This window comes from Schistocerca serialis, chromosome 7 (assembly GCF_023864345.2).
Source record: "Schistocerca serialis cubense isolate TAMUIC-IGC-003099 chromosome 7, iqSchSeri2.2, whole genome shotgun sequence".
Classification (NCBI taxonomy): Eukaryota; Metazoa; Arthropoda; class Insecta; order Orthoptera; family Acrididae; genus Schistocerca; species Schistocerca serialis.
The window spans coordinates 332,211,252-332,479,738 of NC_064644.1; the positions used below are offsets into that span (position 1 = coordinate 332,211,252).

General features: G+C 42.8%; 2 protein-coding genes across 2 annotated transcripts; both read left to right on the plus strand.

Annotated features, from left to right (window-relative positions):
- The first annotated feature begins 13,889 nt into the window (after positions 1-13,889).
- Positions 13,890-37,195, plus strand: LOC126413062 (myrosinase 1-like). The gene is made up of 11 exons (XM_050082958.1): positions 13,890-14,076; positions 18,599-18,732; positions 22,803-22,937; positions 23,031-23,153; positions 24,133-24,316; positions 26,780-26,874; positions 30,613-30,760; positions 33,773-33,921; positions 36,107-36,241; positions 36,672-36,778; positions 37,069-37,195. Exons 1-11 carry the CDS (start codon positions 13,890-13,892, stop codon positions 37,193-37,195), a joined length of 1,524 nt encoding a protein of 507 aa, XP_049938915.1.
- A 9,736-nt stretch (positions 37,196-46,931) lies between these two features.
- LOC126413063 (lactase/phlorizin hydrolase-like) lies at positions 46,932-220,499 on the plus strand. Its single transcript, XM_050082960.1, has 22 exons — positions 46,932-47,055; positions 106,177-106,310; positions 110,355-110,489; positions 110,583-110,705; positions 111,686-111,869; positions 113,792-113,886; positions 116,614-116,761; positions 120,882-121,030; positions 123,173-123,307; positions 123,738-123,844; positions 124,135-124,257; positions 197,808-197,986; positions 202,512-202,645; positions 206,718-206,852; positions 206,946-207,068; positions 208,049-208,232; positions 210,697-210,791; positions 213,919-214,066; positions 217,077-217,225; positions 219,409-219,543; positions 219,975-220,081; positions 220,373-220,499. Exons 1-22 carry the CDS (start codon positions 46,932-46,934, stop codon positions 220,497-220,499), a joined length of 2,973 nt encoding a protein of 990 aa, XP_049938917.1.
- Positions 220,500-268,487: the final 47,988 nt, after the last annotated feature.

Genomic DNA, 268,487 nt, shown 5'->3' on the forward strand with positions numbered 1-268,487 from the left:
AACAAGCAAGTTAGGTTGTGGTTTCCAGATGTTAACAGTTTGAGTCAGTACAGAATTTAAACACTGCTGCCAAAAATGGCAAGCAATTCAAATCTACCCATACTTCCTAGTTTCTTAATTAAAAAGTTTAGTCTATATTACGAAAAAATTTATAGATTCGAATCCACGGGCGAGATTCGTTAGAATTTAGTGGACAGGTCAAACGGGAAATCGGCGGGTTCGGTTATCAGGTTGACAGAGATATGCACATCTAACCCGTGAAAACATTGGAATAACTGTTCCAGCATCTCAGAACGGCCGGTCTCCGACTCTATAATAGTATTAATTTGGCAAGGGTCGAGCACAAGCCGAATAGAATCATTCTTCTCAGTGACGCAGATTAAGGGGCCACTATATGAACTTGCTGCAGGTTCAATAATTCCTTCCGCGACCACAAAACGTAACTACTCCTCCAATTTCTCCTTGTTCATTAACGAGATGAATACGGTCACCCAAAAACTTATTTTGCGGTTTAAGCTAGAAGCGCCGCACGAAATTTTTAATACGAGTAGTTCCAGGTGCTCCAGAGAATACCTCACGATGAGACGTTGAAATTTCTTGGAGATGTCTCATGACCCTCGTCTTTTCCAGGTGTCTAACTTCTGATATGTCATCTGCTTTATGTAACATTGTGCATCTTACGAACCCGGAGGTAACGGTTGTTAAGATAATCGTTACAAATATTTTAGCACCATCACTAATACACTCTAAGGGAAAAAATCAACGCACCATGAAAGTAGAATTCAGACCAATTGACTGGCCAAGTCGTCAAAATCCGAAACTGGTTGAAGGTCCCTGCCCACAACGTTCCAAACGTTCTCAACTGGGGAGAGATCCGGCGACCTTGCTGGTGAAGGTATGATTTTGCAACCACGAAGACAAGCAGTGGTTCATTATCTTGCTGAAATATAAGTCCGGTCTGGCTTGCCATGAAGGGCAACAAAACAGGGCAGAGAATATCGTTGGCGCACTGCTGTGCTGAAGGGTGCTGCGGACGACGACCAGATGGGTCTTGCTATGGAAAGAAATGGTTCTCTGGTCCATTATACCTTGGACGTATTCAGACACGCCTTCGCTAGTCATTGGGGCTCAGTTTCAAGCGGGGCTCATCACTGGAGACAATTCTAGTCCAGTCAATGAGATTCCAGGCCGAAGCGTTATGGGCAGGGATCTCCAACCATCAGGAGATTGAGGATCTAACGCGCCAGTTGGACAGAATTTGGCATGATATCCCTCAGAAGGACATCCAAAAACTCTAAAAATCCTTGCCAAGGCCGAATAACTGCTTGGATGAGGCCAGAGGTGAACCAAGGTGCTACTGACTTGCTTAATTTGTGAAGCGTTTTCTCTTGAATCAATCATCCGATAATAAGTTGTTTACCTGTACATGTACATTATATCTAACGAGTTACGTCCTATTCGTGGTGGGTCTCATTTTGTTTTACCTAGAGTGCACTTTAAAGTATGAAGTTGGCAACAGGATGAGTAAATATAAAATACAGTGTGCATCTTGTGAAGCGAAATACATAAGACAAACTGGTAGGGAATTGTCGACAAGATATGGGGAACATGTAGACGTTTTTAGAGCTGGTTACTACTGCAGATCGGTGACTGCTAAAGGTAGGAGAATGAGGAGATTAGTGTTTAACGACTCGTCGAAAACGAACGGATCACAAGCTAGGATTGGGGAAGGATGGGGAAGGAAATCAGCCGTAACACTTCAGAGGAACCATCTCGGCATTTGCCTTAAGCGAATTAGGGAAATCACGAAGAACCTAAATCAGGATGACCGGATGCGGGTTGGAACCGTCTTCCTCCCGAATGCGAGCCCATTGCGCTACCTTGCACCAGGGGATATATATATATATATATATATATATATATATATATATATATATATATATATATATATATATATATATATATATATATATATATATATACCAGGGGAGGTTGGAGTTTGTACAATAAATGTGAACGATTTTGCACAGATAACCATTAGTATAACGTCGCTCCATGCTCTTTGTAGCGTCTCTGAAATGTTTCTGAGTGGTTAATGGTTCAGTGTAATATCTCAGAGCTGTACCCTTGTTTACGAACTAGCGGTGCACGGAGAAGCAGCTGTTGTGACCGTTGTTTACCGCTTTATGGAAGGAACGGTTTGGTGGACAGCCGTAAGGTGCACACCTACGCTCACGGACGGAAAATAATCTTCCATTGACGAAGACGTGAAGGCGCGACGATGACCTGAGAGTCCACTGTTGTCCGCCGGAAACTAGCAGGGCGAAGGGGTGCACCTTTTTCGGCTGGGTTACTGGCATTGCGATGACAGCGATGGCGACGACGCTGCACCGACAGTCATTGGCTCCCCATCTGGCCTACGTAGCTGAAGCTGTGGCCTTTCACTGAGCAATTTCTCGGTAGTGAATGGGAAAACCATCAAGTGTTTCATTATCCTGAACATTAAATTGAAATATGAATCTTGAAAAAAGTGCCAAACACTGAATCAGCGCCAACTGGCAGGCGACAAAGAGTGTCATGCTTAGCTGTTGGTTGGTACAGAATTTCCTATTGGTAATTAGAGAGGAGCAGAGACCAAAGCTGCAAACGTTTTCGCTGTGCATGGAGGGGCTGCCTTGGAAGGACTGAACAATGAGGTGAGTGGCTTGTGATGCGTCACAAAGTAAAATTTGGTGTCGTATAATTATTGGTGGAATTTGGTGACCCCACATACGATAACATGAGCTTCCTTCTCAATCTGTGACTAGTTTCACTGTGCCTTGTCGAGGGCTTTGGATATGAAGGCATTTGACCAGTCCAGTCATCCAACTCTGTGTGAGATAACAGCATCAATCCTGCAAGGGGATATGTTAATCACAAAAACGGTCGACTTATCAGGCTCAAAATATGCCAGACAACGATCCCTCAGTAAAGCATTTTCAGTTTCTGAAATGCAACCTGACACTCCCTATACCACACAAACGGAACATTCTCTCTTCGAAGACCATGCGTAACAAGTGGAGCATTTGGAATCAACCGAATGTAATAACTCAATTTACTCAAAACAACTTGGAGTTGTTAACTTTAACCCAGCATCTGAGAGCACTTGAAACAATTTCTGAGATTGTAAAGATCTTCATCGGGAGTACGACCCGTAACGACTATGTCATCAAAATAGCTCAAACAAGAAGGAATTGTAGCAGTCAACTTGATAGATAACGTTGCAAAAGTGGATTCAATGCCGAAGGGCAACCTCAAAAACTTAAATAACTCCATGTGGGTGTTGAACAAAGAAAAAAAACTTGCCGGCCGCGGTGGTCTCGTGGTTCTAGGCGCTCAGTGCGGAGCCGCGCGACCGCTACGGTCGCAGGTTCGAATCCTGCCTCGGGCATGGATGTGTGTGATGTCCTTAGGTTAGTTACGTTTAAGTATTTCTAAGTTCTATGGGACTGATGACCGCAGATGTTAAGTCCCATAGTGCTCAGAGCCATTTGAACAAAAAAACTTGTTGCTATTGTTCATCTCAGGGAAGCTGCAAATGAGGATCACGATGACCAATCCAGGAAAAGAAGCGACCCGCATCAAGTTTTTTCATGAGTTCCTCAGGCTGTGCAGGGAACACACGTCGATCACAGTCTGTGGATTTACTGTTCCCTTTAAATCTGTGCATAAGCCTAACCCGCAGGAAGATTTGTTTACTGTCACTAAAGGTGATGACCACTGACTGGCTGCTAAAGTGAAAATCATACCATTGTCCTGCCAAGATAAGAACTCTTGCGCCACCCAATCACTGATAGTGTAAGGGACCGGCCATACTAGGCACAACCATGGTTGACGCACTGTCTTGCATGGTAACGTGAGTCTTAAAATTATTAGATTTGTCTAGGCCATGATGTAAAATATCACTTATTTCGTTACCCAGTTCAGGTACACTTTCCATAGGCACAAAAGAGTTCACGGAAGAAACATTGCTTTGATTGCCTTGATGCGTAAAACAAACAAATGAAAAGACTGCATGCCAAAAATATTTTCACTGTCACATGAGCGCAATAATCGTGAATGAAACTCACTTGGTGATGTTACGAAAAGTGGCAGGTAGGCGGCAAATAGCTGACACAGGAGTAGTATGTCCACCATTACCAGAAAGAGCGGCCTGTGACGTAATTTAGGCCTGCTTCTGTTCCACAAAGTCACTTATGCACCAGTGTCCAACCGTAAGCATATTTTGCAGATGGCGATCTGCAAAGTGACAAAAATTTTATTTGCCTGACGCTGTCTAGAAGAAGTGTGTGAATTCTTCGTTGCTGCACTTGGTTTGCACTGTGTTGCACTGGAATCACTACTTGACTCTGAAAAAGTTGCATTGACATTCATCGAGGGACAAACTGGAAAACGTAATAAGTGCGTGTTGGACTTGCTTTTATGCAAACAAACAACTTGAAAGTGACTGTCTGGCCACATTGCAACAGTTAGCGTCGCGACAGGGACACGCCTGGCGCTTGAGCGCTTGAAACACCAAGGGTAAGATTTATCGCCACTAGTCTGCTGCCTGGCGCACTGAATCCGTTTACGTCGCTGGCCGGGCTCTTAGAGTGCTCCGGTGCACGAGCTAAGGGCACAACCTGTTTACTACTACTCTGTATGGTACAAATAGAAGCGGAGTCAAAAGCCACCGCTGCAGTGTCATACAAATCCTGACGCTCCCCTAATTCCAAAGACTTGTGCAAACTAGGATCACGATACTTAAGAATTTGCTTGTGTGTGCAAGGAATCTGGCACATTTTGAGTAATGGCGTGACCGATCGTGGCATCACTTCGATGATGTCCACACTCGGACTTAAATTTTCCCTGGGTGTTGTGCTGTAGGTATGTGGAGAGGGGATCACTGCTGTCAGCTGCATCGGGACATTACGCGGAACCAGCAGCGACGAGTGAAAATGTGTACCCGACCGGGATACGAACCCGGATTCTCCTGTTTACTATATTGGTCTTCTAGTATAATTATATATATATATATATATATATATATATATATATATATATATATATATATATATATACAAAGTTGTAATTAATGTGGTATGACAATAGTAATTATACTAGATCTTGCACACACGGTAATTTCTTTACCAATTTTCGTGCAGGTTGGAGAGAAAGAGCAGATTTTGTGAACTGCGTTGCTTCGGTTCTGGATTGTGTCCAGGAGGAATAATAGTGTTTGATTACGCAAAAGTGGTTTGAACCTGACATTTAATCCGGATTCCCTTCACGCAATCTGATTTTTCGATACAAATACGTGAGGGAACTAACTGAATATTGAAAGGGAAATGGATGAAAGAAAGTGGGCTATGGCAATGATTATCAAATCTGCGATTGAATATATTAGTAGCCTCCCGAAAACAACCAAGACACCGCTGTAAAGAGCTGCCCTGTAACATAGTTTGCATACAAAGGAAAAACACTGAGGCTACTCAAAGAAAAGAACAAAAAAGGGATTTCATTATAACACATCAGTATATTCTGAAATAATCCATACCACTAAGCGTGAACAAATAACCATGGAATATAAAACATACATTTTGCACTTCTTACGCACATTCCGTGCTACGACAATGTCCTTTCTTGTATGTCCAATATTTTCTCAAAATTAATTCTCCCTGTGCGAGCGTGATTTCATAGTGTCGCACTGTTTATCGAAGTTTCCGGAGGTTAGTTCACAAAATTTTTCTACACTTACCTTTTACTCATTGTGCATGCCCTTCGAAATACTCTACTCCAAAATTGATAAGCCGTTCCCAAAGCCGTTTCCACTTCGTAAGCAGTCTTGGTAAGCGTCTTGCTGGATCGTGCGAAGCGCCGTCAGCGGATTTTCTTTTATCTCTTTTATCGTTGCAAACTTTCGTCCTCTCAAGGGGGTTTTCAACTTTGGAAAAAAAAAAAGTTCACAGGGACCCGTTCTGGAGAGTACGGAGAATGAGGCAGCAATGCGATTTCGCTTTTTGTGCAACTGTCACGCACCAACAGGGATAAATATGTGGATGCGTTATCGTGACGCGTTATCGTGACGCGAAATTTAAAGAAGACTCGTTGCGCCTCTAACTCTGCCATCTCGAAATTCGCAAAATGTGTGACACAACGTTCCACTCAAGACAGCGCTGAACACACACAAAACAGTGAAACTTCCGGCAGTTACACATTAAACACAAGATTGTCAAGGATTCAAATTGCTTTTCACTCCAACAAACCATTGGTGCGAAATTACGAATGTTCCGGAATTTTTTGAACGGATATCGTACACACCAGCAGCTGGAAGACATGCGGAAATGTGAGAGCTCAATCGTGCAAATGCGTTATCTTTCGGATAACACGGTACGAAGAAGCTTGGCCAAGCATGCAAAAGCAAAAACGTCTCTATCCTCGCCAAGGAAACTCGTCACGACTCACCTTCAAACATCGTGACAGAACAGGATCAAGCAAACCGTCCAAAGTACCTGTGCTTCACACTTATCTAACGACACCATCTTCAGAAATCAACGGCAAAAGTCCGGAGCCACAATAATATATTGCGAAATATAACTGGTACTTCATGGAGAGCGACACAGACATTTTGAAAACAAGAGCACTTGCTTTACTTTATTCTTCAGCTGAACAGTGTTCAGCTGTACCGCTTAACAGCTTCCACACTCACCTAGACGATGTTCAGCATCGACAAGAACAGTGCAATGTTCCAAGTCTCTGACTACGCCTCTTCAGTAGCTTACGATGCTAAATAACATCACTACACCCCGTGCAGAACTACATCAAGCTCCCGCTCGATTATGGACTGTAGTACAGAAAAATCAGAAGCTACCAAATCAAGATATCGTTCAGAAAGTTTCTATAATCCCAATGAAATCTTGTCAATCATGCTGGAGAACCACTATGAGTCTGTCAACAGGAGTTTTGAGACCTTTAGCTAGGACGAACGTGAACTGCGCAACTCAGGAAAAGTCAAGGAAATGTGTATTAACCACCGTATCTCAGTTCCGCAATTTTCCCTCATGCAGAAGAGAGTTTAGATATATCTGGACAAGCAATGACTTCTGTGCTCTTTGGGAACCAATAGTTCGTGTGAAAGTTTTATTTCTTTGTTTGAATCATCTCACAGTAATACGCTTTTGTTCGTAACTTGAAAAGAGTAATTATTGAAGTATGTTTCGTACCAAGTTTAAATGTTATACGAGGGTTGGATAAAAAGTAGTGGAAACACTACCGTAACATGAAGGATGTGCTTCAAATGGCGTGCGCGCTGTCTGTAGATGGTAGCAGCAGGGCAGTTAAGTATGCAGTGAGTGGCGACGACTGTGTTTGAGTCGGTTGCAGTGTGTACCATCTGAAAGTGCTGGAGGCCACCTCCAGCGCGCTAACAGTTTGTCACGACAGCCTAATACTTAAATTTCTTGCGACCTCACATTCGTCCAGCATTGAGCAGAAAACGGGAGCACTTTCTGGCACAGCATCCCATCATCCTTAACGGTAATGCGCGATGCTACACAGCGAACCTCGTGCATGAGTTCCTGCGTACTTGGTGATGGGAAATACTGGAACACCTACCGTATTCACCCGAAATGAGTCTGTGCGATTACCACCTCTTCTCCAAAGTGAAGGAACCTCTTCGTTCACCGCAAGAGAGTACATCATCCGTGCCACAGCCCGTTGCTTGCCGACATCGACGGAAATGGACGCGATAGTGGTGTACGGCGCCTTCCATCTGTGTAGGGGACGGTGATCGAGATGCGGGGTGATCATACTTAGGGCGTGTAATATGGTGAATGCCTGTTAATAAAGTCTGGTATGCATTATAGTAGCGTCGCCACTACTTTTTATCCAACCCATGTAGTTAATGCTAGCAACCGAAGTTCATTATATAATTTCGTAAAAAGAGTCGTAGTATTCTTTAGCTTAATACTGTAACACTCCTACAATATCGGTTATTGACTGTGGGGTGCTGGCAAGATAAAATCACAGAACTGCTGTTGGTTGCGGAATTCGTTTACTGGCGGTAATAGCAGTTTTTGGCAGGTTGCGGGGTTCGGGACTTGAGGAGGCAGAAGTTCCAGAGCATGCTGGCCGAGAAACAGAGCGATCATCTTCAAACAAGAAAAAAACTTCCTGCGAGTCGAGAACCCAGCTATCAAACTTCCAGGCTTCGGTCTTCCTCGTGACATCCGTTGCAGACTGAAGTGCACCACGTGTGGGACCGGACAGAACAGCTGCTACTCTCCACAGTCGGAGATATTGAGACTCTCAACGCGGAGGTTGCATTGAGGTGGACCACATGACGCCACATTTTGTTCAGGACTGCCCACTGCATCCTCTCGCTGAATCCCTAAAGAAACGCACCTAATTGCCACTAAAGCAGTTGGAAAACCTCGCCACTTTTTTTCCCTTTGTTCATTTAACCGGTTGTTTATAATTTCTTCTTTAGTAATTGTTCATGTGCTTATGATTTTTCAAGAGCACGATACCTTAAATAAATAAACTACGTCAGTACTTATGAATGCTCTTATATCACAGTGATTTGTAAGATGGTCAAAATAAAATGGATCCAAGTGTTTTTTTCCTGATTAACCCTGGAAAGATACATAAACTCAGAATACATGCACTTATGCATAAGAAATCACTAGACTAGGCACCTTCTCAGTCCCTACGTTAGACAGCTGTTGCACAGATATAAGCCGCACGGGGTAGCCGCGGGGTCTCAGGCGTCTTGTCACGGTCCGGGCGGCTCCCCCCGTCGGAGGCTCGAGTCTTCCCTCGGGCACGGGTCTGTGTGTTGTCCTTAGCGTAAGTTAGTTTAAGTTAGATTAAGTAGTACGTAAGCTTAGGGACCGGTGACCTCAGCAGTTTGGCTCATAAGACCTTACCAGAAACTTCCAAAAATTTCCATAAAGACAAGATTGGTAGCTGGTGTACAATATCCGGTTTCGTCATAGCACAGTTCTTTGAGCGAACTTTTAAAGATTGATTGGGATGCCCAGAAACTGTTTAATCCACTAGATAACTGGCTAATGATGTTCGACTTGAAATCTCAAAGGAAATGTATGGACTGGAGAATACCACATAATGATTAACATACTTATTTACACAAGGGACCATACACAGTAGCAAAGATTAAAGTAAAAGTATTGCAATGGAATGCCATTCAAACAAGATCAAATAGGACCGTCAGGACAGCAACATAAGAGCCACTGGACGCCCACGTAAATGATATCTTGACAACAACCAAAGTTATTCGAAATAATTAAGACTGCATACAGACTGGGAAATTACTTGGTAGGAGACAGCAAAGTTGCTCATTATATTCACTCCGTACGGAATAGTCTACGTGCTTTACAAAGTTTAATAATAAGAAAAGGTAAAGCCTATACTGGGACTGCATTTAATAGAAGGCTGAATGGAGCTGGGGCCGTCCTGGAGGAATTACAAGAGGAAAAGTCCTTGCATCTTCCCAGGATTGAACACGGGGCCTTCAGGGGGTGGAGTCTAGTGAGTACCATTACGACCTGTTCTCCAAAATGAAGGAACCTCTTCGTGCCAAGCGCTACAGCACAAGAGAATTCATCACCCACGCCACAGAGCGGTCCCTGCGGGACGTCTGTAATGAAACACCAACTTTCCAATCTCAGACTATTGAGGGACGCATGACGTTCGCACAGAAACGATCTCCACGCGGAAGAAAGGCGACGAAGAAACAGACAAGGAAAGGAAAAAGCGAATCCGTTCTCTTATCCCTCTTATATAGAGAATTCACATGCGCTTCTTTCCAGTCGCTTTGGAATTTACGCTGAATTAGAGACTCGCGATACATGCAAGCTAAGTAAGAGGCTACTGCCGCAGAGTACTCTGTGTGAAATGGAACAGGAATTTTATCAGTACCTGGCGATTTATTTGTTATCAACTCTTTCAGCTGCTTCTCAGCACCAGGAATGCCTATTTCTTAGTCCTCCATACAGGAGTCTGTGCGACGGTCAAACGATGGTATATCATACGCTGCTCCAGCGTGAGTGAAGTTTTATACGCGAATACTCCTAGAGCATCATTTAAAGCCGGTTCTGGAAACTTTGGAAGTAGGCTTTCTCAAGATGGTTTGTGTCTGTCAGTTCAGTTTATTCACAATCTCTGTGTCACATTCCTACGGGTCATACAGTAGGTTATTACAGATGCCCCCTGACCGACTGCACTGTGCAACCACCCCGGCGACGCGCTGCACCAATACGACAACAAGCCTAATATTAATAAAAACAAAAATATAAGGAACAATAAGATACAGAACCAATAGCACGTGCACCAGTTCATCAGTTATCTGATGCGGAGAAAAGTCAGCATCCCGAGAAAAATCTTCTGGTTGTCAACGTTGAAAATATTCACTCCTTCTTTAAAGAGCTTTTCTCTTGTTCATTTACAAAACTAACTTGTTTCGTGTCACACTTATGAAAAATCATTCTAGGCCAGTGTTATTTTGGACTCCCAATACATAATGGTTTGCCTTGGTGTATTCTTTCGGATACGTATACATGAGGCAATAAAATGAAATGATTTCTTACTCGGCAGCAATTAGACACGGAAATAATTTAAATGGTGGCAAGAAAATTTGTTCCAGAGTGGGATTCGAACCCGGATTTCCCGATTCGCGTGAATGGTCACCTTGACCGCCTCGACGATCCCGACCCGACCACAGTCCGACCCAAATTCCCATCTCGGCGCCCACTATTGACGCTCTGGTCCCCGTCCATTATACTCAGTACTCACCGGCAATCGCTGGAGTCCAGCAAGAGTTTAGGAGAAAATGTGTATACGCACTGAAGGAATCTTGTGGCTATGAAACCTGATATAAGAGGGGGGTTCAGTAAGTAGTCCACTACATCTTTTCATTGGACAATTTTCGTTGAAAAAAAATGCAGAATTTGTTGTGGGTCATCGTGGAATACTCCCGCTTCAGCCTCTATAGCTTCATGAATATCCGATAGGTGACGGCGCTATACATAACCTTCAAAATGGCGTCTGTGAAGGAGGTGTACTCCAAGCAGAGAGCTGTCATTGCGTTTCTTTTGGTGGAAAACCAGAGCAGCGGAGATATCCATAGGCGCTTATAGAATGATTACAGAGACGTGGCAGTGAGCAAAAGCACGTTGAGTCGGTGGACGAGACGTCTGTTCAAAAATGGTTCAAATGGGTCTAAGCACTTTGCGACTTAACATCTGAGATCATCAGTCCCCTAGAACTTAGAACCACTTAAACCTAACTAACCTAAGGACATCACAAACATCCATGCCCGAGGCAGGATTCGAACCTGCGACCTTAGCAGCAGCGCAGTTCTGGACTGAAGCGCCTAGAGCCGCTCGCCCACAGCGGCCGGCTGAGGCGTCTGTCACCATCGCAACTAGGGCGCCATAATCTGACCTCCCGCGTGCCGGTCGGCCTTAAGCAACTGTGCTACCATCAGGAAACTGAAGCGCGTTCGTCGCCACATAAATGCAAACTAAATTCTCCTTCTCAATGACAACGCAATTCCTCATAAAAGTCTGTGCGTCTGAGAGGAATTCACAGAATTTCACTGGACTGTTCATCCTCATCCAGCATGCAGCCCTTATCTCGCAGCTTCAGACTTCCAAGTCTTTGGCAGAATGAATTATGCACGGCGCAGGAAGCAGTACGTGGATGATTGCGAGGTTATTGATGCAGCTAGGCGTTGGCTGAGACCTCGCCCAGTAGATGGTACCATGCGGGCGTATAGCCCCTCGCAGTAAGGAGACGTGAGGTCGTCGCATTGAGCGGAGATTGTGTTGAAAAATAGGGTTTTGTAGCCAAAATAGTGACAAATAATATGGTGTTCTGGAATTCTGAATAAACCCAACCTGCTTTCAGAAAACAAAAAGGTGTTGCATTAATTACTGAACGCCCTCTGTACATTCATATATGTGTGGTGCCTGTTATTTGGGACATGATTCTGCAGCCGTACATATACATGATGATGATATTTTGTTTTTGTTCGTAAAGCGCTCAATTGCGCGGTCATCAGCCCCCGTAGAAAGTCCCAATTTTTACTCAGTCCAATCTATCCACAGTCACTAATGATGATTTATTATGAAATGATGAGGACAACACAAACACCCAGTCCCCGGACAGAGAATATCCTTAACCTGGCCCGAAATCGAATCCGAGACCCCGTGATCCAGAGGCAGCAACACTAGGCACTAGACCACGAGCTGCAGACATATACATGACGAACGAATGTGAATGTCGTGTGACTAGGGCCTCCCGTCGGGTAGACCGTTCGTCGGGTGCAAGTCTTTCGATTTCAGGCCCCTTCGGCGACTTGCGCGTCGATGGGAATGAAATGATGATGATTAGGACAACACAACACCCAGTCCCTGAGCGGAGAAAATGTCTGACCCAGCCGAAAATCGAACCCGGGCCCTTAGGATTGATATTCTCTCACGCCGACCACTCAGCTACCGGGAGGCGAACACATACACATGATGAAATGAAATGGGATGAAATAATTTCTGACTCGGCTGCAATTAAGCACTGAAATAAGTTCACTGGCGAAAAGTGAAAGTTCCTGGCATGTCCGAAAGAACAGGCACCACACATATATAAATGCATATACGGCTAGACGAACGTAAGATCTCTCTCTCTTTCCTGAACTCTTGGGGGACTGCAGCCAATGCCGTCGAGCTCTGAGTACGACGGACAAGGTCGATACATCAGTAGTGTGCGGCAAGATGGGAATTTGGGTGGGACCGGAGTTGTGTACGGATAGCTGAGACAGTCAAGCCGACTTCTCGCGAGAAACGGGACACCCCGATTCGAGTCCCGGTCTGGAGACACTTTTCACTTGTCGCCATTGAAATTATTTCAAAGCCTAATTGCAACCGACTCAGAAATTACATTATTTCATTTCATGGCGGTGCAGGGTTGGGTGTATGTGTTGTCCTTAGCGTAAGTTTGTTTAATTAGTGTGTAAGCCTAGGGACCGATGATCTCAGCAGTTTTGTCCCATAGCAACTTACCACAAAAAATTTTCATTTCATTTGATAATCAGATTTCTTGTCGTTGGGTCACAGAATTTAACAATAATGTACGTATAGAAAGAGCATGTGGCTAATATCTAGAATAAACAAAACGTCAGCTATGTGAAACTGCAAAGCGGAAATACTGTCTGAACTTACTACCCAGCAGAAAAGAGTGACTTGTGTACACTGTTCTTCACCGTCGTTGGCCGCAGCTGAACTATGCGGATAGAATCAGTCTGACGTGGGAAATATCCACCCAGGAGATGTTGAGAACGCACGGAAACTGATGAAGATACCGACTGACAGACTGACAGGGACAGAGTCGCGTAGCATCTGCGGAGGAGCGGCTGAGAGAAAGGAGGAGTGTCTTTCCGACGTCTTTTATCGCTTCGTATGAGCTCAGCCACGGCCTACTCTCTGGGAGATTACCGCGTTTTACCAAGAGATAAGGAAACGTAAGGCAGGTCCAGTGACTGTGCAAAATACCTCGCGGCAGATAAACTGCCGTTTGAAGTAAACACCGGGGGAAATTATACGCTGGGCTAATCGTACACCTTAATTCTCGTCGCCGCAACAAAAACAGAGTTTGCTTACTTTTGCTTTAAAGTTCGAGCTCATCAAACAGGCATTTCGTGCCACAATGACGGACTACAAACAAGGTGACACGAAGGTCACACCCACGCCCATCTGAAAATTTGTCTAAGCCTTTAATCGACAATGTGTGTGCTCCAGCCTCACTGAAAACACATCTTGCGGTTAGATTAGGCAGATACGCAGAGTATAAAACCGTACATGCACAGGCAGATTGCAGTGGTGAAGATGAGGCCCACTGTGTGCTTGCTCTTTCTTTTGGCAGCCGGTGTCCTGGGTCGCCCGGGAAGACCTGGAGCACGAGGGCCTCCCAACAAATTCCCCAAGGACTTCATCTTCGCAGCTGCTACCGCGTCCTACCAGGTGGAGGGCGCCTGGAATGAAGGCGGTAAGAACTCTTTGTCTTCGCGCCTGAATCATTCGGTATTACCTACGCTTAAGCACCAGCATGTTCTTGTGTGTTAAAAGACAGAAATGCCGTGGAAGACCTTTCTCATGTGCAATTTGTCAAGGTGATAGTTTTTCTCAGTAAGACATTTTAAGTGCATGAATATTGCGAAGTTAATGGAGACATTGATCTGAATCAACACCTGCAGACATTTGGTGGCAAAAGTAGCTACTCCAGATATTAAATTTCTTACTAAAAAAGATAGACAAATAAAAAGCACGATCGATTTTGCGCACGTACAACGACTGCGGTTATTCATGCGAATTACATGTCATATGAAATGGCTGTTTATGAGGCAGAAACTGGTGTAATTGTTTAATATTTACCGGGGCCAACTTCTTTGATAGCCGCACGGACTCCCATTGAATGGGACATTGTAATGTTGCGAACGTAAGTTCTTCAATCGAGAACGCGACCTTATATTCAGACAGTTGTTTGAGTCTAGTTGGGCCAGTACGTTCATGAGTCATTCGGAATAAGAGTAGTGGAATTACATGGAGCTCAAATAGAAATACGAAACACGACAATGATGTGGGCGATGAATAAAACAGAGAAAACCTAATGACTACAAAGACTATTAATTAATATTATTCGGGAAAGGGAAAACTACAGCATACGGACTGGATGACATTGTCTTATCTTCAATGACTTTGAAGTCTGTTCAACCCGCTATGGTTTTTACTAATGTGTGACTTGATGAATGCTTGTACTGTGTCGCAAGTATCTGCATTTGACGTCCTTCGAAAAGTCCACTCAGCTGAGACTGCGCAGTAGTGACTGAAAAACAAATGGATATTTTAATCAAATAAATTATTGTAAGTGTGCAGGAAATTTTATTATCCGTAAATTTCTGACAGTTGTGGATCGTATCGCAACTAAAATATCTTGTGATGCTTTTGAAAGAGGCTGAACAGGGGAAACGGTATGACAAGTATATAGAACAATGTTTGTTTCGTTGGTCGAGTATAACCTTGGGTGTAAGGTACACATGATGCAAAACTAAAACGGAATAACTGCCTTAAATGAAGGAAGCAGGGAAGTCAACGGGCAAATCATTACAAACTACAAGCTGTTTCAAAAGATGCATCTTATTTCACAACACTGCATCTTTGTGTGTATGAAGGCTGAAACTTGGGGTCAATTTTAACTTTCGCATCGAAAGTAAAAGTTCACTTTGGCGCCAGCTGTAAGGTGCCAGTTCATGTCGCGTCGTTACCAGCAGGGGTCACTGTGGTGCAGCTATCTAGTTCGCTCGCTCGTTTGTTGCACAATTTGTGTTGAGTCGCGATGCCGATAACACGACAACAAAAGTAGTTTTGTCTCCTAGGTCGCATGATCTCAAGATTTGCGAATTTTTTGTGGAGAGTAGTGAAGGACGCCGCTTATGTGCCACCCTTTCAGCAGCTTTGGGCGTATTACGACGCCGCACAGAAATAGCAGTGAACGCAGTAACTTCAGACATGGGAATAGTTTGAGTATTGCCTTAATTTTTGACGGATTAACCGACAGTGGTAAATAAAGCGGTCTAGACGGAACTCCGGTCAGAACTGATGTCGTATGCTGAACGTGAGGTAAAGGAACAAACAGCCCTTTATCTGCCTTTGGTGTGAAACTCGTCTTGCTCTGGGACAGAAATTGCTATCTAAAGCCAGTGCTGGACATTCTGGACCTGTTGGAGAACGAATAGTCCGGACGGAACAGTTTTTCTTTTCTTTCTTTTGCTTGTGCCTTTTTCCCACAATGACACAAGGTCGGCAAGGTTAAACGGATTTGGCAAGGTTAATTTAAGGGGTGGCCAGATGCCCTTCCTCCCGCCACACCGTACCCCCTGGGACAGAATTACTGCACCCCAATTATCTGTGTCTAGCGTAATCCATGGAATAGTGTGAATGTGTTCCGATACCTGCGAGCCGTGCAACTGAGGCGGGACGTGGGGACCAGCCCACTATTCACCTAGCGGGATGTGGAAAACCGCCTAAAAACCACATCCAGGCTTGCCGGCACACCGGCCTCCGTCGTTAAGCCGCTGGCCGGATTCGATCAGGAGACGGCGCGCCTACCTGAGTCCAGGAAGCAGCGCATTAGCGCTCTTGGCTAACCTTGCAGGTTCAGTCCGATCGTAACGATATTGGAAGCAGAGTTTCTCGCATGAGACATTTACTCATTACCACAAGAAAACTGGTTCATTTAAAGCGGTGAAGGAAGATATGCTGACAACTGACCATGAAACACTGGAAACTTCTTTTGATGAATATATTTTCTGCTGGTATATGATGGATGCACGGCATCATGTTCATCACGAACGATAGAAAGCCTTTTGGAGTAACTTCGTAGGCCACTAATGCTGCAAGCTCCGGGAGACCTTCCCATGTTTTAATGACGTGGAATTAGTTCACTGGTCCAGGCAACTAGATCAAAGAGTCAGAACGGCTCCATCGAACTGCAGGACATTAAAGTTCTGCAGAATTCCTTGTCAGATTAACGATGATAGTAACATTACCAAACTTGTCATCTAAGATGCTGTTTGTCGAGTCTGTCTAAATCTCTGGCTAATTGCTGCGAGGAACTTTCGAGAGTAATGAAGTGGCAGGACTGCTACATAAACTTACACCATATGTGAAAACCTTTCGTAGGACCTGAAACAACATCAGAGTCGATATTCACGTAACGTGCCAAACGACGAGTTTTGGCGGGGTGCTGTCCTCACATCCAAACACTTCGGGAGTGCCTACCACAGCGAATCACAGAAAAGCAAAATAGTCTCCAGGTTTTGATGGAATCCCAATTCGAGGTTACAAAGAGTACTCTGCAACATTGGCCCCATACTTAGTCTGGATGTACTGAGAATCTCTCTCCCAGCTCAAAGTTCCAAGTTATTACAAATAAGCGCAGGTGACTAGTGTATATAAGAAGGGCAAAAGATTGGACCTGCAAAATTACAGAGCAATATCTTTTACATCGGTCTGTTGCAGTATCCTTGAACATATTCTCTGTTCGAACACAATAAATTTCCTTGAGAGGGAAAAGCTTGTGTCAACAAAACAGCACGATTTTAGAAAGCATCATTCGCGCGAAACTCAGCTTGCCCTTTTCTCAAATGAGATCTTGTGAAACATGGCTGATGGGCAACATGCGGATACCATATTCCTACATTTCCATAAATCATTTCTCACGGTGACAGACTGCCAAGGTTAACGATGGTACAAGCATACGAAACAGGTTGCGAGGTATGTGAACGGCTTGAAGACTTCTTTAGTGGCAGAACCCAGTATGTTGTCCTCGACGTCGAGCGTTCATCAGAGACAAGGATATCGTTATGAGCGCCCCAGGGTAGTGTAATAGGACCGCTGTTATTTTCTGTATACACAAATGATCTGGCGGACAGGGTAAGCAGCAGCCTGTCGCTGTTTTCTGGTGATACTGTGGTGCAAGGGAAGGTGTCGTCGTTGACTGACTGTAGGAGGATACAAGATAACTTAGATAAAATTTCTAGTTGGTTTGATGAATGACAGATGTCTCTAAAGGGAGAAAAACGTAATTTAATGCCAATGAAACCCAAAACCAAATCAGTAATGTTAGACTACTGTATTAGTAGGGTGTTGCTCGACACAGTCACATCGATTAAATGTGCAGGCATAATGTTGCAGAGCAGTATGAAATGGAATGAGCATGGTAAGGAATGTAGTAGGCAAGCGAATGGTCGACTTCGGTTTATTGGTAGAATTTTCACAAAGTGTGATTCATCTGTAAAGGAGACCACATATAGGACATTCGTGCGATCCATTGTTGAGTACTGTTCGAGTGTTTGAAATCCACACCAGGTCAGATTAAAGGAAGACGTGGAAAAAATTCAGAGTCTGGCTGCTAGATATATTACCGGTAGGTTCTATCAACACGTAAGTATTATGGAGATACTTCGGGACTCAAATGTGATTCACTGCAGGGAAAGCGATGTTCTTTCTGAGGACTACTATTGAGAAAATTTAGAGTACCGGCATTTGGAGCTGACTGCAGAACGATTCTGTTGCCGCCAACGTGCATTTCGCGTAAGTACCACGAAGATAGGATCAGAGAGCTTAAGGCTCGTACAGAGGCATATAGATAGTCGTTTTTCCCTCACACTATTGGCGAATGGAACACTAAAGGAAATGACTAGTTGTGGTACAGGGTACACTCCGCCACGCACTATACGGTAGCTTGCGGACTATGCATGAGCTGTAGCATATATTTCATCCACCAATACTCCTCCAACCGAATTCTTTTAATAAAACCGAATAGCGTTCTCATTCTAAACATTTTATGATATGTATTTTCTAACCGCTAGTATCCTGAGATACATGAGCAAAGAATCTGTGCAGAGTGATATTCAATGTAAGTTGGTGGCTGGAGAACAAAATAATTACCCTCATTTAATAATTCTTCTTTGTACAATGTTTTAACTGTTGATCAATATGTGTTGCAGGAAAGGGTGAGGGCATCTTCGACCGTATGTTCCACACAATTCCGAACATCACCACCGATGGCAGCAATGGCGACGTGGCGTGTGACTCCTACCACAAGTACGAGATAGACATACAACTCGCCAAGGATATGAACGTGAGTGTTTTTCGTAATTGTATTACTCTTACAACATAATGGTGATCCTCTACAGAATTGTGATCTATTTTAATGTCTAGTGAAATTTTTGATTCATTATTTAACGATACACAAAATAAGAGCGCCGTAGCTTCAAAATTCGTAGGAGTCTGAAAACTGACGATGCTTGTAATGCGCTGCTTGAGATATCAATACTGATTTCAGGCTTGTAGATAAATTGAAAATCAAGAACATTATTCACTCGGTAGCCTTCAGTAATAGTAGTCTGATTAATTACATTGCTTGGCAATTGTTAAGGAATAACTGACACTTGCTAAGGAATAACTGGCAATTGCTATGGAGCAATCGGCAAATGTTGCGGAACACCCAGCCAATAATAGCAAAAGGAAATATAGAGGTCGGGACGGGTTAACTCCAGAGAAACCCGTTCCCGAATGTCCTGGATGCATTGAATAGTTCATGCATCAGGGTGTTTCACGAAGGTCGTCGTCGAACCTTTTAGCATGACATTCGGGCTTGTGGTACGGCAACACGTCTTCGAGATATCATTTGAGTGGACGAGCAGATGGAAGGCTCGAAGCTGATCGGGGTGTCACTACTATGGCCACAGTGATGGGAGCCTACAAATGTGTCATCTAGCAAGTAAAAAAGGCCGCTGAAGATGAAGATGCCATGCGAAAGCATGCCCGTGGTTGAAGGCAGACCACCACACCGAAAAAGGATCGATACGTAGCCCTGGAGGGGAAAAGAAAGAGACATCTCACTCTTAAGTAGATCGCTGCAGACCCTGCAGCCACTACCGCTGCCCGTGCCTCTACCCTGAACCATTTCGCGGCGATTAAATCAGGCTATCTTCTACGACCAGAAGCCTGTTAAATGCATCTCACTACAGTCGTGCCACGGTCGGTCAAGAAAGCGTTCGCTGGTATAAGGAGCATGTTGGCTAGGGGCAGCAACAGAGGTCCGGAGTCATGTTATTCGATAATCCTCTTTCTCTGTGGCAAGTGATTCTGGCCACAGGTTAATGCGGAGAAAGAGGGGAACACGTTACACACCACAGAATGTTCATGAACGTCACTGGTATTGCCTAGGAGTTTTGGTGTTTGCAGTCGTTATGCACAATGACCGAACACCACTGCATATCTTTGCGCGAAGTAACAGCACAGCGGTAATGCAGGGAGACTGTTCTAGATCATCTCCGTATGGTTACGGGAGTAGTAGGTCCTGACTTGCTCTTTACGGACGACAGTGCCCACTCGCACCAGAATGTTGAGGTGTCGGACACACTGGAAAGTCAAGATATTGAACTTAACGGATTTCTCTGTATACTCCCCCGGCCCAAACCCTATACCCCATGCCTGGTATGCTCTTGGCAGACATACTGCTCAACGAACACCGTCTCTCCTAAACGTGAAATACCTCAAAATCGCCTTGAGACAGGGATGGAGCAGTATCTCCCAAGGACGCCTCAACACTTTTGTAGCCATTATGCGTAACAGGTGCAAAAAGTGCATTAATGGCCAAGGATGACATACTACCCACTGAGTGTCCGATATCAGTCTTTATGTCGGTAGTCTGATCAGTGTCAAGCATAAACATTGTTTATATCTGTTACCCTGCTTTCTCTCCCTCCGTTACTGTGTTTCATGTCATCCATTATTGCCTATGGTTAACTAGTCTAGCTGTTCCTTAGCAATTATCAACCAGTGTATTTATCATACCTAAAGGAAAAACACTAAATAATTCATTGCATATGACTATTGTGTGTCGTAATCGACGCCAGTATGATGTAATCATCAACCAAAGAATTGAAAAGGATGTTAAGTCAATGTCGAGCATCAGGACACTTTCTGTATTGTATAAGGAATAATATGTGGAATACGATTCGTCATCAAATTATCCGAATTTATTATCCTCAACTACGAATGTTTGGCTATGTATAATTTGATGAACGAAGCATTTCCTCTGGTACCATTCTTAAGCTACAAGTCTGCCATTCTATATCATAGCCTTTTGTCAGTAAATACGCTGAGGCTTGCAGAAGTGTTACATAACTAAGAGGTGAGTGATCAGAGAGCCACGGCCTTGCGTCGGTTCAGCAGTACCGATCGGCTAGCTCAGCTGGTGGAGAGTAGCTCTCACTAGGAACAAAAGAAAAGAAATAACTTTCGCAGAAGTTTAGAAAAATGTCGGTTGTTTCGTAATATCGTCATGTTCTGCGAGACACAAATGTAGAATTCAGTTAATTAACTTGTTCTTTGAGGGAATAATTCAGAAAAAGCATTTTTGTAGGATAGCTGTAACTGAATGTAGCACTCTCTTGAAACGTATGAAATACTCAAAAATTATGAAGGTATTTCTACTAAATGTTCGAAATTGCGAATCAAAACGTAATGTACTTAATCGTTTAAAGATTACTATTGCGTTTAGAAGTGCTTATTCTATATTAATATCATGTTCTCTGTTAACAACTTTTCATAATTATAAATCGTCGTTTCACACTCAGAGCAACGGAGGAAACAATGAGTGTGTTAGCAGTTCTTTCGCGTGTGTTTGTGGGTGCTATAATCATAAGAGGTCGTCTGATTCAATGTTGAGAAAGTTTAATTTAATTATTTATGTACTTAGTTACGCTGATCGGTATACGGTCTTAAGGCCATCGCTCACAGCCATTCAGGCTTTCCTCCTGAGGTTCTCTTTCTAAACACTGACGCCAGTAGTAGTCGTGTTCTAAACACCTGAAAAATAATAGTAATGAAATACAAATAATAGTAATAATCGTAATGGTGATAATAATGAATATCATAACGTACCTAATTGATCGACGGAGGGTGGTGGAGAGCGCTAATGCGCTGCTTCCTGGACTCGGGTAGGTGCGCCGGCCCCAGATTCAATCTGCCCGGCGAATTAGCGGGGGCTGGTATGCCGAAAAGCCTGGATGTGGTTCTTAGGCGGTTTTCCACATCCTGCTGGGTGAATACCGGGTTGTTTCCCACGTTTCGCAACAGTTACATGACTCGCAGGCATCTGAAAACGTTCGTATTATTCCACGGCTTCCACTGGATGCAGAGAGCTGGGGTGCACTAATCTGGTCCTGAGGGGTATGAGGTGGCGGTAGGAATGGCATCTGGCCACCCTCTGCACCTAACACAGCCAAATCAATAGTAACACGGCCAACTCCACTTTGACGCAGGACAAAAACACCAAGAAAGACAATAAGAAATAACTAATTACAAGGATCATACTAAAAGAGGCGAAAACACATTTTTAATATCGCAGCAGTTTGGCATCTAATACCAAATGGTTACTAACAAAGACTGTGACAACAATAGGGGAGAATAAGCTTAGTTAATTGATGGCAGCGTCATAGTAATAGCGATAAAGGATGGGGAAAATTGAAGAAACAGGAATGGTGAAAACAAAGCCAGACAAGAAATAACGTGAATTTATAGGAAAAAGTAGGGACGGGGTGGAATCGTCAATGCGGGACAAGGAATGTGGGGTAAAATTACATTCGTGGACAAAAAGAAGACTATTTAGTTATATCGACAGCGAATCTACATTAGTGCTAACAAGCTGAGTAAAGTTAACATATCATCAGTTCGAGGAATGGTTTGAACAACACAGTGCTTCATTAGGCATGGTCGTATGCCGATACCTACCTGCGACCTTCGAACTGACTTACACGGCCAGGTAACATATAAAAACTTAAATTTCGTTTTGATTGCTGCACGATTTTCGATTATACGTAGGCTAGTGGCCAGTTCCACATGCCTCTCCATACCGCATCCTGTGACGCGATTGGCAGAGGATGACACGGTGATCGGTCGGACACTATTGGCCCGTCCAAGGGCAGAACAGGGAACTTAACCTTTACCTTGCTAGTGAGTTTGTTCTAGAAATTAAATGGAAATGACTTACAGACTATTTTAGCGCTATAAAAGGATACATCACAAGTTTGGATTACACCAAGTAAACCTAATGCTGAGTTCGTGAAAAATGAGTAGGGACAAAGTCAAACGTAATTTGAAATTCTAAGCGAGTCTGTCAGCATTGTGTTTGTGCCGTAGGTGGACGCATACCGCTTCTCCATATCGTGGCCCCGAGTTCTCCCCACCGGAGACGTCAACAACATCAACCAGGAGGGAATCGATTACTACAACAAGGTGATCGACGGCTTGATCGCCAAAGGCATCACTCCAGTGGTAAGAGCAACCTCAGTGATCCAGTTTCTGTACCTTGACATTAGATCACTAATCAAAAGTGACGTCACACGGTGGTGTATATGTTTGTTGCAGGTGACGATGTTCCACTGGGACCTGCCACAGACACTGCAGGACATCGGGGGGTGGCCCAACCCTAGGCTGGCAGACTACTTTGTTGAGTACGCCAGAGTGCTCTACGACAACTACGGTGACAGGGTAAGCGACAAAAGAGTGTTCTGGGGTTACAAAACCGACGTACAATTAAGCATTTATCTTCTTATTCAATATTACGCTGGAATTAACTACTGAAATATAAGGAAAAAGGCATTCCATCAACAGTTAGTCGTTAGAGACTAACAATATGTAGCTTAATAGAAACGACGCTGTCTTGACATAGAAAAACCAGAAGCAGAAAAAAGGTACGAGAGTTCTATTGCGATGAAATAGATGTATTGAAACTTGCAAACGTGATGGTACGTGGGAACACAGTCTTATGACTGTCTATAAATATGCCTCTGACTGCAAAAATGATCTTCAATTTCGTTTATTGAGCCATGATCGATTTCGGTGCCACTATCACCACCTACAGTTGCAGCTGTTCACATTAACAAGCATTTTAATGTAGTAGCGCAATGGGCCACTGTTTCTCCTTCTGACTGTCCACAGAAAAAGTCATATATTCCGAGAACTGTCGCTGTCGCTTGTTCATTTAACGCTTCTTGCGTTTGCCTTATGCCATCCGGAATCTATATCACAGTGACGAAGTAACTTCATCAAACCTACGCTAACTCTAAAAACAACGCTGCGTGTTCTATACACACCACAAGGTGCACGCAACAGAAGTGCGTGCGCACAATGACGCTATTGTATGGAGTGTCATGTGGTACAATGCTACTTGTTACTGTGTACTGGCACACCACATTCTGTCTCACGTGCACACCACTGTATGGTCTGTGGATTTCTGGTTTCGTCCTCTAAACGTAGGTGATCTTAGTTCCATCTGCATGTGGCCCCATCTCACTGTCTGCACTTAGTAGCGCGTCAGTTGCTCAACCAGCTGTTGGTTGCAGATATCAAACATTTATCGCTCTACCACACAGTTAGACTGAGGTGATATCCAATGGATTAAAGTAAACGAACATTGGATGACAGCTATAGTCCTGTTTAATAAACTTACCACGTGTTGTGTGAGCAGGTGAAGTGGTGGCAGACGTTCAACGAGCCGGCCAGTTTCGTCTCAGGCTACTCTGGAGGCTTCCTTATCGCCCCGGGCATCAACTCGTCAGGCGTGGGAGACTACATGGCGGCCTACACCCTGCTCAAAGCACACGCTGGGGCCTACCGCCTCTACGACGAGAAGTACCGACAGACTCAGAAAGGTAAATATCGTTCGTCATTATGGCTCCGCTCACGAAGAGTGAAGCAAATGTGAGCCACGTGGTATTCAAACTTGAGTAACCATCTTTGGCGACCCGGTAAATGAAATTCTAAAATCTTTTAAGAAGATCTGTTTACTGTAAACGCAAGTCTCATATCACGCAAGTCATGTAGTGAGCGATCTAAACAAGTGAGGCCTATTAGGTTTGATTAGTACAGCTCGTCCCATTTACATTATACGAACCAAAGATCACAATTTGCCTTTAAAAGTCACTTCACACCCTGTACGTCACAGCGTCTACAACTAGGTATACACTAAGCACCTCATTGTATGCTGGGGGGTACTTCACATCAATATTAGCCTGTTCTTATTCTGTATATTTGCAGACTGAAGCGACGAATGAAAACTTGTACGAAGCTCGAGATTCGAACCCGGGCCTCCAACTTACTAGAAAGGTGCGCTAACCACTACGCAACCGGGCACAGTGACTTTACACAACTACGTGGACTACCCTAGCACGCCTCCTCAATGCAAATTCCCATTCAAGCCTCAGTCCACTCGCTATTCTCCGTAAACTCGAACAGCATTTAGAGGAATTTGGTTTGAGGAGCGGGGCGTGATAGGGTAGTTCAGGTAGTTGTGCAAAACCACTGTGCCACGTTGCGTAGTGATTAGCGCACCTGTCTAGTGAGCAGGAGACCGCGGTTCGAATCTCGGCCTTGGTACAAATTTCCATACATCGCTCCAGCATGCATACGTGCGATATAGATATTTGAGACCTGAAAAGGTTTCTGGAACCATACAGTCTCATTTGATCATTCCTATTCTATTCCATTTACATATGGTGTGGGTGAAAATTGATTGTCTGTGTGCCACTATAAACTCTTATCGTTCTCTCACGAACGCTGTGCAAGATAAAATAGCATTGTTGCGCAATAAACCTCGATAACCAATGTTACAGAATGTAGTACTGTTAAAGAGGAATAGTAAGCTTATCTCCTAGCAATCAAAAAAGTCTCTCCCTAAAACTCTGTATCAGCTCCTAAATTTGTTGAATTCCTTTATTTTTTTTTCACGGAAGCTCAACAATGCCTTACTGAGCTTGATCTTCTGCAGAACACAAACTGATAACCGCTGATGCAGAGGTCTATCTAAATATTTATCAGTTTAGTGCTAAAAGCAATCGAGTTTAGATGTTAAGACGACCGCTGAAGGCAACTAACGTTCGCATTGCAGTCCCACAAAGAGCAGTGTAGGTTTGTTAAAAATATAATTTTTATTAGGTATTAGTTCCAATTTTGTATGTTGTGCCGCACTCAGTGCCTGTAGAATAAAGACGCACTTTCTAACACTAATCGCTGTTGCAGTACAAATTCATGGTGCAACGAATCGTTGTGAGTCGTTACGCCCATATTCTGTTTATACACTCGTTCTGAGGTTAGCAAAATGTGGCGTCCCGGTAACCAGCAACGAGAGATGTTTAGATTAACGTCCGCAATGTATCAGTAGTACAAAAATAGTAAATCGCGAATTGGTGAAAGGAAAGAAAATGGTTGGAAGGGGATGGTGGTTATTGCTTTGTCCATAATTAAAATTAATATTCCTGAGCATATTGGCTCTAATAAAATATTACATCGGACAGTAACAAACAGAAATCTAATTTACAATAACTTTGTATATTATCACATTGGCATTATCCCGTTGGATTTCCCAAACACAACGACTCATATGTAGTTCTCTTAAAAACTTAAGGATCTTGCCATCACATGACATGTTATATCAATACATTGCAGAAAACCCTGATTCGAGTGCAGCATTGTTCAGCTAGATATCAGATCAATGAGATACACACTAGATATACGTCAGCACTGAGTGTGCAAGTTCTGTACGAAATGTCAAGTTTTACCAATACGCAAGACACTGCGCAGAGATTGCGCATGACATTTGCAGATAGAGATGATGACACATCTTATTTGGTCGCCGCGACGGAATTCACAAATATTTGGTCCATACAACTTGTATAACTACGAATCAGTATTACACTGTCTGATGATGTTGATGACTAATGGTTTGTCACCAAACACCGTGGGCATCAACGTCCTGCTACAGGCCTCAACATTTCATAAAATTGTTTCATTTCGTCTATGAGATTAGTCCTCAGCGCCCTTTAATGTGAATACGCTCTTAGCTTTTGAGAGAAGTTTGTGAATAACTTTCAAACCATCTTTGACTTCCTCTGGGTGAAAATTGGGGACATGATATTCATTTCAGTTATCTTTGCTGTCCTATCTCTGCGTATTAAATACACATACATTTCCTATCTTTCAAAACTGTTAAACATGCTACCAATGCTTTCTACTTACATTAATTTGCTGAAACGTCGTCCACTTGTTAGTGCCTCGTGTGTTGTTTCTCTTAGCTATCGTACAGAGTGTATAACTGGCATGTATCTCTCTTATCACAGGAAAGGTCGGCATCACAATTAATAACATGTGGTATGAACCCGCCACCGACTCTGCAGCAGACATTGAGGCAGCAGAACGCAAGATGCAGTTCTACGTAAGTACCAGGAACTCTTATAACCTTTCCTGTATTACAATAAGGATGTTACTGCCCTTCAGATGGATTAACACGGTGTGACATAACATTATGTAGACAACCAGCCATCCAACGTTAATTCCTGGCTAAATCTGAAGAACTGTTTCTTCAGCGTTTCATTCATTATGAGAGAATGTTCTTAGAACCATTCTTGTGTTTTGCTTTTCTAATAGTGATCAGACAATGTTATGTCATAAGGTCCAAAATATACTGTTCAAGACGAAATGCAACCCACTGAATGACTTTATTAACATTGTTTATAGTCCTTATAGTCACGAATCAACATACTAAGGAAAGCTACGCTCTAAGACAAACAAGCTACGTACCATGAAGGAATTATCCAAATGGAACAAATGGAACGGAAATCGGTAGATGGGTTGTACACGTACAGACAAACAAATGAACGCAATTTCAGAAAAATTGAATGTTTTCTTCAAGAGAAAGTGCTTCACAAATTGAATTCGACACTAGCGCGTAGGTTTACTTCTGGGCCTTATGCAAGCAGTTATTCTGCTTGGTAGTAGTTGGCAGAGTTTCTGCTTGTCCTCCTGAGGGATATCGTGCCAAATTATGTCCAATTGTTGCGTTAGATCGTCAAAATCCTGAGGTGGTTGCGGGGTCCTGCCCATAATGCTCCAAATGTTTTCAACCTGGGAACATCCGGCGATCTTGGTGGCCAAGGCAGGGTTTGTCTAGCACGAAGACAAGCAGTAGAAACTCTCGGCGTGTACGGGTGGGTATTATTGAATTGTAAGCCCAGGATGTCGTGCCATGAAGGGCACCCAAACAGGGTATAGAACATCGTCGACGTACTGCTGAGCTGTAAGGATGCCACCCATCCAGCCATAGGGGTCCTGCTATGAAATGAAATGGGGCCCAAGACCATCACTCTTGGTTATCGAGCCTTATGGCGGGCGGCAGTCACGCCAGTATCCCACCACCGTCCTCGGTCTTTCCAGACACGTTTTCGGTAGGGAATCTTATTCCTGGAGTAGAAGCGATGGGATGACGCACTGACTGTCAATCGCCATACGGCTTGACAATCAGGAGTGAAGGTCTGGGGTGCCATTTCATTTCAAAGCAGGACATATATTGTTTTCATCCACGGCGCCCTTAGATCACTGCGGTACGTCGACAATATTTTACGCCGCATAGAAAAATTTTGTAGCAATATGGGCAGTGCTCTCCAAGCATCTCGGGATGTTGCGAATTTAACGCGCCAGTTGGACTGACTTTGGCGCGATATCGCTTGGGGAGGACTTGCAAAAACTCTGTCAGTCAATGTTTAAAGGCCGAAGGCAGACAATCGTGTTATTGACTTGATCAATTTGGCAAGCACTTTCTCTTTCATAAATCATCCAATTTTTCTCAAATTTTAATCACTTGTTTGTCTGTACATGTATGTCACTTCTACAGATTTCCGTCCCATTCGGATAATTTCTTAGAGGTGTGGTTTTTTGATTTTTTTGCCCTTGTGTGTAACTATATGTTTTGGTCACTTATGTGAACAATTGCATCCGCACAATAAAGCTAGATTCTACACATACACAGAAAATATTGCGACTTTTTCTTCCATGTAAAAAAGTTATCGAATTTTTTAGAACGGATGTTCCCTTGGATTTAATTCAGTTCCATCGTCAATTCCGCTTCTTACTGTTTCAAACAAAAGGGATGTTAGTGATTTCAAAGATATAAATCTGTTGGGAGAACACGAACATCGAAGAAAAGGAATAGGAGTATTGGGGTTTAATGTCCCGTCGATGACAAACAAATAGTTCAAATGGCTCTGAGCACTATGGGACTTAACTTCTGAGCTCATCAGTCCCCTAGAACTTAGAACTACTGAGACCTAACTAATCTAAGGACAAATTCGGGAAGGGGACGCATAGTGCAGGAAATCGAAAGGTTGGTTTTCAGTGGATCCAGCCTAGTATTTGCCTCAGTTAGTTTAGGAAAAAATCAGAAATTTTGAATATGGATGAGAAATACAATTTGTTTCTATAAATCTGAATGGCTACATGAGAATTTGAACCAACGTACTGCCGAATGAAAGTACAGTGTCTCACCTTCTGGACTGCCTCCAAAAAAGTTTCTTAACGCATCTTGGAGATTTAGAAATGTATATAGATAAGTGCTTTTATTTATGAAGGAAAAGCTTCTTACAGAGCCTGCAGACCAGAAGTATAAATAGTTAAACGAACAACAAAGCACAATGCACATGTTGTCACAATGCTGTGCGTTAAATATGGCGCATATGCTGCCAGCTACGTAGGAAGACTTCGGCTTGCGCTACAAATCAGGCTGTTACCACAACCTTATTTACAATCACTACCATTCAGATGGTTCAAATGGCTCTGAGCACTATGGGACTTAACTTCTGAGCTCATCAGTACCTTAGAACTTAGAACTACCTAGACCTAACTAATCTAAGGACATCACATACATCTACGCTGGAGGCACGATTCGAATCTGCGACTCTAGCAGTCGGGCGGTTCCAGACTGTAGCGCCTAGAACCGCACGGCCACCCCTGCGGCAACTGCCATTCACTTCACAGTGGTTTACAGAGTATAGATGCAGATGTAGATTAATGCGCATCTGTTGGCTTCACCTACAAACAAATAAATCGTCACTTTCAAGCCTTACTTATGTGTATAGCTACCCTACAGGCCAGCATTCACCATCCTTATGGAAGTCACATGCCACATAGTACAAAGATCAGGGGCAAAGGAAAAGTCTGTACAGTAATGGAGAACGCAACAGGATCATGCCTGGAAAAGTACTGTGGTGTTCAAAGTAATTTTGGCACTTATGCAGTTTAGCAGGTACGGAAAAAATTTTTCATTCCAAATGTATCTGGCTTGGAGAGCTTTGTGGGTGAATATGTAAAGTTTGTTGGTGATTGTACTTTGTATTTTCATAAATAAAGTGATCTGTAGCGTAGCCCACTTGAGGTTAGGTTGGGAGTTTTTTTTGGAATGTGGCCGCGGCAGCGGTCGCCTATGATTTGAAAATACTGATTAGTTGTGTATTACGCAATGTTGCGTCATCGGCAGCGCAGCGCAAAAAAATTTAAAACAATTTTTTTGATGTAAATAATTGACTGGGGCGAAAATAAATATCATATTCGTAATCAGCGTATCAAATTTGACTATAATCGATCAAATTTTGAAAAAAATTGATAAATTTTTTCCGTACCTGCTAAACTGCATAAGTGCCGGAATTTTCATATTGATGACTGCTTTACTGTAGTCAACACCCACTTACAGCCTATTTCATTAACAGAGTTTGTCTGCAGCTGTATCACAGAAAATCCCAGAAGGGTTCAGAAGAACAGAAACTGTCGCAGATGATTCCAATTGATAAGTACTGCAAGCGAGCAGCTTGCTAGAGGAGTCGAATATAAGTCACATGAGCTCAGCTTCACATGCCTTAATTTGCAGCATGTCACTATTGGACATGCCCATGTCGTCAATCGTCTCCTAGGTTCCGCATTGACAGTGTGACCAACACTTAATTACTTTCAGTACTCTTTCCAAGACTAAAAGGAATTCCATTCGTTTTGCCAAAATCATTTTTCGCATTCCAAATATATGCAACTATTTAACTTATGATCATCTGAGACAGTATGCGTGGAAGAATTACTAGCTTAAGATTCTGCACTTTGGCTACTGATTTCACCTAAGGAATTTATGTTCCAGTCTGGCCTGTACAGTCACCCGATTTTCACGGCCAAAGGAGACTGGCCTGAGGTGGTGAAGCAGAGGATTGCGGCAAACAGTAAGGCTGCGGGCTACCCCAGGTCCCGACTAGTGGAGCTCACACCGGAGGAGGTGGAATACATCAGGGGTGAGTAAACGACACCAGCCACAGCTAGTGCGGTCTGCTGCGCTTGTTCGTGCTTCAATTCTGTCCATTATAAAAGGTTCTTCGAAAGTACTTTCAGGGTTTCAGATGACCACAGCATGAAAACATCAAGAAATACGAAAAAACTTCTCGTATCAGCGGATATAGCTTGTCTCCAAGTTTCTACTGGTAATATGCGCCGTGCCATAGTTGGAGAGCGCATAACTATCGGCAGGTATTTCAGAATATGGCATGTAATAGATTGATGGGTGCATTTCTTGTCGCTGAATTCGCTAAATGAAAGTCAGTTGTGACGTTCAGCGTCAGTTTCGCGCCAGATATCGTTTAAAATCTCCAACGGACAGAAGAATCCATGAAGGTACGACAGATTCCGGTAGACTAGCTGCTTATGTAGTGTGAAGGAAACAAACTGTCCAGGACTATCAGCAGAGACAGTGAGCAATTGTGGGGATCGTTCGTCAGGAGCCTTAAGAAATAGTCGACACATGCGAGCAGAGAACTGCAGATACCACAGTCAAATGTCGCCTCATCCTATACAATCGTCTGCTTGTGAAATCATACTGGATTCACTTGCGTGCACTGACTGCTCGGCAGAATGAGCTTCGTCCTGTCTTTTGGAATGACTTGCAGTAACACAGAAATCGATTTTCAGTGACAAAGCCACATTCCATGTATCTGGTAAGGCGAATTGTCATAACGTTCATGCTTTTGACACAGAAAATACATAAAAAGATTATAGAACATATTCATGATTCACTTACAGTTAACTTCTTGTACGTCACATCCTCTTCAAAAGCTTTATGAACCATTTTTCTTTGCGGAGAAAATTGTGACTGGTTTCATGTACTTGGTCACACTGCAGTAATGGCTTATTCCACCGTTACAGCAAGACAGCAGAGATTTCATTTTGCAACATGATGGTTACCTCAGTGTCGAATTGCTTCAGCGTTGGATTGGTCATACGTCCCTATCATAATGCTCTTCTTCTCCAGTGGTCCCCACAGTCATCTGTCTTTGATTTATAATTTTGGGTTACGTAAAAGACAGTCTGTTCCTGCGTCTGCCATCTCTAAATCTGAATAAGTGACAACGAAAGATAATTAGTGCAGTCGCTGATATCGACCGTGACTTCTTGAGATCCATATGTCAAGATTTTGGCTAAAGTATTGACATTTGCCACGTAGCAAGTAGTGCTTATACTCAGCACCTGTAATAAGTTAAAAACTTGGAGACATGCTCATGTCACTGATATGTGTCTCTTTTCTGCATATCTTGCAGTTTTCGTGCAGTCCTCTTCTGAAACCTCAGAGATACTTATCAATAATCCTGTTGGAATGCCAAACACAAATCACATTTCTACAGCTAGGAGTCATAGGGGACCGAGCTACTTACACTCAAGTAACACTTCATTGTTTTTTAATTCCTCACTCTTTTTCGTCAAACAGGAAAGACTCTCACAATGGAACAGTACTTTTCTTAATAAGAAACGTTAGGGAGCAATCATACCCAAACCGAAAGTTCTATCTTGATATTGCTCCCATGCACTTAGGAAATACTGTAAAGTTTTTCTGTATTTTACTTAGAGGACTCCACTGTTTCAGTTGCATTCGGGGCCAGACTTTTCTCAGGTATCAATGTTAAGGATAAGGAATTAACATCATTTTATTCTTGGAAAAATATCGAAGTGGAAACAAGACCAAAATGCAGGGAAATGTATTCTTTTGGACGACATGAAGCGATAATAGTATCTTGAGCTTCGCCGTTAATGAGACTCTGTTGGATTCAGTTATGTTATACAAATATCAGGAGATGAAAACATGGAGGGGAATGAAGTGACTGATCATGTAGGTACAGTTTGTATAACTTGAGCTTCATACTTTGATTCACTGATAATGCTGATAAGTCTTTGACCTGTCACTTCCAGAATTGATTAAGTGTATACAAAGAAAGGTGGAGTCTCAGCTTTATTTGATGTGCACATGAGTATGCGAGAAACTATTTAAAATCTCTACTAACAGAGCCTCACAGGAAATAGGTAATATCTCGCGAATATCTACAATGAGAATTCCAAGAACTAGTACCTGGAGTATGATCAAGAAACAGGCTCCGGCATTGGATGTTCCGTTCTCGTAGATACAATTCAGATAAAAATTAGTCATATAACCTGTCATTGAATATAATGCTCTATCCGTAAATGGAACGAAGGATCTTCTGCATATTGCAGCTAAAGGACTAACGTTCCTATGCAGTGTGCAGCTATTATCACAGTATAAAAACACATAACATGTTCTCTAAGAGTACCAAACAAGTACTGCCTGTTATCTTCATGAACTGATAGTGAATTTATCTTGTTTGTAATAGTTATCAGTCGCTTTTAAGATTTTGACCCACAAAAAATGAATGGGTGAATTTATCAGGTATAAAAATTAGAAATAAACCACATCATTTCAAACTCATGTGTATGTCAGTATTGCTGGATTACACCATTCTACCTCACTGGTTACCATTGGGTGTTATAGAGTATTCTTTTGTTTTGTTTTCATTACTGCGAAATTTCTGCCCTGGAGCAGTTAACAAATGTTTGCAAATCTATAGCCAATAAAAAATGGATCTTCAGATAACACAATGATAAGAACGAAAATGTACAAAGACACAGGACTATAGCGACGTCTCGCGATAATACTTTACAAGCATTTGAAATTAGTTTCACAATAGAAACTGCACAGTAATGAAAACAAGATAAACAGATATTTTAATTAATTTAATAACAGGTAGTATGGTGATCTTGCCTTTCAGACTATTTTTGGTGACCGTGAACCTTGACGCAACTGAATATTTCGCGTTTTCTATCGATAAGAGAAAAATCTGTCAGCTTGCGCGATTTATGAAGTATTTTCTCGATCCGTTAGTTGCATGGTTAAACAAACTTCTACATTTGTGAAAATGCTGTATCAGCTATAAGTACGTGTGTGACAGTGGACAATCCGATTTCAGGCACGTCTGACTTCTACGGACTGAACCACTACACGGCCAACCCAGTATCAGACGGCTCCAGCGGCTACGACCCCTCCATGGAATTTGACGCGGGCGTCGTTATCGGGGAATACACGGACGCACCGCAGGCGGCATCCACCTGGCTCAGGGTTCGTAGCCTCGCTGTACAGAGAGTCACTCATTTCTGTCTGTCTTGTGCTTTATAGCTCTGCTCTGTGATACATTTAGTGAAACCGAACGAGAGACTTGCAAGATAGTACACACAACGTCCTCGATTATTTGTTGTATACAGTGTGTTTCAAAAAAATTTAAACGAAGTTTGGAGGCAAGTTCCTTACGACGAAAGAAGAAAAGAAATTCATATAATCATATGTGCGAAAATCCTTCGTTTTCGAGTTATTGATGGAAGTTAACATTCAACGACTTTCCAGGTGCAATCTAACAACGGCACTTAGCTATGCAGCCGTTTGACTCATTGCAACCTAGATGGTGTTTTGTTGCCAGGGAGACTTATTTACATTCGTCATTCGTCTCTCTTCAACGTGTCCATTGTGTGTATTTACTAGAAGTACCGAGTTATCTAAAACTGCTTCTTTCAAACATGACAGGATGTTTATTTCGTGAACGGCCACACATGATTTTTACATACAACCACACAAATGTTACTAGATACAAGGCCGCACATCTACGTTAGACGGCTTTTCCAGAGCGAAGACAACTCAGTCATCCAGCCTCTGGTGCTGTGTATCGGTGCGTTGCCGAGTTCAGATCCTTAGCATCACAGGTTGTTAATCGAAAAAGACCACGTGTTGCTTATACGCTTGACAAGAAAAATCACATTCTATGGGCTATCGAAGAAGAGCCTGACATCAGCGCAAGACATGTGGCCCTGGCATATCGTACTTCTCCAAGGTCAGCATGGAAGATTCTTCACGAACCACTCACGTATCCGTACCATCTTCAACTTCTGCAGGCCCTCACGCCTGTCGATCACGCACCAAGGGAGAACTTTTGCCAGTGGTATGTCGCAAAAACTGCCAATCCATTGTTTGTCTCTTCAGTTTTGTTTATAAACGAGGCAACGTTTAGAGGACGTGAAACAACAAATTTCGGCGACCAAACCATATGGGACGATCTCAGTCCTCATATTACAAAACAGGCTAGAATCAACACCAGTTTAATTGGATGAGACTGTCTGGTAGGGTCATACGTTCTCCAAGCATGTCTTACGAGATCTGTCTAAAGGGACTTTATTCAGGACACACCAACACCTAATAAAAGATGTGACCCTGCAAACAAGAAGAAACATGTGGTTTATAAGTGACGTAGCTCCAGCACATTTAAGTCTCAGTGTAAGGGATGCACTGGCTGGTATCTACCGTGACAGATGTACAGGTAGAACAGAACCAGTTCCATGGCCTCAACGTTCCTCCGACCTCAGTCCTTTGGATTATAATCTTTGGGTACATCCTAAGCAATTGGCCTATGCAGCAGACCCCCCTCAGATGCATAAAAATCTTCAATGACGCATCAGGGAAGGCTGAAAAACCCTTCGAAACCATCAGGCAGTATTTGTAATGGCGCGACAGTCTATGTTTTTACCAGTGCATGCGTATTTAGAAGCAAGAGGGGACGTTCCGAGCATTTATTGTGAGTTAGTGACTCGATGGGCTTCGATTACCTAAGCAGGAAGTGTTCATATATAACTTGAAAACGGATTTTCGTACAAAAGTTGATGTGTATTTTTTTCTTATATTGGTGAAAGGGACTTGTGTGAAAGTTTGTGGAAGTATTTTTGAAACACCCTGTATACCCCAGTTTCCTATCATCTCTACAGTTCATATATCCTACAGCTCCCTCTAGTACCATGGAAACTACTCCCTGATATGTTAGCACATTTGCTATCGTCCTACCCTTTCTTCTACTCAGTATTCTCCACATATTCCAGTACTCGTCAGTATCCCACAACCCATGATTCACTTCCATTCTACGCTGTACTCCATATGTAGACATTCAAAAAATTCTTCTCCAATCTGAGACCTATTTTGGATACCACTGGACTCCTTTCAGCGAAGAATTCCCTCTTGCCTGTGATAGCTCGCCTCTTACATCCTCCTTGCCTTGTCTGACAAGCGTTATGTGTCTTACAAGATGGCACAGTGTCTTCCCCCTGTCTACCACAAGTTTATCGAATGTCACATGTCTACTACATGCAATATTCTACAGTAGCTTCACGTTTTAAACAATAAAAGACAAGGCAAAGGGAAACACCTGAACATTTCTACGATGTTATCCTTCATGCCAGCACGTCTAATTGCCACGTTACTCTTTCAGAGCACTCCTTGGGCCTTCCGCAAGCTGTTCAACTGGCTCGCCCAGCAGTACCCTGGCTACCCGATCTTCGTCATGGAGAACGGCTGGTCCGACACTGGAGAACTCGAGGACCAGGGCCGAATAGACTACTACACGGTGTGTACTCTGTCCATCTGTTTTGATGCACAGGACATTATCAGAAACTTATGCTGTATTTCTTCAGTAGGTTGTCAGTGAGAATTTTTTGGAAAAGTAGAAAATCCATACAGAGGTCACATTTTTTGAAAAATAGATGAAATTATTGCTGTTGCGTAGCATATAAGGAGACACTGTGGACACGTCACACTCACAAATATTTCTCAACAACATTTAAAAAACAATTATCGTGTTATTTGTGAACATTGTGACAGAGCTCTCTGCAGTGGGACTTTGTAAATGTTGCACTACATCATCGCACCCATATTTACATGAAACAGATAAACAGTGTTGGATTCGTTTTTCTGTTAACGTGGTTCCATCATCTTAACCATTACATGTATTTCATAGCTTCTATTTATGAAAATATAGGTTCTTTTGTTGTTAACAGAGCTACTTGGCTGAGATGCTGAAGGCTATTAATGAAGACGGCGTCGACGTCATAGGCTACACAGCCTGGAGTCTCCTGGATAACTTTGAGTGGGGCACAGGATTCACGTAAGTAATTCAAGACAAACGTGATCAATTGCTTTCAAACATTGTTCTTAATACTATGGGCTATGACGTTCTCGGGGTATCTCAATTAGATAGCATAAAAAATTTACTAATTCCAGGAGTACATACGCAAGATGTGTGTCTTGTAAACGTAAATGCTACGTGCACATCTGTTATTACACCCAATCATGTATATGTAACGTGATAACTAAAAAGATACACTAATTGCAGCCATTAAATGCTTTCACTTCATGTGCAGCTTGTTTAAATATTATACTTTTCTGTTGTTTCAGGACAAGATTTGGACTTCACTATGTGGACTTTAATGATCCGGATCGCAAAAGGACGCCTAAGGCATCCAGTAAGGTCCTTGGACAGATCTTCAAAACGAAAACACTTCCAGCTAAATACCTGAAGTAATGCCTGAGAATGTGTGCACTGTGGAAACAATAAAGAAACTGTATTAATTACTCACATCATGTATTTTCTTCTCTATTACACCCACTTTCCATATATGACTTACGTAAAGAGTATCTTCGATCTCCACCTGAGGACGTAATTTCCCATAATCTGGAATCGTTTCTCTGGAATAAGGTTGAAAAATGAACTGTTTCTGGCTCAGAAAGTTCTGAGTTAGAGTCCCATCAAACAAATTTTCTGAAGTTTTATCTGTTTTCCGTGAATTTCGAAACACTTAATACTTAAATACTTACTATTGTAGCGTAATTTCTTGTTTCTAATAGGAAATGGTACACGCCTGGTCCATACAATCCTTACTCAACAACATATTTTTTGGTATAGTGTAGATCAGTTCTAGATCGATACAAGTATCTTTCTCCAGATTCGTTACAACAGTAACGAATCATCGTTGTTGGAGTTCGGGGTTAAAAATTTCCCCCACTACTTTCAGGTAAATACTGAAAACTATAGGCAGACAGAATATTGTTCATAATCTTTTCTTCGTCTTGATTATCGGGAAGATTTAATTGTACACAAGTCATCTGTCGGATATTCTTATTGCCCATGCAGGCAAACTGTAAAACTTTATTTGAAACGCTCCTGAAAAGCAGAGACGCTCAAATAATACTATGTAGAGAATGCTTGTTAAATCCTACAGTTGATAGCAGTGAAATTATAGGGAAAATTTAAGAGTATATCAAAGGGATAGGCTAATAGAAAATGGAGGTGGTGTATTTGTCGCAGTAGACAAGTCACTCAGAACCACCGAGACAGAAATTGAAGCTGCATGAGAGATTTCCTGAGCAACACTCAGTATCACAAAGTGAGCACAAAATATTAATTGGTTCCCTCTATCGACCACCATACTTACCTCCTGAAATAACCAAACACGTCAATTCGCTTGTAATTTTGTTCCCCAATCATGCAGTAATCATCAGAGGGGACTTTAATCACCCAACTAACAATTAAGATAATTACAATTTTATTAATGGTGGATGAGACAAGGTATTATGGGGATAATTAATAAATGCCTTCTCTGAGAACAATTTGGAACAGACATTTCGGAACCCTCTCATGGTGAAAATAGTTTAGATCTAATGCAAACAAATAGACTTGACTTCTTTGTGGAGGCCATATCGAAACTGGTATCAGTGAGTATGAAACGGTTGTGGTACCCATGGTTACCGAAGTACAAAGAACAACTAAAATAAGTAGGAAGACATATACGTTCAGTAAGCAGGATAAATATGCAGTAGTGTCATTTCTCAATGTAGAACTTGAAACTTTTAGTACAGGACAGGATCATGTAGAGGAGCCAAAAAGAATGGTTGACCATGCAGTGGGTAGCTCGTAATAGGAGAGACCCTCCGTGGTATACTCATACAGTCACTGTAAAGAAACTTCTAGACCACAACATAATAGGGTAAAACAAAGCATAGGGTTACACACAGAAAGACGCTAAAAGAAACGAGTTTGACTGTCGAGAGAGCAATACGTGTAGTCCTCAATAATTATCGCAGCGGAATACTGCCCAAAGATCTTTCACAAAACCGAAAGAAATTCTGGTCGTATATAAAGGTTGTTAGTGGCACCAAAGTTATTTTCCAGTCATTGATAGATGATATGAAACTGAAATTGAGAGTAGCAAAGCCAAAGGTGTAATACTTAACTCCGTTTTCAAATGCTGCTTTACAAAGGAAAATCCCAGAGAACCGCTCCAATTTAATCCTCGTACCACCGAAAAAGATGAGTCAAATGGATATTAGTGTCACTAGCGTGGAGAAACAGGTCAAATCGTTAAAACTGACCAAAACTCCAGGACTTGATGGAATCCCCATAAGTTTCTATACTGGATTTTTGGCCGTATCGGGCCCTCTTTTAACTATAATCTATCGTAGGTCCCTCGAAAAAACAACCGTGCTCAGTAATTGGAAGAAAGCACGGATCAAACCCATTTACATGAAGAGTAGTAGAAGTGATCCGCAAAACAGTCGTCCAATACACTTGAGATCGATCTGTTGCAGAAAGTTTGAATATAATTCTGAGCTCAGACGTAATCTTGGGTAATCACATATTTGATTTTGTTAAAAATCGCAGCAAAATATTGTTGTAATAATAATAACATTTAGTTAACAGTCATCTAGAAGACTATGCTGCAATACTCCAGCCAGTTGGTCCATCAGAACATCCTTTTTGCCGTCAGTCAGTTCCACTTCATATGTTGTAGGAACAAGATTCTTGTATTTCCCCAAAACGGGATTCTCTGCTCCCTTGCCAGTTATTCCCAGTGTTTCTCTTGCTGCCACCTTATCATATCCGTGTAGGAGAAATATTAGTTCGTCTTGATATTATGTCTCCCAGAGATGAACTTGGAGAATTTACCTGATAGAAAGCTGTTAAATACACCACAAATTCCCTTCTGTAACATTACAGACTGTCCCTTGTCCAATCGTTCATGATAGCCCAAGAGGTCACAACTTTAGCTACCATAATATTATCACCCAACGTTTATGTAATGCGTGCAAGAACATTTAAATTCTTTTTGCTACGGAGAGAATCATTTTCAGTGTAGTTGATTTTACGAATATCTGTAACAAGGCTGTCTATGTTTTCCGCTAATAGCCACAAATCAAAGCTAAGAGTTCTTTGGGTAGTTGAGCGCTAAATGTACACAAATATAGTGCTTAACATTAGCTTCTCGACCCTGAGTGCCAAATTGTCTGATGTTCCTTGAATATTAATTGATTATTAGTCCGAGTTTTTATCCTAAAGAGAAAACTGCTCAACAGGAATTTAATTAGTGAACTCCAGGAAGACCGATCAGAAATTCCACGTAATTTTCTCTCAAAGGATACATGTGGTCAGAGATTACGGGATGGGGAAAAGCATGCTAGTACACACGTTGGGGCAGAGTTTGATACATTAAGCTGTTGAAGCGTACTCCTGAGACGGTGTTACAAGGAATACAAATAAAAATACCATACCTATGGTTTGTAAGAGCAGACGATAATAACATACCGCTCATCTGTCAGTAAAGAATTGATTCCATTAAGGAAATGCAAAATGGACAGGCAAGTTATTCACACACAAAGATTTGAACGCAAAGTTCACCAATTTCCGTTAATATGTCAATCATCACGGTCAGCTCGTGACTCACAGCGGAAATAATCATAAAAACTAACTGAGTACACAGAAGTTCGTGGTGACTGACTAAACACCTAATTCGGTTTGATCTGAATTTACATAAAACGATATTGAAATCATTACTTGTGAGAATTCTCCACTGCTCTTGAGGCGGAATTTCATCAATACAGAGTAGCCTAATACGAAGTCACCCTAACTCCCATCCAAAAATCACTGGTCACTTGGTCACATAGTAATGATTTCTTGCTACGACTGGCCTCATCCGTGCCCCAATAAGTTCTCTGCCAAACTTTAAACCGACTCGTCACAGTGTACAGAGATCGATAATTTCGTGGTGTGTATTGACCCATCATCAAGTTGCTTTTTACAAAATGAGTAGGCGCCTCTTCCAACCAGACAGGAGAGGAAACGCATAGTCTCTTTGGCCTAAAATTTTCCACTCCATTAGAAAGTCTGCTTCACTAGCTTTAATAGTAATCCTAGTAGGAAAACTAAAATGAACGTAGTCCTGTCGAGCGTCGGATTGGTGTAAAATAGTTTAGAATGAATTCTTCATTTGTGTGGCCATAGTGTCTGTAGTCGCTTTATTATTCTTGAGGGTATGTGTTGTTGTTTGTGTTTTGTAGTGTTGCCAACATACCCTTTCCACTAGTTTTCTTTGACCTACAACACTTTTATAAAATTAGATTAGTGTATGTGTGTAATTCTATTTAATTATATTTCTGTGTATTTATGTACTGTGTAATGGTAGAGAAGGAATAGCGATGGAGGGCTTTTATTCTTTTTTGTGGGGGGGATGGGGGAAATCAAAATGAGTGGATATAAGTATATAGCAGTGTAGTGAAGTGTGAGTTAGAGGAGAAGATTTCATGTAATTTCATAAATTATTCTATATAGAGTCTGGTTTCCAATGTTAATCTGGTCATTGAGCAACTGTTTATTTTGTGTTAATGCTTTTTGTATCTGGAAATTTTCTTGGATAGGGAGGAGGTGTCTGTCTTTACTGATTTTTATGATATTCCTATTGTTTTCAATATTGTTTGGTCTATGGTGTTCCTCTTTTAGACGATCCGCAAATGTTGCATGATTTGCACCGTATTTAAATGCTCTCATGAGTTCTTTACATCTTGTGTCGAATGTCCTACTAGTCATTCCAGTGTAACTTTCTCACTATCTCTGTGACTGAGCTGACTGATACCACATTGTTGGTATCTGCCTGGTTTTGATTTCAGTTTTGGGATGTGCTTTTGTATGGAATTGTTTCTTTGTAAGCTATGTTTATGCCTTGCTTTTTGGATATTTCCACTCATCATGGTTTCCTCCTCCCCTACAAAAGAAAATCCATCCATCGCTATTCCTCCTCTACTCTTAAAAAGTACATAAATACACAGAAACATAATTAAATAGAATTACACACATACAATAACTAATTTTAAAAAATGTGACAAGTCAAAGACAAAGTAGTGGAAAGGTTATATTGGCAACACTACTAAACTCAAACAACAACACATACCTGAAGCACAAAATCTAACAGAATACAGTGGTGTGCACAAAAGTGTGTTGCGAAAAACATAAGAAATGCATAGTGCTGCAGAACATCTAAAAGTTAGATCAAAATTATCGGTGTCTAACACAGAAAAACGACGATGTGCTAGCAGACGGCATTTCCCGATGTAAGCGAGAAAGCCGAAAACTCACCGCAAATACAAACCAATCCATTCTTAACGAACTGTTTTTCGATCTAAAAGCAAATCAAAATGTAAAAAAATTAATTACAGATCACTGATGATGCTTTACCTCAATGAAGCGAAACGCGTTTGGTGAAAGAATCACACATTTTTGTATTTGCAACGATAGAACAAAAATACCCTCAAGAAGTTTAGAATGGGATAGGATAAATGGAATATTAACTTGTATATGCTCCTTCAGCCCAGCTTTCTTTTCAGCTGATTTAGGAATCACGGTTAAGGTAGTAATCATCGAATCCTCGCGCAATGGAAATGTGTTCTCGTGCGAAGGTGGCGGGAGATGTCTTGGAAGAGCATGTCAAGTTATTTTAACAATATAAATGGTCTTTATTTCGTAGGACACGGTTAATTAGTAGATAAAACATGAACAACCACCGGACAAGATCATGGATGATGAAAGATTAGTAAAACGTTTCATAGCAAGTTGTGATCTCCGTAACATTAATTCTGTAAAGATATGGGATTACATTCATGTTCAGATGAAATGACGAGGTCGTTACATACGAGAGAAGCCAATGGTGGTACTTTCACGTAACCTGCAGACACGCCAGAAAATCATGTTTCTCTGCTAACTGCTGATCACCATTTCAAACATTGGCGGCAGAGTAAATAAGAACACGGCGCAGTAGGAACGGACATCTAGTGATGCTTTTGTTGAACCCACCGTCATTTAAGATGCAAGAATAATTCCGATCATTTCCAAAACTTCACCGAAACACGTGAGCAAAACACGCAAGCGATAGGACGCGACCTAAAATGGCCTAAATACCGACTTCTGGAGGGCCGTGTAAGTCTTCATCCACCCGCAAAGGCACACTTAACATTGCCATCAGCCATCGCGCTAATTCCATCGTCTCGGCTGCCCGTCAGATCTCCAATTTTTGGCGTCCTAGACGAACGCAGCGACTCTCCATCTGGCCGAGAATTACTTGCGCAAGTAAGGTCATTACAGTAAGGTCATTACGCGGTCCTCAAGAGGGGGGAAAGCAAAATGCGTCAAATTTGAAAGAGACCATTTATAATCTTTCCCTGTCTGACGCAACTTTTCTATAGTAATCTGAATCCACAATCCTGCTCTCTCGTCTGCCCTCTCCACACTTTCGCGAGTTTTACTTTCAGATCCAAAGCGAGAGGGTAAAACTCGTTCATTTTGAAATGGCCAGTCATTACAAAGCTTACAGCTCTGCGCCATCCTGTCTCTTTCTGACACTTAGCCTTTCTCTTCTATTCCAGAACGGCACTCGCTTGCAGATGGTATAGACGGCTGGTGGATTGGAAAAACACTAATATGGCCATCTGGGGCACGCGGTTTTCTATGTCTTTCCCGTCCTGCATTTCTCTCTCAGTTCCAAAACTGGCTCTTTCTATCGCGTGTTGGGGAGGAAGTTTCGTTAGAACTGAAACATGCCAATGATTCTGCCCTTAGCAATTGCACGTTTTGCCATCTCCCTCTTCCAAAGGCATATTCCTAACTCTCAAAATATCTCAGGAGGAGGGAAGAGATTTTCGTCAAAGTTTGTAGCCTTCCTCACACAAGACGAGTCTTCGTCATGCTTTAAGCATCGTAAAGTTTTAGGGTGGAAGAAGCGTTATTCCTGCTGTTGTGTCTAGACAAGACAGCCTAGACACAATGAGAGGAAGCCAAAAGGCACGCGCTAAGCTAAAGCAGGATGGCGTGAGGTCTGAAACAGGATACGTAATGAATGCTATAAAGAAAAGTACGTAGCTTCTGGAATACTTTAATCCTTCCCTTTGGTACATCTGGAGATTGTGGCGATACAAGTGAGACTCTTTAGATACATGCAGTGTTACTAATGGCGCCTTCCTAGGTCGTAGCCATTGACTTAGCTGAAGGCTATTCTAACTATCTGCTCGGCAAAGGAGCGAGGCTTCGTCAGTGTAGTCGCTAGCAAAGTCGTCCGTACAACTGGGGCGAGTGTTAGTCCGTATCTCGAGACCTGCCTTGTGGTGGCGCTCGGTCTGCGATCCCTGACAGTGGCGACACGCGGGTCCGACATGTACTAATGGACCGCGGCCGATTTAAAACTACCACCTAGCAAGTGTGGTGTCTGGCGGTGACACCACACCTGCCCTACTGTATTTTTCTTTACTCTGCCACCATGATGCTTTAAATTCTAAGTTCCCAAACAATCATCCAATGCACTAACACATGGAGTGAGGAATAAACGATATAAGACAAAAATAAAGCAATTATATCTCCCATATTGCTTCCAGAAGACTATTAGTGGCGTCTCTCCAATGTAAAACTAGCGTGGCACACACTATGCAGCACCGTCAGCGTGAAGAACAGGTGAGAGATACTTTTCACCAATCGATATGAAAGTGGCTAAATATCGTCTTTCAAGTTCAATGGCTAAAATCTTGAAGAAGGCATCCCAGCGCTTGGCTCTGAAATAACTAACCATGCGACCTCATGCCCGAGGATGCAAACTGCCATGTGTGGCAACCGTCTCACGACACATTGCCGCCACCGGAGCTGGCTTCAAAAATAAGATTCAACTGCCTTTCAAAACTGCTACTGTAAAGATAAACCATGTGCTTCCACCTGGCTGTGCCTAGTTGGATGCATTTTTTGTCATACCCACATTCATTCCAAATGAATAATCATCTAATTTTGGGACAGGCGGTTATAGGTACATGTTGTGAGGACTACTGTTTGTAATTAAGATGAGAATGAAGACACACAACACAGATTCCTATCTTCGTCATCCTACCTGACATGGAAAATACGAGCAATTGCACTCAATTCGAACATGCCATTCCCTACCACTTGACGCACAAATTCAAGCGAGATGTTTACATACCCTACACAAATGGGAATTCGAGATACTCGCAACTGGAGAATTTCTTAAAGCAACGAACATCGCAAAAATTCAACATACAGTTGTACCATCCAGTGGGGATAAATTAATACTAGTTATACCAAATATGCCTCAAATCATCTCCACGCAGACATCACACCAAGGCCACTCGAAGATGTGGACGTGCATGGTCAATCAGCAAACCACGGTCCTATCGTGAATCCCGATTTGTTAATCATCGTTCACAAGTCATTTAAACTGGCGGTTTGTAGTGGTACAGTCCCTACCGTTTCCAAGAAATTGTGTTAGGATGGAGGCTACTCAATACTGCTACTATTTACAGACATAACTGAAATCGATCATTTGACTGCAGTTCACCAGTCCCTTAAATATGCAATCTCTGGTGTGCCGGGCCCTACCTTTTTCAAGAAAATTTCTTGAGTGGGGGCTACACAATGCTACTACTATTTACAGACATGTCTGTAGTCTTTGGTTTACTCACTGTACTGACTGCCAGCGTACAGTCCGGAACAGCGCTGCTGCTACGGTCGCAGGTTCGAATCTTGACTCGGGCATGGATGTTTGTGATGTCCTTAGGTTAGTTAGGTTTAAGTAGTTCTAAGTCTAGGGGACTGATGACCTCAGATGTAAAGGCCCATAGTGCTTAGAGCCATTTTAACTTTTTGCGTTAGGCTCATAAATCGTTATAGAGGTCATCAACACACCACAAACGTGAGCACCGTAAAAGTTACTATTAATGAAAATTATATAGGACAGTCGTGCTCTACCACGTAATATTGTCACCATTGAACTCGTTACGCAGATAATAACAATGTTGTATTTCGCATTACATTATTTAGTTAATTACTCTTACTTCTTAATTACAGCACTTACGCGTCTCAAAATGTCTTAAAGGTTCTGAGGCTAATTATTTTTTATAATGCAGTTATCGTCCTGGCCAGACACCTATTGGTTACTATGGAATCAAATAACAATTATTTACACCCTCTGATTAGCGATACCTCTGCTAATAAAGCTTAAATATAGTCTTTTGCACTGAATCAGAATTCTTTCGTATGTAAATATTCGCGTATTGGTTCGTAATTGTCAATATTTTTTTAGTTGTAACTCCAATGTTACCTTTCCGAACATTACGTAATTGGTAAACTTTGCGTCGTTAAACTTTGATAAAATACTTCTCTGCCATCTTTTTTAAATACTCGTCATTAATTTATTTATTTTATATCATTGACTTGAAAGTGCTTGCTCTACTTGTCATACGTCAGATCACTAAACTTTGAAGCTTTGTTACATTTTTTTTTTCTAAGTTCAAAATTGGATTTCAGTTTATGTATAATAGTGGATAAAATAATAATACGGGGACTTGATTTTAATTTTAACGAATCAGAGTTTATTTAAAATGAATCAGAGCTTTCCATTGACAAACGTTGATGTGAGCGAGTGACTACATATCTAATCCCCACACTGAACGAGACAGAAATTTTTTTTTTTTTAAAAAAGAGAAAACTACGCGCCATCTACACTTTCAAGCTCAATTTAAAAGCAGATTTTCAAAACTCACTTATTTCAGGTGTTGGCTTCTCGCGCGTCCACCACAAATTTAATCGAATGCCACTCGTCACTACTAGAATAATGGCAACAGTTGGGTTTTCCATCTTCAAATGACTCAGCTAGTGCAAGGGAACATCTATAATTGCGGCACTAACAATGAGTACGGACTAAATACAGTGGTAATCACAATTCACTTTCGGTCCGTTTCTTCCAGCACTTGATCCTATGATCCAGAAAAACTCTACAACGACGCTCGGTTATTAAATAATTGACAGCGTAGAACAAATCTACACAAATAGGTAACACTCGCCTATCTTAGAGTTTTCTTACTGCAAAATCTTCAAACTATACGCACCACCAAAATCCACTGGCATGTGCAATCAACTGTCACAGGCAACAAGATCAGACACAATGGTTGACTTTAAAACTTTTATTTACGGTCGTGTCTACGACACAGGAATACCAGTCTTCAAACTGACTCAGCGCACCAGCAGGGCTTCACTAAGCAAGTCGCTGAAAGATCGCTTGACCACAGGTAAGTACAAAACAAAATTACGAGGAGCCAGATTGGAATAAAATTCATCAGTTACTGATTGTGCCTAGTACCGTTACTGCAACATGTAATCTTGTATTTAAAAATTTAAACTCTCTCATTACAAACTGCCGAAACTTTTCCAACAAAATTTACGGATATCTCCAACTATCTTGATAATTGATACCGTATTTTCATTGCAAAGTATCGATTGTTAAACACGCAAATGTGTGTCGACTATATGCAGTAACACAACAGTCGTCTTACCGACTCAAGCTCGTACTCTTCGGTTCCTTGACAGTGACTAACTGTTTCTTTCCATAAAACCATAGCTGAACCATAAATCTAGACAAACGTAAGGCGCCACCATTATCCTTTAACAATCAATACTCAAGGAAGAGCCAAAGCAACTCGTACACCTGCAAGTATCCTGTAAGGCCACGCGAGCATGCAGAAGTCTCGTAACACAACGTGGCATGGACTCCATTAATGTCTCAAGTAGCGCTGGAGTGAATTTACATCATGAATCCTGCAGGGCTGTCCATAAATCCGTAAAAGTACCAGAGGGAGGAGATCTCTTCTGAACACCACGTTGCAAGGCATCCCAGAGATACTCAATAATGTTCATGTCTGAGGAGCTTGGTGATCAGTGGGAACTCAGAAAAGTGTCTCTGGAGCCACACTGTAGCAATTCTTGTCGTGTGGGATGTCGCATTGTTCTGCTGGAATTGTCCAAGTCCGTCAGAATGCGCTATGCACATGAATGGATGCAGCTGATCAGACAGGATTCTTACGTGTGTGTGTCACCTGTCAGAGTCTATCTAGACCTATCAGTGGTCCCATATCACTCCAACTGCACCCCCCCCCCCACACCATTACAAAGTCTCCACGAGCTTAAACAGTCCTCTGTGGCGACTTGCAGGGTCCATGGACTCATGAAGTTGTCTCCATAACTGTAGACGTCCATCCGATCTATACAATTTGAAACGAGACTCGTCCGACCAGGCAACATGTTTCCAGTTACCAATAGTCCAATGTCTGTGTTGACGAGCCCAGGCGAGGCGTAAAGCTTTGTGTCGTGCAGTCATCAAGGGTACACGAGTGGGCCTTCGGCTCCGAAAGCCCATATCGATGATGTTTCGTTGAATGGTTCGCACGCCGACTCTTGTTGATGGCCCAGCACTGAAACCTGCAGCAATCTGCGGAAGGGTTGAACTTCTGTCACGTTGAACGATTCTGTTCAGTCGCCGTTGCTCCCGTTCTTGCAGGATCTTTCTATGTCAGAGATTTGATGTTTTACCGGATTCCTGATATTCACGATACACTCATGAAATGGTCGTAAGGGACAATCCCCACTTCACCGTCACCTCGGAGATGCTGTATCCCGTCGCTCGTGGGCCGACTATAACGCCACGTTCAGATTCACTTAAATCTTGATAACCTGCCATTGTAGCAGCAGTAACGATCTAACAATTGCGCCAGACACATGTCTTACATAGGCGTTGCCGACCGCAGCCCCGTATTCTGCTTCTTTACATGTCTCTATATTTGAATACGCATTCCTATACCAGTTTCTTTAGCACTTCAAATGGCTATCGTTTCGTTATGTAGCTGCCAACTCGCCCAGGATAATCTCTGGCGCGCGTTGCTACTGTCAACCACCGATGGTCTTTGCCGCTTCTGGATGAACACTTGTAAAGCTGGTTACACAAGTGGTTTTACTAGAAGATGTCACATACACTGACTTTAGTTACAAGGAATAAAGCATTTATACACACTTTACTTGCTTTACGACATTAATAATAATAGATTAAAACGACCGCGTTATTTAAGTAACAAAACGCAACTGTTCAAATTTTTTTTTGACATCTTACAATTCCACCTTAAAGATCTGTTATTGTTTTATTTAGAAAAGTAGTAGCTTTTCTGATTTGCTGAAAATTGATTTTGCTTTGAAGTAATGTCATAGTTTCTACAGTAATTAATTTCAATACTTATGCAAATTATGTAGGTTGTGTGCAGATTTAGTAAGGTAAAAATAGCTTTTCAAATTTTTTCCGATTTTCCGTGTTGATTATCTTTCAGGTAGCCCACTGTACTGCCTCTCTGGTAAAACAATGGCTGAGCCTGGGCCGGCATAGCAACAGATGCATCGTACAACACCCACGCTCAGCCCACATGCACATCATCCCACAGTAATATTGCTGACAAGGGATGCTATCGTTGAGTAATGCTGACGGAGGGTCGCCCACTATAGCACCGTCTGCTCACCAATGGGAGGACTGTGGAGCAGTCACGTGGGGCGTGGAGGATGAGTAGGTGAGAGTGGGTCGGTATTCGGAACGCTCTCTTGCCTGCCAGCTCGGTCTGCGACGGGACATGTCCACTAGTTCCTTCCTTTGGGAGCGCAATTTAACTGCGGCAGCCTTCTGTTGTAGCGATTGAGTTTTGTGTAGCCCTTAGACATAGGCATTTGGAAAATAAAACCTCCACTGGTAACTGGAATCAGTCTTTTCTTTCGAAGGTTTTCCCCCAACACCACCGGAGACCCCATTTTCTGCTCATTTCCCGTCCCAATCCAGCACGAACACATCAAAACTTTAAAGACGGAAGTCGTTTTACTACATAGTATTTTCCCACCTTGCATCAATCTTGCCTCTAAATAAGTCAGTTTGACAAAAGATGATTATCTTCATTTCAGTAAACGCAAAATTATTTCTGAAAAATTAAAGTTCAAATACTCCTTCAGATCTGGCAATCGAAATCTTTGTAGAATATCGTGCTTTACAGGAGGATAGTCATACTGTAAGCTAATACCAGTTCTCTGCCGGCCACTGTGGTCGAGCGGTTGTAGGCGCTTCTGTTCGGCACCTCGCTGCTGCTACGGTCGCAGGTTCGAATCCTGCCTTGGGCATGGATGTGTGTGATGTCCTTAGGTTAGTTAGGTTAAAGTAGTTCTAAGTCTACGGGACTGATGGCCTCAGATCTTAAGTCCTATAGTACTTAGAGCCATTTGAACCAGTGGAACCAGTTCTTTTCGACTGTACAAACTGGACGCTGGTGTGTTGGGGATATAACCAAGTTCTAAGGAATACAACACAGATAGGAAGTACAGTCAACCGCAATCTGTATATGTTCCAAGTTTATAAATCAACCTTTAATGCTCATCACGCTTTGGTAAAGAAGTGACTATAACATAAATTCCAATTAGGTTCCACAGGGCAGTTTTAATTAAAAGCGTTTGAAGCATATTCAGTAAAGTGGTTTTAAAGTGCAGAACAAACGTTACTGGCCGTCCCGGCACAGAAACGGTTGGTCGAGCAGCCAGTTTGCAAGCAACAAGCAAGTTAGGTTGTGGTTTCCAGATGTTAACAGTTTGAGTCAGTACAGAATTTAAACACTGCTGCCAAAAATGGCAAGCAATTCAAATCTACCCATACTTCCTAGTTTCTTAATTAAAAAGTTTAGTCTATATTACGAAAAAATTTATAGATTCGAATCCACGGGCGAGATTCGTTAGAATTTAGTGGACAGGTCAAACGGGAAATCGGCGGGTTCGGTTATAAGGTTGACAGAGATATGCACCTCTAACCCGTGAAAACATTGCAATAACTGTTCCAGCATCTCAGAACGGCCGGTCTCCGACTCTATAATAGTAATAATTTGGCACCGGTCGAGCACAAGCCGAATAGAATCATTCTTCTCAGTGACGCAGATTAAGGGGCCACTATATGAACTGGTTGCAGGTTCAATAATTCCTTCCGCGACCACAAAACGTAACTACTCCTCCACTTTCTCCATGTTCATTAACGAGATGAATACGGTCACCCAGAAACTTCTTTTGCGGTTTAAGCTAGAAGTTCCACACGAAATTTTTAATACGAGTAGTTCCAGGTGATCCAGAGAATACCTCACGATGAGACGTTACAATTTCTTGGAGATATCTCATGACCCTCGTCTTTTCCAGGTGTCTAACTTCTGACATGTCATCTGCTTTATGTCTTGTAACAGTGTCCATCTTACGAACCCGGAGGTAACGGTTGTTAAGATAATCGTTACAAATATTTTAGCACAACCACTAATACACTCTAAGGGAAAAAATCGACGCACCATGAAAGTATTATCCGAATGGTGCGGGGATCGGTTGTTGTGATGTACTTGTACAGAGAAGAAATTACAATTTCAGAAAAGTTACGTGGTTTCTTCGAGGGAAAGAGCTCCGCAAATTGAGCAAGTCAATAATGCGTTCGTCCACCTCTGGCCTTTATACAAGCAGTTATTCAGCTTGGGACTGAGTGACACAGTTGTTGGATGATCTCCTTAAGGGATATCTTGCCCAATTCAGACCAATTGACTGGCCAAGTCGTCAAAATCCGAAACTGGTTGAAGGTCACTGCCCACAACGTTCCAAACGTTCTCAATTGGGGAGAGATCCGGCGACCTTGCTGGCGAAGGTATGATTTTGCAACCACGAAGACAGGCAGTGGTTCATTATCTTGCTGAAATACAAGTCCGGTCTGGCTTGCCATGAAGGGCAACACAACAGGGCAGAGAATATCGTTGGCGCACTGCTGTGCTGAAGGGTGCTGCGGACGACGACCAGATGGGTCTTGCTATGGAAAGAAATGGCACTCAGGTCCATTATGCCTGGGACGTCCTCAGACACGCCTTCGCTAGTCATTGGGGCTCAGCTTGAAGCGGGACTCATCACTGGAGATAATTCTAGTCCAGTCAATGAGATTCCAGGCCGAAGCGTTATGGGCAGGGACCTCCAACCATCAGGAGATTGAGGATCTAACGCGCCAGTTGGACAGAATTTGGCATGATATCCCTCAGAAGGACAACCAAAAACTCTAAAAATCCTTGCCAAGGCCGAATAACTGCTTGGATGAGGCCAGAGGTGAACCAAGGTGTTACTGACTTGCTTAATTTGTGAAGCGTTTTCTCTTGAATCAATCATCCGATAATAAGTCGTTTACCTGTACATGATATCTAACGAGTTACGTCCTATTCGTGGTGGGTCTCATTTTGTTTTACCTAGAGTGCACTTTAAAGTATGAAGTTGGCAACAGAATGAGTAAATATAAAATACAGTGTGCATCTTGTGAAGCGAAATACATAAAACAAACTGGTAGAGAATTGTCGACAAGATATGGGGCATTTGCCTTAAACGAATTAGGGAAATCACGAAGAACCTAAATCAGGATGACCGGATGCGGGTTGGAACCGTCTTCCTTCCGAATGCGAGCCCATTGCGCTACCTTGCACCAGGGAGTATATATATATATATATATTAAGGTTGGCGTTTGTACAATAAATGTGAACGATTTTGCACAGATAACCATTAGTATAACGTCGCTCCATGCTCTTTGTAGCGTCTCTGAAATGTTTCTGAGTGGTTAATGGTTCAGTGTAATATCTCAGAGCTGTACCCTTGTTTACGAACTAGCGGTGCACGGAGAAGCAGCTGTTGTGACCGTTGTTTACCGCTTTATGGAAGGAACGGTTTGGTGGACAGCCGTAAGGTGCACACCTACGCTCACGGACGGAAAATAATCTTCCATTGACGAAGACGTGAAGGCGCGACGATGACCTGAGAGTCCTCAGTTGTCCGCCGGAAACTAGCAGGGCGAAGGGGTCCACCTTTTTCGGCTGTGTTACTGGCACTGCGATGACAGCGATGGCGACGGCGCTGCATCGACAGTCACTGGCTCCCCATCTGGCGTAGGTAGCTGAGGCTGTGGCCTTTCACTGAGCAATTTCTCGGTAGTGAATGGGAAAACCATCAAGTGTTTCATTATCCTGAACATTAAATGGAAATATGAATCTTGAAAAAAGTGCCAAACACTGAATCAGCGCCAACTGGCAGGCGGCAAAGAGTGTCTTCATTGGAATGCTTAGCTGTTGGTTTGTACACAATTTCCTACTGGTAATTAGAGAGGAGCAGAGACAAAAGCTGCAAACGTTTTCGCTGTGCCTGGAGGGGCTGCCTTGGAAGGACTGAACAATGAGGTGAGTGGCTTGTGATGCATCACAAAGCAAAATTTTGAGCCGTATAATTATTGGTGGAATTTGGTGACCCCACATACGATAACATGAGCTTCCTTCTCAATCTGTGACTAGTTTCACTGTGCCTTGTTGAGGGCTTTGGATATGAAGGCATTTGACCAGTCCAGTGATCCAACTCTGTGTGAGACAACAGCCCCAATCCTGCAAGGGGATATGTTAATCACAAAAACGGCCGTCTTATCAGGCTCAAAATATGCCAGACAACGATCCCTCAATAAAGCATTTTCAGTTTCTGAAATGCGACCAGACACTCCCTATACCACACAAACGGAACATTCTCTCTTCGGAGACCGTGCGTAACAAGTGGAGCATTTGGAATCAACCGAATGTAATAACTCAATTTACTCACAACAACTTGGAGTTGTTACACTTTAACCCAGCATCTGACATCACTTGAAACAATTTCTGAGATTGTAAAGATCTTCATCGGGAGTACGACCAGTAACGACTATGTCATCAAAATAGCTCAAACAAGAAGGAATTGTAGCAGTCAACTTGATAGATAACGTTGCAAAAGTAGATGCAATGCCGAAGGGCAAACTCAAAAACTTAAATAACTCCATGCCGGCCGCGGTGGTCTCGTGGTTCTAGGCGCTCAGTCCGGATTCGCGCGACCGCTACGGTCGCAGGTTCGAATCCTGCCTCGGGCATGGATGTGTGTGATGTCCTTAGGTTAGTTAGGTTTAAGTAGTTCTAAGTTCTAGGGGACTGATGACCACAGAATTTAAGTCCCATAGTGCTCAGAGCCATTTGAACAAAAAACTTGTTGCTATTGTTCATCTCAGGGAAGCTGCAAATGAGGATCACGAAGACCAATCCAGGAAAAGAAGCGACCCGCATCAAGTTATTTCATGAGTTCCTCAGGCTGTGCAGGGAACACACGTCGATCACAGTCTGTGGATTTACTGTTCCCTTGAAATCTGTGCATAAGCCTAACCCGCAGGAAGATTTGTTTACTGTCACTAAAGGTGATGACCACTGACTGGCTGCTAAAGTGAAAATCATACCACTGTCCTGCCAAGATAAGAACTCTTGCGCCACCCGATCACTGATAGTGTAAGGGACCGGCCATACTCGGCACAACCATGGTTGACGCACTGTCTTGCATGGTAACGTGAGTCTTAAAATTATTAGATTTGTCTAGGCCATGATGAAAAATATCACTTATTTCGTTACCCAGTTCAGGTACCCTGTCCATAGGCACAAAAGAGTTCACGGAAGAAACATTGCCTTGATTGCCTTGATGCGTAAAACAAACAAATGAAAAGACTGCATGCCAAAAATATTTTCACTGTCACATGAGCGCAATAATCGTGAATGAAACTCACTTGGTGATGTTACGAAAAGTGGCAGGTAGGCTGCAAATAGCTGACACAGGAGTAGTATGTCCACCATTACCAGAAAGAGCGGCCTGTGACGTAATTTAGGCTTGCCTAACGTTCGTATGTGCTTCTGTCCCACAAAGTCACTTATGCACCAGTGTCCAACCGTAAGCATATTTTGCAGTTGGGAATCTGCAAAGTGACAAAAATTTTATTTGCCTGACGCTGTCTAGAAGAAGTGTGTGACTTCTTCGTTGCTGCACTTGGTTTGCACTGTGTTGCACTGGAATCACTACTTGACTCTGAAAAAGTTGCATTGACATTCATCGAGGGAAAAACTGGAAAACGTAAGAAGTGCGTGTTGGACTTGATTTTATGCAAACAAACAACTTGAAAGCGACCGTCTTGCCACATTGCAACAGTTAGCGTCGCGACAGGGGCACGCCTGGCGCTTGTGCGCTTGAAACACCAAGGGTAAGATTTATCGCCACTAGTCTGCTGCCTGGCGCACTGAATCCGTTTACGTCGCTGGCCTGGCTCTTAGAGTGCTCCGGTGCACGAGCTAAGGGCACAACCCGACCGGGATACGAACCCGGATTCTCCTGTTTACTATGTTGGTCTTCCAGTATAATTATATATATATATATATATATATATATATATATATATATATATGTGTGTGTGTGTGTGTGTGTGTGTGTGTGTGTGTGTGTGTGTGTGTGTGTGTGTGTGTGTATGTATATAAAGTTGTAATTAATGTGGTATGACAATAGTAATTATACTAGATCTCGCACTCATGGTAATTTCTTTACCAATTTTGGTGCAGGTTGGAGAGAAAGAGCAGATTTTGTGAACTGCGTTGCTTCGGTTCTGGATTGTGTCCAGGAGGAATAATAGTGTTTGATTACGCAAAAGTGGTTTGAACCTGACATTTAATCCGGATTCCCTTCACGCAATCTGATTTTTCGATACAAATACATGAGCGAACTAACTGAATATTGAAAGGGAAATGGATGAAGGAAAGTGGGCTATGGCAATGGTTATCAAATCTGCGATTGAATATATTAGTAGCCTCCCGAAAACAACCAAGACACCGCTGTAAAGAGCTGCCCTGTAACATAGTTTGCATACAAAGGAAAAACACTGAGGCTACTCAAAGAAAAGAACAAAAAAGGGATTTTAATATAACACATCAGTATATTCTGAAATAATCCATACCACTAAGCGTGAACAAATAGCCATGGAATATAAAACTTACATTTTGCACTTCTTACGCACATTCCGTGCTACGACAATGTCCTTTCTTGTATGTCCAATATTTTCTCAAAATTAATTCTCCTTGTGCGAGCGTGATTTCATAGTGTCGCACTGTTTATCAAAGCGTTCGTTCGATGATTTACGTTACTCATACACAAATATCACATAAAACTTGTAGCGATGCTACACTGCACTTCTTAACACGACAGCATCGAAACAGTAAAAGGTAACCAAGTCTCTATAACTATTCATAGCAAAAGTCAAAACTTTTATAATTCAAATGTTTTGTATCTTATTAGGGTCGAGCGCTGCAGCAATTATTTGCATATCTGCACTCGGCGGGTAATAGTGTTTATTTGAAGCAGTTAGTGCTGGACTCGCATCTTTGTGAAGACGCACAATACAAAAATATTTGTTTTCCTATCATCTGCGCTGTGATGCGTAACATTTTACCAACTACAGCTCGATGGCTATTCTTCTCTTTTATGACGAATATTTTATATACGGAGCATCCGAAACCCAATAATATTTCAGTGTGACAACCACTGCGCCGTCCCATCCGCGACACAGCGTTACCGCAACTGCATGGTCTACCTCGGCATGCCTCTCGGCAGATTCACATTGCCATCGAGCGGCACCTGTCCGCAGTCCCCGTCTAAATCCTCCATGTTCGCTCTCTCAGATTCACACAAGAGGTCGGACCTACTTGTGCACCCGCACTGAAGAAGGTTGATCAATTGCCCAAGTAGGCCTGTCGGACATGTCCGAAAGGACAGACACCACACATTCATATAATTTGATGGGCATAGCTGGGCAATGGATTCAACTTCTTCAGTGCAGGTGCACAAATATGTCCAACCATCTCTGGGAATCTCAGAGAGCGAACATGGAAGAAATAGACACGGACTGCGGATAAGTGGAGCTCGATGGAAATGTTGATCAGCCGTGAAGCATGCTGAGGCAGTCCGAACAGTTGCGGTAACGCTGTTGCCCGGATGGTATGGCGCAGTGGTTAATGTAGTTGCCAAGTAAGCGGGAGATCCCGGTCCCGTACGCATTTTCACTTGTCGCCGCTGATACCGCCTAATGTACTAATGCCGCTGACAACTGTGCCTCCCTATTTATCAAATTATTTGTCTAGTGCACCAATTAATTCCTCATGAGGGACACTTTCAGATCGGGTGTTGGGGAAACGGTTTGCAAGCCTGTACACTGACACTCCGATAGTTGCCAAAAAATAACGTTGCCTGTCCCTACCTTCAACGTCTTGTGCCGTGATGTGTGTGTCGAACTGAGCTTGGTTGCCGAACCATTCCTCGTGTGTTGAATGAAAATCACGGAAAGGCGGCACGGAAACAGACGCTGCTACCTGTGGCTGTGCTGTGGGAGGTTTAGGCGATGGCGGCGTGTTACATTGCGCAGCGAACAGTCTTACCATTTCCATCAAGTTCTGCACCTGCTGTGCCTGAAACTGAACAACCTGTGATATTGGCAGTTCTTCGGAGGACTATCCATGATGAACACTCACACAAATTACGATGAAAAGTATGCGTGGTCACTAAAAATGATGTAGAGCACACCAAAAACGAAAAGAAAAGAAGAAAACGCTGGAAAAAGCAGGTCAAAGTCCGGAAAACTCATGGGTAGAGACCTGTCACTAATTATGAGTAGTCCAGGAGCGGATGCCGAGGAATATTAGGGTGCTGAGACAGAGAGCAAGATAATTAGGAGCACACGTAATAAGTATGTAACTGTTTATTTTATCCGGCCGTGGTGGCCGACCGGTTCTAGGCAATTCAGTCCGGAACCGCGCTGCCGCTACGGTAGCAGGTTCGAATCCTGCCTCGGGCACGGATGTCTGTGATGTCCTTAGTTTAGTTAGGTTTAAGTAGTTCTAAATCCAGGGGACTGATGACCTCAGATGTTATGTCCCATAGTGCTTACAGCCATTTGAACCATTTTGTTTATTTCACTTCACTTTACAGCAGCACGTCCATAGAGAATCCAACCAGTCTTACACATTCACGTTAGTGATGAACAATCAAAATAACAGAGGCAAACTAGTAACGCTGCGGAGGCTCCAATTGAACTCTACGATTTGAATGGCAGCTGTCGGTGCGACATCCTCTTAAATCGGCCTGAAGGCTGCGCTACTTGCATATGCAGCAGAGAGTGTGTCTACGGGGCGGTTACGGATTGGCAGGGCAGTCACACGTTTTACTGCTGACCTCTGGACATAGAATGCATGGTGGAATGTCGATAGTGTACGATACCATACTTCAGCTCTTCAAAATTTATACACAGGATTCTGAGTGGCTCCACACTATGTGTAACAGTGCCCGACCTTTTATCTCCTAGTCATTTACTCGTTTCACTCGTACTCCGACCATTTTTCCTTCGGTTCGTAGTTTGTACTTCCACGACCTCTAAATTTCGCCTCCCCTTTTTCTCACAATTGGAAGCATCCCATGTCCCGTTATCGCTATTACGCGAGGATCAATGTCCTCAGGCTATTGTGTTGAAACCTATTTGTGGTGTCACCGCCAGACACCACACTTGCTAGGTGGTAGCTTAAATCGGCCGCGGTCCATTTAGTACATGTCGGACCCGCGTGTCGCCACTGTGTGATCGCAGACCTAGCGCCACCACAAGGCAGGTCTCGATATACGATAGAGCACTCGCCCCAGTTGTACGACGACATTGCTAGCGACAATACGGACGAAGCCTCCCTCTCATTTGCCGAGAGACAGATAGAATAGCCTTCTGCTAAGTCCATGGCTACGACCTAGCAAGGCGCCATTAGCCTTACCTAGTTTGAGAGTTATCGTATAAATGTCTCAAGAAGAACGCTGTATTCATCAAAGAATAAAAGTTAAGTATAAAGCAGCTACGTACTTTTCTTGCTACCATTCAATAGTTATCCTGTTCCAGACTTGACGCCAGTCGGCGTGTGTGTACGCATGCCTTTCGGCTCCCTTCCCAGTGTGGCGTAGCAAGCTTGTTACGTCACAACAGATTGGCGACGAAGGAAAAGTGTTCTTTCTGATTGCTTACATTTATTTTTGTCATGGCTTCGCCACAATCTCTAGATGTACTGTCCGAATTTTATCGCTTGCAGAATCGGCAGACGCAGGCGTTATTGGATGCCCTTGGACAGCTCATCCAGGGTCAACGTGCACTGCAACACGACGCGGCAGCCGCCGCTTTACCGCTACCGCAGCCACAACATGCAGTTGCACCTCAGTTTCGCCAGTTTGACCTAACCCACGAGACTTGGACGGAATGGTCCCGCCAGTTTGCCTTTCATCTAGCCGCCTACAGAATTCAAGGTAATGAGCGGCAGCCGTTTTTGCTTTCTTGTGTCGGTGTGTCCACCTACCGTGTGATAGTGAAATTGTTCCCCCGACGCGACGTAGCAACTCTGTCCTACGAAGAAATTTTGTCTGCTTTAGATGCCTATTTCAAAGAAACAGTTAATGTGGTTGCAAAACGGTATACGTTTTTTCGTACGAAACGTATAGCCGGTCAAACTAATAGGGAGTGGGTCGCAACATTGCAAGGACTTACTAGGGACTGTGCCTTTGACTGTGACTGTGGCCTTTCTTATTCAGATACAATGGTGCGTGATGCAATTGCACAGAACGTTTCTGATGTTCGCCTATGGGAGCAAATTTTGAAACTAGTAAATCCCTCCCTTCAACAAGTGATAGACATATTGGATAGACAAGACACACTTGACTGTGCTCAGGAATCTTTTGAAACTTCGTCAGCTCTGTGTAACATTAACCGGCCCGCCAGGCGCGCTCGCGCTACGCGGCCCGGTCAACTGCCCTCGCGCACACCAACGCAGCTGCCGCCGCGCTCTAAGCCAGGTGTGCCACGCCAGCACACAAATGCAGTGAAAACATGCCCGCGGTGTGCTACTCGATATTCGCGTGAACATTGCCCGTCACGCCAAGCTATTTGCTTTTTCTGCAATAGGAAAGGACATGTTCAAAGTGTTTGCCAGAAAAAGCTCAGATCAGACAATCACAACCATTCCAGGCCCTTTGCTTCGCGCCGGAATCGAACCAAGGACACTCAGGCTCGTGGACCTTCGCCCATGGACATTCATGTCGTTACTTCCACCCCGTCCAGTGCCACTTTCTCTAACAGTGACTGTGTTCGTCCCACAAACAGTGTGCGTCGACGTCGCCGGAAATCACGTCAATTAGCAAGTGATTCTGTACCAGTGTCTGTTCAAATTGCCCAAAACAGTCGCTCTTGTCGTCAGCAGGACAACAAACTTTTTGTAGATTTGGACTTTAATGGAAAGGTCATACCATTCCAGCTCAATACCGGAGCTGCAGTTTCATTGCTCAATCACGACACGTACAAACAACTGGGCGCACCTCCGTTGCGTGCCGCAAATGTTAAGTTACATAGTTATTCAGGACAGAATATACCTGTGTTAGGACAGTGCACTCTTCTTGCAACATATAACGGACAAACAAAACTTGTGTCATTTTACGTTCTTCGTTCTTCTTCTGCAGTGAACTTGTTTGGTTTAGATTTATTTCAGTTGTTTATGTCTATAGTAAATCAGGTCCTATCAGTGAATCAGACTGTGCCTCCAGACAGTGTTTCTAGCGTTTGAGAAGAATTTGCAGACATTTTTGCACCGGGCCTTGGTTGCGCTAAGAACTATGAAGCACAATTGGAACTGAAAGTCAACGCGCAACCAAAATTTTTCAGAGCGCGCAATGTTCCTCACGCATTGCGTCATGAGGTCGCAAGAACTTTAAACGATTTCGCATCACAAGGTGTGAGTGACTGTGTGCAATGCCTATTCTCTTTCAGCTCCGCTTCATCGCTTACGCCGTACAGGTGTTCCGTTCGTCTGGACGACGGAATGCGAACGCGCCTTTCGCCAGTTGAAATCGGCGTTGCTTTCTAATACTTGCCTCACGCCTTTCGATCCCCGGAAACCCCTTTTGTTGATGGTAGATGCATCGGATTTCGGGATCGGTGCTGTGATTGCGCACAAAGTTGGCTCCCATGATCGCCCTATTGCCTTTGCGTCCAAATTGCTCTCGTCTGTGCAAAGAAATTATTCCCAGATAGAGAAAGAAGCTTTGGCTCTCGTGTTTGGTGTTACTAAGTTCCATGATTTCTTGTATGGTCGTCACTTTACCATCATCACAGACCACAAACCTTTGACATCGCTTTTTCATCCGAACAAGCCTGTACCTCCACGTACAGCGCAGAAATTCATTCGCTGGTCTATTTTCCTCTCGCAGTACCGCTACGATATCTTGTATCGGTCCACTGCTAAGCACGGAAACGCCGATGCGTTGTCCCGTTTGCCTGTTGCTGAGGATAAAGCATTCGATTCTTCCGAACTTGCTTGCATGTTCATTGATTCGGAAACCGATGACGTAGTCGAATCGTTTCCGATTGATTTTCGTCGTGTAGCTACAGCCACAGCTGCTGACCCTGTCCTTGCTACCGTTTTGCGTTTTGTTGCTACGCAATGGCCTTTGTCAAAGTCTCGGATTGCGGATCCGTTGGTTCGCCGATTTTTTGCTCACAAGGAGAGACTTTTTGTTCGACGTGGTGTTTTGTTGTTGCGTTCTGATAATGATCAGTCCAGAGTCGTGGTCCCACGTTCGTTACAGTCCTCTGTTTTACGGCTTCTTCACCAAGGACATTGGGGTATCGTGCGGACGAAACAACTTGCTCGTCAGCACTGTACTTGGTTCGGAATCGATGCTGCGATTACGAAAATGTGTTCTTCTTGCATGGCGTGTGCCAAACAACAATCCGCCCCGCCACGGAAAGTCTTTGCATGGCCACAAGCCACTTCCCCTTGGCAACGATTGCACATTGATTTTGCTGGTCCATTCTGGAATGCTCGATGGTTGGTTCTGGTCGATGCCTTCAGTAATTTTCCTTTTGTTGTCCGGATGTCTTCCACGACGTCCTCCGCCACCATCCAAGCGTTGTCTGCTATCTTTTGCATTGAAGGTCTTCCGCAGACTATTGTTTCCGACAATGGCCCACAATTCATGTCCGCAGAATTTCAGTCATTCTGCCAGGCCAATGGTATTCAACATCTGACATCCGCGCCGTTTTCGCCTCAGTCAAACGGTGCCGCTGAACGATTGGTCCGGACTTTCAAGTCACAGATGTTGAAATTGAATGAGTCGCATTCTCGGGAGGACGCATTGTTGCTCTTTTTGTCTTCGTATCGCTCTCAGCCCCGAGATGGTCGCTCGCCGGCTGAGTTGCTCCAGGGTAGTCCTCATCGAACGTTGATGTCTTTGCTGCATCCGCCACATCAGGTTCCTGTGCAGCGGCAGACTCCTGCTTTTGCTCCAGGCGACGTTGTATTTTATCGCAACTATCGAGGTTCACGGCGTTGGCTCGCAGGGCGCATTCTTCGCTGCCTCGGCCGCGGGATGTATTTGGTTTTGGGGGTCTCTGGTGAAGTGCGTCGCACGGGTTCTGCCGCTCCCCGTCTGCTTTCAGCGACGGTGCCGTCCGGTCAGCGCCCTGGGGACCCATCTACTGGCTCGCCTCATCCCCAGGTGTTACCGACGATGCCTTCCATTTTGCCCCATGGCGACGCGCCGCCGCAGCAGCCGCCGCCGCCGCCGCCGCCTGTTCTCCCGCTGGCGCCGCCCGCATTCGACGCTTCGCTGCAGCCGCCAAGCGCCTCCCTGGGTCACGCGCCGCCGATCGCTTCCCGTGACCAGCCGTCCTCCGCCATGGACCTCTTGCCCGCTCCGGACCACATGACGTCATCGCGCGTCGGGTACCCCGACGCAATGGAGGTCGACCCTTCGGCCCCTCCTGTCTCATTACGGGCGCATACACCGCATGTTGACGTGCACCCTGGACTAGGTTTTCAGGCGTTTCCTAGATCCCCTCGGACCGAATGGCCGGGTGCGGGTGGCACAGCCTCGCCTGTTGTTAGGTTCCCCACCTCATCGCATACGTCAACATGGGGTCCTCCCCACGGCGGGCGGAAGCCTTATCACACGACCGTTCGCCGATATGCGGGGGAGGAATGTGGTGCCACCGCCAGACACCACACTTGCTAGGTGGTAGCTTAAATCGGCCGCGGTCCATTTAGTACATGTCGGACCCGCGTGTCGCCACTGTGTGATCGCAGACCTAGCGCCACCACAAGGCAGGTCTCGATATACGATAGAGCACTCGCCCCAGTTGTACGACGACATTGCTAGCGACAATACGGACGAAGCCTCCCTCTCATTTGCCGAGAGACAGATAGAATAGCCTTCTGCTAAGTCCATGGCTACGACCTAGCAAGGCGCCATTAGCCTTACCTAGTTTGAGAGTTATCGTATAAATGTCTCAAGAAGAACGCTGTATTCATCAAAGAATAAAAGTTAAGTATAAAGCAGCTACGTACTTTTCTTGCTACCATTCAATAGTTATCCTGTTCCAGACTTGACGCCAGTCGGCGTGTGTGTACGCGTGCCTTTCGGCTCCCTTCCCAGTGTGGCGTAGCAAGCTTGTTACGTCACAACACTATTTCCATTCCTTTGTGGCCGGTGACGAGTTTCCCAACCTCTTAGTTCGTCAAAATGATGTTCTGGGTGTGCCACATTACTCTGTAGTGCGATAGGCACACTTGCCGCGTACCAACGATCACATCATAGTCCACGCACCGTCTGGCGATTACTGTCTCACGTCAAGATGCTGACATTGCTCAGTTAAAAACATTCAAATAACTTCAACCGGATCAAATGGCTCATCGAGGTACTGATTCCTCTTAACAGTCTCCTTAAAGTAGATTACTGTGTTCAAGTCGGATTCCTTACATGCCTCGTTGCTGCAAAGTGACGACACATTTCGTGCTCATTAAAATCAGTCGAGGCTGCCTCCTCACGCACTTCACTACGGGCTGCCTCTCCTCAGATCCGACATTACCGTGTCGCTAGTTCCTTAAATTCCTCCTCTTCAATCCTTGTTCGCTCTTTCCCAGTGCAACTAGTGCATTATTATCACTATCATTGACATTGGTAGTTCGTTGAGGACCCGTGTCATGCTGAAGAGTATGCAACTCTTTCCAGTCACTCTTGTTAATCTCTGCTCGAGCCTGTTTAAAGTTCAACAGTGGTTCGACATCGGTAGTGTCCCCTACACCAGCAGGACGTTGACCTTTCCTCCACGAGCAACAATTGCTCCACTGCTATGGGCAGTTGTGCCAATTTGTCTGACATGTCACCTATTATCTCACCTCGTTGCTGCAAAACCTCGCCATGTTGCACCTGTATATTCTGTACCTTTGCTTTTTGTACCTTCATAACTTCACCGACAACCTTACGTACCTGCTCTGGGTGAACCATTGGCATTTATCCTGTCACTCAACTCTTTAATATGATGAACTAATATTCCCGATTTTGTTGTTCACCTCTTCGTGGCATAGTCAGGTCATTTCTAAATCAATACTTATTTAGACCAGCTCTTACCTGTTCCTGCAATTTAGCCATCAGTTATCGTATTTTGCACCTAGATGTCCTCAATTTGCTTAGTTAACTTGCCGTGTTGGGTCTCGATCCTCATTCTCTGCTCCTCGAGCTTGGTTCCTAATGCACTGCTTAAGGTAATGCTAAACTGCGATATAAGCTTTTGAAATGCAGCAAGATCTGGTGTTCCTGCTGCAGGCATGATTTATATGCTTACAGTTTCCTCAGTCAAAGATGATTCTTGCTTGACCATTAGGGGCGTTTCGTGTTCTGCATTTGTCCTGCTGTCTGTGGTGTCTATCCAATCTGGTACGGATCCCACACCGTTGTGCAGTATTCAAGCAGTGGACGAACAAGCATACTGTAACCTACTTCCTTTGTTTGCATTTCCTTAGGATTCTTCCAATGAATCTCAGTCTGGCATCTGCTTTACCGACGATCAACTTTATATGATCATTCCATTTTAAATCACTCCTAATGCGTACTCCCAGATAATTTATGGAATTAACTGCTTCCAGTTGCTGACCTGCTATTTTGTAGTTAAATGATAAGGGAACTATCTTTCTATGTATTCTCAGCACATTACACTTGTCTACATTGAGATTCAATTGCCATTCCCTGCACCATGCGTCTATTCGCTGCACATCCTCCTGCATTTCAGTACAATTTTCCATTGTTACAACCTCTCGATACACCACAGCATCATCTGCAAAATCCTCAGTGAACTTCCAATGTCATCCACAAGGTCATTTATGTATATTGTGAATAGCAACGGTCCTATGACACTCCCCTGAGGCACACCTGAAATCACTCTTTCTTCGGAAGACTTCTCTCCATTGAGAATGATATGCTGCGTTCTGTTATTTAGGAACTCTTTAATCCAATCACACAATTGGTCTGATAGTCCATATGCTCTTACTTTGTTCATTAAACGACTGTGGGGAACTGTATCGAACGCCTTGCGGGAGTCAAAAAACACGGCATCTACCTGTGAACCCGTGTCTATGGCTCTTTGAGTCTCGTGGACGAATAGCGCGAGCTGGGTCTCAGACGACCATCTTTTTTCGAAACCCATGCTGATTCCTACAGAGTAGATTTCTAGTCTCCAGAAAAGTCATTGAACGTAATACGTGTTCCAAAATTCTACAACTGATCGACGTTAGAGATATAGGTCTATAGTTCTGCACATCTGTTCGACGTCTCTTCTTGAAAACGGGGATGACCTGTGCCCTTTTCCAATCCTTTGGAACGCTACGCTCTTCTAGAGACCTACGGTACACCGCTGCAAGAAGAGGGGCAAGTTCCTTCGCGTACTCTGTGTAAAATCGAACTGGTATCCCATCAGTCGAGCGGCCTTTCCTCTTTTGAGCGATTTTAATTGTTTCTCTATCCCTCTGTCGTCTATTTCGATATCTACCATTATGTCATCTGTGCGACAATCTAGAGAAGGAACTACAGTGCAGTCTTCCTCTGTGAAACAGCTTTGGAAAAAGACATTTAGTATTTCGGCCTTTAGTCTGTCATCCTCTGTTTCAATACCATTTTGGTCACAGAGTGTCTGGACATTTTGTTTTGAGCCACCTACCGCTTTGACATAAGACCAAAATTTCTTAGGATTTTCTGCCAAGTCAGTACAATAAAGTCTGGAGTGGCGACATATAGAAACTCTGTCACCAGTAACCTTTCTTATACTAGTTATTCATTTCTAGTGACGAAACAAATGCTATGTAGAATCACAGGACACTTATTCCATATTGTATCTGAGCTTCTATATTTCGATAAAATTGGTTCTGAACTGGGAATGAAACTCAGACCGCCCTTAACGCGTAATTTGATCCCTTCGTGACAATACAGCTCGGCTACAATTTGTTGTTTGTTCAAAACTGCAGATTCCTCAACATCTCCACATATTGCGCGTAAATGGGTTCGAATCCTGGCCCTGCACTATAGATTTCATTGTGTATTATCAAGATCTAGCATAAGAACACCTATCTGCTGGTGGATAATAATTTCGATTTTCTATGTATTTTCATTCGTTGTCAACACTAACGATATTTGACGTTTTTGACTCCCAGTGAGACACAGAACTATTTGCGAGATCACTGTAAGTTCAAGATGTTATTCCGAGCTGCCGGTGGAGAAAAATTCGGTAGCTGACGTATCTTTGTGTGTAGGCAACAACGATATGTGTAGGGCTCTATTCCCAGTCAGCACTGAACTCTTCGTCATATTATTTCTAGTTCAAACATGTTCACATGTCGCTGCTGGTGCAACAAACCCATATTTAACGTTCGTTTTCTCTAGAATATAACAGCGATAGGTGCTGGGTTGGAGTCTTGGCAAGGAAAAAATTAATCTTTCGTCTCGTAATTTCAGTTAAAACATCTAGTTACTGCCGAGAACATGCGATATGTCACAGTTGATTGTGCTTCGATATCTATGTTATTAGGTTCTGGGTTCGAATCCCTCTCCAACACAAAGGTTTACTTCACGGCATTTCAAGTAAGTTACTTGTTAAGAAGCAATATTTAACATCTCTCGTAGTTCGTTAACAGGGACAATAGGTGCTGGGTAGGAATTCGCGTCCGTTACAAATGATTGCGTTATGTACTTTAAAGGTAGTATTTGCTAATTGATACTGTCTAAAATCGAGGTATATCACTCTCTGTATGCCTAATCAGGAATGACCGTTAGTTTCCGTCAGTCACGAAATCTTTGCTTAGTCTGCATTAAATTTTTAATGTCATTTTGTGTTAAATAATAAGTACGGTATGTTACTTTGAAGAGGAAATCATGAGTACGACGAACTTACTACGTGCATTACCTCTCTGACGTAATAATGAGAGTGGTAACATTTCAGGTACGTCATTAACTGTAATAAATGCGAGCTTACAAGCCTTAAGGACAGTCTTATCTGTGATAAGGTATTCCCTGATAATTGAAGTATCGTAGTTTTACTTTATTTCTTGAGTTATTGCGATACAGAGCAGTGACTTGTTGGAACCATTTTCAATAGTCAAACGACTGTACCAAGGAGTGATTAGAGGACCTGCTAGACATCTGCGTTGTGTGGGTTGCATGCAAATCAGGCGAAATGCAATTCATGTCGTTTGGATACTTTTGAGCACGACTGTACATGTGGACGTGTTGCATTAGGTCCCCGCGACGCTTTCCACGCAAGCCTGACGAGATTTAAGTCGAAAACAGGCAGGTCAGTTAATTCGCCGAATATTCTCTCATCCCAAGAGTTTCTCCACCTGCGCTGCTCGATGCGAACTCAAGGCCGTTTGCACCTCTGTAAAGATGCACATGGAGTACAGAGTCACAATAACATTGGCCGGTAATTGCGCCATGTTCAACGATTTGGAAGTTTGCACTCCCATAGGACATTATGCCTTTCCACATCATGACGCCTGCACCACCAAAACTATTATTTTCGACAATCGTCCTAGGTGGATCACACGCCTTACCTCTCGTCATATGAGGCTGTGTCCAGCATTGTCCGAGTTCCCACGGACTAAATTGCCGTTATCGTGATACGGTACTGCAAAACACACTGGAACATCCGTTCTGCGCAAATGCGCCCATTCCGTACTGCTAACAGTTTGTCATAACAACTAAGTGTAGTGGAATCAGGAATATTATTCAGATAGGTTAGGCTCTTTGATGACAGTATTTCGAAAGGGAATCGGGTGGATACAGAAGAGAATAGGTCGGGTTCAGAGCCATAGTCACTGTTACTGTTGCTAGAAGCTGAAATGTCGGTCCTGAGTTGTCACACTGCGTCCCGTTTAGCAATATCCCGCTGTTCATTTTTTTCAATCGTTCTACTCACCTTGCCACCTTAATTTTCAGCATTAATCTTACATAGACAGCCCTCAGTGCCTTCCGTTCGCAACAGTATCTACCTTCTCCAAAATTCTCCACATGTTGTTTATCCAGTTATCAGATCGACAGGTACTCCTTATCTTAGAAGTCTTCCAATCTTATTTTTCTCACCTGTGGAGCTGGTCCTTCTGATCACAGAATTTCATTGTCCTTCACCCACTAGATTATAAACTCGAAAGGGGAAAGTCTGACATGTGGGACACCGATTTTGATTACGCTGTGCAATGACATTCCATGTTGGAAATAGAGAGACGCGTGTTTCGTCTTTTTGCTAGGATTTTGAAAAAAACTGAGGTCGAAGTTGATGATGTAAAAATGTATTTCCAATGTTATACGTCGAAAGTTCGTCCAAACAAATATTTTTTCTATATAATATGGTGTCCAAAGTCAATAACAATAGAGTTACTAAAGTTTTTGTGTTTTCATGCTGTACGTAGGGTACACATCAATTTACGCATATAGCAGATCGGCGGTGGAGCGGTCTGGCGGCACGGTAGGTTGTTCTGTCAAAGGAATGTCTGCCCTCTGTAATAAAAAATCTGAGTGAAATATTTGAAAACCAACTTGAACAGACGTCATGTGACATTCACTCAAACCAAATGCCGAGAACAATAATGATAAAGAGTAGCAGTCGAGGCCTTAGATTACCAAACCGATGGTCCGTGTTCCATTCTTGGTGATGGATTTCTTTCATTTGATATTTTTTCGGCGTATCTGATGAGTTTCTGATAATGGGAATACCTTTCTTTGGCATTTTTTAAGTAAAACATCGGGAAATATGATTAATAATGAAATAATTGTAATCTAATACACTGAAGTTATTTTCAACGTGATGCATGACGCGCTAAAATAGCACTTTCGTAGATGATGATTCTCAACCAACCTGCACCCTTATGTCACCGAATTGTACCTCTATTTGTCAACCGTGTGACGTTTACAATTTGCGACACACAAAGAAATTCATCACACGACTTCAAGATCTTCCAACATCGCAGCAGGGCAGAGGATTACAAGACAGGGCGGATGCATTCATTCATGGCCCGTAACCAGTTGTCCGGGCCTGTCTTTTAAGGTATCCGTTTATACGATTGGTACCCATCCAAATTGACATCTAATAGATCTGTCTTTACCAACTTGAATCAGATATCTTTTCCATGACCAATGTTCCGTAAAATACAGCATTGCGGCAAGATTTCGTTCGTCTGTTGCGATTGATGCGAGAAATATTTATGTTGCGGCTGTTTCCATATTAAGTTTCACCTCACTGATTGCGAGAGCGCTCACGCATAAGCAATCAGTTAGGTTTACCAACAACATAGTTTAGGTGTTTTTTTGTACTATGTATCAAATGGCTCTGAGCGCTATGGGCTTAACTACTGAGGTCATCAGTCCCCTAGAACTTAGAACTACTTAAACCTAACTAACCTAAGGACATCACACACATCCATGCCCGAGGCACGATTCGAACCTGCGACCGTAGCAGTTGGGCGGTTCCGGACCGAAGCGCCTAGAACCGTGCGGCCACCACGGGCGGCTACCATGTATCACGACGAAAATAACTGTCAATACATTTATTTACTTATTTGATTATCATTCATACTTTCCGATGTTTTACTTAAATAAAAGACAGAAAAAATTATTCCAATCATTAGAATTTTTTTTGCTCCTGAGACGTGGGACAGACGCTCACGGATACTTCAACTCAATAAAGGCAAGGCAATACTTACCTTTCAAACCCCGGCTTGTAATTTCCAACAGATCTCATTTAACAATTGCATGACAACCGCAAACTGCTGTTACACAAGAATAATATACATAATTGCCCAAGAATTTGAAACATTACTAAACTGAATAATGTCTACGGGCGTCAACCCTCACCCCAAACAATAAATAGTTTTAAAACCCTCTTTACATAAATATTAAGAACCATACAAACAATAAATAGTTCGCTGACAAAAACTCCCACTTGAACAGGAAACCTTTTACGATATGACAACAGAAACAACTCACAATTTCTCTTTCTGAATAAGATATTAAGAACACAGTACAATGAAAGGCATCTTTCAGGTATTACAAAATTTCAGTGATAAGTAATGGCACATCAGAGGTCTGCGGAAACTACAACTCAGATCGAACCTGAATGAAAACTGAAAGGAACGATGAAGAAAGAAAGACGGACTCCTCGACGTCACCAGGAACAAGTAACAAAAAAAAAAAAACAAAAAAAACTCCAGTTCGCCGGAGAACTGTAATCTGCCGATAAACAAGTGACCGCGCTTTCGGTTAGAATTCAAACTGGTCGCCGCCAAGACGTCGTCCCCCAGTTAAACGACCAGCTACAACGGACGACGAGCACCGCTGATTATACCACTGAAGCAACAACATAAAATCAAGCAGCAACTAGACAGTATACAGAGCAACACAATCCTTAAAACGTTAGAAAATTTTCAAAATAAGAATACAATCACTCTTTGCAGTCAAATTAAATCTCTTGCACTCACTGCCGACAACAACAGTTTGCACTGCCTTTGCAAAGGAACCACCACACCTAAACATTCACCATGAGGACACTGCAGAAAGTGCACAAACTAGAACACATACTCTGTTTTATACTGCTGTTGTCATTTCGAAGAGCACAGGCGCCCACTTAGATATGCACTCCTTGCCAGTATCTCAAGTGCGTCCAAAACAGGCAAACCACTGTTCAATAAGTTGTGCACCAGTGGTCAACAGGAAACAGATAACATGGGCGTCCAAACACTGGGAGAGCCATTAACATTTCATTCTGTAGCGTATCCGGTTGCAGGATGATACACTCCAAAGCCATTTCCACGTGTTCATATCGTGTAGCAGCACAGACGAGATCATCGCCCTCTCACTACACGCAGTACACACTCCCGACCGCACGCACGTCTCCGTCGGCAGCCCCACTGCCCACGTGACAGAAAGAGGCAGAGCATGCGCAAAGAGCTACCGCCGACAACCAGACTGCACACCGGAGCGCCAACCAACCGACCAAAACCAGCCCTCTCCCCACAGCGACGTGCGCTTAACTAGCCGAAAAGCAACCAAAGAGTAAAACCGCGGCCACGTTATATTGAGTCTATCGCAGAGATCTTAAATGTATACAGAGAAGCGACTGGCGCCGAAGGCACCACGCACCAATTCCGCTTTGTTCATCAGTTTTCTCGTAATTTGGTCTGGACAGATGTCACATGACACTTCTTCAAGTTCTTCCTTAAACATTCACTCTTTTTCCTGATTATTTATTTACTTATTTGTTTTTTTTTTTTTTACAGAGGGCAGCCAGCCCTCTGACCGAACAGGCGGAGCTACCACCTCGACCTTGATGTGCTAAATGCGCGGAATGACGGCTATCCAAGCTTCAGCATGAAAACACCAAAATGTTGATAACTTTAACATTATTAACTTTGGACCCCATATTATATTAATTAGAAATGTTTGTTTTGAAGCGATCTTTCGATATATAGCATTAAAAATACGATTTTCCGTCATCGAGTTCGACTTCGATATAGGCAGCGTCTTATCAAGAAGCCGAAAGACGTGTGTCTTTATTTTCAATTCAGATCGTCCTTGCAAAACTTTATCCAAATCGATGAACCACATGTCAGACCCTCCCTTTGTCGATGCAGATAAAATACTTTTTATTAAAAATGAGGCATCTAAATTCATTAGCTAACTTTTTAAATCACAAAGACATAACTGTTTTAATTTTTAATATGTGAATTTTAGTCATTTCATAATTTAACATCAGCTCTTTTTATTATGTACATATGTTGTATGATTAACGAGCGGATGTCACATGCATTGCTGACCGCTCATTCAAAGAGGCGTATGAAATGACAGTAACGAGAAAACACTTTCATTCGACACTTTACTGAGCCGATGGAATGATGAATAGTTCTTCAATGCAAAACAAGCAAAAGATCTTCCCTGGCTTGTTTTCTGAATTAACGTATGACTGATTGCAGACGCATGAGGTGAGATAACTTGTCAACTAAGTTATGAGAGTCCTGCAAAAATTAGTATAAAGTCGGTGACGCACATGAACTCGTAAAACATGCCAGGCAATAATACAGAAGCCTCTCGTAAGACCTGATCCGATGACTTAATCTTCCCTGAAGGAATCGTCAATATTGAGGGATTGACAGGGATGATCATTAGAAGCCAAAGAGTGTGATAAACGTGGGGTCTAAAGTGGACACCTTGAGAGTTATCAGCACGACGATATTGTGAAACAAATCTCTTCTACTGCAAACTCTTTGCTTTCGATATTTTTGAGAGGTGGTAGTATGGACCAAAACATGAAAAAATGCCCAGTAAACATGGTCTTTAAGATTCATACGGTAAGAGCTACACAGTATGAGCCCTTGTTCATTTTCCAAACCGCAAAACACATCTCTTCTACTGGAGAAGTGCTCTTAGCCCTTAAGGTGTGCATTTTAGATCCTATATCTAACAGACAATTTTATACTTGTTTTGGTCCATACTACCTCCTCCGAAAACTGGAAAGCAAAGAGCTTCCAGTAAAAGAGATTTATTTCATACGATCGAACATGAAGAAGTGCTCATAACTCTTACGGTACGCATTTTAGAGCCCATGTACACTGGATGTTCCTACCATATCACTGCATATTGGCCATTCCTTATGGGACAGCCTTTATAATGCAACACAATGACCACTGTCAACCGCAGACTGAATTTCTTCTAAGGCGTTCTGGACGGGTGACATGGTAAGGAATGTATGGGGTGGTTATAATTAAAGTGCAGCTACTCAAAGAGATCCATTGCGGGTTGTAATTATCGCATGGCAGCGAAAGATAGTAGATATTGTAATATGTTAATGCAGAACAGATTTACGCTCGGAAAAAAAATTAGTTCCCATTTTTGGCCACCAGGTGCAAATCTAGCGCTATGAATGCGAGAAAGACGAATAGAAATGTTTTCATATGTAATGGATTAGGGACGGGACGTGGGCAGAAAAGGTTAAAAAAGTGAGAAAGGATTATTGTCGATTATAATATTAACCATCACTTACACATTTTATTTGATATGAACACCAGGGATGTCGATGAGTTGCTGTACTACGCCAGATTTGCTCTTGGTGACTAAAATTGTAACTAATTTTTTCCTGTGAAAATCGGTTCCACATTAACGCGTTATTATATCTACCAAGCTTCGGTGCCATACATCAGTTACAGCCTACACTGGGCCTCCGTAAGTAGCTGCATTTGAATTATAACCACCTGATGCATAAGTAGGGCACAGATGAATGGGGAGAATCGTTCTAGCGAGGATGCAAACCCGAATGGGTCTAACATTCTGTGTGGTGTCTGTTTGTTCGAAGTCCTTGTCTCCCTACCACTTTCGCGCAACGACGCTCTGATCGTGTTTTTTAGGAAATTGGCTAGTTTGAACCTGGGACCTGTTGCTGGTAAGGAGAAGCCAGACCACACATGACATGTAGAGTTCAGAAGAGTTCAGTGAGACAAGCGATGATATAACCAAATACTTAATGATTTCAGCATCAGCTCCACTGCACTCCCTGTAAAAGAATCTTAATACTAACTAAATTTAGTGGAAGGGGTTCAAGGCTTTCCTATTTTTAGTTATCTGGTGAAATAACGTCGAAAAAGCAGTTAAGTTTACCATTGGAATTTTTATTCTACTCACAAAACATTGTTTATAAATTGCACTATTGATAAAAGGAAATTTTTTAATACAGGATGATAAAAACCAACTGCGTTCAACAAAAATGTGAACGAATATTCCCTGAATGGGTTTCCAAGTTCTATAATGGTTCGAAGGATGACCTATGCCTTATCACATCTATAATGTACGTTTAAATTAAATTTCACAAAAGAGAAAACTATTAAAATCGTCTACAGTGACCCTCAATTATCTTTAATTACTTATTTAACTTGTCGTAAATTACAGTGGCCGATGTGGCTTCTCAATAATTATATAACAGAAAAATCATCGCGTTTCAGATTTTAACTTCAAGAAGCAAATGTGAATACCATGAACTTTAATTGACGATCGACACTAGGATTACGCAAAAATGGAATGTAACAGATGAGACTCTCTGCAGTTCTGAGTGAAGCCTTATGCGCTGTTATGCAGCATCGCGTGCTTTCATTACCTTGTCGGTGTTTAAGCAGCGTCAGGGGGCGGCAGGCGGCGCAGCTACACACACCTCGCCGTCTCGGAAGCAACTCTCTCTAACTTCCCTTTACTACTATTTACCGAAGTTGGTATAAGAAAAGCTGCCTGGCTGGGTGTTTTCAACTGACCAATTAGGGTCTCAATTTAACCTTAAGCTCCGCCTACAAAAATTGTGTCTATCCAATGAGAAACGTTATACCTTTCGTGGTGGGATAAGGTTTTTAACGTTTGCAACGTAACAGAGACGCGTGTAGTCTCACGCTAAAACTTGCAGCTGGTGTGGCCCTTTTAGTATTATCGTAAGATCTATACTGTTCTTCTGGAGGGCTCTATTTTTTAACATGGGGCGGGGGGTGGTCTTGGAGGTCGGCCGGCGATGTGGGTGTCCGTCCCTTACCGTAGGGCCTTCTAGCTTAACACAGTTGTGCTCTTGGGTTCTGTTCTCGTTTCTTCCCTCGGAACTGCGTCTGTTTCACGGTGGGAAGGTATGACATGCATTTAGGCGTTCTTGTGTTAGTCTGTGGTATTCCATTTGCTCAATCGGTGATCGTATTAATTTGGTTAATTTAATGTCAGGATTTATTCGGAGCTGTGTGACATACTACCGGATTTGCTATCATGTCAGGGTTTTCATGGAAGGTGTTGAATTTCCCTGACACCTTACACGCGGCAATGCACTGACATAATGACTTTGACAAAGCGCAGATTTCTATGGCCCTGCACCCAAGAACGAGCGTCTCTGTTACTGTGAAGATGGTCTGCCATTTGTGTGCTATTGTCGCCAGCATCTATGGAAAGTGGTTGAAGGAAGATGAAACAAAAAGTAGGGGACAACGTGTTGGACGTCCATGTCTCATTACAAATTGTGGAGGTCGGAGGCAGACTTTAAGTGAAAGTGCAGTGCCTCAATGCTTTTTCATAGAAGATTTTCACCATTCTGCAAAGTGTTTTAAATGTATATTTTCATTTTTTGTATGTTCGTCTTTCATTCTTTAATTTAAAGTTGTAAATCAGTTCTCATGTTCTCTAAGTAATCATTGTTATATTTTTTTTTTTTAAATGCTCTAGGCTGCAGAGCGGATATTGCACCGCCGACAGCACACCCTACCCCCAACTGGAGCGAGGAGGATAAAATTAACAATGAAGAAAAAATTCTAGCTTTCTGTGTTTCATAGTTTTCCGCGGATCCAATACTTTCCTAATGAATCACCTATTTAGTATTTCAAATTTATCTAAATTATAATTTAATGCTAGGTATTGCTTGCATATAGATATTCTGGCTTCATTACTGTATTAGTTTTGCAATCTAGAGCCGCAATTGTTATTGAAAAGGTCTTTAGACGTGACCTCCCCATTGTATATTCTGTCCTCTAGCAGTTCCACACCATTTGCGCGGATTATCTTTCCATAACGTTTAAATTTTGTAATCTCATCTCTTAGGCAAATATCTGGTATCTGAAATTTTTGTGCATTTTTAATGTTGGTTAAATTTTTTTTTTTTTGAGAAATTCTTATGCTGGTCCAACTGATATTTTCAGAAAGTATAGCAAAGTCATCTGAGTTTGAACTTCATGTTTCCTCTTCCCAATATTTTTGATGAAATCTAAGATTCATGCAATTTTTCATAGAACGCAAAAATAATTGGAGATATTCCATCACCTGGCCTACACCTGTGTTTATTTCGAAGGACTGAGGAATCGTCCCATAAATTTCACTATAGATAATGTGGCTGGAAGTATTTCACGAATTAGATGCGTTGATTGAGACATTACACCACATTTTCGGATTATTTTATAATATTTTGTCAGTGCGAAATACTCGTCTGATGATGACCGTATGGTTGTCAGCCGAAATATCGTGGCAAAATGTTGATGTCATCCGGTTGCAATGATGAAATTTGGAGGAAAAGTACATGCTTTGAGGGGCCATATGCTTTATTCCGAATTGTTTCCGAGATAGAACACCTTTAATGTCAGTCTTGCAGCTTGTTTTCTTTTTTGAGTAACTAAAAAACTGCAGCCTCTAGCGAAAACATGACGCAGAACAAAATTAAACAACGTTAAATTACTTAAAACCGGCCCTATTCATGTTTTGTCTAGGGCTAATAGTTTGTGCGAAGAGAACGAGATAACACTGAAAATCTCGTCTGTCTCGAATGTCCTGCAGGTTAGATAGTTATTGTAGGCGAATTTGGGGTTGTTTCCCGACATGGTGGACCACAAGTGTCCGACGTCAAATTGTTCGTCTCCAATTCCTCTACGCTACGGTAGCAGCTTGTAATTAACGACAATGGATGAATAATACTGATAATAAATAACAATATACATTACATGTACTCCATCTCGGAAACCATTCGAAACAGGATGTACGTCCATATGAAATTTTTTGTTCAGAATCACGAATACTACCACCTCCTGCACAAAGCATGTATCTCTCCCCCTGACTCACCCTATCTAGTACGCGGGGAGAATTTCAAGAATCAAAGAGAGGACGAAGTGATAGCGTTCACTTCAGTGTTCTTACAAGTGGAATGCTATCACACGTTACACGTCTTCAAGCGAATGCCCTGCGTCACACAACAATGAAGCATTAACCAACACCTCTGTTTGGCAATCTGCTGACACTTTATCACTGTGACAACATTTATTGATAGTGTAGGTAACGGAGATAAAACTCCGCGTTCTGGTCATAGACGGGTCTGTCGGATCCGATAGACTGCCGTGTCTTCCTTTACCAATGACGTCATTCGAAACGGTGTGGAGGGACATGTGGTCAGTACATCACTCACCCAGCCGTTGTTGGGTTTCTTGACATTGCAAATATACTGAGCCAGTCATGGCAATCAACCTCGCTGGCCCTTTCTATTTGTCCCAGAACTGGGAATCGAACTCAGGTCCTGTATGGCAGACAGCTTCGACGACGACATCTTTTTTTATATGTAACTTTTCTCCCTCACTTTCCTGATGATAAATCCATAAAAAAAGGATGTATTTACCACCTCAACTTACCACTTACACCATATCAGTTCAGGTAAGGAGATGGACTTCTTTGAATTGGAGCGTGGTCGAATTTACCGAACCAGGCTGCGAGAGAGACTGTGTTCTAGCAGACGCTGCATATTGTGTCGATTACTCTCTTTTCCACTGAGAGCACCGTGTGTGTGTGTGTCTGTGTGTGTGTGTGTGGTTGTGTGTGTGTATGTGTGTGCGTGTGTGTGCGTGTGCGTGTGTGTTTGTGTTTGTGATTGTGTTCGTTACATTATTATTATTTCTTTTTTTCTCAGGTTGACGAATAAGTTTGGGGATAACGAATCAACGCCGTTATTACTTTATTTAATAATGTTGCTAGTATATTACACTGCACCTTATTTAAGATAATTTGACGATACTAGCACATTTGTCTCTCCTTTGCCTGTATTGCATTTGTTGATGGACATGCATTTAACCGTCTGACGTCTCGCACACTATAACCGAAATACCGGGTGGTTATAGTTAAACTGATGGTGTTCCGTGTGCTGCAGTGCGGGTTGTTTACATCGCATGACAACGAAATATCGTAGGTACGTTCATTAATCGACGCGCTCGTGAACACGCTAGTAAAAATAAAAAGTCCCTTTAGGTGAAAATATGGCGGTGTAATTCGTCAGAATGTGAAACGTTTCCTGTTTTGAAGTCAGTATGTGGTTTTTCGCTTGGCGACGCGAGTTGGTTTCTTTTGTGAAGTGACTGTTGGTGTAAAGAGTTAAGAAGGTTGAAGTTTTGCACACAAATAGCAATGGCTGTTCAGAAGAAAGACGGTGCACTGCTGGTAAAGTTGTTTTATTAGAACGACAGTAATATCAATTCTGCATTGCGAGAATAGTGTCAACAGAAACAGCTACGAAGAGGTCCCATGTCAATAAATGAGCTAAGGAATTCGATCAGAAAATTTGAAAAAGAAATGCAATATGTGGCGCAGCAGGGAGAGAGAGGTGGCCATTCCCGTGGCAGTTTTTGATGAAGTTGATGTAGCTGTAGCCGAATGTGCTGCATATGCCTCGAGTTCTGCAGCCAGTGTTCGACTTGTGTCACGGGAGTTGTTTCTCCTCTGGTCAACAGTTCAAGACACTTTGTGGCACGTTTTACACAGGTACCCCTACAAGATTGGGAATGTGCATCAAATGAAGCTCTCATATACGCTACGACACAGTGACTTTGCCCTTCGTTCTTTTGCAACATGAAAATGGATGATATGTGACTGGAGAATATTCTTTGGATGAATGAGGCACGTCTTACTCTGCACCATACTGTGAATGCACAGAACTGTCGCACAGAACGAATATGTCATGTAAAAATAAATAATATAAAAATGTCATGCCTGTTCAAGTGGGTTAGATGCGAACTCCTCCATATCTGTAATAATACAGAGCACTGTAATTAGAAGAGATTACAGTATCTAACTATTTAATTTTCTTATGTTGTAAATGATACTAGAGGGTAATGTGTACCTCGTAAAATATGTTGATATGTCTGTAGTAGAGTTCACAACTTTGAGTAAGTTCTTTGGTCTTGTAAAAGACATTTTTCAAAGATTAATTATGAAATTATCATGAAAATAATTACGATGATTAACGTGTTTGATGCACGTCCTGTAACTGTAAATAGATTATATTTGTTTTTTATCTGCTGGAGACTAAATGAGTGACTACTTTTGTCAAATAACAAAGTGATCATCCGCCATAAAGACATTACAGAAGGTTCACGTGGCGAGCAAGACTCAACTTTCAAAGCAGTAGTTCTCCTCTGAAGTGTGACAGAGTTCTTTTTTTTTCTTTCTTAAGCGAAATTGGTGACCGTGATTAACTTAGGGTAGTTATCATTTCATATTAGATTATTTCTTGAAAAAATGTATATAGTGCATTAAACAAGGTTTTCGAATGCATGGTTTCGCAGCTCATGCATTATAAATCACTTGACGCGGCTGGAAACACGAGAAAAAATAAAAATACTTTTGCAAACTTTGAGGACAGGTCCTTTATACCTAAAGAAGACAAAAATGGCCCAGCAAACATGGGCTCTAAAACCCATACCTTAAGAGCTTTGAGCACTTTTTCATCTTCGATCTGTGAAACACAACTCTTCTACTGCAATCCCTTTGTTTTCCATATTTTGCGAGTACGTAGTATGGATCAAAATAAGAAAAAAAAGTTCAGTAAACATGTGTTCTAAAATGCATAAGTTAAGAGCTATGACTATCTGTTCATCTTCGCTACAGTGATACGCGTCTCTTGTACTGAACAATGCCCATAGCTCTGAAGATACAAATTTTAGAGCCCATGTTTACTAGACAATTCTTTTTCTTGTTTTGGTGTCAGGAACCTGCTTCCAAAGTTTACAAAAGTATTTTTGAAACAACCTGTATACATTACTAAACTTCTTTAAAAGCTATGTATGCCACGAACAGATTTTCGCAATACGGAATTTTCCATAAGGTTCTAAGCACTGACAATTTTATGTTGGCAGCAGTGCCTGTATATTGCATAACGCTAGAAAACATAGTTTTGGTTTTATGAAATTCTATTGATAAACCAAAAGACAACTAATTGTGCTTCAAATAGCACCCACAACAAATCAGGTACAGTTCTGAGGAAGTATTAAAACAAATTTGTCCGACTGGCTGTGACGCGTTTGTAACTTCTTCCTGGATTTTGTAAGGATACATCGTGGCCGTATCTAGTTACGTGACCAAGTTAATTCTCACTAAAGCTGGGCATAGATCTCGCTTAGTCGAATAATTCGTGCTTTTGCCACGAAATAAATAAATAGGTCAGTCACATGACGCAGCAGTTTTAGCTGTTCGTAGTGTATGTTTACAATGATTCATTTATTTACCGATTAGTCTAGAGATGTGAACTAAATAAACCTACAACTTGGATCCAAACAAATGTGTGCACTGTTTAAAACGTGCAAACTAATTAAATTTCGCGTCTGTTGCACGTCATCTTCGTGGTGTAGCAATTTTAATGGCCAGTAGTGTATTACACTACCAAAGATGAGACACCTCCGTAAATTAGTTTGCCAGTTATGGACTTTTAAACAGTGGATACATTTCTTTGGACCTCAGTGCATATAGCTTCAAGTGACATGTTTTGCGAAACAGAGATTTCAGAAACACTTTTTTGCGAGATAGAGCTGTATAATGACAGCAGATAAATAAATACTGACACATAAAGAGCAATAGGATTGTTTCTGCTCTGTCATGATGAGGTACTCAAAGCACCCAGCAGTGCCAGACAAGCATTACTTGCCATTGTCTCGATAATCCAGCGTTAAACTGCGGTGAGGGATATGCGTTCGCAGATCCGATAAGCAGATCCCGCGTAACAGCCGCGCACACAGATATCACTTGTTTTCGAGCAGAACGTTGTCGACTACCCTTGTACAGTTTTCTCATTTGTTAGGAAAGCCAGTCATGGACTGAGTTACGAAACTGTTTGTGAGAGTGTTGAAAACCGCGGTGAATTTATCCATGCGTCGATTCAGCGTCCGGAAGGATGTTGTTATTTTGTGCGTGAGGTGTCGTCAAAACGTAACGGCATTTTTGTCTGTTTGAGTGTTGTATTAGTCCGACTCGCGCAGTTCTTTCGTTGTTGTGTTAGTAACCATGTCTGAAAAGTATTTGCACGGTGTCGTTTCGAAGAGCTATATCTATACTACCATTTAAAGGCAATAACGTTTAACATTGTTGCCAAAAATCTCAAAAATTCTTCACTGATTCATTTCAAACTTTTACATGATATTGTAACAAACGTTTGGACGGACATGGGCTACATTCAGATGGACGCAGGATACATATTTTTTTGCAAATATACCGGGTGATCAAAAAGTCAGTATAAATTTGAAAACATAACAAACCACGGAATAATGTAGATAGAGAGGTAAAAATTGACACACACGCTTGAAATGACATGAGGTTTATTAGAACCAAAAAAAAAAAAAATAAAATAAGGTTCACAAAATATCCGACAGATGGCGCTAGACAGCAAAACGTAACTGCTACCATGAAGGCTGAGAGGTAAGCCGATATGTTACAGAATCACATGGTGCCCAGCCTGGCTGATAAATTCTTGCTGGAACGTACGATGATTATGTAGGATGGCGCTCCACCCCATATTGCTAGATACGTGAAAGATCTCTTGCGTGCGTCGTTTGGTGATGATCGTGTACTCAGCCGCCACTTTCGTCATGCTTGGCCTCCCAGGTCCCCAGACCTCAGTCCGTGCGATTATTGGCTTTGGGGTTACCTGAAGTCGCGTGTATCGTGATCGACCGACATCTCTAGGGATGCTGAACGACAACATCCGACGCCAATGCCTCACCATAGCTCCGGATATGCTTTACAGTGCTGTTCACAACATTATTCCTCGACTACAGATATTGTTGAAGAATAATGGTGGACATATTGAGCATTTCCTGTAAAGAACATCATCTTTGCTTTGTCTTACTTTGTTATGCTAATTAGTGCTATTCTGTTCAGATGAAGCGCCGTATGTCGGACATTGTTTGAACTTTTGTATTTTTTTTGGTTCTAGTAAAACCCCACGCCATTCCAAGCATGTGTGTCAATTTCTAGCCGGCCGAAGTGGCCGTGCGGTTCAAGGCGCTGCAGTCTGGAACCGCAAGACCGCTACGGTCGCAGGTTCGAATCCTGCCTCGGGCATGGATGTTTGTGATGTCCTTAGGTTAGTTAGGTTTAACTAGTTCTAAGTTCTAGGGGACTAATGACCTCAGCAGTTGAGTCCCATAGTGCTCAGAGCCATTTGCACCATTTGTCAATTTGTACCTCTCTGTCGACATTATTCCGTGATTTATTCAGTTTTAAAACTTCTACTGACTTTCTGATCACCCGGTATATATGGCATATAAATGTATACAGGGTACCCATAGTTGAAGTACCAGTTTCAAAACGCTGTAGAAACAGAACACTGCTCAGAATGCCGTCAAATTTGAACAGTATATTATTGATGTAAGGGAAAACGTCATGGACCAAAAAAAGTTTAACGAAAGGTTGACTAATAGACAGCTATAAGCATCAGACGGCTATAAGCATCTAAAGTGTCACATACACCGTCAGTGACAGAGCACTTCATGTTCCTGCTGCTAAGAAGTCGAGTACACCGTTCGTTTGGTGTATACTTTTACGAGCCTCCAGCAGGAGCGACTTATTTATTTACAGATACCTGTGTAGCTACTAGATTATTTTTGTAATTTCTTGCATGTTCAAGTGCTTATTAGTCACAAGCTTTTATTTTAATAATAGTGTAGCATACCGTACTGCCATTGCTATCGACCCTTGTACGGATACAGGCTTTTGTTTATTTTGGTTAGTACAGCTCAGTATCAGACACTCATAGACCATCAGTGACAGAGCACCTCGCATTCTTTCTGCCAAGAAGGCGAGTACACCTTTAGTTTGTTGTTGCTTCAAACAGGAGTGACTGCAGTAATGGATAGGAACCGTGATTGCTGTGTACAGATGCAAGGTGTGTTGGTGACCCTTCGCTCAAAGCTCCAGGCTGTGTTGGCTTCTGTCAAACAGCTTGAGGCTGCTGCCAAGGGGCATCACTGTGGAGGGTCGAACGCGGGAATGCGAGAGACGTCGAGCACGTCCCACGTGTCCCCCGTTCGGTCCACTGCTGTGGCCGCCACGGGTATTTCCTGCACTGAGGTTGACCCCTCAACCATGGTCGAGTGTGAGATCATTCCAGATTCTGGCAGGCAGCGAAAAACTCTTTGAGGAGCCGATCGTAGGGCCTCCCCTGTCCCCAGTTCGGTTGACGAACAGATTTCGGGCGTTATCTGTGCCCGTGTGGGGTTGCTAGTCCCCCATCGGGCGCCTCCCCAGGTGGCGGATAGGGGAAAGCCTCCCAGATATGGGTGGCACTGGGGAAATGAAATACCCGGGCTGTACCAAAACTAGCAGCGTGGTGGCGTCTGTACTCCAGTGGAGCGGCCTACCAAAGGCGTCTGTACCCCATGTCAGGGGCGGCCTGGAAATTATATCCCCAATCCGTTCTGAAGCAAGCGTGGCGATTATGCTTCTCACCTTCGAGTTATGTTGTGTGACATTAATGTTAAATTTTCCGGAGTAATAGCCCCACAGTCGGATCTCCGGGTGGGAGCAACTTTGATGTCCCAAACACCAAGTGGTGCTGAGAAGAAGATACAGACTCTTCAAGTCTGTATATATAGCTGTCGCTCTCTAATAGGCAACGACAGACTAGATGAGATCGAGAAAGAGCTTATAAAAATCAACTGGAGTATTGTTGGTTTAAGCAAAGTACGCCGAAAAGGGGAAGACTGTCTCCATTTGCACTCTCGCAACTTGTTTTACTTTTGTGCGACCCAGAAGGAAAACTCAATGGAGTTGGGTTCTTAATCAACAATAATATTGCTGATAGAGTATCTGTCTTAGAAGGAACTTCCAGCAGGACAGCTCGAATGGTCCTGAAGGTGTCAAATAGGTATAAAATGCAGATTGTTCAGGTGTACGCTCCCACCTCAAGTCACCATGACGAAGAAATTGAATCCTTTTATGAAAGTCTGGATAGCACCTGTAAAAAAGTAGCGATTGTCACTTCCAGATGGTCATTCGCGATTTCAATGCAAAAGTTGGCACCAAGAAACAAGGCGACACAGTGGTGGGCAACTATGGGATTGACGACCGAAACGATAGAAGTGAGAGATTAGTCCTGTTCGCTGAGTACGCCGGTATGTCCATCATGATTACGTTCTTTAAGAAGCACCCTGACCGCAAATGGACTTGGAGGAGCCCAAATTTCAGTGTCAAAAATGAGATAGACTTTATTCTGTCAAATATTCCGCAGATTGTAAAAGACGTATCAGTGCTAAATCAGTTCAACACTGGCAGTGATCACCGTTTTGTGAGAGCAAGGGTCGAACTCAATGTAAAAAATGAAAGGAATAAATCTATGAAAGGGAAGAGAAGGGTAATCAACCTCAATAACCTGGAGGAACATTCCTCGAAATTCCAAGAAGTTCTCCAAAGCAAGTTCCACGTAACTAAAGATGGTGATTTGGCGGAAATGATTGTTTCAAGTGCACATGAAGTCGGTGGCCTATGCCAAAAAAAATAAACAACCAAAGAAATTCAGTGTCAAAACTGAAACCCTTTTACAGCAGAGGACAGAAATGAAAATCCAAACCGATCGTGACATGGTTGCGTTTTCCGAACTATGTAAGGCAGTGCGAAGAGAAATGAAAACTGACATACAGAAATTCATTGAAGACACCTTACGAGCAAGTTTGGAGAACAAGATAAGTTTAAAGTCAGCCAAACGCAAACTCACAATCGGTAAAAAGCAGATTATCGCACTCAGTGGAAATGACAGTCGAATCACTGAAAAGGAGACTGTTTTGAAGTTCATCAGAGACTTTTATAGCAATCCAAGGGAAAATTTGAGTGTATCTAAATTAAATGATGTATCTAGTGTTCCAGATATACTCCCATCGGAAGTCAAGTGTGCTCTAGATAGCATGAAGAAGGGAACAGTGCCGGGTGATGATGATCTCAGCGTTGACATCCTAAAACTAGCAGGAGAGGTAGCAATAAATCACTTGGCAAAAGTATTTACTTCCTGCCTGCACTATGCTTCAATCCCATTATCGTGAAACAAGGCTAAGATTATTTTGATACACAAGAAAGGAAGTATTCACAATATTAAAAACTACCGTCCTGTCAGCTTGCTCTCAATTTTGTACAAAATTTTCACAAAGATCTTGTTAAACCGAATTAGTTCCACCCTAGACTCAGCCCAACCTACAGAGCAAGCAGGATTTCGAAGAAATTTTAGCACTATTGACCACATTCTGACCGTTAGTGAAGTAATAAACAGAGCAAACTATTACCAACTGCCGCTCTGCATTGCCTTTGTTGACTTTGAAAAGGCATTTGACTCCGTTAGCCATGTAGCTGTCCTCCAAGCTTTGAGTGAGCACGGAGTGGGAGCAGCATACATTGAAGTCCTCAGGAAAATCTACGAGAATTCTTCAGCTTATGTTAACATCGGAGAATCAACTCAAGAATTCCGCATCATGAGGGGTGTCAAGCAAGGCGATCCCATCTCCCCAAAACTGTTCTCTGCTGTATTGGAAATGGCTATGTCAAAGCTGAGCTGGGAAGGTAAGGGAATTAGAATTAATGGAAGAAGGCTTACCAACTTGAGATTTGCTGATGATATTACCTTACTGGCCAAAGACTTCGCAGAGCTCCAAAACTTAGTTACAGATCTTGCATCGGAATGTCAGCTGGTTGGCTTGAACATGAACCTTTCCAAAACAAAAGTAATATCCAACAAATGGGTCCCAGCTGGAGATGTGAAAGTCAAGGACAGTCCACTGGAAGAGGTCAGTGAATATGTCTACCTTGGCCAGATTATAAATATGAAGGGAGACATAAGGCCAGAAATCTATCGACGCATCAAGCTTGGCCTGCAAGCATTTGGGAAGAATTCAAAAGTATTCAGATCAAAAATGCCAGTAAATCTGAAGAAAGCAGTATTTGATCAATGCATTCTTCCTGTGATGACGCATGTCTGCGAGACATGGACACTGAACTCATTTACAAAAGGGAAACTTAGGACAGCACAGAGAGACATGGAGAGATCAATGCTGGGCTAGACAAGAAAGGACTCCTGAAAAGGGCAGATGACATCCGGTCTGTGACGAAGATTAATGACATCTTAGAGAGAGTAGGTTCCTTGAAATGGTAGTGGGCTGGCCACGTCGCAGGAAGAAAAGACAACAGATGGACGAAGCTAGTACTGGAGTGGAGTCCGAGAGAGCACCGGAGGCCTAGAGGAAGACCACCAGACAGATGGGACAAAGACGTCAAGAAGATCGCTGGTAACAGCTAGCAGAGAACTGCCCAAGACCGTCCCACTTGGAGAAGACTTCTGAAAGCCTACCTTAATCCACGACTCGAAGAGGCCAACTCATCTAATGATTGAATTGGCTGATGATGGTGATCTGTGGCTGATGATGTCTCTGAGCTAGATGCAGTCATTCACCCTGTTACAGAGGAAGCTTCTTGGCCCTCAAGATCTTGATGTTCAGAGGGTTGGTTTGCTGGTAGGTGGGAGCTCCAACGTTAGGCCTTTAGGAATATAGCTGCCAAGGAGGGGTAGGAAGCCAGTGTGCTCTGTGTGCATACCCAGGGGGAGTCATTCCTGATGTGGAAAGGCTGCTTCCGGATGCCATGAAGAGTACAGGGTGCAGCCAACTGCACGTGGTGGTTCATGTCAGTACCAATGACGTATGTCGCTTTGGATCGAAGGACATTTTCTCTGGTTTTGGGCGGCTAGAGGAAATTGTAAAGACTGCCAGTCTTGCTTGCGAGATTAAGGTGGAGTTCACCATCTGCAGCATCGTCGATAGAACCGACTGGGGCCCTTTGGTGCAGAGCCGAGTGGAGGGTCTGAATCAGAGGCTCAGGCGGTTCTGTGACTGTGTAGGCTGCAGATTCCTTGACTTGCGCCATCGGGTGGTGGGTTTTCGGGTGCCGCTTAATAGGTCAGGAGTCCACTACACACGGGAAGCGGCTGCACGGGTAGCGGGGGCTGTGTGGAAGGGACTGGTCGGTTTTTTAGGTTAGAGGGCCTCAGGGAACCACAGAAAGGGCGTCCGTCTAAAAGAGGGCATGTAAAACACAGTACGTTAGTCGTAGAAACGATCGGTATTGTAGTTGTAAATTGACGTAGTTGTATTGGGAAAGAACCAGAGCTCCAATCCCTAATAGAAAGCACTGAGGCTCAAATAGTTATAGTTACAGAAATAAGCTCAGCAGAATTTTTTTCTAAGGATCTAACAGTGTTCAGAGAGGATAGAATAAATACAGTTGGTGGTGCAGTATTTATTGCTGTCAGAAGTAGTTTGCCTTGTAGTGAAATTGAAGTAAATAGTTCCTGCGAAATAATATGGGTAGAGGTTATACTTGACAATCGGACTAAACTATGAACTGGGTCACTTCAACGACCCCCGACTCAGAAGATAGAGTTGCTGAACAGTTCAAAGAAAACTTGAGTCTCATTTCAAACAGGTACCCCACTGATACTATTATAGTCGGTGGTGACTTTATCTACCCTCGATGTGCTGGAAAAATTATGCGTTTAAAGCCGGGGGCAGGCATAAAACGTCATCCCAAATTGTACTGAATGCTTTCTCAGAAAATTGTTTTGAACAATTAGTTCATGAGCCCACTCGAAGCGTAAATGGTTGCGAAAGCATACTTGACCTCTTAGCAACAAATAATCCTGTACGAATAGTGAGTATCGTGACGAACACAGGGATTAGCGACCACAAGGCAGTAGCTGCTTGGCTGAATACCGTAACACCTACAACCATCAAAAAGAAACGCAAAGTATATCTATTTAAAAAAGCTGATAAAATGCTCTTAACGCTTTTTTAAGAGACAGTCTGCAATCCTTCCGAGCTGATCATGTAAGGGTAGAAAAGTTGTGGTATGATTTCAGAGAGATATTATCGACAGCAGTTGAGATAGATATACAACATGAACTAATAAGTAAGACCGCTGTTGCAGAAGCAGCGAAAAAAGCATGCCAAATTTAAAAGAACGCCAAATCCCCAAGATTGGCAAAGTTTTGCAGAAGTTCGAAATATAGTGCGTACCCAAATGCGAGATGCTTTCAGTAATTTCCACAACGAAACTCGAAATCTGGCAGAAAACCCAAAGAGATTTTGGTCGTATATAAAGCACACCAGTGGCAAGACGCAATCAATACCTTCACTGCGCGATAACAACGGTAAAGTCACTGATGACAATGCCACTAAAGCAGAGTTATTAAACACGATTTTGCGGAACTCCTTCACCAAAGAAGACGAAGTAATTATTTCTCAGTTCCAATCAAGAACAACTGCCAAGATGAGAGACATAGAAATAGATATCCTCGGTGTCGCAAAGCAGTTTGAATCACTTAATAAAAGCAAGGCTTCCGGTCCAGATTGTATACCAGTCAGGTTCCTCTCAGAGTATGCTGATACAATAACTCCATATTTAGCATTTATATACAACCGCACGCTCACAGAAAGATCCATACCCAAAGACTGGAAAATTGCTCAAGTCACAGCAATACCCAAAAATGGAAATAGGAGTAATCCGTTGAATTAAAGACCCATAGCACTAAATTGATTTGCAATAGAGTCTTGGAACATATACTGCATTCGAACATTACGGAGTACCTCGAAAAGAACTATTTATTGACACGTAGTCAGCACGGATTCAGAAAATATCGTTTTCGCGAAACACAACTAGCTCTTTATACTCATGAAGTAATGAGTGCTATCGACAGGGGATGTCAAATTGATTCCATATTTTTTGATTCCCAAAAGGCTTTCGACACCCTTCCCCACAAGTGTCTTCTAACCGAACTGCGTGCCTATGGACTATGGCCTCAGTTGTCCGACTGGATTCGTGATTTCCTGTCAGAAAGGTCACAGTTCGTAGTAATATACGGAAAGTCATCGAGTAAAACAGAAGTAATATCTGGCGTTCCCCAAGGAAGTGTTATAAGCCCTCTGTTGTTCGTGACCTACATTCACGACACAGAAAACAATCTGATTAGCCCCCTTAGATTGTTTGCAGATGATGCTATCATTGCCGTCTTGTAAAGTCATCAGATGACCAAAACGAACTGCAAAATGATTTAGATAAGATATCTGTATAGTATGAAAAGTGGCATTTGACCCCGAATAAAGAAAAGTGTGAAGTTATTCACATGAGTACTAAAAGAAACCCGCTGAATTTCAAGTACGCGATAAGTCACACACATCTGAAGGCTATAAATTCAACTAAATACTTAGGGATTACAATTACAAATATCCTAAATTGGAACGATCACATAGATAATGTTTCGGGTAGAGAAACCCAAAGACTCCGATTCATTGGCAGAACACTCAGAAGATGCAACAGGTCTACTAAAGAGATTGCTTACACCACGCTTGTCCACCCTATTCTGGAGAACTTCTGTGCAGTGTGGGATTCGCATCAGATGGGACTGATGGATGACAACAAAGAAGGGCAGCTTGTTTTGTATTATCGCGAAGTAGGGAAGATAGTGCCACAGACATGATACGTGAATTGGAGTGGCAATCGTTAAAACAAAGGCATTTTTCGTTGCGACGAGAACTTCACATGAAATTTCAATCACCAGTTATCTCTTCCGATTGCGGAAACCTTCTGTTGGCACCTATCTAAATAGGGAGAAATTATCATCACGATAAAATAAGGGAAATCAGGGCTCGCACAGAAAAATTTAAGTGCTCGTTTTGCCAGCGCGCTCTTCGAGAGTGGAACTGTAGAGAGGCAGCTTGAAGGTGGTTCATTAAACCCTCTGCCAGGAACTTTATTGTGAATAGCAGATTAATCACGTAGATGTAGATATGAACGTAGGATGTGCACACCAATAGACATGCGGCACACGGCTATTCTTCGGTTTTTGTCCGAGACCCCCAACATCAGTGTCACCATAAAGGTTCACCCGCTGCTAATAAAGCTCTTGTACGAGAATGGTGACCTTTGCCTGCACTCATGCAGAGACTTCCGACACTCAAGGGTATGAAAAAAAAGTACGAACACACATCAACCGGCATCGATTTATTCTGTAAAGCGTACTGTGTTGTGCGAGTTGATCGGATCGTTTATCGTAGTGCCGTATTTTTTCGAGGGGATGAGTCTTGCTTGTTCAAAAATGGCTCTGAGCGCTATGGGACTTAACATCTGAGATCCTCAGTCCCCTAGAAGTAAGAACTACTTAAACCTAACTAACCTAAGGACTTCACACACATCCATGCCCGAGGCAGGATTCGAACCTGCGACCGTAGTGGTCGCGCGGTTCGAGACTGAAGCGCCTAGAACCGCACGGTTACGCCGGTCGTCCTAGCGCGTCCAGTTACCTGTACCGCCACTAGTAAACGCTTTGAAAGTCTTTTGCACACCAGCGTCATTTCAACCTTTCAACAGTGTGGATGTGTGGGTAGGATTATTTTTATGCTCCTCCGCTCATTGCACGACCATTGTATGCAGAAGCATTTCGGAATTACTAGAATTATCAGCCATCATTTCTCTACAGCCTGGCCGTCCACATCACCTGATCTTAATCCGTGTGACATCTGACTGTGGGGTTATCTGAAAGATGTTGTGTTCAGTGCTCCAATTACGAACGCATACGAACTGAACTCACGCTCTCTGAACGTGACCCCCAAGACATTCTGATCTGTTGTGAAACATGCTGTTTCTCGATTTCAGCTTGTGGCAGAAAACGGTGGACATCATATCGACCAAGTCTTGCGCCAGTCTCACGACAGTTGACAATGGATGTAATTTTGCTTTTTATGCGATTTTTCACCTCCGATGTGGTATGACCTTGTTGTGGTGGGTGGGCTTACCTAATTGATAGTACTACAACTGTAGACTGCCAAACTTCTGCAAACACGTGCATTGAAGGGTACGCATGGTGCATAGTGCAGCTCAAACCACAACCCACGTATTGCGATTTTTTTGTTCTCTGACATTACCCCCCGCTTCATATAAATGCTGTTCAATTTTGAAATCATTCTGAGCAATGGTTCTGTTCCCACAGCGTTTTGAAACTTGAACTATGATTGTGGACACAATTTATATATATTACATAAAAAGTTAAGGTTGTTAGCAAAAGTCTCCAAAGTTGTTGACCGATTTATTTCAGTTATACTGTAATAAACATTCAGACGTACATAGTATACTTATTATTTTCAACAGCACGTGCTGGTTTTCCGTTAACGTCAACTGCAAGAAATAAAATGCTATGCAATGCCGTCCAAATTATCGATTTCTTTGCGGCAGTCAGTTTTAACCACGGTAGCAAGGCATTCAAGCCAACAGCTAAATTGTTTCCCTAATGTAAATACTTTCTCCTTGTACATAATTTTAAACGACACCTGAATACGGAACAGTGTGTCTTTTGTTTTGTTCTTCGTGGTCGGTCTTAAAAGAAAACAGGAAAATTGTTTTTGTGGGCTACCGGCTTCTGGTTAGAATACCACTGCGGAATCTGAATCACCCGAAACTTTGTAATTGTACCCGATCGCAGATTAAAACTATGCGAAATGCCGTCATTCAAACTACTGTCCTCACTAATCCAATAGCTGGAGAGCTGGAATAGACAGATAGAGAGGGAAGGCGGAGATGGACAGAGAGAGGGGGAGAGGCAAAGACGAGACAGAGGGGCGAGGAGGAGATGGACAGAGAAAAGGGGGAGGAGGAGATAGAGAGGGGAGAAGGAGGTTAGGATGTACACTCCATCCCCATATTTATTTAGCAACTGCGAACCATTGCTGGGTCTTCTAGTTTGGTCTGTTGTCGGTGGTCGGAAAGGTTACATGTTTTTTGGTAGTGTCGGCAGTTGTGTATCATGTTTAAAGATAGAAAGGACAACTTGTGTTAAATTTTGCTTTAAGAGGCAAATAAAGTGCAGTAAAGTTTTAGTAATGTTAAATGTTGCTACTTGTGGATATGCTAATAGTAAAAGAAGGATTTACTCGAAACTATCTAATTTTGCTTTCATAGTTATTTGTCGAGATACATGCAGGAGTAAGCCATCCTACCTGGTAAGGAGCTTAGGTTGATTAACAATACTCGAATGTCTATCAAACGAACGTATGAGAGTTGTATCCTTCAGGGATAGACTACAACCCCCATAGATTCTTGCAATGCATCTCAGTCTGGTTTCAGCCTTTCCTACGATTATTTTTGTGTAGCTGATCCGCTTTAAATCGCTCCATACGTGTACTGCTAAATATTTAATAGATTTGACTCCAGTGATTGTTCGACGATTCTGTAACTGGACAATAGCTGGTCTTGTCGCCGATTTATGTGCGACACATGCTGTTTGCTTATATTTCATGCTCACAGTTACTTCCTACCCATTTTCAATGTTTCAGTAATAGCGAGGCTATAAAAAAAGCTCTTTTTAGGCTTCCTACCTCAACGGTAAATACATAACCCTTATAGAATCATTTTGTGGTCCGTCTGCCTCTCTGCCTGGCTGCCTATCTGTCCGATTATTCAAAGCCCTTCTTCTCGGAACGGGTAGTCGCATCAAGTCGATATTTATGTCACAGATTATGATCTCTGGCCCCTTGACAATTTAATAAACGTTAGCTTCTGAGTCAATGCAGTCAAAAGGTACGGTCATTCGTGCTTTGATACTCGCATACGCACTTATCATATAATTTATTTAGCAATTACAGTCGCGGTCGCGTATAAGTTATTACATTTTATTTGTTTATAACCAGTTTCGATCTACTAAAGATATCATCATCAGGTTGGATCGTAACCGGTCATCCACAAATAAAAAATTACAACTCATCTGATGACGATCTATGTAGTGGACCGAAACCGGTCATCCACAAATAAAAGATAACAACTAATACGTGACCACGACTGTGTTTCCTAAATAAATTATAAATTTAGATCGCTATTTCCTGGAGCAATGTTCCAAAAAGTGTCACTCATCATAACCTGCAGGGTACTCCGCATTGACCCAGAATCATAGAATTTGTCAAAAATAAAGGTTTCACACTACATTCAAAGGAAAAAATCCAAAATCGTTAATTTGTAATTATATCACAAGAATAAAATTTATCATTTGTTATCAGACAGTGTATCCGTCCGACTGTTAAGACACGTTTTTCTGAGGAACGGATAGACGTGACAAGTTGAAATTCATGTTACATACTAAGCTCTATGGTCCTTGACGGTATAATAAACGTTAGCGTCTAAGTCAATGCAATCAAAAGTTGCGGTCATTTGTGTCAAATATTTTGATACTCCCAAACTCACTCTTTAAAACCTTCAGAATACTTCCCCTTGTTGTAAAATCATGAAACTTGTCAAGAAAAAGCTTTGCAGTACAAATAAAGGAAAAGAAGAAGAAAATTGTTAATTTATAATTACATCAGTCGGAAAAAAATTACTTTTGTCATTTGTTGAACGCTTTCAAAGTTGAAATTAAAACATACTCGATTGTGTTGAAATCACTGGGACCGATATCTTGCCAGTGTCATTGTCGATAAGCGGCGAAAATGTCTTGGTCTTTGATTCTTGGAGTGGATGAGCCGTCTATACACATAATTAAGTTCGTACCGAAGCCTCAGTGCAAGAGTCCTATTCGCACCTCGCCAGTTTTTATTTTAATATCGAAATACACACACAAATAACTGAATAAGAGTTTGAAGACGGAAACTTCCGTATGCAGATAAGAAATTATGACCCGTCAACAACGAAGTAATGCCAGACATAGACCAATCTTTCAGAGTCTCATGGGTCAGTCTCATGTTGAGACTGGTGACTGTTGACAGAAAGCAGAAATACTAAATTCCGCATTTAGAAATGTACTTATGAATAAAGATGCCACACAGTCCAATGTATGAGAGATATACACAAAGAACTCATGGGCCAATAAGGACCGACCGACCGCCGTGTCATCCTCTGCCAACGGCATTATTGGATGCGGCCTGAAGAGGTATGGAGTCAGCACACCGCTCTCCCACCTGTTGTCGCCGTTTTTGACATTGGAGACGCTGCTTCTTACTCAAGTAGCACTTCAGCTGGCATCACGAGGCTGAGTGCACGACGTTCCACTCCATAAAATCAGGAAAAACCACTGACAACACCGGGTAACGAATTTGGGTCCTTCGCATACAGGCACACACGTGGCTCACTGAGCTATGGAGGCAGACATATTGGTAAAAGAACCGCTCGATACTGAAAAACTATTCAAACTGCTTTAAGCAAGCAAGGCACGGAGTCTTGTCGGAATTTAAATTAGATTTTATTTCAGAATGCTGCGGAATTAGCTTCTTTCCTAGTACATCTTTACTGCGTATCTCATGCGGTGCTAGTAGTCATAGAGTGTACATGCGCGTAAGAAAGACAGCGAACTGTTAAGGAGGTGCATGTGACCATGCGTGGGCTTCTTGTTGTGATGTTACCATAACAGGACAGCAGCCACTTAAATGCTTGCTCCGGACGCATGATCGCAAAAACCTACGTGTCCAGACCTTTGGCGAAAAACGTGGAGAGAGAGACTGCCACGGCTAAACTGAGTGATCGACATAAATATTAAATAAGACTATATCTAATAAAAACTAAACCCGTCCAGTTACTGAGAAACCAGTAAGAAGGTTATCACGAAAAATTTAAGATTGGTGTGTGTGTTGGGGGGGGGGGGGGGGGGGGTATGAATGTGCCCTCGATCGAAATAGTAGTACTCATTTAATATTAAATTTTTGTGCATACCATAAGCTTCGAAAATTATTATCTCGACAATAACTTAAGCGATTTTCACAGACAAAGGTCTTCAGGTAGCACAATCAGGAGATCAAAATAAATTTTTACAAATATTACCTATTTTAAATTATGGGGTTGGAATGTGCATCCAGTGTCTAAAAACATGAATTTTTACCCAAGAAAAAATAAAACAATGACAGTTGTGGCATCATTACTAAGTAAAAATAGACAAGGACGTATGATTGTACTTAGTTTTAATTGTTTATATTTATTACCAACAAAACTGTGTAGAGTGATGTATACCTTGACAAAATTGTTATTCTTGAACAGAACTATTAAAGTTAGAGGGATACAAAGAACAGCGATGGAAATCTGAGGAAATTTAATTCAAAGTGATCCATGTGTCTAACGTTAACTTTATAGTTGTCAAGTATGTTACAGAAGTTGGTGGAAGTGTATGCACTTGTCTCAAGTCAAAGTCATGGCTTAAACAGGCAGGATTTTGTTCGCTATGAGTGGAGTGTTCTGTTTTGAGATCTAGGACAGTGATTACGTACGAGTGGCACTAAGTCACCTTTCGAATGTGCCTAGGGAACGATGACCTCAGCAGTTTGGTCCCTTAGGGATTCACACACATTTGAACTTTTGAATAAACGACATTTCGTTAAATCTTGAAAATTCAGTGACTAGCGAACGTTATTTTTCACCACAAATTCATACATGCAAATAGTTTGAACTTTGTGACTGGATTTTTACAGTAAATGTGGCAATGCACTGGTTGGCCGTTAGACTCTGGCATAACCAACTCTTAGAAATCCAACCACACGTTTGAAAACCCTATAAACAGCGATTTTAATCTGAGTTCGATTTGTGCAAGTGCACATGGAGGCTTACGAACTATTAGTTAACAGAATTTTTTGGGGAGGGTTGGGTTAAAAAGTCGAAATCAGGATTTTTTAACAAATGACATTTCCGTAGTGTCAGATATAGAAGCTCTTCCGGGGTAGTTCACAGCGAAGTGACCCCGTAGGCAGTGAAGGATTATTTATGACTTCGAAGATCTACGAGAAACATTTTGCAGTGGTCATCAGCTACTCAGTAACAGGGAGACGTGGCATAGCGCCAGTTGGAGCTGCAGCCGCTATCGCTGCCACACTGTACCTCATCACATCACACCAATATCATTCCAGTGTCAGATGATGACCACCTGACAGTAGCAGACCACAGCTGTACCTTACAAATATGGAGGCACATCACACTGCATTGGAGTAGCCTGTTACACAAGCAACAGCAGCAGCAGAGTCACAGTCACCACAGTTGAAGTTAGGTGTTGGCAGCAGGCACATTATTTCGTAATTTCAGCTGTCCTGCTACCCACAGAGATAGAGCAGAAAAGCAAAACATCACCCAATGATTGTGTCAGTCAAGGATACTGTGAATCACCCTGTGGGTTCACAGATGCAAGGAAATGCAAATGAAGGTATTTTTCATAATATTTCAAGTCATTTGAAAACAAAGTTAGCGCGATGTTTGAGAAATTTTTAGATGGTGTGGCAGACAATAAAGAAACATGGATTAAAATATGGAGAAGATATTATTTTGAAAGACAAATTCAATTGGATGTCAAATGGGGGGAGGGGGTATTTATCAGATCTAATGTAATAGAACACCAACCACCATCAAGAGTTGATGCAGTCGTGACTGACTTGAACGGGGAAACAGATTCGAATGGGCAAAAGTCTGACACTATGGATGTTGAGATGAGGATAACTCTGGCTGATGTAGAGGAAGAGATTGTGGCTAGCAATGATGAATCAAAATCTGTTGTGATAAGTGAAGTGACAAGTTGAGCTGCAATTTAAGGTAGTAGATTTTTTTAGTGTGAGGTTAATCATGAAGGCGCAATGGTCCCTTATCAGATGTTTTTGGTGGTACCGACTAATGTGCAGATTATAGCTGCAGATAATGATGTTTTGTTGCAGAAACTGTAAATGTCACATTAAATATTAATGAAGTAAAATTTGTTACGAATAATAGCGAAGTTAGCCAGAAAAACAGTAGAATAAGTAATTTACAATTACGGAGTGTGTCTGGAAATGCGGGGTGTCCTGTGATGCAGACACCTAGTGGTTAAATTTTCACAGGTGTAAGCAAATGTATTACAGTAAATTTACATGTTGAAGCAAGAATTATTTTGCACAAGATATGGATGATGAATCAGGAGTTATGTTTATGGAAAGATTGGGTCTTGATCAGATCTGGAAAAATGAAACTGCAAATCAGTTTTGTTCTGATGTAGTGCCTGGCAAAATTTTTAAAAATAGGGACTGGGGGGAACCTAAACAAATTAGATCCCATAATGAAGTTGTGTGGAACCAGTGTATGGGAGAGAAACATTCACAATTAAGGGGTTTTCACAGGCAGAATCGAGAAAATCTATACATCTAAAATAGTTACGCAAGTCTGAAATCAATAAAGGTGAGCAGCTAGGACAGAATTTGGTAAACTAAAATTTGTTGCTACTGTAGTGATAATTTTGGCAAGAAATATGACTCAGAGGTGGAATACTTATAGGCAGAAGGTTGATAGAAGGGAAGTTAAGCAAAGGAAAATTTGCAGAGGAGATACTGATAAGTATTGAGGATCAGTTGATAAGGACAGTGATGTTGAACCTGAGAGAATAAGTGTGTGCTATGGTGAAACGAATGGATGTAGACTTGACGGTGTATGAAAATCACAATAAACAAAATTTCATACACACTTGAATACTTTGAACAACATTAAATCAGTGGGAAAGTAACGAAGCCTGAACACTAACCTCACAAGTGGATAACTGAATTACCGATATGTGCCACATGCATGGGACAGATCTATCTCTCTGAGCACCAGAAGTTAAATCTGGATACAACTGTAGGTACCTGTAAGAACATGAAAGCGCAGAAAAAAAAAGAAAAAGTTACGTCAAGCTACACGAGCATGCAGCGATCTCACCAAAATTATCGTAGTTTGCAGCTACAGAATGGTTATCGCAAAGTAATCTCAGCTCAGTACACAACGTCCATAAGACATCTCCGACGAGCACCGAAAAGCAGGAAACACAAGCCGTCTGTAAAGAGGGGGAAATAGAAATAAAATGCCCTATCGCCATGCAACTCTGCCACGAGGGTCTGCCATTGGCCAGCTCACTCTGCCTCGAAAGTGTCACATACAGACATATCTTCAGTTTACCAGCCAAAGTCGCTTACAATCGCAACCCAAGTAAAGAACACATGACCAGCGGCCTACTATCGATATAAACCCTTCAGGCGACAGTAGCATCACTTGTCCAGGAATGACTGCTAGTGAGACAAAAGCACGGTACATGTAGTATCAGCGAGCGTACTGGTCGTTTGTAGAATTGGTAAGGTGTGCGATCTATCTGAGTCTGACTGAGGGCAGACTGTGATGGCTGGGAGGCTCGGCACAAACAATTCGGAAACTTCAGGACTTGTCGGGTGTTCAAGGAGTGCTGTGGTGACTGTCTCCAACACGTGGTGAAATCACGCCCAGACATCGTGGGGTTGGGCGGCCACCCCTCATTCTGGATGTCGGACGTCGTATGCTGGGCAGACTGGTAACTAAGGACAGGCGGTTAACTGTGGTGGAATTAACAACAGACTTTAATGCAGAGCAGAGTGCAAGTGTGTCTGAACACATAATGCGCCGAATACTACTAATGATGGTCCTCCGCAGCTGACGACATCGGCAATTACGACTGAAATAGGCACGTGACCATCGGGACTGGACGTTGGCGCAGCGGCAGAGCGTTGTATGGTCTGATGAATCCCTACACATTCTTCATCATACCGATGGCAGGGCGCGAATGCGTCGTCTTCGAGGTTATTGCGGGTGGGGACAAGCTGGGAACATTCAGGCATCCATGGGTCCAGTAGAGTTCGTGAAAGCCACCATGACGGCCAAGGAGTATCGTACACTGGTTGCAGACCACGTACACCCCTTCATAACAATCATGTTTCCCGACTGCAGCGGCATTTCTCGACAAGATAATGCGCCATGTCAGAAGGCCAGGAATGTGAAGAAATGGTTCTAGGAACATACTGGTGAGTTTCCACTGATGTGCTACCCCACCAAACTGCCAGATATGAACCCGATCTAACTCATCTGGGATGTGATTGAACGAGGCGTCAGAGCTCATCGCTCCCTCCTCCCCGGAATTTTTGGAAATCAGATGACTTGTGTGTGCAGGTGTGTTGCCAACTCCCTCCAGCGAGCTGCCAAGACATCATTTCTTCCATGCCATGACACGTCGCTGCTACTATCCATGCCAAGGTGGATTTACTGGCTATTGTGTCGGTTGTCATAGTGTTCTGGCTGATCATTGTACATGAAGTTGCAAGTACGAACAACCATCAGATGTATAATGGAATGACGATAGTGTAAATTTGTGCCTGACCGGGACTCGAACCCGGATTTCCCGCTTTACGAGGAACGGTCGCCTTAACCGGTTTGGCTATCCGTGTACGACTCGCAGCCAGACCTAACCTTCAATATGTCGTCGTTCCTGCGTCGCAATCTGTAATCGTACACGCATTATGTAATTCTCGTACAGGGAAGAACATTTTAATTGAAAGTCCGCGCCTAGAGGAAGGAAGATTAGGCTTAACGTCATGTCGACACCGAGGTCCTTAGAGACAGGCCACGTATTCGTTGGGAGCGATTAAGGGAAAACACGGAAAACCTAAATCAGGATGGCCGGCCGCGAGTTTGAACCATTGCCCTTACCAATGAGAGTCCTGTGTGCTGACCATTGCGCCACGTCGCTCGGTCGCTGCCTGGTATCGGCAGACAAATGCGATATTGCGGTGCCTGTGTCGTTAGGCAGAACGATGCAGTGTTCCATTGGACATGCAAGCAGCTCATCTACTCAGAACTCACATGCAATTAATAAATTGAAAGGCGACTCTTTAATGTGCAGCTTTCAATTTCTTTCATCTATACCAGTAGCACATGTCTGAGAAAATCGAGTATAGTTAAATGTCATTGCCAGAAGACAATTAAATATTTGATGAGAAGTATCTGAAGATGTTAACACAGACTAAGATGTCACGCAGTGTACTACGCAGTCACTACCCAGAATATTGTTCAGCAATGCCTTAGTGGATTATGAAAATTATGGCGTCGGGCAGTGCCTACATACAAAGTAAAACGATATATATTTCAATATTAAACATTTAAATCATAAAATTAAACCTTTAATGTGACCATGCAACACAGTTACTAAAATTTTCCGTGCTATTAAACGACACTATTGGCCTTAAAAATTGCTACACCACGAAGATGACGTGCTACAGACGCGAAATTTAACCGACAGGAAGAAGATGCTGTGATATACAAATGATTAGCTTTTCAAAGCATTCACACAAGGTTGGCGCTATTAAACGACACTATTGGCCATTAAAATTGCTACACCACGAAGATGATGTGCTACAGACGAGAAATTTAACCGACAGGAAGAAGATGCTGTGATATGCAAATGATTAGCTTTTCAAACCATTCACACAAGGTTGGCGCCGATGGCTGACATGAGGAAAGTTTCCAACTGATTTCTCATACACAAACAGCACTTGACCAGCGTTGCCTGGTGAAACGTTGTTGTGATGTCTCCTGTAATGAGGAGGAATGCGTACCATCACGTTTCTGACTTTGATAAAGGTCGGATTGTAGCCTATCGCGATTACGGTTTATCGTATCGCGACATTGTTGCTCGCGTTGGTCGAGATCCAATGACTGTTAGCAGAATATGGAATCGGTGGGCTCAGGTGGGTAATACGGAACGCCGTGCTGGATTCCAACGGCATCGTATTACTAGCAGTCGCAATGACAGGCATCTTATCCGCATGGTTGTAACGGATCATGCAGCCACGTCTCGATCCCTGAGTCAGTACATGGGGACGTTTGCAAGACAACAACGATCTACACGAACAATTTGACGACGTTTGCAGCAGGATGGACTATCGGCTCGGAGACCATGGCTGCGGTTACCCTTGCACTGCATCACAGACAGGAGCGCCTGCGATGGTTTACTCAACGACGAATCTGGGGGCACGAATGTGCAAAACGTCATTTTTTCGGATGAATTCAGGTTCTGTTTACAGAATCATGATGGTTGCATCCGTGTTTGGCGACATCGCGGTGAACGCACATTGGAAGTGTGTATTCGTCATCACCATACTGGCATATCACCCGGCGTGATGGTATGGGGTGCCATTGGTTACACGTCTCGGTCACCTCTTGTTCGCATTGACGGCACATTGAACAGTGGACGTTACATTTCAGATGTGTTACGATCCGTGCCTCTACCCTTCATTCGATCCCTGTGAAACCCTACATTTCAACAGGATAATGCACGACCGCATGTTGCAAGTCCTGTACGGATCTTTCTGGATACATAAAATGTTCGACTGCTGCCCTGGCCAGCACGTTCTCCAGATCTCTCACCAACTGAAAACGTCTGGTCAATGGTGGCCGAGCAACTGGCTCGTCACAATACGCCATTCACTACTCCTGATGAACTGTGGTATCGTGTTGAAGCTGCATGGGCAGCTGTACCTGTACATGCCATCCAAGCTCTGTTTGACTCAATGCCCGGGCGTATCAAGGCCGTTATTACTGCCAGAGGTACTTGTTCTGGGTACTAATTTCTCAAGATCTATGCACCCAAATTGCGTGAAACTGTTATCATATGTCAGTTCTAGTATAATATATTTGTGCAATGAATACCCGTTTATGATCTGCATTTCTTTTTGGTGTAGCAATTTTTATGGCCAGTAGTGTACATCCGAATGGATGTTCTAGTGGAGCTCATTGTTTCATTGCGGTATCGAGAGGATATTTTCAGAAGGTGTCGAGGTTTTTATAGACAGTACATAGTGGCTCTTTGTATTCATCTAGAACTTCCTACCACTCACCGCTAAAACCCCGGAAAACTTTAATAATTGCAATTATGTAAAGTCCCAGACGTAACATTTACATCAAACTGCCAGAGAACTACTGTATGCTGATGATGTTTCCATTAGAGACACTGAAGAAGAGCTTCAAGAGCTAATCTCGTTATTAGGCCAACCCTGTCAATCACAAGGACTGAACGTCAACACTAACAAAGGAAACTGGCATTATGCTATGGAAACTTGATTAAACCACTAGTATGGTCCTCAAAGTTAATGATCATTTCTGATAACATCTCCAGCAGGAAGGAGATAGACAGGCTCATTAGTGGAACAGCGACAGTAATTGTGCATCATTCTGCACGAGTTTGGAGGAAGGAAGAAATTACTATTTCAACCAAGGCCCTCGTATAGTATATCTGCGTCCTAAGTATTTTATTTTGCATATGAGAAATGTGAACAAACGCTAAAGCGACAACTCCATGCTATCCACAGACAATGTTTAGGATGTACCGTAGCAGTTTCATTTGGAATTCTCTCACATTCCTACTGCAGAAGTATCATCACAGCAGATTTGAAACACAATTCCGTTGCAGTGAGTGGCGACGACTGTGTTTGAGTCGGTTGCAGTGTGTACCATCTGAAAGTGCTAGAGGCCACCTCCAGCGCGCTAACAGTTTGTCACGACAGCCTAATACTTAAATTTCTTGCGACCTCACATTCGTCCGGCATTGAGCAGAAAACGGGAGCACTTTCTGGCACTGCATCCCATCATCCTTAATGGTAATGCGCGATGCTACACAGCGAACCTCGTGCATGAGTTCCTGCGTACTTGGTGATGGGAAATACTGGAACACCAACCGTATTCACCCGAAATGAGTCTGTGCGATTACCACCTCTTCTCCAAAGTGAAGGAACCTCTTCGTTCACCGCAAGAGAGTACATCATCCGTGCCACAGCCCGTTGCTTGCCGACATCGACGGAAATGGACGCGATAGTGGTGTACGGCGCCTTCCATCTGTGTAGGGGACGGTGATCGAGATGCGGGGTGATCATACTTAGGGCGTGTAATATGGTGAATGCCTGTTAATAAAGTCTGGTATGCATTATACGCGTAGTAGCGTCGCCACTACTTTTTATCCAACCCATGTAGTTAGTGCTAGCAACCGAAGTTCATTATATAATTTCGTAAAAAGAGTCGTAGTATTCTTTAGCTTAATACTGTAACACTCCTACAATATGGCTTATTGACTGTGGGGTGCTGGCAAGATAAAATCACAGAACTGCTGTTGGTTGCGGAATTCGTTTACTCGCGGTAATAGCAGTTTTTGGAAGGTTGCGGAGTTCGGGACTTGAGGAGGCAGAAGTTCCAGAGCATGCTGGCCGAGAAACAGAGCGATCATCTTCAAACAAGAAAAAGACTTCCTGCGAGTCGAGAACTCAGCTATGAAACTTCCAGCCTTCTGCCGATAAGACGCAACAAAAGTAGTTTTGCCTCCTAGGTCGCACGATCTCAAGATTTCCGACTTTTTTGTGGAGAGTAGTGAAAGACGCCGCTTACGTGCCACCCTTTCAGCAGCTTTGGGCGTATTACGACGCCGCACAGCAATAGCAGTGAACGCAGTAACTTCAGACATGGGAATAATTTGACTATTGCCTTAATTTTTGACGGATTAACCGACAGTGGTAAATAAAACAGTCTAGACGGAACTCCGGTCAGAACTGATGTCGTATGCTGAACGTGAGGTAAAGGAACAAACAGCCCTTTTTCTGTCTTTGGTGTGAAACCCGTCTTGCTCTGGAACAGAAATTGCTATCTAAAGCCAGTGCTGGACATTCTGGACCTGTTGGAGAACGAATAGTCCGGACAGAACAGTTTTTCTTTTCTTTCTTTTGCTTGTGCCTTTTTCCCACAATGACGCAGGGTCGGCAAGGTTAAACGGATTTGGCAAGGTTAATTTAAGGGGTGGCCGGATGCCCTTCCTGCCGCCACACCGTACCCCCTGGGACAGAATTAGTGTACCCCAATTGTCTGTGTCTAGCGTAATCCATGGAATAGTGTGAATGTGTTCAGATGCCTGCGAGCCGTGCAACTGAGGCGGGACGTGGGGACCAGCCCAGTATTCACCTAGCGGGATGTGGAAAACCGCCTAAAAACCACATCCAGGCTGGCCGGCACACCGGCCTCCGTCGTTAAGCCGCTGGGCGGATTCGATCCGGAGCCGGCGCGCCTACCCGAGTCCAGGAAGCAGCGCATTAGCGCTGTCGGCTAACCTTGCGGGTTCAGTCTGATCGTACCGATATTGGAAGCGGAGTTTCTCGCATGAGACTTTTACCCATTCACACAAGAAAACTGCTTCATTTAAAGAGGGTGAAGGAAGATATGCTGACAACTGACCATGAAAGACTGGAAACTTCTTTTGATGAATATATTTTCTGCTGGTATATGACGGATGCACGGCATCATGTTCATCACGAACGATAGAAAGCCTTTTGGAGTAACTTCGTAGGCCACTAATGCTGCAGGCTCCTGGAGACCTTCCCATGTTTTAATGACGTGGAATTAGTTCACTGGTTCAGGCAACTAGATCGAAGAGTCAAAACGGCTCCATCGAACAGCAGGACATTAAAGTTCCGCGGAATTCCTTGTCAGATTAACGGTGATAGTAACATTACCAAACTTGTCATCCAAGATGCTGATTGTCGAGTTTGTCTAAATCTCTGGCTAGTTGCTGCGAGGAACTTTCGAGAGTAATGAAGTAGCAGGACTGCTACATAAACTTACACCATATGTGAAAACCTTTCGTAGGACCTGAAACAACATCACAGTCGATATTCACTTAACGTGCCAAACGACGAGTTTTGGCGGGGTGCTATCCTCACATCCAAACACTTCGGGAGTGCCTACCACAGTGAATCACAGAAAAGCAAATAAGTCGCCAGGTTTTGATGGAATCCCAATTCGAGGTTACAAAGAGTACTCTGCAACATTGGCCCCATACTTAGTCTGGATGTACTGAGAATCTCTCGCCCAGCTCAAAGTTCCAAGTTATTAGAAAAAAGCGCGGGTGACTGGTGTATATAAGAAGGGTAAAAGATTGGACCTGCAAAATTACAGAGCAATATCTTTTACATCGGTGTGTTGCAGAATCCTTGAACATATTCTCTGTTCGAACACAATAAATTTCCTTGAGAGGGAAAAGCTTCTGTCAACAAAACAGCAAGATTTTAGAAAGCATCCTTCGCGCGAAACTCAGCTTGCCCTTTTCTCAAATGAGATCTTGTGAAACATGCCTGATGGGCAACATGCGGATACCATATTCCTACATTTCCGTAAATCATTTCTCACGGTGGCAGACTGCCAAGGTTAACGAAGGTACAAGCATACGAAACAGGTTGCGAGGTATGTGAACGGCTTGAAGACTTCTTTAGTGGCAGAACCCAGTATGTTGTCCTCGACGTCGAGCGTTCATCAGAGACAAGGATATCGTTATGAGTGCCCCAGGGTAGTGTAATAGGACCGCTGTTATTTTCTGTATACACAAATGAACTTGCAGACAGGGTAAGCAGCAGCCTGTCGCTGTTTTCTGGTGATACTGTGGTGCAAGGGAAGGTGTCGTCGTTGACTGACTGTAGGAGGATACAAGATAACTTAGATAAAATTTCTAGTTGGTTTGATGAATGACAGATGTCTCTAAATGGAGAAAAACGTAATTTAATGCCAATGAAACCCAAAAACAAATCAGTAATGTTAGAATACTGTATTAGTAGGGTGTTGCTCGACACAGTCACATCGATTAAATATGCAGGCATAAAGTTGCAGAGCAGTATGAAATGGAATGAGCATGGTAAGGAATATAGTAGGCAAGCGAATGGTCGACTTCGGTTTATTGGTAGAATTTTCACAAAGTGTGATTCATCTGTAAAGGAGACCACATATAGGACATTAGTGCGATCCATTGTTGAGTACTGTTCAAGTGTTTGAAATCCACACCAGGTCCGATTAAAGGAAGACGTGGAAACAATTCAGAGTACGACTGCTAGATTGATTACCGGTAGGTTCTATCAACACGTAAGTATTATGGAGATACTTTGGGACTCAAATGTGATTCACTGCAGGGAAATCGATGTTCTTTTCGAGGAGAACTATTGAGAAAATTTAGAGTACTGGCATTTGGAGCTGACTGCAGAACGATTCTGTTGCCGCCAATGTGCATTTCGCGTAAGTACCACGAAGATAGGATCATAGAGCTTAAGGCTCGTACAGAGGCATATAGATAGTCGTTTTTCCCTCACACTACTGGCGAATGGAACACTAAAGGAAATGACTAGTTGTGGTACAGGGTACACTCCGCCACGCACTATACGGTAGCTTGCGGACTATGCATGAGCTGTAGCATATATTTCATCCACCAATACTCCTCCAACCGAATTCTTTTAATAAAACCAAATAGCGTTCTCATTCTAAACTTTTTATGATATGTATTTTCTAACCGCTAGTATCCTGAGATACATGAGCGAAGTATCTGTGCAGAGTGATATTCAATGCAAGTTGGTGGCTGGAGAACAAAATAATTATCCTCATTTAATAATTCTTCTTTGTACAATGTTTTAACTGTTGATCAATATGTGTTGCAGGCAAAGGTGAGGGCATTTTCGACCGTATGTTCCACACAGTTACCAACATCACCACTGATGGCAGCAATGGCGACGTGGCGTGTGACTCCTACCACAAGTACGAGATAGACATACAACTCGCCAAGGATATGAACGTGAGTGTTTTTCGTGGTTGTATTACTCTTACAACATAGTGGTGATCCTCTACAGAACTGTGATCTATTTTAATGTCTAGTGAAATTTTTGATTCATTATTTAACTATACACAAAATAAGAGCGCCTTAGCTTCAAAATTCGTAGGAGTCTGAAAACTGACGATGCTTGTAATGCGTTGCTTGAGATATCAACACTGATTTCGGTTTTCTAGATAAATTGAAAATCAAGAACATTATTCACTCGGTAGCCTTCAGTAATAGTAGTCTGATTAATTATATTGCTTGGCAATTGTTAAGGAATAACTGACACTTGCTAAGGAATAACTGGCAATTGCTATGGAGCAATCGGCAAATGCTGCGGAACACCCAGCCAATAATAGCAAAAGGAAATATGGAGGTCGGGATGAGTTAACTCCAGATAAACCTGTTCACGAATATCCTGGATGCATTGGATAGTTCATGCATGAAGGTGCTTCACGAAGGTCGTCGTCGAACCTATTAGCGTGATATTCGGGCTTGTGGTACGACAACACGTCTTCGAGATATCATTTGAGTAGACGAGCAGATGGAAGGCTCGAAGCTGATCGGGGTGTCACTACTATGGCCACAGTGATGGGAGCCTACAAATGTGTCATCTAGCAAGTAAAAAAGGCCGCTGAAGATGAAGATGCCATGCGAAAGCATGCCCGTGGTTGAAGGCGGACCACCACACCGAAAAAGGATCGATACGTAGCCCTAGAGGGGAAAAGAAAGAGACATCTCACTCTTAAATAGATCACTGCAGACCCTGCAGTCACTACCGCTGCCCGTGCCTCTACCCTGAACCATTTCGCGGCGATTAAATCAGGCTATCTTCTATGATCGGAAGCCTGTTAAATGCATCTCACTACAGTCGTGCCACGGTCGGTCAAGAAAGCGTTCGCTGGTATAAGGAGCATGTTGGATAGGGGCAGCAACAGAGGTCCAGAGTCATGTTATTCGATAATCCTGTTTCTCTGTGACAAGTGATTCTGGCCACAGGTTAATGCGGAGAAAGAGGGGAACACGTTACACACCACAGAATGTTCATGAACGTCACTGGTATGGCCTAGGAGTTTTGGTGTGTGCAGTCGTTATGCACAATGACCGAACACCGCTGCATATCTTTGCGCGAAGTAACAGCACAGCGGTAATGTAGGGAGACTATTCTAGATCATGTCCATATGGTTACGGGAGTAGTAGGTCCTGACTTGCTCTTTACGGACGACAGTGCCCACTCACACCAGAATGTTGAGGTGTCGGACACACTGGAAAGTCAAGATATTGAACTTAACGGATTTCTCTGTATACTCTCCTGGCCCAGACCCTATACCCCCTGCCTGGTATGCTCTTGGCAGACATACTGCCCAACGAATACCGTCTCTCCTAAACGTGAAATACCTCAAAATCGCCTTGAGAGAGGGATGGAGCAGTATCTCCCAAGGACGCCCAACACTTTTGTAGCCATTATGCGTAACAGGTGCAAAAAGTGCATTAATGGCCAAGGATGACATACTGCTCACTGAGTGTCCGATATCAGTCTTTATGTCGGTAGTCTGACCTGTGACAAGCATAAACATTGTTTACATCTGTTACACTGCTTTCTCACCCTCCGTTACTGTGTTTCATGTCATCCATTATTGCCTATGGTTAACTAGTCTAGCTGTTCCTTAGAAATTATCAACCAGTGTATTTATCATACCTAAAGGTAAAACACTAAATAATTTATTGCATATGACTATTGTGTGTCGTAATCGACGCCAGTATGATGTAATCCTCAACCAAAGAAGTGAAAAGGATGTTAAATCAATGTCGAACATCAGGACACTTTCTGTATTGTATAAGGAATAATATGTGGAATACGATTCGTCATCAAATTCTCCGAATTTATTATCCTCAACTACGAATGCTTGGCTATGTATAATTTGATGAACGAAGCATTTCCTCTGGTACCATTCTTAAGCTACAAGTCTGCCACTCTATATCATAGCCTTTTGTCAGTAAATACGCTGAGGCTTGCAGAAGTGTTACATAACTAAGAGGTGAGTGATCAGAGAGCCACGGCCTTGCGTCAGTTCAGCAGTACCGATCGGCTAGCTCAGCTGGCAGAGAGTAGCTCTCACTAGGAACCAAAGAAAAGAAATAACTTTCGCAGAAGTTTAGAAAAATGTCGCTTGTTTCGTAATATCGTCATGTCCTGCGAGACACAAATGTAGAATACAGTTAATTAACTTGTTGTTTGAGGGAATAATTCAGAAAAAGCATTTTTGTAGGATAGCTGTAACTGAATGTAGCCCTCTCTTGAAAGGTATGAAATACTCAAAAATTATGAAGGTATTTCTACTAAATGTTCGAAATTGCGAATCAAAACGTAATATACTTAAGCGTTTAAAAATTTGCTATTGTGTTTAGAAGTGCTTATTCTATATTAATATCATGTTCTCTGTTAACAACATTTCATAATTATAAATCGTCGTTTCACACTCAGAGCAACGGAGGAAACAATGAGTGTGTTAGCAGTTCTTGCGCGTGTGTTTGTGGGTGCTATAATCATAAGAGGTCGTCTGATTCTATGTTGAGAAAGTTTAATTTAATTATTTATGTACTTAGTTACGCTGATCGGTATACGGTCTAAAGGCCATCGCTCACAGACATTCAGGCTTTCCTCCTGAGGTTCTCTTTCTAAACACTGAAGCCAGTAGTAGTCGTGTTCTATACATCTGAAAAATAATAGTAATAAAATACAAATAATAGTAATAATCGTAATGGTGATAATAATGAATATCTTAACGGAGAGCGCTAATGCGCTGCTTCCTGGACTCGGGTAGGTGCGCCGACCCCAGATTTAATCTGCCCGGCGAATTATGGGGGGCTGGTATGCCGAAAAGCCTGGATGTGGTTCTTAGGCGGCTTTCCACATCCTGATGGGTGAATACCGGGTTGTTTCCCACGTTTCGCATCAGTTACACGACTCGCAGGCATCTGAAAACGTTCGTACTACTCCATGGCTTCCACTGGATGCAGAGAGCTGGGGTACACTAATCTCGTCCTGAGGGGTACGAGGTGGCGGCAGGAAGGGCATCTGGCCACCCTCTGCACCTAACACAGCCAAATCAATAGTAACACGGCCGACTCCACTGTGACGCAGGACAAAAACACCAAGAAAGACAACAAGAAATAACTAATTATAAGGATCATATTAAAAGAGGTGAAAACACATTTTTAATATCGCTGCAGTTTGGCATCTAATACCAAATGGTTACTACCAAAGACCGTGACAACAATAGGGGGAGAATAAGCTTAGTTAATTGATGGCAGCGTCATAGTAATAGCGATAAAGGATGGGGAAAATTGAAGAAACAGGAATGGTGAAAACAAAACCAGACAAGAAATAACGTGAATTTATAGGAAAAAGTAGGGACGGTGTGGAATCGTCAATGCGGGATAAGGAATGTGGGGTAAAATTACGTTCGTGGACAAAAAGAAGACTATTTAGTTACATCGACAGCGAATCTACATTAGTGCTAACAAGCTGAATAAAGTTAACATATCATCAGTTCGAGGAATGGTTTGAACAACACAGTGCTTCATTAGGCATGGTCGTATGCCGATGCCTTCCTGCGACCTTCGAACTGACTTACACGGCCAGGTAACATATAAAAACTTAAATTTCGTTTTGATTGCTGCACGATTTTCGATTATACGTAGGCTAGTGGCCAGTTCCACATGCCTCTACATACCGCATCCTGCGACGCGATTGGCAGAGGATGACACGGTGATCGGTCGGACACTATTGGCCCGTCCAAGGGCAGAACAGAGAATTTAACCTTTACCTTGCTAGTCAGTTTCTGCTAGAAATTAAATGGAAATGACTTACAGACTATTTTAGCGCTATAAAAGGATACATCAGAAGTTTGGATTCCACAAAGTAAACCTAATGCTGAGTTCGTGAAAAATGAGTAGGGACAAAGTCAAACGTAATTTGAAATTCTAAGCGAGTCTGTCAGCATTGTGTTTGTGCCGCAGGTGGACGCATACCGCTTCTCCGTATCGTGGCCCCGGGTTCTCCCCACCGGAGACGTCAACAACATCAACCAGGAGGGAATCGATTACAACAACAAGGTGATCGACGGCTTGATCGCCGAAGGCATCACTCCAGTGGTAAGAGCAACCTCAGTGATCCGGTTTCTGTACCTTGACATTAGATCACTAATCAAAAGTGACGTCCCACGGTGGTGTATATGTTTGTTGCAGGTGACGATGTTCCACTGGGACCTGCCACAGACACTGCAGGACATCGAGGGGTGGCCCAACCCTAGGCTGGCAGACTACTTTGTTGAGTACGCCAGAGTGCTCTACGACAACTACGGTGACAGGGTAAGCGACAAAAGAGTGTTCTGGGGTTACAAAGCCGACGTACAACTATGCATTTATCTTCTTATTCAATATTACGCTGGAATTAACTACTGAAATATAAGGAAAAAGGCATTTCCATCAACAGTTAGTCGTTAGAGACTAAAAATATGTAGCTTAATAGAAACGACACTGTCTTGACTTAGAAAAACCAGAAGCAGAAAAAAGGTACGAGAGTTCTATTGCGATGAAATAGATGTATTGAAATTTGCAACCGTGATGGTACGTGGGAACACAGTCTTATGACTGTCTATAAATGTGCCTCTGACTGCAAAAATTATCTTCAATTTCGTTTATTGAGCCATGATCGATTTCGGTGCCACTATCACCACCTACAGATGCAGCTGTTCACATTAACAAGCATTTTAATGTAGTAGCGTAATGGGCCACTGTTTTTCCTTCTGACTGTCCACAGAAAAAGTCATATATTCCGAGAACTGTCGCTGTCGCTTGTTCATTTAACGCTTCTTGCGTTTGCCTTATGTCATCCGGAATCTATATCACAGTGACGAAGTGACTTCATCAAACCTACGCTAACTCTAAAAACAACGCTGCGTGTTCTATACACACCACAAGCTGCATGCAACAGAAGTGCATGCGCACAGTGACGCTATTGTATGGAGTGTAATGTGGTACAATGCTACTTGTTACTGTGTACTGGCACACCACCTTCTGTCTCACGTGCACACCACTGTATGGTCTGTGGATTTCTGGTTTCGTCCTCTAAACGTAGGTGATCTTAGTTCCAATTGCATGTGTCCCCATCTCACTGTCTGCACTTAGTAGCGCGTCAGTTGCTCAACCAGTTGTTGGTTGCAGATATCAAACATTTATCTCTCTACCACATAATTAGACTGAGGTGATATCCAATGCATTAAAGTAAACGAACATAGAATGAGAGCTATAGTCCTGTTTAATGAACTAACCACGTGTTGTGTGAGCAGGTGAAGTGGTGGCAGACGTTCAACGAGCCGGCCAGTTTCGTCTCAGGCTACTCTGGAGGCTTCCTTATCGCCCCAGGCATAAACTCGTCAGGCGTGGGAGACTACATGGCGGCCTCCACCCTGCTCAAAGCACACGCTGGGGCCTACCACCTCTACGACGAGAAGTACCGACAGACTCAGAAAGGTAAATATCGTTCGTCATTATGGCTCCGCTGACGAAGAGTGAAGCAAATGTGAGCCACGTGGTATTCAAATTTGAGTAACCATCTTTGGCGACCCGGTAAATGAAATTCTAAAATCTTTTAAGAAGATCTGTTTACTGTAAACGCAAGTCTCATATCACGCAAGTCATGTAGTGAGCGATCTCAACAAGTGAGGCCTACTAGGTTTGATTAGTACAGCTCGTCCCATTTACATTATACGAACCAAAGATCACAATTTGCCCTTAATAGTCACTTCACACCCTGTACGTCACTGCATCTACAACTAGGTATACACTAAGCACCTCATTGTATGCTGGGGAGTACTTCACATCAATATTAGCCTGTTCTTATTCTGTATATTTGCAGACTGAAGCGACGAATGAAAATTTGTACGAAGTTCGAGATTCGAACCCGGGCCTCCTGCTTACTAGAAAGGTGCGCTAACCACTACGCAACCGGGCACAGTGGCTTTACACAACTACGTTGATTACCCTAGCACGCCTCCTCAGTGCAAATTCCCATTCACGCCTCAGTCCACTCGCTATTCTCCATAAACTCGAACAGCATTAAGAGGAATTTGGATTGAGGAGCGGGGCGTGATAGGGTAGTTCACGTAGTTGTGCAAAACCACTGTGCCACGTTGCGTAGTGATTAGCGCACCTGTCTAGTGAGCAGGAGACCGGGGTTCGAATCTCGGCCTTGGTACAAATTTCCATACATCGCTCCAGCATGCATACGTGCGATATAGATACTTGAGACCTGAAAAGGTTTCTGGAACCATACAGTCTGATTTGATCATTCCTATTCTATTCCATTTACATATGGTGTGGGTGAAAATTGATTGTCTGTGTGCCACTATAAACTCTTATCGTTCTCTCACGATCGCTGTGCAAGATAAAATAGCATTGTTGCGCAATAAACTTTGATAACTAACGTTACATAATGTAGTACTGTTAAAGAGGAATAGTAAGCTTATCTCCTAGCAATCAAAAAAGTCTCTCCCTAAAACTCTGTATCAGCTCCTAAATTTGTTGAATTCCTTTTTTGTTTTTTTGACAGAAGCTCAACAATGCCTTACTGAGCTTGATCTTATGCAGAACACAAGCTGATAACCGCTGATGCAGAGGTCTATCTAAATATTTATCAGTTTAGTGCTAAAACCAATCGAGTTTAGATGTTAAGACGACCGCTGAAGGCAACTAACGTTCGCGTTGCAGTCCCACAAAGAGCAGTGTAGGTTTGTTAAAAATATAATTTTTATTAGGTATTAGTTCCAATTTTGTACGTTGTGCCGCACTCAGTGCCTGTAGAATAAAGACGCACTTTCTAACACTAATAGCTGTTGCAGTACAAATTCATGGTGCAACGAATCGTTGTGAGTCGTTACGCCCATATTCTGTTTATACACTCGTTCTGAGGTTAGCGAAATGTGGCGTCCCGGTAACCAGCAAAGAGACGTTTAGATTAACGTCTGCAATGTAACAGTAGTACAAAAATAGTAAATCACGAATTGGTGAAAGGAAAGCAAGTGGTTGGAAGGGGATGGTGGTCATTGCTTTGTCCATAATTAAAATTAATATTCCTGAGCATATTTGCTCTAATAAAATATTACATCGGACAGTAACAAACAGAAATCTAATTTTGTGAATAACTTTCAAACCATCTTTGACTTCCTCTGGGTGAAAATTGGGGACATGATATTCATTTCAGTTATCTTTGCTGTCCTATCTCTGCATATTGAATACACATACATTTCCTATCTTTCAAAACTTTTAAACATACTACCAATGCTTTCTACTCACATTAATTTGCTGAAACGTCGTCCACTTGTTAGTTCCTCGTGTGTTGTTTCTCTTAGCTATCGTACAGAGTGTATAACTGGCATGTATCTCTCTTATCACAGGAAAGGTCGGCATCACAATTAATAACATGTGGTATGAACCCGCCACCGACTCTGCAGCAGACATTGAGGCAGCAGAACGCAAGATGCAGTTCTACGTAAGTACCAGGAACTCTTATAACCTTTCCTGTATTACAATAAGGATGTTAGTGCCCTTCAAATGGAGGGGGAAGGCTCTGATTAACACAGTGTGCCATAACATTACTTAAACAACCAGCCATCCAACGTTAATTCCTGGCTATATCTGAAGAACTGTTTCTTCAGCGTTTCATTCATTATGAGACAATGTTCTTAGAACCATTCTTGTGTTTTGCTTTTCTAATAGTGATCAGACAATGTTATGTCATCAGGTCAAAAATATACTGTTCAAGACGAAATGCAACCCACTGAATGACTTTATTAACATTGTTTATAGTCCTTATAGTCACGAATCAACATACTAAGGAAAGCTACGCTCTAAGACAAACAAGCTACGTACCATGAAGGAATTATCCAAATGGAACAAATGGAACGGAAATCGGTAGATGGGTCGTACACGTACAGACAAACAAATGATTGCAATTTCAGAAAAATTGAATGTTTTCTTCAAGAGAAAGTGCTTCACAAATTGAATTCGTCACTAGCGCGTAGGTTTACTTCTGGGCCTTATGCAAGCAGTTATTCTGCTTGGTAGTAATTGGCAGAGTTTCTGCTTGTCCTCATGAGGGATATCGTGTCAAATTATGTCCAATTGTTGCGTTAGATCGTCAAAATCCTGAGGTGGTTGCAGGGTCCTGCCCATAATGCTCCAAATGTTTTCAAACTGGGAACATCCGGCGACCTTGGTGGCCAAGGCAGGTTTTGTATAGCACGAAGACAAGCAGTAGAAACTCTCGCCGTGTACGGGTGGGTATTATTGAATTGTAAGCCCAGGATGTCGTGCCATGAAGGGCACCCAAACAGGGTATAGAATATCGTCGACGTACTGGTGAGCTGTAAGGATGCCACCCATCCAGCCATAGGGGTCCTGCTATGAAATGAAATGGGGCCTAAGACCATCACTCTTGGTTATCGAGCCTTATGGCGGGCCGCTGTCACGCCGGTATCCCACCACCGTCCTCGGTCTTTCCAGACACGTTTTCGGTACGGAATCTTATTCCTGGAGTAGAAGCGATGGGATGACGCACTCACTGTCAATTGCCAAACGGCTTGACAATCAGGAGTGAAGGTCTGGGGTGCCATTTCATTTCAAAGCAGGACATATTTTGTTTTCATCCACGGCGCCCTTAGATCACAGCGGTACGTCGACAATATTTTACGCCCTGTAGAAAAATTTTGTAGTAATATGGGCAGTGCTCTCCAAGCATCTAGGGATGTTGCGAATTTAACGCGCCAGTTTGACTGAATTTGGCACGATATCGCTTTGGGAGGACTTGCAAAAACTCTGTCAGTGAATGTATAAAGGCCGAAGGCAGACAATCGTGTTATTGACTTGCTCAATTTGGCAAGCACTTTCTCTTTCATAAATCATCCAATTTTTCTCAAATTTTAATCACTTGTTTGTCTGTACATGTATGTCACTTCTACAGATTTCCGTCCCATTCGGATAATTTCTTAGAGGTGTGGTTTTTTGATTTTTTTGCCCTTGTGTTTAAATATATGTTTTGGTCACTTATGTGAACAATTGCATCCGCACAATAAAGCTAGATTCTACCCATACACAGAAAATATTGCGACTTTTTCTTCCATGTAAAAAAGTAATCGAATTTGTTAGAACGCATGTTCCCTTACTGTTTCAAACCAAAGGGATGTTAGTGATTTCAAGGATATAAATCTGTTGGGAGAACACGAACATCGAAGAAAAGGAATAGGAGTATTGAGGTTTAATGTCCCGTCGACAACAAACAAATAGTTCAAATGGCTCTGAGCACTATAGGACTTAACTCCTGAGCTCATCAGTACCCTAGAACTTAGAACCACTTAGACCTAACTAATCTAAGGACATCACATACATCCACGCTAGAGGCAGGATTCGAATCTGCGACCGTAGCAGTCGCGCGGTTCCAGACTGTAGCGCCTAGAGCCGATCGGCCACCCCTGCCGGCAACTGCCATTCACTTCACAGTGGTTTACAGAGTATAGATGCAGATGTAGATTTATGCGCATCTGTTGGCTTCACCCACAAACAAATAAATCGTCACTTTCAAGCCCTACTTATGTGTATAGCTACCCTACAGGCCAGAGTTCACCATCCTTACGGAAGTCACATGCCACATAGTACAAAGATCAGGGGCGAAGGAAAAGTCTGTATAGTAATGGAGAACGCAACAAGACCATGCCTGGAAATGTACTGTGGTGTTCAAAGGAATTTTCATATTGATGACTGCTTTACTGTAGTCAACACCCACTTACAGCCTATTTCATTAACATAGTTTGTCTGCAGCTGTATCACAGAAAATCCCAGAAGGGTCCAGAAGAACAGAAACTGTTGCAGATAATTCCAATTGATAAGTACTGCAAGCGAGCAGCTTGCTAGAAGGGTCGAATATAAGTCACATGAGCTCAGCTTCACATGCCTTAATTTGCAGCATGTCACTACAGGACATGCCCATGTCGTCAATCGTCTCCTAGGTTCCGTATTGACAGTGTGACCAACACTTAATTACTTTCAGTACTCTTTCCAAGACTAAAAGGAATTACATTCGTTTTGCCAAAATCATTTTCCGCATTCCAAATATATGCAACTATTTAACTTATGATCATCTGAGACAGTATGCATGGAAGAATTACTAGCTTAAGATTCTGCACTTTGGCTACTGATTTCACCTAAGGAATTTATGTTCCAGTCTGGCTTGTACAGTCACCCGATTTTCACGGCTGAGGGAGACTGGCCTCAGGTGGTGAAGCAGAGGATTGCGGCAAACAGTAAGGCTGCGGGCTACCCCAGGTCCCGACTAGTGGAGCTCACACCCGAGGAGGTGGAATACATCAGGGGTGAGTAAACGACACCAGCCACAGCTAGTGCGGTCTGCTGGGCTTGTTCGTGCTTGAATTCTGTCCATTATAAAAGGTTCCTCGAAAGTACTTTCAGGGTTTCAGAAGACCACAGCATGAAAACATCAAGAAATACGAAAAAACTTCTCGTATCAGCGGATATAGCTTTTCTCCAGGATTCTACTGCTAATATGCGCCGTGCCATAGTTGGAGAGCGCACTACTATTGGCAGGTATTTCAGAATGTGGCATGTAATAGATTTGTGGGTGCATTTCGTGTCGCTGAATTCGCTAAATGAAAGTCAGTTGTGACGTTCAGCTTCAGTTTCGCGCCAGATATCGTTTAAAATCTCCAACGGACAGAAGAATCCATGAAGGTACGACAGATTCCGGTAGACTAGCTGCTTATGTAGTGTGAAGGAAACAAACTGTCCAGGACTATCAGCAGAGACAGTGAGCAATTGTAGGAATCGTTCATCAGGAGCCTTAAGAAATAGTCGACACATGCGAGCAGAGAACTGCAGATACCACAGTCAAATGTCACCTCATCCTATACAATCGTCTGCTTGTGAAACCATACTGGATTCACTTGCGTGCGCTGACTGCTTGGCAGAATGAGCTTCGTCCTATATTTTGGAATGACTTGCAGTAACACAGAAATCGATTTTCAGTGACAAAGCCACATTCCATGTATCTGGTAAGGTGAATTGTCATAACGTTCATGCTTTTGGCACAGAAAATACATAAAAAGATTATAGAACATATTCATGATTCACTTACAGTTAACTTCTTGTACGCCACATCCTCTTCAAAAGCTTTATGAACCATTTTTCTTTGCGGAGAAAATTGTGACTGGTTTCATGTACTTGGTCACACTGCAGTAATGGCTTATTCCACCGTTACAGCAAAATAGCGGAGATTTCATTTTGCAACATGATGGTTACCTCAGTGTCGAATTGCTTCAGCGTTGGATTGGTCATACTTCCTATCATAATGCTCTTCTTCTCCAGTGGTCCCCACAGTCTTCTGTCTTTGATTTATAATTTTGGGTTATGTAAAAGACAGTCTGTTCCTGCATCTGCCATCACTAAATCTGAATAAGTGACAACGAAAGATAATTAGTGCAGTCGCTGATATCGACCGTGACTTCTTGAGATCCATATGTCAAGATTTTGGCTAAAGTATTGACATTTGCCACGTAGCAAGTAGTGCTTATACTCAGCACCTGTAATAAGTTAAAAACTTGGAAACATGCTGTTATCACTGATATGTGTCTCTTTTCTACATCTACATCTACATCTACATTGATACTCCGCAAGCCACCCAACGGTGTGTGGCGGAGGGCACTTTACGTGCCACTGTCATTACCTCCCTTTCCTGTTCCAGTCGCGTATGGTTCGCGGGAAGAACGACTGTCTGAAAGCCTCCGTGCGCGCTCTAATCTCTCTAATTTTACATTCGTGATCTCCTCGGGAGGTATAAGTAGGGGGAAGCAATATATTCGATACCTCATCCAGAAACGCACCCTCTCGAAACCTGGCGAGCAAGCTACACCGCGATGCAGAGCGCCTCTCTTGCAGAGTCTGCCACTTGAGTTTATTAAACATCTCCGTAACGCTATCACGGTTACCAAATAACCCGTTGACGAAACGCGCCACTCTTCTTTGGATCTTCTCTATCTCCTCCGTCAACCCGACCTGGTACGGATCCCACACTGATGAGCAATACTCAAGTATAGGTCGAACGAGTGTTTTGTAAGCCACCTCCTTTGTTGATGGACTACATTTTCTAAGCACTCTCCCAATGAATCTCAACCTGGTACCCGCCTTACCAACAATTAATTTTATACGATCATTCCACTTCAAATCGTTCCGTACGCACACTCCCAGATATTTTACAGAAGTAACTGCTACCAGTGTTTGTCCCGCTATCATATAATCGTACAATAAAGGATCCTTCTTTCTATGTATTCGCAATACATTACATTTGTCTATGTTAAGGGTCAGTTGCCACTCCCTGCACCAAGTGCCTATCCGCTGCAGATCTTCCTGTATTTCGCTACAATTTTCTAATGCTGCAACTTCTCTGTATACTACAGCATCATCCGCGAAAAGCCGCATGGAACTTCCAACACTATCTACTAGGTCATTTATATATATTGTGAAAAGCAATGGTCCCATAACACTCCCCTGTGGCACGCCAGAGGTTACTTTAACGTCTGTAGACGTCTCTCCATTGATAACAACATGCTGTGTTCTGTTTGCTAAAAACTCTTCAATCCAGCCACACAGCTGGTCTGATATTCCGTAGGCTCTTACTTTGTTTATCAGGCGACAGTGCGGAACTGTATCGAACGCCTTCCGGAAGTCTTGCATGTCTTGCAGTTTTCGTGCAGTCCTCTTCTGAAACCTCAGAGATACTTATCAATAATCCTGTTGGAATGCCAAACACAAATCACATTTCTACAGCTAGGAGTCATAGGCGACCGAGCTACTTACACTCAAGTAACACCTCATTGTTTTTTAATTCCTCATTCTTTTTCGTCAAACAGGAAAGACTCTCACAATGGAACAGTACATTTCTTAATAAGAAACGTTAGGGAGCAATCATACCCAAACCGAAAGTTCTATCTTGATATTGCTCCCATACACTTAGGAAATACTGTAAAGCTTTTCTGTATTACTTAGAGTACTCCACTGCTTCAGTTGCTTTGCGGGGCCAGAATTTTCTCAGGTATAAATGTTATGAATAAGGAATTAACATCATTTTATTCTTGGCAAAATATCGAAGTGGAAACAAGACCAAAATGCAGGGAAATGTATTCTTTTGGACGACATGAAGCGATAATAGTATCTTGAGCTTCGCTGTTAATGAGACTCTGTTGGATTCAGTTATGTTATACAAATATCAGGAGATGAAAACATGGAGAGGCATGAAGTGACTGATCATGAAGGTACAGTTTGTATAACTTGAGCTTCATACTTTGATTCACTGATAATGCTGATAAGTCTTTGACCTGTCACTTCCAGAATTGATTAAGTGTATACAAAGAAAGGTGGAGTCTCAGCTTTATTTGATGTGCACATGAGTATGCGAGAAACTATTTAAAATCTCTACTAACAGAGCCTCATGGGAAATAAGTAATATCTCGCGAATATCTACAATGAGAATTCCAAGAACTAGTAACTGGGGTATGATCAAGAAACAGCCTCCGGCATTGGATGTTCCGTTCTCGTAGATACAATACAGATAAAAATTAACCATATAACCGGTCATCGAATAGTGTACAAACAATCAAGCAACTAATGCTCTATCCGTAAATGGAACGAAGGATCTTCTGCATATTGCAGCTAAAGGACAAACTTTCCTATGCACTGTACAGCTATTATCACAGTATAAAAACACATAACATGTTCTCTAAGAGTACCAAACAAGTACTGCCTGTTATCTTCATGAACTGATAGTGAATTTATCTTGTTTGTAATAGTTATCAGTCGCTTTTAAGATTTTGACCCACAAAAAATGAATGGGTGAATTTATCAGGTATAAAAATTAGAAATAAACCACATCATTTCAAACTCATGTATATGTCAGTATTGCAGGATTACACCATTCTACCTCACTGGTTACCATTGGGTGTTATTGAGTATTCTTTTGTTTTTTTTTTCATTACTGCGAAATTTCTGCCCTGGAGCCGTTAACAAATGTTTGCAAATCTATAGCCAATAAAAAATGGATATTCAGATAACACAATGATAAGAACGAAAATGTACAAAGACACAGGACTATAGCGACGTCTCGTGATAATACTTTACAAGCATTTGAAATTAGTTTCGCAATAGAAATTGCACAGGAATGAAAACAAGATAAACAGATATTTTAATTAATTTAATAACAGGTAGTGTGGTGATCTTGCCTTTCAGACTATTTTTGGTGACCGTGACCCTTGACGCAACTGAATATTTCGCGTTTTCTATCGATAAGAGAAAAATCTGTCAGCTTCTGCGATTTATGAAGTATTTTCTCGATACGTTTCTTGCTTGGTTAAACAAACTTCTACATTTGTGAAAATGCTGTATTAGCTATAAGTACGTGTGCGACAGTGGACAATCCTATTTCAGGCACGTCTGACTTCTGCGGACTGAACCACTACACGGCCAACCCAGTATCAGACGGCTCCAGCGGCTACGACCCCTCCATGGAATTTGACGCGGGCGTCGTTATCGGGGAATACACGGACGCACCGCAGGCGGCATCCACCTGGCTCAGGGTTCGTAGCCTCGCTGTACAGGGGGTCACTCATTTCTGTCTGTCTTGTGCTTTTTAGCTCTGCTCTGTGATACATTTAGTGAAACCGAACGAGAGACTTGCAAGATAGTACACACAACGTCCTCGATTATTTGCTGTATACAGTGTGTTTCAAAAAAATTTAAACGAACTTTGAAGGCATATGTGCGAAAATCCTTCGTTTTCGAGTTATTGATAGAAGTTAACATTCAACGACTTTCCAGGTGCAATCTAACAACGGCACTTAGCTATGCAGCCGTTTGACTCATTGCAACCTAGATGGTGTTTTGTTGCCAGGGAGACTTATTTACATTCGTCATTCGTCTGTCTTCAACGTGTCCATTGTGTGTATTTACTAGAAGTACCGAGTTATCTAAAACTGCTTCTTTCAAACATGACAGGATGTTTATTTCATGAACGGCCACACATGATTTTTACATACAACCACACAAATGTTACTAGACACAAGGCCGCACATCTGCGTTAGACGGCTTTTCCAGAGCGAAGACAACTGAGTCATCCAGCCTCTGGTGCTGTGTATCGGTGCGTTGCCGAGTTCAGATCCTTAGCATCACAGGTTGTTAATCGAAAAGACCACGTGTTGCTTATACGCTTGACAAGAAGAATCACATTCTATGGGCTATCGAAGAAGAGCCTGACATCAGCGCAAGACATGTGGCCCTGGCATATCGTACTTCTCCAAGGTCAGCATGGAAGATTCTTCACGAACCACTCACGTATCCGTACCATCTTCAACTTCTGCAGGCCCTCACGCCTGTCGATCACGCACCAAGGGAGAACTTTTGCCAGTGGTATGTCGCAAAAACTGCCAATCCATTGTTTGTCTCTTCAGTTTTGTTTATAAACGAGGCAACGTTTAGAGGACGTGAAACAACAAATTTCATCGACCAAACCATATGGGACGATCTCAGTCCTGATACTACAATACAGGCTAGAATCAACATCAGTTTAATTGGATGTGACTGTCTGGTAGGGTCATACGTTCTCCAAGCATGTCTTACGAGATCTGTCTAAAGGGACTTAATTCAGGACACACCAACACCTAATAAAAGATGTGTCCATGCAAACAAGAAGAAACATGTGGTTTATGAGTGACGTAGTTCCAGCACATTTAAGTCTCAGTGTAAGGGATGCACTGGCTGGTATCTACCGTGACAGATGTACAAGTAGAACAGAACCAGTTCCATGGCCTCAACGTTCCTCCGACCGCAGTCCTTTGGATTATAATCTTTGGGGACATCCTAAGCAATCGGCCTATGCAGCAGACCCCCCTCAGATGCATAAAAATCTTCAATGACGTATCAGGGAAGGCTGAAAAACCCTTCGAAACATCAGGCAGTATTTGTAATGGCGCGACAGCCTATGTTTTGACCAGTGCATGCGTATTTAGAAGCAAGAGGGGACGTTTCGAGCATTTATTGTGAGTTAGTGACTCGATGAGCTTCGATTACCTAAGCACGAAGTGTTCATATATAACTTGAAAACGGATTTTCGGACAAACGTTGATGTGAATTTTTTTCTTATATTGGTGAAAGGGACCTGTGTGAAAGTTTGTGGAAGTATTTTTGAAACACCCTGTATATCCCAGTTTCCTATCATCTCTACAGTTCGTATATCCTACAGCTCCCTCTAGTACCACGGAAACTACTCCCTGATATGTTAGCACATTTGCTATCGTCCTACCCTTTCTTCTACTCAGTATTCTCCACATATTCCAGTACTCGTCAGTATCCCACAACCCATGATTCACTTCCATTCTACGCTGTACTCCATATGTAGACATTCAAAAAATTCTTCTAAAATCTGAGACCTATTTTGGATACCACTGGACTCCTTTTAGCGAAGAATTCCCTCTTGTCTGTGATAGCTCGCTTCTTACATCCTCCTTGCCTTGTCCGACAAGCGTTATGTGTCTTGCAAGATGGCACAGTGTCTTCCCCCCGTCTACCACAAGTTTATCGCATGTCACATGTCTGCTACATGCAATATTCTGCAGTAGCTTCACGTTTTAAACAATAAAAGACAAGCCAAAGGGAAACACCTGAACATTTCTACGACGTTATCCTTCATGCCAGCACGTCTAATTGCCACGTTACTCTTGCAGAGCACTCCTTGGGCCTTCCGCAAGCTGTTCAACTGGCTCGCCCAGCAGTACCCTGGCTACCCGATCTTCGTCATGGAGAACGGCTGGTCCGACACTGGAGAACTCGAGGACCAGGGCCGAATAGATTACTACACGGTGTGTACTCTGTCCATCTGTTTTGATGCAAAGGACATTATCAGAAACTTATGCTGTATTTCTTCAGTAGGTTGTCAGTGAGAATTTTTTGGAAAAGTAGAAAATCCATACACAGGTCACATTTTTTGAAAAATAGATGAAATTATTGCTGTTGCGTAGCATATAAGGAGACACTGTGGACACGTCACACTCACAAATATTTCTCAACAACATTTAAAAAACAATTATCGTGTTATTTGTGAACATTGTAACAGAGCTCTCTGCAGTGGGACTTTGAAAACGTTGCACTACACCATCGCACCCATATTTACATGAAACAGATAAACAGTGTTGGATTCGTTTTTCTGTTAACGTGGTTCCATCATCTTAACCATTACATGTATTTCATAGCTTCTATTTATGAAAATATAGGTTCTTTTGTTGTTAACAGAGCTACTTGGCTGAGATGCTAAAGGCTATTAATGAAGACGGCGTCGACGTCATAGGCTACACAGCCTGGAGTCTCCTGGATAACTTTGAGTGGGGCACAGGATTCACGTAAGTAATTCAAGACGAACGTGATCAATTGCTTTCAACCATTGTTATTACTACTACGGGCTATGACGTTCTCGGAGTATCTCAATTAGATAGGATAAAAAATTTACTAATTCCAGGAGGACATGTGCAAGATGTGTGTCTTGTAAACGTAACTGCTACGTGCACATCTGTTATTACACCCAATCATGTATATGTAACGTGATAACTAAAAAGATACACTAATTGCAGCCATAAAATGCTTTCACTTCATGTGCAGCTTGTTTAAATATTATACTTTTCTGTTGTTTCAGGACAAGATTTGGACTTCACTATGTGGACTTTAATGATCCGGATCGCAAATGGACGCCTAAGGCATCCAGCAAGGTCCTTGGACAGATCTTCAAAACGAAAACACTTCCAGCTAAATACCTGAAGTAATGCCTGAGAATGTGTTCACTGTGGAAACAATAAAGAAACTGTGTTAATTACTCACATCATGTATTTTCTTCTCTATTACACCCACTTTCCATATATGACTTACGTAAAGAGTATCTTCGATCTCCACCTGAAGACGTAATTTCCCATAATCTGGAATCGTTTCTCTGGAATAAGGTTGAAAAATGAACTGTTTCTGGCTCAGAAAGTACTGAGTTAGAGTCCCATCAAACAAATTTTCTGAAGTTTTCTCTGTTTTCCGTGAATTTCGAAACACTTAATACTTAAATACTTACTATTGTAGCGGAATTTCTTGTTTCTAATAGGAAATGGTACACGCCTGGTCCATACAATCCTTACTCAACAACATATTTTCTCGTATAGTGTAGATCAGTTCTAGATCGATACAAATATCTTTCTCCAGATTTGTTACAACAGTAACGAATCATCGTTGTTGGAGTTCGGGGTTAAAAATTTCCCTCATTACTTTCAGGTAAATAATGAAAACTATAGGCAGACAGAATATTGTTCATAATCTTTTCTTCGTCTTGATTATCTGGAAGATTTAATTGTACACAAGTCATCTGTCGGATATTCTTATTGCCCATGCAGGCAAACTGTAAAACTTAATTTGAAACGCTCCTGAAAAGCAGAGATGCTCAAATAATACTATGTACAGAAAGCTGGTTAAATCCTACAGTTGATAGCAGTGAAATTATGGGGAAAATTTAAGAGTATATCAAAAGGATAGGCTAATAGAAAATGGAGGTGGTGTATTTGTCGCAGTAGACAAGTCACTCAGAACCACCGAGACAGAAATTGAAGCTGCATGAGAGATTTCCTGAGCAACACTCAGTATCACAAAGTGAGCACAAAATATTAATCGGTTCCTTCTATCGACCACCATACTCACCTCCTGAAATAACCAAACACGTCAATTCGCTCGTAATTTTGTTCCCCAATCATGCAGTAATCATCGGAGGGGACTTTAATCACCCAACTAACAATTAAGATAATTACAATTTTATTAATGGTGGATGAGACAAGGTATTATGGGGATAATTAATAAATGCCTTCTCTGAGAACAATTTGGAACAGACATTTCGGAACCCTCTCATGGTGAAAATAGTTTAGATCTAATGGGAACAACTAGACCTCACCTCTTTGTGGAGGCCATATCGAAACTGGTATCAGTGAGTATGAAACGGTTGTGGTACCCATGGTTACCGAAGTACAAAGATCAACTAAATTAAGTAGGAAGACATATACGTTCAGTAAGCTAGATAAATATGCAGTAGTGTCATTTCTCAATGTAGAACTTGAAACTTTAAGTACAGGACAGGATCAAGTAGAGGAGCCAAAAAGAATGGTTGACGATGCAGTGGGTAGCTCGTAATAGGAGAGACCCTCCGTGGTATACTCATACAGGCGCTGTAAAGAAACTTCTAGACAACAACATAATAGGTTAAAACAAAGCATAGGGTTACACACAGAAAGACGCTAAAAGAAACGAGTTTGACAGTCGAGAGAGCAATACGTGTAGCCCTCAATAATTATCGCAGCAGAATACTGCCCAAAGATCTTTCACAAAACCGAAAGAAATTCTGGTCGTATATAAAGGTTGTTAGTGGCAACAAAGTTATTTTCCAGTCATTCATAGATGATATGAAACTGAAATTGAGAGTAGCAAAGCCAAAGGTGTAATACTTAACTCCGTTTTCAAATGCTGCTTTACAAAGGAAAATCCCAGAGAACCGCTCCAATTTAATCCTCGTACCGCCGAAAAAGATGAGTCAAATAGATATTAGTGTCAGTGGAGTGAAGAAACAGGTCAAATAGTTAAAAATGAGCAAAACTCCAGGACCCGATGGGATCCCCATAGGTTTCTATACTGGATTTTTGGCCGTATCGGGCCCTCTTTTAACTATAATCTATCGTAGGTCCCTCGAAAAAACAACCGTGCCCAGTAATTGGAAGAAAGCACGGATCAAACCCATTTACATGAAGAGTAGTAGAAGTGATCCACAAAAGAGTCGTCCAATACACTTGAGATCGATCTGTTGCAGAAATTTTGAATACAATTCTGAGCTCAGACGTAATGTTCGTCAACCGTGTAACATTTCTCCAGAATAAGGTGGACACAATGTATTTATTCAAAGTGCATTTGCGTCAACCTGCGTTTTGCTTACCTGTCCAGATTCCTACGGCGACAAATCCTTTGGTCACATTCCACCCATCTGTCATTAGCAACGGAGGCATAACTGTTGTCGACGCACACCACAACAGGGAGGATGCAGCCAGTTATCTTGGATGGAGAGCCATCGACAGTTGACTTCGGCTGTTCCCCAGGGACCCTTGCTGTTGATTTTGTGCACTGATGACGTTGCAGACAATATAAATAGTAACCTCAAGCATTTTGCAAATGATGCAGTAGTCTATGATGAAGCACTCTCCGAAGGAAGCTGCCCAAATATTCAGTCAGATATTGATGAAATTTTAAAGTGGTGTAAAAATTTGGCAGCTTGCTGTAAAAGTATGAACTTCAGAAAGCGGAACAGCGTAGTGTGTTATGACCTTAGTATAAGCGAGCCATGGTTGGAATTAGTCAATTCATACCAAGATGTGGATGTAACACTCTGTTGTTGTGGTTGTTGTGGTCTTCAGTCCTGAGACTGGTTTGATGCAGCTCTCCATGCTACTCTATCCTGTGCAAGTTTCTTCATCTCCCAGTACCTACTGCAACCTACATCCTTCTGACTCTGCTTAGTGTATTGATCTCTTGGTCTCCCTCTACGATTTTTACCCTCCACACTGCCCTCCAATACTAAATTGGTGATTCCTTGATGCCTCAAAACATGTCCCACCAACCGATCCCTTCTTCTAGTCAAGTTGTGCCACAAACTTCTCTTCTCCCCAATCCTGTTCAATACCTCCTCATTAGTTACGTGATCTACCCACCTTATCTTCAGCATTCTTCTGTAACAATACATCTCGAAAGCTTCTATTCTCTTCTTGTCCAAACTATTTATCGTCCGTGTTTCACTTCCATACATGGCTACATTCCATACAAATACTTTCAGAAACGACTTCCTGACACTTAAATCTATACTCGATGTTAACAAATTTCTCTTCTTCAGAAACGATTTCCTTGCCATTGCCAGTCTGCATTTTATATCCTCTCTACTTCGACCATCATCAGTTATTTTACTCCCTAAATAGTAAAACTCCTTTACTATTTTAAGTGTCTCATTTCCTAATATAATCCCCTCAGCATAATCCGATTCAATTTGACTACATTCCATTATCCTCGTTTTGCTTTTGTTGATGTTCATCTTATATCCTCCTTTCAAGACACTGTTCATTCCGTTCAACTGCTCTTCCAAGTCCTTTGCTGTCTCTGACAGAATTACAATGTCATCGGCGAACCTCAAAGTTTTTACTTCTTCTCCATGAATTTTAATACCTACTCCGAATTTTTCTTTTGTTTCCTTTACTGCTTGCTCAATATACGGATTGAATAACATCGGGGAGAGGCTACAACCCTGTCTCACTCCTTTCCCAACCACTGCTTCCCTTTCATGCCCCTCGACTCTTATAACTGCCATCTGGTTTCTGTACAAATTGTAAATAGCCTTTCGCTCCTTGTATTTTACCCCTGCCACCTTCAGAATTTGAAAGAGAGTATTCCAGTTAACGTTGTCAAAAGCTTTCTCTAAGTCTACAAATGCTAGAAACGTAGGTTTGCCTTTTCTTAATCTTTCTTCTAAGATAAGTCGTAGGGTTAGTATTGCCTCACATGTTCCAACATTTCTACGGAATCCAAACTGATCTTCCCAGAGGTCCGCTTCTACCAGTTTTTCCATTCGTCTGTAAAGAATTCGCGTTAGTATTTTGCAGCTGTGATTTATTAAACTGATAGTTCGGTAATTTTCACATCTGTCAACACCTGCTTTCTTTGGAATTGGAATTATTATATTCTTCTTGAAGTCTGTGGGTATTTCGCCTGTCTCATACATCTTGCTCACTAGATGGTAGAGTTTTGTCATGACTGGCTCTCCCAAGGCCATCAGTAGTTCTAATGGAATGTTGTCTACTCCCGGGGCCTTGTTTCGACTCAGGTCTTTCAGTGCTCTGTCAAACTCTTCACGCACTATCTTATCTCCCATTTCATCTTCATCTACATCCTCTTTCATTTGCATAGTATTGTCCTCAAGTACATCGCCCTTGTATAAACCCTCTATATGCTCCTTCCACCTTTCTGCCTTCCCTTCTTTGCTTAGAACTGGGTTGCCATCTGAGCTCTTGATATTCATACAAGTGGTTCTCTTCTCTCCAAAGGTCTCTTTAATTTTCCTGTAGGCAGTATCTATCTTTCCCCTAGTGAGACAAGCCTCTACATCCTTACATTTGTCCTCTAGCCATCCCTGCTTAGCCATTTTGCACTTCCTGCCGATCTCATTTTTGAGACATTTGTATTCCTTTTTGCCTGCTTCATTTACTGCATTTTTATATTTTCTCCTTTCATCAATTAAATTCAATATTTCTTCTGTTACCCAAGGATTTCTATTAGCCTTCGTCTTTTTACCTACTTGATCCTCTGCTGCCTTCACTACTTCATCCCTCAGAGCTACCCATTCTTCTTCTACTGTATTTCTTTCCCCCATTCCTGTCAATTGTTCCCTTATGCTCTCCCTGAAACTCTCTACAACCTCTGGTTCTATCAGTTTATCCAGGTCCCATCTCCTTAAATTCCCACCTTTTTGCAGTTTCTTCAGTCTCAATCTGCAGTTCATAACCAATAGATTGTGGTCAGAATCCACATCTGCCCCTGGAAATGTCTTACAATTTAAAACCTGGTTCCTAAATCTCTGTCTTACCATTATATAATCTATCTGATACCTTTTAGTATCTCCAGGATTCTTCCAGGTATACAACCTTCTTTTATGATTCTTGAACCAAGTGTTAGCTATGATTAAGTTATGCTCTGTGCAAAATTCTACAAGGCGGCTTCCCCTTTCATTACTTCCCCCCAATCCATATTCACCTACTATGTTTCCTTCTCTCCCTTTTCCTACTGACGAATTCCAGTCACCCATGACTATTAAATTTTCGTCTCCCTTCACTACCTGAGTAATTTCTTTTATCTCGTCATACATTTCATCAATTTCTTCATCTTCTGCAGAGCTAGTTGGCATATAAATTTGTACTACTGTAGTAGGCATGGGCTTTGTGTCTATCTTGGCCACAATAATGCGTTCACTATGCTGTTTGTAGTAGCTAACCCGCACTCCTATTTTTTATTCATTATTAAACCTACACCTGCATTACCCCTATTTGATTTTGTATTTATAACCCTGTAATCACCTGACCAAAAGTCTTGTTCCTCCTGCCACCGAACTTCACTAATTCCCACTATATCTAACTTTAACCTATCCATTTCCCTTTTTAAATTTTCTAACCTACCTTCCCGATTAAGGGATCTGACATTCCATGCTCCGATCCGTAGAATGCCAGTTTTCTTTCTCCTGATAACAACGTCCTCTTGAGTAGTCCCCGCCCGGAGATCCGAATGGGGGACTGTTTTACCTCCGGAATATTTTACCCAAGAGGACGCCATCATCATTTAATCATACAGTAAAGCTGCATGTCCTCGGGAAAAATTACGGCTGTAGTTTCCCCTTGCTTTCAGCCGTTCGCAGTACCAGCACAGCAAGGCCGTTTTGGTTAATGTTACAAGGCCAGATCAGTCAATCATCCAGACTGTTGCCCCTGCAACTACTGAAAAGGCTGCTGCCCCTCTTCAGGAACCACATGTTTGTCTGGCCTCTCAACAATACCCTTCCGTTGTGGTTGCACCTATGGTACGGCCATCTGTATCGCTGAGGCACGCATGCCTCCCCACCAACGGCAAGGTCCATGGTTCATGGGGGAAGGTAACACTCTGTAGGGACATAAAATGGAATGATCGCATAGGTTCAGTCGTTGGTAAAGCAGGTGGTAGCTTTAGTCTATAGGTGGAATACTGGGGAAAAGCAAGCAGTCTACAAAAGAGGTAGCTTACAGATCGCTCGTGCGACCCATCCTAGAAAATTGCTCAAGTTTGTGGAACCCGCACCAAGTCGACTAAGAGTTGATATTGAGAGTATACAGAAAATGGCAGTATGAATGGCCACAGGTTTGTTTGGCCCATGCGAGAGTGTCACAGAGATACTGAAGAAACTGTACTGTCATACGTCTGAAGATAGACGTAAACTATCCCCAGCAAGTCTGTTCGTGAAATTTCAAGAACTGGCTTTAAATGAAGACTCTGGGAAAATACTACATCCCCCGACACATTTCTACGGTAGGGGTCATGAGGATAAGATTGGGTTAGTTACGACACGCACGGAGGCATTTAAACAGTCATTCTTCCGCGCTCCATATGTGAATGGAACGGAAAGAAATACTGATAATTAGTACTGTGGGAGGTCCCCCTGCGATGCAGTTCACAGTGGTTAGAAAATTATAGATGTAGATGTAGATTAAACATAACAATAGTTTACATCACTGTGAAGCAATTTGTACAGAGTACAGTGGAGCACATTGTAAATACTGTTTTTCGGTATTCATTAAACGATCTTCCACGGGTTCAAATGGACCATTCTTTTGTTGTTTATTGTAGTCTACAGTCTGACGATCACACTCTTTTTTAACCAAGAAAGACGTAAAATTTTTCCTTTAGCTACATGTCTGGACACTTTATAAAATTGATAAAGCAGTTACGAGAGCTGGAGTGAACAAATATATTGGTGATATGGCCTTTAAATCTGTTATATAGCATTACTGTTTAGTTTGAGTTCATCCACAATTATACAGTCTATTCCAACAGACTTGTCGTTGTTTACAATCACATTACTGTGTCCTTGGTAGTCTTCTTGTACACAGAAGTCGTGGTTTAATCTTGGGTAGTCACATATTTGATTTTGTTAAAAATCGCAGCAAAATATTGTTGTAATAATAATAACATTTAATTAACAGTCATCTAGAAGAAGTTGCTGCAAAACTCCAGCCAGTTGGTCCATCAGAACATCCATTTTGCCGTCAGTCAGTTCCACTTCATATGTTGTAGGAACAAGATTCTTGTATTTCCCCAAAACAGGATTCTCTGCTCCCTTGCCAGTTATTCCCAGTGTTTCTCTTGCTGCCACATTATCATATCAGTGTAGGAGAAATATTAGTTCGTCTTGACATTATGTCTCCCAGAGATGAACTTGGAGAATTTACCTGATAGAAAGCTGTTAAATACACCACAAATTCCCTCCTGTAACATTACAGACTGTCCCTTGTCCAATCGTTCATGATAGCCCAAGAGGTCACAACTTTAACTACCATAATATTATCACCCAACGTTTATGTAATGCGTGCAAGAACATTTAAATTCTTTTTGCTAAGGAGAGAATCATTTTCAGTGTAGTTGATTTTACCAATATCTGTCACAAGGCTGTCTATGGTTTCCGCAAATAGCCACAAATCAAAGCTGAGAGTTCTTTGAGTAGTTGAGCGCTAAATGTACACAAATATAGTGCTTAACATTAGCTTCTCGACCCTGAGTGCCAAATTGTCTGATGTTCCTTGAATATTAATTGATTATTAGTCCGAGTTTTTATCCTAAAGAGAAAACGGCTCAACAGGAATTTAATTAGTGAACTCCAGGAAAACCAATCAGAAATTCCACGTAATTTTCTCTCAAAGGATACATGTGGTCAGAGATTACGGGATGGGGAAAAGCGTGCTAGTACACACGTTGGGGCAGAGTTTGATACATTAAGCTATTGAAGCGTACTCCTGAGACAGTGTTACAAGGAATACACATAAAAATACCATACCTATGGTTTGTAAGAGCAGACGATCATAACATACCGCTCATCTGTCAGTAAAGAATTGATTCCATTAAGGAAATGCAAAATGGACACGCAAGTTACTCACACACAAAGATTTGAAAGCAAAGTTCACCAATTTCCGTTAATATGTCAATCATCACGGTCAGCTCGTGACTCACAGCGGAAATAATCATAAAAACTAACTGAGTACACAGAAGTTCGTGGTGACTGACTAAACACCTAATTCGGTTTGATCTGAATTTACACAAAACGACATTGAAATCATTACTTGTGAGAATTCTCCACTGCTCTTGAGGCGGAATTTCATCAATACAGAGTAGCCTAATACGAAATCACCCTAACTCCCATCCAAAAACCACCGGTCACTTGGTCACATAGCAATGATTTCTTGCTACGATTGGCCTCATCCGTGCCCCAATAAGTTCTCTGCCAAACTTTAAACCGACTCGTCACAGTGTACAGAGATCGATAATTTCGTGGTGTGTATTGACCCATCATCAAGTTGCTTTTTACAAAATGAGTAGGCGCCTCTTCTAACGAGACAGGAGAGGAAACGCATGGTCTCTTTGGCCTAAAATTTTCCACTCCATTAGAAAGTCTGCTTCACTACCTTTAATAGTAATCCTAGTAGGAGAACTAAAATGAACGTAGTCCTGTCGAGCGTCGGATTGGTGTAAAATAGTTTAGAATGAATTCTTCATTTGTGTGGCCATAGTATCTGTAGTCTCTTTATAATTCTTGAGGGTATGTGTTGTTGTTTGTGTTTTGTAGTGTTGCCAACATACCCTCTCCACTAGTCTTCTTTGACCTACAACACTTTTTTAAAATTAGATTAGTGTATGTGTGTAATTCTATTTAATTAAGTTTCTGTGTATTTATGTACTATGTAATGGCAGAGAAGGAATAGAGATGGAGGGATTTTATTCTCTTTTGTGGGGGCGGAGGGGGGAAATCAAGATGAGTGGACATAAGTATATAGCTGTGTAGTGGAGTGTGAGTTAGAGGAGAAGATTTCATGTAATTTCATAAATTATTCTATATAGTGTCTGGTTTCCAATGTTTATCTGGTCATTGAGCAACTGTTTATTTTGTGTTAATGCTTTTTGTATCTGGAAATTTTCTTGGAAAGGGAGGAGGTGTCTGTCTTTACTGATTTTTATGATATTCCTATCGTTTTCAATACTGTTTGGTCTATGGTGTTCTTCTTTTAGATGATCCGCAAATGTTGAATGATTTGTACCGTATTTAAATGCTCTCATGAGTTCTTTACATCTTGTGTCGAATGTCCTGCTAGTCATTCCAGTGTAAGCTTCTCACTATCTCTGTGACTGAGCTGACTGATACCACATTGTTGGTATCTGCCTGGTTTTGATTTCAGTTTCGGGATGTGCTTTTGTATGGAATTGTTTCTTTGTAAGCTATGTTAATACTTGCTTTTTGGATATGTCCACTCATCATGGTTTCCTCCTCCCCTACAAAAGAAAATCCATCCATCGCTATTCCTTATCTACTCATACAAAGTACATAAATACACAGAAACATAATTAAATAGAATTACACACATACAATAACTAATTTTAAAAAATGTGACAAGTCAAAGACAAAGTAGTGGAAAGGTTATATTGGCAACACTACTAAACACAAACAACTACACATACTTGAAGTACAAAAACAAACAGAATACAGTGGTGTGCATAAAAGTGTGCTGTGAAAAACAAGAAATGCATAGTGCTGCAGAACATCTAAAAGTTAGACCAAATTATCGGTGTCTAACACAGAAAAACAACGATGTGCTAGCATACGGCATTTCCCGATGTAAGCAAGAATGCCGGAAACTCACCGCAAATACAAATCAACCCATTCTTAACGAACTGTTTTTCGATCTAAAAGCAAATCAAAATGTAATAAAATTAATTACAGATCACTGATGATGCTTTACCTCAATGAAGCGAAACGCTTTTGGTGATAGAATTTGCAACGATAGAACAAAAATACCCTCAAGAAGTTTAGAATGGGATAGGATAAATGGAATATTAACTTGTATATGCTCCTTCAGCCCAGCTTTCTTTTCAGCTGATTTAGGAATCACGGTTAAGGTAGTAATCATCGAATCCTCGCGCAATGGAAATGTGTTCTCGTGCGAAGGTGGCGGGAGATGTCTTGGAAGAGCATGTCAAGTTATTTTAACAATATAAATGGTCTTTATTTCGTAGGACACGGTTAATTAGTAGATAAAACATGAAAAACCACCGGACAAGATCATGGGTGATGAAAGATTAGTAAAACGTTTCATAGCAAGTTGTGATCTCCGTAACATTAATTCTGTAAAGATATGGGATTACATTCATGTTCAGATGAAATGACGAGGTCGTTACATACGAGAGAAGCCAACGGTGGTTCTTTCACGTAACCTGCAGACACGCCAGAAAATCATGTTTCTCTGCTAACTACTGATCACCATTTCAAACATTGGCGGCAGAGTAAATAAGAATACGGCGCAGTAGGAACGGACATCTAGTGATGCTTTTGTTGAACCCACCGTCATTTAAGATGCAAGAATAATTCCAATCATTTCCAAAACTTCACCGAAACACGTGAGCAAAACACGCAAGCGATAGGACGCGACCTAAAATGGTCTAAATACCGACTTCTGGAGGACCGTGTAAGTGTTCATCCACCCGCAAAGGCACACTTAACATTTCCACCAGCCATCGCGCTAATTCCATCGTCCCGGCTGCCCGTCAGCTCTCCAATTTTTTGCGTCCTAGACGAACGCAGCGACTCTCCATCTGGCCGAGAATTACTTGCGCAAGTTAGGTCATTACAGTAAGGTCATTACGCGGTCCTCAAGAGGGGGAAAAGCAAAATGCGTCAAATTTGAAAGAGACCATTTATAATCTTTCCCTGTCTGACGCAACTTTTCTATAGTAATCTGAATCCACAATCCTGCTCTCTCGTCTGCCCTCTCCACACTTTCGCGAGTTTTACTTTCAGATCCAAAGCGAGAGGGTAAAACTCGTTCGTTTTGAAATGGCCAGTCATTACAAAGCTTACAGCTCTGCGCCATCCTGTCTCTCTCTGACACTTAGCCTTTCTCTTCCATTCCAGAACGGCACTCGCTTGCAGATGGTATAGACGGCTGGTGGATTGGAAAAACACTAATATGGCCATCTGGGGGACGCGGTTTTCTATGTCTTTCCCGTCCTGCATTTCTCTCTCAGTTCCAAAACTGGCTCTTTCTATCGAGTGTTGGGGAGGAAGTTTCGTTAGAATTGAAACATGCCAATGATTCTGCCCTTAGCAATTGCACGTTTTGCCATCTCCCTCTTCCAAAGGCATATTCCTAACTCCCAAAATATCTCAGGAGGAGGGAAGAGATTTTCGTCAAAGTTTGTAGCCTTCCTCACACAAGACGAGTCTTCGTCATGCTTTAAGCATCGTAAAGTTTTAGGGTGGAAGAAGCGTCATTCCTGCTGTTGTGTCTAGACAAGACAGCGTAGACACAATGAGAGGAAGCCGAAAAGCACGCGCTAAGCTAAAGCAGGATGGCGTGAGGTCTGAAACAGGATACGTAATGAATGCTATAAAGAAAAGTACGTAGCTTCTGGAATACTTAACTTTAATCCATCCTTTTGGTACATCTGGAGATTGTGGCGATACAAGTGAGACTCTTTAGATACATGCAATGTTACTAATGGCGCCTTGCTAGGTCGTAGCCATTGACTTAGCTGAAGGCTATTCTAACTATCTGCTCGGCAAAGGAGCGAGGCTTCGTCAGAGTAGTCGCTAGCAAAGTCGTCCGTACAACTGGGGCGAGTGCTAGTCCGTATCTCGAGACCTACCTTGTGGTGGCGCTCGGTCTGCGATCCCTGACAGTGGCGACACGCGGGTCCGACATGTACTAATGGACCGCAGCCGATTTAAAACTACCACCAATCAAGTGTGGTGTCTGGCGGTGACACCACATTCCTCCCCCGCAAATCGGCGAACGGTCGTGTTATAAGGCTTCCGCCCACCGTGGGGAGGACCCCATGTTGACGTATGCGATGAGGTGTGGAGCCGAACAACAGGCGAGGCTGTGCCACCCGCACCCGGCCATTCGGTCCGAGGGGAGCTAGGAAACGCCTGTAAACCTAGTCCAGGGTGCACGTCAACATGCGGTGTATGCGCCCGTAAAGAGACAGGAGGGGCCGAAGGGTCGACCTCCATTGCGTCGGGGTATCCGACGCGCGATGACGTCATGTGGTCCGGAGCGGGCAAGAGTTCCATGGCGGAGGACAGCTGGTCACGGGAAGCGATCGGCGGCGCGTGACCCAGGGAGGCGCGTGGTGGCCGCAGCGAAGCGTCCACTGCGGGCGGCGCCGGCGGGAGAACAGGCGGCTGCGGCGGCGGCGGCTGCTGCGCTTCGCCATGGGGCAAAATGGAAGGCATCGTCGGTAACACCTGGGGATGAGGCGAGCCAGTAGATGGGTCCCCAGGGCACTTACCGGACGGCACCGTCGCTGAAAGCAGACGGGGAGCGGCAGAACCCGTGCGACGACAGAGGCGCAGCTGATTGAGATGCCGACGCACCTCACCAGAGGCCCCCAAAACCAAATATATCGCGCGGCCGAGACAGCGAAGAATGCGCCCTGCGCGCCAACGCCGTGAACCTCGATAGTTGCGATAGAATACAACGTCGCCTGGAGCAAAAACAGAAGACTGCCGCTGCACAGGAACCTGATGCGGCGGGTGCAGCAAAGACATCAAGGTTCGATGAGGACGACTGGGAGCAACTCAGCCGGCGAGCGACCATCTCGGGGCGGAGAGCGATACGATGACAAAAAGAGCAGCAACGCGTCCTTCCGAGAATGCGACTCTTTCAACTTTAACATCTCTGACTTGAAAGTCCGGACCAATCGTTCAGCGGCACCGTTTGACTGAGGCGAAAACGGCGCGGATGTCAGATGTTGAATACCATTGGCCTGGCAGAAAGACTGAAATTCTGCAGACATGAATTGTGGGCCATTGTCGGAAAGAATAGTCTGCGGAAGACCTGCAATGCAAAAGATAGCAGACAACGCTTGGATGGTGGCAGTTGACGTCGTGGAAGACATCCGGACAACAGAAGGAAAATTACTGAAGGCATCTACCACAACCAACCATCTAGCATTCCAGAATGGACCAGCAAAATCGATGTGCAAGCGTTGCCAAGGGGAAGTGGCTTTCGGCCATGCAAAGACTTTCCGAGGCGGTGCGGATTGTTGTTCGGCACACGCCATGCAAGAAGAACACATATTCGTAATCGCAGCATCGATTCCGAACCAAGTACAGTGCTGACGAGCAAGTTGTTTCGTTCGCACTATACCCCAATGTCCTTGGTGAAGAAGCCGTAAAACAGAGGACTGTAACGAACGTGGGACCACGACTCTGGACTGATCATTATCAGAACGCAACAACAAAACACCACGTCGAACAAAAAGTCTCTCCTTGTGAACAAAAAATCGGCGAACCAACGGATCCTCGGTCCGAGACTTTGACACCGGCCATTGCGTAGCAACAAAACGCAAAACGGTAGCAAGGACAGGGTCAGCAGCTGTGGCTGTAGCTACACGACGAAAATCAGTCGGAAACGATTCGACCATGTCATCAGTTTCCGCATCAATGAACATGCAAGCAAGTTCGGAAGAATCGAATGCTCTATCCTCAGCAACAGGCAAATGGGACAACGCATCGGCGTTTCCGTGCTTAGCAGTGGACCGATACAAGATATCGTAGCGGTACTGCGAGAGGAAAATAGACCAGCGAATGAATTTCTGCGCTGTACGCGGAGGTACAGGCTTGTTCCGATGAAAAAGCGACGTCAAAGGTTTGTGGTCTGTGATGATGGTAAAGTGACGACCATACAAGAAATAATGGAACTTTGTAACACCAAACACGAGAGCCAAAGCTTCTTTCTCTATCTGTGAGTAATTTCTTTGCGCAGACGAGAGCAATTTGGACGCAAAGGCAATAGGGCGATCATGCGATCCATCTTTGTGTGCAAGCACAGCACCGATCCCGAAATCCGATGCATCTACCATCAACAAAAGGGGTTTCTGGGGATCGAATGGCGTAAGGCAAGTATTTGAAAGCAACGCCGATTTCAACTGGCGAAAGGCGCGTTCGCATTCCGTCGTCCAGACGAACGGAACACCTGTATGGCATAAGCGATGAAGCGGAGCTGAAATGGAAGAGGCATTGCGCACATTCACTCACACCGTGTGATTCTAAATCGTTTAATGTTCTTGCGACCTCATCACGCAATGCGTGGGGAACATTGCGCGCTCAGAAAAATTTCGGTTGCGCGTTGACTTTCAGTTCCAAATGTGCTTCATAGTTCTTAGCGCAACCAAGGCCCGGTGCAAAAATGTCTGCAAATTCTTCACACAGACGAGAAACACTGTCTGAAGGCACAGTCGCATTCACAGATAGGACCTGATTTACTATAGACATGTTAAACAATTGAAATAAATCTAAACCAAACAAGTTCACTGCAGAAGAAGAACGAAGTACGTAAAATGACACAAGTTTTGTTTGTCCCTTGTATGTTGCAAGAAGAGTGCACTGTCCTAACACAGGGATATTCTGACCTGAATAAATATTTAACTGAACATTTGCGGCACGCAACGGAGGTTTGCCCAGTTGTTTGTACGTGTCATGATTGAGCAACGAAACTGCAGCTCCGGTATCGAGCTGGAATGGTATGACCTTGCCATTAAAGTCCAAATCTACAAAAAGTTTATTGTCCTGATGACGACAAGAGCGACTGTCTTGTGCAATCTGAACTGACACTGGTACAGAAGCACTTGCGACTTGACGCGATTTCCGGCGATGACGACGCACAGTGTTTGTGGGACGAACACAGTCACTGTTAGAGACAGTGGCACTGGACAAAGTGGAATTAACTACATGAATGTCCATGGGCGAAGGTCCACGAGCCTGAGTATTCTTGGTTCGATTCCAGCGAGAAGCAACGGGCCTTGAATGGTTGCGATTGTCTGATCTGAGCTTTTTCTGGCAAACACTTTGAACATGTCCTTTCTTATTACAGAAAAAGCAAATAGCTTGGCGTGATGGGCAATTTTCACGCGAATGTCTAGTAGCACACCGCGGGGGCATGATTTCACTGCATTTGTACACTGGCGCGGCACACCTGGTTTAGAACGTGGCGGCAGCTGCGCAGACGTGCGCGAGGGCAGTCGACCTTTCTGTGCAGCGCGCCCGGCGGGCCGGTTAACTTGACACACGGCTGGCGAAGTTGCAAATGATTCCTGAGCGAAGTCAAGCGTGTCTTGTCTATCCAATATGTCTACCACTTGTTGAAGGGAGGGATTAACTAGTTTCAAAATCTGTTCCCGTATGCGAACATCAGAAACGTTCTGTGCTATTGCATCACGTACCATAGTATCTGAATAAGGGAGTCCACATTCACACTCAAAAGCACAATCCCGAGTAAGGCCTTGCAATGTTGCAACCCACTCCCTATTAGTTTGTCCGGCCATACGTTTTGTACGAAAGAAAGTATACCTTTTTGCAACTACATTAACTGTTTCCTTGAAATAGGCATATAAAGCAGACAAAATTTCTTCGTAGGACAGAGTTGCTACGTCGCGTCGGGGAAACAATTTCACTACCACACGGTACGTTTGCATCCCTACACACAACAATAAATGAGGTTGCCGCTCGTTACCTTGAATTCTGTAGGCGGCGAGATGAAATCCAAACTGGCGTGACCACTCTGCCCACGTTTCCTTAGCTGGGTCAAATTGCCAGAACGTGGGTGCAACAGCATGTTGTGGCTACGGTAGCGGTGAAGCGGCGGCGGCCGCATCGTTTTGCAGTGCACGTTGACCCTGGATGAGCTGTCCATGGGCATCCAATAACGCCTGCGTCTGCTGATTCTGCAAGCGATAAAATTCGTACAGTACATCTGGCGAAGCCATGACACAATTAAATTAGAGCAATACGAACGCGAAATCCTCTTGTAAACCTCGTCACCAAAAATGTTGTGTCTAGACAAGACAGCCTAGACACAATGAGAGGAAGCCGAAAGGCACGCGCTAAGCTAAAGCAGGATGGCGTGAGATCTGAAACAGGATACGTAATGAATGCTATAAAGAAAAGTACGTGGCTTCTGGAATACTTAACTTTAATCCATCCTTTTGGTACACCTGGAGATTGTGGCGATACAAGTGAGACTCTTCAAATACATGCAGTGTTACTAATGTCGCCTTGCTAGGTCGTAGCCATTGATTTAGCTGAAGGCTATTCTAACTATCTGCTCGGCAAAGGAGCGAGGCTTCGTCAGTGTAGTCGGTAGTAAAGTCGTCCGTACAACTGGGGCGAGTGCTAGTCCGTATCTCGAGACCTGCCTTGTGGTGGCGCTCGGTCTGCGATCCCTGACAGTGGTGACATGCGGGTCGGACATGTACTAATGGACCGCGGCCGATTTAAAACTACCACCTAGCAAGTGTGGTGTCTGGCGGTGACACCACACCTGCCCTACTGTATTTTTCTTTACTCTGCCACCATGATGCATTAAATTCTAAGTTCCCAAACAATCATCCAATGCACTAACACATGGACTGAGGAATAAACGATATAAGACAAAAATAAAACAATTATATCTCCCATATTGCTTCCAGAAGACTATTAGTGGCGTCTCCCCAATGTAAAACTAGCGTGGCACACACTATGCAGCACCGTCAGCGTGAAGAACAGGTGAGAGATACTTTTCACCAATCGATATGAAAGTGGCTAAATATCGTCTTTCACGTTCAACGGCTAAAATCTTGAAGAAGGCATCCCAGCGCTTGGCTCTGAAATAACTAACCATGCGACCTCATGCCCGAGGATGCAAACTGCCATGTGTGGCAACCGTCTCACGACACATTGCCGCCACCGGAGCTGGCTTCAAAAATAAGATTCAACTGCCTTTCAAGACTGCTACTGTAAAGATAAACCATGTGCTTCCTCCTGGCTGTGCCTAGTTGGATGCATTTTTTGTCATACCCACATTCATTCCAAATAAGTAATCATCCAATTTTGGGACAGGCGGTTATAGGTACATGTTGTGAGGACTACTGTTTGTAATTAAGATGAGAATGAAGACACACAACTCAGATTCCTATCTTCGTCATCCTACCTGACATGGAAAATACGAGCAATTGCACTCACAAAAAAGATACTCCACACACATTACGTGCTTGACAAAGCAAAACCACCAAAATTATATGAGAGGCAGATTGATTGGCACTAACACTTATGCATTTATCGTCTTATCTGCCCCATCAAATTCGAGGGGCGAGACGTCAAGCTCTTGCGATCTGCACAAAAATTCTTTCTACTGAACTCTATTTACAAAAAATATTTCTCAATTAGAACATGCCATTCCCTACCACTTGACGCACAAATTCAAGCGAGATGTTTACATACCCTACACAAATGGGAATTCGAGATACTCGGAACTGGAGAATTTCTTAAAGCAACGAACATCGCAAAAATCCAACATACAGTTGTACCATCCAGTGGGGATAAATTAATACTAGTTATACCAAATATGCCTCAAAACATCTCCACGCAGACATCACACCAAGGCCACTCGAAGTTGTGGACGTGCATGGTCAATCAGCAAACCACGGTCCTATAGTGAATCCCGATTTCTTAATCATCGTTCACAAGTCATTTAAGCTGGCGGTCTGTAGTGGTACAGTCCCTACCGTTTCCAAGAAACTGTGTTAGGATGGAGGCTACTCAATACTGCTACTATTTACAGACATAACTGTAATCGATCATTTGAATGCAGTTCACCAGTCCCTTAAATATGCAATCTGTAGTGTGCCGGGCCCTACCTTTTTCAAGAAAATTTCTTGAGTGGGGGCTACACAATGCTACTACTATTTACAAACATGTCTGTAGTCTCTGGTTTACTCACTGTACTGACTGCCAGCGTACAGTCCGGAACGGCGCTGCTGCTACAGTCGCAGGTTCGAATCCTGACTCGGGCATGGATATTTGTGATGTCCTTAGGTTAGTTAGGTTTAAGTAGTTCTAAATCTAGAGGACTGATGACCTCAGATGTTAAGTCCCATAGCACTTAGAGCCATTTTAACTTTTTGCGTTAGGCTCATAAATGGTTATAGTGGTCATCAACACACCACAAACGTGAGCACTGTAAAAGTTACTATTAATGAAAATTATATAGGACAGTCGTGCTCTACCACGTAATATTGACATCATTGAACTCGTTACGCAGATAATAACAACGTTGTACTTGGCATTAAATTATTTAGTTAATTACTCTTACTTCTTAATTACAGCACTTACGCGTCTCAAAATGTCGTAAAGTTTCTGAGGCTAATTATTTTTATAATGCTGTTGTCGTCTCAGACCAGTCACGTATTGGTTACTATGGAAACAAATAACAGTTATTTACACCCTCTGATTAGCGATACCTCTGCTAAAAAAGTTTAAATATAGTCTTTTGCACTGAATCATAGTCTTTTGCGCTGAATCAGAATTCTTTCGTAAGTAAATATTCGCGTATTGGTTCATAATTCTCAATATTTTTTTTATCTGTAAATCCAATTTTACATTTCAGAACATTACGTAAATAGTAAACTTTGCATCGTTAAACTTTGATAAAATACTTCTCTGCTATCTTTTTTAAATACTCGTCATTAATTTATTTATTTTATATCATTGACTTGAAAGTGCTTGCTCTACTTGTCATACGTCAGATCACTAAACTTTCAAGCTTTGTTACATATTTTTCTTTTCAAAGTTCAAAATTGGATTTCAGTTTATGTATAATAGTGGATAATATAATAATACGGGGACTTGATATTAATTTTAACGAATCAGAGTTTATTTTTATTGAATCAGAGCTTTCCATTGACAGACGTTGATGTGAGCGAGGGACTACATATCTAATCCCCGCACTGAACGAGACAGAATTGCGTTTTTTTTTAAAAAAAAAAAAGAGAAAACTACGCGCCACCACCACTTTCAAGCTCAATTTAAAAGCAGATTTTCAAAACTCTCTTATTTCAGGTGTTGGCTTCTCGCGCGTCCACCACAAATTTAATCGAATGCCACTCGTCACTACTAGAATAATGGCAACAGTTGGGTTTTCCATCTTCAAATGACTCAGCTAGTGCAAGGGAACCTCTATAATTGCGGCACTAACAATGAGTACGGACTAAATACAGTGGTAATCACAATTCACTTTCGGTTCGTTTCTTCCTGCACTTGATCCTATGATCCAGAAAAACTCGAGAACGACGCTCGATTATTAAATAATTCACAGCGTACAACAAATCTACACAAATAGCTAACACTCGCCTGCCTTAGAGTTTTCTTACTGCAAAATCTTCAAACTATACGCACCACCCAAATCCACTGGCATGTGCAATCAACTGTCACAGGCAACAAAACCAGACACAATGGTTGACTTTAAAACTTTTATTTGCGGTCGTGTCTACGACACACGAATACCAGTCTTCAAACTGACTCAGCGCACCAGCAGGGCTTCACTAAGCAAGTCGCTGAAAGATTGCTTGACCACAGGTCAAGTACAAAACAAAATTACGAGGAGCCAGATTGGAATAAAATTCATCAACAGTTACTGATTGTGCCTAGTACCGTTTCTGCATCGTGTAATCTTGCATTTAAAAATTTTAACTCTCTCATTACAAACTGCCGAAACCTTTCCAACAAAATTTACGGAAAATCTCCAACTATATTGATAATTGATACCGAATTCTCATTGCAAAGTATCGATTATTACACACGCAAATGTGTGTCGACTATATGCAGTAACACAACGGTCGTCTTACCGACTCAAGCTCGTACTCTTCGGTTCCTTGACAGTGACTAACTGTTTCTTTCCATAAAACCATAGCTGAACCATAAATCTAGACAAACGTAAGGCGCCACCATAATTCTTTAACAATCAATAATCAATGAAGAGCCAAAGCAACTCGTACACCTGCAAGTATCCTGTAAGGCCACGCGAGCATGTAGAAGTCCCGCAACACAACGTGGCACGAACTCCATTAATGTCTCAAGTAGCGCTGGAGTGAATTTACATCATGAATCCTGCAGGGCTGTCCATAAATCCGTAAAAGTACCAGGGGGAGGAGATCTCTTCTGAACACCACGTTGCAAGGCATCCCAGAGATACTCAATAGTGTTCATGTCTGTGGAGCTTGGTGATCAGTGGGAACTCAGAAGAGTGTCTCTGGAGCCACACTGTAGCAATTCTTGTCGTGTGGGATGTCGCATTGTTCTGCTGGAATAGCCCAAGTCCGTCAGAATGCGCTATGCACATGAATGGATGCAGCTGATCAGACAGGATGCTTGCATGTGTGTGTCACCTGTCAGAGTCTATCTAGACCTATCAGTGGTCCCATATCACTCCAGCTGCACCCTCCCCCCCCCCCCCCCCCCCCACCACACCATTACAAAGTCTCCACGAGCTTAAACAGTCCTCTGGCGACTTGCAGGGTCCATGGACTCATGAGGTTGTCTCCATAACTGTAGACGTCCATCCGATCTATAAAATTTGAATCGAGACTCGTCCGACCAGGCAACATGTTTCCAGTTACCAATAGTCCAATGTCTGTGTTGACGAGCTCAGGCGAGGCGTAAAGCTTTGTGTCGTGCAGTCATCAAGGGTACACGAGTGGGCCTTCGGATCCGAAAGCCCATATCGATGATGTTTCGTTGAATGGTTCGCACGCCGACTCTTGTTGATGGCCCAGCACTGAAACCTGTAGCAATCTGCGGAAGGGTTGAACTTCTGTCACGTTGAACGATTCTGTTCAGTCGCCGTTGCTCCCGTTCTTGCAGGATCTTTCTATGACTGCAACGATGTCAGAGATTCGATGTTTTACCGGATTCCTGATATTCACGATACACTCATGAAATGGTCGTAAGGGACAATCCCCACTTCACCGCCACCTCGGAGATGCTGTATCCCGTCGCTCGTGGGCCGACTATAACGCCACGTTCAGACTCACTTAAATCTTGATAACCTGCCATTGTAGTAGCAGTAACAATCTAACAATTGCGCCAGACACATGTCTTACATAGGCGTTGCCGACCGCAGCTCCGTATTCTGCTTCTTTACATGTCTCTATATTTGAATACGCATTCCTATACCAGTTTGTTTAGCACTTCAAATGGCTATCGTTTCGTTGTATAGCTGCCAGCTCGCCCAGGATGATCTCTGGCGCGCGTTGCTACTGTCAACCACCGATGGTCTTTGCCGCTTCTGGATGAACACTTGTAAAGCTGGTTACACAAGTGGTTTTTCTAGAAGATGTCACATACACTGACTTTAGTTACAAGGAATAAAGCATTTATACACACTTTACTTGCTTTACGACATTAATAATAATAGATTAAAACGACCGCGTTATTTAAGTAACAAAACGCAACTGTTCAAAATTTTTTTGACATCTTACAATTCCACCTTAAAGTTCTGTTATTGTTTTATTTAGAAAAGTAGTAGTTTTCTGATTTGCTGATAATTGATTTTGCTTTGAAGTAATGTCATAGTTTCTACAGTAATTAATTTCAATACTTATGCAAATTATGTAAGTTGTGTGCAGATTTATTAAGGTAAAAATAGGTTTTCTAATTTTTTCCGGTTTTCCGTGTTGATTATCTTTCAGGTAGCCCACTGTACTGCCTCTCTGGTAAAACAATGGCTGAGCCTGGGCCGTCATAGCAACAGATGCATCGTACAACACCCACGCTCAGCCCACATGCACATCATCCCACAGTAATATGGCTGGCAAGGGATGCTATCGTTGAGTATCGCTGACGGAGGGTCGCCCACTATAGCACCGTCTGCTCACCAATGGGAGGACTGTGGAGCAGTCACGTGGGGCGTGGAGGATGAGTAGGTGAGAGTGGGTCAGTATTCGGAACGCTCTCTTGCCTGCCAGCTCGGTCTGCGACGGGACGTGTTCACTAGTTCCTTCCTTTGGAAGCGCAATTTAACTGCGGCAGCCTTCTGTTGTAGAGATTGAGTTTGGTGTAGCCCTTAGGCATAGGCATTAGCAAAATAAAACCTCCACTGATAACTGGAATCAGTCTTTTCTTTCGAAGGTTTTCCCCCAACACCACCGGAGAACCCATTTTCTGCTCATTTCCCGTCCTAATCAACTCCAGCACGAACACATCAAAACTTTAAAGACGGAAGTCGTTTTACTACATAGTATTTTCCCACCTTGCATCCATCTTGCCTCTAAGTAAGTCAGTTTGACAAAAGATGATTAACTTCATTTCAGTAAACGCAAAATTATTTCTGAAAAATTAAAGTTCAAATGCTCCTTCAGATCTGGCAATCGAAATCTTTGTAGAATAACGTGCTTTGCAGGAGGATAGTCATACTGTAAGCTAATACCAGTTCTCTGCCGGCCACTGTGGTCGAGCGGTTGTAGGCGCTTCTGTTCGGCACCTCGCTGCTGCTACAGTCGCAGGTTCGAATCCTGCCTTGGGCATGGATGTGTGTGATGTCCTTAGGTTAGTTAGGTTTAAGTAGTTCTAAGTCTACGGGACTGATGATCTCAGATCTTAAGTCCTATAGTACTTAGAGCCATTTGAACCAGTGGAACCAGTTCTCTTCGACTGTACAAACTGGACGCTGCTGTTTTGAGGATATAACCAAGTTCTAAGGAATACAACACAGATAGGAAGTACAGTCAACCGCAATCTGTATATGTTCCAAGTTTATAAATCAACCTTTAATGCTCATTACGCTTTGGTAAAGAAGTGACTATAACATAAATTCCAATTAGGTTCCACAGGGAAGTTTTAATTAAAAGCGTTTGAAGCATATTCAGTAAAGTGGTTTTAAAGTGCAGAACAAACGTTACTGGCCGTCCCGGCGCAGAAACGGTTGGTCGAGCAGCCAGTTTGCAAACAACAAGCAAGTTAGGTTGTGGTTTCCAGATGTTAACAGTTTGAGTCAGTACAGAATTTAAACACTGCTGCCAAAAATGGCAAGTAATTCAAATCTACCCATACTTCTTATTTAAAAAGTTTAGTCTATATTACGAAAAAATTTATACATTCGAATCCACGGGCGAGATTCGTTAGAATTTAGTGGACAGGTCAAACGGGAAATCGGCGGGTTCGGTTATAAGGTTGACAGAGATATGCACCTCTAACCCGTGAAAACATTGCAATAACTGTTCCAGCATCTCAGAACGGCCGGTCTCCGACTCTATAATAGTAATAATTTGGCACCGGTCGAGCACAAGCCGAATAGAATCATTCTTCTCAGTGACGCAGATTAAGGGGCCACTATATGAACTGGCTGCAGGTTCAATAATTCCTTCCGCGACCACAAAACGTAACTACTCCTCCACTTTCTCCTTGTTCATTAACGAGATGAATACGGTCACCCAGAAACTTCTTTTGCGGTTTAAGCTAGAAGTGCCGCACGAAATTTTTAATACGAGTAGTTCCAGGTGCTCCAGAGAATACCTCACGATGAGACGTTAAAATTTCTTGGAGATGTCTCATGACCCTCGTCTTTTCCAGGTGTCTAACTTCTGATATGTCATCTGCTTTATGTCTTGTAACATTGTCCATCTTACGAACCCGGAGGTAACGGTTGTTAAGATAATCGTTACAAATATTTTAGCACAACCCCTAATACACTCTAAGGGAAAAATCAACGCACCATGAAAGTATTATCCGAATGGTGCGGGGATCGGTAGTTGTGATGTACTTGTACAGAGAAGAAATTACAATTTCAGAAAAGTTACGTGGTTTCTTCGAGGGAAAGAGATCCGCAAATTGAGCAAGTTCGTCCACCTCTGGCCTTTATACAAGCAGTTATTCAGCTTGGGACTGAGTGACACAGTTGTTGGATGACCTCCTTAAGGGATATCTTGCCGAATTCAGACCAATTGACTGGCCAAGTCGTCAAAATCCGAAACTGCTTGAAGGTCCCTGCCCACAACGTTCCAAACGTTCTGAACTGGGGAGAGGTCCGGCGACCTTGCTGGCGAAGGTATGATTTCGCAACCACGAAGACAAGCAGTGGTCCATTATCTTGCTGAAATATAAGTCCGGTCTGGCTTGCCATGAAGGGCAACAAAACAGGGCAGAGAATATCGTTGGCGCACTGCTGTGCTGAAGGGTGCTGCGGACGACGACCTGATGGGTCTTGCAATGGAAAGAAATGGTTCTCTGGTCCATTATACCTGGGACGTATTCAGACACGCCTTCGCTAGTCATTGGGGCTCAGCTTGAAGCGGGACTCATCACTGCAGATAATTCTAGTCCAGTCAATGAGATTCCAGGCCGAAGCGTTATGGGCAGGGACCTCAAACCATCAGGAGATTGAGGATCTAACGCGCCAGTTGGACAGAATTTGGCATGATGTCCCTCAGAAGGACATCCAAAAACTCTAAAAATCCTTGCCAAGGCCGAATAACTGCTTGGATGAGGCCAGAGGTGAACCAAGGTGCTACTGACTTGCTTAATTTGTGAAGCGTTTTCTCTTGAATCAATCATCCGATAATAAGTTGTTTACCTGTACATGATATCTAACGAGTTACGTCCTATTCGTGGTGGGTCTCATTTTGTTTTACCTAGAGTGCACTTTAAAGTATGATGTCGGAAACAGAATGAGTAAATATAAAATACAGTCTGCATCTTGTGAAGCGAAATACATAAGACAAACTGGTAGAGAATTGTCGACAAGATATGGGGAACCTGTAGACGTTTTTAGAGCGGGTTACTACTGCAGATCGGTGACTGCTAAAGGTAGGAGAAGGAGGAGATTAGTGTTTAACGACTCGTCGAAAACGAACGGAGCACAAGCTAGGATTGGGGAAGGATGGGGAAGGAAATCAGCCGTAACACTTCAGAAGAACAATCTCGGCATTTGCCTTAAACGAATTAGGGAAATCACGAAGAACCTAAATCAGGATGACCGGATGCGGGTTGGAACCGTCTTCCTCCCGAATGCGAGCCCATTGCGCTACCTTGCACCAGGGGGTATATATGTATATATATATGTATATATATATATATGTATATGTATATGTATATATATATATATATTAAGGTTGGCGTTTGTACAATAAATGTGAACGATTTTGCACAGATAACCATTAGCATAACGTCGCTCCATGCTCTTTGTAGCGTCTCTGAAATGTTTCTGAGTGGTTAATGGTTCAGTGTAATATCTCAGAGCTGTACCCTTGTTTACGAACTAGCGGTACACGGAGAAGCAGCTGTTGTGACCGTTGTTTACCGCTTTATGGAAGGAACTGTTTGGTGGACAGCCGTAAGGTGCACACCTACGCTCACGGACGGAAAATAATCTTCCATTGACGAAGACGTGAAGGCGCGACGATGACTTGAGAGAGTCCACAGTTGCCCGCCGGAAACTAGCACGGCGAAGGGGTCCCCCTTTTACGGCTGGGTTACTGGCACTACGATGACAGCGATGGTGACGGCGCTGCACCGAGAGTCATTGGCTCCCCATCTGGCGTAGGTAGCTGAGGCTGTGGCCTTTCACTGAGCAATTTCTCGGTAGTGAATGGGAAAACCATCAAGTGTTTCATTATCCTGAACATTAAATGGAAATATGAATCTTGAAAAAAGTGTCAAACACTGAATCAGCGCCAACTGGCAGGCGACAAAGAGTGTCATCATTGGAATGCTTAGCTGTTGGTTGGTACACAATTTCCTACTGGTAATTAGAGAGGAGCAGAGACCAAAGCTGCAAACGTTTTCGCTGTGCATGGAGGGGCTGCCTTGGAAGGACTGAACAATGAGGTGAGTGGCTTGTGATGCATCACAAAGCAAAATTTTGTGCCGTATAATTATTGGTGGAATTTCGAGACCCCACATACGATAACATTAGCTTCCTTTTCAATCTGTGACTAGTTTCACTGTGCCTTGTCGAAGGCTTTGGATATGAAGGCATTTGACCAGTCCAGTGATCCAACTCTGTGTGAGATAACAGCCCCAATCCTGCAAGGGGATATGTTAATCACAAAAACGGCCGTCATATCAGGCTCAGAATATGCCAGACAACGATCCCTCAGTAAAGCATTTTCAGTTTCTGAAATGCGACCTGACACTCCCTATACCACACAAACGGAACATTCTCTCTTCGAAGACCGTGCATAACAAGTGGAGCATTTGGAATCAACCGAATGTAATAACTCAATTTACTCAAAACAACTTGGAGTAGTTACACTTTAACCCGGCATCTGAGAGCACTTGAAACGATTTCTGAGATTGTAAAGATGTTCATCGGGAATACGACCCGTAACGACTATGTCATCAAAATAGCTCAAACAAGAAGGAATTGTAGCAGTCAACTCGATAGATAACGTTGCAAAAGTGGATGCAATGCGGAAGGGCAACCTCAAAAACTTAAATAACTCCATGCCGGCCGCGGTGGTCTCGTGGTTCTAGGCGCTCAGTCCGGAGCCGCGCGACCGCTACGGTCGCAGGTTCGAATCCTGCCTCGGGCATGGATGTGTATGATGTCCTTAGGTTAGTTAGGTTTAAGTAGTTCTAAGTTCTAGGGGACTGATGACCACAGATGTTAAGTCCCATATTGCTCAGAGCCATTTGAACAAAAAAACTTGTTGCTATTGTTCATCTCAGGGAAGCTGCAAATGAGGATCACGAAGACCAATCCGGGAAAAGAAGCGACCCGCATCAAGTTTTTTCAAGAGTTCCTCAGGCTGTGCAGGGAACACACGTCGATCACAGTCTGTGGATTTACTGTTCCCTTGAAATCTGTGCATAAGCCTAACCCGCAGGAAGATTTGTTTACTGTCACTAAAGGTGATGACCACTGACTGGCTGCTAAAGTGAAAATCATACCATTGTCCTGCCAAGATAAGAACTCTTGCGCCACCCGATCACTGATAGTGTAAGGGACCGGCCATACTCGGCACAACCATGGTTGACGCACTGTCTTGCATGGTAACGTGAGTCTTAAAATTATTAGATTTGTCTAGGCCATGATGAAAAATATCACTTATTTCGTTACCCAGTTCAGGTACCCTGTCCATAGGCACAAAAGAGTTCACGGAAGAAACATTGCCTTGATTGCCTTGATGCGTAAAACAAACAAATGAAAAGACTGCATGCCAAAAATATTTTCACTGTCACATGAGCGCAATAATCGTGAATGAAACTCACTTGGTGATGTTACGAGAAGTGGCAGGTAGGCTGCAAATAGCTGACACAGGAGTAGTATGTACACCATTACCAGAAAGAGAGGCCTGTGACGTAATTTAGGGTTGCCTAACGTTCGTATGTGCTTCTGTCCCACAAAATCACTTATGCACCAGTGTCCAACCGTAAGCATATTTTGCAGTTGGCAATCTGCAAAGTGACAAAAATTTTATTTGCCTGACGCTGTCTAGAAGAATTGTGTGATTTCTTCGTTGCTGCACTTGGTTTGCACTGTGTTGCACTGGAATCACTACTTGACTCTGAAAAAGTTGCATTGACATTCATCGAGGGACAAACTGGAAAACGTAAGAAGTGCGTGTTGGACTTGCTTTTATGCAAACAAACAACTTGAAAGTGACCGTCTTGCCACATTGCAACAGTTAGCGTCGCGACAGGGGCACGCCTGGCGCTTGTGCGCTTGAAACACCAAGGGTAAGATTTATCGCCACTAGTCTGCTGCCTGGCGCACTGAATCCGTTTACGTCGCTGGCCTGGCTCTTAGAGTGCTCCGGTGCACGAGCTAAGGGCACAACCTGTTTACTACTACTCTGTATGGTACAAATAGAAGCGGAGTCAAAAGCCACCGCTGCAGTGTCATACAAATCCTGACGCTCCCCTAATTCCAAAGACTTGTGCAAACTAGGATCACGATACTTACGAATTTATTTGTGTGTGCAAGGAATCTGGCACATTTTGAGTAATGGCGTGACCGATCGTGTCATCACTTCGATGATGTCCACACTCGGACTTAAATTTTCCCTGGCTGTTGTGCTATAGGTATGTGGAGAGGGGATCACTGCTGTCAGCTGCATCGGGACATTACGCGGAACCAGCAGCGACGAGTGAAAATGTGTACCCGACCGGGATACGAACCCGGATTCTCCTGTTTACTATGTTGGTCTTCCGGTATAATTATATATATATATATATATATATATATATATATATATAGAGTTGTAATTAATGTGGTATGACAATAGTAATTATACTAGATCTCGCACTCACGGTAATTTCTTTACCAATTTTGGTGCAGGTTGGAGAGAAAGAGCAGATTTTGTGAACTGCGTTGCTTCGGTTCTGGATTGTGTCCAGGAGGAATAATAGTGTTTGATTACGCAAAAGTGGTTTGAACCTGACATTTAATCCGGATTCCCTTCAAGCAATCTGATTTTTCGATACAAATACATGAGGGAACTAACTGAATATTGAAAGGGAAATGGATGAAGGAAAGTGGGCTATGGCAATGGTTATCAAATCTGCGATTGAATATATTAGTAGCCTCCCGAAAACAACCAAGACACCGCTGTAAAGAGCTGCCCTGTAACATAGTTTGCATACAAAGGAAAAACACTGAGGCTACTCAAAGAAAAGAACAAAAAAGGGATTTCAATATAACACATCAGTATATTCTGAAATAATCCATACCACTAAGCGTGAACAAATAACCATGGAATATAAAACTTACATTTTGCACTTCTTACGCACATTCCGTGCTACGACAATGTCCTTTCTTGTATGTCCAATATTTTCTCAAAATTAATTCTCCTTGTGCGAGCGTGATTTCATAGTGTCGCACTGTTTATCGAAGCGTTCATTCGATGATTTACGTTACTGACACACAAATATCACATAAAACTTGTAGCGATGCTACACTGCACTTCTTAACACGTCAGCATCGAAACAGTAAAAGGTAACCAAGTCTCTATAACTGTTCATAGCAAAAGTCAAAACTTTTATAATTCAAATGTTTCGTATCTTATTAGGATCGAGCGCTGCAGCAATTATTTGCATATCTGCACTCGGCGGGTAATAGTGTTTATTTGAAGCAGTTAGTGCTGGACTCGCGTCTTTGTGTAGACGCACATTACAAAAATATTTGTTTTCCTATCATCTGCGCTGTGATGCGTAACATTTTACCAACTACAGCTCGATGGCTATTCTTCTCTTTTATGACGAATATTTTATATACAGAGCATCCGAAACCCAATAATATTTCAGTGTGACAACCACTGCGCCGTCCCATCCGCGACACAGCGTTACCGCAACTGCACGGACTATCTCGGCATGCCTCTCGGCAGATCCACATTGCCATCGAGCGGCACCTGTCCGCAGTCCCCGTCTAAATCCTCCATGTTCGCTCTCTCAGATTCCCACAAGAGGTCGGACCTACTTGTGCACCCGCACTGAAGAAGGTTGATCAATTGCCCAAGTAGGCCTGTCGGACATGTCCGAAAGGACAGACACCACACATTCATATAATTTGATAGGCATAGCTGGGCAATGGATTCAACTTCTTCAGTGCAGGTGCACAAATATGTCCAACCATCTCTGGGAATCTCAGAGAGCGAACATGGAAGAAATAGACACGGACTGCGGATAAGTGGAGCTCGATGGAAATGTTGATCAGCCGTGAAGCATGCTGAGGCAGTCTGAACAGTTGCGGTAAAGCTGTTGCCCGGATGGTATGGCGCAGTGGTTAATGTAGTTGCCAAGTAAGCGGGAGATCCCGGTCCCGTACGCATTTTCACTTGTCGCCGCTGATACCGCCTAATGTACTAATGCCGCTGACAACTGTGCCTCCCTATTTATCAAATTATTTGTCTAGTGCACCAATTAATTCCTCATGAGGGACACTTTCAGATCGGGTGTTGGGGAAACGGTTTGCAAGCCTGTACACTGACACTCCGATAGTTGCCAAAAAATAACGTTGCCTGTCCCTACCTTCAACGTCTTGTGCCGTGATGTGTGTGTCGAACTGAGCTTGGTTGCCGAACCATTCCTCGTGTGTTGAATGAAAATCACGGAAAGGCGGCACGGAAACAGACGCTGCTACCTGTGGCTGTGCTGTGGGAGGTTTAGGCGATGGCGGCGTGTTACATTGCGCAGCGAACAGTCTTATCATTTCCATCAAGTTCTGCACCTGCTGTGCCTGAAACTGAACAACCTGTGATATTGGCAGTTCTTCGGAGGACTATCCATGATGAACACTCACACAAATTACGATGAAAAGTATGCGTGGTCACTAAAAATGATGTAGAGCACACCAAAAAAGAAAAGAAAAGAAGAAAACGCTGGAAAATGCAGGTCAAAGTCCGGAATACTCATGGGTAGAGACCTGTCACTATTTATGAGTAGTCCAGGAGCGGATGCCGAGGAATATTAGGGTGCTGAGACAGAGAGCAAGATAATTAGGAGCACACGTAATAAGTATGTAACTGTTTACTTTACCCGGCCGCTGTGGCCGACCAGTTCTAGGCAATTCAGTCCGGAACCGCGCTGCCGCTACGGTAGCAGGTTCGAATCCTGCCTCGGGCACGGATGTCTGTGATGTCCTTAGTTTAGTTAGGTTTAAGTAGATCTAAATCCAGGGGACCGATGACCTCAGATGTTATGTCCCATAGTGCTTACAGCCATTTGAACCATTTTGTTTATTTCACTTCACTTTACAGCAGCACGTCCATAGAGAATCCAACCAGTCTTACACATTCACGTTAGTGATGAACAATCAAAATAACAGAGGCAAACTAGTAACGCTGCGGAGGCTCCAATTGAACTCTACGATTAGAATGGCAGGTGTCGGTGCGACATCCTCTTAAATCGGCCTGAAGGCTGCACTACTTGCATATGCAGCAGAGAGTGTGTCTACGGGGCGGTTACGGATTGGCAGGGCAGTCACACGCTTTACTGCTGACCTCTGGACATAGAATGCATGGTGGAATGTCGATAGTGTACGATATCATACCTCAGCTCTTCAAAATTTATACACAGGGTTCTGAGTGGCTCCACACTATGTGTAACAGTGCCCGACCTTTTATCTCCTAGTCATTTACTCGTTTCACTCGTACTCTGACCATTTTTCCTTCGGTTCGTAGTTTGTACTTCCACGACCTCTAAATTTCGCCTCACCCTTTTCTCACAATTGGAAGCATCCCATGTCCCGTTATCGCTATTGCGCGAGGATCAATGTCCTCAGGCTATTGTGTTGAAACCTATTTCCATTCCTTTGTGGTCGGTGACGAGTTTCCCAACCTCTTAGTTCGTCAAAACGATGCTCTGGGTGTGCCACATTACTCTGTAGTGCGATAGGCACACTTGCCGCGTACCAACGATCACATCATAGTCCACGCACCGTCTGGCGATTACTGTCTCACGTCAAGATGCTGACATTGCTCAGTTAAACACATTCAAATAACTTCAGCCGATCAAATGGCTCATCGAGGTACTGATTCCTCTTAACAGTCTCCTTAAAGTAGATTACTGTGTTCAAGTCGGATTCCTTACATGCCTCGTTGCTGCAAAGTGACGACACAGTTCGTGCTCATTAAAATCAGTCGAGGCTGCCTCCTCACGCACTTCACTACGGGCTGCCTCTCCTCAGATCCGACATTACCGTGTCGCTAGTTCCTTAAATTCCTCCTCTTCAATCCTTGTTCGCTCTTTCCCAGTGCAACTAGTGCATTATTATCACTATCATTGACATTGGTAGTTCGTTGAGGACCCGTGTCATGCTGAAGAGTATGCAACTCTTTCCAGTCACTCTTGTTAATCTCTGCTCGAGCCTGTTTAAAGTGGTTCGACATCGGTAGTGTCCCCTACTGCAGCAGGACGTTGACCTTTCCTCCACGAGCAACAATTGCTCCACTGCTATGGTCAGTTGTGCCAATTTGTCTGACATGTCACCTATTATCTCACCTCGTTGCTGCAAAACCTCGCCATGTTGCACCTGTATATTCTGTACCTTTGCTTTTTGTACCTTCATAACTTCACCGACAACCTCACGTACCTGCTCTGGGTGAACCATTGGCATTTTTCCTGTCACTCAACTCTCGTAATATGATGAACTAATATTCCCGATTTTGTTGTTCACCTCTTCGTGGCATAGTCAGGTCATTTCTAAATCAGTACTTATTTAGACCAGCTCTTACCTGTTCCTGCAATTTAGCCATCAGTTATCGTATTTTGCACCTAGATGTCCTCAATTTGCTTAGTTAACTTGCCGTGTTGGGTCTCGATCCTCATCCTCTGATCCTCGAGCTTGGTTCCTAATGCATTGCTTAAGGTAATGCTAAACTGCGATATAAGCTTTTGAAATGCAGCAAGATCTGGTGTTCCTGCTGCAGGCATGATTTATATGCTTACAGTTTCCTCAGTCAAAGATGATTCTTGCTTGACCATTAGGGGCGTTTCGTGTTCTGCATTTGTCCTGCTGTCTGTGGTGTCTATCCAATCTGGTACGGATCCCACACCGTTGAGCAGTATTCAAGCAGTGGGCGAACAAGCGTACTGTAACCTACTTCCTTTGTTTTCGGATTGCATTCCCTTAGGATTCTTCCAATGAATCTCAGTCTGGCATCTGCTTTACCGACGATCAACTTTATATGATCATTCCATTTTAAATCACTCCTAATGCGTACTCCCAGATAATTTATGGAATTAACTGCTTCCAGTTGCTGACCTGTTATTTTGTAGTTAAATGATAAGGGAACTATCTTTCTATGTATTCTCAGCACATTACACTTGTCTACATTGAGATTCAATTGCCATTCCCTGCACCATGCGTCTATTCGCTGCACATCGTCCTGCACTTCAGTACAATTTTCCATTGTTACAACCTCTCGATACACCACAGCATCAGCTGCAAAATCCTCAGTGAACTTCCGATGTCATCCACAAGGTCATTTATGTATATTGTGAATAGCAACGGTCCTATGACACTTCCCTGAGGCACACCTGAAATCACTCTTACTTCGTAAGACTTCTCTCCATTGAGAATGATATGCTGCGTTCTGTTATCTAGGAATTCTTCAATCCAATCACACAATTGGTCTGATAGTCCATATGCTCTTACTTTGTTCATTAAACGACTGTGGGGAACTGTATCGAACGCCTTGCGGAAGTCAAGAAACACGGCATCTACCTGTGAACCCGTGTCTATGGCTCTTTGAGTCTCGTGGACGAATAGCGCGAGCTGGGTCTCAGACGACCATCTTTTTTCGAAACCCATGCTGATTCCTACAGAGTAGATTTCTAGTCTCCAGAAAAGTCATTGAACGTAATACGTGTTCCAAAATTCTACAACTGATCGACGTTAGAGATATAGGTCTATAGTTCTGCACATCTGTTCGACGTCTCTTCTTGAAAACGGGGATGACCTGTGCCCTTTTCCAATCCTTTGGAACGCTACGCTCTTCTAGAGACCTACGGTACACCGCTGCAAGAAGAGGGGCAAGTTCCTTCGCGTACTCTGTGTAAAATCGAACTGGTATCGCATCAGTCCAGCGGCCTTTCCTCTTTTGAGCGATTTTAATTGTTTCTCTATCCCTCTGTCGTCTATTTCGATATCTACCATTTTGTCATCTGTGCGACAATCTAGAGAAGAAACTGCAGTGCAGTCTTCCTCTGTGAAACAGCTTTGGAAAAAGACATTTAGTATTTCGGCCTTTAGTCTGTCATCCTCTGTTTCAGTACCATTTTGGTCACAGAGTGTCTGGACATTTTGTTTTGAGCCACCTACCGCTTTGACATAAGACCAAAATTTCTTAGGATTTTCTGCCAAGTCAGTACAATAAAGTCTGGAGTGGCGACATGTAGAAACTCTGTCACCAGTAACCTTTCTTATACTAGTTATTCATTTCTAGTGACGAAACAAATGCTATGTAGGATCACAGGACACTTATTCCATCTTGTATCTGAGCTTCTATATTTCGATAAAATTGGTTCTGAACTGGGAATCAAACTCAGACCGCCCTTAACGCGTAATTTGATCCCTTCGTGACAATACAGCTCGGCTACCATTTGTTGTTTGTTCAAAACTGCAGATTCCTCAACATCTCCACATATTGCGCGTAAAGGGGTTCGAATCCTGGCCCTGCACTATAGATTTCATTGTGTATTATCAAGATCTAGCATAAGAACACCTATCTGCTGGTGGATAATAATTTCGATTTTCTATGTATTTTCATTCGTTGTCAACACTAACGATATTTGACGTTTTTGACTCCCAGTGAGACACAGAACTATTTGCGAGATCACTGTAAGTTCAAGATGTTATTCCGAGCTGCCGGTGGAGAAAAATTCGGTAGCTGACGTATCTTTGTGTGTAGTCAACAACGATATGTGTAGGGCTCTATTCCCAGTCAGCACTGAACTCTTCGTCATATTATTTCTAGTTCAAACATGTTCACATGTCGCTGCTGGTGCAACAAACCCATATTTAACGTTCGTTTTCTCTAGAATATAACAGCGATAGGTGTTGGGTTGGAGTCTTGGGAAGGAAAAAATTAATCTTTCGTCTCGTAATTTCAGTTAAAACATCTAGTTACTGCCGAGAACATGCGAGATGTCATAGTTGATTGTGCTTCGATATCTATGTTATTAGGTTCTGGGTTCGAATCCCTCTCCAACACAAAGGTTTACCTCACTGCATTTCAAGTAAGTTACTTGTTAAGAAGCAATATTTAACATCTCTCGTAGTTCGTTAACAGGGACAATAGGTGCTGGGTAGGAATTCGCGTCCGTTACAAATGTTTGCGTTATGTACTTTAAAGGTAGTATTTGCTAATTGATACTGTCTAAAATCGAGGTATATCACTCTCTGTATGCCTAATCAGGAATGACTGTTAGTTTCCGTCAGTCACAAAATCTTTGCTTGGTCTGCATTAAATTTTTAATGTCATTTTGTGTTAAATAATAAGTACGGTATGTTACTTTGAAGAGGAAATCATGAATACGACGAACTGACTACGTGCATTACCTATCTGACGTAATAATGAGAGTGGTAACATTTCAGGTTGGACAGACGCTCACGGATACTTCAACTCAATAAAGGCAAGGCAATACTTACCATTCAAACCCCGGCTTGTAATTTCCAACAGATCTCATTTAACAATTGCATGACAACCGCAAACTGCTGTTACACAAGAATAATATACATAATTGCCCTAGAATTTGAAACATTACTAAACTGAATAATGTCTACGGTCGTCAACCCTCACCCCAAACAATAAATAGTTTTAAAACCTTCTTTACATAAATATTAAGAAACATACAAACAATAAATAGTTCACTGAGAAAAACTCCCACTTGAACAGGAAACCTTTTACGATATGACAACAGAAACAAGTCACAATTTCTCTTTCTGAATAAGATATTAAGAACACAGTACAATGAAAGGCATCTTTCAGGTATTACAAAATTTCAGTGATAAGTAATGGCACATCAGAGGTCCGCGGAAACTACAACTACAACTCAGATCGAGCCTGAATGAAAACTGAAAGGAACGGTGAAGAAAGAAAGACGGACGCCTCGATGTCACCAGGAACAAATAACAACAACAAAAAAAAAAACTCCAGTTCGCCGGAGAACTGTAATCTGCCGATAAACACAGTGACCGCGCTTTCGGTTGGAATTCAAACTGGTCGCCGCCAAGACGTCGTCCCCCAGTTAAACGACCAGCTACAACGGACGACGAGCACCGCTGATTATACCACTGAAGCAATAACATAAAATCAAGCAGCAACTGGACAGTATACAGAGCAACACAATCCTTAAAACGTTAGAAAATTTTCAAAATAAGAATACAATCACTCTTTGCAGTCAAATTAAATCTCTTGCACTCACTGCCGACAACAACAGTTTGCACTGCCTTTGCAAAGGAACCACCACACCTAAACATTCACCATGAGGACACTGCAGAAAGTGCAGAAAATAGAACACATACTCTGTTTTATTCTGCTGTTGCCATTTCGAAAAGCACAGGCACCCACTTAGATATGCACTCCTTGCCAGTATCTCAAGTGCGTCCAAAACAGGCAAACCACTGTTCAATAAGTTGTGCACCAGTGGTCAACAGGAAACAGATAACATGGGCGTCCAAAAACTGGGAGAGCCATTAACGTTTGATTCTGTAGCGTATCCGTTTGCAGGCTGATACACTCCAAAGCCATTTCCACGTGTTCATATCGTGTAGCAGCACAGACGAGATCATCGCCCTCTCACTACACGCAGTACACACTCCCGACCGCACGCACGTCTCCGTCGGCAGCCCCACTGCCCACGTGACAGAAAGAGGCAGAGCATGCGCAAAGAGCTACCGCCGACAACCAGACTGCACACCGGAGCGCCAACCAACCGACCAAAACCAGCCCTCTCCCCCAAAGACGCGCACTTAACTAGCCGAAAAGCAACCAAAGAGGAAAACCGCGGCCACGTTATATTGAGTCTATCGCAGAGATCTTAAATGTATACAGAGAAGCGACTGGCGCCGAAGGCACCACGTACCAATTCCGCTTTGTTCATCATTTTTCTCGGAATTTGGTCTGGACAGATGTCACATGACACTTCTTCAAGTTCTTCCTTAAACATTCACTCTTTTTCCTTTTTATTTATTTACATATTTATTTATTTTTTTTACAGAGGGCAGCCAGCCCTCTGACCGAACAGGCGGAGCTACCACCTCGACCTTGATGTGCTAAATGCGCGGAATGACGGCTATCCAAGCTTCAGCATGAAAACACCAAAATGTTGATAACTTTAACATTATTAACTTTGGACCCCATATTATATTAATTAGAAATGTTTGTTTTGAAACTATCTTTCGATATATAGCATTAAAAATTACGATTTTCCGTCATCGAGTTCGACTTCGATTTAGGCAGCGTCTTATCAAGAAGCCGAAAGACGTGTGTCTTTATTTTCAATTCAGATCGTCCTTGCAAAACTTTATCCAAATCGATAAACCACATGTCAGACCCTCCCTTTGTCGATGCAGATAAAATACTTTTTATTAAAAATGAGGCATCTAAATTCATTAGCTAACTTTTTAAATCACAAAGACATAACTGTTTTAATTTTTAATATGTGAATTTTAGTCATTTCATAATTTAACATCAGCTCTTTTTATTATGTACATATGTTGTATGATTAACGAGCGGATGTCACATAAATTGCTGACCGCCATTCAACGAGGCGTATGAAATGACAGTAACGAGAAAACACTTTCATTCGACACTTTACTGAGCCGATGGAATGATGAATAGTTCTTCAATGCAAAACAAGCAAAAGATCTTCCCTGGCTTGTTTTCTGAATTAACGTATGACTGATTGCAGACGCATGAGGTGAGATAACTTGTCAACTAAGTTATGAGAGTCCTGCAAAAATTAGTATAAAGTCGGTGACGCACATGAACTCGTAAAACATGCCAGGCAATAATACAGAAGCCTCTGGTAAGACCTGATTCGATGACTTAATCTTCCCTGAAGGAATCGTCAATATTGAGGGATTGACAGGGATGATCATTAGAAGCCAAAGAGTGTGATAAACAGGGGGTCTAAAGTGGACACCTTGAGAGTTATCAGCACGACGATATTGTGAAACAAATCTCTTCTACTGCAAACTCTTTGCTTTCGATATTTCTGAGAGGTGGTAGTATGGACCAAAACAAGAAAAAATGCCCAGTAAACATGATCTTTAAGATTCATACGGTAAGAGCTACACAATATGAGCCCTTGTTCATTTTCCACACTGCAAAACACATCTCTTCTACTGAATAAGTGCTCTTAGCTCTTAAGGTATGCATTTTAGAGCCCATATCTACCAGACAATTTTATACTTGTTTTGGTCCATACTACCTCCTCCGAAAACTGGAAAGCAAAGAGCTTCCAGTAAAAGAGATTTATTTTATAGGATCGAAAATGAAGAAGTGCTCATAACTCTTACGGTACGCATTTTAGAGCCCAAGGACACTGGATGTTCCTTCCATATCCCTGCATATTGGCCATTCCTTATGGGAAAGCCTTTATATTGCAACACAATGACCACTGTCAACCGCAGACTGAATTTCTTCTAAGGCGTTCTGGACGGGTGACATGGTAAGGAATGTATCGGGTGGTTATAATTAAAGTGCAGCTACTCAAAGAGATCCATTGCGGGCTGTAATTATCGCATGGCAGCGAAAGTTAGTAGACATTGTAATATGTTAATGCAGAACAGATTTACGCTCGGAAAAAAATTAGTTCCCATTTTTGGCCACCAGGTGCAAATCTGGCGCTATGAATGCGAGAAAGACGAATAGAAATGTTTTCATATGTAATAGATTAGGGACGGGACGTAAAAAAGTGAGAAAGGATTATTGTCGATTATAATATTAACCATCACTTACACATTTTATTTGATATGAACACCAGGGATGTCGATGAGTTGCTGTACTATGCCAGATTTGCTCTTGGTGACTAAAATAGTAACTAATCTTTTCCTGTGTAAATCGGTTCCACATTAACGCATTATTATATCTACCAAGCTTCGGTGCCATACATCAGTTACAGCCTACACTGGACCTCCGTAAGTAGATGCATTTGAATTATAACCACCTGATGCATAAGTAGGGCACAGATGAATGGGGAGAATCGTTCTAGCGAGGATGCAAACCCGAATGGGTCTAACATTCTGTGTGGTGTCTGTTTGTTCGAAGTCCTTGTCTCCCTACCACTTTCGCGCAACGACGCTCTGATCGTGTTTTTTAGGAAATTGACTAGTTTGAACCTGGGACCTGTTGCTGGTAAGGAGACGCCAGACCACACATGACATGTAGAGTTCAGAAGAGTTCAGTGAGACTAGCGATGATATAACCAAATACTTAATGATTTCAGCGTCAGCTCCACTGCACTCCCTGTAAAAGAATCTTAATACTAACTAAATTTAGTGGAAGGGGTTCAAGGCTTTCCTATTAGTTATCTGGTGAAATAACGTCGAAAAAGCAGTTAAGTTTATCATTGGAATTTTTATTCTACTCACAAAACATTGTTTATAAATTGCACTATTGATAAAAGGAAATTTTTTAATACAGGATGATAAAAACCAACTGCGTTCAACAAAAATGTGAACGAATATTCCCTGAATGGGTTTCCAAGTTCTATAATGGATCGAAGGATGACCTATGCCTTATCACATCTATAATCTACGTTTAAATTAAATTTCACAAAAGAGAAAACTATTAAAATCGTCTACAGTAGCCCTCAATTATCTTTAATTACTTATTTAACTTGTCGTAAATTACAGTGGCTGATGTGGCTTCTCAATAATTATATAACAGAAAAATCATCGCGTTTCAGATTTTAACTTCAAGAAGCAAATGTGAATACCATGAGCTTTAATTGACGATCGACACTAGGATTACGCAAAAATAGGATGTAACAGATGAGACTCTCTGCAGTTCTGAGTGAAGCCTTATCGCGTGCATTCATTACCTTGTCGGTGATTAAGCAGCGTCAGGGGGCGGCGGGCGGCGCAGCTCCACACACCTCGCCGTCTCGGAAGCAACTCTCTCTAACTTCCCTGCCGGCCGCGGTGGCCATGCGGTTCTAGGCGCGTCAGTCCGGAACCGCGCGACTGCTACGGTCGCAGGTTCGAATCCTGCTTCGGGCATGGCTGTGTGTGATGTCCTTAGGTTAGTTAGGTTTAAGTAGTTCTAAGTTCTAGGGGACTGATGACCTAAGATGTTAAGTCCCATACAACTCAGAGCCATTTGAACCATTTTGAGTCTAAGTTCCCTTTACTACTATTTACCGAAGTTGGTTTAAGAAAAGCTACCTGGCTGCGTTTTCAACTGACCAATCAGCGTCTCAATGTTAACCTTAAGCTCCGCCTACAAAAATTCTGTCTATCCAATGAGAAACGTTATACCTTTCGTGGTGGGACAATGTTTTTAACGTTTGCAACGTAACAGAGATGCGTATAGTCTCACGCTAAAACTTGCAGCTGGTGTGGCCCTTTTAGTGTTATCGTAAGATCTATACTGTTCTTCTGGAGGGCTCTATCTTTTAGCATGGTGCGGTGGAGGGGAGGGGGTGGTCTTGGAGGTCGGGCGGCGACGTGGGTGTCCGTCCCTTACCGTAGGGCCTTCTAGCTTAATACAGTTGTGCTCTCGGCTTCTGTTCTCGTTTCTCCCCTCGGAACTGCGTCTGTTTCACGGTGGGAAGGTATGACATGCATTTAGGTGTTCTTGTGTCAGTATGTGGTATTCCATTTGCTCACTCGTTGATCGTATTACTTTGGTGGTTAATTTAATGTCGGGATTTATTCGGAGCTATGTGACATACTGCCGGATTTGCTATCATGTCAGGGTTTTCATGGAAGGTGTTGGATTTGCCTGACACCTTACATGCGGCAATGTACTGACATAATGACTTTGACAAAGCGCAGATTTCTATGGCCCTGCACCAGAGAACGAGCGTCTCTGTTACTGTGAAGATGGTCTGCCATTTGTGTGCTATTGTCGCGAGCATCTATGGAAAGTGGTTGAAAGAAGATGAAACAAAAAGTAGGGGACAACGTGTTGGACGTACAAATTGTGGAGGTCGGAGGCTTGACTGTTCTGTAAATTTGAACAGACAATCGGTGCAAGGTCTGACCTAAGTGTTTCAATGCTGGAGCACGTATAAGTGTTTCGACACACTCTATTCAGTTGATATCGTTGACCATGAAGTTCCGCAGCAGATGACCCCTAGATGTTCCAATATCGACCAAACGAAAGCTTCACTTGTGATTGCCTTTGACACAGGTTCATCGAGACTGGACCAAGGATCAATGGAAACGTGTCGGCTAGTCGGGTGAATCGCGTTTCTTATTAATCAAATCCATGGTCGTGTCCAGATATGATAGTGTCCAGATACACCGTCATCCAGGTGAACTGTTGCTCGAAATACGCACCACGTCACGAACGTATACCGATGGGAACAGTATCACAGTATAGCGGACACCGACAGCAGAACAGCGACTGAAATATAGAAAGAGTGTTCTAATCACTATCAGTGAAAACACCACCAAACCCAAAACATCAAAGTAAAAATAATGAGCTAATAGAGGGTGCAGAGAAGTTATGCAAGACAAGGAGTCTCAGTTCGCGACTGGTGATAACCAAAGAGCACTTAATAAGATGAGGATAATTTGTGACTATGGCGAATTAAAACCGCACTACATTTCCGACAATGCACGAAATACATCCCACACGGCTCTACACAGAGCTGATATTTTCTGGCACTCCCTCTCCCAGAGAATGAGATACACGCCGACATTTATCCCTTCTACCAGCCTTAGCTCTACCCCACATATCCCACTTCACATCAGGGCTCCTCTCTCCCTATCCCTTTCCATCCCTATCCCTTTTCTCTTCTTACCACTACTCTACCCACACACCAAGCCCCTCTCCACCCTCTATCTTTCCCACCTCCTGCCTTCCCACTATCCACCCCAATACATACCTTATCTCCATAGTTTTCCCCACCCATAAGCCCTATGGAACAGATTTTGTCCTCCGAAATACTTTTCCCCCGGTGCAGGTCCTGCAGACATTAAGTGAAAGTGCAGTGCCTCAATGCTTTTTCATATAAGATTTTCACCATTCTGCAACGTGTTTTAAATAAATATTTTCATTTCTTGTATGTTCGTCTTTCATTCTTTAATTTAAAATTTTAAATCAGTTCTCATGTTCTTTAAGTAATCATTGTTATACACTCCTGGAAATGGAAAAAAGAACACATTGACACCGGTGTGTCAGACCCACCATCCTTGCTCCGGACACTGCGAGAGGGCTGTACAAGCAATGATCACACGCACGGCACAGCGGACACACCAGGAACCGCGGTGTTGGCCGTCGAATGGCGCTAGCTGCGCAGCATTTGTACACCGCCGCCGTCAGTGTCAGCCAGTTTGCCGTGGCATACGGAGCTCCATCGCAGTCTTTAACACTGGTAGCATGCCGCGACAGCGTGGACGTGAACGGTATGTGCAGTTGACGGACTTTGAGCGAGGGCATATAGTGGGCATGCGGGAGGCCGGGTGGACGTACCGCCGAATTCCTCAACACGTGGGGCGTGAGGTCTCCACAGTACATCGATGTTGTCGCCAGTGGTCGGCGGAAGGTGCACGTGCCCGTCGACCTGGGACCGGACCGCAGCGACGCACGGATGCACGCCAAGACCGTAGGATCCTACGCAGTGCCGTAGGGGATCGCACCGCCACTTCCCAGCAAATTAGGGACACTGTTGCTCCTGGGGTATCGGCGAGGACCATTCGCAACCGTCTCCATGAAGCTGGGCTACGGTCCCGCACACCGTTAGGCCGTCTTCCGCTCACACCCCAACATCGTGAAGCCCGCCTCCAGTGGTGTCGCGACAGGCGTGAATGGAGGGACGAATGGAGACGTGTCGTCTTCAGCGATGAGAGTCGCTTCTGCCTTGGTGCCAATGATGGTCGTATGCGTGTTTGGCGCCGTGTAGGTGAGCGCCACAATCAGGACTGCATACGACCGAGGCACACAGGGCCAACACCCGGCATCATGGTGTTGGGAGCGATCTCCTACACTGGCCGTACATCACTGGTGATCGTCGAGGGGACACTGAATAGTGCACGGTACATCCAAACCGTCATCGAACCCATCGCTCTACCATTCCTAGACCGGCAAGGGAACTTGCTGTTCCAACAGGACAATACATGTCCGCATATATCCCGTGCCACCCAACGTGCTCTAGAAGGTGTAAGTCAACTACCCTGGCCAGCAAAATCTCCAGATCTGTCCCCCATTGAGCATGTTTGGGACTGGATGAAGCGTCGTCTCACGCGGTCTGCACGTCCATCACGAACGCTGGTCCAACTGAGGTGCCAGGTGGAAATGGCATGGCAAGCCGTTCCACAGGACTACATCCAGCATCTCTACGATCGTCTCCATGGGAGAATAGCGGCCTGCATTGCTGCGAAAGGAGGATATACACTGTACTAGTGCCGACATTGTGCATGCTATGTTGCCTGTGTCTATGTGCCTGTGGTTCGGTCAGTGTTATCATGTGATGTATCTGACCCCAGGAATGTGTCAATAAAGTTTCCCCTTCGTGGGACAATGAATTCACAGTATTCTTATTTCAATTTCCAGGAGTGTATTTTTTTTTAATGCTCTTGGCTGCAGAGCGGATATTGCACCGCCGACAGCACTCCCTACCCCCAACTGGAGCGAGGGGGATAAAATTAACAATGAAGAAAAAATTCTAGCTTTCTGTGTTTCATAGATTTCCGCGGATCCAAAACTTTCCTAATGAATCACCTATTTAATATTTCAAATTTATCTAAATTATAATTTAATGCTAGGCATTGCTTGCATATAGATATTCTGGCTTCATTACTGTATTAGTTTTGCATTCTAGAGCCGCAATTGTTATTGAAAAAAAGTCTTTAGACGTGACCTCCCCATTGTATCTTCTGTCCTCTAGCAGTTCCACACCATTTGCTCGGATTGTCTTTCCATAACGTTTAAATTTTCTAATCGTCTCTATTAGGCAAATATCTGTTATCAGAAATTTTTGTGAATTTTTAATTTTTTTTTTTTTTTTTTGAGGAATTCTTATGCCGGTCCAACTGATATTTCATATTTCCAGAAAGTATAGCAAAGTCATCTGAGTTTGAGTTTCATGTTTCCTCTTCCCAATATTTTTGATGAAATCCAATATTCATGCAGTTTTTCATGGAACGCAGAAATAATTGGAGATATTCCATCACCTGGCCTACACCTGTGTTTATTTAGAAGGACTGAGGAATCGTCCCATAAATTTCACTATAGATAATGTGGCTGGAAGTATTTCACGAATTAGATGCGTTGATTGAGACATTACACCACATTTTCGGATTATTTTATAATATTTTGTCAGTGCGAAATACTCGTCTGATGATGACCGTATGGTTGTCAGCCGAAATATCGTGGCAAAATGTTGATGTCATCCGGTTGCAATGATGAAATCTCATCTAATATACAGGGCGAGTTTGGAGGAAAAGTACATGCTTTGAGGGGTGACAGTATTAGTGATACTGAGCAAAAAACTTCAATTGGCCATATGCTTTATTCCGAATTGTTTCCGAGATAGAACACCTTTAATGTCAGTCTTGCAGCTTGTTTTCTTTTTTGAGTAACTAAAAAACTGCAGCCTCTAGCGAAAATATGACACAGAACAAAATTAAACAACGTTAAATTACTTAAAATCGGCCCTATTCATGTTTTGTCTAGGGCTAATAGTTTGTGCGAAGAGAACGAGATAACACTGAAAATCTCGTCTGTCTCGAATGTCCTGCAGGTTAGATAGTTTTTGTAGGCCAATTTGTAGTTGTTTCCCGACATGGTGGACCACAAGTGTCCGACGTCAAATTGTTCGTCTCCAATTCCTCTACGCTACGGTAGCAGATTGTAAATAACGACAATGGATGAATAATACTGATAATAAATAACAATATACATTACATGTACTCCATCTCGGAAACCATTCGAAACGGGACGTACGTCGATACGAAATTTTTTGTTCAGAATCACGAATACTACCACCTCCTGCACAAAGCATGTACCTCTCCCCCTGACTCACCCTATCTAGTACGCGGGGAAAATTTCAAGAATAAAAGAGAGGACGAAGTGATACCGTTCACTTCAGTGTTCTTACAAGTGGAACGCTATCACACGGTACACGTCTTCAAGCGAATGCCCTGCGTCACACAACAATGAAGCATTAACCAACACCTCTGTCTGGCAATCTGCTGACACTTTATCACTGTGACAACATTTATTGATAGTGTAGGTAACGGAGATAAAACTCCACGTTCTGGTCATAGACGGGTCTGTCGGATCCGATAGACTGCCGTGTCTTCCTTTACCAATGACGTCATTCGAAACGGTGTGGAGGGACATGTGATCAGTACATCACTCACCCAGCCGTTGTTGGGTTTCTTGACATTGCAAATATACTGAGCCAGTCATGGCAATCAGCCTCGCTGGTCCTTTCTTTTTGTCCCAGAACTGGGAATCGAACTCAGGTCCTGTATGGCAGACAGCTTCGACGACGACATCTTTTTTTTATATGTAACTTTTCTCCCTCACTTTCCTGATGATAAATCCATAAAAAAGGATGTATTTACCACCTCAACTTTCCACTTACACCATATCTGTTCAGGTAAGGAGATGGACTTCTTTGAACTGGAGCGTGGTCGAATTTACCGAACAAGGCTGCGAGAGAGACTGTGTTCTAGCAGACGCTGCATAGCAATGTAACGACGATGTATCGATTACTCTCTTTTCCACTGAAAGCACCGTGTGTGTGTGTGTGTGTGTGTGTGTGTGTGTGTGTGTGTGTGTGTGTGCGTGCGTGCGTGTGTGCGTGTGCGTGTGTATGTGTATGTGTACGCTTGTGCGTGTGCGTGTGTGTTTGTGTTTGTGATTGTGTTCGTTACATTATCATTATTTCTTTTTTTCTCAGGTTGACGAATAAGTTTGGGGATAACGAATCAACGCCGATATTACTTTATTTAATAATGTTGCTATTATTTTACACTGCACCTTATTTAAGATAATTTGACGATACTAGCACATTTGTCTCTCCTTTGCCTGTATTGCATTTGTTGATGGACATGCATTTAACCGTCTGACGTCTCGCACACTATAACCGAAATACCGGGTGGTTATAGTTAAACTGATGGTGTTCCGTGTGCTGCAGTGCGGGTTGTTTACATTGCATGACAATGAAACATCGTAGGTACGTTCATTAAACGACGCGCTCGTGGACACACTAGTAGAAATAAAAGTCCCTTTAGGTGAAAATATGGCGGTGTAATTCGTCAGAGTGTGAAACGTTTCCTGTTTTGAAGTCAGTATGTGGTTTGTCGCTTGGCGACGCGAGTTGGTTTCTTTTGTGAAGTGACTGTCGGTGTAAAGAGTTAAGAAGGTTGAAGTTTTGCACACAAATAGCAATGGCTGTTCAGAAGAAAGACGGTGCACTGCTGGTAAAGTTGTTTTATTAGAACGACAGTAATATCAGTTCTGCATTGCGAGAATAGTGTCAACAGAAACAGCTGCGATGAGGTCCCATGTCAATAAATGAGCTAAGGAATTCGATCAGAAAATTTGAAAAAGAAATGCAATAGGTGGCGCAGCAGGGAGAGAGAGGTGGCCATTCCCGTGGCAGTTTTTGATGAAGTTGATGTAGCTGTAGCCGAATGTGCTGCATATGCCTCGAGTTCTGCAGCCAGTGTTCGACTTGTGTCACGGGAGTTGTTTCTCCTCTGATCAACAGTTCAAGACATTTTGTGGCACGTTTTACACAGGTATCCCTACAAGATTGGGAATGTGCATCAAATGAAGCTCTCATATACGCTACGACACAGTGACTTTGCCCTTCTTTCTTTTGCAACATGAAAATGGATGATATGTGACTGGAGAATATTCTTTGGATGAATGAGGCACGTCTTACTCTGCACCATACTGTGAATGCACAGAACTGTCGCATATGGGGCTCTACTCTGCCACTTGTTGTGCAGGAACATTCACTGCACTCAGCTTAAGTGACCATATAAGAACCTCTTTGTGCAATATGTCATTCCAGCTTCGCAAGAACGCAGCTGTGTGCTCACCACTGGTTTCATGCAAGATAGGCGACGCCACAAGTCGCTTGTCAGACGAACAACTTGCTTTGAGAAACATTTGGTAATGACTGCATCATCTCTAGGCAATTTCTACATGGGTCGCTTCCAGATCCCTCCGCATAAACCCATGTGACTTCTGCTGCTAGGAATATATGAAAAATCACGTCTGTCAGGAATGTATCTGGACTCTTCTTAATTTGAAGGATAGCATACTACTACAAACCACTCTGATTATACTGGATATGCTGGAAGCAACTGTCCACCGTGCCGTTTTAGGGATGCAGCATTTTGCTCAGACATAAGACCATGTGGAACACAAGACTCGATTTCGGAACCATTGCCTTTTGCGGGCAAGTGCTCTATCAGGAAGTTTGATATCAGCGCACACTCCTCTGTAGAGCGAAAATTTCATTCTGCGAACATCTACCAGTCTGTGGCTAAGCCATGTTCAAATGGCTCTGAGCACTATGGGACTGAACATCTATGGTCATTAGTCCCCTAGAACTTAGAACTACTTAAACCTAACTAACCTAAGGACATCACACAACACCCAGTCATCACGAGGCAGAGAATCTAAGCCATGTCTCCGCAATTTCCTTTCTTCCAGGAGTGCTAGTTCTGCAAGGTTCGCAGGAGAGCTTTTGTGAAGTCTGGAAGGTAGGAGACGAGATACAGGCGGAAGTAAAGGTGTAAGGAGAGGTCGTGAGTCGTGCTTGGGTAGCTCAGTTATTAGAGCAAAGATCCCGAGGTCGAGTCTCGGTCCAGCACACAGTTTTAATGTGCCAGGAAGTTTCATATCAGCGCACACTCCGCTGCAGAGTGTTAATTTCATTCATATTCAACACATTTTTTAACTTGTGACCATATCCCAACAAAAGTGCCGGAACCACCGTCATCATTTGTTTGATGGCTCCTCCCCTTTTCCTGCACTAATACCATACTCTGGTGCTTATGCGCCATATTTTTATCTGGTGCCTGCGCTGAGAATACACCGATTACTGAACATATACAAACCCGCACTGCATCACTTGGCACACCGTCAACTTAATTATAACCACCCGGTATTTACAACGTTTTTAGCGTCGGATGCAGTTGCGATACAACAAGAATATTACACACTGACACTAACAGTACGAATATGTCATCTAAAAATAAATAATATAAAAATGTCATACCTGTTAATGTGGGTTAGATGCGAACTCCTCCATATCTGTAATAATACAGAGCACTGTAATTAGAAGAGATTACAGTATCTAACTATTTATTTTTCTTATGTTGTAAATGATACTAGAGGGTAATGTGTACCTCGTAAAATATGTTGATATGTCTGTAGTAGTGTTCACAACTTTGAGTAAGTTGTTTGGTCTTGTAAAAGACATTTTTCAAAAATTAATTATGAAATTATCATGAAAATAATTACGATGATTAACGTGTTTGATGCCCGTCCTGTAACTGTAAATAGATGATATTTGTTTTTTATCTGCTGGAGACTAAATGAGTAACTACTTTTGTCAAATAACAAAGTGATCATCCGCCATAAAGACATTACAGAAGGTTCACGTGGCGAGCAAGACTCAACTTTCAAAGCAGTAGTTCTCCTCTGAAGTGTGACAGAGTTCTTTTTTTTTCTTTCTTAAACGAAATTGGTGACCGTAATTAACTTAGGGTAGTTATTATTTCATATTAGATTATTTCTTGAAAAAATGTATATAGTGCATTAAACAAGGTTTGCGAATGCATGCTTTCGCAGCTCATGGATTATAAATAACTTGACGCGGCTGGAAACACGAGAAAAAATAAAAATACTTTTGCAAACTTTGAGGACAGGTCCTTTATACCTAAAGAATACAAAAATGGCCCAGCAAACATGGGCTCTAAAACCCATACCTTAAGAGCTTTGAGCACTTTTTCATCTTCGATCTGTGAAATACAACTCTTCTACTGCAATCCCTTTGTTTTCCATATTTTGCGAGTACGTAGTATGGATCAAAATAAGAAAAAAAAGTTCAGTAAACATGTGTTCTAAAACGCATAAGTTAAGAGCTATGACTATCTGTTCATCTTCGCTACAGTGATACGCGTCTCATGTACTGAACAATGCCCATAGCTCTGAAGATACAAATTTTAGAGCCCATGTTTACTAGACAATTCTTTTTCTTGTTTTGGTGTCAGGAACCTGCTTCCAAAGTTTGCAAAAGTATTTTTGAAACAACCTGTATACATTACTAAACTTCTTTAAAAGCTATGTATGCCGCGAACAGATTTTCGCAATACGGAATTTTCCATAAGATTCTAAGCACTGACAATTTTATGTTGGCAGCAGTGCCTGTATATTGCATAACGCTAGAAAACATAGTTTTGGTTTTATGAAATTCTATTGATAAACCAAAAGACAACTAATTGTGCTTCAAATAGCACCCACAACAAATCAGGTAAAGTTCTGAGGAAGTATTAAAACAAATTTGTCCGACTGGCTGTGACGCGTTTGTAACTTCTTCTTGGATTTTGTAAGGATACATCGTGGCCGTATCTAGTTACGTGACCAAGTTTATTCTCACTAAAGCTGGGCATAGATCTCGCTTAGTCGAATAAAAAATGGCTCTGAACACTATGGGACTCAACATCTTAGGTCATAAGTCCCCTAGAACTTAGAACTACTTAAACCTAACTAACCTAAGGACATCACACACACCCATGCCCGAGGCAGGATTCGAACCTGCGACCGTAGCAGTCCCGCGGTTCCGGACTGCAGCGCCAGAACCGCTAGACCACCGCGGCCGGCTTAGTCGAATAATTCGTGCTCTTGCCACGAAATAAATAAATAGGTCAGTCACATGACGCAGCAGTTTTAGCTGTTCGTAGTGTATGTTTACAATGATTCATTTATTTACCGATTAGTCTAGAGATGTGAACTAAATAAACCTACAACTTGGGTCCAAACAAATGTGTGCACTGTTTAAAACGTGCAAACTAATTGACGTCGGTTAAATTTCGCGTCTGTTGCACGTCATCTTCGCGGTGTAGCAATTTTAATGGCCAGTAGTGTATTACACTACCAAAGATGAGACACCTCCGTAAATTAGTTTGCCAGTTATGGACTTTTAAGCAGTGGATACATTTTTTTGGACCTCTCTGTATATAGCTTCTCGTGACATGTTTTGCGAAACAGAGATTTGAGAAACACTTTTTTGCGAGATAGAGCTGTATAATGACAGCAGATAAATAAATACTGACACATGAAGAGCAATAGGATTGTTTCTGCTCTGTCATGATGAGGTAGTCAAAGGACCCAGCAGTGCCAGACAAGAATTACTTGCCATTGTCTCGATAATCCAGCGTTAAGCTGCGGTGAGTGATATGCGTTCGCAGATCCGATAAGCAGATCCCGCGTAACAGCCGCGCACGCAGTTATCACTTGTTTTCAAGAAGAGCTATGTCGACTACCCTTGCACAGTTTCCTCATTTGTTAGGAAAGGCAGTCATGGGCTGAGTTACGAAACGTTTTGTGAGAGACTTGAAAATCGCGGTGAATTTATCCATGTGCCGATTCAGCGTCCGGAAGGATGTTGTTATTTTGTTCGTGAGGTGTCGTCAAAACGTAACGTCATTTTTGTCTGTTTGAGTGTTGTATTACTCCGACTCGCGCAGTTCTTTCGTTGTTGTGTTAGTAACCACGTCTGAAAAGTATTTGCACGGTGTCGTTTCGAAGAGCTATATCTATACTACCATTTAAAGGCAATAACGTTTAACATGGTTGCCAAAAATCTCGAAAATTCTTCACTGATTCATTTCAAATTTTTACATGATATTGTAACAAACGTTTGGACGGACATGGGCTACATTCAGATGGACGCAGGATACATATTTTTTTGCAAATATACCGGGTGATCAAAAAGTCAGTATAAATTTGAAAACTTAATAAACCACGGAATAATGTAGATAGAGAGGTAAAAATTGACAAACACGCTTGAAATGACATGGGGTTTATTAGAACAAAAAAAAAACAAGGTTCACAAAATGTCCGACAGATGGCGGTGGACAGCAAAACGTAACTGCTACCATGACGGCTCAGAGGTACGCCGATATGTTACAGAATCACATGATGCCCAGCCTGGCTGATAAATACTTGCTGGAACGTACGATGATTATGCAGGATGGCGCTCCACCCCATATTGCTAGATACGTGAAAGATCTCTTGCGTGCGTCGTTTGGTGATGATCGTGTACTCAGCCGCCACTTTCGTCATGCTTGGCCTCCCAAGTCCCCAGACCTCAGTCCGTGCGATTATTGGCTTTGGGGTTAACTGAAGTCGCGTGTATCGTGATCGACCGACATCTCTAGGGATGCTGAACGACAACATCCGACGCCAATGCCTCACCATAACTCTGGATATGCTTTACAGTGCTGTTCACAACATTATTCCTCGACTACAGCTATTGTTGAAGAATGATGGTGGACATATTGAGCATTTCCTGTAAAGAACATCATCTTTGCTTTGTCTTACTTTGTTATGCTAATTAGTGCTATTCTGTTCAGATGAAGCGCCATATGTCGGACATTGTTTGAACTTTTGTATTTTTTTGGTTCTAGTAAAACCCCATGCCATTCCAAGCATGTGTGTCAATTTGTACCTCTCTGTCTACATTATTCCGTGATTTATTCAGTTTTCGAACTTCTACTGACTTTCTGATCACCTGGTATATATGACATATAAATGTATAAAGGGTACCCATAGTTAAAGTACCAGTTTCAAAACGCAGTAGAAACAGAACACTGCTCAGAATGACGTCAAATTTGAACAGTATATTATTGATGTAAGGGGAAACGTCATGGACCAAAAAAAGTTTAACGAAAGGTTGACTAATAGACAGCTATAAGCATCAGACGGCTATAAGCATCTAAAGAGTCACATACACCGTCCGTGACAGAGCACTTCATGTTCCTGCAGCTAAGAAGTCGAGTAACCGTTCGTTTGGTGTATACTTTTACGAGCTTCCAGCAGAAGCGACTTATTTATTTACAAATACCTGTGTAGCTACTAGATTATTTTTGTAATTTCTTGCATCTTCAAGTGCTTATTAGTCACAAGCTTTTATTTTAATAATAATGTAGCGTACCGTACTGCCATTGCTATCGACCCTCATACGGATACAGGCTTTTGTTTATTTTGGTTAGTACAGCTCAGTATCGGACACCCATAGACCATCAGTGACAGAGCACCTCGCATTCTTTCTGCCAAGAAGGCGAGTACACCTTTAGTTTGTTGTATATTTTTACAAGCTCCAAACGGGAGTGACTGCAGTAATGGATAGGAACCGTGATTGCTGTGTACAGATGCAAGGTGTGTTGGTGACCCTTCGCTCAAAGCTCCAGGCTGTGTTGGCTTCTGTCAAACAGCTTGAGGCTGCTGCCAAGGGGCATCACTGTGGAGGGTCGAACGCGGGAATGCGAGAGACGTCGAGCACGTCCCACGTGTCCCCCGTTCGGTCCACTGCTGTGGCCGCCACGGGTATTTCCTGCACTGAGGTTGACCCCTCAACCATGGTCGAGTGTGAGATCATTCCAGATTCTGGCAGGCAGCGAAAAACTCTTTGAGGAGCCGATCGTAGGGCCTCCCCTGTCCCCAGTTCGGTTGACGAACAGATTTCGGGCGTTATCTGTGCCCGTGTGGGGTTGCTAGTCCCCCATCGGGCGCCTCCCCAGGTGGCGGATAGGGGAAAGCCTCCCAGATATGGGTGGCACTGGGGAAATGAAATACCCGGGCTGTACCAAAACTAGCAGCGTGGCGGCGTCTGTACTCCAGTGGAGCGGCCTACCAAAGGCGTCTGTACCCCATGTCAGGGGCGGCCTGGAAATTATATCCCCAATCCGTTCTGAAGCAAGCGTGGCGATTATGCTTCTCACCTTCGAGTTATGTTGTGTGACATTAATGTTAAATTTTCCGGAGTAATAGCCCCACAGTTGGATCTCCGGGTGGGAGCAACTCTGATGTCCCAAACACCAAGTGGTGCTGAGAAGAAGATACAGACTCTTCAAGTCTGTATATATAACTGTCGCTCTCTAATAGGCAACGACAGCCTAGAAGAGATCGAGAAAGAGCTTATAAAAATCATCTGGAGTATAGTTGGTTTAAGCAAAGTACGCCGAAAAGGGGAAGACTGTCTCCATTTGCACTCTGGCAACTTATTTTACTTTTGCGGTGACCCAGAAGGAAAACTCAATGGAGTTGGGTTCTTAATCAACAATAATATTGCTGATAGAGTATCTGTCTTAGAAGGAACTTCCAGCAGGACAGCTCGAATGGTCCTGAAGGTGTTAAATAGGTATAAAATACAGATTGTTCAGGTGTACGCTCCCACCTCAAGTCACCATGACGAAGAAATTGAATCCTTTTATGAAAGTCTGGATAGCACCTGTAAAAAAGGTAGCGATTGTCACTTCCAGATGGTCATTCGCGATTTCAATGCAAAAGCTGGCACCAAGAAACAAGGCGACACAGTGGTGGGCAACTATGGGATTGACGACCGAAACGATAGAGGTGAGAGATTAGTCCAGTTCGCTGAGTACGCCGGTATGTCCATCATGATTACGTTCTTTAAGAAGCACCCTGACCGCAAATGGACTTGGAGGAGCCCAAATTTCAGTGTCAAAAATGAGATAGACTTTATTCTGTCAAATATTCCGCAGATTGTAAAAGACGTATCAGTGCTAAATCAGTTCAACACTGGCAGTGATCACCGTTTTGTGAGAGCAAGGGTCGAACTCAATGTAAAAAATGAAAGGAATAAACCTATGAAAGGGAAGAGAAGGGTAATCAACCTCAAAAACCTGGAAGAACATTCCTCGAAATTCCAAGAAGTCCTCCAAAGCAAGTTCCACGTAACTAAAGATGGTGATTTGGCGGAAATGATTGTTTCAAGTGCACAAGAAGTCGGTGGCCTATGCCAAAAAAATAAACAACCAAAGACATTCAATGTCAAAACTGAAACCCTTTTACAGCAGAGGAGAGAAATGAAAATCCAAACCGATCGTGACATGGTTGCGTTTTCCGAACTATGTAAGGCAGTGCGAAGAGAAATGAAAACTGACATACAGAAATTCATTGAAGACACCTTACGAGCAAGTTTGGAGAACAAGATAAGTTTAAAGTCAGCCAAACGCAAACTCACAATCTGTAAAAAGCAGATTATCGCACTCAATGTAAATGAGAGCCAAATCACTGAAAAGGAGGCGGTTTTGAAGTTCATCAGAGACTTTTATAGCAATTTGTGTAGCAATCCAAGGGAAAATTTGAGTGTATCTAAATTAAATGATGTATCTAGTGTTCCAGATATACTCCCATCGGAAGTCAAGTGTGCTCTAGATAGCATGAAGAAGGGAACAGTGGCGGGTGATGATGATCTCAGCGTTGACATCCTAAAACTAGCAGGAGAGGTAACAATAAATCACTTGGCAAAAGTATTTACTTCCTGCCTGCACTATGCTTCAATCCCATTATCGTGGAACAAGGCTAAGATTATTTTGATACACAAGAAAGGAAGTATTCACAATATTAAAAACTACCGTCCTGTCAGCTTGCTCTCAATTTTGTACAAAATTTTCACAAAGATCTTGTTAAACCGAATTAGTTCCACCCTAGACTCAGCCCAACCTACAGAACAAGCAGGATTCCGAAGAAATTTTAGCACTATTGACCACATTCTGACCGTTAGTGAAGTAATAAACAGAGCGAACGAATACCAACTGCCTCTCTGCATTGCCTTTGTTGACTTTGAAAAGGCATTTGACTCCGTTAGCCATGTAGCTGTCCTCCAAGCTTTGAGTGAGCAAGGAGTGGGAGCAGCATACATTGAAGTGCTCAGGAAAATCTACGAGAATTCTTCAGCTTATGTTAACATCGGAGAATCAACTCAAGAATTCCGCATCATGAGGGGTGTAAAGCAAGGCGATCCCATCTCCCCAAAACTGTTCTCTGCTGTATTGGAAATGGCTATGTCAAAGCTGAGCTGGGAAGGTAAGGGATTTAGAATTAATGGAAGAAGGCTTACCAACTTGAGATTTGCTGATGATATTACCTTACTGGCCAAAGACTTCGCAGAGCTCCAAAACTTAGTTACAGATCTTGCATCGGAATGTCAGCTGGTTGGCTTGAACATGAACCTTTCCAAAACAAAAGTAATATCCAACAAATGGGTCCCAGCTGGAGGTGTGAAAGTCAAGAACAGTCCACTGGAAGAGGTCAGTGAATATGTCTACCTTGGCCAGATTATAAATATGAAGGGAGACATAAGGCCAGAAATCTATCGACGCATCAAGCTTGGCTGGCAAGCATTTGGGAAGAATTCAAAAGTATTCAGATCAAAAATGCCAGTAAATCTGAAGAAAGCAGTATTTGATCAATGCATGCTTCCTGTGATGACGCATGGCTGCGAGACATGGACACTGAACTCATTTACAAAAGGGAAACTTAGGACAGCAGAGAGAGACATGGAGAGATCAATGCTGGGCTATACAAGAAAGGACGCCTGAAAAGGGCAGATGACATCCGGTCTGTGACGAAGATTAATGACATTTTAGAGAGAGTAGGTTCCTTGAAATGGCAGTGGGCTGGCCACGTCGCAGGAAGAAAAGACAACAGATGGACGAAGCTAGTACTGGAGTGGAGTCCGAGAGAGCACCGGAGGCCTAAAGGAAGAACACCAGACAGATGGGACAAAGACGTCAAGAAGATCGCTGGTAACAGCTAGCAGAGAACTGCCCAAGACCGTCCCACTTGGAGAAGACTTCTGAAAGACTACCTCAGTCCACGACTCGAAGAGGCCAACTCATCTAATGATTGAATTGGCTGATGATGATGATCTGTGGCTGATGATGTCTCTGAGCTGGATGCAGTCATTCACCCTGTTACAGAGGAAGCTTCTTGGCCCTCAAGATCTTGATGTTCAGAGGGTTGGTTTGCTGGTAGGTGGGAGCTCCAACGTTAGGCCTTTAGGAATATAGCTGCCAAGGAGGGGTAGGAAGCCAGTGTGCTCTGTGTGCATACCCAGGGGGAGTCATTCCTCATGTGGAAAGGCTGCTTCCGGATGCCATGAAGAGTACAGGGTGCAGCCAACAGCAGGTGGTGGTTCATGTCAGTACCAATGACGTATGTCGCTTTGGATCGAAGGACATTTTCTCTGGTTTTGGGCGGCTAGAGGAAATTGTAAAGACTGCCAGTCTTGCTTGTGAGATTAAGGTGGAGCTCACCATCTGCAGCATCGTCGATAGAACCGACTGTGGCCCTTTGGTGCAGAGCCGAGTGGAGGGTCTGAATCAGAGGCTCAGGCGGTTCTGTGACTGTGTAGGCTGCAGATTCCTTGACTTGCGCCATCGGGTGGTAGGTTTTCGGGTGCCGCTTAATAGGTCAGGAGTCCACTACACACGGGAAGCGGCTGCACGGGTAGCGGGGGCTGTGTGGAAGGGACTGGTCGGTTTTTTAGGTTAGAGGGCCTCAGGGAACCACAGAAAGGGCGTCCGTCTAAAAGAGGGCATGTAAAACACAGTACGTTAGTCGTAGAAACGATCGGTATTGTAGTTGTAAATTGACGTAGTTGTATTGGGAAAGAACCAGAGCTCCAATCCCTAATAGAAAGCACTGAGGCTCAAATAGTTATAGTTACAGAAATAAGCTCAGCAGAAATTTTTTCTAAGGATCTAACAGTGTACAGAGAGGATAGATTAAATACAGTTGGTGGTGGAGTATTTATTGCTGTCAGAAGTAGTTTGCCTTGTAGTTAAATTGAAGTAAATAGTTCCTGCGAAATAATATGGGTAGAGGTTATACTTGACAATCGGACTAAACTATGAACTGGGTCACTTTAACGACCCCCACCTCAGAAGATAGAGTTGCTGAACAGTTCAAAGAAAACTTGAGTCTCATTTCAAACAGGTACCCCACTGATACTATTATAGTCGGTGGTGACTTTATCTACCCTCGATGTGCTGGAAAAATTATGCGTTTAAAGCCGGGGGCAGGCATAAAACGTCATCCCAAATTGTACCGAATGCTTTCTCAGAAAATTGTTTTGAACAATTAGTTCATGAGCCCACTCGAAGCGTAAATGGTTCCGAAAGCATACGTGACCTCTTAGCAACAAATAATCCTGTACGAATAGTGAGTATCGTGACGAACACACGGATTAGCGACCACAACGCAGTAGCTGCTTGGCTGAATACCGTAACACCTACAACCATCAAAAAGGAACGCAAAGTGTATCTATTTAAAAAAGCTGATAAAATGCTCTTAACGCCTTTTTAAGAGACAGTCTGCAATCCTTCCGAGCTGATCATGTAAGGGTAGAAAAGTTGTGGTATGATTTCAGAGAGATATTATCGACACCAGTTGAGATATATATACAACATGAACTAATAAGTAAGATCGCTGTTGCAGAAGCAGCGAAAAAAGCATGCCAAATTTAAAAGAACGCCAAATCCCCAAGATTGGCAAAGTTTTGCAGAAGTTCGAAATATAGTGCGTACTCAAATGCGAGATGCTTTCAGTAATTTCCACAACGAAACTCGAAATCTGGCAGAAAACCCAAAGAGATTTTGGTCATATATAAAGCACACCAGTGGCAAGACGCAATCAATACCTTCACTGCGCGATAACAACGGTAAAGTCACTGATGACAATGCCACTAAAGCAGAGTTATTAAACACGATTTTGCGGAACTCCTTCACCGAAGAAGACGAAGTAATTATTTCTCAGTTCCAATCAAGAACAACTGCCAAGATGAGAGACATAGAAATAGATATCCTCGGTGTTGCAAAGCAGTTTGAATCACTTAATAAAAGCAAGGCTTCCGGTCCAGATTGTATACCAGTCAGGTTCCTCTCAGAGTATGCTGATACAATAACTCCATATTTAGCATTTATATACAACCGCACGCTCACAGAAAGATCCATACCCAAAGAATGGAAAATTGCTCAAGTCACAGCAATACCCAAAAATGGAAATAGGAGTAATCCGTGGAATTAAAGGCCCATAGCACTAAATTGATTTGCAATAGAGTCTTGGAACATATACTGCATTCGAACATTACGGAGTACCTCGAAAAGAACTATTTATTGACACCTAGTCAGCACGGACTCAGAAAATATCGTTCTTGCGAAACACAACTAGCTCTTTATACTCATGAAGTTATGAGTGCTATCGACAGGGGATGTCAAATTGATTCCATATTTTTTGATTCCCAAAAGGCTTTCGACACCCTTCCCCACAAGTGTCTTCCAACCAAACTGCGTGCCTATGGACTATGGCCTCAGTTGTGCGACTGGATTCGTGATTTCCTGTCAGAAAGGTCACAGTTCGTAGTAATATACGGAAAGTCATCGAGTAAAACAGAAGTAATATCTGGCGTTCCCCAAGGAAGTGTTATAAGCCCTCTGTTGTTCGTGACCTACATTCACGACACAGAAATCAATCTGATTAGCCCCCTTAGATTGTTTGCAGATGATGCTGTCATTGCCGTCTTGTAAAGTCTTCAGATGACCAAAACGAACTGCAAAATGATTTAGATAAGATATCTGTATGGTATGAAAAGTGGCATTTGACCCTGAATAAAGAAAAGTGTGAAGTTATTCACATGAGTACTAAAAGAAACCCGCTAAATTTCAATTACGCGATAAGTCACACACATCTGAAGGCTATAAATTCAACTAAATGCTTAGGGATTACAATTACAAATATTCTAAATTGGAACGATCACATAGATAATGTTTCGGGTAGAGAAACCCAAAGACTGCGATTCATTGGCAGAACACTCAGAAGATGCAACAGGTCTACTAAAGAGATTGCTTACACCACGCTTGTCCACCCTATTCTGGAGAACTTCTGTGCAGTGTGGGACTCGCATCAGATGGGACTGATGGATGACATCAAAGAAGGGCAGCTCGTTTTGTATTATCGCGAAGTAGGGAAGATAGTGCCACAGACATGATACGTGAATTGGAGTGGCAATCGTTAAAACAAAGGCATTTTTCGTTGCGACGAGAACATCACATGAAATTTCGATTGCGATTGCGGAAACATTCTGTTGGCACCTATCTAAATAGGGAGAAATTATCATCACGATAAAATAAGGGAAATCAGGGCTCGCACAGAAAAATTTAAGTGCTCGTTTTGCCAGCGCGCTCTTCGAGAGTGGAACTGTAGAGAGACAGCTTGAAGGTGGTTCATTAAACCCTCTGCCAGGAACTTTATTGTGAATAGCAGATTAATCACGTAGATGTAGATGTAATCGTAGAATGTGCACACCAATAGACATGCGGCACACGGCTATTCTTCGGTTTTTGTCCGAGACCCCCAACATAAGTGTCACCATAAAGGTTCACCCGCTGCTAATAAAGCTCTTGTACGAGAATGGTGACCTTCGCCTGCAGTCATGCAGAGACTTCCGACACTCAGGGGTATGAAAAATGGCACTGGTCCGGTGTCTGCTAAGGGTCATTACAAAATTCGGAAATTTTTTTCTGGTGGTGTGCAAACATACAGTGCACGCACGGAGAATTGCAGAAACGTTGGACATGCCTGCGAGCATGGTGCATAAAATCCTACGAAACATCCAGCATTGCTATCCGTACCAAATCACCGATGTTCAGGAGTTGCTTCCTGCTGACTTGCTAGCAAGAGAAACGTTCGCTCCGGAATTTCTTGCTCGCTTGGAGTTGGACAATGAATGGCCGTGGAACACTCTGTGGACAGACAAAGCCCATTTCCATCTCCATGGACACGTCAATGTGCAGAATTGCGGAATATGGATAACGGAAAGTACGAACACACATCAACCGGCATCGATTTATTCTGCAAAGCGTACTGTGTTGTGCGAGTTGATCGGATCGTTTATCGTAGTGCCGTATTTTTTCGAGGGGATGAGTCTTGCTTGTTCAAAAATGGCTCTGAGCGCTATGGGACTTAACATCTGAGATCCTCAGTCCCCTAGAAGTAAGAACTACTTAAACCTAACTAACCTAAGGACTTCACACACATCCATGCCCGAGGCAGGATTCGAACCTGCGACCGTAGTGGTCGCGCGGTTCGAGACTGAAGCGCCTAGAACCGCACGGTTACGCCGGTCGTCCTAGCGCGTCCAGTTACCTGTACCGCCACTAGTAAACGCTTTGAAAGTCTTTTGCACACCAGCGTCATTTCAACCTTTCAATAGTGTGGATGTGTGGGTAGGATTATTTTTATGCTCCTCCGCTCATTGCACGACCATTGTATGCAGAAGCATTTCGGAATTACTAGAATTATCAGCCATCATTTCTCTACAGCCTGGCCGTCCACATCACCTGATCTTAATCCGTGTGACATCTGACTGTGGGGTTATCTGAAAGATGTTGTGTTCAGTGCTCCAATTACGAACGCATACGAACTGAACTCACGCTCTCTGAACGTGACCCCCAAGACATTCTGATCTGTTGTGAAACATGCTGTTTCTCGATTTCAGCTTGTGGCAGAAAACGGTGGACATCATATCGACCAAGTCTTGCGCCAGTCTCACGACAGTTGACAATGGATGTAATTTTGCTTTTTATGCGATTTTTCACCTCCGATGTGGTACGACCTTGTTGTGGTGGGTGGGCATACCTAATTGATAGTGCTACAACTGTAGACTGCCGAACTTCTGCAAACACGCGCATTGAACGGTACGCATGGTGCATAGTGCAGCTCAAACCACAACCCACGTATTGCGATTTTTTTTGTTCTCTGACGTTACTCCCCGCTTCATATAAATGCTGTTCAATTTTGAAATCATTCTGAGCAATGGTTCTGTTCCCACAGCGTTTTGAAACTTGAACTGTGATTGTGGACACAATTTATATATAGTATATAAAAAGTTAAGGTTGTTAGCAAAAGTCTCCAAAGTTGTTGACCGATTTATTTCAGTTATACTGTAATAAACATTCAGACGTACATAGTATACTTATTATTTTCAACAGCACGTGCTGGTTTTCCGTTAACGTCAACTACAAGAAATAAAATGCTATGCAATGACGTCAAAATATGCGATTTCTTTGCGGCAGTCAGTTTTAACCACGGTAGCAAGGCATTCAAGCCAACAGCTAAATTGTTTCCCTAATGTAAATACTTTCTCCTTGTATATAATTTTAAACGACAACTGAATACGGAACAGTGTGTCTTTTGTTTTGTTCTTCGCAGTCGGTCTTAAAAGAAAACAGGAAAATTGTGTTTGTGGGCTACCGGCTTCTGATTAGAATACCACTGCGGAATCTGAATCACCCGAAACTTTGTAATTCTACCCGATCGCAGATTAAAACTATGCGAAATATCGTCATTCAAACTACTGTCCTCACTAATCCAATAGCTGGATACCTGGAATAGACAGATAGAGAGGGAAGGCAATCCGAAAACAAAGGAAGTAGGTTACAGTACGTTTGTTCGCCCACTGCTTGAATACTGCTCAGCAGTGTGGAATCCGTACCAGATGGGGTTGATAGAAGATATAGAGAAGATCCAACGGAGAGCAGCGCGCTTCGTTACAGGATCATTTAGTAATCGCGAAAGCGTTACGGAGATGATAGATAAACTCCAGTGGAAGACTCTGCAGGAGAGATGCTCAGTATCTCGGTATGGGCTTTTGTCAAAGTTTCGAGAACATACCTTCACCGAAGAGTCAAGCAGTATATTGCTCTCTCCTACGTATATCTCGCGAAGAGACCATGAGGATAAAATCAGAGAGATTAGAGCCCACACAGAGGCATACCGACAATCCTTCTTTCCACGAACAATACGAGAATGGAATAGAAGGGAGAACCGATAGAGGTACTCAAGGTACCCTCCGCCACACACCGTCAGGTGGCTTGCAGAGTATGGATGTAGATGTAGATGTAGATGTAGAAGGTGGAGATGGACAGAGAGAGGGGGAGAGGCAAAGACGAGACAGAGGGGCGAGGAGGAGATGGACAGAGAAAAGGGGGAGGAGGAGATAGAGAGGGGAGAAGGAGGTTAGGATGTACACTCCATCCCCATACTTATTTAGCAACTGCGAACCATTGCTGGGTCTTCTAGTTTGGTCTGTTGTCGGTGGTCGGAAAGGTTACATGTTTTTTGGTAGTGTCGGCAGTTGTGTATCATGTTTAAAGATAGAAAGGACAACTTGTGTTAAATTTTGCTATAAGAGGCAAATAAAGTACAGTAAAGTTTTAGTAATGTTAAATGTTGCTACTTGTGGATATGCTAATAGTAAAAGAAGGATTTACTCGAATCTATCTAATTTTGCTTTCATAGTTATTTGTCAAGATACATGCAGGAGTAAGCCATCCTACCTGGTAAGGAGCTTAGGTTGATTAACAATACTCGAATGTCTATCAAACGAACGTATGAGAGTTGTATCCTTCAGGGATAGACTACAACCCCCATGGAGTCTTGCAATGCATCTCAGTCTGGTTTCAGCCTTTACTACGATTATTTTTGTGTAGCTGATCCGCTTTAAATCGCTCCATACGTGTACTGCTAAATATTTAATAGATGTGACTCCAGTGATTGTTCGACGATTCTGTAACTGGACAATAGCTGGTCTTGTCGCCGATTTATGTGCGACACATGCTGTTTGTTTATATTTCATGCTCACAGTTACTTCCTACTCATTTTCAATGTTTCAGTAATAGCGAGGCTTTAAAAAAAGCTCTTTTCAGGCTTCCTACCTCAACGGTAAATACATAACCCTTATAGAATCATTTTGTGGTCCGTCTGCCTCTCTGCCTGGCTGCCTATCTGTCCGATTATTCAAAGCCCTTCTTCACGGAACGGGTAGTCGCATCAAGTCGATATTTATGTCACAGATTATGATCTGTGGCCCCTTGACAATTTAATAAACGTTAGCTTCTGAGTCAATGCAGTCAAAAGGTACGGTCATTCATGCTTTGATACTCGCATACGCACTTATCATATAATTTATTTAGCAATTACAGTCGCGGTCGCGTATAAGTTATTACATTTTATTTGTTTATAACCAGTTTCGATCTACTAAAGATATCATCATCAGGTTAGATCGTAACCGGTCATCCACAAATAAAAAATTACAACTCATCTGATGACGATCTATGTAGTGGACCGAAACCGGTCATCCACAAATAAAAGATAACAACTAATACGTGACCACGACTGTGTTTGCTAAATAAATTATAAATTTAGATCGCTATTTCCTGGATCAATGTTCCAAAAAGTGTCACTCATCATAACCTGCAGGGTACTCCGCATTCACCCAGAATCATGGAATTTGTCAAAAAGAAAGGTTTCACACTACAATCAAAGGAAAAAATCCAAAATCGTTAATTTGTAATTATATCACAGGAAAAAAATTTATCATTTGTCATCAGACAGTGTATCCGTCCGACTGTTAAGACACGTTTTTCTGAGGAACGGATAGACGTGACAAGTTGAAATTCATGTTACATACTAAGCTCTATGTTACTTCACGGTATAATAAACGTTAGCGTCTAAGTCAATGCAATCAAAAGTTGCGGTCATTTGTGTCAAATATTTTGATACTCGCAAACTCACTCTTCAAAACCTTCAGAATACTTCCCCTTGTTGTAAAATCATGAAACTTGTCAAGAAAAAAGTTTTGCAGTACAAATAAAGGAAAAGAAGAAGAAAATTGTTAATTTATAATTACATCAGTCGGAAAAAAATTTCTTTTGTCATTTGTTGAACGCTTTCAAAGTTGAAATTAAAACATACTCGATTGTGTTGAAATCACTGGGACCGATATCTTGCCAGTGTCATTGTCGATAAGCGGCGAAAATGTCTTGGTCTTTGATTTTTGGAGTGGATGAACTGTCTATACACATAATTAAGTTCGTACCGAAGCCTCAGTGCATGAGTCCTATTCGCACCTCGCCAGTTTTTATTTTCATATCGAAATACACACACAAATAACTGATTAAGAGTTTGAAGACGGAAACTTCCGTAGGCAGATAAGAAATTTATGACCCGTCAACAACGAAGTAATGCCAGACATAGACCAATGTTTCAGAGTCTCATGGGTCAGTCTCTTGTTGAGACTGGTGACTGTTGACAGAAAGCAGAAATACTAAATTCCGCATTTAGAAATGTACTTATGAATAAAGATGCCGCACAGTCCAATGTATGAGAGATATACACAAAGAACTCATGGGCCAATAAGGACCGACCGACCGCCGTGTCATCCTCTGCCAACGGCATCATTGGATGCGGCCTGAAGAGGCATGGGGTCAGCACACCGCTCTCCCACTTATTGTCGCCGTTTTTGACATTGGAGACGCTGCTTATTACTCAAGTAGCACTTCAGCTGGCATCACGAGGCTGAGTGCACCACGTTCCACTCCACAAAATGAGGAAAAAACACTGTCAACACCGGGTAACGAATTTGGGTCCTTCGCATACAGGCACACACGTTGCTCACTGAGCTATGGAGGCAGACATATTGGTAAAAGAACCGCTCGATACTGAAAAACTATTCAAACTGCTTTAAGCAAGCAAGGCACGGAGTCTTGTCGGAATTCAAATTAGATTTTATTTCAGAATGCTGCGGAATTAGCTTCTTTCCTAGTACATCTTTACTGCGTATCTCATGCGGTGCTAGTAGTCATAGAGTGTATATACGCTTAAGAATGACAGCGAACTGTTAAGGAGGTGTATGTGATCATGCGTGGGCTTCTTGTTGTGATGTTACCATAACAGGACAGCAGCCACTTAAATGCATGCTCCGGACGCATGATCGCAAAAACCTACGTGTCCAGACCTTTGGTGAAAAACGTGGAGAGAGAGAGACTGCCAAGGCTAAACTGAGTGATCGACATAAATATTAAATAAGACTATATCTAATAAAAACTAAACCCGTCCAGTTACTGAGAAACCAGTAAGAAGGTTATCACGAAAAATTTAAGATTGGTGTGTGTGTGTGTGTGGGGCGGGGGGGGGGGGGGTGTGGTATCAATGTGCCCTCGATCGAAATAGTGGTACTCATTTAATATTAAATTTTTGTGCATACCATAAGCTTCGAAAATTATTATCTCGACAATAACTTAAGCGATTTTCACTAACAAAGGTCTTCAGGTAGCACAATCAGGAGATCAAAATAAATTTTTACAAATATTACCTATTTTAAATTACGGGGTTGGAATGTGTATCCAGTGTCTAAAAACATGAATTTTTACCCAAGAAAAAATAAAACAATGACAGTTGTGGCATCATTACTAAGTAAACATAGACAAGGACGTATGATTGCACTTAGTTTTAATTGTTTATATTTATTACCAACAAAACTGTGTAGAGTGATGTATACCTTGACAAAATTGTTATTCTTGAACAGAACTATTAAAGTTAGAGGGATACAAAGAACAGCAATGGAAATCTGAGGAAATTTAATTCAAAGTGATCCATGTGTCTAACGTTAACTTTATAGTTGTCAAGTATGTTACAGAAGTTGGTGGAAGTGTATGCACTTGTCTCAAGTCAAAGTCATGGCTTAAACAGGCAGGATTTTGTTCGCTATGAGTGGAGTGTTCTGTTTTGAGATCTAGGACAGTGATTATATACGAGTGGCACAAAGTCGCCTCTCGAATGTGCCTAGGGAACGATGACCTCAGCAGTTTGGTCCCTTAGGGATTCACACACATTTGAACTTTTGAATAAACGACATTTCGTTAAATCTTGAAAATTCAGTGACTAGCGAACATTATTTTTCACCACAAATTCATACATGCAAATAGTTTGATCTTTGTGACTGGATTTTTACAGTAAATGTGGTAATGCACTGGTTGGCCGTTAGACTCTGGCATAACCAACTCTTAGAAATCCAACCACACGTTTGAAAACCCTATAAACAGCGATTTTAATCTGAGTTCGATTTGTGCAAGTGCACATGGAGGCTTACGAACTATTAGTTAACAGAATTTTTTGGGGAGGGTTGGGTTAAAAAGTCGAAATCAGGATTTTTTAACGAATGACATTTCCGTAGTGCCAGATATAGAAGCTCTTCCGGGGTAGTTCACAGTGAAGTGACCCAGTAGGCAGTGAAGGATTATTTATGACTTCGACTATCTACGAGAAACATTTTGGAGTGGTCGTCAGCTACTCAGTAACAGGGAGACGTGGCATAGCGCCAGTTGGAGCTGCAGCCGCTATCGCTGCCACACTGTACCTAATCACATCACACCAATATCATTCCAGTGTCAGATGATGACCACCTGACAGTAGCAGACCACAGCTGTACCTTACAAATATGGAGGCACATCACACTGCATTGGAGTAGCCTGTTACACAAGCAACAGCAGCAGCAGAGTCACAGTCACCACAGTTGAAGTTAGGTGTTGGCAGCAGGCGCATTATTTCGTAATTTCAGCTGTCCTGCTACCCACAGAGATAGAGCAGGAAAGCAAAACATCACCCAATGATTGTGTCAGTCAAGGATACTATGAATCACCCTGTGAGTTTACAGATGCAAGGAAATGCTAATGAATGTCTTTTTCATAATATTTCAAGTCATTTGAAAACAAAGTTAGCGCGATGTTTGAGAAATTTTTAGATGGTGTGGCAGACAATAAAGAAACACGGATTAAAATATGGAGAAGATATTATTTTGAAAGACAAATTCAATTGGATGTCAAATGGGGGGAGGGGGTATTTATCAGATCTAATGTAATAGAACACCAACCACCATCAAGAGTTCATGCAGTCGGGACTGACTTGAACGGGGAAACAGATTCGAATGGGCAAAAGTCTGACGTTATGGATGTTGAGATGAGGATAAGTCTGGCTGATGTAGAGGAAGATATTGTGGCTAGCAATGATGAGTCAAAATCTGTTGTGATAAGTGAAGTGACAAGTTGAGCTGCAATTTAAGGTAGTAGATTTTTTTAGTGTGAGGTTAATCATGAAGACGCAATGGTCCCTTATCAGATGTTTTTGGTGGTACCGACTAATGTGCAGAATATAGCTGCAGATAATGATGTTTTGTTGCAGGAACTGTAAATGTCACATTAAATATTAATGAAGTAAAATTTTTTACGAATAATAGCGAAGTTAGCCAGAAAAACAGTAGAATAAGTAAATTACAATTAGGGAGTGTGTCTGGAAATGAGGGGTGTCCTGTGATGCAGACACCTAGTGGTTAAATTTTCACAGGTGTAAGCAAATGTATTACAGTAAATTTACATGTTGAAGCAAGAATTATTTTGCACAAGATATGAATGATGAATCAGGAGTTATGTTTATGGAAAGATTGGGTCTTGATCAGATCTGGAAAAATGAAAGTGCAAATCAGTTTTGTTCTGATGTAGTGCCTGGCAAAATTTTTAAAAATGGGGACTGGGGGGAACCTAATCAAATTAGATCTCATAATGAAGTTGTGTGGAACCAGTGTATGGGAGAGAAACATTCACAATTAAGGGGTTTTCACAGGCAGAATCGAGAAAAATCTATACATCTAAAATAGTTCAGTAAGTCTGAAATCAATAAAGGTGAGCAGCTAGGACAGAATTTGGTAAACTAAAATTTGTTGCTACTGTAGTGATAATGCGCGATGCTACACAGCGAACCTCGTGCATGAGTTCCTGCGTACTTGGTGATGGGAAATACTGGAACACCTACCGTATTCACCCGAAATGAGTCTGTGCGATTACCACCTCTTCTCCAAAGTGAAGGAACCTCTTCGGTCACCGCAAGAGAGTACATCATCCGTGCCACAGCCCGTTCCTTGCCGACATCGACGGAAATGGACGCGATAATGGTGTACGGCGCCTTCCATCTGTGTAGGGGACGGTGATCGAGATGCGGGGTGATCATACTTAGGGCGTGTAATATGGTGAATGCCTGTTAATAAAGTCTGGTATGCATTATACTCGTAGTAGCGTCGCCACTACTTTTTATCCAACCCATGTAGTTAGTGCTAGCAACCGAAGTTCATTATATAATTTCGTAAAAAGAGTCGTAGTATTCTTTAGCTTAATACTGTAACACTCCTACAATATGGGTTATTGACTGTGGGGTGCTGGCAAGATAAAATCACAGAACTGCTGTTGGTTGCGGAATTCGTTTACTCGCGGTAATAGCAGTTTTTGACAGGTTGCGGAGTTCGGGACTTGAGGAGGCAGAAGTTCCAGAGCATGCTGGCCGAGAAACAGAGCGATCATCTTCAAACAAGAAAAAGCCTTCCTGCGAGTCGAGAACCCAGCTATCAAACTTCCAGGCTTCGGCCTTCTCGTGACATCCGTTGCAGACTGAAGTGCACCACGTGTGGGACCGGGCAGAACAGCTGCTACTCTCCACAGTCGGAGATATTGAGACTCTCAACGCGGAGGTCGCACTGAGGTGGACCACATGACGCCACATTTTGTTCAGGACTGCCCACTACATCCTCTCGCTGAATCCCTAAAGAAACGCACCTAATTGCCACTGAAGCAGTTGGAAAACCTCGCCAATGATCTCGGAGTTTTTTTTTCCCTTTTGTTCATTTAACCGGTTGTTTATAATTTCTTCTTTTGTAATTGTTCATGTGCTTATGATTTTTCAAGAGCACGATACCTTAAATAAATAAACTACGTCAGTACTTATGAATGCTCTTATATCACAGTGATTTATAAGATGGTCAAAATAAAATGGATCCAAGTGTTTTTTTCCTGATTAACCCTGGAAAGATACATAAACTCAGAATACACGCACTTATACATAAGAAATCACTAGACTAGGCACCTTCTCAGTCACTATGTTAGACAGCTGTTGCACAGATATAAGCCGCACGGGGTAGCCGCGGGGTCTCAGGCATCTTGTCACGGTCCGGGCGGCTCCCCCCGTCGGAGGCTCGAGGCTTCCCTCGGGCACGGGTCTGTGTGTTGTCCTTAGCGTAAGTTAGTTTAAGTTAGATTAAGTAGAACGTAAGCTTAGGGACCGGTGATCTCAGCAGTTTGGCTCATAAGACCTTACCAGAAATTTCCAAAAATTTCCATAAAGACAAGATTGGTAGCTGGTGTATAATATCCGGTTTCGTCATAGCACAGTTCTTTGAGCGAACTTTTAAAGATTGATTGGGATGCCCAGAAACTGTTTAGTCCACTAGATAACTGGCTAATGATGTTCGACTTGAAATCTCAAAGGAAATGTATGGACTGGAGAATACCACATAATGATTAACATACTTATTTACACAAGGGACCATACACAGTAGCAAAGATTAAAGTAAAAGTATTGCAATGGAATGCCATTCAAACAAGATCAAATAGGACCGTCAGGACAGCAACATAAGAGCCACTGGACGCCCATGTAAAAGATATCTTGACAACAACCAAAGTTATTCGAAATAATTAAGACTGCATACAGACTGGGAAATTACTTGGTAGGAGACAGCAAAGTTGCTCACTATATTCACTCCGTACGGAATAGTCTACATGCTTTACAAAGTTTAATAATAAGAAAAGGTAAAGCCTATACTGGGACTGCATTTAATAGAAGGCTGAATGGAACTGGGGCCGTCCTGGAGGAATTACAAAGAGGAAAAGTCCCTGCATCTTCCCAGGATTGAACACGGGGCCTTCAGGGGGTGGAGTCTAGTGAGTACGATTACGACCTGTTCTCCAAAATGAAGGAACCTCTTCGTGCCAAGCGCTACAGCACAAGAGAATTCATCACCCACGCCACAGAGCGGTCCCTGCGGGACGTCTGTAATGAAACACCAACTTTCCAATCTTAGACTATTGAGAGACGCATGACGTTCGCACAGAAACGATCTCCACGCGGAAGAAACAGACAAGGAAAGGAAAAAGCGAATCCGTTCTCTTATCCCTCTTATATAGAGAATTCACATGCGCTTCTTTCCAGTCGCTTTGGAATTTACGCTGAATTAGAGACTCGCGATACATGCAAGCTAAGTAAGAGGCTACTGCCGCAGAGTACTCTGTGTGAAATGGAACAGGAATTTTATCAGTACCTGGCGATTTATTTGTTATCAACTCTTTCAGCTGCTTCTCAGCGCCAGGAATGCCTATTCCTTAGTCCTCCATACAGGAGTCTGTGCGACGGTCAAACGATGGTATATCATACGCTGCTCCAGCGTGAGTGAAGTTTTATACGCGAATACTCCTAGAGCATCATTTAAAGCCGGTTCTGGAAACTTTGGAAGTAGGCTTTCTCAAGATGGTTTGTGTCTGTCAGTTCAGTTTATTCACAATCTCTGTGTCACATTCCTACGGGTCATACAGTAGGTTATTACAGATGACCCCTGACCGACTGCACTGTGCAACCACCCCGGCGATGCGCTGCACCAATACGACAACAAGCCTAATATTAATAAAAACAAAAATATAAGGAACAATAAGATACAGAACCAAAAGCACATGCACCAGTTCATGAGTTATCTGATGCGGAGAACAGTCAGCATCCCGAGAAAAATCTTCGGGTTGTCAACGTTGAAAATATTCACTCCTTCTTTAAAGAGCTTTTCTCTTGTTCATTTACAAAACTAACTTGTTTCGTGTAACACTTATGAAAAATCATTCTAGGCCAGTGTTATTTTGGACTCCCAATACATAATGGTTTGCCTTGGTGTATTCTTTCGGATACGTATACATGAGGCGATAAAATGAAATGATTTCTTACTCGGTAGCAACTAGACACGGAAATAATTTCAATGGTGGCAAGAAAATTTGTTCCAGAGTGGGATTCGAACCCGGATTTCCCGATTCACGTGAATGGTCACCTTGACCGCCTCGGCGATCCCGACCCGACTACAGTCCGACCCAAATTCCCATCTCGGCGCCCACTATTGACGCTCTGGTCCCCGTCCATTATACTCAGTACTCACCGGCAATCGCTGGAGTCCAGCAAGAGTTTAGGAGAAAATGTGTATACGCACTGAAGGAATCTTGTGGCTATGAAACCTGATATAAGAGGGGGGTTCAGTAAGTAGTGCACTACATCTTTTCATTGGAAAATTTTCGTTGAAAAAAAATGCGGAATTTGTTGTGGGTCATCGTGGAATACTCCCGCTTCAGCCTCTATAGCTTCATGAATATCCGATAGGTGACCGCGCTATACATAACCTTCAAAATGGCGTCTGTGAAGGAGGTGTACTCCAAGCAGAGAGCTGTCATTGCGTTTCTTTTGGTGGAAAACAAGAGCAGCGGAGATATCCATAGGCGCTTATAGAATGATTACAGAGACGTGGCAGTGAGCAAAAGCACGTTGAGTCGGTGGACGAGACCTCTGTTCAAAAATGGTTCAAATGGGTCTAAGCACTTTGCGACTTAACATCTGAGATCATCAGTCCCCTAGAACTTAGAACTACTTCAACCTAACTAACCTAAGGACATCACAAACATCCATGCCCGAGGCAGGATTCGAACCTGCGACCTCAGCAGCAGCGCGGTTCCGGACTGAAGCGCCTAGAGCCGCTCGCCCACAGCGGCCGGCTGAGGCGTCTGTCACCATCGCAACTAGGGCGCCATAATCTGACCTCCCGCGTGCCGGTCGGCCTTAAGCAACTGTGCTACCATCAGGAAACTGAAGCGCGTTCGTCGCCACATAAATGCAAACTAAATTATCCTTCTCAATGACAACGCAATTCCTCATAAAAGTCTGTGCGTCTGAGAGGAATTCACAGAATTTCACTGGACTGTTCATCCTCATCCAACATGCAGCCCTTATCTCGCAGCTTCAGACTTCCAAGTCTTTGGCAGAATGAATTATGCACGCCGCAGGAAGCAGTACGTGGATGATTGCGAGGTTATTGATGCAGCGAGACGTTGGCTGAGACCTCGCCCAGTAGATGGTACCATGCGGGCGTATAGCCCCTCCCAGTAAGGAGACGTGAGGTCGTCGCATTGAGCGGAGATTGTGTTGAAAAATAGGGTTTTGTAGCCAAAACAGTGACAAATAATATGGTGTTCTGGAATTCTGAATAAACCCAACCTGCTTTCAGAAAACAAAAAGGTGTTGCATTAATTACTGAACGCCCTCTGTACATTCATATATGTGTGGTGCCTGTTATTTGGGACATGATTCTGCAGCCGTACATATACATGATGATGATATTTTGTTCGTAAAGCGCTCAATTGCGCGGTCATCAGCCCCCGTAGAAAGTCCCAATTTTTACTCGGTCCAATGTATCCACAGTCACTAATGATGATTTATTATGAAATGATGAGGACAACACAAACACCCAGTCCCCGAACAGAGAATATCCTTAACCTGGCCGGAAATCGAATCCGAGACCCCTTGATCCAGAGGCAGCAACACTAGGCACTAGACCAGAGCTGCAGATATATACATGACGAACGAATGTAAATGTCGTGTGACTAGGGCCTCCCGTCGGGTAGACCGTTCGTCGGGTGCAAGTCTTTCCATTTCAGGCCACTTCGGCGACTTGCGCGTCGATGGGGATGAAATGATGATGATTAGGACAACACAACACCCAGTCCCTGAGCGGAGAAAATGTCTGACCCAGTCGAGAATCGAAACCGGGCCCTTAGGATTGATATTCTCTCGCGCCGACCACTCAGCTACCGGGAGGCGAACACATACACATGATGAAATGAAATGGGATGAAATAATTTCTGACTCGGCTGCAATTAAGCACTGAAATAAGTTCACCGGCGAAAAGTGAAAATTCCTGGCATGTCCGAAAGAACAGGCACCACACATATATAAATGCATATACGGCTAGACGAACGTAAGATCTCTCTCTCTTTCCTGAACTCTTGGGGGACTGCAGCCAATGCCGTCGAGCTCTGAGTACGACGGACAAGGTCGATACATCAGTAGTGTGCGGCAAGATGGGAATTTGGGTGGGACCGGAGTTGTGTACGGATAGCTGAGACAGTCAAGCCGACTACTCGCGAGAAACGGGACACCCAGATTCGAGTCCCGGTCTGGAGACACTTTTCACTTGTCGCCATTGAAATTATTTCAAAGCCTAATTGCAATCGAATCAGAAATTACATTATTTCATTTCATGGCGGCGCGGGGTAGCCGCGCGGTCTCAGGGCGCCTTGTCACGGTTCGCGAGGCTCCCTCCGTTGGAGGTTCGAGTCCTCCCTCGGGATTGGGTGTATGTGTTGTCCTTAGCGTAAGTTAGTTTAATTAGTGTGTAAGCCTAGGGACCGCTGATCTCAGCAGTTTTGTCCCATAGCAACTTACCACAAAAAATTTTCATTTCATTTGATAATCAGATTTCTTGTCGTTGGGTCACAGAATTTAACAATAATGTACGTATAGGAGGAGCATGTGGCTAATATGTAGAATAAACAAAACGTCAGCTATGTGAAACTGCAAAGCGGAAATACTGTCTGAACTTACTACCCAGCAGAAAAGAGTGATTTGTGTACACTGTTCTTCACCGTCGTTGGCCGCAGCTGAACTATGCTGATAGAATCAGTCTGAGGTGGAAAATATCCACCCAGGAGATGTGGAGAACGCACGGAAACTGATGAAGATACCGACTGACAGACTGACGGGGACAGAGTCGCGTAGCATCTGCGGAGGAGCGGCTGAGAGAAAGGAGGAGTGTCTTTCCGACGTCTTTTATCGCTTCGTATGAGCTCAGCCACGGCCTACTCTCTGGGAGATTACAGCGTTTTACCAAGAGATAAGGAAACGTAAGGCAGGTCCAGTGACTGCAAAATACCTCGCGGCAGATAAACTGCCGATTGAAGTAAAGACCGGGGGAAATTATACGCTGGGCAAATAGTACACCATAATTCTCGTCGCCATAACAAAAACAGAGTTTGCTTACTTTTGCTTTAAAGTTCGAGCTCATCAAACAGGCATCTCGTGCCACAATGACGGACTACAAACAACATGACACGAAGGTCACACCCACGCCCATCTGAAAATTTGTCTAAGCCTTTAATCGACAATGTGTGTGCTCCAGCCTCACTGAAAACACATCTTGCGGTTAGATTAGGCAGATACGCAGAGTATAAAACCGTACATGCACAGGCAGATTGCAGTGGTGAAGATGAGGCCCACTGTGTGCTTGCTCTTTCTTTTGGCAGCCGGTGTCCTGGGTCGCCCGGGAAGACCTGGAGCACGAGGGCCTCCCAACAAATTCCCCAAGGACTTCATGTTCGCAGCTGCTACCGCGTCCTACCAGGTGGAGGGCGCCTGGAATGAAGGCGGTAAGAACTCTTTGTCTTCGCGCCTGAAACATTCGGTATTACCTACGCTTAAGCACCAGCATGTTCTTGTGTGTTAAAAGACAGAAATGCCATGGAAGACCTTTCTCATGTGCAATTTGTCAAGGTGATAGTTTTTCTCAGTAAGACATTTTAAGTGCATGAATATTGCGAAGTTCATGGAGACATTGATCTGAATCAACACCTGCAGACATTTGGTGGCAATAGTAGCTACTCCAGATATAAAATTTCTTACTAAAAAAGATAGACAAATAAAAAGCACGATCGATTTCGCGCACGTACAACGACAGAGGTTATTCATGCGAATTACATGTCATATGAAATGGCTGTTTATGAGGCAGAAACTGGTGTAATTGTTTAATATTTACCGGGGCCAACTTCTTTGATAGCCGCACGGACTCCCATTGGATGGGACATTGTAATGTTGCGAACGTAAGTTCTTCAATCGAGAACGCGAACTTATATTCAGAGAGTTGTTTGAGTCTAGTTGGGCCAGTACGTTCATGAGTCATTCGGAATAAGAGTAGTGGAATTACATGGAGCTCAAATAGATATACGAAACACGAGAATGATGTGGGCGATGAATAAAACAGAGAAAACCTAATGACTACAAAGACTATTAATTAATATTATTCGTGAAAGGGAAAACTACAGCATACGGAGTGGATGACATTGTCTTATCTTCAATAACTGTGAAGTCTGTTCAACCCGCTATGGTTTTTACTAATGTGTGACTTGATGAATGCTTGTACTGTGTCGCAAGTATCTGCATTTGATGTGCTTCAAAAAGTCCACTCAGCTGAGACTGCGCAGTAGTGACTGAAAAACAAATGGATATTTTAATCAAATAAATTATTGTAAGTGTGCAGGTGATTTTATTATCAGTAAATTGGTGACAGTTGTGGATCGTATCGCAACTAAAATATCTTGTGATGCTTTTGAACGAGGCGGAACAAGGGAAACGGTATGACAAGTATATAGGACAATGTTTGTTTCGTTGGTCGAGTATAACCTTGGGTGTAAGGTACACATGATGCAAAAATAAAACGGAATAACTGCCTTAAATGAAGGAAGCAGGGAAGTCAACGGGCAAATCATTACAAACTACAAGCTGTTTCAAAAGATGCATCTTATTTCACAACACTGCATCTTTCATGTGAATGAAGGCTGAAACTTGGGGTCAATTTTAACTTTCGCATCGAAAGTAAAAGTTGACTTTGGCGCCAGCTGTAAGGTGCCAGTTCATGTCGCGTCGTTACCGGCAGGGGTCACTGTGGTGCAGCTATCTAGTTCGCTCGTTCGTTTGTTGCACAATTTGTGTTGAGTCGCGATGCCGATAACATGGCAACAAAAGTAGTTTTGCTTCCTAGGTCGCATGATCTCAAGATTTGCGACTTTTTTGTGGAGAGTAGTGAAAGACGCCGCTTATGTGCCACCCTTTCAGCAGCTTTGGGCGTATTACGACGCCACACAGCAATAGCAGTGAACGCAGTAACTTCAGACATGGGAATAGTTTGACTATTGCCTTAATTTTTGACGGATTAACCGACAGTGGTAAATAAAGCAGTCTAGACGGAACTCCGGTCAGAACTCATGTCGTATGCTGAACGTGAGGTAAAGGAACAAACAGCCCTTTTTCTGTCTTTGGTGTGAAACTCGTCTTGCTCTGGAACAGAAATTGCTATCTAAAGCCAGTGCTGGACATTCTGGACCTGTTGGAGAACGAATAGTCCGGACGGAACAGTTTTTCTTTTCTTTCTTTTGCTTGTGCCTTTTTCCCACAATGACGCAGGGTCAGCAAGGTTAAACGGATTTGGCAAGGTTAATTTAAGGGGTGGCCGGATGCCCTTCCTGCCGCCACACCGTACCCCCTGGGACGGAATTAGTGTACCCCAATTGTCTGTGTCTAGCGTAATCCATGGAATAGTGCGAATGTGTTCAGATGCCTGCAAGCCGTGCAACTGAGGCGGGACGTGGGGACCAGCCCAGTATTCACCTAGCGGGATGTGGAAAACCGCCTAAAAACCACATCCAGGCTGGCCGGCACACCGGCCTCCGTCGTTAAGCCGCTGGGCAGATTCGATCCAGAGCCGGCGCGCCTACCCGAGTCCAGAAAGCAGCGCATTAGCGCTCTCGGCTAACTTTGCGGGTTCAGTCCGATCGTACCGATATTGGAAGCAGAGTTTCTCGCATGAGACATTTACTCATTCACACAAGAAAACTGCTTCATTTAAAGAGGGTGAAGGAAGATATGCTGACAACTGACCATGAAACACTGGAAACTTCTTTTGATGAATATATTTTCTGCTGGTATATGATGGATGCACGGCATCATGTTCATCACAAACGATAGAAAACCTTTTGGAGTAACTTCGTAGGCCACTAATGCTGCAAGCTCCGGGAGACCTTCCCATGTTTTAATGATGTGCAATTAGTTCACTGGTCCAGGCAACTAGATCAAAGAGTCAGAATGGCTCCATCGAACTGCAGGACATTAAAGTTCCGCAGAATTCCTTGTCAGATTAACGATGATAGTAACATTACCAAACTTGTCATCCAAGATGCTGATTGTCGAGTCTGTCTAAATCTCCGGCTAATTGCTGTGAGGAACCTTCGAGAGTAATGAAGTGGCAGGACTGCTACATAAACTTACACCATATGTGAAAACCTTTCGTAGGACCTGAAACAACATCACAATCGATATTCACTTAACGTGCCAAACGACGAGTTTTGGTGGGGTGCTGTCCTCACATCCAAACACTTCGGGAATGCCTACCACAGCGAATCACAGAAAAGCAAATAAGTCGCCAGGTTTTGATGGAATCCCAATTCGAGGTTACAAAGAGTACTCTGCAACATTGGCCCCATACTTAGTCTGGATGTACTGAGAATCTCTCGCCCAGCTCAAAATTCCAAGTTATTAGAAAAAAGCGCAGGTGACTAGTGTAAATAAGATGGGTAAAAGATTGGACCTGCAAAATTACAGAGCAATATCTTTTACATCGGTCTGTTGCAGAATCCTTGAACATATTCTCTGTTCGAACACAATAAATTTCCTTGATAGGGAAAAGCTTCTGTCAACAAAACAGCACGATTTTAGAAAGCATCATTCGCGCGAAACTCAGCTTGCCCTTTTCTCAAATGAGATCTTGTGAAACATGGCTGATGGGCAACATGCGGATACCATATTCCTACATTTCCGTTAATCATTTCTCACGGTGGCAGACTGCCAAGGTTAACGAAGGTACAAGCATACGAAACAGGTTGCGAGGTATGTGAACGGCTTGAAGACTTCTTTAGTGGCAGAACCCAGTATGTTGTCCTCGACGTCGAGCGTTCATCAGAGACAAGGATATCGTTATGAGCGCCCCAGGGTAGTGTAATAGGACCGCAGTTATTTTCTGTATACACAAATGATCTGGCGGACAGGGTAAGCAGCAGCCTGTCGCTGCTTTCTGGTGATACTGTGGTGCAAGGGAAGGTGTCGTCTTTGACTGACTGTAGGAGGATACAAGATAACTTAGATAAAATTTCTAGTTGGTTTGATAAATGACAGATGTCTCTAAAGGGAGAAAAACGTAATTTAATGCCAATGAAACCCAAAAACAAATCAGTAATGTTAGACTACTGTATTAGTAGGGTGTTGCTCGACACAGTCACATCGATTAAATGTGCAGGCATAATGTTGCAGAGCAGTATGAAATGGAATGAGCATGGTAAGGAATGTAGTAGGCAAGCGAATGGTCGACTTCGGTTTATTGGTAGAATTTTCACAAAGTGTGATTCATCTGTAAAGGAGACCACATATAGGACATTCGTGCGATCCATTGTTGAGTACTGTTCGAGTGTTTGAAATCCACACCAGGTCAGATTAAAGGAAGACGTGGAAACAATTCAGAGTCTGGCTGCTAGATTTATTACCGGTAGGTTCTATCAACACGTAAGTATTATGGAGATACTTCGGGACTCAAATGTGATTCACTGCAGGGAAAGCGATGTTCTTTCTGAGGAGTACTATTGAGAAAATTTAGAGTACCAGCATTTGGAGCTGACTGCAGAACGATTCTGTTGCCGCCAACGTGCATTTCGCGTAAGTACCACGAAGATAGGATCAGAGAGCTTACGGCTCATACAGAGGCATATAGATAGTCGTTTTTCCCTCACACTATTGGCGAATGGAACACTAAAGGAAATGACTAGTTGTGGTACAGGGTACACTCCGCCACGCACTATACGGTAGCTTGCGGACTATGCATGAGCTGTAGCATATATTTCATCCACCAATACTCCTCCAAACCGAATTCTTTTAATAAAACCAAATAGCGTTCTCATTCTAAACTTTTTATGATATGTATTTTCTAACCGCTAGTATCCTGAGATACATGAGCGAAGAATCTGTGCAGAGTGATATTCAATGTAAGTTGGTGGCTGGAGAACAAAATAATTACCCTCATTTAATAATTCTTCTTTGTACAATGTTTTAACTGTTGATCAATATGTGTTGCAGGCAAAGGTGAGAGCATTTTCGATCGCATGTTCCACACAATTCCAAACATCACCACCGATGGCAGCAATGGCGACGTGGCGTGTGACTCCTACCACAAGTACGAGATAGACATACAACTCGCCAAGGATATGAACGTGAGTGTTTTTCGTAATTGTATTACTCTTACAACATAGTGGTGATCCTCTACAGAACTGTGATCTATTTTAATGTCTAGTGAAATGTTTGATTCATTATTTAACGATACACAAAATAAGAGCGCCGTAGCTTCAAAATTCGTAGGAGTCTGAAAACTGACGATGCTTGTAATGCGCTGCTTGAGATATCAACACTGATTTCAGTCTTGTAGATAAATTGAAAATCAAGAACATTATTCACTCGGTAGCCTTCAGTAATAGTAGTCTGATTAATTACATTGCTTGGCAATTGTTAAGGAATAACTGGCACTTGCTAAGGAATAACTGGCAATTGCTATGGAGCAATCGGCAAATGCTGCGGAACACCCAGCCAATAATAGCAAAAGGAAATATGGAGGTCGGGATGAGTTAACTCCAGAGAAACCTGTTCATGAATATCCTGGATGCATTGGATAGTTCATGCATCAAGGTGTTTCACGAAGGTCGTCGTCGAACCTATTAGCGTGACATTCGGGCTTGTGGTACAACAACACGTCTTCGAGATATCATTTGAGTAGACGAGCAGATGGAAGGCTCTAAGCTGATCGGGGTGTCACTACTATGGCCACAGTGATGGGAGCCTACAAATGTGTCATCTAGCAATTAAAAAAGGCCGCTGAAGATGAAGATGCCATGCGAAAGCATGCCCATGGTTGAAGGCGGACCACCACACCGAAAAAGGATCGATACGTAGCCCTAGAGGGGAAAAGAAAGAGACATCTCACTCTTAAGTAGATCGCTGCAGACCCTGCAGCCACTACCGCTGCCCGTGCCTCTACCCTGAACCATTTCGCTACGATTAAATCAGGCTACCTTCTATGATCGGAAGCCTGTTAAATGCATCTCACTACAGTCGTGCCACGGTCGGTCAAGAAAGCGTTCGCTGGTATAAGGAGCATGTTGGCTAGGGGCAGCAACAGAGGTCCGGAGTCATGTTATTCGATGAATCCTGTTTCTCTGTGGCAAGTGATTCTGGCCACAGGTTAATGCGGAGAAAGAGGGGAACACGTTACACACCACAGAATGTTCATGAACGTCACTGGTATTGCCTAGGAGTTTTGGTGAGTGCAGTCGTTATGCACAATGACCGAACACCGCTGCATATCTTTGCGCGAAGCAACAGCACAGCGGTAATGCAGGGAGACTATTCTAGATCATATCCGTATGGTTACGGGAGTAGTAGGTCCAGACTTGCTCTTTACGGACGACAGTGCCCACTCACACCAGAATGTTGAGGTGTTGGACCCACTGGAAAGTCAAGATATTGAACTTAACGGATTTCTCTGTATACTCTCCTGGCCCAGACCCTATACCCCATGGCTGGTATGCTCTTGGCAGACAGACTGCTCAACGAACACCGTCTCTCCTAAACGTGAAATACCTCAAAATCGCCTTGAGAGAGGGATGGACCAGTATCTCCCAAGGACGCCTCAACACGTTTGTAGCCATTATGTGTAACAGGTGTAAAAAGTGCATTAATGGCCAAGGATGACATACTACTCACTGAGTGTCCGATATCAGTCTTTATGTCGGTAGTCTGACCAGTGTCAAGCATAAACATTGTTTATATCTGTTACCCTGCTTTCTCTCCCTCCGTTACTGTGTTTCATGTCATCCATTATTGCCTATGGTTAACTAGTCTAGCTGCTCCTTAGAAATTATCAACTAGTGTATTTATCATACCTAAAGGAAAAACACTAAATAATTCATTGCATATGACTATTGTGTGTCGTAATCGACGCCAGTATGATGTAATCATCAACCAAAGAAGTGAAAAGGATGTTAAATCAATGTCGAACATCAGGACACTTTCTGTATTGTATAAGGAATAATATGCGGAATACGATTCGTCATCAAATTCTCCGAATTTATTATCCTCAACTACAATTGATTGGCTATGTATAATTTGATGAACGAAGCATTTCCTCTGGTACCATTCTTAAGCTACAAGTCTACCATTCTATATCATAGCCTTTTGTCAGTAAATACGCTGAGGCTTACAGAAGTGTTACATAACTAAGAGGTGAGTGATCAGAGAGCCACGGCCTTGCGTCAGTTCAGCAGTACCGATCGGCTAGCTCAGCTGGCGGAGAGTAGCTCTCACTAGGAACAAAAGAAAAGAAATAACTTTCGCAGAAGTTTAGAAAAATATCGCTTGTTTCGTAATATCGTCATGTTCTGCGAGACACAAATTTAGAATTCAGTTAATTAACTTGTTGTTTGAGGGAATAATTCAGAAAAAGCATTTTTGTAGGATAGCTGTAACTGAATGTAGCCCTCTCTTGAAAGGTATGAAATACTCAAAAATTATGAAGGTATTTCTACTAAATGTTCGAAATTGCGAATCAAAACGTAATATACTTAATCGTTTAAAAATTGCTATTGCGTTTAGAAGTGCTTATTCTATATTAATATCATGTTCTCTGTTAACAACTTTTCATAATTATAAATCGTCGTTTCACACTCAGAGCAACGGAGGAAACAATGAGTGTGTTAGCTGTTCTTGCGCGTGGGTTTGTGGGTGCTATAATCATAAGAGGTCGTCTGATTCTATGTTGAGAAAGTTTAATTTAATTATTTATGTACTTAGTTAAGCTGATCGGTATACGGTCTAAAGGCCATCGCTCACAGCCATTCAGGCTTTCCTCCTGAGGTTCTCTTTCTAAACACTGAAGCCAGTAGTAGTCGTGTTCTATACATCTGAAAAATAATAGTAATGAAATACAAATAATAGTAATAATCGTAATGGTGATAATAATGAATATCATAACGTACCTAACTGATCGACGGAGGGTGGCGGAGAGTGCTAATGCGCTGCTTCCTGGACTCGGGTAGGTGCGCCGGCCCCAGATTTAATCTGCCCGGCGAATTAGCGGGGGCTGGTATGCCGAAAAGCCTGGATGTGGTTCTTAGGCGGTTTTCCACATCCTGCTGGGTGAATACCGGGTTGTTTCCCACGTTTCGCATCAGTTACACGACTCGCAGGCATCTGAAAACGTTCGTACTATTCCATGACTTCCACTGGATGCAGAGAGCTGGGGTACACTAATCTCGTCCTGAGGGGTACGAGGTGGCGGCAGGAAGGGCATCTGGCCACCCTCTGCACCTAACACAGCCAAATCAATAGTAACAAGGCCAACTCCACTTTGACGCAGGACAAAAACACCAAGAAAGACAACAAGAAATAACTAATTATAAGGATCACATTAAAAGAGGCGAAAACACATTTTTAATATCGCAGCAGTTTGGCATCTAATACCAAATGGTTACTACCAAAGGCCGTGACAACAATAGGGGGAGAATAAGCTTAGTTAATTGATGGCAGCGTCATAGTAATAGCGATAAAGGATGGGGAAAATTGAAGAAACAGGAATGGTGAAAACAAAACCCGACAAGAAATAACATGAATTTATAGGAAAAAGTAGGGACGGGGTGGAATCGTCAATGCGGGACAAGGAATGTGGGGTAAAATTACATTCGTGGACAAAAAGAAGACTATTTAGTTACATCGACAGCGAATCTACATTAGTGCTAACAAGCTGAATAAAGTTAACATATCATCAGTTCGAGGAATGGTTTGAACAACACAGTGCTTCATTAGGCATGGTCGTATGCCGATACCTTTCTGCGACCTTCGAACTGACTTACACGGCCAGGTAACATATAAAAACTTAAATTTCGTTTTGATTGCTGCACGATTTTCGATTATACGTAGGCTAGTGACCAGTTCCATATGCCTCTCCATACCGCATCCTGTGACGCGATTGGCAGAGGATGACACGGTGATCGGTCGGACACTATTGGCCCGTCCAAGGGCAGAACAGGGAACTTAACCTTTACCTTGCTAGTGAGTTTGTTCTAGAAATTAAATGGAAATGACTTACAGACTATTTTAGCGCTATAAAAGGATACATCAGAAGTTTGGAGTCCACAAAGTAAACCTAATGCTGAGTTCGTGAAAAATGAGTAGGGACAAAGTCAAACGTAATTTGAAATTCTAAGCGAGTCTGTCAGCATTGTGTTTGTGCCACAGGTGGACGCATACCGCTTCTCCGTATCGTGGCCCCGGGTTCTCCCCACCGGAGACGTCAACAACATCAACCAGGAGGGAATCGATTACTACAACAAGGTGATCGACGGCTTGATCGCCAAAGGCATCACTCCAGTGGTAAGAGCAACCTCAGTGATCTGGTTTCTGTACCTTGACATTAGATCACTAATCAAAAGTGACGTCACACGGTGGTGTATATGTTTGTTGCAGGTGACGATGTTCCACTGGGACCTGCCACAGACACTGCAGGACATCGGGGGGTGGCCCAACCCTAGGCTGGCAGAATACTTTGTTGAGTACGCCAGAGTGCTCTACGACAACTACGGTGACAGGGTAAGCGACAAAAGAGTGTTCTGGGGTTACAAAGCCGACGTACAACTATGCATTTATCTTCTTATTCAATATTACGCTGGAATTAACTACTGAAATATAAGGAAAAAGGCATTTCCATCAACAGTTAGTCGTTCGAGACTAAAAATATGTAGCTTAATAGAAACGACGCTGTCTTGACTTAGAAAAACCAGAAGCAGAAAAAAGGTACGAGGGTTCTATTGCGATGAAATAGATGTATTGAAACTTGCAACCGTGATGGTAAGTGGGAACACAGTCTTATGACTGTCTATAAATGTGCCTCTGACTGCAAAAATGATCTTCAATTTCGTTTATTGAGCCATGATCGATTTCGGTGCCACTATCACCACCTACAGTTGCAGCTGTTCACATTAACAAGCATTTTAATGTAGTAGCGCAATGGGCCACTGTTTTTCCTTCTGACTGTCCACAGAAAAAGTCATATATTCCGAGAACTGTCGCTGTCGCTTGTTCATTTAACGCTTCTTGCGTTTGCCTTATGCCATTCGGAATCTATATCACAGTGACGAAGTAGCTTCATCAAACCTACGCTAACTCTAAAAACAACGCTGCGTGTTCTATACACACCACAAGGTGCACGCAACAGAAGTGCATGCGCACAATGACGCTATTGTATGGAGTGTCATGTGGTACAATGCTACTTGTTACTGTGTACTGGCACACCACCTTCTGTCTCACGTGCACACCACTGTATGGTCTGTGGATTTCTGGTTTCGTCCTCTAAACGTAGGTGATCTTAGTTCCATCTGCATGTGTCCCCATCTCACTGTCTGCACTTAGTAGCGCGTCAGTTGCTCAACCAGTTGTTGGTTGCAGATATCAAACATTTATCGCTCTACCACATAATTAGACTGAGGTGATATCCAATGGATTAAAGTAAACGAACATAGGATGACAGCTATAGTCCTGTTTAATGAACTAACCACGTGTTGTGTGAGCAGGTGAAGTGGTGGCAGACGTTCAACGAGCCGGCCAGTGTCGTCTTAGGCTACTCTGGAGGCTTCCTTATCGCCCCGGGCATCAACTCGTCAGGCGTGGGAGACTACATGGCGGCCTACACCCTGCTCAAAGCACACGCTGGGGCCTACCGCCTCTACGACGAGAAGTACCGACAGACTCAGAAAGGTAAATATCGTTCGTCATTATGGCTCCGCTCACGAAGAGTGAAGCAAATGTGAGCCAAGTGGTATTCAAACTTGAGTACCCATCTTTGGCGACCCGGTAAATGAAATTCTAAAATCTTATAAGAAGATCTGTTTACTGTAAACGCAAGTCTCATATCACGCAAGTCATGTAGTGAGCGATCTCTACAAGTGAGGCCTACTAGGTTTGATTAGTACAGCTCGTCCAATTTACATTATACGAACCAAAGATCACAATTTGCCCTTAACAGTCACTTCACACCCTGTACGTCACTGCATCTACAACTAGGTATGCACTAAGCACCTCTTTGTATGCTGGGGAGTACTTCACATCAATATTAGCCTGTTCTTATTCTGTATATTTGCAGACTGAAGCGACGAATGAAAATTTGTACGAAGTTCGAGATTCGAACCCGGGCCTCCTGCTTACTAGAAAGGTGCGCTAACCACTACGCAACCGGGCCCAGTGGCTTTACACAACTACGTGGACTACCCTAGCACGCCTCCTCAATGCAAATTCCCATTCACGCCTCAGTCCACTCGCTATTCTCCATAAACTCGAACAGCATTTAGAGGAATTTGGATTGAGGAGCGGGGCGTGATAGGGTAGTTCACGTAGTTGTGCAAAACCACTGTGCCCGGTTGCGTAGTGATTAGCGCACCTGTCTAGTGAGCAGGAGACCAGGGTTCGAATCTCGGCCTTGGTACAAATTTCCATACATCGCTCCAGCATGCATACGTGCGATATAGATATTTGAGACCTGGAAAGGTTTCTGGAACCATACAGTCTCATTTGATCATTCCTATTCTATTCCATTTACATATGGTGTGGGTGAAAATTGATTGTCTGTGTGCCACTATAAACTCTTATCGTTCTCTCACGATCGCTGTGCAAGATAAAACAGCATTGTTGCGCAATAAACCTCGATAACTAATGTTACATAATGTAGTACTGTTAAAGAGGAATAGTAAGCTTATCTCCTAGCAATCAAAAAAGTCTCTCCCTAAAACTCTGTATCAGCTCCTAAATTTGTTGAATTCCTTTATTTTTTTTCACGGAAGTTCAACAATGCCTTACTGAGCTTGATCTTCTGCAGAACACAAGCTGATAACCGCTGATGCAGAGGTCTATCTAAATATTTATCAGTTTAGTGCTAAAACCAATCGAGTTTAGATGTTAAGACGACCGCTGAAGGCAACTAACGTTCGCGTTGCAGTCCCACAAAGAGCAGTGTAGGTTTGTTAAAAATTAAATTTTTATTAGGTATTAGTTCCAATTTTGTACGTTGTGCCGCACTCAGTGCCTGTAGAATAAAGACGCACTTTCTAACACTAATCGCCGTTGCAGTACAAATTCATGGTGCAACGAATCGTTGTGAGTCGTTACGCCCATATTCTGTTTATACACTCGTTCTGAGGTTAGCGAAATGTGGCGTCCCGGTAACCAGCAACGAGAGACGTTTATATTAACGTCTGCAATGTAGCAGTAGTACAAAAATAGTAAATCGCGAATTGGTGAAAGGGAAGGAAGTGGTTGGAAGGGGATGGTGGTCATTGCTTTGTCCATAATTAAAATTAATATTCCTGAGCATATTTGTTCTAATAAAATATTACATCGGACAGTAACAAACAGAAATCTAATTTACAATAACTTTGTATATTATCACATTGGCATTATCCCGTTGGATTTCCCAAACACAACGACTCATACGTAGTTCTCTTAAAAACTTAAGGATCTTGCTATCACATGACATGTTATATCAACACATTGCAGAAAACCCTGATTCGAGTGCAGCATTGTTCAGCTAGATATCAGATCAATGAGATACACACTAGATACACGTCAGCACTGAGTGTGCAAGTTCTGCACGAAATGTCGAGTTTTACCAATACGCAAGACACTGCGCAGAGATTGCGCATGACATTTGCAGATAGAGATGATGACACATCTTATTTGGTTCGCCCCACGGAATTCACAAATATTTGGTCCATACAACTTGTATAACTACGAATCAGTATTACACTGTCTGATGATGTTGATGACTAATGGTTTATGTCTCTAAACACCATGGGCATCAACGCCCTGCTACAGGCCTCAACATTTCATAAAATTGTTTCATTTCGTCTATGAGATTAGTCCTCAGCGACCTTTAATGTGAATACGCTCTTGGCTTTTGAGAGAAGTTTGTGAATAACTTTCAAACCATCTTTGACTTCCTCTGGGTGAAAATTGGGGACATGATATTCATTTCAGTTATCTTTGCTGTCCTATCTCTGCGTATTGAATACACATATATTTCCTATCTTTCAAAACTGTTAAACATGCTACCAATGCTTTCTACTTACATTAATTTGCTGAAACGTCGTCCACTTGTTAGTGCCTCGTGTGTTGTTTCTCTTAGCTATCGTACAGAGTGTATAACTGGCATGTATCTCTCTTATCACAGGAAAGGTCGGCATCACAATTAATAACATGTGGTATGAACCCGCCACCGACTCTGCAGCAGACATTGAGGCAGCAGAACGCAAGATGCAGTTCTACGTAAGTACCAGGAACTCTTATAACCTTTCCTGTATTACAATAAGGATGTTAGTGCCCTTCAGATGGAGGGCGAAGGCTCTGATTAACACGGTGTGCCATAACATTACTTAAACAACCTGCCATCCAACGTTAATTCCTGGCTAAATCTGAAGAACTGTTTCTTCAGCGTTTCATTCATTATGAAACAATGTTCTTAGAACCGCTCTTGTGTTTTGCTTTTCTAATAGTGATCAGACGATGTTATGTCATCAGGTCCAAAATATACTGTTCAAGACGAAATGCAACCCACTGAATGACTTTATTAACATGGTTTATATTCCTTATAGTCACGAATCAACATACTAAGGAAAGCTACGCTCTATGACAAACAAGCTACGTACCATGAAGGAATTATCCAAATGGAACAAATGGAACGGAAATCGGTAGATGGGTTGTACACGTACAGACAAACAAATGATTGCAATTTCAGAAAAATTGAATGTTTTCTTCAAGAGAAAGTGCTTCACAAATTGAATTCGTCACTAGCGCGTAGGTTTACTTCTGGTCCTTATGCAAGCAGTTATTCTGCTTGGGATTAATTGGCAGAGTTTCTGCTTGTCCTCCTGAGGGATATCGTGCCAAATTATGTCCAATTGTTGCGTTAGATCGTCAAAATCCTGAGGTGGTTGCAGGGTCCTGCCCATAATGCTCCAAATGTTTTCAACCTGGGAACATCCGGCGACCTTGGCGGCCAAGGCAGGGTTTGGCAAGCACGAAGACAGGCAGTAGAAACTCTCGCCGTGTATTATAAGCCCAGGATGTCGTGCCATGAAGGGCACCCAAACAGGGTATAGAAGTACCTAGACCTAACTAATCTAAGGACATCACATACATCCACGCTGGAGGCACGAATCGAACCTGCGACTGTAGCAGTCGCGCGGTTCCAGACTGTAGCGCCTAGAGCCGCTCGGCCACCCCTGCCGGCAACTGCCATTCACTTCACAGTGGTTTACAGAGTATAGATGCAGATGTAGATTTATGCGCATCTGTTGGCTTCACCTACAAACAAATAAATCGCCACTTTCAAGCTTTACTTATGTGTATAGCTACCCTACAGGCCAGCGTTCACCATCCTTACGGAAGTCACATGCCACATAGTATAAAGATCAGGGGCGAAGGAAAAGTCTGTACAGTAATGGACAACGCAACAGGACCATGCCTGGAAAAGTACTGTGGTGTTCAAAGGAATTTTCATATTGATGACTGCTTTACTGTAGTCAACACTCACTCACAGCCTATTTCATTAACAGAGTTTGTCTGCAGCTGTATCACAGAAAATCCCAGAAGGGTCCAGAAGAACAGAAACTGTCGCAGATGATTCCAATTGATAAGTACTGCAAGCGAGCAGCTTGCTAGAAGGGTCGAATATAAGTCACATGAGCTCAGCTTCACATGCCTTAATTTGTAGCATGTCACTACTGGACATGCCCATGTCGTCAATCGTCTCCTAGGTTCCGCATTGACAGTGTGACCAACACTTAATTACTTTCAGTACTCTTTCCAAGACTAAAAGGAATTCCATTCTTTTTGCCAAAATCATTTTTCGCATTCCAAATATATGCAACTACACTCCTGGAAATTTAAATAAGAACACCGTGAATTCATTGTCCCAGGAAGGGGAAACTTTATTGACACATTCCTGGGGTCAGATACATCACATGATCACACTGACAGAACACAGGCACATAGACACAGGCAACAGAGCATGCACAATGTCGGCACTAGTACAGTGTATATCCACCTTTCGCAGCAATGCAGGCTGCTATTCTCCCATGGAGACGATCGTGGAGATGCTGGATGTAGTCCTGTGGAACGGCTTGCCATGCCATTTCCACCTGGCGCCTCAGTTGGACCAGCGTTCGTCCTGGACGTGCAGACCGCGTGAGACGACGCTTCATCCAGTCCCAAACATGCTCAATGGGGGACAGATCCGGAGATCTTGCTGGCCAGGGTAGTTGACTTACACCTTCTAGAGCACGTTGGGTGGCACGGGATACATGCGGACGTGCATTGTCCTTTTGGAACAGCAAGTTCCCTTGCCGGTCTAGGAATGGTAGAACGATGGGTTCGATGACGGTTTGGATGTACCGTGCACTATTCAGTGTCCCCTCGACGATCACCAGTGGTGTACGGCCAGTGTAGGAGATCGATCCCCACACCATGATGCCGGGTGTTGGCCCTGTGTGCCTCGGTCGTATGCAGTCCTGATTGTGGTGCTCACCTGCACGGCGCCAAACACGCATACGACCATCATTGGCACCAAGGCACAAGCGACTCTCATCGCTGAAGACGACACGTCTCCATTCGTCCCTCCATTCACGCCTGTCGCGACACCACTGGAGGCGGGCTGCACGATGTTGGGGCGTGAGCGGAAGACGGCCTAACGGTGTGCGGGACCGTAGCCCAGCTTCATGGAGACGGTTGCGAATGGTCCTCGCCGATACCCCAGGAGCAACAGTGTCCCTAATTTGCTGGGAAGTGGCGGTGCGGTCCCCTACGGCACTGCGTAGGATACTACGGTCTTGGCGTGCATCCGTGCGTCGCTGCGGTCCGGTCCCTGGTCGACAGGCACGTGCACCTTCCGCCGACCACTGGCGACAAAATCGATGTACTGTGGAGACCTCACGCCCCACGTGTTGGGGAATTCGGCGGTACGTCCACCCGGCCTCCCGCATGCCCACTATACGCCCTCGCTCAAAGTCCGTCAACTGCACATACGGTTCACGTCCACGCTGTCGCGGCATGCTACCAGTGTTAAAGACTGCGATGGAGCTCCGTATGCCACGGCAAACTGGCTGACACTGACGGCGGCGGTGCACAAATGCTGCGCAGCTAGCGCCATTCGACGGCCAACACCGCGGTTCCTGGTGTGTCCGCTGTGCCGTGCGTGTGATCATTGCTTGTACAGCCCTCTCGCAGTGTCCGGAGCAAGTATGGAGGGTCTGACACACCGGTGTCAATGTGTTCTTTTTTCCATTTCCAGGAGAGTATTTAACTTATGATCATCTGAGACAGTATGCATATAAGAATTACTACTTAAGATTCTGCACTTTGGCTACTGATTTCACCTAAGGAATTTATGTTCCAGTCTGGCCTGTACAGTCACCCGATTTTCACGGCCAAAGGAGACTGGCCTGAGGTGGTGAAGCAGAGGATTGCGGCAAACAGTAAGGCTGCGGGCTACCCCAGGTCCCGACTAGTGGAGCTCACACCGGAGGAGGTGGAATACATCAGGGGTGAGTAAACGACACCAGCCACAGCTAGTGCGCTTTGCTGGGCTTGTTCGTGCTTGAATTCTGTCCATTATAAAAGGTTCTTCGAAAGTACTTTCAGGGTTTCAGATGACCACAGCATGAAAACATCAAGAAATACGAAAAAACTTCTCGTATCAGCGGATATAGCTTGTCTCCAAGTTTCAACTGGTAATATGCGCCGTGCCATAGTTGGAGAGCGCAATACTATCGGCAGGTATTTCAGAATATGGCATGTAATAGATTGATGGGTGCATTTCTTGTCGCTGAATTCGCTAAATGAAAGTCAGTTGTGACGTTCAGCGTCAGTTTCATGCTAGATATCGTTTAAAATCTCCAACGGACAGAAGAATCCATGAAGGTAAGACAGATTCCGGTAGACTAGCTGCTTATGTAGTGTGAAGGAAACAAACTGTCCAGGACTATCAGCAGAGACAGTGAGCAACTGTGGGAATCGTTCGTCAGGAGCCTTAAGAAATAGTCGACACATGCGAGCAGAGAACTGCAGATACCACAGTCAAATGTCACCTCATCCTATACAATCGTCTGCTTGTGAAACCATACTGGATTCACTTGCGTGCGCTGACTGCTCGGCAGAATGAGCTTCGTCCTATATTTTGGAATGCCTTGCAGCAACACAGAAATCGGTTTTCAGTGACAAAGCCACATTCCATGTATCTGGTAAGGTGAATTGTCATAACATTCATGCTTTTGGCACAGAAAATACATAAAAAGATTATAGAACATATTCATGATTCACTTACAGTTAACTTCTTGTACGCCATATCCTCTTCAAAAGCTTTATGAACCATTTTTCATTGCGGAGAAAATTGTGACTGGTTTCATGTACTTGGTCACACTGCAGTAATGGCTTATTCCACCATTACAGCAAGACAGCGGAGATTTCATTTTGCAACATGATGGTTACCTCAGTGTCGAATTGCTTCAGCGTTGGATTGGTCATACTTCCTATCATAATGCTCTTCTTCTCCAGTTGTCCCCACAGTCATCTGTCTTTGATTTATAATTGTGGGTTATGTAAAAGACAGTCTGTTCCTGCATCTGCCATCACTAAATCTGAATAAGTGACAACGAAAGATAATTAGTGCCGTCGCTGATATCGACCGTGACTTCTTGAGATCCATATGTCAAGATTTTGGCTAAAGTATTGACATTTGCCACGCAGCAAGTAGTGCTTATACTCAGCACCTGTAATAAGTTAAAAACTTGGAGACATGCGCTCGTCACTGATATGTGTCTCTTTTCTGCATGTCTTGCAGTTTTCGTGCAGTCCTCTTCTGAAAACGCAGAGATACTTATCAATACTCGTGTTGGAATGCCACACACAAATCACATTTCTACAGCTAGGAGTCATAGGGGACCGAGCTCCTTACACTCAAGTAATTCCTCACTCTTTTTCCTCAAACAGGAAAGACTCTCACAATGGAACAGTACATTTCTTAATAAGAAACGTTAGGGAGCAATCATACCCAAACCGAAAGTTCTATCTTGATATTGCTGCCATGCACTTAGGAAATACTGTAAAGTTTTTCTGTATTTTACTTAGAGTACTCCACTGTTTCAGTTGCTTTGCGGGGCCAGACTTTTCTCAGGTATAAATGTTATGAATAAGGAATTAACATCATTTTATTCTTGGCAAAATATCGAAGTGGAAACAAGGCCAAAATGGAGGGAAATGTATTCTTTTGGACGACATGAAGCGATAATAGTATCTTGAGCTTCGCTGTTAATGAGACTCTGTTGGATTCAATTATGTTATACAAATGTCAGGAGATGAAAACATGGAGAGGCATGAAGTGACTGATCATGTAGGTACAGTTTGTATAACTTGAGCTTCATACTTTGATTCACTGATAATGCTGATAAGTCTTTGACCTGTCACTTCCAGAATTGATTAAGTGTATACAAAGAAAGGTGGAGTCTCAGCTTTATTTGATGTGCACATGAGTATGCGAGAAACTATTTAAAATCTCTACTAACATAGCCTCACGGGAAATAGGTAATATATCGCACATATCTTCAATGAGAATTCCAAGAACTAGTAACTGGGGTATGATCAAGAAACAGGCTCCGGCATTGGATGTTCCGTTCTCGTAGATACAATACAGATAAAAATTAGTCATATAACTGGACATTGAATAGTGTACAAACAATCAAGCAACTAATGCTCTATCCGTAAATGGAACGAAGGATCTTCTGCATATAGCAGCTAAAGGACTAACGTTCCTATGCCGTGTACAGCTATTATCACAGTATAAAAACACATAACATGTTCTCTAAGAGTACCAAACAAGTACTGCCTGTTATCTTCATGAACTGATAGTGAATTTATCTTGTTTGTAATAGTTATCAGTCGCTTTTAAGATTTTGATCCACAAAAAATGAATGGGTGAATTTGTCAGGTATAAAAATTAGAAATAAACCACATCATTTCAAACTCATGTATATGTCAGTATTGCAGGATTACACCATTCTACCTCACTGGTTACCATTGGGTGTTATAGAGTATTCTTTTGTTTACATTACTGCGAAATTTCTGCCCTTGAACCGTCAACAAATGTTTGCAAATCTATAGCCCATAAAAAATTGATCTTCAGATAACACAATGATAAGAACGAAAATGTGCAAAGACACAGGACTATAGCGACGTCTCGCGATAATACTTTACAAGCATTTGAAATTAGTTTCGCAATAGATATTGCACAGGAATGAAAACAAGATAAACAGATATTTTAATTAATTTAATAACAGGTAGTGTGGTGATCTTGCCTTTCAGACTATTTTTGGTGACCGTGAACCTTGACGCAACTGAATATTTCGCGTTTTCTATCGATAGGAGAAAAATCTGTCAGCCTGTGCGATTTATGAAGTATTTTCTCGGTCCGTTTGTTGCATGGTTAAACAAACTTCTACATTTGTGAAAATGCTGTATCAGCTATAAGTACGTGTGTGACAGTGTACTGTCTTATTTCAGGCACGTCTGACTTCTACGGACTGAACCACTACACGGCCAACCCAGTATCAGACGGCTCCAGCGGCTACGACCCCTCCATGGAATTTGACGCGGGCGTCGTTATCGGGGAATACACGGACGCACCGCAGGGGGCATCCACCTGGCACAGGGTTCGTAGCCTCGCTGTACAGAGAGTCACTCATTTCTGTCTGTCTTGTGCTTTATATCTCTGCTCTGTGATGCATTTACAGAAACCAAACGAGAAACTTGCAAGATAGTACACACAACGTCCTCGATTATTTGTTGTATACAGTGTGTTTCAAAAAAATTTAAACGAACTTTGGAGGTAAGTTCCTTACGACGAAAGAAGAAAAGACATTCATATAATCATATGTGCGAAAATCCTTCGTTTTCGAGTTATTGATGGAAGTTAACATTCAACGACTTTCCAGGTGCAATCTAACAACGGCACTTAGCTATGCAGCCGTTTGACTCATTGCAACCTAGATGGTGTTTTCTTGCCAGGGAGACTTATTTACATTCGTCATTCGTCTGTCTTCAACGTGTCCATTGTGTGTATTTACTAGAAGTACCGAGTTATCTAAAACTGCTTCTTTCAAACATGACAGGATGTTTATTTCGTGAGCGGCCACACATGATTTTTACATACAACCACACAAATGTTACTAGAAACAAAGCCGCACATCTGCGTTAGACGGCTTTTCCAGAGCGAAGACAACTGAGTCATCCAGCCTCTGGTGCTGTGTATCGGTGCGTTGCCGAGTTCAGATCCTTAGCATCACAGGTTGTTAATCGAAAAAGACCACGTGTTGCTTATACGCTTGACAAGAAAAATCACATTCTACGGGCTATCGAAGAAGAACCTGACATCAGCGCAAGACATGTTGCCCTGGCATATCGTACTTCTCCAAGGTCAGCATGGAAGATTCTTCACGAACCACTCACGTATCCGTACCATCTTCAACTTCTGCAGGCCCTCACGCCTGTCGATCACGCACCAAGGGAGAACTTTTGCCAGTGGTATGTCGCAAAAACTGCCAATCCATTGTTTGTCTCTTCAGTTTTGTTTATAAACGAGGCAACGTTTAGAGGACGTGAAACAACAAATTTCGGCGACCAAACCATATGGGACGATCTCAGTCCTGATACTACAATACAGGCTAGAATCAACATCAGTTTAATTGGATGTGACTGTCTGGTAGGGTCCTACGTTCTCCAAGTATGTCTTATGAGATCTGTCTAAAGGGACTTTATTCAGGACACTCCAACACCTAATAAAGGATGTGACCCTGCAAACAAGAAGAAACATGTGGTTTATGAGTGACGTAGCTCCAGCACATTTAAGTATCAGTGTAAGGGATGCACTGGCTGGTATCTACCGTGACAGATGTACAGGTAGAACAGAACCAGTTCCAAGGCCTCAACGTTCCTCCGACCTCAGTCCTTTGGATTATGATCTTTGGGGACATCCTAAGCAATTGGCCTACGCAGCATACCCCCCTCAGATGCATAAAAATCTTCAATGACGTATCAGGGAAGGCTGAAAAACCCTTCGAAACCATCAGGCAGTATTTGTAATGGCGCGACAGTCTATGTTTTGACCAGTGCATGCGTATTTAGAAGCAAGAGGGGACGTTTCGAGCATTTATTGTGAGTTAGTGACTCGATGAGCTTCGATTACCTAAGCAGGAAGTGTTCATATATAACTTGAAAACGGATTTTCGGACAAACGTTGATGTGAATTTTTTTTCTTATATTGGTGAAAGGGACCTGTGTGAAAGTTTGTGGAAGTATTTTTGAAACACCCTGTATATCCCAGTTTCCTATCATCTCTACAGTTCGTATATCCTACAGCTCCCTCTAGTACCATGGAAACTACTCCCTGATATGTTAGCACATTTGGTCTCGTCCTACCCTTTCTTCTACTCAGTATTCTCCACATATTCCAGTACTCGTCAGTATCCCACAACCCATGATTCACTTCCATTCTACGCTATACTCCATATGCAGACATTCAAAAAATTCTTCTCCAATCTGAGACCTATTTTGAATACCACTGGACTCCTTTTAGCGAAGAATTCCCTCTTGCCTGTGATAACTCGCCTCTTACATCCTCCTTGCCTTGTCCGACAAGCGTTATGTGTCTTGCAAGATGGCACAGTGTCTTCCCCCCGTCTACAAGTTTATCGCATGTCACATGTCTGCTACATGCAATATTCTGCAGTAGCTTCACGTTTTAAACAATAAAAGACAAGGCAAAGGGAAACACCTGAACATTTCTACGATGTTATCCTTCATGCCAGAACGTCTAATTGCCACGTTACTCTTGCAGAGCACTCCTTGGGCCTTCCGCAAGCTGTTCAACTGGCTCGCCCAGCAGTACCCTGGCTACCCGATCTTCGTCATGGAGAACGGCTGGTCCGACACTGGAGAACTCGAGGACCAGGGCAGAATAGACTACTACACGGTGTGTACTCTGTCCATCTGTTTTGATGCAAAGGACATTATCAGAAACTTATGCTGTATTTCTTCAGCAGGTTGTCAGTGAGAATTTTTTGGAAAAGTAGAAAATCCATACACAGGTCACATTTTTTGAAAAATAGATGAAATTATTGCTGTTGCGTAGCATATAAGGAGACACTGTGGACACGTCACACTCACAAATATTTCTCAACAACATTTAAAAAACAATTATCGTGTTATTTGTGAACATTGTAATAGAGCTCTCTGCAGTGGGACTTTGAAAATGTTGCACTACACCATCGCACCCATATTTACATGAAACAGATAAACAGTGATTGTTTCGTTTTTTCTATTAACGTGGTTCCATCATCTTAACCATTACATATATTTCATAGCTTCTATTTATTAAAATATAGGTTCATTTGTTGTTAACAGAGCTACTTGGCTGAGATGCTGAAGGCTATTAATGAAGACGGCGTCGACGTCATAGGCTACACAGCCTGGAGTCTGCTGGATAACTTTGAGTGGGGCACAGGATTCACGTAAGTAATTCTAGACAAACGTGATCAATTGCTCTCAAACATTGTTATTACTACTACGGGCTATGACGTTCTCGGAGTATCTCAATTAGATAGCATAAAAAATTTTACTAATTCCAGGAGTACATATGCAAGATATGTGTCTTGTAAACGTAACTGCTACGTGCACATCTGTTATTACACCCAATCATGTATATGTAACGTGATAACTAAAAAGATACACTAATTGCAGCCATAAAATGCTTTCGCTTCATGTGCAGCTTGTTTAAATATTATACTTTTCTGTTGTTTCAGGACAAGATTTGGACTTCACTATGTGGACTTTAATGATCCGGATCGCAAAAGGACGCCCAAGGCATCCAGCAAGGTCCTTGGACAGATCTTCAAAACGAAAACACTTCCAGCTAAATACCTGAAGTAATGCCTGAGAATGTGTGCACTGTGGAAACAATAAAGAAACTGTCTTAATTACGCACATCATGTATTTTCTTCTCTATTACACCCACTTTCCATATATGACTTACGTAAAGAGTATCTTCGATCTCCACCTGAAGACGTAATTTCCCATAATCTGGAATCGTTTCTCTGGAATAAGGTTGAAAAATGAACTGTTTCTGGCTCAGAAAGTTCTGAGTTAGAGTCCCATCAAACAAATTTTCTGAAGTTTTATCTGTTTTCCGTGAATTTCGAAACACTTAATACTTAAATACTTACTGTTGTAGCGTAATTTCTTGTTTCTAATAGGAAATGGTACACGCCTGGTCCATACAATCCTTACTCAACAACATATTTTCTGGTATAGTGTAGATCAGTTCTAGATCGATACAAATATCTTTCTCCAGATTTGTTACAACAGTAACGAATCATCATTGTTGGAGTTCGGGGTTAAAAATTTCCCCCATTACTTTCAGGTAAATAATGAAAACTATAGGCAGACAGAATATTGTTCATAATCTTTTCTTCGTCTTGATTATCGGGAAGATTTAATTGTACACAAGTCATCTGTCGGATATTCTTATTGCCCATGCAGGCAAACTGTAAAACTTTATTTGAAACGCTCCTGAAAAGCAGAGACGCTCAAATAATACTATGTAGAGAAAGCTTGTTAAATCCTACAGTTGATAGCAGTGAAATTATAGGGAAAATTTAAGAGTATATCAAAGGGATAGGCTAATAGAAAATGGAGGTGGTGTATTTGTCGCAGTAGACAAGTCACTCAGAACCACCGAGACAGAAATTGAAGCTGCATGAGAGATTTCCTGAGCAACATTCAGTATCACAAAGTGAGCACAAAATATTAATCGGTTCCTTCTATCGACCACCATACTCACCTCCTGAAATAACCAAACACGTCAATTCGCTTGTAATTTTGTTCCCCAATCACGCAGTAATCATCGGAGGGGACTTCAATCACCCAACTAACAATTAAGATAACTATAATTTTATTAATGGTGGGTGAGACAAGGTATTACGGGGATAATTAATATATGCCTTCTCTGAGAACAATTTGGAACAGACATTTCGAAATCCTCTCATGGTGAAAATAGTTTAGATCTAATGGGAACAACTAGACCTCACCTCTTTGTGGAGGCCATATCGAAACTGGTATCAGTGAGTATGAAACGGTTGTGGTACCCATGGTTACCGAAGTACAAAGAACAACTAAATTAAGTAGGAAGACATATACGTTCAGTAAGCTAGATAAATATGCAGTAGTGTCATTTCTCAATGTAGAACTTGAAACTTTTAGTACAGGACAGGATCATGTAGAAGAGCCAAAAAGAATGGTTGACCATGCAGTGGGTAGCTCGTAATAGGAGGGACCCTCCGCGGTATACTCATACAGTCACTGTAAAGAAACTTCTAGAAGACAACATAATAGGTTAAAACAAAGCATAGGGTTACACACAGAAAGGCGCTAAAAGAAACGAGTTTGACTGTCGAGAGAGCAATACGTGTAGTCCTCAATAATTATCGCAGCAGAATACTGCCCAAAGATCTTTCACAAAACCGAAAGAAATTCTGGTCGTATAAAAAGGTTGTTAGTGGCACCAAAGTTATTTTCCAGTCATTCATAGATGATGTGAAACTGAAATTGAGAGTAGCAAAGCCAAAGGTGCAATACTTAACTCAGTTTTCAAATGCTGCTTTACAAAGGAAAATCCCAGAGAACCGCTCCAATTTAATCCTCGTACCGCCGAAAAAGATGAGTCAAATAGATATTAGTGTCAGTGGCGTGGAGAAACAGGTCAAATCGTTAAAACTGACCAAAACTCCAGGACCCGATGGAATCCCCATAAGTTTCTATACTGGATTTTTGGCTGTATCGGGCCCTCTTTTAACTATAATCTATCGTAGGTCCCTCGAAAAAACAACCGTACCCAGTAATTGGAAGAAACCACGGATCAAACCCATTTACATGAAGAGTAGTAGAAGTGATCCACAAAACAGTCGCCCAATACACTTGAGATCGATCTGTTGCAGAATGTTAGAATATAATTCTGAGCTCAGACGTATTGTTCGTCAACCGTGTAACATTTCTCCAGAATAAGGTGGACACAATGTATTTATTCAAAGTGCATTTGCGTCAACCTGCGTTTTGCTTACCTGTCCAGATTCCTACGGCGACAAATCCTTTGGTCACCTTCCACCCATTTGTCATTAGCAACGGGGGCATAACTGTTGTCGACGCACACCACAACAGGGAGGATGCAGCCAGTTATCTTGGATGGAGAGCCATCGACAGTTGACTTCGGCTGTTCCCCAGGGAAGTGGGCCGGGACCCTTGCTGTTAATTTTGTACACTGATGACGTTGCAGACAGTATAAATAGTAACATTTTGCAAATGATGCAGTAGTCTATGATGAAGCACTCTCTGAAGGAAGCTGCCCAAATATTCAGTCAGATATTGATGAAATTTTAAAGTGGTGTAAAAATTTGGCAGCTTGCAGTAAAAGTATGAACTTCAGAAAACGGAACAGCGTAGTGTGTTATGACCATAGTATAAGCGAGCCATGGTTGGAATTAGTCAATTCATACCAAGATGTGGATGTAACACTCTGTAGGGACATGAAATGGAATGATCACATAGGTTCAGTCGTTGGTAAAGCAGGTGGTAGCTTTAGTCTATCGGTGGAATACTGGGGAAAAGCAAGCAGTCTACAAAAGAGGTAGCTTACAGATCGCTCTTGCGACCCATCCTAGGAAATTGCTCAAGTTTGTGGAACTCGCACCAAGTCGACTAAGAGTTGATATTGAGAGTATACAGAAAATGGCAGTATGAATGGCCACAGGTTTGTTTGGCCCATGCGAGAGTGTCACAGAGATACTGAAGAAACTGTACTGTCACACGTCTGAAGATAGACATAAACTATCCCGAGTAAGTCTGTTCGTGAAATTTCAAGAACTGGCTTTAAATGAAGACTCTGGGAAAATACTACATCCCCCGACACATTTCTAAGGTAGGGATCATGAGGATAAGATTGGGTTAATTACAGCACGCACGGAGGCATTTAAACAGTCATTCTTCCGCGCTGCATATGTGAATGGAACGGAAAGAAACACTGATAATTAGTACTGTGGGAGGTCCCCCTGCTATGCAGTTCACAGTGCTTAGAAAATTATAGATGTAGATGTAGATTAAACATAACAATAGTTTACATCACTGTGAAGCAATTTGTACAGAGTACAGTGGAGCATATTGTAAATACTGTTTTTAAGTATTTATTAAACGGTCTTCCACTGGTTAGAATCGACCATTCTGTTGTTGTTTATTGTAGTCTACACTCTGACGATCACACACTTTTTTAACCAAGAAAGACGTAAAATGTTTCCTTTAGCTACATGTCTGGACACTTTATAAAATTGATAAAGCAGTTTTGAGAGCTGGAGTGAACAAAGATATTGGTGATATGGCCTTTAAATCTGTTATATAGCTTTACTCTTTAGTTTGAGTTCATCCACGTTATACAGTCTATTCCAACAGACTTATCGTTGTTTACTATCACATTACTGTGTCCTTGGTAGTCTTCTTGCACACAGAAGTCGTGGTTTAATCTTGGGTAATCACAAATTTGATTTTGTTAAAAATCGCAGCAAAATATTGTTGTAATAATAATAACATTTAGTTAACAGTCATCTAGAAGAAGTTGCTGCAATACTCCAGCCAGTTGGTCCATCAGAACATCCATTTTGCCGTCAGTCAGTTCCACTTCATATGTTGTAGGAACAAGATTCTTGTATTTCCCCAAAACGGGATTCTCTGCTCCCTTGCCAGTTATTCCCAGTGTTTCTCTTGCTGCCACGTTATAATATCCGTGTAGGAGAAATATTAGTTCGTCTTGACATTATGTCTCCCAGAGATGAACTTGGAGAATTTACCTGATAGAAAGCTGTTAAATACACCACAAATTCCCTTCTTTAACGTTACAGACTGTCCCTTGTCCAATCGTTCATGGTAGCCCAAGAGGTCACAACCTTAACTACCATAATATTATCACCCAACGTTTATGTAATGCGTGCAAGAACATTTAAATTCTTTTTGCTAAGGAGATAATCATTTTCACTGTAGTTGATTTTACCAATATCTGTAACAAGGCTGTCTATGGTTTCCGCTAATAGCCACAAATCAAAGCTAAGAGTTCTTTGGGTAGTTGAGCGCTAAATGTACACAAATATAGTGCTTAACATTAGCTTCTCGACCCTGAGTGCCAAATTGTCTGATGTTCCTTGAATATTAATTGATTATTAGTCCGAGTTTTTATCCTAAACAGAAAACTACTCAACAGGAATTTAATTAGTGAACTCCAGGAAGACCGATCAGAAATTCCACGTAATTTTCTCTCAAAGGAAACATGTGGTCAGAGATTACGGGATGGGGAAAAGCGTGCTAGTACACACGTTGGGGCAGAGTTTGATACATTAAGCTGTTGAAGCGTACTCCTGAGACAGTGTTACAAGGAATACACATAAAAATACCATACCTATGGTTTGTAAGAGCAGACGATAATAACATACCGCTCATCTGTCAGTAAAGAATTGATTCCATTAAGGAAATGCGAAATGGACAGGCAAGTTACTCACACACAAAGATTTGAACGCAAAGTTCACCAATTTCCGTTAATATGTCAATCATCATGGTCAGCTCGTGACTCACAGCGGAAATAATCATAAAAACTAACTGAGTACACAGAAGTTCGTGGTGTCTGACTAAACACCTAATTCGGTTTGATCTGAATTTACATAAAACGATATTGAAATCATTACTTGTGAGAATTCTCCACTGCTCTTGAGGCGGAATTTCATCATTATAGAGTAGTCTAATACGAAATCACCCTAACTCCCATCCAAAAATCACTGGTCACTTGGTCACATAGCAATGATTTCTTGCTACGACTGGCCTCATCCGTGCACCAGTAAGTTCTCTGCCAAACTTTAAACCGACTCGTCACAGTGAACAGAGGTCGATAATTTCGTGGTGTGTATTGACCCATCATCAAGTTGCTTTTTACAAAATGAGTAGGCGCCTCTTCCAACCAGACGGGAGAGGAAACGCATGGTCTCTTTGGCCTAAAATTTTCCACTCCATTAGAAAGTCTGCTTCACTACCTTTAATAGTAATCCTAGTAGGAGAACTAAAATGAACGTAGTCCTGTCGAGCGTCGGATTGGTGTAAAATAGTTAGAATGAATTCTTCATTTGTGTGGCCATAGTATCTGTAGTTGCTTTATAATTCTTGAGGGTATGTGTTATTGTTTGTGTTTTGTAGTGTTGCCAACATACCCTTTCCACTAGTTTTCTTTGACCTACAACACTTTTTAAAAATTAGATTAGTGTATGTGTGTAATTCTACTTAATTATGTTTCTGTGTATTTATGTACTGTGTAATGGTAGAGAAGGAATAGCGATGGAGGGATTTTATTCTTTTTTTTAGGGGGGGGGGGGAGGGGGGAATCAAGATGAGTGGACATAAGTATATAGCAGTGTAGTGAGTGTGAGTTAGAGGAGAAGATTTCATGTAATTTCATAAATTATTCTATATAGAGTATGGTTTCCAATTTTTATCTGGTCATTGAGCAACTGTTTATTTTGTGTTAATGCTTTTTGTATCTGGAAATTTTCTTGGATAGGGAGGAGGTGTCTGTCTTTACTGATTTTTATGATATTCCTATTGTTTTCAATATTGTTTGGTCTATGGTGTTCCTATGGTGATCTTTTAGACGATCCGCAAATGTTGCATGATTTGCACCGTATTTAAATGCTCTCATGAGTTCTTTACATCTTGTGTCGAATGTCCTACTAGTCATTCCAGTGTAACTTTCTCACTATCTCTGTGACTGAGCTGACTGATACCACATTGTTGGTATCTGCCTGGTTTTGATTTCAGTTTTGGGATGTGCTTTTGTATGGAATTGTTTCTTTGGAAGCTATGTTTATGCCTTGCTTTTTAGGTATGTCCACTCATCATGGTTTCCTCATCCCCTACAAAAGAAAATCCAACCATCGCTATTCCTTCTCTACTCATACAAAGTACATAAATACACAGAAACATAATTAAATAGAATTACACACATACAATAACTAATTTTAAAAGATGTGACAGGTCAAAGACAAAGTAGTGGAAAGGTTATATTGGCAACACTACTAAACGTAAACAACAACACATACTTGAAGTACAAAAACAAACAGAATACAGTGGTGTGCATAAAAGTGTGTTGTGAAAAACATAAGAAATGAATAGTGCTGCAGAACATCTAAAAGTTAGACCAAAATTATCGGTGTCTAACACAGAAAAACAACGATGTGCTAGCAGACGACATTTCCCGATGTAAGCGAGAAAGCCGAAAACTCACCGCAAATACAAATCAACCTATTCTTAACGAACTGTTTTTCGATCTAAAAGCAAATCAAAATGTAAAAAAATTAATTACAGATCACTGATGATGCTTTACCTCAATGAAGCGAAACGCGTTTGGTGAAATAATCACGCATTTTTGTATTTGCAACGATAGAACAAAAATTCCCTCAAGAAGTTTAGAATGGGATAGGATAAATGGAATATTAACTTGTATATGCTCCTTCAGCCCAGCTTTCTTTTCAGCTGATTTAGGAATCACGGTTAAGGTAGTAATCATCGAATCCTCGTGCAATGGAAATGTGTTCTCGTGCGAAGATGGCGGGAGATGTCTTGGAAGAGCATGTCAAGTTATTTTAACAATATAAATGGTCTTTATTTCGTAGGACACGGTTAATTAGTAGATAAAACATGAACAACCACCGGACTAGATCATGGACGATGAAAGATTAGTAAAACGTTTCATAGCAAGTTGTGCTCTCCGTAACATTAATTCTGTAAAGATATGGGATTACATTCATGTGCAGATGAAATGACGAGGTCGTTACATACGAGAGAAGCCAATGGTGGTTCTCTCACGTAACCTGCAGACACGCCAGAAAATCATGTTTCTCTGCTAACTACTGATCACCATTTCAAACATTGGCGGCCGAGTAACTAAGAATACGGTGCAGTAGGAACGGACATCTAGTGATGCTTTTGTTGAACCCACCGTCATTTAAGATGCAAGAATAATTCCGATCATTTCCAAAACTTCACCGAAACACGTGAGCAAAACACGCAAGCGATAGGACGCAACCAAAAATGGCCTAAATACCGACTTCTGGAGGACCGTGGAAGTCTTCATCCACCCGCAAAGGCACACTTAACATTGCCATCAGGCATCGCGCTAATTCCATCGTCTCGGCTGCCCGTCAGCTCTCCAATTTTTTGCGTCCTAGACGAACACAGCGACTCTCCATCTCTCCGAGAATTACTTGCGCAAGTAAGGTCATTACAGTAAGGTCATTACGCGGTCCTCAAGAGGGGAGAAAGCAAAATGCGTCAAATTTGAAAGAGACAATTTATAATCTTTCCCTGTCTGACGCAACTTTTCTATAGTAATCTGAATCCACAATCCTGCTCTCTCGTCTGCCCTCTCCACACTTTCGTGAGTTTTACTTTCAGATCCAAAGCGAGAGGGTAAAACTCGTTCGTTTTGAAATGGCCAGTCATTACAAAGCTTACAGCTCTGCGCCATCCTGTCTCTCTCTGACACTTAGCCTTTCTCTTCTATTCCAGAACGGCACTCGCTTGCAGATGGTGTTGACGGCTGGTGGATTGAAAAAACAATAATATTGCCATCTGGGGCACGCGGTTTTCTATGTCTTCCCCGTCCTGCATTTCTCTCTCAGTTCCAAAACTGGCTCTTTCTATCGAGTGTTGGGGAGGAATTTAAGTTAGAATTGAAACATGCCAATGATTCCGCCCTTAGCAGTTGCACGTTTTGCCATCTCCCTCTTCCAAAGGCATATTTCTAACTCCCAAAATATCTCAGGAGGAGGGAAGAGATTTTCGTCAAAGTTTGTAGCCTTCCTCACACAAGACGAGTCTTCGTCATGCTTTAAGCAACGTAAAGTTTTAGGGTGGAAGAAGCGTCATTCCTGCCCAACTGTATTTTTCTTTACTCTGCCACCATGATGCATTAAATTCTAAGTTCCCAAACAATCATCCAATGCACTAACACATGGAGTGAGGAATAAACGAAATAAGACAAAAATAAAACAATTATATCTCCCATCTTGCTTCCAGAAGACTATTAGTGGCGTTTCCCCAATGTAAAACTAGCGTGGCACACACTATGCAGCACCGCCAGCGTGAAGAACAGGTGAGAGATACTTTTCACCAATCGATATGAAAGTGGCTAAATATCGTCTTTCACGTTCAACGGCTAAAATCTTGAAGAAGGAATCCCAGCGCTTGGCTCTGCAATAACTATCCATGCGACCTCATGCCCGAGGATGCAAACTGCCATGTGTGGCAACCGGGTCACGACACATTGCCGCCACCGGAGCTGGCTTCAAAAATAAGATTCAACTGCCTTTCAAGACTGCTACTGTAAAGATAAACCATGTGCTTCCACCTGGCTGTGCCTAGTTGGATGCATTTGTTGTCATACCCACATTCATTCCAAATGAGTAATCATCCAATTTTGGGACAGGCGGTTATAGGTACATGTTGTGAGGACTACTGTTTGTAATTAAGATGAGAATGAAGACACACAACTCAGATTCCTAGCTTCGTCTTCCTACCTGACATGGAAAATACGAGCAATTGCACTCACAAAAAAGATACTCCACACACATTACGTGCTTGACAAAGCAAAACCACCAAAATTATATGAGAGGCAGATTGATTGGCACTAACACTTATGCATTTATCGTCTTATTTGCCCCATCAAATTCGAGGGGCGAGACGTCAAGCTCTTGTGATCTGCACAAAAATTCTTTCTACTGAACTCTATTTAAAAAAAATATTCCTCAATTAGAACATGCCATTCCCTACCTCTTGACGCACAAATTCAAGCGAGATGTTTACATACCCTACACAAATGAGAATTCGAGATACTCACAACTGGAGAATTTCTTAAAGCAACGAACATCGCAAAAATCCAACACACATCCAGTGGGGATAAATTAATACTAGTTATACCAAATATGTCTCAAAACATTTCCACGCAGACATCACACCAAGGCCACTCGAAGTTGTGGACGTGCATGGTCAATCAGCAAACCACTGTCCTATCGTGAATCCCGATTTGTTAATCATCGTTCACAAGTCCTTTGAGCTGGCAGTCTGTAGTGGTACAGTCCCTACCGTTTCCCAGAAATTGTGTTAGGATGGAGGCTACTCAATACTGCTACTATTTACAGACATAACTGTAATCGATCCATTGACTGCAGTTCACCAGTCCCTTAAATATGCGATCTGTAGTGTGCCGGGCCCTACCTTTTTCAACAAAATGTCTTGAGTGGGGGCTACACAATGCTACTACTATTTACAAACATGTCTGTAGTCTCTGGTTTACTCACTGTACTGACTGCCAGCGTACAGTCCGGAACGGCGCTGCTGCTACGGTCGCAGGTTCGAATCCTGACTCGGGCATGGATGTTTGTGATGTCCTTAGGTTAATTAGGTTTAAGTAGTTCTAAGTCTAGGGGACTGATGACCTCAGATGTTAAGTCCCATAGTGCTTAGAGCCATTTTAACTTTTTGCGTTAGGCTCATAAATGGTTATAGAGGTCATCAACACACCACAAACGTGAGCACCGTAAAAGTTACTATTAATGAAAATTATATAGGACAGTCGTGCTCTACCACGTAATATTGACACCATTGAACTCGTTACGCAGATAATAACTACGTTGTACTTGGCATTAAATTATTTAGTTAATTACTCTTACTTCTTAATTACAGCACTTACGCGTCTCAAAATGTCTTAAAGGTTCTGAGGCTAATTATTTTTTATAATGCAGTTGTCGTCTCAGGCCAGACATGTATTGGTTACTATGGAAACAAATAACTGTTATTTACACCCTCTGATTAGCGATACCTCTGCTAATTAAGTTTAAATATAGTCTTTTGCACTGAATCAGAATTCTTTCGTATGTAAATATTCGCGTATTGGTTCATAATTGTCAATATTTTTTTAACTGAACTCCAATTTTACCTTTCAGAACATTACGTAAATAGTAAACTTTGCGTCGTTAAACTTTGATAAAATACTTCTCTGCTATCTTTTTTAAATACTCGTCATTAATTTATTTATTTTATATCATTGACTTGAAAGTGCTTGCTCTACTTGTCATACGTCAGATCACTAAACTTTCAAGCTTTGTTACATATTTTTCTTTTCAAAGTTCAAAATTGGATTTCAGTTTATGTATAATAGTGGATAAAATAATAATACGGGACCTGATATTAATTTTAACGACTCAGAGTTTATTTAAAATGAATCAGAGCTTTCCATTGACAAACGTTGATGTGAGCGAGGGACTACATATCTAATCCCCACACTGAACGAGACAGAAAAAACAGAGAAAACTACGCGCCACCACCACTTTCAAGCTCAATTTAAAAGCAGATTTTCAAAACTCTCTTATTTCAGGTGTTGGCTTCTCGCGCGTCCACCACAAATTTAATCGAATGCCACTCGTCACTACTAGAATAATGGCAACAGTTGGGTTTTCCATCTTCAAATGACTCAGCTAGTGCAAGGGAACCTCTATAATTGCGGCACTAACAATGAGTACGGACTAAATACAGTGGTAATCACAATTCACTTTCGGTTCGTTTCTTCCTGCACTTGCTCCTATGATCCAGAAAAACTCGAGAACGACGCTCGATTATTAAATAATTCACAGCGTACAACAAATCTACACAAATAGCTAACACTCGCCTGCCTTAGAGTTTTCTTACTGCAAAATCTTCAAACTATACGCACCACCCAAATCCACTGGCATGTGCAATCAACTGTCACAGGCAACAAAACCAGACACAATAGTTGACTTTAAAACTTTTATTTGCGGTCGTGTCTACGACACACGAATACCAGTCTTCAAACTGACTCAGCGCACCAGCAGGGCTTCACTAAGCAAGTCGCTGAAAGATCGCTTGACCACAGGTCAAGTACAAAACAAAATTACGAGGAGCCAGATTGGAATAAAATTCATCAAACAGTTACTGATTGTGCCTAGTACCGTTTCTGCATCGTGTAATCTTGCATTTAAAAATTTTAACTCTCTCATTACAAACTGCCGAAACCTTTCCAACAAAATTTACGGAAAATCTCCAACTATATTGATAATTGATACCGAATTCTCATTGCAAAGTATCGATTGTTACACACGCAAATGTGTGTCGACTATATGCAGTAACACAACAGTCGTCTTACCGACTCAAGCTCGTACTCTTCCGTTCCTTGACGGTGACTAACTGTTTCTTTCCACAAAACCATAGCTGAACCATAAATCTAGACAAACGTAAGGCGCCACCATTATTCTTTAACAATCAATACTCACTGAAGAGCCAAAGCAACTCGTACACCTGCAAATATCCTGTAAGGCACCCGCGAGCATGCAGAAGTCCCGCAACACAACGTGGCATGGACTCCATTAATGTCTCAAGTAGCGCTGGAGTGAATTTACATCATGAATCCTGCAGGGCTGTCCATAAATCCGTAAAAGTACCAGTGGGGGAGGAGATCTCTTCTGAACACCACGTTGCAAGGCATCCCAGAGATACTCAATAATGTTCATGTCTGTGGAGCTTGGTGATCAGTGGGAACTCAGAAGAGTGTCTCTGGAGCCACACTGTAGCAATTCTTGTCGTGTGGGATGTCGCATTGTTCTGCTGGAATTGCCCAAGTCCGTCAGAATGCGCTATGCACATGTATGGATGCAGCTGATCAGACAGGATGCTTACGTGTGTGTCATCTGTCAGAGTCTATCTAGACCTATCAGTGGTCCCATATCACTCCAATTGCACACCCCCCACACCAATACAAAGCCTCCACCAGCTTGAACAGTCCTCTGGCGACTTGCAGGGTCCATGGACTCATGAGGTTGTCTCCGTAACTGTAGACGTCCATCCGATCTATACAATTTGAAACGAGACTCGTCCGACCAGGCAACATGTTTCCAGTTACCAATAGTCCAATGTCTGTGTTGACGAGCCCAGGCGAGGCGTAAAGCTTTGTGTCGTGCAGTCATCAAGGGTACACGAGTGGGTCTTAAGCACCGAAAGCCCAAATCGATGGTGTTTCGTTGAATGGTTCGCACGCCGACTCTTGTTGATGGCCCAGCACTGAAACCTGCAGCAATCTGCGGAAGGGTTGAACTTCTGTCACGTTGAACGATTCTGTTCAGTCGCCGTTGCTCCCGTTCTTGCAGGATCTTTCTCTGACTGCAACGATGTCAGAGATTTGATGTTTTACCGGATTCCTGATATTCACGATACACTCATGAAATGGTCGTAGGGGACAATCCCCACTTCACCGCCACCTCGGAGATGCTGTATCCCGTCGCTCGTGGGCCGACTATAACGCCACGTTCAGATTCACTTAAATCTTGATAACCTGCCATTGTAGCAGCAGTAACGATCTAACAACTGCGCCAGACACATGTCTTACATAGGCGTTGCCGACCACAGCCCCGTACTCTGCTTCTTTACGTGTCTCTATATTTGAATACGCATGCCTATACCAGTTTGTTTGGCACTTCAAATGGCTATCGTTTCGTTACATAGCTGCCAGTTCGCCCAGGATGATCTCTGGCTTGCGTTGCTGCTGTCAACCACCGCCGCATACATGGTCTTTGCCGCTTCTGGATGAACAATTGTAAAGCTGGTTACGGAAGTGGTTTTTATAGAAGATATACACACATACACTTACTTTAGTTACAAGAAAAAAAGCATTTATACACACTTTACTTGCTTTACGACATTTTGCTGCTATAATAATAGATTGAAACGACCGCGTTATTTAAGTAACAAAACGCAACTGTTCAAAATTTTTTTGACATCTTACAATTCCACCTTAAAGATCTATTATTGTTTTATTTAGAAAAGTAGTAGCTTTTCTGATTTGCTGATAATTGATTTTGCTTTGAAGTAATATCACAGTTTCTTCAGTAATTAATTTCAATGCCTATGCAAATTATGTAGGTGGTGAGCAGTTTTATTAGGGTAAAAAAAGCTTTTCAAATTTCTTTCCGATTTTACATGTTGATTATCTTTCAGGTGGCCCACAGTACTGCTCTCTGGTAAGACAAAGGCTGAGTCTGGGTCGGCATAGCAACAGATGCATCGTACAACACCCACGCTCAGCCCACATGCACATTGTCCCACAGTAGTACTGCTGACAAGGGACGCTATCGTTGAGTATCGCTGACGGAGGGTCGCCCACTATAGCACCGTCTGCTCACCAATGGGAGTACTGTGGAGCAGTCACGTGGGGCGTGGAGGATGAGTAGGTGAGAGTGGGTCGGTATTCGGGACGCTCTCTTGCCTGCTAGCTCGGTCCGCAACGGGACGTGTCCACTAGTTTCTTCCTGTGGGAGCGCAGTTTAACTGCGGCAGCCTTCTGTTGCAGCGATTGAGTTTGGTGTAGCCCTTAGGCATAGGCATTTGGAAAATAAAACCTCCACTGGTAACTGGAATCAGTCTTTTCTTTCGAAGGTTTTCTCCCAACACCACCGGAGACCCCATTTTCTGCTCATTTCCCGTCCTAATCAACTCTAGCACGAACACATCAAAACTTTAAAGACGGAAGTCGTTTTACTACATAGTATTTTCCCACCTTGCACCCATCTTGCCTCTAAGTAAGTCCGTTTGACAAAAGATGATTAACTTCATTTCAGTAAACGCAAAATTATTTCTGAAAAATTAAAGTTCAAATCCTCCTTCAGATCTGGAAATCGAAATCTTTGTAGAATAACTTGCTTTACAGGAGGATAGTCATACTGTAAGCTAATGACAGTTCTCTGCCGGCCACTGTGGTCGAGCGGTTGTAGGCGCTTCAGTTCGGCACCTCGATGCTGCTACGGTCGCAGGTTCAAATCCTGCCTTGGGAATGGATGTGTGTGATGTCCTTAGGTTAGTTAGGTTTAAGTAGTTCTAAGTATACGGGAGTGATGACCTCAGATCTTAAGTCCCATAGTACTTAGAGCCATTTGAACCAGTGGAACCAGTTCTCTTCGACTTTGGTAAAGAAGTGACTATAACATAAATTCCAATTAGGTTCCACAGGGCAGTTTTTGTTAAAAGCTTTTGAAGCATATTCAGTAAAGTGTTTTTAATGTGCAGAACAAACGGTACTGGCCGTCCCGGCACAGAAACGGTTGGTCGAGCAGCCAGTTTGCAAGCAACAAGCAAGTTAGGTTGTGGTTTCCAGATGTTAACAGTTTGAGTCAGTACAGAACTGCTGCCAAAAATGGCAAGTAATTCAAATCTACCCATACTTCTTATTTTCTTAATTAAAAAGTTTAGTCTATATTACGAAAAAATTTATAGATTCGAATCCACGGGGCGAGATTCGTTAGAATTTAGTGGACAGGTCAAACGGGAAATCGGCGGGTTCGGTTATAAGGTTGACAGAGATATGCGCCTCTAACCCGTGAAAACATTGCAATAACTGTTCCAGCATCTCAGAACGGCCGGTCTCCGACTCTATAATAGTAATAATTTGGCACCGGTCGAGCACAAGCCGAATAGAATCATTCTTCTCAGTGACGCAGATTAAGGGGCCACTATATGAACTGGCTGCAGGTTCAATAATTCCTTCCGCGACCACAAAACGTAACTACTCCTCCACTTTCTCCTTGTTCATTAACGAGATGAATACGGTCACCCAGAAACTTCTTTTGCGGTTTAAGCTAGAAGTGCCGCACGAAATTTTTAATACGAGTAGTTCCAGGTGCTCCAGAGAATACCTCACGATGAGACGTTAAAATTTCTTGGAGATGTCTCATGACCCTCGTCTTTTCCAGGTGTCTAACTTCTGATATGTCATCTGCTTTATGTCTTGTAACATTGTCCATCTTACGAACCCGGAGGTAACGGTTGTTAAGATAATCGTTACAAATATTTTAGCACAACCACTAATACACTCTAAGGGAAAAATCAACGCACCATGAAAGTATTATCCGAATGGTGCGGGGATCGGTAGTTGTGATGTACTTGTACAGAGTACTTGTACAATTTCAGAAAAGTTACGTGGTTTCTTCGAGGGAAAGAGATCCGCAAATTGAGCAAGTTCGTCCACCTCTGGCCTTTATACAAGCAGTTATTCAGCTTGGGACTGAGTGACACAGTTGTTGGATGACCTCCTTAAGGGATGTCTTGCCGAATTCAGACCAATTGACTGGCCAAGTCGTCAAAATCCGAAACTGCTTGAAGGTCCCTGCCCACAACATTCCAAACGTTCTGAACTGGGGAGAGGTCCGGCGACCTTGCTGGCGAAGGTATGATTTCGCAACCACGAAGACAAGCAGTGGTCCATTATCTTGCTGAAATATAAGTCCGGTCTGGCTTGCCATGAAGGGCAACAAAACAGGGCAGAGAATATCGTTGGCGCACTGCTGTGCTGAAGGGTGCTGCGGACGACGACCAGATGGGTCTTGCAATGGAAAGAAATGGTTCTCTGGTCCATTATACCTGGGACGTATTCAGACACGCCTTCGCTAGTCATTGGGGCTCAGCTTGAAGCGGGACTCATCACTGGAGATAATTCTAGTCCAGTCAATGAGATTCCAGGCCGAAGCGTTATGGGCAGGGACCTCAAACCATCAGGAGATTGAGGATCTAACGCGCCAGTTGGACAGAATTTGGCATGATGTCCCTCAGAAGGACATCCAAAAACTCTAAAAATCCTTGCCAAGGCCGAATAACTGCTTGGATGAGGCCAGAGGTGAACCAAGGTGCTACTGACTTGCTTAATTTGTGAAGCGTTTTCTCTTGAATCAATCATCCGATAATAAGTCGTTTACCTGTACATGATATCTAACGAGTTACGTCCTATTCGTGGTGGGTCTCATTTTGTTTTACCTAGAGTGCACTTTAAAGTATGATGTCGGAAACAGAATGAGTAAATATAAAATACAGTCTGCATCTTGTGAAGCGAAATACATAAGACAAACTGGTAGAGAATTGTCGACAAGATATGGGGAACCTGTAGACGTTTTTAGAGCGGGTTACTACTGCAGTTCGGTGACTGCTAAAGGTAGGAGAAGGAGGAGATTAGTGTTTAACGACTCGTCGAAAACGAACGGAGCACAAGCTAGGATTGGGGAAGGATGGGGAAGGAAATCAGCCGTAACACTTCAGAAGAACCATCTCGGCATTTGCCTTAAACGAATTAGGGAAATCACGAAGAACCTAAATCAGGATGACCGGATGCGGGTTGGAACCGTCTTCCTCCCGAATGCGAGCCCATTGCGCTACCTTGCACCAGGGGGTATATATATATATATATATATATATATATATATATATATATATATATATATATATATATATATATATATATATATATTAAGGTTGGCGTTTGTACAATAAATGTGAACGATTTTGCACAGATAACCATTAGCATAACGTCGCTCCATGCTCTTTGTAGCGTCTCTGAAATGTTTCTGAGTGGTTAATGGTTCAGTGTAATATCTCAGAGCTGTACCCTTGTTTACGAACTAGCGGTACACGGAGAAGCAGCTGTTGTGACCGTTGTTTACCGCTTTATGGAAGGAACGGTTTGGTGGACAGCCGTAAGGTGCACACCTACGCTCACGGACGGAAAATAATCTTCCATTGACGAAGACGTGAAGGCGCGACGATGACTTGAGAGAGTCCACAGTTGCCCGCCGGAAACTAGCACGGCGAAGGGGTCCCCCTTTTACGGCTGGGTTACTGGCACTACGATGACAGCGATGGTGACGGCGCTGCACCGAGAGTCATTGGCTCCCCATCTGGCGTAGGTAGCTGAGGCTGTGGCCTTTCACTGAGCAATTTCTCGGTAGTGAATGGGAAAACCATCAAGTGTTTCATTATCCTGAACATTAAATGGAAATATGAATCTTGAAAAAAGTGTCAAACACTGAATCAGCGCCAACTGGCAGGCGACAAAGAGTGTCATCATTGGAATGCTTAGCTGTTGGTTGGTACACAATTTCCTACTGGTAATTAGAGAGGAGCAGAGACCAAAGCTGCAAACGTTTTCGCTGTACATGGAGGGGCTGCCTTGGAAGGACTGAACAATGAGGTGAGTGGCTTGTGATGCATCACAAAGCAAAATTTTGTGCCGTATAATTATTGGTGGAATTTGGAGACCCCACATACGATAACATTAGCTTCCTTTTCAATCTGTGACTAGTTTCACTGTGCCTTGTCGATAGCTTTGGATATGAAGGCATTTGACCAGTCCAGTGATCCAACTCTGTGTGAGATAACAGCCCCAATCCTGCAAGGGGATATGTTAATCACAAAAACGGCCGTCTTATCAGGCTCAAAATATGCCAGACAACGATCCCTCAGTAAAGCATTTTCAGTTTCTGAAATGCGACCTGACACTCCCTATACCACACAAACGGAACATTCTCTCTTCGAAGACCGTGCGTAACAAGTGGAGCATTTGGAATCAACCGAATGTAATAACTCAATTTACTCAAAACAACTTGGAGTAGTTACACTTTAACCCGGCATCTGAGAGCACTTGAAACGATTTCTGAGATTGTAAAGATGTTCATCGGGAGTACGACCCGTAACGACTATGTCATCAAAATAGCTCAAACAAGAAGGAATTGTAGCAGTCAACTCGATAGATAACGTTATAATTATAATTATATATATATATATATATATATATATATATAATTATAATTATATATATATATATATATATATATATATATATATATAAAGTTGTAATTAATGTGGTATGACAATAGTAATTATACTAGATCTCGCACTCACGGTAATTTCTTTACCAATTTTGGTGCAGGTTGGAGAGAAAGAGCAGATTTTGTGAACTGCGTTGCTTCGGTTCTGGATTGTGTCCAGGAGGAATAATAGTGTTTGATTACGCAAAAGTGGTTTGAACCTGACATTTAATCCGGATTCCCTTCACGCAATCTGATTTTTCGATACAAATGCATGAGGGAACTAACTGAATATTGAAAGGGAAATGGATGAAGGAAAGTGGGCTATGGCAATGGTTATCAAATCTGCGATTGAATATATTAGTAGCCTCCCGAAAACAACCAAGACACCGCTGTAAAGAGCTGCCCTGTAACATAGTTTGCATACAAAGGAAAAACACTGAGGCTACTCAAAGAAAAGAACAAAAAAGGGATTTCAATATAACACATCAGTATATTCTGAAATAATCCATACCACTAAGCGTGAACAAATAACCATGGAATATAAAACTTACATTTTGCGCTTCTTACGCACATTCCGTGCTACGACAATGTCCTTTCTTGTATGTCCAATATTTTCTCAAAATTAATTCTCCTTGTGCGAGCGTGATTTCATAGTGTCGCACTGTTTATCGAAGCGTTCGTTCGATGATTTACGTTACTGATACACAAATATCACATAAAACTTGTAGCGATGCTACACTGCACTTCTTAACACGTCAGCATCGAAACAGTAAAAGGTAACCAAGTCTCTATAACTATTCATAGCAAAAGTCAAAACTTTTATAATTCAAATGTTTCGTATCTTATTAGGATCGAGCGCTGCAGCAATTATTTGCATATCTGCACTCGGCGGGTAATAGTGTTTATTTGAAGCAGTTAGTGCTGGACTCGCGTCTTTGTGTAGACGCACATTACAAAAATATTTGTTTTCCTATCATCTGCGCTGTGATGCGTAACATTTTACCAACTACAGCTCGATGGCTATTCTTCTCTTTTATGACGAATATTTTATATACAGAGCATCCGAAACCCAATAATATTTCAGTGTGACAACCACTGCGCCGTCCCATCCGCGACACAGCGTTACCGCAACTGCACGGACTATCTCGGCATGCCTCTCGGCAGATTCACATTGCCATCGAGCGGCACCTGTCCGCAGTCCCCGTCTAAATCCTCCATGTTCGCTCTCTCAGATTCCCACAAGAGGTCGGACCTACTTGTGCACCCGCACTGAAGAAGGTTGATCAATTGCCCAAGTAGGCCTGTCGGACATGTCCGAAAGGACAGACACCACACATTCATATAATTTGATAGGCATAGCTGGGCAATGGATTCAACTTCTTCAGTGCAGGTGCACAAATATGTCCAACCATCTCTGGGAATCTCAGAGAGCGAACATGGAAGAAATAGACACGGACTGCGGATAAGTGGAGCTCGATGGAAATGTTGATCAGCCGTGAAGCATGCTGAGGCAGTCTGAACAGTTGCGGTAAAGCTGTTGCCCGGATGGTATGGCGCAGTGGTTGATGTAGTTGCCAAGTAAGCGGGAGATCCCGGTCCCGTACGCATTTTCACTTGTCGCCGCTGATACCGCCTAATGTACTAATGCCGCTGACAACTGTGCCTCCCTGTTTATCAAATTATTTGTCTAGTGCACCAATTAATTCCTCATGAGGGACACTTTCAGATCGGGTGTTGGGGAAACGGTTTGCAAGCCTGTACACTGACACTCCGATAGTTGCAAAAAAATAACGTTGCCTGTCCCTACCTTCAACGTCTTGTGCCGTGATGTGTGTGTCGAACTGAGCTTGGTTGCCGAACCATTCCTCGTGTGTTGAATGAAAATCACGGAAAGGCGGCATGGAAACAGACGCTGCTACCTGTGGCTGTGCTGTGGGACGTTTAGGCGATGGCGGCGTGTTACATTGCGCAGCGAACAGTCTTATCATTTCCATCAAGTTCTGCACCTGCTGTGCCTGAAACTGAACAACCTGTGATATTGGCAGTTCTTCGGAGGACTATCCATGATGAACACTCACACAAATTACGATGAAAAGTATGCGTGGTCACTAAAAATGATGTAGAGCACACCAAAAAAGAAAAGAAAAGAAGAAAACGCTGGAAAATGCAGGTCAAAGTCCGGAATACTCATGGGTAGAGACCTGTCACTATTTATGAGTAGTCCAGGAGCGGATGCCGAGGAATATTAGGGTGCTGAGACAGAGAGCAAGATAATTAGGAGCACACGTAATAAGTATGTAACTGTTTACTTTACCCGGCCGCTGTGGCCGACCAGTTCTAGGCAATTCAGTCCGGAACCGCGCTGCCGCTACGGTAGCAGGTTCGAATCCTGCCTCGGGCACGGATGTCTGTGATGTCCTTAGTTTAGTTAGGTTTAAGTAGATCTAAATCCAGGGGACCGATGACCTCAGATGTTATGTCCCATAGTGCTTACAGCCATTTGAACCATTTTGTTTATTTCACTTCACTTTACAGCAGCACGTCCATAGAGAATCCAACCAGTCTTACACATTCACGTTAGTGATGAACAATCAAAATAACAGAGGCAAACTAGTAACGCTGCGGAGGCTCCAATTGAACTCTACGATTAGAATGGCAGGTGTCGGTGCGACATCCTCTTAAATCGGCCTGAAGGCTGCGCTACTTGCATATGCAGCAGAGAGTGTGTCTACGGGGCGGTTACGGATTGGCAGGGCAGTCACACGCTTTACTGCTGACCTCTGGACATAGAATGCATGGTGGAATGTCGATAGTGTACGATATCATACCTCAGCTCTTCAAAATTTATACACAGGGTTCTGAGTGGCTCCACACTATGTGTAACAGTGCCCGACCTTTTATCTCCTAGTCATTTACTCGTTTCACTCGTACTCTGACCATTTTTCCTTCGGTTCGTAGTTTGTACTTCCACGACCTCTAAATTTCGCCTCACCCTTTTCTCACAATTGGAAGCATCCCATGTCCCGTTATCGCTATTGCGCGAGGATCAATGTCCTCAGGCTATTGTGTTGAAACCTATTTCCATTCCTTTGTGGTCGGTGACGAGTTTCCCAACCTCTTAGTTCGTCAAAACGATGTTCTGGGTGTGCCACATTACTCTGTAGTGCGATAGGCACACTTGCCGCGTACCAACGATCACATCATAGTCCACGCACCGTCTGGCGATTACTGTCTCACGTCAAGATGCTGACATTGCTCAGTTAAACACATTCAAATAACTTCAGCCGATCAAATGGCTCATCGAGGTACTGATTCCTCTTAACAGTCTCCTTAAAGTAGATTACTGTGTTCAAGTCGGATTCCTTACATGCCTCGTTGCTGCAAAGTGACGACACAGTTCGTGCTCATTAAAATCAGTCGAGGCTGCCTCCTCACGCACTTCACTACGGGCTGCCTCTCCTCAGATCCGACATTACCGTGTCGCTAGTTCCTTAAATTCCTCCTCTTCAATCCTTGTTCGCTCTTTCCCAGTGCAACTAGTGCATTATTATCACTATCATTGACATTGGTAGTTCGTTGAGGACCCGTGTCATGCTGAAGAGTATGCAACTCTTTCCAGTCACTCTTGTTAATCTCTGCTCGAGCCTGTTTAAAGTTCAACAGTGGTTCGACATCGGTAGTGTCCCCTACTGCAGCAGGACGTTGACCTTTCCTCCACGAGCAACAATTGCTCCACTGCTATGATCAGTTGTGCCAATTTGTCTGACATGTCACCTATTATCTCACCTCGTTGCTGCAAAACCTCGCCATGTTGCACCTGTATATTCTGTACCTTTGCTTTTTGTACCTTCATAACTTCACCGACAACCTCACGTACCTGCTCTGGGTGAACCATTGGCATTTTTCCTGTCACTCAACTCTCGTAATATGATGAACTAATATTCCCGATTTTGTTGTTCACCTCTTCGTGGCATAGTCAGGTCATTTCTAAATCAGTACTTATTTAGACCAGCTCTTACCTGTTCCTGCAATTTAGCCATCAGTTATCGTATTTTGCACCTAGATGTCCTCAATTTGCTTAGTTAACTTGCCGTGTTGGGTCTCGATCCTCATCCTCTGATCCTCGAGCTTGGTTCCTAATGCATTGCTTAAGGTAATGCTAAACTGCGATATAAGCTTTTGAAATGCAGCAAGATCTGGTGTTCCTGCTGCAGGCATGATTTATATGCTTACAGATTCCTCAGTCAAAGATGATTCTTGCTTGACCATTAGGGGCGTTTCGTGTTCTGCATTTGTCCTGCTGTCTGTGGTGTCTATCCAATCTGGTACGGATCCCACACCGTTGAGCAGTATTCAAGCAGTGGGCGAACAAGCGTACTGTAACCTACTTCCTTTGTTTGCATTTCCTTAGGATTCTTCCAATGAATCTCAGTCTGGCATCTGCTTTACCGACGATCAACTTTATATGATCATTCCATTTTAAATCACTCCTAATGCGTACTCCCAGATAATTTATGGAATTAACTGCTTCCAGTTGCTGACCTGTTATTTTGTAGTTAAATGATAAGGGAACTATCTTTCTATGTATTCTCAGCACATTACACTTGTCTACATTGAGATTCAATTGCCATTCCCTGCACCATGCGTCTATTCGCTGCACATCGTCCTGCACTTCAGTACAATTTTCCATTGTTACAACCTCTCGATACACCACAGCATCAGCTGCAAAATCCTCAGTGAACTTCCGATGTCATCCACAAGGTCATTTATGTATATTGTGAATAGCAACGGTCCTATGACACTTCCCTGAGGCACACCTGAAATCACTCTTACTTCGTAAGACTTCTCTCCATTGAGAATGATATGCTGCGTTCTGTTATCTAGGAATTCTTCAATCCAATCACACAATTGGTCTGATAGTCCATATGCTCTTACTTTGTTCATTAAACGACTGTGGGGAACTGTATCGAACGCCTTGCGGAAGTCAAGAAACACGGCATCTACCTGTGAACCCGTGTCTATGACTCTTTGAGTCTCGTGGACGAATAGCGCGAGCTGGGTCTCAGACGACCATCTTTTTTCGAAACCCATGCTGATTCCTACAGAGTAGATTTCTAGTCTCCAGAAAAGTCATTGAAAGTAATACGTGTTCCAAAATTCTACAACTGATCGACGTTACAGATATAGGTCTATAGTTCTGCACATCTGTTCGACGTCTCTTCTTGAAAACGGGGATGACCTGTGCCCTTTTCCAATCCTTTGGAACGCTACGCTCTTCTAGAGACCTACGGTACACCGCTGCAAGAAGAGGGGCAAGTTCCTTCGCGTACTCTGTGTAAAATCGAACTGGTATCGCATCAGTCCAGCGGCCTTTCCTCTTTTGAGCGATTTTAATTGTTTCTCTATCCCTCTGTCGTCTATTTCGATATCTACCATTTTGTCATCTGTGCGACAATCTAGAGAAGAAACTGCAGTGCAGTCTTCCTCTGTGAAACAGCTTTGGAAAAAGACATTTAGTATTTCGGCCTTTAGTCTGTCATCCTCTGTTTCAGTACCATTTTGGTCACAGAGTGTCTGGACATTTTGTTTTGAGCCACCTACCGCTTTGACATAAGACCAAAATTTCTTAGGATTTTCTGCCAAGTCAGTACAATAAAGTCTGGAGTGGCGACATGTAGAAACTCTGTCACCAGTAACCTTTCTTATACTAGTTATTCATTTCTAGTGACGAAACAAATGCTATGTAGGATCACAGGACACTTATTCCATCTTGTATCTGAGCTTCTATATTTCGATAAAATTGGTTCTGAACTGGGAATGAAACTCAGACCGCCCTTAACGCGTAATTTGATCCCTTCGTGACAATACAGCTCGGCTACCATTTGTTGTTTGTTCAAAACTGCAGATTCCTCAACATCTCCACATATTGCGCGTAAAGGGGTTCGAATCCTGGCCCTGCACTATAGATTTCATTGTGTATTATCAAGATCTAGCATAAGAACACCTATCTGCTGGTGGATAATAATTTCGATTTTCTATGTATTTTCATTCGTTGTCAACACTAACGATATTTGACGTTTTTGACTCCCAGTGAGACACAGAACTATTTGCGAGATCACTGTAAGTTCAAGATGTTATTCCGAGCTGCCGGTGGAGAAAAATTCGGTAGCTGACGTATCTTTGTGTGTAGTCAACAACGATATGTGTAGGGCTCTATTCCCAGTCAGCACTGAACTCTTCGTCATATTATTTCTAGTTCAAACATGTTCACATGTCGCTGCTGGTGCAACAAACCCATATTTAACGTTCGTTTTCTCTAGAATATAACAGCGATAGGTGTTGGGTTGGAGTCTTGGGAAGGAAAAAATTAATCTTTCGTCTCGTAATTTCAGTTAAAACATCTAGTTACTGCCGAGAACATGCGAGATGTCATAGTTGATTGTGCTTCGATATCTATGTTATTAGGTTCTGGGTTCGAATCCCTCTCCAACACAAAGGTTTACCTCACTGCATTTCAAGTAAGTTACTTGTTAAGAAGCAATATTTAACATCTCTCGTAGTTCGTTAACAGGGACAATAGGTGCTGGGTAGGAATTCGCGTCCGTTACAAATGTTTGCGTTATGTACTTTAAAGGTAGAATTTGCTAATTGATACTGTCTAAAATCGAGGTATATCACTCTCTGTATGCCTAATCAGGAATGACTGTTAGTTTCCGTCAGTCACAAAATCTTTGCTTGGTCTGCATTAAATTTTTAATGTCATTTTGTGTTAAATAATAAGTACGGTATGTTACTTTGAAGAGGAAATCATGAATACGACGAACTGACTACGTGCATTACCTATCTGACGTAATAATGAGAGTGGTAACATTTCAGGTTGGACAGACGCTCACGGATACTTCAACTCAATAAAGGCAAGGCAATACTTACCATTCAAACCCCGGCTTGTAATTTCCAACAGATCTCATTTAACAATTGCATGACAACCGCAAACTTCTGTTACACAAGAATAATATACATAATTGCCTAGAATTTGATACATTACTAAACTGAATAATGTCTACGGGCGTCAACCCTCACCCCAAACAATAAATAGTTTTAAAACCTTCTTTACATAAATATTAAGAACCATACAAACAATAAATAGTTCACTGAGAAAAACTCCCACTTGAACAGGAAACCTTTTACGATATGACAACAGAAACAAGTCACAATTTCTCTTTCTGAATAAGATATTAAGAACACAGTACAATGAAAGGCATCTTTCAGGTATTACAAAATTTCAGTGATAAGTAATGGCACATCAGAGGTCCGCGGAAACTACAACTACAACTCAGATCGAGCCTGAATGAAAACTGAAAGGAACGGTGAAGAAAGAAAGACGGACGCCTCGACGTCACCAGGAACAAATAACAACAACAACTAAAAAACTCTAGTTCGCCGGAGAACTGTAATCTGCCGATAAACACAGTGACCGCGCTTTCGGTTGGAATTCAAACTGGTCGCCGCCAAGACGTCGTCCCCCAGTTAAACGACCAGCTACAACGGACGACGAGCACCGCTGATTATACCACTGAAGCAATAACATAAAATCAAGCAGCAACTGGACAGTATACAGAGCAACACAATCCTTAAAACGTTAGAAAATTTTCAAAATAAGAATACAATCACTCTTTGCAGTCAAATTAAATCTCTTGCACTCACTGCCGACAACAACAGTTTGCACTGCCTTTGCAAAGGAACCACCACACCTAAACATTCACCATGAGGACACTGCAGAAAGTGCAGAAAATAGAACACATACTCTGTTTTATTCTGCTGTTGTCATTTCGAAAAGCACAGGCACCCACTTAGATATGCACTCCTTGCCAGTATCTCAAGTGCGTCCAAAACAGGCAAACCACTGTTCAATAAGTTGTGCACCAGTGGTCAACAGGAAACAGATAACATGGGCGTCCAAACACTGGGAGAGCCATTAACGTTTGATTCTGTAGCGTATCCGGTTGCAGGCTGATACACTCCAAAGCCATTTCCACGTGTTCATATCGTGTAGCAGCACAGACGAGATCATCGCCCTCTCACTACACGCAGTACACACTCCCGACCGCACGCACGTCTCCGTCGGCAGCCCCACTGCCCACGTGACAGAAAGAGGCAGAGCATGCGCAAAGAGCTACCGCCGACAACCAGACTGCACACCGGAGCGCCAACCAACCGACCAAAACCAGCCCTCTCCCCCAAAGACGCGCACTTAACTAGCCGAAAAGCAACCAAAGAGGAAAACCGCGGCCACGTTATATTGAGTCTATCGCAGAGATCTTAAATGTATACAGAGAAGCGACTGGCGCCGAAGGCACCACGTACCAATTCCGCTTTGTTCATCATTTTTCTCGGAATTTGGTCTGGACAGATGTCACATGACACTTCTTCAAGTTCTTCCTTAAACATTCACTCTTTTTCCTTTTTATTTATTTACATATTTATTTATTTTTTTTACAGAGGGCAGCCAGCCCTCTGACCGAACAGGCGGAGCTACCACCTCGACCTTGATGTGCTAAATGCGCGGAATGACGGCTATCCAAGCTTCAGCATGAAAACACCAAAATGTTGATAACTTTAACATTATTAACTTTGGACCCCATATTATATTAATTAGAAATGTTTGTTTTGAAACTATCTTTCGATATATAGCATTAAAAATTACGATTTTCCGTCATCGAGTTCGACTTCGATATAGGCAGCGTCTTATCAAGAAGCCGAAAGACGTGTGTCTTTATTTTCAATTCAGATCGTCCTTGCAAAACTTTATCCAAATCGATGAACCACATGTCAGACCCTCCCTTTGTCGATGCAGATAAAATACTTTTTATTAAAAATGAGGCATCTAAATTCATTAGGTAACTTTTTAAATCACAAAGACATAACTGTTTTAATTTTTAATATGTGAACTTTAGTCATTTCATAATTTAACATCAGCTCTTTTTATTATGTACATATGTTGTATGATTAACGAGCGGATGTCACATGCATTGCTGACCGCTCATTCAAAGAGGCGTATGAAATGACAGTAACGAGAAAACACTTTCATTCGACACTTTACTGAGCCGATGGAATGATGAATAGTTCTTCAATGCAAAACAAGCAAAAGATCTTCCCTGGCTTGTTTTCTGAATTAACGTATGACTGATTGCAGACGCATGAGGTGAGATAACTTGTCAACTAAGTTATGAGAGTCCTGCAAAAATTAGTATAAAGTCGGTGACGCACATGAACTCGTAAAACATGCCAGGCAATAATACAGAAGCCTCTGGTAAGACCTGATTCGATGACTTAATCTTCCCTGAAGGAATCGTCAATATTGAGGGATTGACAGGGATGATCATTAGAAGCCAAAGAGTGTGATAAACAGGGGGTCTAAAGTGGACACCTTGAGAGTTATCAGCACGACGATATTGTGAAACAAATCTCTTCTACTGCAAACTCTTTGCTTTCGATATTTCTGAGAGGTGGTAGTATGGACCAAAACAAGAAAAAATGCCCAGTAAACATGATCTTTAAGATTCATACTGTAAGAGCTACACAATATGAGCCCTTGTTCATTTTCCACACTGCAAAACACATCTCTTCTACTGAATAAGTGCTCTTAGCTCTTAAGGTATGCATTTTAGAGCCCATATCTACCAGACAATTTTATACTTGTTTTGGTCCATACTACCTCCTCCGAAAACTGGAAAGCAAAGAGCTTCCAGTAAAAGAGATTTATTTCATAGGATCGAAAATGAAGAAGTGCTCATAACTCTTACGGTACGCATTTTAGAGCCCAAGTACACTGGATGTTCCTTCCATATCCCTGCATATTGGCCATTCCTTATGGGACAGCCTTTATAATGCAACACAATGACCACTGTCAACCGCAGACTGAATTTCTTCTAAGGCGTTCTGGACGGGTGACATGGTAAGGAATGTATCGGGTGGTTATAATTAAAGTGCAGCTACTCAAAGAGATCCATTGCGGGCTGTAATTATCGCATGGCAGCGAAAGTTAGTAGACATTGTAATATGTTAATGCAGAACAGATTTACGCTCGGAAAAAAATTAGTTCCCATTTTTGGCCACCAGGTGCAAATCTGGCGCTATGAATGCGAGAAAGACGAATAGAAATGTTTTCATATGTAATAGATTAGGGACGGGACGTAAAAAAGTGAGAAAGGATTATTGTCGATTATAATATTAACCATCACTTACACATTTTATTTGATATGAACACCAGGGATGTCGATGAGTTGCTGTACTACGCCAGATTTGCTCTTGGTGACTAAAATAGTAACTAATCTTTTCCTGTGTAAATCGGTTCCACATTAACGCATTATTATATCTACCAAGCTTCGGTGCCATACATCAGTTACAGCCTACACTGGACCTCCGTAAGTAGATGCATTTGAATTATAACCACCTGATGCATAAGTAGGGCACAGATGAATGGGGAGAATCGTTCTAGCGAGGATGCAAACCCGAATGGGTCTAACATTCTGTGTGGTGTCTGTTTGTTCGAAGTCCTTGTCTCCCTACCACTTTCGCGCAACGACGCTCTGATCGTGTTTTTTAGGAAATTGACTAGTTTGAACCTGGGACCTGTTGCTGGTAAGGAGACGCCAGACCACACATGACATGTAGAGTTCAGAAGAGTTCAGTGAGACTAGCAATGATATAACCAAATACTTAATGATTTCAGCGTCAGCTCCACTGCACTCCCTGTAAAAGAATCTTAATACTAACTAAATTTAGTGGAAGGGGTTCAAGGCTTTCCTATTAGTTATCTGGTGAAATAACGTCGAAAAAGCAGTTAAGTTTATCATTGGAATTTTTATTCTACTCACAAAACATTGTTTATAAATTGCACTATTGATAAAAGGAAATTTTTTAATACAGGATGATAAAAACCAACTGCGTTCAACAAAAATGTGAACGAATATTCCCTGAATGGGTTTCCAAGTTCTATAATGGATCGAAGGATGACCTATGCCTTATCACATCTATAATCTACGTTTAAATTAAATTTCACAAAAGAGAAAACTATTAAAATCGTCTACAGTAGCCCTCAATTATCTTTAATTACTTATTTAACTTGTCGTAAATTACAGTGGCTGATGTGGCTTCTCAATAATTATATAACAGAAAAATCATCGCGTTTCAGATTTTAACTTCAAGAAGCAAATGTGAATACCATGAGCTTTAATTGACGATCGACACTAGGATTACGCAAAAATAGGATGTAACAGATGAGACTCTCTGCAGTTCTGAGTGAAGCCTTATCGCGTGCATTCATTACCTTGTCGGTGATTAAGCAGCGTCAGGGGGCGGCGGGCGGCGCAGCTCCACACACCTCGCCGTCTCGGAAGCAACTCTCTCTAACTTCCCTGCCGGCCGCGGTGGCCATGCGGTTCTAGGCGCGTCAGTCCGGAACCGCGCGACTGCTATGGTCGCAGGTTCGAATCCTGCTTCGGGCATGGCTGTGTGTGATGTCCTTAGGTTAGTTAGGTTTAAGTAGTTCTAAGTTCTAGGGGACTGATGACCTAAGATGTTAAGTCCCATACAACTCAGAGCCATTTGAACCATTTTGAGTCTAAGTTCCCTTTACTACTATTTACCGAAGTTGGTTTAAGAAAAGCTACCTGGCTGCGTTTTCAACTGACCAATCAGCGTCTCAATGTTAACCTTAAGCTCCGCCTACAAAAATTCTGTCTATCCAATGAGAAACGTTATACCTTTCGTGGTGGGACAATGTTTTTAACGTTTGCAACGTAACAGAGATGCGTATAGTCTCACGCTAAAACTTGCAGCTGGTGTGGCCCTTTTAGTGTTATCGTAAGATCTATACTGTTCTTCTGGAGGGCTCTATCTTTTAGCATGGTGCGGCGGAGGGGAGGGGGTGGTCTTGGAGGTCGGGCGGCGACGTGGGTGTCCGTCCCTTACCGTAGGGCCTTCTAGCTTAATACAGTTGTGCTCTCGGCTTCTGTTCTCGTTTCTCCCCTCGGAACTGCGTCTGTTTCACGGTGGGAAGGTATGACATGCATTTAGGTGTTCTTGTGTCAGTATGTGGTATTCCATTTGCTCACTCGTTGATCGTATTACTTTGGTGGTTAATTTAATGTCGGGATTTATTCGGAGCTATGTGACATACTGCCGGATTTGCTATCATGTCAGGGTTTTCATGGAAGGTGTTGGATTTGCCTGACACCTTACATGCGGCAATGTACTGACATAATGACTTTGACAAAGCGCAGATTTCTATGGCCCTGCACCCGAGAACGAGCGTCTCTGTTACTGTGAAGATGGTCTGCCATTTGTGTGCTATTGTCGCGAGCATCTATGGAAAGTGGTTGAAAGAAGATGAAACAAAAAGTAGGGGACAACGTGTTGGACGTACAAATTGTGGAGGTCGGAGGCTTGACTGTTCTGTAAATTTGAACAGACAATCGGTGCAAGGTCTGACCTAAGTGTTTCAATGCTGGAGCACGTATAAGTGTTTCGACACACTCTATTCAGTTGATATCGTTGACCATGAAGTTCCGCAGCAGATGACTCCTAGATGTTCCAATATCGACCAAACGAAAGCTTCACTTGTGATTGCCTTTGACACAGGTTCATCGAGACTGGACCAAGGATCAATGGAAACGTGTCGGCTAGTCGGGTGAATCGCGTTTCTTATTAATCAAATCCATGGTCGTGTCCAGATATGATAGTGTCCAGATACACCGTCATCCAGGTGAACTGTTGCTCGAAATACGCACCACGTCACGAACGTATACCGATGGGAACAGTATCACAGTATAGCGGACACCGACAGCAGAACAGCGACTGAAATATAGAAAGAGTGTTCTAATCACTATAAGTGAAAACACCACCAAACCCAAAACATCAAAGTAAAAATAATGAGCTAATAGAGGGTGCGGAGAAGTTATGCAAGACAAGGAGTCTCAGTTCGCGACTGGTGATAACCAAAGAGCACTTAATAAGATGAGGATAATTTGTGACTATGGCGAATTAAAACCGCACTACATTTCCGACAATGCACGAAATACATCCCACACGGCTCTACACAGAGCTGATATTTTCTGGCACTCCCTCTCCCAGAGAATGAGATACACGCCGACATTTATCCCTTCTACCAGCCTTAGCTCTACCCCACATATCCCACTTCACATCAGGGCTCCTCTCTCCCTATCCCTTTCCATCCCTATCCCTTTTCTCTTCTTACCACTACTCTACCCACACACCAAGCCCCTCTCCACCCTCTATCTTTCCCACCTCCTGCCTTCCCACTATCCACCCCAATACATACCTTATCTCCATAGTTTTCCCCACCCATAAGCCCTATGGAACAGATTTTGTCCTCCGAAATACTTTTCCCCCGGTGCAGGTCCTGCAGACTTTAAGTGAAAGTGCAGTGCCTCAATGCTTTTTCATATAAGATTTTCACCATTCTGCAACGTGTTTTAAATGTATATTTTCATTTTTTGTATGTTCGTCTTTCATTCTTTAATTTAAAATTTTAAATCAGTTCTCATGTTCTTTAAGTAATCATTGTTATACACTCCTGGAAATGGAAAAAAGAACACATTGACACCGGTGTGTCAGACCCACCATACTTGCTCCGGACACTGCGAGAGGGCTGTACAAGCAATGATCACACGCACGGCACAGCGGACACACCAGGAACCGCGGTGTTGGCCGTCGAATGGCGCTAGCTGCGCAGCATTTGTGCACCGCCGCCGTCAGTGTCAGCCAGTTTGCCGTGGCATACGGAGCTCCATCGCAGTCTTTAACACTGGTAGCATGCCGCGACAGCGTGGACGTGAACCGTATGTGCAGTTGACGGACTTTGAGCGAGGGCGTATAGTGGGCATGCGGGAGGCCGGGTGGACGTACCGCCGAATTCCTCAACACGTGGGGCGTGAGGTCTCCACAGTACATCGATGTTGTCGCCAGTGGTCGGCGGAAGGTGCACGTGCCCGTCGACCTGGGACCGGACCGCAGCGACGCACGGATGCACGCCAAGACCGTAGGATCCTACGCAGTGCCGTAGGGGATCGCACCGCCACTTCCCAGCAAACTAGGGACACTGTTGCTCCTGGGGTATCGGCGAGGACCATTCGTAACCGTCTCCATGAAGCTGGGCTACGGTCCCGCACACCGTTAGGCCGTCTTCCGCTCACACCCCAACATTGTGAAGCCCGCCTCCAGTGGTGTCGCGACAGGAGTGAATGGAGGGACGGATGGGACGTGTCGTCTTCAGCGATGAGAGTCGCTTCTGCCTTGGTGCCAATGATGGTCGTATGCGTGTTTGGCGCCGTGTAGGTGAGCGCCACAATCAGGACTGCATATGACCGAGGCACACAGGGCCAACACCCGGCATCATGGTGTGGGGAGCGATCTCCTACACTGGCCGTACACCACAGGTGATGGTCGAGGGGACACTGAATAGTGCACGGTACATCCAAACCGTCATCGAACCCATCGCTCTACCATTCCTAGACCGGCAAGGGAACTTGCTGTTCCAACAGGACAATACATGTCCGCATATATCCCGTGCCACCCAACGTGCTCTAGTAGGTGTAAGTCAACTACCCTGGCCAGCAAGATCTCCGGATCTGTCCCCCATTGAGCATGTTTGGGACTGGATGAAGCGTCGTCTCACGCGGTCTGCACGTCCATCACGAACGCTGGTCCAACTGAGGCGCCAGGTGGAAATGGCATGGCAAGCCGTTCCACAGGACTACATCCAGCATCTCTACGATCGTCTCCATGGGAGAATAGCAGCCTGCATTGCTGCGAAAGGAGGATATACACTGTACTAGTGCCGACATTGTGCATGCTATGTTGCCTGTGTCTATGTGCCTGTGGTTCGGTCAGTGTTATCATGTGATGTATCTGACCCCAGGAATGTGTCAATAAAGTTTCCCCTTCCTGGGACAATGAATTCACAGTATTCTTATTTCAATTTCCAGGAGTGTATTTTTTTTTAATGCTCTTGGCTGCAGAGCGGATATTGCACCGCCGACAGCACTCCCTACCCCCAACTGGAGCGAGGGGGATAAAACTAACAATGAAGAAAAAATTCTAGCTTTCTGTGTTTCATAGTTTTCCGCAGATCCAAAACTTTCCTAATGAATCACCTATTTAATATTTCAAATTTATCTAAATTATAATTTAATGCTAGGCATTGCTTGCATATAGATATTCTGGCTTCATTACTGTATTAGTTTTGCATTCTAGAGCCGCAATTGTTATTGAAAAAAAGTCTTTAGACGTGACCTCCCCATTGTATCTTCTGTCCTCTAGCAGTTCCACACCATTTGCTCAGATTGTCTTTCCATAACGTTTAAATTTTCTAATCATCTCTATTAGGCAAATATCTGTTATCAGAAATTTTTGTGAATTTTTAACTTTTTTTTTTTTTTTTGAGGAATTCTTATGCCGGTCCAACTGATATTTCATATTTCCAGAAAGTATAGCAAAGTCATCTGAGTTTGAGTTTCATGTTTCCTCTTCCCAATATTTTTGATGAAATCCAATATTCATGCAGTTTTTCATGGAACACAGAAATAATTGGAGATATTCCATCACCTGGCCTACACCTGTGTTTATTTAGAAGGACTGAGGAATCGTCCCATAAATTTCACTATAGATAATGTGGCTGGAAGTATTTCACGAATTAGATGCGTTGATTGAGACATTACACCACATTTTCGGATTATTTTATAATATTTTGTCAGTGCGAAATACTCGTCTGATGATGACCGTATGGTTGTCAGCCGAAATATCGTGGCAAAATGTTGATGTCATCCGGTTGCAATGATGAAATCTCATCTAATATACAGGGCGAGTTTGGAGGAAAAGTACATGCTTTGAGGGGTGACAGTATTAGTGATACTGAGCAAAAAACTTCAATTGGCCATATGCTTTATTCCGAATTGTTTCCGAGATAGAACACCTTTAATGTCAGTCTTGCAGCTTGTTTTCTTTTTTGAGTAACTAAAAAACTGCAGCCTCTAGCGAAAATATGACACAGAACAAAATTAAACAACGTTAAATTACTTAAAATCGGCCCTATTCATGTTTTGTCTAGGGCTAATAGTTTGTGCGAAGAGAACGAGATAACACTGAAAATCTCGTCTGTCTCGAATGTCCTGCAGGTTAGATAGTTTTTGTAGGCCAAGTTGTAGTTGTTTCCCGACATGGTGGACCACAAGTGTCCGACGTCAAATTGTTCGTCTCCAATTCCTCTACGCTACGGTAGCAGATTGTAAATAACGACAATGGATGAATAATACTGATAATAAATAACAATATACATTACATGTACTCCATCTCGGAAACCATTCGAAACGGGATGTACGTCGATACGAAATTTTTTGTTCAGAATCACGAATACTACCACCTCCTGCACAAAGCATGTACCTCTCCCCCTGACTCACCCTATCTAGTACGCGGGGAAAATTTCAAGAATAAAAGAGAGGACGAAGTGATACCGTTCACTTCAGTGTTCTTACAAGTGGAACGCTATCACACGGTACCCGTCTTCAAGCGAATGCGCTGCGTCACACAACAATGAAGCATTAACCAACACCTCTGTCTGGCAATCTGCTGACACTTTATCACTGTGACAACATTTATTGATAGTGTAGGTAACGGAGATAAAACTCCACGTTCTGGTCATAGACGGGTCTGTCGGATCCGATAGACTGCCGTGTCTTCCTTTACCAATGACGTCATTCGAAACGGTGTGGAGGGACATGTGATCAGTACATCACTCACCCAGCCGTTGTTGGGTTTCTTGACATTGCAAATATACTGAGCCAGTCATGGCAATCAGCCTCGCTGGCCCTTTCTTTTTGTCCCAGAACTGGGAATCGAACTCAGGTCCTGTATGGCAGACAGCTTCGACGACGACATCTTTTTTTTATATGTAACTTTTCTCCCTCACTTTCCTGATGATAAATCCATAAAAAAGGATGTATTTACCACCTCAACTTTCCACTTACACCATATCTGTTCAGGTAAGGAGATGGACTTCTTTGAACTGGAGCGTGGTCGAATTTACCGAACAAGGCTGCGAGAGAGACTGTGTTCTAGCAGACGCTGCATAGCAATGTAACGACGATGTATCGATTACTCTCTTTTCCACTGAAAGCACCGTGTGTGTGTGTGTGTGTGTGTGTGTGTGTGTGTGTGTGTGTGTGTGTGTGTGCGTGTGTGCGTGTGCGTGTGCGTGTGTATGTGTATGTGTACGCTTGTGCGTGTGCGTGTGTGTTTGTGTTTGTGATTGTGTTCGTTACATTATCATTATTTCTTTTTTTCTCAGGTTGACGAATAAGTTTGGGGATAACGAATCAACGCTGTTATTACTTTATTTAATAATGTTGCTATTATTTTACACTGCACCTTATTTAAGATAATTTGACGATACTAGCACATTTGTCTCTCCTTTGCCTGTATTGCATTTGTTGATGGACATGCATTTAACCGTCTGACGTCTCGCACACTATAACCGAAATACCGGGTGGTTATAGTTAAACTGATGGTGTTCCGTGTGCTGCAGTGCGGGTTGTTTACATTGCATGACAATGAAACATCGTAGGTACGTTCATTAAACGACGCGCTCGTGGACACACTAGTAGAAATAAAAGTCCCTTTAGGTGAAAATATGGCGGTGTAATTCGTCAGAGTGTGAAACGTTTCCTGTTTTGAAGTCAGTATGTGGTTTGTCGCTTGGCGACGCGAGTTGGTTTCTTTTGTGAAGTGACTGTCGGTGTAAAGAGTTAAGAAGGTTGAAGTTTTGCACCCAAATAGCAATGGCTGTTCAGAAGAAAGACGGTGCACTGCTGGTAAAGTTGTTTTATTAGAACGACAGTAATATCAGTTCTGCATTGCGAGAATAGTGTCAACAGAAACAGCTGCGATGAGGTCCCATGTCAATAAATGAGCTAAGGAATTCGATCAGAAAATTTGAAAAAGAAATGCAATAGGTGGCGCAGCCCGGAGAGAGAGGTGGCCATTCCCGTGGCAGTTTTTGATGAAGTTGATGTAGCTGTAGCCGAATGTGCTGCATATGCCTCGAGTTCTGCAGCCAGTGTTCGACTTGTGTCACGGGAGTTGTTTCTCCTCTGATCAACAGTTCAAGACATTTTGTGGCACGTTTTACACAGGTATCCCTACAAGATTGGGAATGTGCATCAAATGAAGCTCTCATATACGCTACGACACAGTGACTTTGCCCTTCTTTCTTTTGCAACATGAAAATGGATGATATGTGACTGGAGAATATTCTTTGGATGAATGAGGCACGTCTTACTCTGCACCATACTGTGAATGCACAGAACTGTCGCATATGGGGCTCTACTCTGCCACTTGTTGTGCAGGAACATTCACTGCACTCAGCTTAAGTGACCATATAAGAACCTCTTTGTGCAATATGTCATTCCAGCTTCGCAAGAACGCAGCTGTGTGCTCACCACTGGTTTCATGCAAGATAGGCGACGCCACAAGTCGCTTGTCAGACGAACAACTTGCTTTGAGAAACATTTGGTAATGACTGCATCATCTCTAGGCAATTTCGACATGGGTCGCTTCCAGATCCCTCCACATAAACCCATGTGACTTCTGCTGCTAGGAATATATGAAAAATCACGTCTGTCAGGAATGTATCTGGACTCTTCTTAATTTGAAGGATAGCATACTACTACAAACCACTCTGATTATACTGGATATGCTGGAAGCAACTGTCCACCGTGCCGTTTTAGGGATGCAGCATTTTGCTCAGACATAAGACCATGTGGAACACAAGACTCGATTTCGGGACCATTGCCTTTTGCGGGCAAGTGCTCTATCAAGAAGTTTGATATCAGCGCACACTCCGCTGTAGAGCGAAAATTTCATTCTGCGAACATCTACCAGTCTGTGGCTAAGCCATGTTCAAATGGCTCTGAGCACTATGGGACTGAACATCTATGGTCATTAGTCCTCTAGAACTTAGAACTACTTAAACCTAACTAACCTAAGGACATCACACAACACCCAGTCATCACGAGGCAGAGAATCTAAGCCATGTCTCCGCAATTTCCTTTCTTCCAGGAGTGCTAGTTCTGCAAGGTTCGCAGGAGAGCTTTTGTGAAGTCTGGAAGGTAGGAGACGAGATACAGGCGGAAGTAAAGGTGTAAGGAGAGGTCGTGAGTCGTGCTTGGGTAGCTCAGTTATTAGAGCACTTGCCCGCCAAAGGCAAAGATCCCGAGGTCGAGTCTCGGTCCAGCACACAGTTTTAATGTGCCAGGAAGTTTCATATCAGCGCACACTCCGCTGCAGAGTGTTAATTTCATTCATATTCAACACATTTTTTAACTTGTGACCATATCCCAACAAAAGTGCCGGAACCACCGTCATCATTTGTTTGATGGCTCCTCCCCTTTTCCTGCACTAATACCATACTCTGGTGCTTATGCGCCATATTTTTATCTGGTGCCTGCGCTGAGAATACACCGATTACTGAACATATACAAACCCGCACTGCATCACTTGGCACACCGTCAACTTAATTATAACCACCCGGTATTTACAACGTTTTTAGCGTCGGATGCAGTTGCGATACAACAAGAATATTACACACTGACACTAACAGTACGAATATGTCATCTAAAAATAAATAATATAAAAATGTCATACCTGTTAATGTGGGTTAGATGCGAACTCCTCCATATCTGTAATAATACAGAGCACTGTAATTAGAAGAGATTACAGTATCTAACTATTTATTTTTCTTATGTTGTAAATGATACTAGAGGGTAATGTGTACCTCGTAAAATATGTTGATATGTCTGTAGTAGTGTTCACAACTTTGAGTAAGTTGTTTGGTCTTGTAAAAGACATTTTTCAAAAATTAATTATGAAATTATCATGAAAATAATTACGATGATTAACGTGTTTGATGCGCGTCCTGTAACTGTAAATAGATGATATTTGTTTTTTATCTGCTGGAGACTAAATGAGTAACTACTTTTGTCAAATAACAAAGTGATCATCCGCCATAAAGACATTACAGAAGGTTCACGTGGCGAGCAAGACTCAACTTTCAAAGCAGTAGTTCTCCTCTGAAGTGTGACAGAGTTCTTTTTTTTTCTTTCTTAAACGAAATTGGTGACCGTAATTAACTTAGGGTAGTTATTATTTCATATTAGATTATTTCTTGAAAAAATGTATATAGTGCATTAAACAAGGTTTGCGAATGCATGCTTTCGCAGCTCATGGATTATAAATAACTTGACGCGGCTGGAAACACGAGAAAAAATAAAAATACTTTTGCAAACTTTGAGGACAGGTCCTTTATACCTAAAGAATACAAAAATGGCCCAGCAAACATGGGCTCTAAAACCCATACCTTAAGAGCTTTGAGCACTTTTTCATCTTCGATCTGTGAAATACAACTCTTCTACTGCAATCCCTTTGTTTTCCATATTTTGCGAGTACGTAGTATGGATCAAAATAAGAAAAAAAAGTTCAGTAAACATGTGTTCTAAAATGCATAAGTTAAGAGCTATGACTATCTGTTCATCTTCGCTACAGTGATACGCGTCTCATGTACTGAACAATGCCCATAGCTCTGAAGATACAAATTTTAGAGCCCATGTTTACTAGACAATTCTTTTTCTTGTTTTGGTGTCAGGAACCTGCTTCCAAAGTTTGCAAAAGTATTTTTGAAACAACCTGTATACATTACTAAACTTCTTTAAAAGCTATGTATGCCGCGAACAGATTTTCGCAATACGGAATTTTCCATAAGATTCTAAGCACTGACAATTTTATGTTGGCAGCAGTGCCTGTATATTGCATAACGCTAGAAAACATAGTTTTGGTTTTATGAAATTCTATTGATAAACCAAAAGACAACTAATTGTGCTTCAAATAGCACCCACAACAAATCAGGTAAAGTTCTGAGGAAGTATTAAAACAAATTTGTCCGACTGGCTGTGACGCGTTTGTAACTTCTTCTTGGATTTTGTAAGGATACATCGTGGCCGTATCTAGTTACGTGACCAAGTTTATTCCCACTAAAGCTGGGCATAGATCTCGCTTAGTCGAATAAAAAATGGCTCTGAGCACTATGGGACTCAACATCTTAGGTCATAAGTCCCCTAGAACTTAGAACTACTTAAACCTAACTAACCTAAGGACATCACACACACCCATGCCCGAGGCAGGATTCGAACCTGCGACCGTAGCAGTCCCGCGGTTCCGGACTGCAGCGCCAGAACCGCTAGACCACTGCGGCCGGCTTAGTCGAATAATTCGTGCTCTTGCCACGAAATAAATAAATAGGTCAGTCACATGACGCAGCAGTTTTAGCTGTTCGTAGTGTATGTTTACAATGATTCATTTATTTACCGATTAGTCTAGAGATGTGAACTAAATAAACCTACAACTTGGGTCCAAACAAATGTGTGCACTGTTTAAAACGTGCAAACTAATTGACGTCGGTTAAATTTCGCGTCTGTTGCACGTCATCTTCGCGGTGTAGCAATTTTAATGGCCAGTAGTGTATTACACTACCAAAGATAAGACACCTCCGTAAATTAGTTTGCCAGTTATGGACTTTTAAGCAGTGGATACATTTTTTTGGACCTCTCTGTATATAGCTTCTCGTGACATGTTTTGCGAAACAGAGATTTGAGAAACACTTTTTTGCGAGATAGAGCTGTATAATGACAGCAGATAAATAAATACTGACACATGAAGAGCAATAGGATTGTTTCTGCTCTGTCATGATGAGGTAGTCAAAGGACCCAGCAGTGCCAGACAAGAATTACTTGCCATTGTCTCGATAATCCAGCGTTAAGCTGCGGTGAGGGATATGCGTTCGCAGATCCGATAAGCAGATCCCGCGTAACAGCCGCGCACGCAGTTATCACTTGTTTTCAAGAAGAGCTATGTCGACTACCCTTGCACAATTTCCTCATTTGTTAGGAAAGGCAGTCATGGGCTGAGTTACGAAACGTTTTGTGAGAGACTTGAAAATCGCGGTGAATTTATCCATGTGCCGATTCAGCGTCCGGAAGGATGTTGTTATTTTGTTCGTGAGGTGTCGTCAAAACGTAACGGCATTTTTGTCTGTTTGAGTGTTGTATTAGTCCGACTCGCGCAGTTCTTTCGTTGTTGTGTTAGTAACCATGTCTGAAAAGTATTTGCACGGTGTCGTTTCGAAGAGCTATATCTATACTACCATTTAAAGGCAATAACGTTTAACATGGTTGCCAAAAATCTCGAAAATTCTTCACTGATTCATTTCAAATTTTTACATGATATTGTAACAAACGTTTGGACGGACATGGGCTACATTCAGATGGACGCAGGATACATATTTTCTTGCAAATATACCGGGTGATCAAAAAGTCAGTATAAATTTGAAAACTTAATAAACCACGGAATAATGTAGATAGAGAGGTAAAAATTGACAAACACGCTTGAAATGACATGGGGTTTATTAGAACAAAAAAAAAACAAGGTTCACAAAATGTCCGACAGATGGCGGTGGACAGCAAAACGTAACTGCTACCATGACGGCTCAGAGGTACGCCGATATGTTACAGAATCACATGATGCCCAGCCTGGCTGATAAATACTTGCTGGAACGTACGATGATTATGCAGGATGGCGCTCCACCCCATATTGCTAGATACTTGAAAGATCTCTTGCGTGCGTCGTTTGGTGATGATCGTGTACTCAGCCGCCACTTTCGTCATGCTTGGCCTCCCAGGTCCCCAGACCTCAGTCCGTGCGATTATTGGCTTTGGGGTTACCTGAAGTCGCGTGTATCGTGATCGACCGACATCTCTAGGGATGCTGAACGACAACATCCGACGCCAATGCCTCACCATAACTCTGGATATGCTTTACAGTGCTGTTCACAACATTATTCCTCGACTACAGCTATTGTTGAAGAATGATGGTGGACATATTGAGCATTTCCTGTAAAGAACATCATCTTTGCTTTGTCTTACTTTGTTATGCTAATTAGTGCTATTCTGTTCAGATGAAGCGCCATATGTCGGACATTGTTTGAACTTTTGTATTTTTTTGGTTCTAGTAAAACCCCATGCCATTCCAAGCATGTGTGTCAATTTGTACCTCTCTGTCTACATTATTCCGTGATTTATTCAGTTTTCGAACTTCTACTGACTTTCTGATCACCCGGTATATATGACATATAAATGTATAAAGGGTACCCATAGTTAAAGTACCAGTTTCAAAACGCTGTAGAAACAGAACACTGCTCAGAATGACGTCAAATTTGAACAGTATATTATTGATGTAAGGGGAAACGTCATGGACCAAAAAAAGTTTAACGAAAGGTTGACTAATAGACAGCTATAAGCATCAGACGGCTATAAGCATCTAAAGAGTCACATACACCGTCCGTGACAGAGCACTTCATGTTCCTGCAGCTAAGAAGTCGAGTAACCGTTCGTTTGGTGTATACTTTTACGAGCTTCCAGCAGAAGCGACTTATTTATTTACAAATACCTGTGTAGCTACTAGATTATTTTTGTAATTTCTTGCATGTTCAAGTGCTTATTAGTCACAAGCTTTTATTTTAATAATAATGTAGCGTACCGTACTGCCATTGCTATCGACCCTCATACGGATACAGGCTTTTGTTTATTTTGGTTAGTACAGCTCAGTATCGGACACCCATAGACCATCAGTGACAGAGCACCTCGCATTCTTTCTGCCAAGAAGGCGAGTACACCTTTAGTTTGTTGTATATTTTTACAAGCTCCAAACGGGAGTGACTGCAGTAATGGATAGGAACCGTGATTGCTGTGTACAGATGCAAGGTGTGTTGGTGACCCTTCGCTCAAAGCTCCAGGCTGTGTTGGCTTCTGTCAAACAGCTTGAGGCTGCTGCCAAGGGGCATCACTGTGGAGGGTCGAACGCGGGAATGCGAGAGACGTCGAGCACGTCCCACGTGTCCCCCGTTCGGTCCACTGCTGTGGCCGCCACGGGTATTTCCTGCACTGAGGTTGACCCCTCAACCATGGTCGAGTGTGAGATCATTCCAGATTCTGGCAGGCAGCGAAAAACTCTTTGAGGAGCCGATCGTAGGGCCTCCCCTGTCCCCAGTTCGGTTGACGAACAGATTTCGGGCGTTATCTGTGCCCGTGTGGGGTTGCTAGTCCCCCATCGGGCGCCTCCCCAGGTGGCGGATAGGGGAAAGCCTCCCAGATATGGGTGGCACTGGGGAAATGAAATACCCGGGCTGTACCAAAACTAGCAGCGTGGTGGCGTCTGTACTCCAGTGGAGCGGCCTACCAAAGGCGTCTGTACCCCATGTCAGGGGCGGCCTGGAAATTATATCCCCAATCCGTTCTGAAGCAAGCGTGGCGATTATGCTTCTCACCTTCGAGTTATGTTGTGTGACATTAATGTTAAATTTTCCGGAGTAATAGCCCCACAGTTGGATCTCCGGGTGGGAGCAACTCTGATGTCCCAAACACCAAGTGGTGCTGAGAAGAAGATACAGACTCTTCAAGTCTGTATATATAACTGTCGCTCTCTAATAGGCAACGACAGACTAGAAGAGATCGAGAAAGAGCTTATAAAAATCAACTGGAGTATAGTTGGTTTAAGCAAAGTACGCCGAAAAGGGGAAGACTGTCTCCATTTGCACTCTGGCAACTTATTTTACTTTTGTGGTGACCCAGAAGGAAAACTCAATGGAGTTGGGTTCTTAATCAACAATAATATTGCTGATAGAGTATCTGTCTTAGAAGGAACTTCCAGCAGGACAGCTCGAATGGTCCTGAAGGTGTTGAATAGGTATAAAATACAGATTGTTCAGGTGTACGCTCCCACCTCAAGTCACCATGACGAAGAAATTGAATCCTTTTATGAAAGTCTGGATAGCACCTGTAAAAAAGGTAGCGATTGTCACTTCCAGATGGTCATTCGCGATTTCAATGCAAAAGCTGGCACCAAGAAACAAGGCGACACAGTGGTGGGCAACTATGGGATTGACGACCGAAACGATAGAGGTGAGAGATTAGTCCAGTTCGCTGAGTACGCCGGTATGTCCATCATGATTACGTTCTTTAAGAAGCACCCTGACCGCAAATGGACTTGGAGGAGCCCAAATTTCAGTGTCAAAAATGAGATAGACTTTATTCTGTCAAATATTCCGCAGATTGTAAAAGACGTATCAGTGCTAAATCAGTTCAACACTGGCAGTGATCACCGTTTTGTGAGAGCAAGGGTCGAACTCAATGTAAAAAATCAAAGGAATAAACCTATGAAAGGGAAGAGAAGGGTAATCAACCGCAAAAACCTGGAAGAACATTCCTCGAAATTCCAAGAAGTCCTCCAAAGCAAGTTCCACGAAACTAAAGATGGTGATTTGGCGGAAATGATTGTTTCAAGTGCACAAGAAGTCGGTGACCTATGCCAAAAAAATAAACAACCAAAGACATTCAGTGTCAAAACTGAAACCCTTTTACAGCAGAGGAGAGAAATGAAAATCCAAACCGATCGTGACATGGTTGCGTTTTCCGAACTATGTAAGGCAGTGCGAAGAGAAATGAAAACTGACATACAGAAATTCATTGAAGACACCTTACGAGCAAGTTTGGAGAACAAGATAAGTTTAAAGTCAGCCAAACGCAAACTCACAATCTGTAAAAAGCAGATTATCGCACTCAATGTAAATGAGAGCCAAATCACTGAAAAGGAGGCGGTTTTGAAGTTCATCAGAGACTTTTATAGCAATTTGTATAGCAATCCAAGGGAAAATTTGAGTGTATCTAAATTAAATGATGTATCTAGTGTTCCAGATATACTCCCATCGGAAGTCAAGTGTGCTCTAGATAGCATGAAGAAGGGGACAGTGCCGGGTGATGATGATCTCAGCGTTGACATCCTAAAACTAGCAGGAGAGGTAACAATAAATCACTTGGCAAAAGTATTTACTTCCTGCCTGCACTATGCTTCAATCCCATTATCGTGGAACAAGGCTAAGATTATTTTGATACACAAGAAAGGAAGTATTCACAATATTAAAAACTACCGTCCTGTCAGCTTGCTCTCAATTTTGTACAAAATTTTCACAAAGATCTTGTTAAACCGAATTAGTTCCACCCTAGACTCAGCCCAACCTACAGAACAAGCAGGATTCCGAAGAAATTTTAGCACTATTGACCACATTCTGACCATTAGTGAAGTAATAAACAGAGCGAACGAATACCAACTGCCTCTCTGCATTGCCTTTGTTGACTTTGAAAAGGCATTTGACTCCGTTAGCCATGTAGCTGTCCTCCAAGCTTTGAGTGAGCAAGGAGTGGGAGCAGCATACATTGAAGTGCTCAGGAAAATCTACGAGAATTCTTCAGCTTATGTTAACATTGGAGAATCAACTCAAGAATTCCGCATCATGAGGGGTGTAAAGCAAGGCGATCCCATCTCCCCAAAACTGTTCTCTGCTGTATTGGAAATGGCTATGTCAAAGCTGAGCTGGGAAGGTAAGGGATTTAGAATTAATGGAAGAAGGCTTACCAACTTGAGATTTGCTGATGATATTACCTTACTGGCCAAAGACTTCGCAGAGCTCCAAAACTTAGTTACAGATCTTGCATCGGAATGTCAGCTGGTTGGCTTGAACATGAACCTTTCCAAAACAAAAGTAATATCCAACAAATGGGTCCCAGCTGGAGGTGTGAAAGTCAAGAACAGTCCACTGGAAGAGGTCAGTGAATATGTCTACCTTGGCCAGATTATAAATATGAAGGGAGACATAAGGCCAGAAATCTATCGACGCATCAAGCTTGGCTGGCAAGCATTTGGGAAGAATTCAAAAGTATTCAGATCAAAAATGCCAGTAAATCTGAAGAAAACAGTATTTGATCAATGCATGCTTCCTGTGATGACGCATGGCTGCGAGACATGGACACTGAACTCATTTACAAAAGGGAAACTTAGGACAGCAGAGAGAGACATGGAGAGAGCAATGCTGGGCTATACAAGAAAGGACGCCTGAAAAGGGCAGATGACATCCGGTCTGTGACGAAGATTAATGACATTTTAGAGAGAGTAGGTTCCTTGAAATGGCAGTGGGCTGGCCACGTTGCAGGAAGAAAAGACAACAGATGGACGAAGCTAGTACTGGAGTGGAGTCCGAGAGAGCACCGGAGGCCTAAAGGAAGAACACCAGACAGATGGGACAAAGACGTCAAGAAGATCGCTGGTAACAGCTAGCAGAGAACTGCCCAAGACCGTCCCACTTGGAGAAGACTTCTGAAAGACTACCTCAATCCACGACTCGAAGAGGCCAACTCATCTAATGATTGAATTGGCTGATGATGATGATCTGTGGCTGATGATGTCTCTGAGCTGGATGCAGTCATTCACCCTGTTACAGAGGAAGCTTCTTGGCCCTCAAGATCTTGATGTTCAGAGGGTTGGTTTGCTGGTAGGTGGGAGCTCCAACGTTAGGCCTTTAGGAATATAGCTGCCAAGGAGGGGTAGGAAGCCAGTGTGCTCTGTGTGCATACCCAGGGGGAGTCATTCCTCATGTGGAAAGGCTGCTTCCGGATGCCATGAAGAGTACAGGGTGCAGCCAACAGCAGGTGGTGGTTCATGTCAGTACCAATGACGTATGTCGCTTTGGATCGAAGGACATTTTCTCTGGTTTTGGGCGGCTAGAGGAAATTGTAAAGACTGCCAGTCTTGCTTGTGAGATTAAGGTGGAGCTCACCATCTGCAGCATCGTCGATAGAACCGACTGTGGCCCTTTGGTGCAGAGCCGAGTGGAGGGTCTGAATCAGAGGCTCAGGCGGTTCTGTGACTGTGTAGGCTGCAGATTCCTTGACTTGCGCCATCGGGTGGTAGGTTTTCGGGTGCCGCTTAATAGGTCAGGAGTCCACTACACACGGGAAGCGGCTGCACGGGTAGCGGGGGCTGTGTGGAAGGGACTGGTCGGTTTTTTAGGTTAGAGGGCCTCAGGGAACCACAGAAAGGGCGTCCGTCTAAAAGAGGGCATGTAAAACACAGTACGTTAGTCGTAGAAACGATCGGTATTGTAGTTGTAAATTGACGTAGTTGTATTGGGAAAGAACCAGAGCTCCAATCCCTAATAGAAAGCACTGAGGCTCAAATAGTTATAGTTACAGAAATAAGCTCAGCAGAAATTTTTTCTAAGGATCTAACAGTGTACAGAGAGGATAGATTAAATACAGTTGGTGGTGGAGTATTTATTGCTGTCAGAAGTGGTTTGCCTTGTAGTTAAATTGAAGTAAATAGTTCCTGCGAAATAATATGGGTAGAGGTTATACTTGACAATCGGACTAAACTATGGACTGGGTCACTTTAACGACCCCCACCTCAGAAGATAGAGTTGCTGAACAGTTCAAAGAAAACTTGAGTCTCATTTCAAACAGGTACCCCACTGATACTATTATAGTCGGTGGTGACTTTATCTACCCTCGATGTGCTGGAAAAATTATGCGTTTAAAGCCGGGGGCAGGCATAAAACGTCATCCCAAATTGTACCGAATGCTTTCTCAGAAAATTGTTTTGAACAATTAGTTCATGAGCCCACTCGAAGCGTAAATGGTTCCGAAAGCATACTTGACCTCTTAGCAACAAATAATCCTGTACGAATAGTGAGTATCGTGACGAACACACGGATTAGCGACCACAAGGCAGTAGCTGCTTGGCTGAATACCGTAACACCTACAACCATCAAAAAGAAACGCAAAGTGTATCTATTTAAAAAAGCTGATAAAATGCTCTTAACGCCTTTTTAAGAGACAGTCTGCAATCCTTCCGAGCTGATCATGTAAGGGTAGAAAAGTTGTGGTATGATTTCAGAGAGATATTATCGACACCAGTTGAGATATATATACAACATGAACTAATAAGTAAGATCGCTGTTGCAGAAGCAGCGAAAAAAGCATGCCAAATTTAAAAGAACGCCAAATCCCCAAGATTGGCAAAGTTTTGCAGAAGTTCGAAATATAGTGCGTACTCAAATGCGAGATGCTTTCAGTAATTTCCACAACGAAACTCGAAATCTGGCAGAAAACCCAAAGAGATTTTGGTCATATATAAAGCACACCAGTGGCAAGACGCAATCAATACCTTCACTGCGCGATAACAACGGTAAAGTCACTGATGACAATGCCACTAAAGCAGAGTTATTAAACACGATTTTGCGGAACTCCTTCACCAAAGAAGACGAAGTAATTATTTCTCAGTTCCAATCAAGAACAACTGCCAAGATGAGAGACATAGAAATAGATATCCTCGGTGTTGCAAAGCAGTTTGAATCACTTAATAAAAGCAAGGCTTCCGGTCCAGATTGTGTACCAGTCAGGTTCCTCTCAGAGTATGCTGATACAATAACTCCATATTTAGCATTTATATACAACCGCACGCTCACAGAAAGATCCATACCCAAAGACTGGAAAATTGCTCAAGTCACAGCAATACCCAAAAATGGAAATAGGAGTAATCCGTTGAATTAAAGGCCCATAGGACTAAATTGATTTGCAATAGAGTCTTGGAACATATACTGCATTCGAACATTACGGAGTACCTCGAAAAGAACTATTTATTGACACCTAGTCAGCACGGACTCAGAAAATATCGTTCTTGCGAAACACAACTAGCTCTTTATACTCATGAAGTAATGAGTGCTATCGACAGGGGATGTCAAATTGATTCCATATTTTTTGATTCCCAAAAGGCTTTCGACACCCTTCCCCACAAGTGTCTTCCAACCAAACTGCGTGCCTATGGACTATGGCCTCAGTTGTGCGACTGGATTCGTGATTTCCTGTCAGAAAGGTCACAGTTCGTAGTAATATACGGAAAGTCATCGAGTAAAACAGAAGTAATATCTGGCGTTCCCCAAGGAAGTGTTATAAGCCCTCTGTTGTTCGTGACCTACATTCACGACACAGAAAACAATCTGATTAGCCCCCTTAGATTGTTTGCAGATGATGCTGTCATTGCCGTCTTGTAAAGTCTTCAGATGACCAAAACGAACTGCAAAATGATTTAGATAAGATATCTGTATGGTATGAAAAGTGGCATTTGACCCTGAATAAAG

Coding starts and splice junctions, on each gene's coding strand:
- LOC126413062 (XM_050082958.1), top strand. CDS start 13,890: ATGCACAGGCAGATTGCAGTGGTGAAGATGAGGCCCACTGTGTGCTTG. Junction 30,761..33,772: donor GGAGGTGGAATACATCAGGG/GTGAGTAAACGA, acceptor ATCCGATTTCAG/GCACGTCTGACTTCTACGGA. Junction 36,242..36,671: donor GCCGAATAGACTACTACACG/GTGTGTACTCTG, acceptor TGTTGTTAACAG/AGCTACTTGGCTGAGATGCT.
- LOC126413063 (XM_050082960.1), top strand. CDS start 46,932: ATGGTTGACTTTAAAACTTTTATTTACGGTCGTGTCTACGACACAGGA. Junction 111,870..113,791: donor GTACCGACAGACTCAGAAAG/GTAAATATCGTT, acceptor CTCTTATCACAG/GAAAGGTCGGCATCACAATT. Junction 220,082..220,372: donor GAGTGGGGCACAGGATTCAC/GTAAGTAATTCT, acceptor CTGTTGTTTCAG/GACAAGATTTGGACTTCACT.